This window comes from Solea solea, chromosome 14 (assembly GCF_958295425.1).
Source record: "Solea solea chromosome 14, fSolSol10.1, whole genome shotgun sequence".
Lineage (NCBI taxonomy): Eukaryota > Metazoa > Chordata > Actinopteri > Pleuronectiformes > Soleidae > Solea > Solea solea.
The window spans coordinates 11420171-11678573 of NC_081147.1; the positions used below are offsets into that span (position 1 = coordinate 11420171).

The window sequence follows — 258403 nt, forward strand, 5'->3', positions numbered from 1 at the left end:
AAATGTATGTCAACATGCGTATAATAACATAATTTTGTTTGGTAATGTAACTTTAAGGTGACGCATTTATATTGAATTCCAATAATAGAATGATTTTATGAAATGAAGGGACTCTCAGATGTTAATGCACATTTCTGCTATTAACATGTATTTGGTCATTTGGTAATTAATGCAGTAAAAGTGAGTCGTTTGTCCAACACCCTAATGTACTCTATATGTGCTGATGTGTTTCTGGCATAGAGAGACAGAGAGAGTAGTTTGGAGAATCCTTCACGGTGAATTCCTCCTCCTCAGCATTTGTGATTTGGTGTTGGAACATAAAGCAGCAACAGTGGGGAGAGTAGAAAGGTTGTCTGTGTGTTTTATAGCCTGAGCAGAATTAATTTATAATTTATGTTTAAATCATCACATCTAAGACTGGTGAAGATCTGCACTGATCAATCCGTACTGTACTGAGTGTAAGGAAGCTCTTTGATGATGACCATCAGAAGATGGTCGTCTGATTTGTAACTACAGCGTAGACTCAAACACTTTCAAAGGACAAACTCAAAAGGACGTTTGAATACCCAAAGTGACCAGAGGAATTATATCATATGCTTAAAATGGGTTAAAATCAGAGTGGGAATTTGCAGTGATTCAATCAATTCGACACTGTCGCACCCATGAAATGTGGCTGTCACATCCATGAAGGGTAATTTCCTTCTGGTTTTCAGCTAACATTCCCAAGCTGAGAAAAACCTCCATGTTGCCTGAGGAGAGTATCTCAGAGAGGAATGAGCTCATCGCTAACCAGGTTCATGCCTTTCCACACTTATTTCTACAAAGGCTTGACAGTCTCACTCATGACTCACCAGGTGACAAGTCTAACCTGTTCTTAAATGACTTGTCTCGTGTAAGTCTTCATGTTCTCAAAACAAGAAAAAACGTGTGTCTTATTTCCGCCCTGAATAAATAACTAATATTTTTTTTAGACAGTGAATTTGCATTAGAAGCTAATGGGATCATTTCTACATCCATCTGGTTGGATTTCTGAAGCTTACAGCAAGAACCAATCTGTTTTTTTAAAGGAAAGTTTCACCCAAAAGCCCACTTTGGTTGGTGTAATTAGTATCAAGGTTAAATGTGGATGACATGCTGAGATGTGAAAGTGAATACAGCAGAAATGAATGTACAGTAATTGCAAATTTCCCCAATTTGCAATTATTGATTGTAGGTAACTGGAAATATTTCAGCTATAGCTCAAATATACAAATCTCATGAGGTTTGAAACATTTTATTTTATTAAGAAAAACAAACAATACATTTTTAATTGAAAAATCAGTAGCTCTCCTGCTCCGACCCTGTAAAATATTTTGAATTACAATTCTTTAGAAAATGTAATTATCATCTGTACGCTAATAATTTGACAGTAGTGGAAGTGTTGTGTTGTGTTTGTGCTCAGAGACTGTTGTGATGTTTTCAATCTTAATAATGTAACTTTTTAATATATTCAGTGGTCATCAAGACTAGAAAGGCGCTATATAAATACAAACTATTTACTTTCTTGTTTATGTGTTGTCTTGTTTGTTTGAATTGTGGGAATGGGGTATAGCGGCTATAATGTTGCACAGAACCTTGAGAAGAACAAGATAAAGAGGTAGTTTTGAGGAAATGATGAATAGATGATGGAGGTTGGATGTATGGATGTTTCGTCTGTCCTCTCCTCCCACTCCTGTGTGTCTTAACCTCCTACGTGTGTGTGTGTGTGTGTGTGTGTGTGTTTGTGTGTTTGCATACATTCCAATTTGCAGAGACTTAAATTTTATTTGAATACATCACTCCCACTTTCTCCCACAAAAATGTAAATGAACTCCTGGTTTCAGAGAAGTGACAGATACTGTGTTGTCTCTTCTTGTTTGTCTTGTGCTGCTTTGTCACAGTGAAATGATACAAATATGTGAACAAGTGGATTTTATTAACAATACTATTCTGTATTCAGACATCATAACTCATGTGGACTTTGACATGAAAGCTGTTTTATCAACAATCAATCTGAGGAGACAAAATCAGTAACAAAAAGAAAAACAAAATTTCACATTGTTTGCGTGCTTTATTTTGTTTGGTCGCATTTTATTGTTGATTATTTAATCTAATTTATTTACAGACTGTGAGGCACTTGCTTTTGAAACATGCTCCACAAACAAATCTTATTATTCCAAAGAAAATTTGTCATTTTAGGTATAAATGTCAAATCTGTACCTCTGCAACTAGAGTTGCCCCTTCCACATTGAAAATCTTTTTTTCCACATATGGTACATTGTTATTAGATTACAGTTTCCATGATTTCCTTAGTGTCTTCTGCAGAAAGCGAGCTGGCTGCTCATTGTCCCAAAGAAAATAGTTTATTATGCCAGATTAAAGGGAGTAAAGACTGAGTTCTTTGCCATAGTATTAAAGGATCACGTAAGTGATCCAAGTGTTAAATGTGATTTGCACACAGAATGTTTCCTGTGAGAGAACACAAACAGTTGCTTAAATACAGATTCAGCAGACATGGAGTGACATTAGCATCTATTTCAAGTCTTGTTTCTGTATCCTCTACTCTTCTAGCTCTTTCTTTCTCTCACTGCTCCACTATGCTCAGAAACTAGAGTCACCAACGTTGTCCATCTGCTGGTTGGTGCAGGGAAGGTAGTGTGCAGTGGGTTTAACCGTGCGTTTTTCACTGAAAAGATTTGACTAAAATGGTAGATTTATGGCAATTTAACGTTGTGTGATAGCTGTCAGTGGTTGACTGACTGATGTGGCTTTTAGGGTTTGAGATACAGGAAGTACATCAAGGTGTCAAATAATGGCTCTCGTTCTGACGTGTCTGGCATCTTATTCAAGAAAATACCACAGTTGCAGGCAATTTATCCCAAAATATATATCTATATGACGATGGTAACGTTTCTTTGGTATCATGAAGGGGGAGACACAGAGAGATCAAGATCGGTCATGTCAAGATGATTCACTTTGGTGTGATGTTAAGTCTGTGACATGACCCAGAATGTGGGAACGGGCTTTAAGGATGTGCTGTTTATTAAAATAATACCCAAATCCTACTTACATAAGTGTCAGCTGCTGTTGGGTGCTTCAATTTGGTTCTACTTGTGTCTACTGTGTATATAAATACAGTATATTTAGATAGATTTAAAATCACCATTTATGTCCACTTTCTAGCTATCTTGTCTGTAAGACATTTGAGGGAAGTGGTGGTGGCTGTTAGCATCCATTATCACTTTTTCCATGCTCGTCAAAAGCACATGTCACTTGACATTAAGAGCAGTTACTTTGACATATCATGGACGGCTACATCCATTTTTGCAATTTCTGTTGTCTCTTTTGGCGTCAGTGCAGGAAATCCTACCTGTCAAAGTTTGATTGGTTTGGTTGTTGTGTATATCCAGCACATCACCTGATAGTTGTGAATGGCTGAATAGCCCTGGCGTGTGTGCAGTAGTTCAGAGGTCTATGATCAGTCAGGTCTGTGGCTCAGTGGACTAAGACGTACAAATGCCATGTCTTCACTTCATGTTCAGGCCGTGTCATCCTCGTGTCTTTTTTTTACTGAATGTTTCCTGTCAAAATACAATCCATTAAAAGCAGACATTATAATGCAGATTTTTTTTCGGGCAACCTGGAATGGGTTACAAATCACAAATATACTACTAAATTTAGTAAAAACCTAAATGTGGAGTAATCAATTAACGGTAACATTTATGAGACATACACAGGGATAGAGACCTCCAGTGTCTTATATAAATACACAAAGCTTACAGTTTTCTGTATCTCCTACACATTTATGAGGAGTAAATGAGAGAAGCAGTGCTAGAAGAAAGGTCGATACAACAGCAGCCTTCACATTATGGAAACTTGTCTTCCCTATAATGTAAAAGACTACATTTTAGAGTGATTTAGGGTGTTTTAAAGTGAGGCTGAGGTTAGGGTTAGTATTAGGCCAGTAGTAATTATGGTTCAGGTTAGAGTAAGTCCCCGGGAAATGAATGTAAGCCAATGGAATGTCCTCTGAAGTCATGGAAACCAGTGTGTGTGTGTGTGTGTGTGTGTGTGACCTGGTGCCTCAACCTGACAGCCTGCAAGAGATACATACACACACACACACACACACATTGAGTCACTTTAATGGATTAGTTAATTGCAATAATGCAAGCTTTGATTTTCTCCCTCTCTCTCTCTCTTTCTCTCCCTCTCTCTTTGTCTCTCTCTCTCTCTCTCTGTCTCTGTCTCTGTCTCTGTCTCTCTCTGTCCAGCCTCTGCTCCTAAGCTCCGGCTGATGCGAGGCCAGTCTCTGGTAGAAGGGGACAAGCTGTACTTGAAGTGCGAGGCGTCGGGGAATCCCAGTCCTTCCTTCCGCTGGTACAAAGATGGACACGAGCTTCAGAGAGGAAGAGACCTCAAAATAAAGACCAACAAGTGAGTCTATCACACGGGATAGCATCATTAATAGTCAGCCTCCACACTTAGGTCAACAATGAATTTCAGATATTCAAAAGTTCTTCAAATGAGATGCTTAAGGTCCTACTAGGATTCAGATTTTTTTTTTACTAAAGCCTTTAGAAAGAAACAATGTGTACCTGCTGTTTGCCTTCCATAAACCTTTATACATCTGCAATGAGTAAACAAGGCAGATCTGCATTGTCTGTGTTAATAATATAATATAATAACAGTAATATTGACACAAATCACATCCTCATTTGTACCTTTGAGGGAATGATATTTGAGTGACTTTAAGCGCACTGTTTTGGTTTTATGGCCTGCAATTTCACAGCTTTGTTGTGTTGTTTTTCGCTACAGCTTTTGCACATTTGTTTTCAGTACAACACCCACATGATCAAAGGTACACTGGGAAAGTCATTGGTTGCTATAATTTCTTCTGCTCCACTTTGGCCATGAAGTGATACCTTCCTGGAACAGCCTCACTGCAAGAGATGTGAGCCAAACTCCTCTGTGTAGAACGTACATTAAGGCCCAATCAAAAAAAAAATGCATTTTTGCATAATGATATTAATATAGACTAAATGTGCACAAACAAAGCTATAGCTGACATGCAGTGTATAAACCTACCTGCTATAAATGTAAGTCCACCCAATTTGCAACTGTTTAATTGACTGAAATGCACATTTAAAGTTGCGGTATATTCACATATTCACAAAGCACATATTCAAATCTTTAATCTTATTTTCTGATTAACTGTCATTTTCTCCTGAAACAGAGTCTGGAGGGATTCTGTCCCACCTTTAGGTGCCTGTCTTCTGTCCTTTAAATAAACAACGTGGGTTGTGTTTTCTTTGTTCCTACACTACAGGGTAAAAGCAGTGTCTCTGCCTCTTAATACTTGTCCACTATATTAACTTTGCTGGCCAATCACAATAAACATTTGTACATAACCATCACTTTCTTGCTTCTCTGGGCTGGAAATGAAAATTCAATTTATTTTCCCAGTCAGAGAGAGACTATGCTGCTTTCTTAACACAATAATACATGACAGTGTCTTTTTATCTGCTCTGTGTCACCCTCTCTCTCTCTCTCTCTCTCTCTCTCTCTCTCTCTCTCTCTCTCTCTCTCTCTCTCTCTCTCTCTGTTTCACTGAAGAAAAAACTCAAAGGTGCAAATCAGTCGTGTCCGTGTGGAAGACTCTGGCAACTACACCTGTGTGGCTCAAAACTCACTAGGACAAGAAAACACCACGAGTATAATCAGCGTGCAGATCCGTGAGAACATCTATGTGTCTGTCTGTCTGTCTGTCTGACTGTCTATCTGTCTGTGTTAAACAAGTTTACCATTAAGCTAACCTTCTTTATTATTGTGCATCAATATCAACCCCCCCTCTTTTTTAAAAGGTCCAGTGTCTAAGAATTAGTGACATCTAATTCTAAACTACTGTGGCCATAGCGTATCACAAACAATCTCATTCTGCTTCATTTGCATCGTAAGCATTCGTTTAAAAACACAAAATACACACTCTGACTGTTTTGTTTGTTAGGAACGTTGTTGTGTAAGATGACAAGGCCTTGCCTAAAGTACACATAAGTCGATTCTATAGCAATTATCCACCTACACAAACATACTTATGAGTACTATTTTTAATTTCTGCCAATAAACTGTCCTAAATGTTCCACACTGGACCTTTAATACTTTATTCTTAAGCATCACTTCTTTACATATTTAGAGTCTTTTCGTGAGAGATTCTCTGTCCTTATCCTAACATCCAGTGGGTGTGTCTACTCTTGTTCTGGTCAGTAAAATTTGATCACTCTATATTTTAACAAAGACTTGAGAGTTGTTATTACAGATGTGTACTCGATGTGTGGGAGGAAGTGTAGCCAACTGTACCCGGCTCTTTCCACTCATTAAACCCAGAAGTGGAGACTAGAGAGATTTGTCCTAATTTGATATTCACTACATTTGGAATGTCTGTGCAGGTACTACAGTAAAAGTGCCGTCATTTCTGAAAACCACAGTGTGACATTCTGTTTTTGTTTGTCCTCTTCTAGTGACCACCACCACCCCGTCTCCAGGTGTGAGTCATGCGAGGCGCTGCAACGAGACGGAGAAGACCTACTGCGTCAACGGTGGAGACTGTTACTTCATACATGGTATTAACCAGCTGTCCTGCAAGTAAGTGTGTTGTTCACTGAGTCCCCCCCTCAGTCATCACTGTGTAGTTGCTCCCCCTGTCTCTCCTCCCTCCCTCTCTACCTCTATCTTTCTCAGACACTCTGTCACTGGTCACTGCACTACCTTGTCTTCTGTTCTGTTCCCTGACCAGCCACAACATCAAAACAGATACCTGCTTTGGATGTTGTGGCTGATCAGTGTACACCTTCTGTCCACCTGGACATTGTGTCATATCTAATAGGTTGTTTTTATCAGTTTTTACCAATTGTCACAGACATTGTGTCTGCATGCATTTAAAGTATGTGGAGTCCTTCTCCAAAAGGATTGCTGTAGTTTACAGTGAGTGAGGTTTGCGAAGTTGTCACAGCGCCTCAGAAAATGCTTGTGGTGAGCAAAAGTCATCAAAAAGTGAAGGAATTCTGTCACGTTGCTGAGAAGAACAACACTGGTGTGAAAAGTGGAAATTGTGTACAAGGTGTCGTCTGTGTTGTCGGTCACTCGGTTGGCATGTGATCACAAACTGCTCGGAATGCTGAGGACACATAGTGAAGCAAAGTTAGCAGAGCACTGTGTTGAATTTTTATTATTCATCTCATTCAGTTATTAGTAAAATAAATGACTTGGCTTGTCTTCACTCAAATTGCTCAATATCGTAGTTTTTTGTCAATGGCACCCTCTATTATTTTATTTTAATTTTGTATTCTATGGACCTCCAATTGAATTGAATATCACATCAAATCGTTGCCACCTGTGTGAATTAACGCTATATTTTCTGTAGCATTTACTCAATGGTCTGATAATTTTAACATCAGATAAAATCAGATTATTTTAATTTGATTTTGAGAAATGGTTCAGAGCACTGAAGCATGGACACTGAGTTGTCACGACACCATATACCTGATGTTTTTCAAATTATTTTTCATTTTGTTGTGTCTTTTCACTTCACACCATTCTCTCTTTTCTGGTAAATGTTTAACTAACATCTATCATGTAGCCGTCTCCTCCACAAGAGTTTATTATGCAACATTTACGCTGCATTTACACTTAAAAGCTTCACTGTTTGGTTGTGGGTTGGCGTGATGCTTGGAGCTGGAGGTAGCTATGAGACGTTGTAGCAAGAGTTGCTAATGAAAGTGATGGTGATGTGATGTGGTCATTTTGAATGGCACGACACCCATGTTCCTGTCTCAACACTCCCCCGTCATATTCACAACCTATTAAGTTCAGAGTTGTGGATATCTTGAACACAACTTCCCTCAATTTTGAGTTGACAGGTTCCATTTGAATGCAGCTTTAGACATGGAGAGTAACAAAGAGCTGCGCAGTAGTGGCAGAAAGTAGTTTAAAGTGTCCAGATGAAGGTGACCCTTCAAAGTAACCCTTCTCTTCCTGGACTCTTATTTAATATGAAGTTTGTTTTCATTTTGGTGTCTTTTCCCTTAGCCATAGTCGACACACACATATGCGTGTGATCATGTTTTTGTGACATGCTCAGTTTTGCAGTTTATGAAATGTTCTTAGTGCTTTTGCTGTAAGAGACTTGACTGTTGTTCTAAAAGAAAGACTCCACCAAATCCTCATCATTCAGACTGGGTCCATTTTCTTTATGTTTTCAGATTTGACTGACAACATATGTCACACAAGCTCACATAAACATATGAATACTTCTACTATAGTATAGCATAGTACATTATCATACAGTATAGTATTATATAGTATTGCACAGTACAGTATAGTATACTATAATATAGTATTGTATAGTACAGTATAGTATAGTATTATATAGTATAGTACATTATACTATAGTATTGTACAGTACAGTACAGTACAGTATAGTATAGTACATTAAACACATTAAATTGTGCAGTATAGCTTTTAGCTCAGTGCATTGTTGTAACATGCAAACCGATTCTGCCTCTAAAGCGTTAGTTTAACCAACACTGTGAGCTTATTGTTTTCCACTCAGTGAAGTGTGTGTATTTTAGATTAGAGGTTGTAATCTTTCACTTCCAGCTTGACATACACACTGGGTCATTTTGTAGTTGTGTCGCAAACATTTCCTCTGACAGTGTGGATAGCAGATGGCGCGCATATTCGTGTACGATCAAGAGCTTTGCTGTTACGTTTCTGTACAACTGTATACAGTATATCTACTAGAAATGTATCTGTAGATGAGCACTCTGAATCCCCCCCCCCTCTCTCTCTCCCTCTCTCTCCCTCTCTCTCTCATTCTCCTAATTTCTCTCTATCACTCATCTGATGTACCTTCTGGTCATTGCTGAAGGATAAATCTGGATTTTGTTCATGGTGCTGACAAGCAGAAAACTTTGTTCGAGAGGGTGCATACAATCACTGTGAGCTGTGTACAGAGAAATTTAGGGGGCACAAAATGTCCAGGATTGTACACGGGCTTCTGTGCACGACATTTTTAACACATTTAATGGCAGGCTAGTTGGGGGTAGCAGCAGACCAGTCAGCCGTTTCTGTAGAGTTACTGCAGCTTCTCAGCTCTGTCATCCTTTGTTGACCTGTCTGTTGAGGCCGGTGGATAACAGCATGTAAATAAGACTGCTGTCTGTAGACTGCCTGTGCTGCTTGTTCACTTCTGAAATATGTAGATGTCCCTCTCACACTCACACATGAGGACAACTCACAAATCTGCGCAGCAGCTGCAAATCAGTGCACTGCACATAACTGGCAGGCGGGAATAATTGTTAGTATCCCTGAAATTTGAGGTGGAACCCAGCTACACTGCAAAATGGAGTGTGTAGGTGAAAGTGGGGGACAGCACATACAGACAGGCACATTGATTAAAAGTGGAGAGCAACACATAAACATTCTTACTGGTTAGCTGCAAGCTTGGCATGTCTTGCTTATTCACTGTTCAACTCAACCTGTGTTAAAGTTTCTATGTGGCATTGCAGAAAGCTCCTCTGTAAACTCTCGTCTGGCAGCTAAGAGAAAGCATCAGCTCTAGGTTGAAATGCCAAAGTCTCTTGGATCAATAAAGTTCATTTAATCTAATCTAATCTACAAAATGCCATGAGTTCAGGCTCGTAATGTCCATTGACATCAGTGTTTTTTCCTCTTAAATTTGACGAGTCTTTGTATAATGAAGGTAACAAAATTAATCACAGGCTTTGCCTACATTCACCTGGCTGGAGCAAAACGTGTGCTGGCTTTTTTTTTTTCTTCTTCTTCTTCTCATGTTTGAGTCAGAGACAGAGCAGCATAGTTTGAGAAAGGGAAAGCAAAAGCATCACAGGCAGATACAGAAGGGAGAGACGACGGGAAACGAGAAGAACAGAGAGAGACAGAAAGAGGGAGGGAGGGAGAGAAAAAAAGAGAGAGAAGAGTCAAAGAGAAAAGAAATGATATACAGTAAAAGCTATATCAGCATAGGGCTGCTTCTGCTCTCTCTCTCTCTCTCTCTCTCTCTCTCTCTCTCTCGCTCCCTCCCTCCCTCCCTCCTTCCCTCCCTCTCTCTCTCCTTCTTGCTGCTCTATTTATAACTCTATGGGAAATTGCTGAGTGGGCTCTTCTGAGGGTTTTTGCTGTAATTGATTCAAAATGCAAGTTGTCTCTTTAGTGGTGTGAAAGAGAGGGAAAGGATACCCAGCTCGCTGTATGGACAGTATTCTGAAGGTCCTTGTCTTTTAAACTGGAAGAATGGGTGAGAATTGCCAGAGAGCTTGTGTTTTCCTATAATAGCTGTAATGAGGGCAGCAGCACACATACTGTAATGCCATTACACTTTGGTTAATCAGTTGTTGGGATTCATCTATCGTATAATTCATTCATCTATAGTATAATGTGCACTGCAGTTGAGTTATCTGTACATACCAGTTTTCCATTTGACTGAAGTAAAAGCTGCTCTGCCATCAGTTACAGCAGATAAGTGAATAAATCGATTATCCCTTCCTGGGGAAAAAAACATGACATTCATATGATTATTATAACACACAATTCACTACATTTCATACTCTATAGCTCTCTCTCTCAAAAATATTTATTTTATTTTTAAGGACGTCATTTGAAGATGGGCAACATTACTGTGGTGGTTCCTCCCCGCAGTTTGAGATCAAGCTTCCCCCGAGAATGTGCAGTTGTCTTCTTTAACCTGCCTTTGTGTTTAGCACAGTTTAGTGTTTCTGTTCAGCTGCTCCAGTAGTTAGTAATAAACTTTGTAAACAAACAAACTGACAGTGAAATAAGTACTTCTTAAAGAGTGTCTCTCTACGACTGTGCTGGGCGGGCAGAGGACCAACATGTTCACCTTATTTGTATCTTTCTGCTCCATAATATCAGTTTTTCACACTTAGTAGATGTTCTTTGCAAGCACGTTACATTCACATCAGTATATTATTATACAGTGCTTCACTTAATGAAACATGCCGGGGTTGAGGGGAAAAAGGTGTGGCAGGGTTGAAGAATTCTTTTTTAGTTTTTCTGGCTATGATCACAATGGTTGTTTAACTTTATTTAAAATTTGAATTGTGTTATACTAATAATCTCCAAGTTGCTGTCACTGTCAACGACAGGTAGTGAGTTACTGCCATTGCAGTAACGGTGGCTCCACTAGATGGCGGAACACACAAATACTGTTGTAACTGTTAGTAAGTTCCAGTGTTGTGACTTTGATGGCTGAGGCCAGAATATAAATTATATTTATCCCATGGTATCACTGACGGCTTACCACCAAGAGGCAACCGATCGTGACTTCACCCATAAGAATCTGAATTCCCATTTTGAAGCCTATTTGATGATACCAGCTAATCGCTATTCGTATTTGTATTTCCTGGTTATCTTCAGGAGGAAACCACAAGACTAATCCATTTTTATATATGTCCTATGCTTGGCACCAGAAACAAAACACACACACACACACACACACTGCAGTTGCATGTAATCTGGAATCACGTAATCTAGGACCTTTTCAGGACCAATAGCCCTCATGGAGACCAAAACCTGGTCCTGAGGAGGCAGTACCTAATTTCTGCGGAACTGGGGCTAAGATTCAAATTGTGGTTGGGTTAGGTAATAACTGGTTCTGGTTAGGGGTTTGGAATAACACTTTGTATAGACTGTCCAAATAAATGGAAGTGAATGGAGTGTCCTTAAAAGGATAGCTGTGTGAACCTGTGTGTGTGTGTGTGTGTGTGTGCATGTGTGCGTTTTCTTTTACATTTTCTTAATTTGTGAATCTCGGCTACGTGTGTCCAACAACAAAACAACAGAAGGTTGGTTTGGGAGGCACTTCCTTCATGTAATGATGTTGTTTTCAGTGGAGCCTACATCGATGCAGGTGCATGAGCAAACAATGTACTCTGTTTTGATTTCGCTTGATTGTTGTTCCTGAAATTTTATTGAACCTCAAGCCACATTTAAAACCATCCTGACTACAGATAAATCCTCGCTGCATCATTGTGAAGTCATAGGCACATCATTTGTACACTTGTTAACATAACGGTAGCGCAATTTCTATGATAATAAGATGATTCATTTATTCATGTCAAGTATTTTAAAGGCATATTAAAGCTTCTCTAATCGATATCTTTATATTAGCAGTGGATCAAACCCACAGAGATGATTCACGTGACATTCTCACAGATATCATCCACCTAATTCTGAAGAGAAACCAGACATCTGTTTAAAGGTGCGGGATGTAAGAATTAGTGACATCTAATGGTAAGACTTCAGATTGCAATAAACATTGGTCACCCCAACGTTTTTCAGGGGTGGCAGGAAACTACGGTGGTCTTCACATAGCGCAGAGGATGTTGTTTTTTGTTTGTGTAGCAAGTTTCCACTTTGAAGTCCTCATGACCTGTAGGTTAATCTGCAAATATATGTATTTCAAATTTAAATAATTTGGGAGTAAGGGTTTTGTAACCATATTGATATATTTGTTGGATTAAGAAATGGACAAAATTAATGTTTATAATCTACTTTAGGGCTATTGTATGTGTTTAGTATGTGTGTGTGTGTTTGTGAGAGAGAGAGAGAGAGAGAGAGAGAGAGAGAGAGAGAGAGGAGGAGGAGAGAGAGGGATGGAGATTAGCGACTGTATGATTGACCCCTCCTATTTCCTGCATCACCATCTCGTGACTCTCATGAGTGTGATGATGTCTCAGTTGTAGCAGTGATGTCATATTGATGGCAGTGACGTCACGGTATGCAGGTCATCTCTCTCTCTCTCTCTCTCTCTCTCTCTCTCTCTCCCCCTCCCTCTCTCTCCTCTCTCCCTCTCTCTCTGTGTAGTTGGTGGATTGTGCTGTTTCTAATCCTTCACCTCTCTGCTCTCTTATGTCTCCCTCCTCCCCCTCTTCTCTCTCCCCCTCTCCTCTGTCTTGTGCACTTCTCCTCCTCTCTTTCCTCTTGTTTTATCCTCTCTCTTTTCCCTCTGTATCTTTAACACCCCCCCTCCTCCCCCTATGTGTCTTGTTTTCCCTCCATCAGGTGTCCCAATGACTATACGGGGGACCGCTGTCAAAACTCCGTCATGGCCAGTTTCTACAGTATGTCCATTTGCTCTTGTCTGTCTTCTTCCCACTGACGTATGGCATGCTACATTGGAGGGGTTGGATGGAGAGTGCAATGTATGTGTTTGTATGTATGCGTGTTTGCAATCCTGTTATGTTCATTGGATCAGTTAATGTGTGTGTGTGTGTGTGTGTGTGTGTGTGTGTGTGCATGCCTCTGTGTCCACCCCCTCCTCTCCCTGTCTCCCCTGGTTCCTCTGTGGTTCTCCTCTGGTAAATAGAACAAGGTATTTTACCATTTACACATGAGGTTTTACACAGAAAGTTTGTCCATGTTAAGTCTCACAACAAAGAAAGTTGTTAAAGGAGCCCCCAAAATGACAAGTCATCAATAAGTATGGTTATTTTCTGTTCAGTATTTTTAGGATTTAAATGACACGCAAAAATACTTCTTGCTTGACCCAGAGAACTACACAAAAGGAAACGGGGGAGACAGAGTAGTCACACAATACACATTACAGGAGGTTTAAGTATTTTATTTGTAGATGGTCCATTGGTGTTGCTTCAGTAAAAACGATGTGGATAGAAACTGTAGTCTGAGGTTATAAATCTTTATTGTGCACCCTTCGTAAACAAAGAGAAACAAAATATTGTATTGATTTTACTTTTTGGAGTCAGAGCAGGAGTGACAAGTGAAGGCTTTAAATGTAACTTTGAACAGATGCCAGTCATCACTAAACCACACTGTTTCCAAAATCAAAAAGTGAATAAGTGAATTTACAGTACATTTCAAGTCTGTAGGATGACGTATGAAAGCATTATTCATGGTTATGCATCTGAGAGCCAGATGTTGTATTTATTGACGTTCTTGATATCCTATCAGTGTAAGCTGTGCTGAATCCAGAGATCGCAGTAAAACCCACACAAAAATGATTTTCACTCTGAGCATCCATGGATCATCTGACAACTCCTCTCACTGTGGCATGTAGCTAAATGCTGCTTGAAATTATTCAGGATTGACCGCTAATATGTTTTAAAAATGATGTCACACATTATGCTCCTTATCACTGTGTGATTGAATTAAAGGACTAGTTCAACATTTTAAATGGAATACACATCACAAAATCCAGTTTTGGTAGTGTAGTGACGAGAAAAAAAGAAAAAAACAAACAGTCTGGCTCTGTCCAAACGAAGCAACGTACCAGCACTTCTAAAAAAAGAAATTGCAGCGTAACATGACCTACCTTTAGTTTCATGTAAAAACTTCAAGTTGTGATTTTACTGCGGGTTATGGGCTGAACCATTTCCTGGATATTTTGTTATCATCGTCAGGTTGCCAGGCAACAAGTAGTGCTGGTATATTGATGCTTCTATCTATCTATCTATCTATCTATCTATCTATCTATCTATCTATCTATCTACCTATCTATCTATCTATCTATCTATCGCTCTATCTATCGCTCTATCTCTCTCTCAGAGCCATGTTGCCTTCCTTTATGCTAAGCTAGACAAACTAACTCCGATGAAGAATTCTCAAAATGTCACACTATTCCTTTAAATCATAGTGATACAGAGGGAGCGTATTTTGTATTTCTGCTGTGATCACATGGGCAGCGACACTGAAACACCGGCTGTAATGTGAAGCACTGTCTGTTGAGAAGAACGCGTTCAGGTCGTTGTCCACGTGATCACATGCAGATGAAACAGAGGACAGGAAATGATGCTGTGATGACCTGAAATGTGTTCATGATTTAAACATTACTGCTTTATGCCATGTTTCTTGTTTTGCTGTTTGTCTCCTGTGGAAGATTCCACACTGATCAATGTCAAATGAAAACCAATGACATGTTTTATGTCTTTAGATCACACACTTGTATGTATACTTTATTTTTGACCCCACCATCCTGCCTTGTCTACATGCTGAAATCTGTCTGTGTGACGTTGTGCTTTTATTTTGCATTATGATGCTCTTTTAGTCAGTCGGAGGGACATCTTCTTTCGTTCTGAATCTGTATCGATTTGTCACTGCTTGCTTTTCTCGTGATACAGACACAAAGCGCTGTCAAAGCCGTAGAGCATGGGAGGTTGAGCGTGGACAGGAGATTGGCTGACTTTCCCGCTCGTTACAGCCAGTAATGCATGCAAAGCCATGGGAATTGGGAATGCTGAGATGATTTCTCTGTAAATCATATGAAAGGTTATAATAGCTGTACGCAGCAGTAGTGGGAAAAGTGCTATAGAAGAGGTATGCTGTAATCAATATAAAGGCACACAACTGCCATTAGTCAAACGAGTTACAGCACCCACCCCCATTTGCTGTGCCAGCCTCATCGACTATACTGTGTTTTTATGTTGGAAAGTAACTCACTGCTTTTTATCTTTTGTTGTCTTGTTTTTTTTTGTCCTTCCTTTTGTCTTGATTTTTTATTTTTGTATTTCTGTCCAATGTTGTTTACTACAGAAATGAGGTCTAGTAAATATAGCAGTAAGTGATGTGGCTTTTTGTCTTGCTGTCTTTGTCCGTCTGTCTCTGTCTCTGCATGCTTTTCCTGCCTGCTCGCTTCTCTTTCCTTCTGTCTTTGGTTCATTTTCTCCCTTCGCTTTTGATTTTGTTTGATTTAAGTTTTTGTTTCCTGTCATTTCTGGGGGTCACAGAGCTGAGGCTGTCTGAATTGTCTGTCTGTTACTGGACAGTACACATGTCAATCACTATGACTGACAGCACTGATTAACTTATATCCTGGTTCAGCCGTATGCAGGACATGAAAGTAACTGCTCCAAAGTGGACATTACACCTGACCCTATCTGTCTCTTTCCTTTTACCATGACTACTTTCTGTGCTGGCAGAGATTCTCAGAATTGAATTTAAGGGTATGCAACATTATTATTCATTTTGCTGTGCTTAAAGGGTTTGCCAAGATCCTCTCACAGTCACACATTATTGTGCCATCTCCTTTCTAAAACCAACAACGAGGTCTCTTTCAACCTGTCCCTCTTTTTCTCCTGCCCACTAACCTGGTGTTAAGACATGTAACCTCCCCTCTCTTTATGCACTCTTCTTATAGTCTGTCAAATTCTGAAAAACACACACTGAAAAGTGACAATTAACCATCATTGAAACAAATTGCAGAGGTGAATTCATACAATTCAAGTTGTGTTCATTTGAACACAGAGCAAGTTACCTTCCTTTGTCTTAAAATCAAAGAATATTTCACATCATTAATGAAAACAGGTTTCTGGCTCCGAGCTTTGGCAACGTGCACATTGGCTTCAGCAGCCTGTCGAATACAAACATGCAAGCTGCGAGTATTTTTGCAACGCTTTGCCAAAAGTCAGCAAAAGGCCTGACCACATTCAGTAGTCTGTCCATATTACTCTGTCCATGATTGACTCAGTGTCAGAGTGGAGAGCTTGTCTGTCCTATATCATGATTACTGGTGGCTCCTCTGTGCCAGCGAGCTCTCCTTCCCATTTCCCTTTGCCTTTCTGTATCAGTAGCCTGTGACACACACACAATGCCGGGCCAAAGCTCTCGTAGGCTTGTCAAAAGTCGAAAGAGGCCCTTTATTTATACACCCCCCATCAGCCCCCTTCCGCTCTTTCAGTGGCGTGTCTAGAGCATATTTAGGGAGAGTAAAGGGGGAAAGGTGAGGTGATGAATTAGGTAAAGGGGACAGTGTTTGATTTAGCCAAACTGTCAATCTGTTAACAAAACAAACAGATAAATATCTTTTTCTCTTTTCATTGTTTTAAACCATATGGGATCCACAGATTGATGATAAGTTAAGTTTCCATTTCTTCACTAGTGGGTAGCTTCAATGCTTGTCCAAACTAAAAGGAATACTACAAAAAACTTTGTATTCCAGTTTTTGTTGATAAAGGGACAAAGTCAGGCTTTGATTGTTAAGGGTCCCCTTCTCCCTGGACTTTCCTTCTGGACACGCCCCTGCTCCCTTTTTCTCTACACCTTTTCCCCCTCCGCTTCCTCTTTTCCTTTTTCTGCTCCTCCTTCCTCACCACTTTGCTTTTCTTCCTTTTATTCTCCCCTCTTCCCCTCGTGTTTCGTTCTGTCTGTTGCTTCCTCTGTCATTGTGTCATGGGCTTGCCATTCTGACACAGTGTTACGCCACAGTGGGCCCCGAAATCTGAGTTAACCACAACTCCATTAGAACTTAGTTTACTGCAGTAAATGTGTTTGAATTTAAACCCAGTCCTCACTGCATAAAAGATGACATCAGCAGAAAATAATTTCATGCTGTGAATATACAGTAGTTTAGTTCAATAACTGTACATGGAAGAACATACATCGTCTTTGATGATGGTTAGTTTTTGCACATAAACAACTCAGATTTTGGTTAAAGGGCTAAAACAACTAAATTAATAAATAAAAATGGTAACTTACTACCTCATTGAATAGCTAGCTGATGGCTAGTGATGCTATTCCCAGGCACGTGTAAGTGTACTCCAGGACACAGTGACATCACTATGGGGTGTGATTCTAACTTTAGATGTCAGAAATGCTTGTTGTGATCAGAGGTGATGCTTAACCTAAACATGTTTAACCAGAGAACACAGCAAAACAGCTTTTTTTCCCTCAGACTAGTGTTATGTTGCTATTTCACTGAAAACAAATGGTTAATGAAAGATTTAAACCTCACTCATGTTGCCCATTTAAATTGTACTCAAATAGGCCAAGGCACAACTGCAAATGATTCTGTTTATATCGTAGTGTTTGTCCCCAAAGGTAGACATTATCCAATATGGCTGCCATAGGGTGCACAATATCACCCGTATTGATTTTTGTGAAAATTTGAACTTGATAACTTACCAAAACCAGGATCTGCACGATCATATTTATATCAAAACTATAGATATCTACATTTCATTTCGACTAATGACGAAATAAATCCAGACTTTCCTGCATTTCTCTTCACGTTCTGTGAATATCAAACTTTTACCTCAGCCCCAGGCCACTGTGGCGGTAATACTTAAAACAACAAAAACCTTCCTTTTCTTTTTTCATGTGAGTGACCTGTCTTTGTTTTCATCCATACTGGCATGATGCATTCAGATCCCAGCCACAGCCATCTGTAGCATCACATCCCCATGCCCATAGTAAAATCACTGTTATAGGGACAGCAGGAAGTCTATGTCAGGATGTAGGTTTACATCTCTACTCATCATAATATACTTATATGAGTTTGTAGAATTGCACCTGTGACATAGTAGCACTGTATGACTGTAGTCTAGTTAAATCTGACAGAAATGTGACATAACAGAGCAAGAACAGTCGTAGAGGCAGCACAGGGAATGGGATGGCAGCAGATGATAGAGAGAGAACTGTTTCTGTAGTCACTGTCAATGGAGAAACACTCATGCTGTTTTTATGTATGTGTGTATTTATTTTGTCTGTGTGTCTGCTTGACGTGATTGCGTGTGTGGACGTGGATGTGTGTTTGCACGTGTGTGTGTATGTGTCTCCATCCACAGAGGCTGAGGAGCTCTACCAGCGGCGGGTGCTGACGATCACAGGCATCTGTGTGGCGTTGTTGGTGGTTGGCATCGTTTGTGTGGTGGCCTACTGCAAAACCAAGTATGTGTCTTTAGAGTAAACGTAAGTCATTAGAAGGCTCAAAATCTTCAAAATGATCTAATATAAGATACATTCTCATGTATTAAAGTGGTGAGAGAAGACCTGTCCGCATCTTTAAGTAAAGGTGCCATTACAGTCATCCAAATTTTTCCAAAGGAAAAGTCCTTGCTCTAAGTAATTATTATTAGTTCCCTCCTTTTTACTACAATAGTTTTGTGAAACATGTTCAACCAATATTTGAAATACTCATAATTTACTGTATTGGTTACCAAGAAAAACCTGGAGCGGTGTTATATGCTTTTTGTTGGAAGAAAGAAGAAACAGAGTTCTGTTCTATTTAAATCATTACCTTTGTTTTTTTTTTTAAGGTAACTGAAATGCTGAGAAGCTTAGAAAGATTAGAAGAAAAAACATTGGAGATATAAATACAATATAAATACAAGGAGCGTTTGTTGAAAACACTCAAATAAAGTACCTAAAAATTTTACTTGAGTGTTATTAAGATACTTTAGAACTCTTATTTCAAAGTTTATTATTCGGTTGTATGAAGTATGATTGTTTTTGTTTGACCTGCATCCAAAAATACAAAGACATTCTAACTAATACAAATGCCACATACATGGTTTAATAAAGATATTCACTTAGTGTGCTGATTGTGTGTACTCTGTAATGAAAGATGAAAGGTGAGCAGTAAGGAGAGAAAAAAGAAAAGCAATATCAGTCTGTAGATTGATCATTTTCAGGTCACTTATTGTTCCTTCATCATTATCATCCATACAGAAAGCAGAGGAAGAAGATGCAGAGTCACCTACACCAGAACCAGAATCAGTACGTGGAGCAACCCAACCGTATGCTGCCCAACGGGCCCAACCATCCCGGGCCTGGTCCTGAGGAGATCTCCTTGCATGACGTAAGTCCAAACAAAAATAATCTGTAGGTTTTGTCTAAGTGATTAAATGGAAGGAAAATCTTGTTGAATTTATCACATTGTAACTTCATGGTTAGGGGAAACATACACAGAGGCATAAATGCTCTTGTTATTTGTTTATACTATCAAGGAACAGGAATAATGTTATCAATTATCAACCTTTTTTATTATTTTATTAGAGATGTAGGTTTAGTATTAAGTTGGTGCCAGATTTGGGGCAGTTTCTAAACTGTATCATAAAGATTTTAGAGACTGTGATTTAGTTTTAGCCTCTGGTAACGACCATTAACAATAAAACAGTAGCAAATAATTTACTATTATCTTTTAGCCAGCTCAAACTATTCTGAATGTCTTCTTAGCCAAAGACCACCTACAAAATAAAAAATACTCTAGGGACCCCATCATGAAATAGTTTAACATGTACATTGTTTGATTATGAAATAATGCACTACTATATTTCAAATTGCAAATCTAAAATGAATTTACCGTGCACTGTACTTTAAAGCCTTTTGTAAAAAAGGATTTTAGAAGCACTGAGTTACCAGTCATAACTTAAAGGAGTTACATTTTCACTTTTCTTTCAAAGTCCATCTCAAATAAACACAGATACACCAGTGCCTTTAATTAAATGTGTCATATACAGTACATAGGGTTTGATATCAGAGTGTTTGTACAATCATGAATGCTGAGGCAGAGACAGAAGTAGAAGACAGCGAAACTAGATGTAAATTTAATCCAAACAAACGACAGGAAGACTCAGCTGGTTCATGTGTCCTTAAGTAGGGATACTGATGGGCTGTCTTCAGCTTTGTCACTTTGATTTAACTCCACCAAGAAAGCTCTATTAGCCCTAAGAGCAGTTTTGTGTAAATAAAACAGTTAGAAATATGGCAGTACTACACTGACAGATGTTACAGAGAAGGCAGAAATAACCTACCGTCCTGTGTGAGACATAATAGCCATGAGTCAGCATAATGTCTACAGTTAAGAGACAGACGTGATGAAATAATTGCTATTGATAGGCTACATTATCAGCACATGCCAATGTGTGCACCACAGAAAGCCAGACACTCGCTCTCTCTGATAACATGGCTGCAGATTCTAGTCGCTCACCTGATAAAAATCTAACCCTACAGTCTATAATATCTTAAGAATATAATATACGACAGCTTTTTCTCCCCTCATGTCCATTGAGAATGATATTACATCACAGCACACAGGAAGTGTTCACCCATTGCTGCCTCCAACAAGAAGTTTAAATATATTATCCTGTGATTTTGCTGTTTGATATTCTTTGTTCAGTTTTACCTCAGTTTGTCAAACTCACTGAATGAGGCAGCAGCTCCTGTGTTCCCATGACATAAAAATGCAGGTTTACTCTTTAGACTTGAGTGTGAGCGAGTGAGTTTAGTTTATTAGTTCAGTTGACAGGGACCATTTACAGAACCAGGTCTATACCAGAGTTAGCTGAATAGCTAATTTGCATCTGTGGTCCCTGGGCAGGGAGTTAAAAGACAGTAAAACACATACTAAACATTACAGACAATATCAGCAACAACATTACAGAAAAAAACATCATAAAGTAAAATAATGAATTAATAATAAATACCTTATATTAATTATATATATATACATATATATTCATATTATATTTATAATAATAAACAATAAAAAAAAATTTTTTTTAAGTAAAATAAACACATAATCAATTTGGTGTTCAGTATTTAGCCATGTCTTCAGAGAAACTTTAAAACTGTTAAAGGTTGCAGAGTCTCTAATATGGAGTGGGTTTGAATTCCATTTTCCAGTTGCTTGGAATGAAAATGCTGATTGCCCAAAAGTGGTCTTCCTAAATTTGGTGCAACAATCGCCTCTCATTGAGGCCCTGGATACCCTTACATTGGTTTGCATGATTGGGTGGCATTCAGCACCACGCCACAAAGTCAGTGTTGATAATGTTTCAGTACAGAACAGTAACTACTCCTTTAAACACATAGGAATCATTTAAAGGGCAGATGTCACTTGTGTTCTTTTCTATGTGCTGATTGCAGTACGTCTCTGAGAGAGTCCCCACGACAGAGTGTGTGGTCAGCCACGGAGCCGAAGGCGCCGGCAATTACGCAGGCAGCCGAATGTCCACCCGCTCCCACCACTCTACCACTGCCTCACACGCATCGAGGTAAGACCGACATGCCCTCACAGACGCACATCAAAACAAGCATGTGTACATGTACTGTAATCCATATTTATCTTACAAGATCTTACAAGCGCCATTTTGATTTAATATCCCTAGTATTTTGGGGGGGGGAAAGGGCTAAGGGGCGTGATGTGAGATTGTGTTGTGAGTTATGAAATACTGGTCCTTTGCCTTGTTGTCTAAGTAGTTGTTTTGAATTGATATAGAATGACTCGTAGTTCCACAAGTTTTAATATTAATATGGTCATGGTGGGACAATGTCTGAAATCAGTGGGAATTCACCTCTGCAAGACAGGTAAGACATTTAAGGTGGCGTACACAACTTTGCCACAAGAGGGCACAACAGTAACTTTACAAAACATGGAAAGATGAGCTCCTGAAGCGACAGGCACTCCCACTGCTGTTGCTATAAAGCCTGATCATAGTGGGGGTGGGGGGATTCCACCTTGTGGTACACTTTAAAAAAAATCACAAATCAAATCAAAAAGTCAATATGGTTCAGTGTAAATGTGCTGTACAAATCAGCTTTAACTTTACTTTGACTGCTTTAGTGTCAGTTTAGTATGTTTCATATCATGTTTTAATGAATCACATGACCCTGTGTTTCTTTATTACATTAAATATGTAACATTTCTGGATGCATGATATAGGACTTTTTGCCGATGTCCGATATGCCGTTATATCGGGAGTGTTTGGGCCGATAACCGATATATGCATGGTTTTCCCTGCGCCAACTGCAGAGGTCATTCAGTCTCTCCTGTAGTGAAATTAACATAATATTTTGCTTACTCAAAATAGTTGCAGAGGACACCAGCATAGAAGTCAAGGAGGTTGCAGCCTATTTAGCCTTATGTTGCAGTCAATAGTCATATGGCCAGATCTTGGTGTGTTTGCCGATATGTGTCATATTGTTCTGATAATATCGTGCATCCCTAATTACAGTGTCGAAAGACAACAAGACTACTGTTAAAAACATTTTCCAACACTCTTTAAATCCATAGAAAAAACTTATTTCTATTCAAGGGAACACCATTTTGTCACCTTTAATGTCCTCGCCTGCTTTACTGTCCCTGCTATAACTTTTTGAGCAAACCTTTGAAACATCAGAGTGAGGAAGGAAAAATGTGTTGTCTTTTGTTTTAATTTTATTGTGTGTATTGATCACTAATGGGTCATGACCATTCATTGCCGTTTGCTGCGTGTTCTGCCGTCAAACTCTTCCTGTAAAACATGAGAGCTTTCAGAAACAGATAATTCCCCACAAGGTTTTTTGTTATTATGTTGATTGAGAGACCAGTAGTGACTGAAATGACATACTATGTGTTTATGTCTGTTTGATATCAATGTCATATCATTGTTTTTGTTGTTTTTGTTTGTTTCCGTGCCTGGTCTTAATGTTCCCCAGTATCCTCCTCCCTCTTCACTGCTTTTGTAACCTTTTGAAATTCTTGTGTAAACGCGCTCATCTGCAGACACGAGGAGCAGACGTGGAGCATGGAGCGAACAGAGAGCATGAACTCAGACTGCCAGTCAGGTGGGCTGTCCAGCTCCGTGGGAACCAGTAAGTGTAGCAGCCCAGCATGCATGGCACGGAGGGCGGCCCACTGGGGCTGTACGGACACGTCTGGGCCAGGGATGCAGTACGGGGATTCTTATGATTCTTTAAGAGACTCACCTCACAGCGACAGGTAGGTGAGGTGTGATGGTATGTGTGTCATGATAAACCATTGCCTCTTTAACATTTTGTGCTCACATGCTCTTTGGCGACCCCAAGTGGCAGCAAGTCCTTATGACGTTTTCAAGATATTGTTTAATAAAATGCAACTCTACTAACCTGAATGTGAGGAGATAATGAAACACAGCCCTTCAATATTTTTATTGATATTTAGAATTTTGTCTGTAAAAGTAAAAATCCACTCTCTATGTTTCATTCTGGATTCAGTTGTTCAAGAGTCATTTATTTATTTTTCACAGCTGTAAATAACTGTGGTGTTCACACTTCTCTTTCTCTTCCTGCTGTATTCCTTCAGTCTTTTCCTACAACTCTCTCATGGAAACAGGCTTTACTACTGTTGTAGTCAAGACCACACGAACTATAACCAAGTCTTTTAGGGACCAGAACGGAGTCAAGAGCAGGATCAGTAATGGTCAGCTGTTTTGGAAAATAATTGTTTATACAATATTAATTATTATTAGTATTACTCGTGGAATCTTTTTTATTTATAATCTAATTTGAGCAAAACACACAGGCATGTAGTATATTTGATCTGTGTATATCCAATTTTAGGTGCATTAATTAATACCCACTCTCTGCAGTCTCTCATGCAGGTGAGGGAGTGGTCAAGTCAAGACATTTAGGGGGTAGTAGTTGTTATCTATTGCTGACTACTCATGTTATTGGTTGCATTTGAAAATAGTAGTTTAGTACAAATAAATCAGTGGACCTAACAGGTGAGGAATTAAAAATCTGAGCTCTTGAACGATCTGAGTAGAACGTCCATTGTCCACTGTTCATTTTTCGACATTTAATAACTTTTGAAAGAGTTTGTAATTATTAAGTGTAGAGCTTCTGCAAGTGACCATTTGGCCAGTTGGCTGCATTGTCTTTCAGGTATTTGCATGCGCTCTGAAGACCTGCAAGTGTGGTGAACTGGAAACACTAAACCCACCTGAAGTGTGGATGTTTCCTCATTGCATCTCAGTGCTTTGCCTGGAGGGTGTATGCCTCCTCTTGTCCAGAGCATGCTGGCTTGGCCCCAGCTCCTATGCTCTGAAGAGCATGCGTGGGTTTTAAGAACAGATGGATGGGACTCAGTGTCAGAGACAGTGTCAATCAAATCATAGAAGTGGTTCCTATCCCCTGTCTTTATATCCCACTGATTTCATTATATTCATATACTAAAAAATTCTATTGATGTGATGATCACTGGCAAACACACAGGAAATGTAAGACTGTAGGCACAGGATGACACATTGTGTTACGTTGTGAGTCAACATTGCACGATTAATTTCAACTCGAAGGTTGTGGGTTTGATTCCCGGCTGCGCTAGTCTACATGCCGATGTGTCCTTGTGCAGGACACTTAGCCCCCATGCTGCTCCTGAGCGTGTGAATGGGTATGAAAGATGTGCGTGAAGAGTGAAAATGCGCTGCACATTAAAGTGTGAGTGAATGTGTGTGAATGATTGAATGGCAAAACTTTAGCCTAAAGCAGCTTTGAGTGGTCGGTTGTTCTTGAGCTTTACCTTTTAAACCAGAAGACTACATCCATTTTTATTTACAGTGTGTGTGTGTGTGTGTGTGTGTGTGTGTTGTATAGATGTACAAATGAGTCTGTGCGAGCTTTGTGGTACTCTGTCGTGATGCTGTAATGATCTGTTGTCACTCCTTCTGTCCAGGTATGTGTCAGCGCTGACCACGCCTGCACGTCTGTCTCCAGTGGAATTTCACTACCCCCTGTTGCCGCCCCAGGTGCCCACTTTCCAGATCACCTCGCCCAACACAAGCCACGCCCTCTCCCTCCCTCCTCCTGCTGCTGCTGCCTACCACAGAGATGACGACCAGCCACGGCTACAATGCCCTGAGGTATTTTGGCAAAATATACTCCATGCTGTCAGGTAAAGCCAAGGCCGATCATTACAAGTTAAACTTTTTCAACCACAGTGAGGGACTGGGCAATAATTCAATAACAATGTATATCGCAATATACATTTATTTCACTGTAATGTTTGCACAAACGCACTTGGAGTTATCACACATGTAATCTCTTTGGCTCAGCATAAGAAGAAGACATACAAAGCAATTCATAATAAGAATGAATAATAATGCAGTGCGTTATCTCCTCTGTCTGTATTTCTGAGCATGGTGGTATTTGGAAGCGTTGTTGTCTGACAACATTCCTGCACTGCACACAGGATGTGATCATTTTGCCTCAAGGCTGACGGAGCCAAGGAGGAAATACAGCTAGTAACGCAAGACAGTTCCTGTAGGTTTGGCTGAAAACATAAAATGAAGTGTCCTCAAAAAGAGTGAATTCTTTTGCAAATAAAACCCTGATTGTTCAGCAATTTGATTGGTTAAAGTATTTTGGTCATTACTGTGAATTCTTTACGTTGCCGGACAAAAGTTATATCCTTTACCTTAAAATACAATTTAGTAATTCGTAAAAACTAAAAATGTATTGTATTGTACTTTTTTGTGGATTGTGAAAGTCTCTAACACCTTCTCGTTGAAAGTAGGTCAAACTGCGAGTGCGATGGATGAGACGGATCACTTCTCTTTGATTCTCAGCGTGTACCTGTCGCTCAGCTGCGTCTCATTATATTAACCGCTTACAAGCCGGCTTCTACCTGATTATTGTACATGTTTTTGTCTTTGCTACCAAGAAAAAAAATGAAGTATTAGGACTTTTCTAACAAGACTGTCTATTACTTCTGCTGATCTGCTTTTTTACTGTCACTCAAACATGGGTATGTCTTTGTTGAGGACTACTTTCTGCTGTGACTTTGATATATTTTTCAATTGCTTTAAAAAACAAAGCTATGTGACATAGAGGAATTGGCTACTACATATCAGACTTTAGACAGACAGTACCTGTTATTAGAGATGACTAATATCCAATATTGTGACCGCAGCATTTATATCTTTAGATTATAGACCTGTCAATAGATAAAATTAACTAACTCATTTCTTTTCTTCTCATTACTAAATGAATGAGTAATCAGACCGTGTGCATTTCAGACACCATTGTTTAATTGTACCTTTCTTTTTAAACACAGAACGACACATAGAACTATATAGATTATATACATATATATAGATTTCAAAGAGACTCAGGTCTCTCAAGTGCCAACCAGGTCATCAACATGGGTGACTGCCATCCTGCATGCAACAAGAACATGTTAACATCACATCAACAAACAATCCACCTGAGAAGGTCCTTAGAAACTCAAGACGTTCACATTTGTCATGAGAGAGAGAGAGAGAGAACAAAAGCGCAGTCAGCCCCGCAGGATAGGTGTCAGCTTCTCTCCATCTTCAGCTACTATGTCAGTCTCTCCTACAGTCTCTGACTGACTGCAGGCAAGTGACTGTTTCACGTTCATAATTCTGGGCTTTCATGTCAGAGGTCAGCAAACAAACTTTCGTTAACCTCGGCTGTATTAATCGCAAAGATTAACTTTTTAACTTTGACAGCCCTAATAGATTATTATATCTGATACAATCTTTTTTTTTTTTTTTCATCACAAAACAACTTGTGTTGATGCATTTATCGGCAGAGACATGTGAAACATTCATTTAAACATGGTAACCATCTTCTGTGCCACCAACTGGTCTAGCATGTGCAGTCCGTGTGGATTTATATTGGAGGTGTGTTTGAGTTTGACCACTGCAGACAAACAGAAGTTAGAAGTATGACCCAGGTCTTACGGCGTACGCATCATATCTGTTTTTACGACATATTGATACTGATACCGAGTACCAGGTGGGCTCATACTGTTTTGTGAGATGAAGCTTGAAACAAACCCTCTGCTCTGTTTCCTGTTTCAGGATGGAAGTTTATATAGACAGCCTCGACGTCCACGACGACCCTACCTGACAGAGAGCACAGGAAGCCTACCGTCCAGCCCCTACCGTCTCCCTGACGAAGAGGCCTACGAGACCACACAGGAGTACGCCTCATCAAGGGAGCCCATACGGAGTAGGCGGCGCCCGCGACGCAACCGCCTCAACGGACACGTCTCGCAGCGTTCAGTGGGCCTACGGGACTACAGCTCGCAGAGCTTCAGCCAGTCAGAAGAGGAAGAGGAGGAGGAGGAAGATGACGCTCAAGGAGAGAGCACACCTTTCCTTAGTATGCAGAACATGAATGTGGACCCACCTTTAACGGTCCCGGGTTTCCGTTCGTCATCTGGTACGGACACACGGACTCACCGCGGGCTGAGTCGGCCAGGGACACGCAGCAACGGGCAGAGCCGCAGCTCTCAGTCACAGCGCTTCAAGGCCGACCACATGCCCCTTTAAGACTTAACCTCCCCCGGACACCCACTCATACACCCCTGCCACCCACCACCCTTCCACCTCACACGCCCTCCTCCCTCGTACACACAACCATTGGACTAGAGACCTGCACCTAGGAGAAATATTTTTATTTTGTATAACAGACAGATATTCTAAACAAATGAAATATTTATTTTCATTTCAGCAAAAATTGTCTACTAGCTAACAGCAAAGACTTTTTTTATAACGGGGGGAATATTTATATGTAAAGTTTTTTGATTTACAGCATTATGAGAGATGAAAAAATAAGAGAATTACGTGCCAATTTTTTCACAAGTTAGATAAATAGAATAATATTGTGGTGCCTTTTGCTGTATGCTGAAGTCGGAGGTCCCATTGAGTTTTTGTAGCCTTTCTTATAAAGACTCCTCGTTTTTATATAGAGAACAACAGTCTTTCTTCCTTTTGCTTTGTTTTTTTCTCTGATTTGGGATCTTCCTCCTTTTGAACTTTAATCTGATTATGTCATCATGCAATATTGATTCCTCCTGTGTAAAAGGTGTCTGTTTACATGAGTATGATCCATGCGATGCGCTCGTTTCACAGGGACATCTAGTCACTGACACAACCGGATGTGTAGGGTAGTTTTTCGCGGATGATTATTGGATGAATCTTTCCAGATGAACATGCATCTGTCATTTATGTCCTTGTTCGCTGCCTGTCAGTCATTTGTTGTTCTGTTCTGTGAAAACAAGAGTGTTAGGAAGCTGGTGAGGGAAAGTGACACCAGATTCCTCTGTAGGTGTTCAGGGTGCTGCCATGACATTGTAGTGTTTGCTTTGTGTGTGTGTGTGTGTGGGTGTTTGTGTGTGTGTGTGTGTGTGTGTGTTTGCGCGTGTGTGTGTGTGTGCGTGCAACTCATGAAGGCTTGTTTAGTTGGCGTGACGGTTCACCTTGGAGAGTGTGGTCGCTTGTTTGACTGACATGCTCCTCCCACCAAACCTCACGCTGCCAGAAGCTCCATTGCACTGTAAGAACCTCCTTCATTGGCCAGGGAGCTGCCAATCCAAACCGAACTTAACCAACCCAGTTGTAATCCAGCCTGACTCTGGCCTCCTGTGGACTGCCCAGCCCGCCCGTTTCCTATGCCAGCAGCTTAGAGCCGCACTGTGTCTCAGGACTTCCCCATCACATCACAGCCAAAAGACTGAAAACAGAGAGAGAGCACGTCATCTCAGTTGCAGTTCAGTCCGCAGGCCAGATCCACATCCCCTCACTCCTCCCCCCCGTCTGTCCGTCAGGTTTGTTGCTTTCACTCGTGGCCATGATGAAGGAAGCATGGGTTAAAACTCTTGGAATCAGAAGGGAAATTTAGTTGCTTTATTAAAAAACAAAACAAAACAAACAAAAAGAACAAACAAGTTTTTACTTTAATAGTTTGTGTGCATGTGTTAAAGTGGGCATGTGTGCACCTGTGTGTAGGTCACCATGATAATGAATGAAAACCTTGAAGACCACATCTGTTCGCTCTGATTCTGGGGCATAGCTAGGAATTCTGGGGCCCCCGAGGAGGAGAATAACGCTCTGGGTTCCCCCTTGCTTTTTTTTTTTTTTTTTTTTTTTCCTTTCCTTCTTTTTTTTAAACTAGATAATTTTTCTACTGGAAACTTTCTGGGCCGTCTTCAGCTGTGGGGCCCTTGAATTGCCACAATTTTTCACCCCACTGGCGATGCCACTGCTCGGATAGGGATAATCTCTTGAGTGGCTTCGTGCAGGTTCACACCACTAGAGGGCGAGTTTGATTCAAATTTTTCTTTCACTCACAGCCAAATGGTGGCGTATTATAATACTGATTACTGCATCCTTGATTTGCATTCCTATACCTTTATTGATTGAACTTTTTTTTTTTTTTGCTTGGTCATATTGACTGAATAATCTGTTATTTGTCTTTCTTCGTCCGTCCGCCCCCTCCACCTCACATCACTTGCCCCCCTCCCACCCCCCACCTTCATGTCTTTCTCACTTTGATATCAGTCTTCAGAAGCAACTAGCAGATGGATTTAGGCCTCATCTCCAGACGAGTACACTGAACAGCACACGAACAGCAGGCATGTCAGAAACTCTTCCACCTCAAACGTACATCAGGTTTAGAGACCCTTTTCAAGCTCGCTGAGGAAAATAATACTGTGTCAGATACAATTTGTGTCCCTGTTCATTTCCAATAGAGTCCGTTTGGTTTGTTTGCTTTTGTTTGTTTTCTGTTTTCACACAGATGATGCATGGATCACAGATATAGAAAGTATCTTAAAAATGTCAGAGCCCCGCCGATTCAGGGGAATCATACTAGAAGTATATAAAAACATTATTTGGGTTCCTGACCCAAAGGTCTGGCTAGTTTTGTCTTACTATCACTGTAATCAATCTGGGATTTGCAATGTGGAAATACTGCAAGTGAGGGTAGTGTGCTTCTAGAGCTAGTTGAAATGTTAACACCCCCCACCCTCTCTCTCCTCAACCTGCACTCCCCCTTTCTCTTTTCATACACACACACATACATTATATACATAATGAAGCACTTGCTGACACACACACACACACACACACACACACACACACACACACTCCCTTCATGTTTGTGTTTGTCAAGCGGTTTGCCTTTGTCTTTTTTTACCTACTGACCCTGACCTCTCCTCTCTTGTCCTCTCCTGTCCTCTCCTCTCCTCTCCTGTCCTGTCCTCTCCTCTCCTCTCCTCTCCTTTCCTCTCCTCTCCTCTCCTCTCCTCTCCTCTCCTCTCCTCTCCTCTCCTCTCCTTTCCTCTCCTCTCCTTTCCTCTCCTCTCCTCTCCTCTCCTCACCTCTCCTCTCACCCCCTGCATGTCCTAGTGGTACTGGTAGTTGGGTGCATGGAAAAAGCAGCAAGCAAATCGTTTTTTTCCACTCGGTGAAAAAAAAAAAAAATGTGTCTTCATTTTAACATTCAGCAATAAATCCCCCTTTTCTTCATGTCCATCATTCTTGGAATATGCTAGAAGATTTTTTGCAAGTTTTATCAAAAACATACTACTTGTAAAAGAAGAAAAATCAAAAACCACCCCTTCATATGAAAAATAAAACTTTATTCCTACAACTGTGACACACTCCTGTCATCTTTTTTATCTTTTCTTTTTTAAATTTTGCCGTCACTTTTATTGGCTGCACTGCTGAGACGCAACATTGAGTTGGCAGCTACACAGTTTCCTGTTGGTCGAGATTTGCACCTGACAAACTTAATCGTGAGACGATCAGGATTCCACACCCCACACATTTTATACACAAACTCCTCTTTGTATTTCTTGTTTGACTGGGTGGATAAAAGACTTTGGGATTATGAGCTTTTGAAAGGATGACTTTCGGTTGATAAAAAAAATAAAAAACATCTGCGTGAATCAGCTTCTACACTCATTCTAAGTTTCCCCCCATGTCTGTATATCTATAATATCTGCATCATAGCTTGGCAATGATCATTTTTATAAGCTACCATCAAAGTAATACCTCCACATTAAAGTGTTTGGTTATCAACATTATTAATTGCCATATTATTAAGGCTCATGTTACTATGGTACTTTCTGTGTCACAACCACTATGACTTATCAACCTTTCCACTTTGGTTTCGTGATGAAGTCACATCAAACCAGTCGTCAACATTGTGCTGTTGTATTTCACACACAAATCACGACCATGGCTCCTGTTTATTTTCAGTTAAGGACACTTTGGCATATGGAAACTATAGCTTAACGTGAACTAATCTCACACATGCAATAGCGATTGAAGTGGAATGCTGTGGCATCACCATCATAATAACAGACAATGACTTACTATTGGTCTCCGCCCCTCTCACACAGTTGGCTCTTTTCCTCATTCGAGGCACCTTCCACTGTCATTCATATGTTGTGAAGTAACAACATGCAATTCCTGTTTGTTCTCTTTCTCTCAGAGGGTGTATCTCCTGTGTAAGTATCTGTCGTCTGTACTTTATGTGGTGCTTTGTCAGTCTCAACAGTCACTCAGATTTTAAGCCTCCTTTTTGTACTTTATCATTTTCCTGCAGGGGAAGAGAGAGAATCTTCTTGCAAGGTGATGATGGAGCCACTGGATTATTAACACGGACCATCATTGTTGGTTATTGAAACAGATGAGAAGTGAGGTCCTCACTCAAAACAGGTAACAAAGACAACGGGGGACTGATCATTTAAATCTGAGCCCTCGAAAAGATTAGAAATAATGCTGATTCTTTGGACTGTGGTCAGTCTGTTGATAATAATCGGTTTACTAATCCTCCGATGTACAGTACATGAAGAATGACTTGATTTGGGTAATAATTGATTTGTAAGTGACTAAAACATAAATGATGTAAAAGTCCCACTTTGAAGGCATGTATACAGATGTTTGTAAAATGACTTTAAAGCACAGTAAATCTAATCGTGTCTCTGCAGCAGGTATGTTTTGTACAGATAAGTGTCATACAACTTTTCAGCATTTGAATATAGAAAATATAATAATAATGTTACTTTTCCCTTGTCTTCTGTCTTCTTCTCTCTGGACAGTTTGATATGTGTTGACCATTTGACGCAGATTTAAGATTTGTCCAAACTGACATGCTGCTTCTGTATTTGCAGCTGAATGGCGAGGTTCTACTGTCGCTGGCGGAGGGTGGTATTGTGCGTGTGCAGTCTGTTCACCAGTCTGGTCCTGCTCTTCCTCTATGTTGGCATCTTGTTGACTATGGGCATGACGGACACGACAACATCTGGTACGGATAGGGATCATTTTATTGCACCGGGTGCTTCGAGAAACAACGGCTATGCCCCATGCGCTAAAACTTTCTGGCAGAACAACCAGCATGGGAATGCCTTCTGGAACAATCTCCAGCTGGTGGTTGACTACCGTTTTAACCCCATAATGAGCCTCCACAACAGCAGCAGGTCATGTGACAAAAGAACATTTTATGAGTCGGTACGGAGGCAAAGCTTTTCTAAAGTTAAGGGTATGTTAAACTCAGATGAGCTCCCGGAGATGCTGCAAGACTTTGTGAGCTCCATGCACCGGAGGGACTACTCAACCCTCATACAGCCAAATGGAGTATGTGGAGCTGGGGCAACAGATGAGAAGGAGGCCCCTTTGCTTCTTCTGGCCATCAAGTCAACAGAGCTTAACTTTAAGAACAGACAAGCCATTAGAAAGACGTGGGGTCAGGCAGGGTGGGTGTCAGGACAAAGCAGCAAAGGAGAAGAAGGAGGAGGATACGTCCGCAGGATCTTCCTGCTCGGCAGAGAAAACTATGACGACTTGGGTGGAAATCCGTTAGAGCTATTGCAGAGAGAGAGTGAACTTTATGGAGACATTCTGCAGTGGGACTTTATGGACACGTTTTTCAACCTCACTTTGAAGGATGTGCTCTTCTGGAAGTGGTTCTCACGTTACTGCAACAAGACCCGTTTTGTCTTTAAAGGAGACGATGATGTCTTTGTCAACACAGTGAAAATGATGACTTATCTGCAGGACCAACTGAAGGAGCCCCAAGCAGACAAAGAGATGAAAAACTTCATGGTTGGATATGTGATCGGTGGAGCATCGCCCAAACGAAATAACAGGTCCAAGTACTTCATCCCTGACAGTTTCTACCGAGGCCTCTATCCTGCATATGCAAGTGGGGGAGGGGTGATTTACTCAGGTCAGCTGACCAAACGTCTGCACAAAATATCTGAAAGGGTTCACCTCTTCCCTATCGATGACACTTACGTAGGTATGTGTATGATTCGGCTGAACACCTTCCCGGCCCACCACTCTGCCTTCCTCATATTTGACTTTGCTGGAAATGAGGAGGACGAGGGCTGTTCATACCACAAAATCCTGGTGGTCCACAAACGAAGTCCCAGTGAGATGATTGAAACGTGGGCTCAGTTAAAGACACAGACACAGTGTTGGGACGCTCCTCTCAGGCAGCACTGAGGCCAGAAGAGATACCAAGACACTCATGATCAGATTGTGAAAGCTTCTTAGATTGTGGAAGGGTCTGAATATGGGTGAATATGAATTTTGATATTGATTTTATACAAACTTTATACTTAACTGGTTTCAGCTTTGTGAGTACATTTAATGTATAACATATATTGTGTGACCTACATGTATGTATTGTAGAGTCTTTAGTTGTGCAAAACATAAAATAAAATCCAGTGGGATTATATCATCATCATATGCATGTTTTTTTTTGTTTTTACTCATCATTTGAAATCAGGAGCCATTTTGATTTTGTAATTTAAGAATAAGCTCTTCAGTGTAAAATGGAAACAAGGAGCCTTTCACATTGTGGGTCTCCCTGAAGGTTACTGATGGTTTTTCTCTTCATTTGGAAAGAGAAGGTGAGGGGTATTCACCACGAGATACTGAATCCTTTCATCCTTTAACTGATCCTTTAACTTTAACAGTCAGCAGAAAGCAGTGGTGCTACAATGGCCGGCTTTTGTTCAGTGCATCAAACGTTTTGTCTGCAGTCTATTGAGAAAATGTTGTGGTGTTGCCAAGCATTTCTTTTTGACTATATTGTTTTGCTTTCAACACACAGAGAACCATTGTGTCTTGGGTCAGGCAAGGTACTAAGTTCATGTAGAACTGGTTCCACTGCATTATCACAGGAAGAAACTGAATTTCACGTTAAATTCTGTGGTTTACTTATATGATATATGTGATCCATCCATCCATCTTCTACCACTTTATCCTCCACATGAGGGTCATGGGGGGGCGCTGGTTCCAATCTCAGCCCTGGGCAGAGACAATCATCCACTCTCACATTCAAACCTACAGTCAATTATAGTGTCCAATTTACCCAATCCCCCAATCTGCATGTTTTTGGACTATGGAAGAACCTGGAAAATGCCCCCCCCCCCCCCCACACACACACACACACAGGGCAGATCTATGTGATATTAATTTATTTTTAGTTATACGTTATAACAAATAAAGCATAACAATTTGTGCGAATATCCTACCTTTTCTACACAGATCCATTTTGTACAATAGACGTCACAGTGTTTGCTTGTCCTTTACAATCCACATCCCATAATATCACTAATGTGAAACAGGTAAGAGAAAGAAATATGACTAAATGACAGTTCTAAGTTCTTATCTTTAAAGAACATACATGTACGCGCTGCTCTGTCATGTACTGATGATGTGTCCAGGCTGACCCTGACCTCCTGTCCAGTCAGCTGAGATCTCCTCAGAAAATAAAGAGAATTATTTTCACATCCAAAGGCGTTTTTATTCCACCCTGTGTAGTGTTTTATTTGCATTTTTAGGTTCTTTTACAGTTAAAACATGGTTTTTACTTCTTTTAAATGTTGACTTTAGTTTGTTTTCCTTCTCATTCCACCATGTGTTGTGTTTTATTGTTGTATTATCCATCCATCCATCATCTACCGCTTTATCCTCCACCAGAGGGTCGCGGGGGCTGCTATGCCAATCTCAGCTGACATTAGCGATAGGCGATAGGCGGGGGACATCCTGGACAGTTCGCCAGTCCATCGCAGGGCCACACACCACAACAACCATTCACTCACACACTCACACAATCCCCACATTGCATGTTTTTGGACTGTGGGAAGAAGCCAGAGAACCCGGAGAAAACCCACGCACACACGGGGAGAACATGTTAACTGCATGCAGAAAGGCTCGAACCTGGGTCTTCTTGCTGCAAAGGCAAGAGTTCTAACCACTACACCAACAACAAAATTTGAGCCGTTATCCTTGTATGAAAGGTGCTATACAAATATATATTATTATTATCATCATTATTATTATTATTTTTGTTGTTATTATTGGTATTATCCAAAGACATTTCCTTAGCTGAATTCTTCTTGTAAAACACATGGAGTGAGTTTCTGTGAACGGTTTGTAATGTAACGTAAAACTGGAAATACAGGTATTGAAATTCACCACCATATACTCCTCTAAAGAAAACCTGACAGGCAAGTGAGGAGATTAGTTTCCTGTGTTTTACATTGTGCTTTTCATTTCCACCAATGAAAACCTGCCTGCTTTCAGAGGCACGTTCATCATTAAGAGACAAACAAAATAGAACTATTTCATAATTTTCTTGCACACAGTTTGAGTATCTGGTGAAAAAGAATGTGGTGGATGTTAAGTGACTGAGAGCATGGCTGTGAGCTCAGTGACAGCTCATGACTGGTCCAGTATGTTCAGAGTCATAATGTCTCAGGGAGCAGACCACATAACACTGGACATGCCCTTTTCCATCCATCCATTCATCTAATAATAATAATAATAATAATAATTATTATTATTATTATTATTGTTTTTATTGTCATTATTATTATTTCTATTATTATTATTATCATGATAATGATAATAATGGCTTACATAAATGTGTGTGTGTGTGTGTGTGTGTGTGTGTGTGGCGGGGGAATATCCTACTCAAGTAAAAGTACCACTATTTTGATAATATTTTACTTAAGTTCAAGTGAAAGTTCTGGTCTAAAAGTGTACTAAAGTTAAAATAAAAAAGTAGTTTGTTTAAAATTTAAGTCACTTAGTTAACAAGTTTCTTTCTTGTGTCGTCGGAAAAAAGGACAAGGGCATCTCACACAAATCTCACATGAATTGTTTTAAAGACAAACCTTTACAAATTGCTGATAAAATAAAATATGTAAACATATAATGTATCAGTCAAAATGGTCAAAATGGTGACAAATATTTTAACTTTCTCACTCACTCAGGGAGCTTAGTTAACGCCAATTCACCTGTCCTCGTCATTCACTGCCAAAGTTTCCGGTGTGTGAATTAATTTATTTTTTCAAATTCAGGCTGACAAGGCTAACTTTTTTTACTCAGTAACGGATGTGATTTAAAATGTAGTGAAGTGAATGTAGTAAAAATGAAAAAGTACACAAAAAACCTAGTCAATTACAGTAATGTGAGTAAACTATTATAATTATTATTTTCCACCTCTGGCTGATATCATGAGATATGATTATTGTTTTTGTTTTTTTTATTAATTTCAAAGAGCAAGTGTGACTAAGTGACATAAAAAAAAAAACCATCACACAAATCGACACAGATTCATTTCACACAAAGTGCTCCTGTCACTCGAGTCCAAGCCTTATAACTGCCTCCTGCCCAGTCAGTCCTATAAAACAAGTAATAATAATAATAATGATAATATTAATGAATAATAATTCTTTAAAATCATAATTAGTTCAGGTATTAAGGTGTTGTTGGTTCCACAGGAGGAAACTGTGTTAAATGCTATGATTTACTAAAAACAACATACGATACAACAGAGTATGAATATAAATATGAAAGAAAGAAAAAAGAGATGAATTCTAAGTATCTATGCAATTGCATCTATGTGAGGGGTAGAGAGACACACATCGGGTCATACAGGAAATACAGGTACTGAAATTCTCAGAGAATGCTCGTCTAAAGAAAACCTGACAGGCAAGAAAAAAAAAATAACAAAAAGAAAATCATTGTTCTAAGTATTTCACTTTTGGCCAAAAATCTCCTCCTGGCTGAAGAGGAACACATTTATAGTCCAAAGGAAAAAATGACAACTATTACATACTGTAACGTTGTTTACACACAAATGAAGTATATGGTGTTTAGAAAAATGACCAGAGGAAAAAACAAAGAACTTACTCCATATCACATTCTTCAGCTGAACACAGCCTGAGGATGCAGAGCAGGGATTGTATGCTTCTCCCCTCGTCTCGTCTGTGTTCTTCCCCCACACTGAAATACACTGTTCCTTCAGACTGCAGCACGAGTGTCTGGCATTGTGTGCTCAAGTCACAATTACTGGTCTTTTTTTTATTTTGGGAGGATTGTTGTTGTTTTTTTTTTACAGTATAAGAAGTGTTGGGACAGACTCAAAGCAGGTATGTTAAGATTATAAAGGACTTTTGACTTTTTCTGTCATCTGTCCATCAGATTATTCGGAATCTTTGGTGAATGGGATGGAAACAGTATTACTCTCTCTCTCTCTCTCTCTCTCTCTGAGCCTCACAGTACCAGTGTCTCTCGCAGGCAACTGATTTCCTTGCTCTCATACGTCTTGTAGTTCTGTGAGTGGCCTCAACATAAGATCGGAAATGACAGGATTAACTTGATCAGTCTTTGTGAGACGATTTAATGAGAGTCACTGTTGATGGATTGTACAGTGGGTTTTTTATGTTTGTAATTGATAATAAGTGGGTTCATATGATGAGTACAAAATCCCTGCCTTTGTCCAATTGTACCAATAAGAACTGATGCCTTTGGGAAGGACGGTCAAACGAAGTATTGATTTGATTGAAGTATTTTCTTCGGTTTGCGTTTCGTAAACTGGAAAAACATTGAAGTTAAAGCGACTATAGGTAGGATCTATAAACGATAGATTGTTCCCCCATTTGTTAAATATTTTCAAAGTGGGAGCTTTGTTAGCAGAGCTTTGAGGTGGGTCAGATATCTATTTCACCCTTCTCGCTGTAGGTGACTACTACGGACATGCTGAGTCACTTAATTAACTTTATGATGAAAGATTATTATGCACTGTTATTATTATTATTAGTATTGTTATTATTATTATTGTTATTATTGTCATTTTTATTCTTATCTCTGAGGTTATTGTGAAAGTATTGCTCAATATCACAAAAAACATCCTTCCCTACCAATGCTCTGATCTAATCTGGTGTCGCTGCATCAGGGCACATATATATAAATAAAATAATAGAATATAAAATATATCCCAAGCAACATTTCAGCATATAAGGTCTAGAAAAACTGAACTATAATAATGTTTATCATGTCTTTTCTCCTGTCTTCGTCTTCCCACTGTTTTATTCTATAACTAAGCCTTGATGACTCTGTAAGTCTGGTCTTAAATTAAAATACATTTAATATAGTTTGAAAATCTTTTCATACAGATTTAAGATTTGTCCAAACTTACATGCTGCTTCTGTGTTTGCAGTTGAATGGCTAGGTATAACTTTCAGTGGACAAAGGTGCTTGTGTGGGCGTGCACAGTTTGTGCCGTCCTGGCCCTGTTCCTCCTCGGTCTTGCTAGAATGTGGTGTCAGAGCGAAAGTGACGAAGAACCATCTTTCACCATAGACAGTGAAGAGATAAGTGGGACAGAGAGTGTGCCTGTGATTGAATTTGAACTTTGGAAAAAAAAAAAATTTGCCAGATTACCCAACACGTTTTGGCAGAGCCACCTGTCTGGAGATGCCTTTTGGAACAAACACCAAGCGGTCATCGACTACCATTTTAACCCCTTACTAAGCCACCACGACGGAGACATAGACGTTGACAGCCCTTTTTATGAATCCTTACTGCCGCAAAGTTTCTCTGAAGTTTCTGAATTTGTTGGTACAATGCAGCTGCCAGAGATGCTGCAAGACTTTGTGAGCTCCATGCACAGGAGGGACTACTCAACCCTCATACAGCCAAATGGACTATGTGGAGCTGGGGCAACAGATGAGAAGGAGGCCCCTTTGCTTCTTCTGGCCATCAAGTCAACAGACCTTCACTTTGAGAACAGACAAGCCATTAGAGAGACGTGGGGCCAGGCAGGGTGGGTGTCAGGACAGAATAGAAAAAGAAAAGGAAGTGGAGGATACGTCCGCAGGATCTTCCTGATGGCCAGCAATGGTCAGCCACCCTCTTCAGAGTTATTGGCAGAGAGTGAACTTTATGGAGACATTCTGCAGTGGGACTTTAAGGACACGTTTTTCAACCTCTCTTTGAAGGATGTGCTCCTCTGGAAGTGGTTCTCACGTTACTGCAGCAAGACCCGTTTTGTCTTCAAAGGAGACGATGATGTCTTTGTCAACACAGTGAAAACTATAACTTATCTCCGGGACCAACTTCAGAGGCCACAAGCAGAAAAGAGCATGAAAACCTTCATGGTTGGATATGTTATAGGAGGAACATCTCCCATAAGAGATGATTCATCCAAATACTTCATCCCTGAAAATTTCTACACAGGAGTCTTTCCTGCATATCCATGTGGGGGAGGGTTTCTTTACTCAGGCGTGTTGGCAAAACGTCTGTACCAAGTATCTAAAAGGGTTCACCTCTTCCCTATTGATGATGCGTTCGTGGGTATGTGTATGATTCGGCTGAACATCTTCCCAATCCACCACCCTGCCTTCCTCATATATGGCTTTCCTGGAAAGGATGAAGAAGCGATGTGTTCGTACCACACAATGCTGATGATCCACAAACGAAGCCCCAGTGAGATGACTGATCTTTGGGCTCGCGTAAGGAAGACAGAGGAGGAATGTTGGGATGCTCCCCTGAGGAACGTGTATATTGCACAACATTTGTGAAAATGATTTTGGTGCCAAATGTTGTTTAGTGCACAAAGTTTTCCATTAACCAGAAAGAAACATGGAGGGGATGTTGTAACCTGTGATGTCTGTATTTATCGTTTGTTCACATACACTATGTTGTTTATGTTCAGGGGGTTATGTTTGATTGTAGGCCAATTAGTGGGCTGATTAGCTTTGGAAGGGTCTGGATATGATGAATGTGAATTTTAATGTTCATTTTTCAGTGTTAAACTTCCACATAACCAGTCCAGACCACATACGCTGAAACTGATGGTTGCTAAGGGGCTAGTTCTATACTGTTTAATGTGTCAAATGATCCCAGATGACGTAAATTGCTTTTTGTAGAGTTTATTATTTAATTCATTCTTATTTAGTCACAGTCTGTCCTGCTTAGTAAATCTAAGAAACAATGTGATTTTATTTATTATCCATATCCAAATGCAAACTAAACCAGATGAGCACAGTAGTAGTAGACAGCAAATTATAAAAAATAAAAAAAATAATAACTTCTTGCTTTGTGTGTGTGTGTGTGTGTTTTGTTTTTACTTCTAAAAACATTAAAGTCTTTTTCCAAAAATGAAGAAAGGTCCTCTTTCATGAGAGGCTTTCACAATTTTGGGCTCCTTGGAGGTTTTTCTGTCCACTTGGAAAGTGAAGATGAGGGGGGTTCACCACTAGATGCCACCAAATCCTAAATATTCCATCAGGAATGTTAACTGTGATATGTAAAATATTCTCACCGATGATCTTTAGCATTTAAAATTGGTACTGAAAAATTAGATTAGATTTTGAAATGATTATAGTTCAAGTAGGTTGCCAGATTTGACAAATTATATAAATACAATGCTGCACTTACTGAACCAACAAGTCTGCAACAGGTGACGATTGAAAGTGTTAGTCTCAGATGTCTGCTTGAGAGAAGGAGCAGAGGTTTATCACATGACGTGTTAAATATGCATCAAAAAAGGGTAAGAGAGAGTGTGAGCTAACTCTGGCTTAAGTTAAACCAATTTTTACCTTCCTTGCTTCCTCTCCGCATTCAACCCCTCTATATTTTATCTCATCTCCACTGCACACCCACATTGTTCTCCTCTGCTGATCATTGAAAGGGGCACCGAGCCTTCTTATGCCTTCTTAGCTCCAGTATCATACATTATTTCTGACACACCAGAACATAAACACAGTTTGCACCACAACTGAAATGTATTTTGTAAATGTACTGGCTGCACCACCGTCGTTAGTGGAGACAGTGATCAATTTATCATGTTTCCTTAATCTCTGATAACCTATAATGGTCATTGTAGCCACTAAGTCCTGTACTGTGGTGCTACTGGCTGCTGAATGTTTGCTGGTAGGTATTGTTTTTTACATGCACTGGAAATATATCAGCGATTTATTTTCTTCCAATGTCCACTTATTTTCCATTTCCATTTAACGAAGTATCTTTCTATTTCTGATAAACAAATCAAAATGAAACATAAACCCAAGCACATGCAGGAAACTGTTTTATTATAATATATATATATATTATATATATAATATAATATATATGTGTGTGTGTATTTGGCATTTGGCACAGTGCGCACGCGGTTTACCCACTTTAATACCTTTGACGATGGCAAAGATCAAGTAAACACGTTCAAATTTAAAACATGCTTAAGTTTCTGTACAACTGCTCCACTGGTCGCAGGAAGAAAATGAATTGCCAAATGTCAAATGCTGCCAGTTTAACTTTTGGAAATGTATGCAAATGCACTGCCTTATGTTGATTACCTGTCCGGGCTGCCCCCAACCAAGGTTATTATAGTTAACGAAATAAGGAAAACTAAAATTGAAAAAAAAACATTTTCGTTAACTGAAATAAAAATAAAAAGTTTGCTGGCCAGTAAAAAGTTTTTCAAAAAATTACTGAAACCGAACTGTATTTACTAAAATTGTAGTAAAAATGTGCTTAGTTTTTGGGTTCATATGAAGTGTATTTATTTTTTATAATATAAGGAGTTGTGTATTATTACCACAGCAATTTACCAAGGGTGCACCTGCAGCATGGATCTGTGCCGTGTGAACACTAAGGGTTAAAATTTCATCTTTAATACTTATGACCTTTCTGAATCGTGCATGTATAAAAAAATTTAAATATATATATACATAGATATGTATATATATATATATGTATACATATATATTTAAAAAATGTATGTCATTTAATTTAATACAATACATTTAATCAATTTTCTCTCATCTATGTTCTAAAGTTAAGTTTACTGTCAAGTTCCCTTCTTCAATAAAAGGGTTACTGTTGTGAAACATGATATCCAATCAGAATCGTCCGTCCCGGTCCGTCTCTCACACGACACGCCCCCCAGAGGTGCTGAGAGAGGTCGAGAGAGCGATGTTGTGGCTAGCTTGATAGCATCGCATTTGTCACAGAGTAATAAAAAATGGAAGTCCAACTCCAGAACTCGAATTCAAAGAAAAGGTTATGAAAGTGGAAAGACATTTCAAGTCCGAACATTAGTTGGAGACGTGCGCACAGTGAAAACTACGGGCTCCACTTTGACTTCCTCAGGCTCAACATTGAACTGACAGTCATGTACAAACTTTGAGGCAAGGAGCCCATCAGACCTGCAAGGAGCCGTCAGACCTGCTGCACTTTCTGACACTTAACGAGCTGACTGAGAGCCTGCTGCAGCTGTATCACCTCACCTTACGCTTACATCTTACTCAGTAGCGGACAGATCGCCTCAAGTCAAAGGACAAACTTTACTACGCTGCCATCGCCTACTTCACAAGGAAAGAGCGACGAATGGATTTCGTTTTCATGTAAGGTAGGCCTATGTTGTAAGCCACATCAAGGGTGTCACTTTGTTTATAACCACAGTGAAAACACTGTACACTATAATATCGGTGATTCACTGAACATCATATGTTGGGTGCACATTTGAACACAGGATCCAGGCAGCTTTCCAAGTTCCAATATTTTATTTCCAAGTGAACGGTAGTTGGTGATGAGGGGTAATGGTGGAGGATTTTGTATCAATAATGCATCCACTCTTACTTTCCTCTCTTTAGCAAAAGATTAAACTCAGGAATAGCCAATGTGCCTTTGTTCTCGTGGATTGTTTGGTATGATGAAATAGGCATGAAAATACCTATTTTAGTTTTCCTTATTTCGTAAACTATAATAACCTTGGTTGGGGGCAGCCCGGACAGGTAATCGACATAAGGCAGTGCATTTGCATACATTTCCAAAAGTTAAACTGGCAGCATTTGACATTTGCCAATTCATTTTCTTCCTGCGACCAGTGGAGCAGTTGTACAGAAACTTAAGCATGTTTTAAATTTGAACGTGTTTACTTGATCTTTGCCATCGTCAAAGGTATTAAAGTGACGATGGGCACTGTGCCAAATGCCAAATACACATATATGTATGTATATATGTGTATATGTATATATGTATATGTGTGTGTGTATATATATATATATATGTATATATATATACATATATATATATATATATATATATATAACATTACTGTACTGTGCACCAGCGCTGTTGTTTTTTCTGTCTGTCAAATTCTGTGATAATTGGAATTTGGAATGAAGTGATGCGTCTTAAAGCTGGTCTTATATATTAGCAGGCTGTCAGTGAGTTTAACTCATGCAACATGTGTATGTAATGCTCAAGCATGCCTTGAATAACTTGGCGTAATAGACGTTTTTATCAGCAGATATTTCTTGAAATTTAGTAGGACAAACACAGGATTTACCAGTAAGATATATATGTGTATATACTGTATGTGTATGTATGTATATACTGTATATATATAAATACATATATATATATAAATAAATAGATATAAATATATATAAATATATATATATATATATACCTCCAGCCCAGTCAGCCTCCTCATAGGCATCAGAGCCAATTAATAAATAGGGATTCATGGTGCCAATGCTTGTATTACTGCAAAGGTACACATTTCCTGAGAAGATTTCTTTCAATGAGATAAAGACAAAGACATTTTAGACAAAATGTTTAATTCTTTATACAAAGGACATGGAGTGGATCTTTGTAAAAAAAAAGCAGTAATAGTACAATCAAGACAAAGATCGGGCAATACAGGACGTAAAGGTACTGACATTCTAATTGCAATTTCTTCAAGTAAAATACCTGCAAAGCAAGTGAGAATATTTGCCAGTATCTTTATTTGAAGTATTGGTGGAAGTGTTTTCACAACTCTCACTTTAAGTACACCACAGTCTAAACAGAGCTAGATGTTTTTCAGCATGTAATATTACTGTAAATGCATTCTGGGTTTTTTTTCCCAGTGGTTAGCTGTTAGGGGGTAAGATCTGTGTTTGACTGGTGACCAGTCCAGGGTGTACCGCACCTTTCACCCAGAGTCAACTGGGGTTGGTTCCAGTCCCACTGCAATGCAACCCTTGAAAAGATAATGAATGGAGATGGAATGGATAAACAGACTGTTGTATTCCACTTTGGCTGTTTGAGGTCCAATCTGAATACTGAATACAGCCACTTTTCTTCAAGGTCAGGAAGGGGGGGGGGAACCCACCTTGTGCCTTTTCTCCTAGATATTCCGCTGATCTGATCTACTTGGTTTATACAGAATGTTCCATAAAAGAGAAACTGAAAGCAGCAGTTCTCTGGACCAAAATGCCTTGTTGATGTCAGAGGAGAATAGCCACACTGGTTTGAGGGCTCATTTGAAACCAGCTCTCTAAACATACAACACATCAAACCTTAAATAATCAAACCTAATGATTTTAAATGTACAGCCAGAGTTTAAAATTGTGTAATGGTATTGTGTAATGTGTAACAGTTGAAAGTAATTATTGAGAATTTCTATCAATCTATGTGTACATCTGATGGATTATTATTGTTTGGATAACAATTGTACTTGCAAGACATTCTGTCCATAGGTTAAAGCTGATTTAATGAATACAGCCACTGAGCGTCTCCAACAGGCTGTCAAACAACTGCAGAGGGAGCTGCTGCATGAGGACCACTGCTTCCATTCATCAGCAGCATCGGTCAGTGAATGCAGTAGCTCAGCAGAGGTCACTGTCGCAACATTTTCACAGCTCTCAATTGTCTCCGTGTCACCAACCGCATCTAACCATTTTTTTTTCTGTCCTTCCCTATTTTTCTTCCTCCTCATCCTCACTGTCCTCCTCCTCACTCTCACTGTACTGGTAGTTACAACGGTTGGTGTTCACAAAAAGGTCACTCTCATCATCCTCTGAGTTGCTGACCTCTTCCTCGTCTTCTTTCTCTTCTGTCCCCAGCTGTTTGTTTGTCTTTTTCTGCTCCGATGACTCCTCAATAAACCCCTCTGGCCTGGAGAAAACACGCAGAACATTACAACGCACATACACACTCATAGTAACACAACTAAATATTATGCTTTGTGTTGTGTCATGTGGCCCTGACCCTGTGTCTACACCCATTTGATGCAGTTCAGTTCAGTTTGAATTTCCATTTACAAATGTTGAAAAAAAAACTCTTTTTAGTACCCTTCCAAGTTCCAATAGGGGACCAAGCACGGTGGTCGGGCTCCAACAGGGTGGAGTTAGAAACACTACAGTCCACTGACTGGTGGAAAGAGAATCATTACTTACATTATATGCCCCTTGCAGTCTGTAAACCTTCTCTGCAAACAGCCACATGCCAATTCAAGCAAACGTGTCTTACCCACAAAAATGCTGGATGTTTGTTTAAAGTGTCATGTTCTCCCTCTTTGTGAAACATTTAGCCAAGCTACACTGTGGCGTACTGGTATGACATCACACTTTTTATGTAGCTGATGCAGTTATCACTCACAACCTGGTGGAAAAACAAGCCAGATCAGGGTGTACTGTTCCAAACTGCACTGTTGCAAGCTGAGCTGTACTGTACCACTCGGTGGAAACAAGGGTTTTGGGTGTGTTGTGATTTACCAGAGCTGTTGTTCTTGCAGGTACTGAATGTGATCTTTGTAGAGAATGAAACTGATCTCTGCCTTCACCTTTCCTCCTTCCTCAATGGGATCTACAATCACATAGTCACCTTGAGGATTGGAAAGAAGATGCCATTTAATTGTGAATCAAATAACAATAACTATCTTAAGTAAATAAATAAAAGTTGACAAAAGTATGACACAGTATGAGTGATTAATAGTATTAGAAATGCATATTAGATATTATGTGTATTAAATAAAAACGCACATTTATTGGTGAGCTAGTACTTTGGTCACAGTATAGTAATGGAAAAAAAACACACCAACTGCTATATTAACATAACAGCATTTTTAATTACTCTGCAGACAAAACCAGAAATACCTCATATGCACACATTATGGTTGTTTGTGTAATTGTTTTGGAATTTTTTAGAAATATATTTGTGAGATTGTATTGGTAGCTTAGTTAAAATATATCAGACTGATGGTATTTTTGCAGGGGCACCTTTGAACTCATATGAAAGCTATTATTGTTCATTTTCATTGTATTCCTCTGTTAAATGCTGACATTTGTTTCCCTATTTGAAGCCTTGGGTTTGTTGATATTTTTTCACTACATCAAGGCAGCTCTCACATTTATGCCACACAGCTATGATAACCAGCCTTTGAGGTAAAAAATAATAACTGCAACTGCGGTGACAGTCAGGTTAATGAGTTATATACTATAATGACTTTAATCATAGGACGGAGTTGTCATAACATGACTTTAGTAAAAGCTTCTGCATATTTAGGTATGACAATGATGATGATGAATCATCTTGGACTCAGGAGAGTAAACCAAGCTCCATCCAATCAAGGACTGTGCTGCCCCAATCCGATGTGTCATGAAGATGCATCAGCCCCTGCGTTTCACTGGTCTCTTCCTCCTCTGCAATCCTGGCATCACATATCAGTTAAAACATGTGACTTCACTCCAAAAAATTCCTCATCATCCCCATCTTCTTCCTCAAACATCATTCTCAGCTTCCTTCTTAAGACCGCCGATATAAGCGACAATGGTTTGCGAAAAGTCCTCTGCAACAAAGACTAGGCTGTCTTTCAGATTTAGCTGTATTCATGCTGCTTTTGTAACTGCAGTGGTGCTGTTAGCTACTGTAAATGGCAACCTGACCCTTGCAGCTTGTATTAACCATGTTATGTAAATATGCAGTCATGAGAACTTTAAAACCACAGTGAGCACAATAAATCAACCATACATCCTGCTCCATCACTTACCTCTCTTAATCCAGAGGTTCTTGCGGAACTTGGTGGGCATGCTCAACAGGAAGGTCTCACCTTGAGCTGTGACAGCTTCATGGAGGTTGTTGCCACGGCTACCAGTGACCTACAAGAGCAAAGGCAGAAGATGGGGTTAATACAGCATTAGCTGTTTGTCTGGTGATGTAAAATTGAGGATTATCAGTCATTAAAATCACCTTCACAATCTGCTGGTTTTCAGTGGGTGTGACAAAGTCTCCCAGAACCTCCTGAACAACGTGTTTGCGTTTGGTGGCCTGTGACATTATAAACAGCGAACTTCAGGCTCTTTTGCCAGCTGTTTAGAGAAAATGCACAGATGAAACACACATTATTTGATTACTATTTAACCTTGTATAAAGCTTTAACTTTTTTAGTTTTCAAGGTCCAGTGGCTAAGAAATAGTGAAATCTAATGTGAGATTGCGGATTGTGACAAATCATATGACACATTTTAGGGAAAAGCCATTCTAGTATGACCAGAGACAGAGAACATGCACTGCGACAATACATAATCAGTAGCTGGGTAAAGTGCATATAAAGTACTAATTCTAAAGCAACGGACACACTGGAACTTGAAGCGACGAAAGTAAGCTGAACAAGCTAACAGCAGCTTACTGAACACGCATCCTCCACGTTAACAGGCTACGTAAGTACCTTGAACGAATGAAACAAGCGATGATACGAGTCTTCAAAGCACAGCGTGAGTCTTAGTCGCTTGACAGCAGCTGGGTGAATCAGTATATTCACTTGACACGTTGAGATGTTATATCACTAACTCCGTGTATGTCCCATGCGTCTGTGTTTTCTGACAACATTAAGTGTAACACTTCCGGTATCAGCAGGACCATCCTTTCAAAATGAATGCCGATGTGTGTTTTTATTTATCTGTTCCCTAGTGGTAAGAGACGATTGATACTTTTGGAACACAGTCCAAGACATACAAACGTGTATTACAACTGAACTTTGTCACTTGCTGCTTATTGTCAGTCTATAGACCAGTAAGTCAGAACTAGCTTTACCCAAAGTTGCTCAAAGCACGTCTATTTGTTCCGTAGCAGTGGCTTTGCATTGTGGGTAATACAGTTTTGTTTTTGTATGAGGAACATTCAAGATCGCTGCCGTTCAGCGAAGCTCCCGAAAAACAAATTATGTACATATACAGTACATATCTAAAAAGAGTACAGTATGTGCATAGCTCAGAAATGGTCATGGCCATAAATGCATATTAGTGCTAGTGGCTAAGAACTTACCATAAAGGTAGATCATTATTTTGTTAATTCATTTCCTGCCAAGATGGTGGCCATTGCACACTTGATATGCAAACAGACATTAAATAAATGTTGTTTGTACAGAGCAAATCAAAAAAGAAAACACTCACGTGAATAGAACTCTTCATTTTTATTCAATCTGCATTCATTTCTCACCGTCTTTCAAAAACTTTTAAAACCCCTCTCCAGTACTTCACAATATCAGCAGAAACAATGGCAACACAACATCCAAGCAGACTAACAACACAGTAGTCAAGCAATAACTAGTGCAAGCCACACACCTTGTTAATCATGGGCTCCTTTACTGTAAGGAGAGATGAGATTAAAAAATGAACACGTCTGAAACACAGCAATCACAATGACCTGCAGGTCTAACGGAATTAAATGCACAAAAACCTATTTTACTTAAAATCACAATTCATGTTTCTCAGCCAAGCTAGCTTTAAATGAGGTGGTATGTTTTTAGTGGAAGGTGTGAAGTTGGAACACAAGTCTGGTTTAACGGAAAACTAGTTACAGCAGATCTTTATGACCAAGTTCACTTTAACAAGCTAAAGTGACTCATAATCGCCTTACTTCTCCAGTCATCAATTCAGATTCTTCAGTAAGATTTGTGCCACATTAATATGTGTTCCTAGATCAGATATATACAATATCTGATATGTGGCCAAGGGACACAAATGGTCATGTTGGAATCAGTGCAGCTTTTTGCTTCCAGTGTTATGTTGCTATCAAACAGCACTTGCAACACAACAATAGAGGAAAGTAGTGAAAGTAGTGACAGCAGTCAGTGGATAGAGGTATAAATCTGAGTTTTAGCTAACATTTGGGACAATGAAGTAATCCATGCCACACTGAAATGAACCATTGGAAATTAAGCAGTGTCCGGGTGCACATGTGGGTCGTTTCAGAGGACAGGCTCGTTCACAATGTGATTGCTAATGTGAATCTAGCCTACATGTATGTTTGTATGAATGTTGTAATAATATGTGGTTAGTGGTTTAATTGACTACAGCAGAGGAGCACATCCTGTTGATCCCACATGCATTGGACCCTCTGTACAGGTAGTAGTAACCCTGAGAGAGAGAGAGAGAGAGAGAGAGAATTTTAGTCACACACGCAACTTTATGTGGGCAGCAATAAAGGGACATAATACATGCAATGGGAGCCAATCTCAGCTGACATAGGGCGATAGGCAGGGTCACACCCTGGACAGTGTGTAGTTAAACATGCCCAGAGATTCCTCTATGACCCCTCCCATGTTTGGCATTGTCAATAAGACACCTAGTTAAAAATTGGTTTAAGAACTAATTGTCCATTGTCTATCACAGACCTTGACAGTAGCCTAAAATAATCAGTGATAATTACATGAAAAGTGCATTTAAATTGACTCCTCTTTTAATGTATGTATTTATTTACCCTCTATTGCACTTTTGATTTGTACCACAAGCTTGAGACTAATTTCCCAATGAGGACAATAAAGTCTGTCCCCCCGCCCACACTCCATCCACCCATCTTAAAGGACAATGTCAGCATTCGGTAAAGCCCCTTTTGTTACCTGCTCTCCATAATCCTCCCCCCAGCTGTTTTTGATGGCCCAGAACGGGGTGCCTTTACCTGAAAACACAGATACATACAAACAACGCACATTACTTTATTCACACAATGATCAAATGTGTTGGTCTCTTGAATCTCATCAGTAAGGTGTGTGTAAATAAAGAAATGATAAAAAAGAAAGGGTGCAGAAAATGAAACTCACGTTCTCCATATCCCACCATCAGCACAGCGTGGTCAATCATCCAGGGGTTGCAGAAGATTTTCAAGGGGTGAGACACACCCTTCCTGTAGAACTAGACATTGACGAGACAGTTAAAAACATGGTTACATGCTGGTGTTGAAATGCTTGAATAAATATGATGAATTGTGACATAATTCCTGATTGTTAGGATGTCTTATTTGTCCCCCTGTCCATTAAATTGGCACAATGTAGGATTTCCACCCATATATAATGTCTCCAAGATCATTTTGTTCTTGCCTTTGACGACTCCAATGCCTGTCATGTGACCCAGACAAATGTTCCTTGAATGAATAAGAGACAGTAATGACTCAGCTGCTTACCTGCATTGCAAAGGCATTCAGTGCAACAGAGATTGGTCCATTCTCAGCGAGCCAAGCTGTGATTTCTATGTCAAACAAAAAACAAAGACCAGACCATTTAACATCAAACTGACAAACACATGGCAAACTAATGAAAACCTGAAAATCAACAATGATCCATTTTTTTAGTTTTTAAACAATATTTTAGGTGTCTTAAATGGCGTTTATCTATAAGTGTTTACAGTGCCATCTCTTTTTTCTTTTAAAGCGTACAAAAATGGCCATAAATAGAGAATCATTTAAAAGGTCTTGCTCTTCAGTACACCTCTGATACTCCCATATTCTGTCCCCTGGTCACTGAGGTCCTCACAACAACTCCTGTCATTCCCATGTTCTAGCTTGAAAACAAAAGGAGACAGAGCTTTCATTGTTGCTGCCCCCAAGCTCTGGAACAGTCTCCCATCCCACATCGCTGATCATGCTGAATTCCAATGGTAGTCTCACCTTTTGAGTATTGGTTTATATTCCATCTGAGTTGGTCTCCTGTTGTGTTTTTATTTAATCTAATAATAATGTTATTAGATCAAATGATGTGTGTTGACAGGTTTCCAGTAGATGGCGGTATTTGACATCTTGTCTTATGTTATGTCTTACTTTTTTGCTGCAGAGCAGTTTAGGCCAATTAATACTGTTTTAAAGTGTACTATAAATAAAGGTGAATTGTCATTCCCTCTGCATTTTTTCAGTCCACTTACCCTTCTCATCTTTGGACAGCTCTACAGAACTGTTGATATAAGCAGCCACTTTCTTTGTAGCAAAGTTGCAGTTCTGCTTGTGCCCAGTGTAGGAGTAGTCTGTCTCTTGCTCCAGACCACCTTAAAAACATGCAAGATAAAGTTAAACAAAGGGTTAAAAGCTGGCACACAACTACACATTTAACATAAAAAATATCTACAATCTATCAATAAGAATAGCACTTTTGATGTTTGCTATGAGTCAAAAAGGAGGTACAAGTTTCTTTTAAATTGGAAGCAAAATGTCTCATGTTCGCCACACATTTCATTTATACCCAGCTTCTCAATGGCTTCATAAGCATTTGATGGCAGCCCTCCTCTGCACGCCTGGTCCAAACCATCACAGTCGACCAGCTCTGCAAGACAAAGATCAATACACCAATCAAATCATGGCTTTCATTTGTAAGAGTAACCTGTTGTAGAGGCAGTTCACATGTGCTTTTTACACTGCTTTTCCACTACAAGGTCCCAGCACGACTCAACTCGCCTCGGCACGGCACATTTTTCCATTGATGATATTATCTACTTTTTTTTTTTAGAACCTGCTCTGGTGAGCCTGCAAGCGGGCTGAGCCGATACTATGCGTGACATCATTAGACTGCCGGCCACTGATTGGTCAGAGTGTCGTCAATGTAAAAGGCATGAGCCTTGTCGGACACAAGAATCAAACCGAACAATGCTGAACTGTAGATCAATTAAAAAGACGGAATTGTCTAAAACCTCAATATTTAACAGAGGAGTCTGATGCATTTAGCGACAGCACTGGTGAAAGCCAGTGATTGCGACCGGCGAGCTGCATCACAAACCTGCATAACAACAAACCTTACTGAATCATTTTATCATTGCTGTTAGTTTGCACATGCCTATATTACCTTGTTCAGACAGTGACAGTAGTGATCCATTTTTTAAGAACCACTGGCCTTCAATGTTGCCTGTGACAGAAAATGCCCAGCAGGATCCACACATACCCTGCAGGAAACATACAAACACCTCAGTATGCAGTAAGAAGGATCAATGCTATTAGCAAGCTATTTAGAGTGACTGCACTAGAATTAACACTGTATGCTGGTACCTGGTTCTTAACAGGACTGACAGCTCCATGATCACGCCAATCCCAACTGGCAGGAGCAGGACTTCGGGCAGGAGCGGCTGGTTTCATTGGCCGATGGAGAGTCCATTGGCTCAATAGTGGGTTCAGGTATGTAGAGCGAAACTCTTCCTCTGGAAAAAGCAGAAGGAGAACAGTGAAAGGTCTGTTTTGAAAAGAACAGACATTTCGGACAAAATAATGAAAACACACAAAAAGCAGAAGATTAATTTCCTAACTGGAAACGTTTGCAATACGAGCATGTGCACACACAAAAATGAAATGTACCAGTTAAGTCGCTGAACTTGGTGACTCCATACTCAGCCGAGCCTTGATCCAAAGACTGGAGCTTCTCAGCAGTCTTCAGGTTTTCATGGAAAATGCGCAAGCGACGTTCTGCCTCTGTTTAGGTTTAAAGGTCAAACAGACACGTTTAAAAAGACTTCCTGAATCAATTTAATTCCCACTGACAAGTTCCTGTCTGATCCGATTCCATATTCCAATCAATTGGATATTGATTCATTTTCAGACATTTCAGTTTCCAAACCAATTTTGCTAAGTTACAAGAGACATTTTCACAGAGCTACTGCTGCAAACTGAATACAATTTGAAAACATCCTGGAACATCATTAAAGATATAAACAATTGACCCCAAATAATACAATTAACTGCATACAATGAATGTACCAAGTGTAAACCAACACACAACCTTTAATTTTCCATGTTGACCTCTTTAGTATTCCCCCATGATAAAATATATTTATAAGTTTATATGTGACAATGTTTAGTCAATGTGACAATATTTTCATTTTTGTCAGTTCATGTTATTTAGATGCTTATAACCAACTTAATGTATGTCTGCTCATTAAAAGCTTTTAAATTAGTGAAGAAAATTGAGTTCTAAGTTCAGGTTTTCAAACAGGATTGACAAAATAGGCTGTGAGTGCATCAAGAGTTCAGGGTGTGTCGACAAAATGCAACACTATACATAACACCTGCTGTGCTTGGTATATTCATGGTTTATGTGTCTGTCACTTACCTTCCTGGTTGCTGTAAACCTTGTTGTATTTAACCAAAAACTCTTTAAACTGCCCCAATAGTGCCACAGACTCCTGGAAGATAAAGTGCAGACAAACACATACAGTCAATACAAAAACATCAATTTCAAGTTCAAATAGATATTATTGCACTTGACAACAGGCACAAAGACAGACAGAAACATGTTGTTGTCGTGTCTGTTATTGATGTCACAATGACATAACCTTTACCTCCAGAGGCTGACTGTTGGATTGATCCTCCACCTTATTGGTCTCTTCTATTTGAGGTTCAACTGAAGAGACAGGCAGGACAAACATGTATGAAGTCAAAGTATATGACAGTGAAATACAATAAAGTTCCAATTTGGAGAGAAACAGTGGTGTTAAAAAAAGAGAGCAGCTTGAAATAAAGCAAATTTTGTTCATTTTACTCCATCAGTACAACCTTTTATTCATTATTTTAATTTTGGTCACTGCCACTCAATACCTACATTGCATTAACCAGTTTGATTGGACCAATGTCATACATATTGTAAGGATTCTGCTGCTATCACAGAGGAAGCGAAGCATCATGGTTCAGCATTGATTAGAACAGGTTAAAAAACACTATGTTAAAATTACAAGATACAATCTGTATCATAACTATGTTGTTCGATATATTTTGACTGCAGTACATCTGTAACACAAAAGTCATGAATCATCATTAGTGTTGAAGGTATTTAGTGCATTTGGCAGCCTACTGACTGTTAACTGACCTATAGGCTGGCACTTCTGTTTCAGCAGAGTCGAAGTGTCCTGCCAGGGAATGTCCCATACTTCAAACACACACAGTTCCGTCTGACATAGACAAAAAAAAATTGATTGAATGTGGGATAATATCTTTTACACACTGCTAATCAAACTGAAAACATGAATCAGGGTGGAGTTATTTATAACATTTGTGTGTATTTAAATTAATCAGATTTAAAGATTCTACTTATTTCTTTATTAGGTATTCTTTCAATTGAGAATGTTTCAACGATAAACTCATTATGTGTCAGCTGGGTGTGTGCATTTATGTGGCATGAGACACAATGCTTGGGGTTACTTCAAGTCAAGCCCAAGTCACAAGATCACCTAAAAACGGAACAACACTGCTGCAATAACAAATGAGTACACAGCTAGATGTACACATTCTCCTCTGTGGCATTTAGGAAACTCAGAGAATATTTAGTCAATTAAAACAACAATGATCTACAGTACTTAATCTGTGTGACTTCATAATTTCTTTCATGCCCTCTCTCACACACACACATGAAGACACACACAAAACCTACCTTGAGTTTCTGTGACTCACGATAAAAGTCACATGTCTTGAGCATGGAGGATTTCTTACACTGAGTGTTGCTCACTTCCACTGTTATTGTGTAGCGGATGCCCTTAACCAGCTGGAAAATAGATCAATGACACATAAATTAATATAATTAATTTTTAATTGTGCCCTTTTCACAGCAGCCTTTTTGATAGGTCTCAGCAGGAAAATCACAGGCAAGTGAATGATGCTTGAGTTCCATTTTGTTTCCTCAGTTTTAACATGCATGCTGGTTCACTGTCCTGACAGCTTGGAATGAACACTTGCCTCTTATCTGTGCTAAACATGTCAATATCTGTCCCATAATTCAGAATTGGAAGATGGTCATGTTGAGAGGAGTGTGTTTATGTAACTTTATTTGTAAGATTAATAAGTGCCGAAATAATTAAACACACGAACTTAAAAACTTAAGTGAACATTTCACTCCGTAATTAGTTTTCGCGTGCAGAGAACGCAGTGACCAATTTGTGCCCTTTATTTTGAAGGTCATCCGCATAGTTTCCGGTCTGTTAATCCAACGTAACAGCAATGTTGTTTTTAAATAACAATTCTGGGTATATAACAAAATCATGATATAACCTTTATTCTGTCACAAACATATAATATGATACAAATAGATAACTGCATAATGTGAATAAAGTCACTAAATGATAAACCCTTCATATTTACCTGTTTAGTTGCAGATATGAACCGGCTGACTTTGCGGAGGTGCATGGCGTTTGAGCCCCGGTTGTAACGATCTTCAGCGAACTCCAGAGCCTTCGTCAGGCCCTGGTCGGATTCATGCAGGCGGATAGCAGATCCAGGTGGCCCGAACAGAGGCCGGTCCAGATCTTCACCAAGTCCGAGCACCAAGCCCAGCAGGGCGGCCAGGGCCAGCCACAGGATTACCGGACAACCACCGACCACCATGTTGGCCGCGACGTGTTTTTAGAAGAGAAAGGGGCCCGATATCCAGCCTGTGATCAGTTAAAACAGCTATGTTTTTTCCCGAGAAGAACAATCGATGACGAGTCGACAGCCGCGGATGATCACGGTGTTGTTGTCAAACAAAAATTGGACTAGGCTTTGAGGGAGGAGCCAGACCACTGAGCTTATTATTATTGATGGGGGGGGCGTGTTCAAGAAACATACCCAAACATTTTTGCACGACTGCCCACACACGCGCGTGCGCAAATACTATCACTTATAAATCCGTAATAACCGGTTATCATCATAAATAACTAAAGTTGCAACAGTAACTACATAACACTAAAATGGCAGAATAGCATACGATTCTTTTGCAAAAAAAAAACCCACAGAAGTACGACGGAGTATTCGGACTAAACTGAGAATAAATTCGTAATATTAAAAAAACAAAAACGTGATGATATAATGATAATAATAATATCAATAATAATAATAATGATAACAGTTATAATAATAATAATAATTAATATTATTATTGTTATTATGAATAGCAACAGAAGGCATATGCAACCAGACCAGTGGGCCACTACCAGCCATTTCCTCCTCCACAAAAGAGATGATTTCCTCTGATGATTGAAGTCTGCGTGATTCATAACAGACTCAGTTTCTTTCACAGTCTTTTCAAAGTCCTAAGGCAAATAATAATGTGGTACTGATGTGTGCAAAGATAAATTATTTCTTTATTTGTGAAGCCCAGCCAAAATAGAACTCACAAGGTCCAGTGAGTAAAATCTAGTTAATCTAATTTGGAAAAAAATGAATTTTAAATGTCCCCTAAACCAATAAAGCTATTTGTTTCTGTCCAAAATGTAAAGTCATATCAGTGTGTTTTAATGCAATTTTAGGAGTTTAAATCATATTTTTACAATCATATTTCCGATTACAATTTTCATCTCTTCCCATGCTTACATATCTGAGTCTTAAAGGTGAACACATCCACATTATCTAATTTACTGTATAAAAATGTGTTTAGATTATGTCAGCTTTTTACAATATTTTTTCCTAATTTAATACTAGTTGATGCCCTCAATCAAAATTGAACCACTTAATTATTAACTCTCATATTAATCAATAAGGTCCAATAAATAAGGTCCACGATAGATTGTCATAGTGTTACAGATGCACTCAGTGTTGGTAGCCAATGTTTCTGAAGACCAATTCAGTCTGATACTTTTTTTTCAGACTCATATCATAATATTCACTAGAAGGTATTTAATGTTCAAGAGGCTGGTGCAAGGTCACTATGACCTCTGACCACCCAAATATGATCTGTGAATCCAAATTTATATTTACTTTGATGCTGAATATAAAAGGGTTGTGTAGCAACATTATTCAGACAAATCTCTTTTTTTTTTTTTCAAAAATAGAATTAGATTTATTTCATAGAAATATGAAACAAAAACAGACATGTACAGTAGGCTAAGGCCCCAATGCTAGGCATTAGGGGGGCACTCAGATTGTCAGATTGGGACACTTTCTCCTCGTCCTTTTTCTTCTTTTTCCATAGTTGTCCCTGGTGGACCAGCCAGGATACAAATGCTCATGGTGACGACTTAGTTTGTCAGCTTCATTGAAATAATGAAGTTTTTCCTGCTCAGATAGACACGTCCATCTCTTCCCAAGCTCAGTATTAATTACTGCACTGTCCCTGATGTTAAGCTCAGCTCCAACTTTTGACCGTTGCTCCTGTCTGAACAGCATAAATGCATTGGGCGGCTTCTTTATGTACGGTTGCCTGGTGTCATCCTGCTGCCTCAATAATTTTCTTTTCCCCAATGTGGTGGGGTTCAGAAGAGGAGTAGCAGGAAAGAACCCAGGATTGAAGGCCTCCGGTGGAAGAGCGTAAATTACCTCATTATTAACCACTCCAATAGGAACCAAGTTCTTCTCCATCATATGGAACATCATTGGGGCATGTCTCTGATGAGGCTGGCTGCACTGTTGACCTGAAAAGGTTTGAGGCTGGTGGTGAACTGATGGGTCTGCAAGGACAGTTGGAGGACGTGGAGGATACTGTAGAGTCTGGGGGTCACATTGTGACTCTTTACAGACAAAAAGGGCGTCAGATGCCTCTTGTAGCAGAGGCTTAACAATCTGCTGCAGAGGCCTGTTGAGAACACGTTGATTTTCACTGACAGGTAACTGGATGCCTGTCTCCACCAGAAGCTCCTCCAACATGATCTGGAGCGAGTCTGGGCCATGAAGATCACACTCCTCGTCGCTGTCATGTATCCAGTGGACTGTCTCTTTATGCTGTGCCTCCTCCGTCACCTTGAGAGGGTGTGGGGGGGTGGTGTTGCGCTCCACAACAGGGCCAGCGACAGGGTCTTCCGTCTCAAACAGCAGCATATCCATCATCAGCTGGAGGGGGTCTGCTCCTTTATGCATGGCTTTCTCCAGCTGCTGTAGTTCGGCAATGAAGTCCATGATTGACTCTTTATCTCTTGTCCAAATGACACTGCCTTCACTTTCTACTGTTGGCGCTGCTTTGTTTGTTTGAGCGAAGACCGAGGACGAGCCAGCTAAACTGTAATTGATATAGTCTCCCAACGTTCCAATTGAGTGCCTTTATTACGCATTGAGTGCCTTTGATGCACGCACGTCTCTCGTTGGCTAATCAATTTCACGTCATCATCGAACACAGGCGGCCGTTACCAACCTACCCACTCATGCTAACCAACTTTACTGTGTACCTGTGGTTACTTTGGCTTACATTAAGTTGTAAGTGGAGGAAATTGTAAAACCGAAAACTCACTTGGCCCTGATGAGGGTAAGAGTTAGGGTAAGATGAAGCAGCGTGGCACTTGTTTTCCTGAGGTCCCAAAGTCGCTCTCGCTCATCTCTCCTCTTGGTAGCACCACAGCGCACTCTAGCGGCAATAACTGTTTACATCAACTTAAAAAAAGGTAGGACACGCAATTAAGATGAGTGTATGAATTAGGTGACATATGAACTGATTATTAATGGTAACGCCAAGGCTGGAGTCAGTGGCCTCCTCTTTAAGTATTATGTGTACCTTGGTCTGGTCACAGCTGCCAAACATGTGGGTTGAAGACTTCTTTCAAAGTTTGACATGTTGTGCATTCAGAGGTGTCTTCTGCATATTTTTTGGCTGTAAGGAGTCAACGTTTGAGGAGCTGCTGCCCTTCTATCGTCTTGAACCAGTCTGTTTATTCACCTCTCAACTTCGGCATTAACGAGGTATTTTTGCCCAGAGAACGAAACAATAAATGTTCTCTTTTTCCAAACCATTCTCTGTAAACCCTAGAAATGATTATGCATGAAATAGGTATATCCTGAAATACTCATCAACAACCATGGCATCAACAACCATGCCATGTTCAAAGTCACTTAAATCACCATTATTCACCATTCTGATGCTCATTTTGTAATTCAGCAGATCATCTTGACCATGTCTACATGTCTGAATTGCATTGCAATGAGAGATTTGCATTAAAAGGCAGCTCAACAGAAGTACCCAGTAAAGTGGCCAATGCCTGTATTTTTCCATATTGATTAGTATCAGGGTTCAAATTATAATCTGATCTTTGTTGGGGTCTCTAATACGTAGCCCATTGTATCAGGTACATTGCAAAAACAAACTGCCACCACACCTCAAACATGACTACAGGAAAATAAATTACATAAATCACATCATTAAGTGCAAAGGTAAAATAGAATTTTCTCCTCTCAATGCCGTGTGTCTTCCTGCAGTCACTCATGGGCAATATTGTAGTTTTGTTGTAAAACATGTTTCTATCACCCTGTTTATCTTGTTTATGTAAATCATACTCTTTACATTGAAAACCACATTGTTTGTAATTAAAATAATTATAATTAAAATAATGTTTTTTTTGGTTATATTTTAATGACCACCGTAGATGTAAAATTTGACTACCTTCATAGAAGCCCAACCCCTAATTCAAACCCAGGTTAGTATCAATAACATTAATCATGATAGATGTTTTGTTGGTATACTGCCAGTATGAGGAATGTCCTGACTGAATGTAAAACATACATTGTCATAAACAATCACCTGAACACTAAGTGATTTGAATTTGCTGATTAAACAAGGAATCCTTTGATATTTGGCTCAAACATTCAGATGAGCTGCTTCAATTTTTTTATTTGAACTCAAGGAGGAACTGAATAGATCATAGGCCAAGGTTCACAGTGAGTTAAAAACCCTTTGATGTCTCATGAGCATGTTTTCTTGTTAACACATACTAGATTACATTAAATTTAAGTTATTTTGTGTATACCTCTAAATTATGATGACATATATGTTTTCAAGCACAAAACCACTAACACAAAAAGTGTTCTCACATATTTCTTATTTCTAAACTATTTATGGATGAATAAACGGATAAAACCACTAGGTGGCAACAAATACCGCTCTTTTTCGTCAAATTTCCTTCTAGGGGCTTTTATTTTGAAAGTACACATGTGTTACAAATATGGTTGCATTCGTGGACTTATTTCTGTGGCGCTTTTATTCTAAAGGATTTGGCCGGAAGTGCTATTGTTGTTACTGATGAATCAGAGGTGCTAGCGCTGTTAGCACCGCGTCCTAACATTTGCTAAGCTAACAACATAAACCTGTTGGTAAAGCTGTCAAAGAACACATTTGGGTCGGAGGAACATTAACGTTAGCTTTCAGTTTACCCACCGATTGACAAAGGTGTCGTGGTGAGCGTTATGCCTAACTTGTCTTTAGGTATCAGGTTGTATTCTTAGCATTAGCCTTTGAGCAAAGGTCTGACTGGCAGACATGGAGACTCGGGGGATTGAAGACATGTTTGACTTTCGTCGGTAAGTCAGCGAACAGTAGTTATCTTATTTAAGATTCATCGATAGTCTCGGGCCAATGCGAACGATATACAAGGATAATAATAAGTAAATGATATTGTCAATGACATTTGTCGTCTGGTAGCTAACTATTGAAGGCTTCCAGGCGAATTGCTAAAGTAGATATGAAATTACACAGCTAGCCATCTTATCTAACTATGTACTGGAGACGTCCACGTACATGTTTATGAAAGCGTTTGCAACGTTGTGCAATGCCTGTTAGATTTTTCAGATTGTTTTCTGTCATTAACTGAAACGTACTTCAATTAGCCCACCTTAGCTTAGCCTTAGCTATTTTAGTTAAAACCATGCGTTCAACATTGTTTCCAAACAGCTCAAAAAAAGACTCAACTTTTAAACAACTGGGATTATTTTTTTGTACCTATCTGTATGTGGATTGTAGCGAATTAATTTATTTCCTTACATTTGGAAAATAAAGTATAATTCCCATTCAATCAAAATATATTTAGCCCATTTTCACAAATAGGTATTACGTAACGCCTGTTAAGTTTGCAGTAGAAATGGCCATGGCGATTGAAAGTAGGTCTTTCAATCGTATTGCTAAACCAACCACATTAAAACTTAACAGAGAAAAGCAAAGTTGTGCACTGAAACTCACACCTGACTTCTACAGGAAATGAAACATCTCACCCCAAACTTGTGTGAAATGATCACACTCAAATTTAAGTGTCCAACTTTAATCTAGTTAATCAGCAAGCATTTGTTTCTCTTATATATGACACAGATTTTTTTAATGAATATCGTTTTTTTAGTGGCTACATAACTAGTCCTATTTTGAAGATAATGTTGCATTTGTTCGGTAATTAAATTCAGGTACCTAAAGTAATGAAAGGAACATAGTCCATGCATTGCATGTGCTGAGATTGTTGTTTGTTTGAACTCATTCTCAATGTGTGGTTAGATTAATGTAACCTGTTAAGGTCTAGCTAAAGTGTTTTTGTTCCCCACAGTGTCTGTGTCTTCCCTACTAAATTAAATGTTTCTATATTTTTTGTACAGACTCCCCAAAGATGCAGTTGTTCTCCTGTTGTTGCTGATTTACTTTCCAGTTGGCATATGTTTGATGTTAATACGGACTTTTATCGGCATACACGTTTTCTTGGTCAGCTGTGCACTTCCAGAAAGTTTTGTTAGAAGGCAAGTAGTTAAAAATATTGTATTTTTTTTCTGCAAACACACTTTACACTTAACAGCAGTAATAATATCAATTTATGTCATTCATGTGTCATCTATAGTAATAAAGTGTGCCCTCTGTATTAGTAATAGACATGTATGTGCTAGTTGAAAGGAAAAACTGCCAGGTAATGTCCCAGATATGACTGCATGTAATGCAGAGAGACCATTACATACGATTCAGGCTCATGGCTGCTAAATGTTTTTGATTTACCATGTATCCTTTACACAATATGTTCCTGTAAATAAGCATACTTTTTTGTTAAAATAAACATGACAACTTAACAGTGGAAGACCATTAATGCATAATTATAGACCACATCATGTTAAACCTTTTAAGTTTATCCCTGTAGACGAAGAATGGGTATTACATATTTATAATTACATAATTATGTTGGGTTCTATGGGGCTTGAAGTGACTTTCATGTAGTCAACAAGTATATCCTGTTTACATTCAATTTTCTTTGTGTGCTTTTAGATTCATTGTGAGAGTTATGTGCTCAGTCCTGGGAATGCATGTAAGACAGAGAAATCCTCGCTCCAGAGACAAAAACACCAAACTGTACATTTGCAATCATGTGACAGACTTTGACCACAACATAATCAACCTCCTGATTCCCTGCAATACTGTGAGTGTTTGATTTTTATCTGCTTAATTGTTGTGCAGTATGATTTTAATCTTGTATCCATCAAGACAACTTAATAATTTCTGCACCAGCGAGCTTCACACACCAACTTGCATGTCTTGTTTTCAACCTATATGTTGAAATGTGCAAAATGTTCAATTCACAGCTTTGTATGTTACTTTACTGGTAGACCTAGTCTAACCATCATATCACATACCTGTGCAAACTTTTGTATTTATCTTGCTTATTTTTATGTATATATCTGGTGCACATGCAAACCCTTTTAGATTTCTGACAGTGTTTCTTTTAAGCTCTGTGAATGCTCACAGTGACACTGCAAGGTTGGAACGTCATGTTTTGTGACAACATTAGTAATTGCACATGAAAGATGCAAGCAAATAGAAAAGACTGTGTGTGTGTGTGCGACGGATGGTGCATGAAAGCAAGTTGAACTCTTACCTGCTCACTGTCTGGGGCGTTATGCCATGACATTATTGTTTGTTATTGTGTATTTTGTTGTGTGCAGCAAGTTCCTGCACATTGTTATATATGGTTAATGCAGTGTTTGGTCAGCTTGCTCTGTCCCTGTCTTATAACTAGCCACAACTAGAGGGCTCCACAGGCTTTGTGTGTTGGGCCAGAGGCTTCATGGAAATCCATTCAACATCTGGCCAAGGAGCAATAGGAGAGTCTCTTCAGAGATACTGTTCCACTGAAGGCACCACACCTTTGCTTCTGTTTCCTGAAGAGGACACCACAAATGGCCGCGCTGGCCTCCTCAAGTTCAGGTTAGCATTTGTGTAGCAGGGTGAATTACTCACTGAAACCACTCCTATTTGATTCAGCTCCTGTGTCAGGTTTTCCATTGCCTATTAGTGAAGCAGGGTGGTACCCTTTGAGTACCCTTTTTTACTGCACTTTAATAGTAACTGTACGCTACCTTTCTGGTGGTGTGTTCATGTAGAAAACACATCACCAGGTCACTGGTTGTTTGCTTCTATTTATCTGTCTATCTCTGAATGTTTTATATAACTAACATACTTTTTTTTTTTCCTCTCAGTTCTTGGCCTTTCTCGCTGACTGATTCCATTCAGCCTGTGGCCTTACGAGTATCTCGCCCATTGATTGCTTTGGTAATGCAATTTTATTGACTCCTGGTGGTAGATGGAAGATATTACCATATTATCAATAATATATTGTGTTAATAGCAAGAAATCGGTACGGACTCATAGAATGAACATAGTGTAACCATTTTGAGACGCAAAATGGCAATTTACAAAGGAGATGAGGAAATCAATTGGGGAGAATAATGCATTTTATGTTTCATTCCTAAGTTGTAGAAGGTCATTACAAAACAACTGAAATTGTTTGCAAAGTTCATTAGTGTGGCCCTAACCCAGACATCTCGGTACCATGAGTAAATCTGTCTCGTGTTGCTTGGTGCAGCAGAGGCTGAATATGAATAAACATTTTTAAATAGGTGCAGGATAGTTTGGGTCACCCTGACACTGTACCACAGCTGTTATTGTCTTCATTCTTTTTCACTTTTTCAGTTTGCCGTAGTTGGTTTAAGAGTATGTCAGCTATGTTACACTGTAATAAAACACAAATTGACATTATTGTCTTTTGTCTGTCCACAGAGTACACCAGAGTCCAGTTGGCTGATGGAGCTCTTGTGGACGTTTTTTGCTCCATGTACAGTGTATCATGTAAGGTACTAAATAATTTGTATCTAATTAATATACTGCATGAATTTCCACTCTATCATTTATGTCAAAATGACTTCATACATTGCATTTTGTTTGTTTGTCATTTTTGTTCCAGTTGGCTCCCACCAGTTTCCAGACAAGATGGAGAGTCTGCACAGGAGTTTGCCAACAAAGTCCAGGAGGTAAAACCAATGTTAAGTCCCATTTTTACCAAGTGGTTCAGTTTGGTTCAGTTCAGTATGTCACACTGTTATTTTTGTTTCCTTTGAGGAGGGAATCAAAACAGTCAATTAATTTAGTCAGTTTTTGGCACCCTTCTGTTGGGATACGAAGCACGGAGGTCAGGCTCCTACCGGGTGTAGCCATGAACGAACACTGCAGTCTGATGACTAGTCAACTAAGTATCACCACTTACATGCTACAGAAGAGAAAAACAGTGGTGGTTTTCCTTGTAGCCTGCAGCCTTACCTCAATTGTGCCTTCTAGTGATAAAAAGCCACCTGCCAAGAATAACATTTATGGAATAATGGAATTTATTTGTGAACTACACTGTGTCTCGCTGGTATAATATGCTATTTATGTAGCTAAAACAGCTGCATAAATAGCTATGCAATTTATGTATCTGATCCTCAAACCCTGTAGTGGAGACACAAGTCTGTTCAGGGTGAACTGTTCCAAACCACACCAGAGTGCACTTAACTGTTTATTTGAGTAGAGACTTAGGTTTATAAAGGTGAAACAAATGTGTAGAAAAATAAAACATGTCATGCAGTAATTCAGGGCGTAATTGGTAAAGTGGTTAGCACTCTTACCTTTGCAGCAAGAAGACCCGAGTTCGAGACCCGGTCGGAACAAGGGCCTTTTTGCCTTTCTGCATGGAGTTTGCATGTTCTCCTTGTGTGTGCGTGGGTTTTCTCCGGGTTCTCCGGCTTCCTCCCACAGTCCAAAAACATGCAATATGGGGATTAGGTACACTGGACACTCTAAATTGACTGTAGAGGGTGAATGGTTGTTTGTCTCTCTGTGGCCCTGCGATGGACTGGCGACCTGTCCAGGGTGTATCCCGCCTATCGCCCTATGTCAGCTGAGATAGGCACAGCACCCTCCAGGACCCTCATGTGGAGGATATAGTGGGAGAAAATGGACGGAGGGATAGATTCAGTTAATGTTTTTCCCTGACCATAGCACCTGTACCTAAGCTATGCACTGGTTCCCTTCTCTTCTTTTTCAGCTACTAGCAGGTGAGCTTGGCTTGGTTTCCACCAAAATCACAAAGGCTGATAAAGTGGAGCACATCAAAAGAAAAAGACATACTGTACCGCAAACATCTACAAGTAAGTGTAAAAACACTATACTTATACACTGTATATTGTACATTTAAGCATTCAGCTGATTTGTGTTTATTTTTGAGATGTCACCTATTCTTTTCTCTTATCTAAGGTGTCAGACCTGGCTCTGTTGGGCTTGGTTTCATGGCCCAGAGTTTGGGCACAGATGATAGGATTACTAAGATGGCCCAACAAGTAAAGGATGTGCTTCCTCATGTCCCTCTGAATGTCATCACAAAGGACTTGGGTAAGATACAGATTCACTCATGTGCTCATTTAATTGGTATAAAGGTAAACATATCTGTGCAATTTCCTTTGATACAGCAAGTTATGTTCCATTCATGTTCACCTTCAACTTAACAGAACAATGACATGTACTTTTACACTACTGCCATTCAGCTATTGTACCTGCATCCCTGCTGCCCATTCTCAATTTTTACATTTACAATTTTACAGTTTCTTATAGTTGTCTCTTGTTTTATGTACAGTGAAAACCAATTGTGTTGACACAACCATCACAAATTTGCTGGAGAATAAGGAGGAAACTCCAGTGGAAGCAACTGCAACATCGTCTACATTTGGACCCTCTGATATAAGCTCTTACTCCTCTGGTTCTGCACCCACCATAAAGGTTTGATTCTATATGCTGTTATTTTTAACAATGAAAATAATAAAATAAAATAATTATTATATAAAGGCATGTGGGGGTTTGTTTCTTCTGCAGACTGCTGCCAAATCCTTTGGGAGATCACCAGGTGATAGACATTTGTCTCTCCAAGAGAGGAAAGACGCACTGTATAATTTTGCAAGAAGGTGAGTTTTTTTTATTGGCATAAGCAATGCAACCTTTATAAAAAAGAATATATGGAGCTGCCGTCCATAGTATAATTACATTTTTGATTAGTCTCTTTGCATTTGCTTTAATCAAATAATTCTGAACTCATTGAAAATGCACCATTTCTGTCAAGCTCATGTTAATGAGACACCTCAGAGAACAGCAAAAGGTGATTCATTATGCACAACATCTTGCAGTTGTGCAGGAATGAACAGTTATGCAATATTCATATGGTTTGAGATTTACTTTGGATTTACTGCTAGGGTTGTGTCTGTCAATTAGAACTAATACTACATGGTGTTAAAGCTTTTAAAAAAAAAGTTCCTAATTTAAACCTTGTAGGTGATTGGCGCTTTGTGGGACTTCTATTGCCCCACTGTATATATCTGAGGAAAGTCTGCATCTCTAGCTTTCTCCTCCCTGCCCATGATTGTGAGGTGTTACTGAATATGCAAGTGTAATATTTAGCAGTAGAATCTACTTCTGAAAAAGATTGTGGGTACTTCTTGGCGTTTTCAGCTATGGTGCTGCTGTATGAAGCTATCTCGCCGTGTGCTTCTTCTGCCTCGCTTACTCAGTTGTTATGTAGAATGCATCACTCTGTGTGCAGTGCAGGAATGTTGCCATAGAAAACAAAACAATTGCTTTAGTAAGCTATAGTATAGTAAGTTCTTGTGTGGCTGATTTGCTTAAATAGACATTATATTTAAATGTTATGCACTATAGCCTTAACTTCTCTTTTTAGTCTATAGGTTGAAAATACTTAGTAAGGCTTTTATTTCCACTCTCAGTGGGTCAGACATCAAACTTTGTGGTTTCCCTTAGCTTAATGGAGCAATCTTTTAGCTTGTTTATCCAGCCCTCAACTTTGCCAGTTTGGTTCACTCCTAAGTGATATTTTTATAAAATAAAAAAGTAAATCCATTTTTCAGATATAAGATCTAGTTAATACCTGGAGATATGAGTCATTCTTCAAAGTTGTTCACATATGACAAACATATGTGAACAACTGTTTGGGTCGGACACATTCACCAAAGCAGGAGACTCTTCATAGGAGCCAGATGGTGTGGTCATGGGCATGCAGTAGGCAGGACAGAATCCACTTACTGTGGATTCTCTGGGCTTTCATTTACTGTGTTCACAGGAGCCCACTACTGTAGACATTTGTTTTCGTACATTCGTACATGTGGGCCCTCGGGACGATCTTTGGAAAATCTCCGGAGTTACTGAGCTAAAAGGAGGTTGAGTCACTGTACATTACATTATCTGCCAATCACTAAACAGCTGAGAGACGATGTTTGCTATTAACTGCTGAACATAATGTAGGTCAGAATTATAGTTTCTCTAGATCATTGTTTTCTAATTCACACTATATTAGAAAATGTAAAAAACATGTAGTATAACCAGAACTGCTAGATAAACAGTTGTTTTAGTGTTGATGCCAAATCATTTTTTTTAGCTTTAATATTCATCAATACTTACATTATTTATGTAAAAACAAAAGCATGGCTTCTCAATGGTTTTCTGCTAATCAATAAATATTCAGTGTTTATTGCAGGTGAAAACTCGAGATTCATATTTTTAATCGGTTAATCTTTGCATTAAGCTTGTGGTACTGCATGAGCTTCTGCTCTGCTACACTTCTAATTATGAAATGCCAAGTTTATTGTCAGTGACAGTCTTCTGAGAAGCATACCCTTCTGAAAGTTTTACAAATCATTATGTAAACTAAATTTGTTAAAGTAAGACATTTGGCTATTTAAGCCATTCTATGTTACTAAGTCTATGCTATGGCTCATCATATTGTGCAAACACAGTGATCCCTCAAAGTTAACAATACATTTGTTTATTAGGGCAGGGCAGGCATATTTATGTAGAAGATTTATGAAGTAGTCAATTTAAAAAGAAAGAAATTACCCATTAAATGTACAACTGTAGAGAATGCAGGAGCTTTTTTGTCACTTTGTCTTAATAGGCTGTTTAACACATCTGCTACATGTTTTTTGACAAAACTGTTGGCTTACGCATATTTCACCTGTTCTGGCTTTTTGAAAAATAATATTTTTCCCTTTCCTGTCATTAATTTGGGAAGTTTCTATTTGCAGAGATTAAACTGTACTGAGAACCCCCTTTTAAATGTTGCATATATTCGTTTTACAGTTGAAATTAGATTGACCATATGGTACTTTATTTTAATTTGGTCCAGAAGGCCCATATCATTTTTGAAAGCTCAATGAGTCCAGAAGCAATCAAAAAGATTGTAGCTCATAGATAATGACACAGTTCACATTCAACATTTTACCAGTGTAACATTGCTCATAGCTTCTATCTTTTATGAAGTGAAATAAACAGTGGTCAATGTTTTTTATTTTTTTCTCCTTAGACGCTACATTGAAAAACATGGATTGGATCAAGAACAGACCACAGATCACTGAACACTCTTTGGGTCAAGCCATCATTGACAACCTGTCAGAAGAAGCGTATACAACATAAATAGCTGTCTAATTTAAATGGTGGTTTTATATTTGGTCAACAGGTTCTGTTACAAAACAGATTTTGTTAATTGCAAGTAATGGAAAGTATTCAGATCATGTATGAGTTGATGCAATGGTTATTATGCATGTCTTTAATTCTTCATTCTGGCTGATACATAATTTTGATAACAATTTGTATTATGATTCACTGACTGAATCATGTATTTATTTTTATAATGTCCAGAGTCATTGATGAAAATAAAGCTCAGCTTGACCTTGCCTTCAAACATTTTTTTGTAACACAGAATGTTGAAGTCACTGTTGCTTCATTTAGACTGGAATTTGATTCAGCTGTCATAAGGTTAACGTCATCTTCTAGACAGTTTAACAAATAATTTCATAACATGATGGAGCCAGAAAATACAGATCATTAACAGTCTAACCCCCAGTGTCACCATTGACACACGTAAAAGTCTGTATGTAAAAAAAAAAATGTATGCACTTTTGAGCATCTTTAGTTAGAAAATATGATGCTAACACAATTATTATTTTTTTCATCTCTTATGAATTCGATGTGATATTAAAATAGCTCAGAAATGTCGAGTGTCATTTGACAGATGAAAATAACTGAAACATTAAGAACGTTTGTACTAGTGGTTTTGTACATTTAATGCCATTGTTTATCGTGAAATAATCACTTTTGTATTTATTACGAGTTGTTCCAAAAATAATTTAACACATCTGTAGGGAGAAACCATGTTTGTAAATGAGTCCACGAGTCAAGAGAACCTGCTACAGGAACATCACAACAGAGCGTACGTTTCGTCTCACCGGATATGACGTCATTGTTCTGCTTCTCTTGAAATACGGGTACGATTAAGCTAGCAGGTTAGCCATGTCCGGTGTCGAAGTAAGTTCAAATGAATCTGTGGAGGTGAAAGAAGAAAATGAGTTTGATGCTGAGGCTGAAGACCAACTTGAGGATGATTATATCCTTGACCCGACTCGATATATGTTTTACAGGTAGTGTCTGGCTGTCATTTCCATTGAATGTTTGGGTGGTTAGCATTGTGGCTACTTTCTCCGTAACTAACTAAGTCAGCAAATGAAGTATGTACATTACTGGACTCAACAGTGACGGGTAAACAAACGTGTAATGTAAACAGTGTCCTGCTAACTGATATGGTTTGCGCTCCTGCCACAAGTGCATAAACTCCGTTTTGGCACCGGCTGCTTTACTGGGCGCACCTATTCAGTTGCCTTTTAAGTCAAATATTTGATCAGCCAATCACATGGCAGCAATTCAGTGCTATCGTGAATGTAGACATGGTCAAGATGACCTGCTGAATTTACAACTGAGCATTAGACTGGTGAAGAAAGGTGATTTAAGTAACTTTGAACGTATCATGTTTGTTAATGGCAAATGGGCTGGTCTGAATAATAAAGTAATTACTGATCAACTGTGATTTTCACCCTCAATCATCTGTATAGTTTACAGAGAATGGTCTATAAAAGAGGCCATATCCAATGAGCAGAATTTCACTGGGTTAGGGTTAGAGCCTTCTCTGACCCCTTAATGCCAGTGGTCAGAGGAGAATCACCAGACTGGTACAACATGATAAGCACTTGTTACAAGCAAGGTCTGCAGAAGACCATCTCTGAATACACAACCAGTCATTCTTTGAAGTAGATGGGCTACAGCAGCAGAGGAAGAGATCAGGTGTCACACTGTCAGCCAAGAACAGGAAACTGAGGTTACCGTTCATGCAAACTCACATCATTTTGACAAAACAAGGTTGAACATTTTGGTTTTGTCTGATGAGCCACAAGTTCTACTACAACATCTGGGTGGTAGTGACACAATTCATAAACAATACCCTGTTTTGATGGTTCAGACTGGCTGATAAATTTGCAACTGTGTAATACTCTCATGTCTGAATATGAACACAAATCAGAATTAGGTTTAATTCAGATACATTGTTGAATCTATAGTGTCCAACCCAGTACTAGCTAGGTGTATCCACTAAAGTGACCAGTAAGTATATATAACATTGGCTTGGCTTTATTTGACAGATCAACACTCTCAGTTGCGGAGGGTTGGAGCCAATCCCAGCTGACATAGGGCAATGAACCTTGGTCTTTTGTGCATTTGTAGCTTCATACTGGAGGTGTCAACATATGATAGTGGCCAAGAAATCATCCCCTGTCTTTTTGTGTTTCAGAGACAGAAAGGAGTGGGCTGACCTGGAGCCTGTTCCCCAGGATGATGGACCAAATCCTGTCGTGAAGATCGCCTACTCTGAAAAGTGTAAGACTGTTGGGCTTGTTAGTAAGAGACAGGAGTCATGTAGAGTCCTCAGTGTTTACCTTGGAATGTTTTCCATAAGGGCCGTTGTACCCACAAGGATGTGACACTGGCCCATTCATGCAAGTCACAGTAGCATCAAACTACTACTAAAATGGTCTTAGAATCATTAGCATTATGTACTACAGTGTCAGAGCTTTCTATACTGTGGCATCACAATGTTGTGACACCATACTGTATTACCTTGACGTAGGAGCCAGTATTATTGTGTTAATTTAGTTCAGATTTAGTTTAATTGATTTAAAGGGAAAGGTATGTGGTATCATGGACCTTTTGATTACTAGATAAAGGGCACCGTGGATCTTTGATACCTTTGATAGCTATGATGGATGGATAGGTGATATATGCTTGAAAATATTTAGCGATCACGCAGTCCTGGCAACATGTGTGAGAGAAGCTGTGCTAGGTTCGTCGTGACATTATTTTTTGTTTTGTTACTGTTAAAGCTATAATCCTTCATCTACAACTTGTAACATCGAAGGAATATTTTCATGTGTTGTTGATCTGAGAGAGGCTTGGATATGTAGATGGAAATAACCTGTGCGGTTCTCCCTGTGAATGCGTGGGTTCTCTAGTTTTTTCCCACAGCAGATTTGGGAATTAGGTAAACTGGACACTCTAAATTGACCATAGTTGTGACAATGGATGGTTGTTTGTCTCGATGTGTGGCCCTTTAATGGACTGGCAATCTGTCCAGGGTGTACCCCACCCTTTGCGATATGTCGGCTGAGGTTGACACAGCGCCCCTCGCCTCCCTCACGTCAAGGATAAAACGGTAGAAGATGGATGGATAGCAAGTGAAAAAATAAATGTGCCAAACCTTTACATGACTCTTCCACGCCTTGGTGATTGACCAATAGAAACAGTACATATGAGTCAAGCCTGTTGAAACCTGCCTTCAGCTAATAACTTTAAATGACTTTGAGATTAACGTTTGCAGCTACACTTGATGTCATAATATATTGTTATGTACTCTGAACAAGCAGCTTATTCATGTGACTTCCTATTAGTGTAGCTAATCTAAATGTAGCAGAAAACATACTGTAAACTTGAGCCTTTCATGGAGCAATGTTTACCAGCACATAAAGAAACAACATATGACTTTTCTTGATCTCATGAAGCTGTACTGTACATGTACTGCCATAGTGACAAGTTAGTGCAAACCTATTCCTCTGCTCTCCTCACCATGGTCACTTTTCTGCACTGCAGATGTACAACTACATTATTAACTTTTATGTAGAACAAGGAGAGGGTTTGTGATGATTTGATGCAGTAATCTATTACTCAAAACAATTAAACAATCAAGATAGTGTTGGGTCTTTGTGCTCACACAATGTGTTATTGAAAATCATTAGTAGCTCCTCCATATTAATGATTGTATGAAATATTAGTGGTGGCGCTCGCAATTTATGAGGTGGTGGTGGTGAGGCATCACTTTCACATCACATGGTACTTATCAATGATGGGTGCAGTTGAACAACAAACACATGCACATCGATTATACTTTGCTAGCATCATTTCTTTTTTTTTAAAACTTCATACAGAAATAATTACAGTGAGCACAGTATCTGCACAAGTTTAGTTCACACATGCACAGCAGCAGTCACAACTTTTATGGTGAATTTCAGACTTTTGTAATTGATTCACATACATTTCTTCTCACAGTCTCAGATGTTTACGACTATTTCCGTGCCCTCCTGAAGAATGATGAAAAAAGTGAACGGGCGTTCGCCTTGACAGCAGATGCCATCGACCTAAATGCTGCAAATTACACAGTATGGTGAGCATGGTGCATGTGTTTAATAACATGTGAAAAACAAATGTACATAGTTTAGAATATTACTTTCCAAATGATGCTTGAACATAATTTTAGATAGGAAGTAGCCATTTTTATCCTTGGGTCTTAATTTAATAATTGGGCTTGCATGTAATAAATGTATTGTCAATCTCACAATTTGCAATTTGCATATGATGTACCTTCTGAATAGCAGTAAATTTGTATATGTTTAAAAATGAGTTACTTGAAACTGAAGTGTTTGTGCAGGCACTACCGCCGAGTTCTGCTGCAAGCCTTATCAAAGGACCTGAGGGAGGAGATGAGGTACATCACTGCCATCATTGAAGAGCAACCCAAAAACTATCAAGTCTGGTGAGTGCTGGCAGGTCACATGCTTATCAATCTGCTGTTTATCTATGAACCCACTTTACAAAACCTATTTTCCCTACTCATCTTCCAGGCATCACAGACGTATGGTGGTGGAGTGGTTGAATGACCCCACAGAGGAACTGGAGTTCATTGCAGATATTCTCAGCCAAGATGCAAAGAACTACCACGCCTGGCAGCACCGACAGTGGGTCATCCAGGTAGTGTTGAGGCCCTCTGCACATTTTGGCTCCAGGAATTGAGGATAGTGATCTAGTTTTCTGCCCACAGTGAGCCACTCTGCCAGACTGAGCCCTTTTACTTATTCATTTTGTAGTTTTGTTCAAGGCTTTTTGTAGACAGTGTTTTTCTGAATAATTCCAGGGCCACCATTAAAATCACATCATGATTTCATAAACAAGTTTGTTGCCAACCCTTGTTTTATTACATTTTCAGGAGTACAAACTGTGGGATAATGAGCTGGAATTTGTGGAGAATCTTTTGGAGGAAGATGTGAGGAATAACTCTGCCTGGAACCAGAGGCATTTTGTAATTTCTCACACCACAGGTTTCTCTGACCCAATCATCGTGGAGAGAGAAATTCAGTGAGTATTTACCCTCAAATTATAAATTTAGACACAATACTTTGCAGGATTTGGAAGTTGAGATTTAAGATTTTTAATAGTTTGGAAGATAGTTTGGATAGTTTAATTAAAGGGTCTGATTTTGATCTGACAATACTACTTTTTTGAGTAGCAAGCATCTCTTCTTACATATGACTAATGCTGTGTTTTTCTTTTATTGATGTAAGGTATTGTCTGAAACAGATCAAGAAGGCTCCCCACAATGAAAGTGCATGGAATTATTTAAAAGGGTAAGGTGGAAAATGCGTTATACATTTTTCACACACACACACATATATATATATATATGTGTATATATATATATATATATATATATATATATGTGTATATATATATATATATATATATATATATATATATATATATATATATATATATATATATATATATATATATATATACATACATACATACATACATACATACATACATACATACATACATGTGTATATACATACATACATACATACATACATACATGTGTATATATATTCAGGCAAAATTCTGTCTTTTTTTATTTTCCAGTACAACCACTGACATTTTAATGTTGATTTCTTATTGAGACTACAGGGGGAAAACTGAGTTGAGTCTTGCTCATTAAAAATAGAGAAGCTCACTGACAGTATCTCCATTTTTTTCCTCAAGGATGCTGCAAGACAGAGGTCTGTCATCTCAGCCAGGCCTGCTGGCGAGAGCCCAGGAGCTGAAAGAGACACACTGTTCACCATACCTTCTAGCCTTTCTCTTTGATTGCTATGAGGATGTCTTGGAGAGCAGTAATGTGGAGGAAGAAGAACGAAAAGAAACTTTAAGAAAAGCCCTAGAAGTAGGTGCCAAGGCAAAGGAGTTTCAATAATTCTCTAAGTTGAATTCTAATATTAACAATATTTAATATTGTTTTTATAACCCTCCCTATGTTTTTACCTCCCTGGAAGATTTGTCAACTTCTTGCGCAGGAGAAGGACACCATCCGTAAAGAGTACTGGCTGTTTTTGGGACGTTCGTTAAACAACAAATATGGAAGCAGTGATGACTCCGAAGAGACCAGAGCAGATGACCCTGAATCTTCAGCCCAGGCATCTGCGCAGCAGGAGACAAGTTAGATCTCCAGAGGACTTGCACCTTTTCCGCATTATATCCCGCTTTGTCAGTGCTGTTAGCAGATCTGAACCAGTCCATACAGTTTGATATCGCTGTGTTAGAATTTTAGGGGGCATTGAGACTGACATTAACACTTCGAGATCTGTAGCCTTTAAGCTCCTGCTTATTGAAATTTAAATACATAGATGGCTTGAACTAAACATTTGTGTTTGTTTGTTTTTTTATTATTATTTTGTCTGAACCTCAGTAAGAACTGAATAAATTATGACTCATCAGGCAGCTTCATAACACCTGGAAGTTTTTGGGTTGTGTCGAGATTTTAGTGAGAGAATTCATGCATGTGTTTTTAATTGGAGGAAAAAAAACTTAATGAACCAGAGACTGAGAGTGGTTTGTGAAAACTAACAAACCATTGCTAATAAAGCAGATGACTGATAAAATGCAGTGGTTTGCTGCTACATTTTGATTGATCACTCAAAAAACATCTTGGCTTTTTTCTTTACAAATCAGTATAATTTGATCTAGACGATCTGCTGTCTTTCTGTCAGTTAATTTGGTCCTTTGAGCTGTGCTGCCAGGGGAAAACTGATCTTACCAGCCCCTGTTCACACAGCATATGTACTGATGCTCTCAGACTCGTGTCCTGGACTCCCTTGGAGCTAGAAAATGGATTTACTCCACTAGATGCAGCTGTTTCTACTTCTGCAGACATACAAGTAGAGCGCAATCTGGCCCTTCCAGTTTTGAACTGCCAGCAGTTTATAATTACTGCTATAAATAATTGTCTGGGTGCTTGATATTAGTGTAGCAATGCTTGCTTTTCTCTGCTTTTCCTCATTAGTGTGGAGGACACAGTGATCAGCAACTTCCACGTCATGAGCAGAAATTATATCACTGAGCATGAGGGCCAAGTGACAAATCATGAAAAAGTAGTGTAATTCACTATTCAGCGACAAAATATGTATCACTTTTATAAAAAAGTCAGGCCCACATGACACCTCCCACACTGCTAAGTGATTACTCTGGCTACTACACTGATTCAGCTGACAGACAGCCTGCACCATCACCTCAGGTGTTGTTTTGGAGGACACTGCTCTCTAGTGGTTGAACAGAAAGATTTCCAGAAAGTGTTATTAAATTACTAATTTCCAAGTCCAAGTAAAGTCCAAGTAAACCACTCAGGAGTCTGCAGGCTATGGAAGTTATTAAATTCAGGTGACAAAACCGAGATGGAGGCCAGAAATGTTTTCATGAAGGCATATGAAGCTGTGGGCTACTTTTTAGGATGCATGTACACACAGTATGGAGACAACAGGAGACCAGTGTGTCAGTGCAGAGGCCTGGACAACATCCAGATCCCAGTTCTGAGGGATCGCTTTCTTGTAAATTGGAAAAGGCAGAAAATCATGCACATGATTATCATATAAAATAAATTGATACCAGAACCACACAGCACACAGCACAGAAGGGCTCTTACTTTGACCTGTGAATATATACAGATAAACAAAACCCAGAATACAGTTTAAACAGTTAATGACCCTTTGTACAGGGGAAAAATGGGAGAAACCTCAGGAAGAGCCCCAGAGATGGGATCAGCTCTCTCAGAACGGACACACGTACAGAAACAAGTTCAGTCGATTAAAAAGAAATCACATTTACAAAGAGTGGAAAGAGAAGAAGATAGAGACCAGGAGCATTTAAAAAAAATGATTAACATTAATGACAATTATCATCGTCACTATTATCTTCTTCATCTCGTCTAGGGTGTGATTCCAATTCCTTTCCTTTTGGCCATGGACTGCCCGTCAGGAAAGGGCAAGCTGTTGATGAAAGGCGGATGAGGATAATATTAATGTTAACAGTAATGAGTAGTTATTTAATATATAATAATAGTTGTAGTATTTGAGCTGTGGTGTAGAAGCTCTGGAATCAGGGTTACCTAAAAATAAGAACTAAGGTTGCCTGTTGGTTCAGAGGTCTCTTGAACCCGCCCTTACTATAAGCTTTATTAAAGAGGAAAGTTTTAAGATGAACTTAGGGAGAGTGTCTGCCTACTGGATCAAAGTTACATCACCTACTGTGCAATTAAACTGAAGGCATATTAGTTGAATACTGAATATTTTGGAGACAGTGGTTTGGTCAGAAGCACGTTACATAACAGTGATGTTATCTGACAGCATGTCAAATGCACTTATTCTTATGAATTATTCTAATCTATAGCTGTGTCAGGAAACTGTGCAGGCTCCTGAAACCATACAATCAGCTGACTGTTTATCAGGAATACCAAGTTAAAACGACTGCAGTGTAATGTAGCAGTGATGGTGTGAATACCCGTTCCATGAATGTTATAAAGTTCAGTTTTATTGAAACTGTTCCAAAGAGGTGCTGAGTCAACTGACATTTTGGAGGCTGTACTGTGTGCTACTGTTGAAGAGGATTCACAGTGATGGTGCTGAAGGTGCAGGGAATTTACCTATGGCGTTAATCAAGTTTCTGCATCATCTGTTTCTGGATCAACCAGCCAGTGCCTGAAAGATGACCTCAAACTGATTTTTATAACATAACAATGTCAAATTTATTATTAAATGCAAACTGTTTTCAGTCTATGATAACCTCCTCTATTTCATGTCAGTTTTCACCCTTATGTGGTTTTAGTTTAACTCCAGAAGTTATTTGATTAAAACTATTAAGACAATTGTAAATATTTATAGCTGGACAATGAAGTCAACAATATCAGTATTAAGAAGTGCAAATGAAACAGGGAGAGAATTTAAAGTAAAACTGACAACAGGAAATGTAATTAATCTGCTTTGTATGAGAGAGTACAGACAGTGGAAGTTTGCTTGAAACTGCTCTAAAAAAGCAGATTGATTGTTATTGTACTGCTTAATGAAAAGCCAGTGTTTCTGTTGTTCTCTAAGATGAAGCTCCGTTCACCACAACACACTGAAGCTGTTTTGGTTTCCTTTTTTAATTTTTTTTACCAGGGAGGAAACCTCCAGATATATTTTAGACCATTAAGCAAACATCGTGATATATGACCATATTATCTCAGAACCTTCAGTCCACTCCATTTGTAGCCACTTGGGGTCAGTAGAGAAAACAAAGTGCTCATGTTATAAACTGTATGAATTACTAATTAAAGCTGCGGTGTATAATTTTTGTCGATTTTTGTGTTTTTTATATTTCTGCTTCTCTTTCGTGAACAGAAACAATGCATCTGTATTTGTATGCTACAGGCTCTGTCAAGGGAGAGTTAACCGGAGAGTTTGTTACAATCCTGTTGTTGCCGACAGGATTTGACGTGCATACTTCTCATTACCGTAACTCCTAGACTGTTTGTGATATCTAGAAAATTCAAAAACTATGGACTATGGGCGATCTGTCCAGGGTGTGACCCCGCCTTTCGCCCTATGTTAGCTGAGATTGGCACAGCACCCTGTGTGACCCTCATGTGGAGGATAAAGTGGTAGAAGATGGATGGATACCGGGGAAGTAGAGAAATATAGCTTTGCACCCATATACGTGAAGTATAACTGTCCAATCACAGACAAGATTCACCAGCGTGTCACACGTTTGTGACATTCAATTCAATTTTATTTGTATAGCGCCAAATCATAACATACATTATCTCAAGGCACTGTACATAGACAACATCAAGGAGAGCAGAGAGCCCCAACAGTTTACACAATGAGCAAGCACTAGGCATCAGTGGAGAGAAAAAACTCCCTGTTAACATGAAGAAATCTCTGACAGAACCAGGCTCAGAGATGTGCGGTCATCTGCCTCGACCGGCTGGGGTGAAAGGGAAAATGGGGGACAGCGGAGAGGTGGGGGACAGAAAGGGGGGGAGAGAAAGGACAAGAGGGAGATGAGGTAGAGACAGAAGAGAGAGAGAGACCAGGAGCAGATACACAACAACTGTATCAGGTTACAAGTTAATACAGTTAATGATATCGACTTTTTAATTATAGCACAATAATAATGGTGATGATATGGGTAGCCTCGAAAACTGGCTACCCAGTTTTGGTCCTGCAACCTGCATGATGAGAATACAGAGAGAGAGAAAGAGGGAAGGAAGGAAAGACACAAACTAGGGAGAGAAAGAGACAAGGTTAAGTCATAAGCATATCCTGAGTGTGAGAGAGTGAATGTGCGTGCACCACAGGAAAATCCCCCAGCAGTTTATTTCTATAGCAGCATAACTAAGAGATGGTCCAGGTTTCCCTGAACCAGCTCTAACTATAAGCTTTATTAAAAAGGAAAGTTTTAAGTCTAACTTTAAATACAGAGAGAGTGTCCGCCTCCCGAACTATCATTGGGAGCTGGTTCCACAGGAGAGGAGCCTGGTAACTAAAGGCTCTGCCTCCCATTCTGCTCTTACAGACTCTGGGAACCACAAGTAAACCTGTATTTTGTGACCTAAGTGGTCTATTATTGTGATAGGGTAAGACTAGGTCTTTCAGGTATGAAGGGGCCTGACCATTAAGTGCTTTGTACGTGAGGAGGAGGATTTTAAATTGAATTCTAAACTGTACGGGGAGCCAGTGTAGAGAAGCTAACACTAGAGTTATATGGTCTCTCTTTCTAGTTCCTGTCAGAACTCGTGCTGCAGCATTTTGAATTAACTGAAGGGTTCTAACAGACTTGTTGGAACATCCTGATAATAAGGAGTTACAGTAACCTAATCTAGATGTAACAAAAGCATGAACTAGTTTTTCAGCATCCTGTAAAGACAGAATGTTTCTAATTTTCATAATGTTCCGCAGGTGGAAGAAGGCTGTTCTGGAAATTAGTTTTATGTGTGAATCAAATGAGTCAAAAGTAACTCCAAGGTTCCTCACAGTGGAACTGGAAGCCAGGGTGATGTCATCTAAAGTGACAATGTGATCCGAAAGTTTTTCTCTGAGGTGTTTAGGGCCGAGTATAATGACCTCAGTTTTTTCTGAGTTTAAAAGTAGAAAGTTACAGGTCATCCAGGACTTAATGTCTCTGAGACATTCCTGGAGTTGAACAACCTGATTTATTTCATCCGGCCTCATTGATAAATATAGCTGTGTGTCATCTGCATAACAATGAAAGTGTATGTTGTGCTTTCTAATAATGTTCCCTAGAGGAAGCATATATAAGGTAAAAAGAATAGGCCCAAGCACTGAGCCTTGTGGAACTCCACAATTAATTTTAGTTTGTAGTGAGGCTTTATCATTAACGTGAACAAACTGGAATCTATCAGATAAGTATGACTTAAACCAGCAGAGGGCAGCACCTGTGATCCAATCTCTGCAGTAGAATATACATCAGCTTCTCAGTACTGTAATTCCTAAACGGTTTAACAAAAAAAATAAAAAGTTATCTTGGGAAAAAGGGACAGAAGCACTGACTCATTGAACATTTTTTGACAATTCTACAGCCATAAAGTCAAAATAAATCCAGACAGCCTAATTATCATGATGGTCATAAGAGCTTTAAAGAGTTAAATGAGGGAGTGGAAGCAAAAATCCCCCCAAAAAATTTAAGCAGTAGAATTCCCTTTCTTTGTGTTTACCTGTCATCAGTTATCTCACTTTACTAGCGCAATGTTGCTGCTGCACACTTCCTGTGTGCAGCGTGACCATGTCGCGGGGCCACATGAGATCCAAACACTGCTATGCTGTGAAATACAGAGAGAGTCGTATGAAGCCGACAAGTGTAAGCAGAGTGTGTAATGTCATTTTTTTAAATTAAAAAGATTAAGGACTATTATTTGAATGCTTTTGTTGCTGTTTTGTTCATGTGTTTCTGTTGTTATTGTGTCATATTCATAAAGTAGGTAACTGCTCGAAAATATCTGCAGACACAAAGAAACAGAGACAATCATTTGAAGTTGCATTTCTGACTAACACATGATTATCTGTCCAATGCCCTCCCCTTTTAGCTCTGCTTTGAACTCTGTTGAGTGGTTTGGGTGGTGCTAGATTACCTGATCGTTGCTCAGTGCAAGCAACACTTTTCACATTACACAGCCATTTGATCCATTGTTGATGTAAAAATATTGACAAGTGCAGCTTTAAATAGCCCTATATACTCCTACCAGTGCACCCCCTTGACCACATCGCTTCTTTCCTCATTTTCCTGTCCTCCTCATTTGACTGGCTCTGCTCTCTCTCGTCTCTGCTCTTGCCCTGATCAGACAGGTCTCCCGCCTCTGTATTGATTCCATACAGTTCTGAGTCAATTCCTCTTTGGAATAAAAGTTCCAGGCAACGACAGTGCAAACTGCTTTAGATCCATTAATATTTATAGGCCAACACAGGATTTTTTACAGGCTGACCTGCCAACTGCTGCTGTAACTGATGCTGTAAAACTGCAACTGAGATGCTGAAGCAGTTCCTGACTCTGGTACAGCTGAGGCAACACACACACACACGCACACGCACACACACACACACACACACTGTGACTTGGGTTTATTGCATGGGTGTATATCATTTTTTTCCTACATACTGCAGGGAATGTCCTCCATGATGAAATTAAATGCATTTGCAGGAGTCTACAGCCTTTCACTTTGTCCTGCCTTGTATTTTATATCCATGGTGTGTTCTTTTGGGAATTACTTTCCTTTTCATTAGCATGTGACCATGACAGTGAAACTGTCGGTGTTATGGAGGTGAGCAGTGATGTACCCTGATGAAAGATGTATGCGGTTAACCTCTGCTCCATCTAATTTTACTGACAACTGACTTCAATAGCTTGAACAAAACTGACATGAGTTTCTGTGAACCTGTGACTGCTTCAACTGCATTAACTGAAGCCTGAGCTGACCTCTTTTTTTTTAGTTATAGTTACAGTCTCAAAAATCATTTTTCACGGACATTATACTATACTGTAACTGAGTCAGCTGTGCTATTTCCTGCTGGAGCCTGGTCTGTGCGGCTCAGAGTATAGGGACTGATGGATTTAGTCTCGCTCACTGTTGCTGCTGCTGCTGCTGCTGCTGTTGTTGTCATCCTCAGCACTGTTAGTGGATCCACAGGGAAACCCACTGCCAGCAGAATTGCTAATCAATCAACCAATCAGCATATCATCAAGCCATCATTCAAAGCACTTTGCTCTTATCTGTAAACCAATGCAAAGTAATAAAGACCAAATTAGACTCTCTCTCTCGCACACACACACACACACACACACACAGGTTGGTGCAGCTATCCTTTTAGCCGCACAGGGTCGATTTTAAGTTGCTATTGTTTGTATTCAAGTGTCTTAATGGACTTGCTCCACGTTACCTCGCTGACCTACTTCAGCTTTACACTCCTTCACAGTGCCTAAGATCAGCTGATCAGTTGCTCTTGATCGTCCCCAAAACAACGCTGAAGTTCAGCCTCATCACTGTTTTTAAGTGTCTTTTAAGGACTCCTCTCTTTGCTTTGCCTCTCACCTGTTATGTGTGTTTTGCTCTGTTTGTGTTTTATGTTTTTTTTAAATTTTGGATTTATTACTGTGCAGCACTTTGATCAACAATGTTGTTTTTAAATGTGCTTTATAAATAAATTGGTTTGGATTGGACTATGCTGACTTCCAGTCATTTGGAAAGTCTAAACAGAGCGTTATCCCTAAACTTATCCTTAACTTACCCACAATTCAGATCTTCACCCAAAACCTAAACAGTTCCTCAGAAATTAGGTTCTGCCTCATTAGGACCAGGTTTTGGTCTCCATGAGGACTACTGGTCCTGGCAAGGTCGGTGTTTCTGCCAGAAAAGATCCTAAGGAGGTAACAAATCAAGTGTACACACACACAAAAACTTACTGGCAGCTGCACTGGTACAGTCAATGAGGTGGCTCAGTGTGATAAATGAATGAACCAGGGATTTTCTCTGGTGTATTTCTCTCACCTGCTCCCATCAGACAATTGGTTCATTAAGTCAAAAACTGGTGCTTGTCCTCTGAAAGTTTTCACATCCCGAGTTAATGAAATGGAAACAAATCACATCAAAGAACCTACAACAATTTGCCAGCAGGTCACAGCATGGAATCATTTACATCTTCTTGAACCTCTTTCAGATGATTGTCTCTGAAGTTGGGAAACAATTTAATCCCTTTTCTCTAATATTTTCATTAGAAATATCTAGTTCTGTGATCTGTATTTAATGGTCCTGTGTGAGAGAATTGGTGACATCTAATGGAAGCATAATGGTGGCTTCCATAAAGTAAGGCCTTTGCCTAAAGTATATATAAAAGGCCTTACAAAAGGCTACAAAAGCCACATTTTTTATATGTTAAAGCTGAAAGCAGTATTATATATCATTTTCATTTTTTGCTCCTAAATGTTACAAAATGGACCTTTAAGTACAGTGTCTCCACAGCAGCACCATGTTAATGGACTGGTACAACTTTTTGTACAGGACTCCCAGAGGATTAACTTTGGTGATGCTCTGATTTGATTTTCCTCCTCTTCATCGTCATCAGGTAAAAACATACACCTACTCCATGATGACAACATCTATCAGACACATGAGCAGAGGATTTGGTTCCACTTTAATAATAAAGGTTCCCAGTGGAGTAACCCTAATCACCCTTTGGCGGTTCTGACTTACTTGACAACTCGTCATGTATTTTGGATGCACCTTCATGCTTCCCCTCAGGCAGAATTTTAACAACTTTGGTGATCAATTCACTTTTTCTGTTGAGATAAAATCTCTGCAATGTCTCTCAGGCACATTTCAAACCCACCTCCGCTTTTATAGGGACCATATTAGATCAGAACCCAGAAGTAAATGAAGCTCCATTAACTTACAGAGAATTCCTCATTAAGAATATAATCTTGTAATACTCTGCTGATTCTGTTTTCACCACTCAAATCTCAAAGCAATTTTGTTTTGGCATTATTGTAAAACAAATCAGTAGTTATTATGTGGAGGCATCAACACAACAGGTATTAAATATGTGCTAAATTAAAGTGAGTATGAACACCAGTGGAGTTTTTAAGATGTTGAGGAAACCAGTCAGCTTCAAACTGAGCCTGGACTGGCCATTTCAGCACCACGGACAGCTCACAGCCTGTGTCCAGCCTGAGCAGTGCCGAAGCGCTGCTCTATAATTAATGACTTAGTTCAGCATTTCCAGAAAGATCCAACTGAACTGCAACCCTCATGACAAGATTATGGGAGGATGATATGTCTTTTGTGTATTCACCAAAATGTCATGTTATGTCGTCCAAAATTAGACAAAAATGTCATTGTTTAGCATGTCGTCCAAAAAGAAAAAAAAATGTCATAGTTTAGTATGTCGTCCAAAATTTTAAAAAAATGTCATAGTTTAGTATGTCGTCCAAACTGTGACAAAAATGTCATAGCTTAGTATGTCGTCCAAAATGTGACATAAATGTCATAGATAGTATGTTGTCCAAAATTAGACAAAAATGTCATAGTTTAGTATCTCGTCCAAAATGTGACAGAAATGTCATAGTTTAGTATGTCGTCCAAAATGTGACAAAAATGTCATAGTTAAGTATGTCGTGCAAAATTTGAAAAAAATGTCATACTTTAGTATGTCGTCCAAAAAGAAAAAAAAATTTCATAGTTTAGTATGTCGTCCAAAATTTGAAAAAAATGTCATAGTTTAGTATGTCGTCCAAAATGTGACAATAATGTCATAGTTTAGTATGTCGTCCAAAATTAGACAAAAATGTCATACTTTAGTATGTCGTCCAAAATTTGACAAAAGTGTCATAGCTTAGTATGTCGTCCAAACTGTGACAAATATGTCATAGTTAAGTATGTCGTCCAAACTGTGACAAAAATGTCATAGCTTAGTATGTCGTCCAAAATGTGACAAAAATGTCATAGCTTAGTATGTCGTCCAAAATTGGACATAAATGTCATAGTTAGTATGTTGTCCAAAATTAGACAAAAATGTCATAGTTTAGTATGTCGTCCAAAATTAGACAAAAATGTCATAGTTTAGTATGTCGTGCAAAATTTGACAAAAATTTCATATTTTAGTATGTTGTCCAAATAGAAAAAAAAATGTCATAGTTTAGTATGTCGTCCAAAATTTTAAAAAAATGTCATAGTTTAGTATGTCATCCAAACTGTGACAAAAATGTCATAGTTAAAAGTATGTCGTCCAAACTGTGACAAAAATGTCATAGCTTAGTATGTTGTCCAAAATTAGACAAAAATGTCATAGTTTAGTATGTCGTGCAAAATTTGACAAAAATTTCATATTTTAGTATGTTGTCCAAATAGAAAAAAAAATGTCATAGTTTAGTATGTCGTCCAAAATTTTAAAAAAATGTCATAGTTTAGTATGTCGTCCAAACTGTGACAAAAATGTCATAGTTAAAAGTATGTCGTCCAAAATGTGACATAAATGTCATAGATAGTATGTTGTCCAAAATTAGACAAAAATGTCATAGTTTAGTATGTCGTGCAAAATTTGACAAGAATTTCATATTTTAGTATGTTGTCCAAAAAGAAAAAAAAATGTCATAGTTTAGTATGTCGTCCAAAATTTTAAAAAAATGTCATAGTTTAGTATGTCGTCCAAACTGTGACAAAAATGTCATAGTTAAAAGTATGTCGTCCAAACTGTGACAAAAATGTCATAGCTTAGTATGTCGTCCAAAATGTGACATAAATGTCATAGATAGTATGTTGTCCAAAATTAGACAAAAATGTCATAGTTTAGTATCTCGTCCAAAATGTGACAGAAATGTCCTAGTTTAGTATGTCATCAAAAATTAGACAAAAATGTCATAGTTTACTATGTCGTCCAAAATTAGACAAAAATGTCATAGTTTAGTATGTCGTGCAAAATTTGACAAAAATGTCATAATTTAGTATGTCGTCGAAAATTTTACAAAAATGTCATAGTTTAGTATGTCGTCCAAAACGTGACAAAAATGTCATAGCTTAGTATGTCGTCCAAAATGTGAAAAAAATGTCATAGCTTAGTATGTCGTCCAAAATTGGACATAAATGTCAGAGTTTAGTATGTCGTCCAAAATTTGACAAAAATGTCATAGTTTAGGATGTCGTCCAAAATTAGACAAAAATGTCATAGTTTACTATGTCGTCCAAAATTAGACAAAAATGTCATAGTTTAGTATGTCGTGCAAAATTTGACAAAAATGTCATATTTTAGTATGTTGTCCAAAATTTGACAAAAATGTCATGGATTAGTATGTCGTCCAAAATTTGACAAAAATGTCATAGATTAGTATGTCGTCCAAAATTTGACAAAAATGTCATAGTTTAGTATGTCGTGCAAAATTTGACAAAAATGTCATAGTTTAGTATGTCGTCCAAAACGTGACAAAAATGTCATAGATAAGTATGTCGTCCAAAATTTGACAAAAATGTCATAGTTTAGTATGTCGTCCAAAATTAGACAAAAATGTCATAGTTTACTATGTCGTCCAAAATTTGACAAACATGTCATAGTTTAGTCAGTCAGTCAGTCAGTCATCATCTACCGCTTTATCCTCTGCCAGAGGGTCGCGGGGGGTGCTGTGCCAATCTCAGCTACATCGGGCGATAGGCGGGGTACACCCTGGACAGTTCGCCAGTCCATCGCAGGGCCACACACATATAGAGACAAACAACCATTCACTCTCACACTCACTCCTATGGTCAATTTGGAGTGTCCAATTTACCTATCCCCACATTGCATGTTTTTGGACTGTGGGAGGAAGCCGGAGTACCCGGAGAGAACCCACGCACACACAGGGAGAACATGCAAACTCCATGCAGAAAGGCCCTTGTTCCAACCGGGGCTCGAACCCGGGTCTTCTCGCTGCAAGGCGAGAGTGCTAACCACTACACCACTGTGTGGCCCTCATAGTTTAGTATGTCGTGCAAATTTGACAAAAATGTCATAGTTTAGTATGTCGTCCAAAACGTGACAAAAATGTCGTAGATTAGTATGTCGTCCAAAATTTGACAAAAATGTCATAGTTTACTATGTCGTCCAAAATTAGACAAAAATGTCATTGTTTATATGTCGTGCAAAATTTGACAAAAATGTCATACTTTAGCATGTCGTCCAAAAAGAAAAAAAAATGTCATAGTTTAGTATGTCGTCCAAAATTTAAAAAAAATGTCATAGTTTAGTATGTCGTCCAAACTGTGACAAAAATGTCATAGTTTAGTATGTCGTCCAAAATTTGACAAAAATGTCATAGATTAGTATGTCGTCCAAAATTTGACAAAAATGTCATAGTTTAGTATGTCGTGCAAAATTTGACAAAAATGTCAAAGTTTAGTATGTCGTCCAAAACGTGACAAAAATGTCATAGATTAGTATGTCGTCCAAAATTTGACAAATATTGTCATAGTTTAGTATGTCGTGCAAATTTGACAAAAATGTCATAGTTTAGTATGTCGTCCAAAACGTGACAAAAATGTCGTAGATTAGTATGTCGTCCAAAATTTGACAAAAATGTCATAGTTTACTATGTCGTCCAAAATTAGACAAAAATGTCATAGTTTACTATGTCGTCCAAAATTAGACAAAAATGTCATTGTTTATATGTCGTGCAAAATTTGACAAAAATGTCATACTTTAGTATATCGTCCAAAACGTGACAAAAATGTCATAGTTTAGTATGTCGTCCAAAATTTGAAGAAAAAGTCATAGTTTAGTATGTCGACCAAAACGTGACAAAAATGTCATAGATTAGTATGTCGTCCAAAATTTAAAAAAAATGTCATAGTTTAGTATGTCGTCCAAACTGTGACAAAAATGTCATAGTTAAGTATGTCGTCCAAACTGTGACGAAAATGTCATAGCTTAGTATGTCGTCCAAAATGTGACATAAATGTCATAGATAGTATGTTGTCCAAAATTAGACAAAAATGTCATAGTTTAGTATCTCGTCCAAAATGTGACAGAAATATCATAGTTTAGTATGTCGTCCAAAATTAGACAAAAATGTCAGAGTTTAGTATGTTGTCCAAAATTAGACAAAAATGTCATAGTTTACTATGTCGTGCAAAATTTGACAAAAATGTCATATTTTAGTATGTTGTCCAAAATTTGACAAAAATGTCATAGTTTAGTATGTTGTCCAAAATTTGACAAAAATGTCATAGTTAAGTATGTCGTCCAAAACGTGACAAAAATGTCATAGATTAGTATGTCGTCCAAAATTTTACAAAAATGTCATAGTTTAGTATGTCGTCCAAAATTAGACAAACATGTCATAGTTTAGTATGTCGTGCAAAATTTGACAAAAATGTCATACTTTAGTATATCGTCCAAAACGTGACAAAAATGTCATAGTTTAGTATGTCGACCAAAATTTGAAGGAAAAGTCATAGTTTAGTATGTCGACCAAAACGTGACAAAAATGTCATAGATTAGTATGTCGTCCAAAATTTGACAAAAATGTCATAGTTTAGTATGTCGTCCAAAATTAGACAAACATGTCATAGTTTAGTATGTCGTGCAAAATTTGACAAAAATGTCATACTTTAGTATATCGTCCAAAACGTGACAAAAATGTCATAGTTTAGTATGTCGTCCAAAATTTGAAGAAAAAGTCATAGTTTAGTATGTCGACCAAAACGTGACAAAAATGTCATAGATTAGTATGTCGTCCAAAATTTGACAAATATGTCATAGTTTAGTATGTCGTCCAAAATTAGACAAAAAGTCATAGTTTACTATGCCGTCCAAAATTAGACAAACATGTCATAGTTTAGTATGTCGTCCAAAATTTGAAGAAAAAGTCATAGTTTAGTATGTCGTCCAAAACGTGACAATAATGTCATAGTTTAGTATGTCGTCCAAAATTAGACAAAAATGTCATAGTTTACTATGTCGTCCAAAATTAGACAAACATGTCATAGTTTAGTATGTCGTCCAAAATTTGAAGAAAAAGTCATAGTTTAGTATGTCGTCCAAAACGTGACAATAATGTCATAGTTTAGTATGTCGTCCAAAATTTTAAAAAAATGTCATAGTTTAGTATGTCATCCAAACTGTGACAAAAATGTCATAGTTAAAAGTATGTCGTCCAAACTGTGACAAAAATGTCATAGCTTAGTATGTTGTCCAAAATTAGACAAAAATGTCATAGTTTAGTATGTCGTGCAAAATTTGACAAAAATTTCATATTTTAGTATGTTGTCCAAATAGAAAAAAAAATGTCATAGTTTAGTATGTCGTCCAAAATTTTAAAAAAATGTCATAGTTTAGTATGTCGTCCAAACTGTGACAAAAATGTCATAGTTAAAAGTATGTCGTCCAAAATGTGACATAAATGTCATAGATAGTATGTTGTCCAAAATTAGACAAAAATGTCATAGTTTAGTATGTCGTGCAAAATTTGACAAGAATTTCATATTTTAGTATGTTGTCCAAAAAGAAAAAAAAATGTCATAGTTTAGTATGTCGTCCAAAATTTTAAAAAAATGTCATAGTTTAGTATGTCGTCCAAACTGTGACAAAAATGTCATAGTTAAAAGTATGTCGTCCAAACTGTGACAAAAATGTCATAGCTTAGTATGTCGTCCAAAATGTGACATAAATGTCATAGATAGTATGTTGTCCAAAATTAGACAAAAATGTCATAGTTTAGTATCTCGTCCAAAATGTGACAGAAATGTCCTAGTTTAGTATGTCATCAAAAATTAGACAAAAATGTCATAGTTTACTATGTCGTCCAAAATTAGACAAAAATGTCATAGTTTAGTATGTCGTGCAAAATTTGACAAAAATGTCATAATTTAGTATGTCGTCGAAAATTTTACAAAAATGTCATAGTTTAGTATGTCGTCCAAAACGTGACAAAAATGTCATAGCTTAGTATGTCGTCCAAAATGTGAAAAAAATGTCATAGCTTAGTATGTCGTCCAAAATTGGACATAAATGTCAGAGTTTAGTATGTCGTCCAAAATTTGACAAAAATGTCATAGTTTAGGATGTCGTCCAAAATTAGACAAAAATGTCATAGTTTACTATGTCGTCCAAAATTAGACAAAAATGTCATAGTTTAGTATGTCGTGCAAAATTTGACAAAAATGTCATATTTTAGTATGTTGTCCAAAATTTGACAAAAATGTCATGGATTAGTATGTCGTCCAAAATTTGACAAAAATGTCATAGATTAGTATGTCGTCCAAAATTTGACAAAAATGTCATAGTTTAGTATGTCGTGCAAAATTTGACAAAAATGTCATAGTTTAGTATGTCGTCCAAAACGTGACAAAAATGTCATAGATAAGTATGTCGTCCAAAATTTGACAAAAATGTCATAGTTTAGTATGTCGTCCAAAATTAGACAAAAATGTCATAGTTTACTATGTCGTCCAAAATTTGACAAACATGTCATAGTTTAGTCAGTCAGTCAGTCAGTCATCATCTACCGCTTTATCCTCTGCCAGAGGGTCGCGGGGGGTGCTGTGCCAATCTCAGCTACATCGGGCGATAGGCGGGGTACACCCTGGACAGTTCGCCAGTCCATCGCAGGGCCACACACATATAGAGACAAACAACCATTCACTCTCACACTCACTCCTATGGTCAATTTGGAGTGTCCAATTTACCTATCCCCACATTGCATGTTTTTGGACTGTGGGAGGAAGCCGGAGTACCCGGAGAGAACCCACGCACACACAGGGAGAACATGCAAACTCCATGCAGAAAGGCCCTTGTTCCAACCGGGGCTCGAACCCGGGTCTTCTCGCTGCAAGGCGAGAGTGCTAACCACTACACCACTGTGTGGCCCTCATAGTTTAGTATGTCGTGCAAATTTGACAAAAATGTCATAGTTTAGTATGTCGTCCAAAACGTGACAAAAATGTCGTAGATTAGTATGTCGTCCAAAATTTGACAAAAATGTCATAGTTTACTATGTCGTCCAAAATTAGACAAAAATGTCATTGTTTATATGTCGTGCAAAATTTGACAAAAATGTCATACTTTAGCATGTCGTCCAAAAAGAAAAAAAAATGTCATAGTTTAGTATGTCGTCCAAAATTTAAAAAAAATGTCATAGTTTAGTATGTCGTCCAAACTGTGACAAAAATGTCATAGTTTAGTATGTCGTCCAAAATTTGACAAAAATGTCATAGATTAGTATGTCGTCCAAAATTTGACAAAAATGTCATAGTTTAGTATGTCGTGCAAAATTTGACAAAAATGTCAAAGTTTAGTATGTCGTCCAAAACGTGACAAAAATGTCATAGATTAGTATGTCGTCCAAAATTTGACAAATATTGTCATAGTTTAGTATGTCGTGCAAATTTGACAAAAATGTCATAGTTTAGTATGTCGTCCAAAACGTGACAAAAATGTCGTAGATTAGTATGTCGTCCAAAATTTGACAAAAATGTCATAGTTTACTATGTCGTCCAAAATTAGACAAAAATGTCATAGTTTACTATGTCGTCCAAAATTAGACAAAAATGTCATTGTTTATATGTCGTGCAAAATTTGACAAAAATGTCATACTTTAGTATATCGTCCAAAACGTGACAAAAATGTCATAGTTTAGTATGTCGTCCAAAATTTGAAGAAAAAGTCATAGTTTAGTATGTCGACCAAAACGTGACAAAAATGTCATAGATTAGTATGTCGTCCAAAATTTAAAAAAAATGTCATAGTTTAGTATGTCGTCCAAACTGTGACAAAAATGTCATAGTTAAGTATGTCGTCCAAACTGTGACGAAAATGTCATAGCTTAGTATGTCGTCCAAAATGTGACATAAATGTCATAGATAGTATGTTGTCCAAAATTAGACAAAAATGTCATAGTTTAGTATCTCGTCCAAAATGTGACAGAAATATCATAGTTTAGTATGTCGTCCAAAATTAGACAAAAATGTCAGAGTTTAGTATGTTGTCCAAAATTAGACAAAAATGTCATAGTTTACTATGTCGTGCAAAATTTGACAAAAATGTCATATTTTAGTATGTTGTCCAAAATTTGACAAAAATGTCATAGTTTAGTATGTTGTCCAAAATTTGACAAAAATGTCATAGTTAAGTATGTCGTCCAAAACGTGACAAAAATGTCATAGATTAGTATGTCGTCCAAAATTTTACAAAAATGTCATAGTTTAGTATGTCGTCCAAAATTAGACAAACATGTCATAGTTTAGTATGTCGTGCAAAATTTGACAAAAATGTCATACTTTAGTATATCGTCCAAAACGTGACAAAAATGTCATAGTTTAGTATGTCGACCAAAATTTGAAGGAAAAGTCATAGTTTAGTATGTCGACCAAAACGTGACAAAAATGTCATAGATTAGTATGTCGTCCAAAATTTGACAAAAATGTCATAGTTTAGTATGTCGTCCAAAATTAGACAAACATGTCATAGTTTAGTATGTCGTGCAAAATTTGACAAAAATGTCATACTTTAGTATATCGTCCAAAACGTGACAAAAATGTCATAGTTTAGTATGTCGTCCAAAATTTGAAGAAAAAGTCATAGTTTAGTATGTCGACCAAAACGTGACAAAAATGTCATAGATTAGTATGTCGTCCAAAATTTGACAAATATGTCATAGTTTAGTATGTCGTCCAAAATTAGACAAAAAGTCATAGTTTACTATGCCGTCCAAAATTAGACAAACATGTCATAGTTTAGTATGTCGTCCAAAATTTGAAGAAAAAGTCATAGTTTAATATGTCGTCCAAAACGTGACAATAATGTCATAGTTTAGTATGTCGTCCAAAATTTGACAAAAATGTCATAGTTAAGTATGTCGTCCAAACTGTGACAAAAATGTCATAGTTTAGTATGTCGTCCAAAATTAGACAAAAATGTCATAGTTTACTATGTCGTCCAAAATTAGACAAACATGTCATAGTTTAGTATGTCGTCCAAAATTTGAAGAAAAAGTCATAGTTTAGTATGTCGTCCAAAACGTGACAATAATGTCATAGTTTAGTATGTTGTCATAAATATGACAAAAATGTCATTGTTTAGTATGTCATACAAAATTTGACAAAAATGTCATAGTTAATATGTCGTGCAAAATTAGACAAAAATGTCATAGTTTAGTATGTCGTCCAAAATGTGACAAAAATGTCATAGTTTAGTATGTCGTCCAAAATGTGACAAAAATGTCATAGTTTAGTATGTTGTCCAAAATTTGACAAAAATGTCATAGATTAGTATGTCGTCCAAAATTTGACAAAAATGTCATAGATTAGTATGTCGTCCAAAATTTGACAAAAATGTCATAGTTTAGTATGTCGTGCAAAATTTGACAAAAATGTCATAGTTTAGTATGTCGTCCAAAACGTGACAAAAATGTCATAGATTAGTATGTCGTCCAAAATTTGACAAAAATGTCATAGTTTAGTATGTCGTCCAAAATTAGACAAAAATGTCATAGTTTACTATGTCGTCCAAAATTAGACAAACATGTCATAGTTTAGTATGTCGTGCAAATTTGACAAAAATGTCATAGTTTAGTATGTCGTCCAAAACGTGACAAAAATGTCGTAGATTAGTATGTCGTCCAAAATTTGACAAAAATGTCATAGTTTACTATGTCGTCCAAAATTAGACAAAAATGTCATTGTTTATATGTCGTGCAAAATTTGACAAAAATGTCATACTTTAGCATGTCGTCCAAAAAGAAAAAAAAATGTCATAGTTTAGTATGTCGTCCAAAATTTAAAAAAAATGTCATAGTTTAGTATGTCGTCCAAACTGTGACAAAAATGTCATAGTTAAGTATGTCGTCCAAACTGTGACGAAAATGTCATAGCTTAGTATGTCGTCCAAAATGTGACATAAATGTCATAGATAGTATGTTGTCCAAAATTAGACAAAAATGTCATAGTTTAGTATCTCGTCCAAAATGTGACAGAAATATCATAGTTTAGTATGTCGTCCAAAATTAGACAAAAATGTCATAGCTTAGTATGTCGTCCAAAATTGGACATAAATGTCATAGTTAGTATGTCGTGCAAAATTAGACAAAAATGTCAGAGTTTAGTATGTCGTCCAAAATTAGACAAAAATGTCATAGTTTACTATGTCGTGCAAAATTTGACAAAAATGTCATATTTTAGTATGTTGTCCAAAATTTGACAAAAATGTCATAGTTTAGTATGTTGTCCAAAATTTGACAAAAATGTCATAGTTAAGTATGTCGTCCAAAACGTGACAAAAATGTCATAGATTAGTATGTCGTCCAAAATTTGACAAAAATGTCATAGTTTAGTATGTCGTCCAAAATTAGACAAACATGTCAAAGTTTAGTATGTCGTGCAAAATTTGACAAAAATGTCATACTTTAGTATATCGTCCAAAACGTGACAAAAATGTCATAGTTTAGTATGTCGACCAAAATTTGAAGAAAAAGTCATAGTTTAGTATGTCGACCAAAACGTGACAAAAATGTCATAGATTAGTATGTCGTCCAAAATTTGACAAAAATGTCATAGTTTAGTATGTCGTCCAAAATTAGACAAACATGTCATAGTTTAGTATGTCGTGCAAAATTTGACAAAAATGTCATACTTTAGTATATCGTCCAAAACGTGACAAAAATGTCATAGTTTAGTATGTCGTCCAAAATTTGAAGAAAAAGTCATAGTTTAGTATGTCGACCAAAACGTGACAAAAATGTCATAGATTAGTATGTCGTCCAAAATTTGACAAATATGTCATAGTTTAGTATGTCGTCCAAAATTAGACAAAAACATCATAGTTTACTATGCCGTCCAAAATTAGACAAACATGTCATAGTTTAGTATGTCGTCCAAAATTTGAAGAAAAAGTCATAGTTTAGTATGTCGTCCAAAACGTGACAATAATGTCATAGTTTAGTATGTCGTCCAAAATTTGACAAAAATGTCATAGTTAAGTATGTCGTCCAAACCGTGACAAAAATGTCATAGTTTAGTATGTCGTCCAAAATTAGACAAAAATGTCATAGTTTACTATGTCGTCCAAAATTAGACAAACATGTCATAGTTTAGTATGTCGTCCAAAATTTGAAGAAAAAGTCATAGTTTAGTATGTCGTCCAAAACGTGACAATAATGTCATAGTTTAGTATGTTGTCATAAATATGACAAAAATGTCATTGTTTAGTATGTCATACAAAATTTGACAAAAATGTCATAGTTAATATGTCGTGCAAAATTAGACAAAAATGTCATAGTTTAGTATGTCGTCCAAAATGTGACAAAAATGTCATAGTTTAGTATGTCGTCCAAAATGTGACAAAAATGTCATAGTTTAGTATGTCGTCCAAAATTAGACAAAAATGTCATACTTGAGTATGTCGTCCAAAACTTGACAAAGTTGTCATATTTCAAGAACAGTTGATGATAGAGATAAAATGTTTGGTTTGTGAGCGGCAGGAGGCTTTTGTTAGAATTTGTGAGAAACGGGTGTGAATTGTCAGAGAAAGGACAGTTTTAAAATCACTCTCGTCTTGGTTTTTCCAAAACTCCAAAGCTGACTTTTAACACGGGACTGAATGAGAGCTTTGACCAGAACTCTCTGCACTTTTCGTGATTTTAAGAAAAACTGTAAGTCATATGAAAATGAAAACAACACACAGGGTTAGACAACAACCAGAGCAACGTTTTGATTTGATTTGACGTTTTTTAAAATTGTAAAAAGAGTTTCTTTAGAGATTTTTGTGATTATTTTTCTGTATCTCAGCGCACTGTCACTCTGGCGACGCCCATGCACACACACACTCATTGTAAAATCGGAAAACCTCAAAAAAAAGTACAATATGTAAACTTTGATTGTTTAAAAATGGTAATATGTATCAAAACTTTGAGTTAGGTGAGAAAAGTCTTGTGACCCGTTTAAAGTTCCAACCACATTTTTATGTTAAAGTTCGACGACACTGTGATGCTCCAAACTGGGCTTGGTTTTTCTCCTTCTTTTGACTGTTTCCCATTCATGTGTACTTGGAAACGCTTATAAAAGTCATAGCACAATTACCGATCAAACCACATGATTATATAACATATGTGGGGGTTTTCTCAAAACCGTGGGAAGAGTTATGAAGCAAACTTTTGGGAGGAAGAGGAATATCAAACCGAATAAAATGCCCAGTACAATAACAAGAGATGCTTGCGCTGCCATGCATACTAGTGAGAGCTCTAGTTTCTCACTAGTATGCCTTGCAGCAGCAGGCACTAACTACCAATGCTGCAAAGAAAACATACATAAAAACCCAGATTGTCTAAAAGAAAGTTGGACAACAAATGAATATGGCGCAAATTGTCCTACTGTCAGCCAAAAGTTTAGGAGATGGAGAGATTGCCTTGACCTCAGGTCATCTGTCATGTACATAGACTGTGTATGACAATAATCTGAGCCTTCCAGTTTGAAAAGTGAAGTGAAGTTTTGAAAATTGGACCGAAGTAGCAGATCCTGTATGCTTGCAAAAACAATGATTGGATGGATGTCTGTGGGGAAAATGAGGCAGCTTTTTCACTTGATTTATAACACAATTAAACATTATCCTCAAAATTAATGCTCTCAATCACTATTTCCACATCTTCTTTGGTAGAACACAGTTTAGCAAATGATGTTACCATTTAGAGCAAAGGTCTCAAACCCGTGACTGATTTCATGCAGCCACCGATTAATATCATGTTACAATGAAAGCATGAGGGGATAGAATATAGACAGATTATAACACTAAACATGTTCATTAGCAATATTTTATACTAATAATACATTTTTTGGTTTTAATCTATTTTATTTCTGTTTGGTATTCATACAGTCAGTATTTAGCATATTTATTTCAGCATTAAATATGTTTTATTTTTATTTTCAATTATCATTCAATGTCAAAACAAAGACTTTTACTTTAAAATTATGCAAAATTTCATCATCATTTTAGTCATGATGGAATATCATGTCATCATTTTATGGTCAAGTTGGAAATAAACAAAATACCTGACACATACGGGTGGAAAGTGATTGACAGCTAGTATAATCCAAGAAGTGCCTGATCTGTGAAGTTCTGGTTTCAAAAACTGACATCTGCCACCTGGTCCTGTTACAGTAGGATTTCACCAATCATAGGCTGTTTCAATACAGCTCCTCTGCATTCAGGTCAATTTGGTCGAACTAGCTATAGTCCAGCACCTGCAACATTTGCTAAGGAAGCTAAAAAAAAGAGTATAAAAGAGAGTTACAATTAATGTTATAAAAATGTGCCAATGTTGACAGAGAGTTTGAGATTGAGCGTTTGCATTGACCTCGAGGGTGTGTTCAAATCTAATGTAAGAAGCTCAGCACAGAGAGTGGTGATCCCAGAGTGTGAGTCTTTTAAAAACCTGTGGCTGAATCCCAACAATTGACTATTTTCCCAATGATTTTGCTTACTGCAGCTTTAAGATTAGTTTGCAGGGAGACAGTCCATCAGTCACTGTTCCAAACTGATGGAGGTAAAATGTAAACAAATGAATGAACCTCAAAGACAGTGATTTTTTTTATTTTTTTTTATTTTTTTTTAATGGAAGTAGTTTTTTCAACAGTCGTTTCCATTTAACACCACATGACCATAAACTCTCAATGGGGCCCATGCGAAGTATCTGAATGATGCGTGGATTTGGGGGCCTGTGGTTCAGTGGCCATTGGTCCACAGGACACTTAAGCATCTCGGGCAGAAGCAGCCGCCTCCTCCTCCTCCTCTGCTGCCACAGTATTCAGCTCGCGGACTGCAGATGGATGAGGCTCTCTGTCATCAGGAGGAGGAGGAGGAGAGCAGAACAACTTTTGGTCAGGAGAGTGCTTCCAGACTGATGGGCGGTTAGGTGATGTGGGGCTGAAGTGATCATTGTTTGTGTGGCCAGAATGGATTATCGATAAGAGCCAAAAAGGAGCGCGTTCTTGCCATTAATTATTTATATATTCCTGTAAAGCGGCGGGGATGCGAGAGAGACGCCACAGCGGCGAGGATCGGCCGCTCTGAGCCGGAGGAGTCAGCGGCAGATGATGCCCCAGTGTGAGAGCGCTTCCCGGGGAGACGAAGGAGAGGACGAGGGAGGATGAAGAAGCGGGGAGAGAGCTCGAGAGCGGCAGAGGTGGAATATAATGAAGTTGAGTGGGAAAGGACTGTGCACCGTCCTCTCCAGCACCCTCCTCTTCGTGTGCGCCCTGAGCGAAGTTGTGGTTGGATTAAGATGCGTCTCGCTGGGATCTACGGTGAAGGCGCATTTCCACCTTGGCACCGCGGCCGGGGCTTTTTACTCTGGGCTACTTGTGGGAGTCGGGCAGGTGCTGCTGGGCTCTGCACTGGTCTGTTGCGTGGACAGACCCGGCTGCAGGAATTTCTTTCTCCTTGGTGTTGTGGTCTTCTTGCTGGGAGTCCTCACCGCCTTCTCCGGCGCGGTGGTGGACGGGGACACGGCGTCTCTGGTGGAAAGGAAATATTCCCATTACTGCTTCCACTCTGTGTTTGTGAACCCTGCCTGCGAGCAGCTGAGGGAGTACCAGCGCAGTCTGGTCATCTCCACGGTCCTCAGCACGCTGGAGTGTCTGCTCGGGCTCATCAACCTGCTGACCATCAAAAGGTACAAGGCAGCGCAGTTTTCTAGGAGCAGACAGTGTCAGAGGCAGAGGCAGATCCTCTTCAGTGAGGAGCGCGACTGCTCCTCGGCGGATTTTCAGCCGGTGTCTTACATCAACCTGGGTGTTTTTAGTGTGTTTGACGAGACAGGTGCAGAAGTGCACTGCGCGGGACACCCGTCTATCGAGCTGCCCGGGTACGCACCCGCGGACCCGGAGCTCAACCACTGCTTCCCGTTCTCTTTCCCACTCCCCAGTGAACTGCCGCCCGCTTATGAAGACATTTTCCCCGCTGAGGCATGCAACACATAGCCGCCCTGGAGCTGGAGCAGCAGCAGCAGTGACAATCAGTGACTTTCTGCTTTAACAGTCCCCTCTTCTCCTCCTCTTCCAACACCCTAACATATACAATCAACTGTAGGTTACATTCAGCAGCATCAGTGGATTTTACTTTACATCCAATTCTGATATTTACTTATAGGCTTCATCATCTACTTAATAATGTACATCATCAGCCAGACTGATGTGGAGGAACATATGAAAGTGATGCAGGTCCTCACAGAGCAGAGAAACATCAAGGTCCATAAACGAAACAGCTCGATAATATAACAAGAGAACAAAGCAGAGATTGTGTTTTGAATGTTTGCTGTGAACATTTTTACTTGTGAATAAAAAGTGCATTTATCCTCATCTGACGTCATGAAGCTGCTGCCAGTGGATAAGTCACACATTATGTGTCATTATCATGACATAATGCTGAGGAGGCTCAAAGTGCTCTGTGGGGTGTCCTCTTTAAAGGGACAAGTCACTTATTTACTAACTCACAGTCAGGGAGAAGAAGAAGAAGAAAAAGCATCATATGATGCTTTCATTAGTCTCACACCCTTTACTTAATCAAATCGAATCAATAGCACCAAATAATGACATACGTTGAGACTTGACAATGTTACAGAGAGGAAGAGGAACACTCACCATGAGCAAACACTTCAGAGGAAAGACAAACACCTTCTCTTTGCAGGAAGAAAATCTGACAGAAGCAGATTGAAATGAGAAAAAGAGGTGGAAAGTGTTATAAGGGAAGTTGGCATGAATAATGTTGCACTGCTTCATTCGTCTGGATTCACTCATCCATTAGTTGAGAGATCTTCTTGAGAACACAGATGAATCACTATCATCGGGGTAATGGTTTTTTTTTCTCCCGTGTTTATTTCAGAGTAACAGAAAAACGAAACATTATGCAGCTGTTCTCTCAGACTGAGACCGTGTGACAAGAAAATTTAACTTAATGTTTACATTGTGCTGAAGCTTCCTGTGAAGCATCAGGCCGCAGATACACCAGGTATCTTTTATAAACTTATACCTATTTACTACTACTGCTTTTTTCTTTTTTTTTTATCATTTTTGTGGTTTCTCTAATTTGCTCCTCAGTCAGAGACAAAGAAAAGAGAAGAATGAGGCAGAATTGTAACATTGCAGATGCCAACTGCTGTAAAACAAAGGTTTAAATGTTTCAACTTTTGACTTAAAATCGTTTATTAACTCCAACACAAACAAATAGCCTACGTCAGCCATTAGATCATCAGAACTATCTCTAAATCTATAAATCTACAGAAATAAATGACAGCTCAGGCTGCCACTACTGAGACACTGTCCTTTTCCCTTCAAATTAAAGTCCTCAAATGAGCGTCTACATCCAAAAGTCTCTCCTGAGGCCAAAAACCTCTACTTACCTGGCTCAGTGTAATAATCCTCCACTTATTCTTTTCAAACCATGTGATGATGCCTTCCACCTCTTAGAGGAAAAGAAAAAAAAAACATCCTCTTCCTCCTGCAATTTGCCTGTCTGTGAAAAAACAACAAAACATTAGCTTCAACTGAGGTCCATAAAAAAAACAGAGAACCAGAGAGATTTTCTGAGAGCTGAGACCCTGAAAGCTTAATGGCAGGGTGTTTAAAGAAAACTGCCATTGATAGGGGATCTGAGCATGTCATCTGTTGTGGCAGTTTCCACAACAGGAGGGATAAAAATGTCCTTTCAAAGAAAAAAAAGATGGCTTCTGTAGCATAAATACAGCAGCAACAGTAGCAGAAGCAGCAGCAGCAGCAGCAGCAGCAGCAGCAGCCAGTCTTCAACTGGGAGCAGAGTCATCAAATTAAGCCGTAAAACTCTGGGTTTAATGAGTGAGCTGGCAAGCATTTGTTTATAGGTACAAAAATTAAGTTTATCTTTAGAATCATTAGTCTCTATTTCTAAAAATGGTTGTGCGTTTATAACCTTTACAAATAAACAAACGTCTGTCACATCCAAACCATCGTCAGACGAGTTCACACAATGCTGATTAGTCCTGTCAGCTCCACATGACCCTCCCTCCCTCCCTCTCTCTCTCTCTCTCTCTCCCTCTCTCTCTCTCTCTCTCTCTGTTTCTCGGTGTAACCGTGTTTAGCTCTCATAACAGGAAATGACTGAAAACAAAAAGAAGCACCCACTAAAACTTTCAGAACTGAATTATTGTGCAAAAACAAAGTTACTAGTTATTCTGCAGTTTAAGAGGATAAACACTTGTTGCCCTGCCCATCCCTGCGCTGCTGCTGCTGTATGCACACAAAAGACCAAACAAAGGCAGAATAATAACCTCAACAACAACAACAATGTCACCAAAAGTCCTCAAAAAGGACTGCTGTGAAGAGCATCATTGAGGGAGCTGGTGCACTGATTCTATTAGACATTGTTATTATGCATGAAGCTTGTTACTTCAGAGAAATGCTCTTGTAGTCAGTAAGGGGGCAAAAAATAAATACTTATCATCTGGTTTCACTTGGCTGATTTTAAATGGGATCTTTAGGAGACTGAATGTGATATAAGTGAAACAAAAATCTAAATAATGAAGAGAACTTCGGCTGGATCGGTGTCCTGAGCCTGTTCTGTTAAATCACTGGTGCCGAGTTTGTTTGCACTGAGCGATATGAGACTGAAGAGATCTACCCTTTTCCATTTTGCGGTTCATTGCTCAGTTAGACATTTCATATATTTTCATATTTTCTCTTTACACACAGAGAACATTTTAAAATAGACATCGGTAGAGTTTTCCAACTGCGAACCAAACTCTGAATAAATGTGGATACATCTTATATTAGTGGTACAATGTAAGTATACACTGAAACAGGAAGAAGGACAGATTTTATTGGAATACACAGTGATTTGTTGAAGACTGAGCATGATGTGATACATGTTGGCAATACTAGTAAAATATTTTTTTACAAGCACATACATCAGATTCATATAAATAAATAATGAGTGATTTGATGTGAAAGTGAATGCGGTCACTGCTGGCTTCTCACTTATTAGATGTTTTACTTGCTGTTGTCAGCTTCACGAATATTCAACTCTGCACAGTCCTTCTATAGGCACGTGTGCTACAGCCATTGTTCTCAAACTGTGGTACGTGCACCACAAGTGGTACGCAAGCTTCCTGGAGGAAAATCAGAAATAGTGTTCTACTGTATGTACCAGGGTCTATGATCAGAGTGGAAACAAGTAACAAAATCATAATAATACATTAAATAATAATAATTAGAATCACCTCATCTCTTGCTCCATCTCAATCTTATTTCACTATCCCAGTGTGTGGAGTATACAGCTTGTGAGGAAGAGGATGATGAGGATGATGAGGATGATGATAAATCTGCCTCCTGTGAAAAGCCTGAAGCTGATTTTGCTTGACCTATTTACACCACTGTATTTTAATGTTGGTGATAATGGTGTTACTTCGAGAGCAGGTGGTACAGTTTGGTTTTTGAATCTACTTTTTAACAGCACATTATTGCTTTATTATATGTAATCTTCAATATCAGTTTTGTGACCTACTTAGTCGTATTATTTATCTGGAGAGAGGCTACAAGTGAAGTTTGGCTCTGGCGGTTTTTCCTCTGCTTCCCTGAGAAAATGATAACACCAGCAATCACGCTGGAGACAAAACTGATTACCAGGAATTACCTGCTCCATTTATTGCATTGCCTGAAACTGCGGCACATTGTAGCAGCACTCTTGTCATGTTGTGGTGAGAGAGAACGAGCAAAGATGAGTGAAAGTGAGATGCTAATGTGGAAACTAATGTGATTCTTTTTCAAGCCACAACATAAACATGAGACAATATCCAACTTGAGGAGAAAGTCTCCTCAGTGTTTGTCTGACAGGTTTTAGTCAGCGCCTTCCACAGTGTTACTGTGTTTAAATATCAGCACCATCAGATGTGAAGTGACAAAGTGCGTTCACCTCGACAAATAAAATCTTTCTAAAAGTCTGAGGGAAACCCTCATGTCATCATGACAAACAGGTCTCTGCCCTGTGACCATTAACAAAATGTCACCTGAAAATGTGTTAACACAGTCACAGTGGGAGTCCAGCGTGGAAGGGTAGAGGGTTAAGTTCTTTTCTTAGTGGCTCCTTTTCCGACTCACCTCTCCGGTCACACACTGCCTTTAGATTCACAATCAGTATCAACCTTATAGTATTTGTGCACGTGCAAGAAATTGTTTTTCAACATGGTTTTTCATTCCTCTCTGTCAACAAGACACACACCAAGAACGAAACTAATACATTCAAACATTTTAAATACAAACAAATACTTTGAACTTTGTAACTGGTTTTCAATTTTAATCCTGAGAAATCACGGACTAGACGATCCAGTCAAGACGCAGGACCATACACTTGGTCTTTAATCAAACCATTTCAGGGAGGAGATTCACGAAATTTGGGATCTCACAGAAACTTAGGTGATTTAACGTGACTTCAGAATGTAAACAGACATGGAGGCAAACTGTCTGCATCGTCAGTTAATAGCTGTTGTGTGAGTGTGATGTTTTGTGCTGAGAAACACAAAAAAACTGTGGACAAAGTCATGGCTGAGAAACAGAACGTTTCCCGCTCTACTCGCTCTCATTGGTTATGGCGGGTTCTGCTCACACCCCAAACACTGTTCAGTCATAAATATCAAATATATTTAATACTTACGATTTGAAATCGGGAAGACGCTGATGCGTCTGATTCTAGGTTCTAGGTGAAACAGGTGCAAACAGGTTGAAGGACGACTGAAAACCAAGTGAAATCAACTGCTTAAAAATGCCCTCCTGCCCCCACCCGCCCCTGTGCTGCTGGTGTATGCACACAAACACTCCCTCAGTCAGGTCTGATAGTATTGTTTGACAGAGCCTGTTTTCAGACGAACAACACAAATACTAACACGCAACAGTGTTAAAAGTGCTAAAAGTTACACTCTGCAGCGTAAAAGAATGATGCAAAAATATGAAATAAGAATTGTACAAAAATATGAATGTACTGTTGAGCTGCGTATGTAATGCCCAAATCTAACTTAAAATATTCAAATCTGACACAGAAACGTTGTGACTGTCATGTGTGTTTTGTGTCAAACAGGATTTAAAAAAAGCCATCAACAGTGTGTGTCTGTAAGTGATGACCTCCATTAATGAATTAACTGTGCGCTCGTCGCATACAAAACATCCCGCTGCTTCTCCGTAACGACGAGCGACTGCACATACATGCTTTTGAAAGCCAAGACATGTGAAGGTTGTAATGCAGGACAGCTCATTATCTTAAGATCTGTGTTGCGTGCGTGCTGGATAGCAGCGCTGCATTAGTGTAATGACAGCCTCCTGCTCCGGTCACACAAACCATAAAAACTGCTGACTTGCATCTCAAAGATCCCTCACTGTGTCAAAGGAAAATAAGAGGAGGGTTTTCAGTGCAAGCGATTACGCTGCAGATATGTGGATGAGTGATGGTTGTAGACGAGCTGAGAACTGACCGAGGTGAGGAAGTGAGACAAAAACATGAGACGTGGTTGACAATGAGATGATTACAGTGAGGAAGAGGCCTGAAATATTCTACTCAAGTAAAAGTACCACTATAAGTACAGGTCAAAGCACTGATATAATAATGTACTCAAGTTAAAGTAAAAAAGTAGCTTGTTTAAAATGACCTCAGGTTAAAAGTAACTGAGTTACTTTTTTTAACAAGGTTCTTCCTTGTTTTAGAAATATGACAAAATAAAATATGTAAACACATAATGTCCTCATCCTTCATTGCCAAAGTGTGCGGTACGTGATGAATTTATTTTTATTTTATTTTAAATTCAGGTCAACCTTTTTTTTACTCCGTAACGGATGCGACTTAAAACGTAGCAACGTACAGTACTTCCAAAAAAACATGCTTAAGTGAAAGGAAAATTACAAATACACACAAAAAACCTACTCAATTACAGTAACGTGAGTAAATGTAATGATTATCATGTGTAATATTGTTTTGAGTGTTGTTGCTGCTCACATGGAAGAAACTGCTGCAGGGAAAACATGTGCATAAAGGGTTCACACACACACACACACACACATACATTTTTTTCTTCCATCTGCATATTGGCCAAAAAAAAAAAAAAAATCAATACCCCCTAAAAGCCTTTCATTAGACATATATCCATTTGTCTGTGTGCAGCTGCCAGATAAAAGTTGTGCCTGGAAAATATCCAATGGCATTTAAAAGCCAACACAGTTGTCCCCCCCCCCCGAGAAAAATGTGGTTCATTACCTACGGCAATGTATGTGTGAGCTTCCAAACCATTAACTCGTGCCAGTTTCTCTAACACTTATACGCTTCTTTGATAAAGAAAAAAAAAAAAAAACAGAAAAAAAAGAAAATGTCTTTGAAGAATTTGAAAGTTTCTGATTTCCCTCTTTTCTCACAGGGAGCAACAGCGTTTAAAGGCTTCATCTCAACTCAACGTGCAACGAACAACACGACAAGAAAAACCTTAGAGCAAATCACCATCACTTTGAAGTGGGCGAGCTGCAGACCTGCCTGTGTGTGTGTGTGTGTGTGTTGGCAATGAGGAACTTATGCTTTGGTCTCAGCTCGTTTCAATTCTCTCTCCCTCATTGTCTCGCGCTTCATCCTCCACACGAGGGTCACAGGGGGGCTGAGTTAATCCCAGGCAAAAGGCGGGGTGTCATTTTAATTATTTATTATTATAAATCCTTGAAACTACTTTGTCTGCATGCACTAACACTTGGTTGAATGCGGCTCAGAGAATTTGCATTATTAGAAACACTTAAAAAAAGGTGTGTCTGGCATTTTTGTCAGTGTAATGCATAAGATATGATATACAGACAAACAATAGTGCTCATCGGCAAATTAAAGTTCCAGTGTGTAAAATGTAGGTGACATTATTGTCATTTGGCAGACACTGAAAATAAAATAAGTTATTTTAAAAGTGTATAATCACCTGATTGTATGAATTCTTTGTTTTTATTTGTTATTAACCTGAAGAGGGCTTTTTATATTTATATCAGGAGCTGGGTCAGTTCTACAGAGGCCGCCATTATAGACCACCGTGTTTTTACAACATGGGTTTTGATGTTTACTGAAGGCGACAGAGTTTGTAGTTTAGAGACATTTTACACACTGTACCTTTAAGGGGTATTATGTCCACCTTATGTGACGATATCACATCTTGGTCGTTGTATCTATAATTAGTGAAATCAGTAAGTATTTTAAATGATGCCTGATTTATCACATTCTTACGGACGAGGATAAGGGCCAAATGTAAAAGGGCTGTTTTCCAATGTTTTTTGTTACATTTGGCTCTTATCCTCTTCTGTAGATTCTTATGATTATTCAATCAGTTATTTTGTTGTTGTTTTTTTTAGTGTAGGTCAGAAAATGTGCATCACAACAAAGTGATATCTCTACTTATCTCCAAATGGCTTTTCTTTTAAATCAGCCATCAAAAAAACCTAAAGGTAACATAAACCTTTCGCACTAACCCTCACTGGACAAGGTGACTTTTTCTTTTAAAAGAAGAAATTGGACTAAAACACTGTTGCTGCTTGGTTTTGTGTTGATGAACTAATCACCTCACTCGCTGATGTTGGACTCCGTTTCATTGACCCGCAGCTGGATTTGCAGATTAGCATCAGCTCACCTCACACAGCAGCTTATTTCTTAATGAATGCTTTTCTTCACTGTTGTTAATTAATTACTCCGTCTAAAGCAAACACTACACACCAGATGTCTGATTTGTTCCGCTTGTCTGCCAACTAATGATCTCCGTTTTTCCACCAAAGTATTTTACATTATAGCTAACTCCTGCCGAGTTATTTCATCTGTTTATTCATACTGAAAATGATATAGTTAATGAAATTGCTCAGGGCCACATTTCTCATACAGTGGCGTTGCAACATTATTCTGAAAAAAAAGTGATTATATAAGCCCTGATGTTTAAAGTGCAAAAAGCCCTGAAACATTTAACCTTCCTTCATCAGAGTCACATCAGTGTTTTACACCATATCTGATGTAATACAATGATGCCGATGGTCAAACATGTCTCAGGTGCACAGGTTAACAAGCGTCTGTGCTGCTGTGAAAAGTCGAGTCAGCAGTAATTTTGTGCAAACAGCAAGTGTTTCCCTCCAGGCTTCGTAACAAGAGAGTAGGACGTTAGTGAGCTGGACTCCTCGCAGCGTTGGAGCAGAGAGTGTGTGTCTGTGATGCGGTGAGAGGAGAATGGGGAATCCTGGCAGCGTCTGCAGCACAGAGTGAGGTGTGCGTCAATCAATAGCTCCTGCAGTGGCTGGTGTTTTCAATGTGAGCCAGCTCTATTTGCAATAACCTCTTTGGCCAACTGCCATCTGCCACTTAGCAGACAACTGGTGGTGCATCAGCAGAGAGGAGCGGTGTAACCGGGTCAAGGCTGCTTTCTTAGGGAAAGCTCCAACTCAGAGGCACAACTTCAATTTAGCTTTACAGCTGCTATGGTTCTGTAATTAGTGCTGTTCTGTTTTTTTTTTTTTTAGTTAAAATGATTAGTTCTTGCTTCACATGAAAGAGATGAGAAGCATAAACAAAATCACTGGGCCTGATTTATGACAACATGCTTGATTCACACGGTCATAAACACCGTTTGATGCCGTTCGATGTACAGAGACATTACAGGAAATTATAATGTTGTTATATTTTATTTTATTTTATCATCATCACCTTTTTTTTTCTTTTTCTAAAGTAACCACTAATAACCTTATTTATTTTAGAGCTGTCAATAGATGAAATGAGTTAATCTAGATCAGTGGTCACCAACGTGGTGCCCGCGGGCACTTGGTAGCCCGCGAGCAGCCAGCGAGGTGCCCGTGGGCTCATTTCACTTCACCTCACTTGCATGTATCCAAATGATCACTGAGTAAAATGTCCTGATATTGTTTATAAAAACTGTGATAATCATTAGGAGTAAGCACTGGAATTAATGTGTATGCAATTGAATGCATAATATTCATCATTTAAATGGTAAATTGCATAAAATGTTAATATGGTAGCCCTCCATATTATTCTCTACCCTTCAGGTAGCTCTCGGTCTCAAAAAGGTTGGTGACCCCTGATCTAGATGAATCTAGATGAAAAGTTGGCTTTTCTTCTCGCCTCAGTTTTGGGTTCTGCACCAACTCCTGCAGGGGACGTCAAGCTCTACATGTGACATGTTTCCCCAGCTATCGTTACTCACTGTGTGTGTGTGTGTGTGTGTGTGTTACTTAGTGCTGAACAAGTAGCGTACAGTGATTTCTGCTGTGACTGGACATGATGCTGATGAAAGCACTGACCTGTGAGACTGAACCAGAACAAAGTTGTGGAGCCTTGAAACCAGCGAAAGGAGAGCTGCAGAGTCAGGTAGTAATTCTTTGCATGACAGTCATTTAATCAATTCCAATATAAGCTCTTGATTACAGCGTTATCTATAGAGCGTAAACCAGGGAACTTTTCAATTTATTAGTTCAATAAATTAGTTTACATGATTTGTGACTCGTGCCTTTGCAGCAGGAAGACCCCATGGTCATGACCCGGTCGGAACAAAGGCCTTTCTGCATAGAGTTCGCATGTTCTCCCTGTGTGTGTGTGTGTGTGTGTGTGTGTGTTTTCTCCAGTTTCCTCCCACAGTCCAAAAACATGCAGATTAGGCACACTCTAAATCAGGAGTGTCAAACTCAAATGTCCTGGGGGCCAATGAGTGTCTCGTCTGGTCAAGAGGGGGCCGGTATCAGGTGGACAATATGATCTTACTATTATACCACAATATTCCATCTTGATATCGCAATTGAGACATTCATAATGATTTTTTTCACGGAATTGCAAAGTAAACGTCTTTGTTTTACAGCTGTCATTAAAACACTAAACAATTTTAATAATAAAATAATACAAATATATAGCTAACAAACATGTAGTATTATATTCTGTCTATATTCTATCACCTCGCTGGCAGCTGGGCCTCAGCCACACATGCTGTGCTTAAAGTAGGAGGAGGTCACTCGCCATGTTTTCATTATAACTATTTATATTAAGTGGTAGGCTGCATGTAATCAATTAGGGGGCCGCATGTGGCCCATGGGCCACCAGTTTGACACCTCTGCTCTAAATTGACTATCAGTGTGAGTGTGTGAGTGGATGGACCTGACCTGCCTTTCGCCCTGTATGTCAGCAGGGACCCTCATGTGGAGGATAACAGCGGTAGATGATGGATGGATATTTGTGGTTTCCAACAGTGGAGTTCTATTAAATATTTATAATATGTAGTTATTAAATGAAAAGTGCATTATAAATGTATTACTATTGTAGTTGCTATTATTATTATTATTATTATTAATATTATTAACCCAGAGGAATGGAACAGAAGGAACAACCTGCCTGATGTGAACTTGTGCAGATGCTGTTCCTGCAGTTTCAGCATGAGATCTCATTGACTAGAACACCTCAGGCCAAAGCCTCCATAGTTGAGTGACTTGGTGCTGTGGCCATGAGGTCATCTCCACCAGCTGTGATTGCAGCACAAAAAACTCCTGGTGGCTAAAACTGTCCAGGTGAGTTAGTCCAATAAATCTCTTAATAAAGTTCCCCAAAACTTATTGTATGGCCACACTTTTTCAAGATGATAAACCATCACGACCCAATTCTTGATATAAATCATGACAAGATCAAATTTGTGTGCAATATGTTTGTGAAAAACTTAGTACTTAAAAAAATTGTGTTGTGTTAGAAGAAAGATGAAAACTAAGTGGCTTTTTAGCTTTGCTTACTCAGTGTTCACTGAGCTGTGATAAAATAAAAATAAAATGCTGGGCCAAAATAAATGGAGTCACTCCAAACAGGACACAGCACGAATATGAATCTCCAAATGATCAGCCTTCAAAACTCTGGATTGTAAAAACATCACTATAGCAATTCTTTTTGAGGTTAACTGGCACCTGCTACTTTTAGCTGTTTCTGTTTTTAAGCTGGTTAAAAAAAATATCTTCATTCTTACCTGAAACAAACCTCAGGAAGCAGAGTTTTACGTCCAGGCAGCTGAGGAGACTTTTGATGGGGACACACACTGGAATACGACAAACTGGTGACCTCCTGCCTTTGGAATCTACTGGGGAGAATCATCTTCCCTTCCTTTCATCGCCGTGAACGCCTCAGGATCCACCAGAAGTGCTGGAGGGCATGGCTTAGAGGAAGGTCAACCATCATGACCTGGAACCGGATAAGTTGTGGAAAATGAGAGGATGAAAGGATGAATGTAGTTCACGCAGTATATCACACCACAAATTTACAATTGACTTCTGGGGATTGTTGTTGTTGTTGATGTGATTATTCTGCTTCTGTCTGGTCTTTGTGAACAGAAATGATGTCACATCATTTGTTTCATCTGAATACCATCACTACCAAACCTGACTGAGGGAAGGACAAGAAGCATTTATCCCATAATACTACTAAAAGAGCACTAAAGTTATCAAGTTTTCATGGTTTTTCCGTCACAATCCAACCTCTTTGCAATTGTCTTACTTTGGCTCTCTGTCTTGATATGAAATAAGGCACTTCCTGTGCGCAGTACAGAAATGTTTCCGGGCGATATAAACACTGAGAAACACAATCGTGTAGAGTTGACAGGTTTATGTTAATGAAACAATATTTACCATTTATGTACCATTTTTTTGTGTCAAAAGGTTTAAGTTGCAAAGTGAGTAGAAAGAGTTTAAAATAACACGAGTGAAAAGCACACAAGTGCAGAACTGTGAGAACAGGGTTTGCAATTATGTCAAAAAAATAAAGAAAAACTTGTGCTGAAAAATAAACAAAGACAATATAATGAATGTTCTCTTCAGTTATTTTGGCTTATTGTGTTGAAAAAAAACCATAAAAATCAGCTTCAACGCAACTTTCTGTGTGCAACATTTCTGACTCTTCTTCAGTGCATCATTACAGTGCAGATTTTTAAGAAACTCCCACTCACAAGTGAGCACAGCATTAAACGTGTCGTTCCTTTAATGATGGCATTGAAGTCCGGCTCCTGAAGGCATAAAATAATTATTTGGTGGGTGGATAGCAGATACAAGGCTGATTACTAAATTATCATCCTCCCACCTCTGTGTGTGTGTGTGTGTGTGTGTGTGTGTGTGTGTGGAGACACACTGGGTGCACGGTCACAGATGGTTTCATTACTAAAGTCAGATGGAAACTTTGACAGGAGAATCTCCAGTGAGAAGTTTATCATATGTCATCAATTCCTCCAGAGACACGCGGTCTCAACCCAAACTCAGTCACAGTTTTAAAGACTCTATGTGCGACATTATAACATTAATATGTCTTTGTAAAAACAGAGTGCTCTTCTTCTTTGTAGCCGATGTTTAGAACATGAGATGTCAAACTAGAAACACATGTATTTCTTTTACGGTTTCTGAGCGATGGCTGTGTAAACAAAGTGTGTCAAGCAGCTGCAATCTGGACATACAGGCCATGATTTGAAGCCTCAAGTTTAGTGATTGGACTGGCACCGATTCAACGATACCAGCTGCAAATCACACGGGTGTCTGCTCATATGTGCCATGTTTATTTTCTATTTTCCTCAAAACTGGAACAAAATTGATATAATATTCGACTGAAGGCCTGAAACTAAAGATTTAGACCGAAAACTCCTCAGGAAAAATGTTTATTGACGTTATAAATCTAGTGAGACTTCTTACGCCTGGTTGTCTTCCCCACATAATCCAGCAAACTATCGTACTATGGTTACATGATAACATTAACAATGGCTCTGCCTTGTTGTAAGTCAGGAGTGTGTGAAAGGGAATTCTGTATTTTATATACCTGTCATTTTTCTTTTTTCTAAATGTCTGCCTATTGTATAAACAATCCCTTAATATCATATACTTTATACATAACTTTAAATTACTGCAAGAGAAGTCAAACAATGTGGAAGTAGATTATGTTCTGTGATATACAGATTTACAGTCAGGTTTAAAAGCAAAGTATTTCTTATTATAATCTTTACAGTTGATAAAATACACCAACATTTAACTGTTGAACAGAGTCAATAATTTATTTCATTTACAGAAACATCAATAATTCATGATCTTCAAAAAAAGAGAAATCTGTTTTACTGAAAAACCCCAAAAACTCCCAAACTCAATTTGAAAACACAGAAAACAGGAAAAGTGCAACACATACAATATGAGACAAACAGGCAAAATCAATGCACACACATTACAGAGGTTAATATAAACTACATAAAAACAACAATAGGAAAAACAAACACATTCAAGAAACTTAAATAATTGGTTTGCATCAATCAGGCATTTTTCAAAATAAAGGAAACAACAATTGTTTTGATACAGAGGTTTGTTTGAACAACAGAAAACAGTAGTGATGTTGTGATAACTGTTAATGTCTATTTACTGTACATGAAGTAGCAAAAAAAACAAAACAAACCAAATCCACTTGACTCTGAGTCATGTGGAGACAGAAACTATTCTGATCTGTTTCACGGACTGTTGGATGTTTGGATACAGAGGAATGATTTCACACAGAAAGGGCGGTCCCATCAGATTTGGGGGAAACAGCTTTTGAAACAGCTCTTGCACAACACAGACACCTCTCACAGAGGAAACATGATGTTTGGAAAACATTAACTCAACTTGTAAAAAAGGACATTTCACTGACTGTGCTCCAGCCACCACTTCTTAATTACATACTCCCATCTTTTAAATGGACGACCTACAATGTTTTTGGCTATAGAAATAGATTTCCTGCAGCTTTATTCTGACTGACTCAGCCGTTTTATGACATTCTCTAATCACACAGTGTCTTGTGGGTCTCTTTAGAAAAGCAAAAATGGTTGGTTTGAATCAATAGGGCAGAATTTGTGATGTGACGTTTGTGAGACAAGTGATACCAAACACAATGAACACAGACTGAATAATTCTCGACATAGAGTTTTATCTTCCTCATGATCCGAGTGTCAGACTCCATATTCAACTTTCAGAGAGAAAAGGCTGAGCACAGCATGCCTCCCCTTCTCTGAAGGACTCGTGTGTCTTTGTGCTTGGACACCTCAAAGCTTAATTTCTGCTGCTTCTGATGCAAACCAGCACACACACTGTGATCCACATGCCGCGGACGTCTATCAGTGACCTCGTCTATTCAAATGTAAATCCTCTTGTTTTCCTGACTTTTTCAATGTTGCTCAGCAAATTCAAATTCCATTTTCCGTGGGTGTAGTCGGCGTTGCCGTCCTCGTCTACGTCAAGGTGACTCACACGGCAACAGCAGCAGCAGCAAAATACAGAGTGAAGCTCGTCTTGAATAAGACAAAAACTACTCAATACCACAGTGAGCATTAGCCCTGCTGTTTGTTTTCTCCTTTCTCTGCTTGGCCGTCTGTGTCTCTGCCGCCTGTGGCGACATGGGGAGGGGTCAGTGATCTTAGCCGTAGGCGAGTAACCATTTCAAGGCAGACAGCTCATCAAGGTGAGTGACAAGTGTCGGAGGCGGGAGCTCATGATTCACTTCACTTGTACACCGTAGCTTCATCACTGCACCTCCAATGGTCCAATGGTAAGTGATGCGAGAACAGTCACGTTCTAATCAGCGAGGGAACCCTGGAGTGGCTGTTAACTGACATCACGGCTGCAAAAGAACAGCCAAAACAGGAAGCTGTAGTGCTGAACAGATATGATGAACTGACGCTACAGAAGCGCCCAGTTAATGACATTAAAAAGTTCCGATGTCCAAGCCGTCAGTGACACACCGTATTAATACAGTGAGCTGCGTAAGTACTTGGACGGCAACACACTGTTTGCTGTGCTGGCTCCATACTCCTTATTACTTTGGATGGTAGCCAGCTTTCCAACTTTACTTTGGTAGTTTTCTCATATATTGAAGGAGCAGATTGAGTAGAAGTTGGGGGAACTTCATAAGTCTGCAGTGCAGTGCAGTGCCAAACCCGGGATGTTATATGACTTGCACATTTGAAATTGTAATGTATATACTGGAGGATTCGGCTGGATAAGGAAAAGGAATAAAATAAAAGAACAGTGTGCCTTTAGAAGAACCTTCAGGTCATCCAAGTAGCAAAAGTTTAGCTTTTCTTTTGTTTTCAAACCCTGTCTCACACTGAACAATGACGGGAAATAACAAAACAAAACAGAAACTGTCCTTAAAGGTATGACGCTGATCAGTATTTCCGAATTTCTACTTAGTTGTCATAGTAGAATTAGGCATAAGAAGGAGACATACTGCATATATATGGAGCATATTTAGTCTTAGTAACAGATTCTTTTATAAATATGCCAGTTTCCTCAAGTGTGTCCAACATAATGCCTGTCTGATAAAGCCACAGCTAAATCCTCATTGATATAAAAAAAAACAACAGGTTACAGGGGAACAAAGTGTCTTAATGGGTCTCTAGGTGACACTGTGAGACGTAGGAATATTTGCTAAGACACTAAAACTGCTACTGAATTAATACAATTTAAATTGGAGCTGCACAACATGGGCCGCAATTTATCGCATGAGCATTCTCTCAGCTCGCTTCCATGCTTAGAGAAACACAAATGTTATACATATTGGTACGAGATTGTTAACTTCAAATGTTATTATGAATGAATAAGGTAAACATGGGGATTAATAGAGATACATCTGCTTAATTTGACACCTTGAAAACTATAAAACTGCTCATCTGATATGAGAATACCTAAAACATGAGCCATCAGGTAATTGCTGGTCTGAGTGGGCAGGTACAGGCTGTGCAGACTGGTTTTTGAAAAGATAAATCTCTATGATTAGTCAACAGGTCTTTTACCCCTGCACACAATGACCTGTTACAAGAGGAGAATTAACAGCTATGTTCTATTCTAGTGTCTCAGTCGAGCAAAGAGCCAGCAGGCACGATACCAGGGCACAGAAAAAGGAAAGCATTTCAATCAAAAATGCTGTTCAAATATTTGACAGAATTATCCCCTGAATATTGAACTCCAATTTCATTATCTCCGTCGTTCATGTGACACGAGTATGAAAAGAATATGAAAATACAACGCGGTGCTAGACTGTGAAATAACTTTCAAGTTGGCTATTCCACACTCTCACTACATTCTCATGCACAGTCGAGTCGAGCTGCGGTTGTGGCTCCACTATGCCGTTCAATTTGGACTATTGTTCTTGTCCCTGTAAAGAAGTACAAGTGAGGAATTGATTTATTGACTGAAGTGTGTCCACCTCCGCTCCGCTAGAGAACGGAAAAAACCCATTTCAACTTCTTAGTGTGTGGTTGTTAGAACGTCAGGCGGCATTCTGAGTCTTCCTACCATCCATTAACTTTAAAATGTCAAACTCTTCAAGCTGACAGAGCGTGACAGAGTTTGTCATCTCGTCAGTCCCAAAAATGTACTGTCCTAAATATTGCCATGTTTTTGTCACTGTTGTCGGCTTCTTTAGCGTATCGGCCTCTAGTAACTCTAGTCTAACTCAAGCTGCACATGCAGTAGAAGCACGGACTAACATTCGTACATGTGTTATGTCAGGTTGTGCTCGACTCTTTCAAATCTAGCAGCGTGTTCTTTCTGTAAACAAACTTTACCGAGCAAGTTTAGAAGAGCAGCTAACGAGATGCTTTCAAAGACCCTAGTAAATTTCATCACTTCTGCAGGTTGAGCTTAGAGGAGCAGGTTTATGATGAATTCAGGAAACCTCTTAAATATCATTACTTCTGCTAAAACATACAGTCCACAAATACATGCCTGCTGCTGCTGCTGCCAACATGAGTCATTGCAGTGGAAATCTTTTTTTTTTTTTTAATCAATTTTCATCAGTTGTTTTGACATAATTACCAATAATCACATAAACTGATCGACTTTTTCTACAATCAAACATAATATTTATAGCAACAACCATTTTCTTATCAATAATTTACCCTTAAAAGAACCAATGCATTTACTGTACACTCCAGTCAACATGATATTTGTTTCCACTGACACACATTAGTCATCAAATTAGGCGTGAAGCCATAACATCAGACTCTGCGTAGCAGTCCCTGAGGTAGAGCAATATACTGTTTGTACAAGTAAAAAAGTTAGTGTCTTTCAAAAGAACAAACTGGTTCCCCCTTGTGATTAAATATGAAATAAATTGTAAGTCCATTCTCAATGTATTTAGTATTTGTCTTTCAGGTGTGTGGTCTCATACTGTGAACAGATCAGAGCACAGAGTGAGGGGAAACATGCAGCGGTGAGTGTCAGTCTTTATGAGGATTTCATACACACAAAAGGATGAGACTGTGTTTGACCTTTTTGTCATTAACAGGGGGGGGGGGATCTGCGTCTTTGGCTGCCTAAGACGTACCGGAGCTGTGGCTTTGCTCCATCGTGTTGAAAAAGAGACAGACCCCTGCAGTCAGCAGCAGGTGCACGGACTCGTACAGTAATTTGGGTGAGAAGACGCTCCATATGAAGAGATGGTAACGTAGAACAGTTACCAGCACAATGTAGGCTGCTGCTGGCACAGACCTCAGCAGGGCCAAACAGTAGCAACCATGGCCGACTGCAACCGGGCTCCTGCAGAGAAGAAAAAGACTCATCAGAGAGGAGGAAGTCACAGCAGGGGACAACACAAGCAACTGGGTTGTAAATAAAAGGAAAACGTCCAACACAGTAACAGAAAAATTTATAAGGGAGCCAAGGTCAGTCCAGGCTGATTTATGTTTATAAACGATATGGGATGATTCAGTAGAACTGCTGATCGTGTCTGATTATTCCTTTATAAGGATACAATTTCTCTCATCCTGCATCTTTTACTTCCCACATGCACCCAGAAGAAGAGACTGATCCTATTACCTGATCACAACAATATAGATTGCTGGCAAATTCTGATAAACTGGTAAATGACTTTCAAAAAACCCTGTATGATGGGTGGAGGGATGCAGAGAGGAGATTAGGAGATGACGATGTAAAAAAAAAACAAAAAAAACAAACAAACACGTGCAGCTACATTAACAGTGTGTGTGCACTTTGCAAGACCCAGAGGGAGGTTGTTCACTCAAACAGGCAGAATCCCAGCTGAGGGGGAGGAACTTTAAACCTTCTCCCGAGACAAGAGAAGAAAACACACTGATGTAGGAGACGTGGGATGTTGTTCAGCTAAGAGGTGGAATTTCAACCAATGGCCCATTACCACACACACACACACACACACACACACACACACACACACACAGTTCCATGCAGCTAGTCTTCCTGGGACACTGCATTGGCGTCCATTAATTCAACCATAATATCTAACTCTAACCTTAAACTAACCACATAAACATAACCAATTCTTCAGAAATGAGGTTCCGAGTCATTAGGATCAGGTTTTGGTCTCCATGAGGACTACCGGTCCTGACAAACCATTCATTCTGTGTCTACCGCTTTATCCTCCACATGAGGGTTGCGAGGAGCTGAGTCCAGTGTTGTATGTAAATAGTTGTATTGTCCAATAGGAGACTGGTTGCAGTTTATTTTGCAAGCAGAAGACTACGTCCACTTTTTATTTCTGTTCCATAATCCCATCAAAGGCTGTAAAGTCAGATTAAGTTCAGATTTTAAGATGATGCTACTGCCACAAAGCCGTGGTGTTTAACACAGTTGAAGATTAATTCTGTGTTCTACCTCACAGAGACATTGAAACATTCATGTGCAGCCTCTCTGCTGGGCTACACCGTCAGTCTCCAACATCCTGCTCGTGACTTCTACAGTGTCTCTGCAAAGGAGCATGTGCCACATCTTCTCAAATTCACACTGATAAATTATAGATGGATGAGACGACAGAGAAGATTAGCTTGATTATAGCTTGATGTCACTTATCCAGTGTGTGGTAAGAGCCAGCTGTAAGAAAAGAGTTCAAAGAAAAGAAAAAAACTTTTGGTCTTTATGAACTGTTAAATGTGAGGGAGAAAAAAAAGTCGCAGTGACGCAGTGTCCTACAGAACATTATATTTCAAACACACTGTCACAGTGTCAAGCTCACAAAGACGCACAAAAGATCAACAGTCTGTCATCATCTCCACCTTTTCTCTGCTCTCAACAAAAGTGCTTTCAAAGCACCAACACAGCTGCATGTAAATCATGTCCATGTATAAATAGCGTAACCTGCATATCACTGTTTTCGCTTGTATTAAAGTCTGAATCTGTGACGTTAGAGGCATAATGATTAGCCTGCCTTGAAGATCTTCAGTCATCATGTGGACAAATTCAATGAACACACTCTCTTCAAATCATGGTGCTACTTTAAGTGGAGTATGACAGTGTTGAGGGAAGCCCGTTGAATAGCTATTGATCAAAGCCCATTTCCAGCATTTGCGTTTTAGGTGAGCTGCGGATGGTGCAGAGTGAATTTAAAATGAGCTACTGTACTTCTGTGAGAGACTATTTTAGACTTTTATTTGTCACAGAGTCTGCACGTGCATATTAAAGGTGGGGCTTCTGCAGAAAGCACCACGCTGTGAAGTATGTCAGCAGTGAAAGATGTGTCCAGTGCTACACTGTCTTCACAAAATGGATTAAACGGGCTGTTAATCTGAATCAGACTAAGACTAAGGAAAAACAATATCAAACGGTTGGAGAGAACAGTGATGAAGTTATAGAATAGAGAGTAGAAGCCACATTGAATGTAGCAAAGTCAGCCAAGCACCAACATCACCTTCCATTAGTAGCTGTTTGTGGGCAGATCAATCGTCCTGTTGCTCTAAATGCGATTTACCGCCTGCCTGCATTGTTGTTGTTGTTGCACTTCAGGTTCACGTGTGAAATTGATCAGCACTTGTGCTGCATCTGAATTATTATTTATTTTTTTCAAAAGTAACACTTCAGGCAGCAACTTCCAACTAATGCCCATGAAATACACAACATATCACACTGGTCTCCTGTAAAGCCATTCTCCTTTGGAAGTGAAGAAACTGAGGTCGCGGTGCAGCGATGATGTCAGAATTCTTATCATTTGTTACCCAAAAAAATGCCTTCATCCAATGGGTACGGCACTACAGGAATGTAGTTATAAGCATAGACTGCATATAAAAGTAGACATAGCCTCCAGGGGCCATAAAATGAAGCCAATGTGGAAGTGTCTGAAACCTGTATTCTTCACTCCACTGCTTTGTAAGCAAGTCTAAGAGAAAATTACCCTACTGTACTCTGAAATTATAAAGCCTGTCAACATTTTCTTAAGGGGAAACTGGTCTCGGTCCGTAGTTGTAGTTCTTCATCACTACATCATGCTATCCATGTTGTGTTGTTAAATATGGTACCATTTAGAGTCAATGGACACATTATGATTGACAGCTAGTACTGTACACTTGGCATTGTTGCAGGTGTAAATGGACATGCAGCAGATGAGTTCTCAGTCAGGCCCAATCTCTGCTCTTCTAATATGGTTACTTCTGGTTTAAAATATTAATATTAAACTCTAGTCTTCAGTACACAAAGGAGAGGGTGAGGCCTCTGTGGGTTCTGATCATCCTGGGGCCGTGAAATCTTTTAATTTTAGGATTACAAAGTGAAAGTGGAACATTTGTGGTGTGATGAGGGTAACAATTTCACGGTCAGGTGCTTGGTCTCACACAAATGTTTCTTTTATTTTTTCTTTTAATTTGTTATTATTAATTTGGTCAGCCAGGAGCCGTTCTGGACCAAAATGTCAGATAGATAAACTTAAACATTCCCAGTTTCTGCTGTTTACAATGCAACAGTTTCACTATTAGAAAAATATTTTGATCATAGACACATCATATTCAAAAGTGGGATTCTGAATCAAGTATGATATATATACCCTCTACAGTCAATTTGTATCAGGAACTAACACTTTGTTAGTAGCAGAGTAGTGACTGTCCTGTATATCACTCTGCTGCAGCCTTAGATAAATCCTTGAATGTGTGTTATTTTCATTTATATAACAGGCAGGTAAAACAAACCCCTTTCATACAAACATTACCCTTTGTCTCCATTATAAGAACATTTTAGTTAAGGTTCTGTCAGCAGGACAGCTGCTGCCCAGCCACTGACCTCATCACTCAGTGCTGTGAAGGCGTCATGCTGAGGGGAAGCTGTAATGAATGGCTTCGTTCACCCAGCCCTGCTACCGGCCTTTCTCCAGTCAAAGTCTTACGCAGGTTAAGCTGTTTACATGCATCTCTGATACCCTGCAAATTTTTGTGCACCTCAAAATCAAATCAAATCAAATCTTATTTGTTTAGAGCCAAATTACAACAAGGGCCTTTTTGCATGGAGTTTGAATGTTCTCCCTGTGTATGTGTGGGTTTTCTCCGGGTGTTCCAGTGTCTTCCCACAGTCAAAACACATGCAAAGGTTAATTGAACCCTCTGAATTGCCCGTAGGTGTGAAAGTGAGTGAATGGTTGTATGTCTCTTTGTGTTGTTTATTATTATCTCAAGACATTTTACATAGTGAGGCAGAGACCTTACAATATTATGGAGAAAGAAGAGAAAACCCAACAGCTAAAGACAATGAGCATGCACTATATGTCAGTGGAGAGAAAAAAAGGAAGAAATCTCTGACAGAACCAGACTCAGTGCAGCATGTGCTTTGGCTGGTTGGGGTGAAAGGGAAAAATGGGGGACAGAGTTGAGTTGAGGTGGGGGTCAAGGGAGGGAGGTGACTCAGTCAGTAAAATTTTGAATGATAGTATTACAATGTCATTTATATAAGCAGGAGCACAGATTTTTGCAAAAATATTATACTGATATCAGTTTTAATCACAGCATCATAATAACACTGTGGCGTTTCACCAGAGAGTATAGTCAAAACAGATGAAACCAACACTCCGAATTCTGTCCGTGATGATGCGGAGTGGATCTGCTGCCACAGATGGTTTACTACTGAATAAGAATAGAGTAGAACCTTTAAATCAATTTCCCCAGCTATCTTGCAAATGTGCTTTTTGTAAATCACATAAATTGGATTGGTACTTAGAGGTATTTATTATACCCATACCCATTCACCCACCCATCCATCCATCCATGTATTGTTGCAATGTCTTCATAAAACTGAAGTGTCCGTGTAGTCCGACCCCTACTTAGAATGATCAAAGCTGTTTGAACAATTACTATTGTAATTTCTCTGCTCATGTGTCAATTAAATACCATAACTTTTATAGTAGAAATGACATTGATACACACACAAACAATAACATTTTCTTTTCTAGTGAGAGAAGTGAAAGGAGAGGGTTAGGGTTAGGAGGAGAGAGTCAAATGGTTGAAAGCCTGCTGTTAACTCGTGGTCGGAGGATTATAAACACAAAAACATCATCAGGGCATCAACAAATGTATACAGTATCACACCATTAAATATTACAATATTGTAAATATACAGGGTGACTTTTAAACTGACTTACCTGTCTCTCTCTGAGCTGAGGTAGCAGACCAGGTGACACGCCCAGAGCAGGGGCCCTGTGTAAGTGTTGAGGGCCGTTAAGAAGACGGCAGGTGCTTCTACATAACTTTCCAGACCAATGAAGCCCACTGAAATATCAATGGTGGCAATGTTGTTGGAGTTGCCCTGCAGAAGCACAAAGAAATCTTATTTTAGCATTGCCAAGGGCGCAGGGGTAACTTACCCTGTATGCCGACAAAAGAATACACAAAGATCCGTGGGCAAAGCTTTGTAAGCATTTCAAAGCTCTAAAGGCTGCTCCTTTGCTTTATCATCATTACTTTGAGCTTCTGGCAACTCAATCCCAGCGACACAGTTGTTTGTGTTTTCCAGTCCCTGACCAGAGACGCACACACAGCTTTCTGTCTGGAGTTGAACTCAGCATGACACCAAGGTTTTGGGTTGTGTGCATTTTTTTTAATGTGCCATATGGTTTTTGTTTCACATTTCCAGCGATTCTGGACAAATATGCCTGAAGATTTTACTCTTTCTTGTTCAGAAATCTCATTTCAAACGTTAGAGTTTTATCACCGCAGTGCTACCAGGATTTAGATCCACAATATAGAATGTTATGTGTAGGTGGAGATATTCATATAAGAAAAACACACATTGGTTCAAAACTTGAACCAACAAAATGTGCTAATATCACAAATATTTTTCTACACAGTTGCACACTGCATGTGTCATTATTGCTTCTTTAAAGGGAACAATATTTAAAGCTAAACTTATATGAATATATATTCAGACAATAATGAGCTCACACAATGTGGATTAAACCTACCAGCTCCACATGCCTCTCTGTGATTCACAGAGTAGCAGAGTTTTGATTTCATGTTGCCAAGCGACATTCATGCACTGCCTTATTGATGAAATAATGTTAAGGTCATTAGACAGAAGATTGTGTGTGTCATCTTGGGAACTGTTCTTCAATATTGGAGGCAGCATCAGGCCGTTTGCATGCCTGTCTTGATGTTGCCTTCGCCAATTATACTCAAATAAATTCCTTAAACTTAACACATCACAGACTCCAGGGCCTTCTTCACTGTTCTCGTGAGCAAAAACTCCCCAACACTGTATACCCACAAATGCTTCATCAGTCAGGTCTGATAGTATTGCTTGACAGAGACTGGTAATCAGATATGAAGGCAGCATACAAATAATGTTACATCATTTCTGTTCGCAAAGACCAATCAAAGGCAGAATGATCACAACAACAAAAAGTGATGCACTGCAGCTTTACACACATGAGGCAGTCTAATTACTCGTCTAATTCTCAGACAGAGTAATATGTGCTGCTCTGGAGTTTAAACCGATTCTTGGTGGCATATTATGATCTTTTCCTGCTAATCTCCGATGAGTTCATTAGTATTTCATTTTACAAGTGGTTTACTTGACACATTCAATTTCTTTGGGAATAATTCATAATAATAATCACATTTTTGATTAATTCTAATTGCTTGGCTGTTGCATTTAAACCCTGTGCATGCATGCACAAAGGAGGAAAAGAATGAACCTTGGGGAATCAGCAAAGCGCAAGGATGGCTTTCGTGTTAAATGGGAATGCAAAAATGATCCAGGAGCAGCAACACAACAAGTAACGGTTTATGTCTCTTCTATGCACACCCAACTCTGATCACAGAGGACGCTCGTGTTAACACAGTGAAGATCAGCTGCCCTCTGAAGTCACCGCTGAGAAATACATGGTAGCACTCATGAAAAACCAGGAGAGCAGGGTTATATTTTATGCACAAATTTCAGACAAAATTGATCATCATTATAACAACTGTCAGAGAGGGAGGTTGGTCAATTACAGCTCTTTGCTAAAGTGCATGTTCTCCTCAGAGAAAGTATGGAGAACTGATAACTCCAGACACACATCTGTTTTGGTGTAAGTCTGAGTGCTGATGTCTGTAATTTGTGTGAGCAGAATACTGGGCAGGTTTGTGATAAAAAAAAAAACATGTGCTGGAACATGGACGATGACTTAATTTGTCAGATTTATCAAATGACAGCCCACCTTTCAGTTCTGTGCTTGAACACCTCTACCCTTGAGAGGATTTATATTTTCTGCACACGGTTGAGTTGGAATTAAATTTCTTTCAGGTGGAACAGTTGCACAACCTGTCTAATTTCTGAAAGAAATAAACAGCTTCTTGTTGCTTTAAAGACCATCTGGTTTTTGGGCAGAAATAAATCCAGAGAAAAGCCATTGCAGCACAGGGTGATCTGTCCATCACCCTATGCCAAATGCAGGAAGCCAAAATCCTCTGTATCTAAGAAATGTAATTAAGTCACAAAATCACCACCATATGTCACCTGAGATTGAAGAAATGTGTCAAATTGAAATACTGGCTTCAGCAAAAACTACTTCACTTCACTGTTACTAAACTGTTACATAGTAAAGGGTGTTTTTGTACATATTTTACACACTGTATATCACCTTTAACTCTTTGTAACATCAACACAAAGAGTGCTTTTTGAGTGTTTGTTCCCAGATCTGGTCCAATTGTTCTCGCTGATTAGAACTTCATTTTTAATTCTGTTGACTGTTCTATGCACAGCAGTTTTTGTTTTACAGCAGCACATTTAAAGAGATGATGTCACAGCTTTGCAGATCCATTATGGTTACAGCTTTGTTGAGAACTTTATTACTCTAAGGACTGTAATTACATGGCCAGGCGGTTAGACTCAAAATTGTCTGGTGGCAGTCTATTCCCATTTCCAGAGCCCATCACAGTATTAACGACACAAAGGTGATGAGGGTTATTAAACTGTTAGTGATGTGGAAGCTCAGTGTTGACAACTGTACACAGCTGATCAGCAAATATCTACCTTGGGTGAAGGTAAAATCATACTTCATTTATCTGCCTTTGAGGAACGTTCACAGCTCTTCATTACCTTCATGCCACTGCCGAGTAATGTCATTTAAACAAAGACTTTCTATGTCCCTGATTACAGTATTATCAGTGACGATGGCTTTCCTAAATGTGGCCACACTCTGTGTTCTAGCGTTAAATTAGATGTCTCTTACAATCAGCCTGGAAAACGTTCTCCTAGGTCGTTCTGTTGAAGAGTTTGGCTCTGCCTCTGTGCCTCTGGCTGGGGACTGTAGTTTTTGAAACAATTGTAATTTGAAAATTGGCAATTGCTGATAATCAATTTTTAATACGAAGATTTATATGATGGCTTTACAGCTAGGACAGTTTTACTCATCCAGATTACTGTCAAGCTTAATTTTAAAAAAGAGATTTAAAAGCCCAGTGTGTAAAGTTTAGGAGGGTTTACTGGCGGATATGAAATACATTATGCATAAGTATGTTTGTATAAGTGTAGAATTGATTTAAAATCAAATAAAAAGTTTGGTTTTCATATTCTCGTGTAGCCTTAGAATATGCACTTTAGGCAAGAACATTCTTTAACATCTTACACTGCCATTTTTATACAGCAGCTCAAATGGATGCCACACTTTTATCAGCTGAAAGTTTGGTGGTTTTGGAAGAGCACATACACCAGATTGAACCAACCAAGAAAAAGGAGACATAAATAAGACCATATAGGAATCACGCTGTGACTCTTTTACTACTTTGCTGAAGTCTTAATCATGGGGTTAAACGCCATTTTCAAGCAAACCTCAGTGCTGGACACACCAGGCAGCTTTCCAGTCACACGACCCCAGTTGATTTGCTGTCATTATTATTTATCTAGAGATATATAACGGATATGATACAATAACTTTGATTATAATCACAATTCAGATACAGATTCTATATTAAACCAATTAGCTGATTTTCAGCTGTTTTTGTGTGGGTTAGGGTTTTCTAAAGCAACAAAGCTCCTGAATGAATCAGAGGAGAGGATGCACATAGGCATGGCAATATTTTTTCAATTACTTTTGACCGACACATCGAGCAGCAAAGCTGCTTAAGGAAATGTGGTGCTGATTACTGTCTTTGTTTTGATTTTTTTCTTAGTTAACATGAAGGTTTTCATTAATTCAGTGAGCCTGCATGAACTTCGCAGTCATCTCAACGCCTCCCAGGTTTGGTTGCTTTGTAACAGCAGATGTGACAGGATCATAACCCCCATGAGCCTTGGTTAAAAACAACTCTGGTTTCTTCCAGGCATATTTTAATGTGAACAACTCCATAGTGTGCAAAGACTGCACTTCCAATCATAGTGTGTCTGTGCTGTGTGTGATCAGGAGGTGAAACTGATTTTAAACTTTTAACCAAAGGATAAAGAAAAACTCTGCTTTTCAGACTTTTGTTAAATTACTCTAAAACCCCCTCCTCTGCAAAACATTTTACAGAACAGACAGTGATAGTTTACCTGTACACAACTACTGACATCATCACTGTGCTTTACCTGAAGGTAAAAGAAGGCCTGACCAAACCAGTAGTGCATGATGGTGGTCTGAGCTGCATCATAGTGGAGCTTCTTCCAGATAAACTGAGCCATGAGCGCCTGGATCAGCAGGCAGCCGCACAGCACGGGCAGGTTGTGGGCACGAAACAACAGGGAAACCAGCAAGACCAAGCCGCTGTAAATCTCCCACAATCCTCTGCTCTTCAGTTTGGCATCTGCCGTGATAATCTGGGATCGCAGCAGGTCTTTGGTGCCCGTGAAGAGGATGCCCAAAACGAAGACATAGACAAAGCGTGCCTCCACTGTTCCCCTAAAAGAGAAAGGTTTCACATTGTTATTTCTATATTTGGAGTAAAACAGTATTGATTTTGTTCCCTCCCATAAAACCCCTGGTTCACTATTCAAGTAATTGTGGTATGTGTGTCTGGGATCAGATTCTGGCATCTTCCTACACTTGTTTATACTTTAAGAAATGAAATATCCACAGCTAGATTGTGGGACACTTGTAAAATGATTGAATGTAGGCTGCATAGGAATGATAGAACTGCAAAATTATACATCTTATCAAACAAAATTGGCAACAAAAGCTATTAATCAAATGACAAGAGCAAAAATTAAATCAAAGACCAAAACAAGCTTTCATATGATCTTTGTGGCAGCAGCAGAAACAGTAGGAGTTTGGTGAGTGAAGATAAAGAAGTATAAAGTTTCTAACCATCATTAAAACTGTAACTTTTATATCTAAACAAACGTCTGCTACATTCACAAAATTGTGAAATATGTTCTAAAATTGTTGATGAAGCCTATCAGAGGACATTCACACACAGCACACAATTGAGCAGGCGAAGCAGAAGAAGCACACAGCGTGAGTAAAGCAAGACCACTGGAGACCAGGTCCATGAAAAGTTTTAAAAGTGGATTCTACTGTTAAAAATGAACTGGACTTTCAGAAGGACTTATTTATAAACTATACATTCATCGCAACCACAGTTTTGGCTTCTCAAAAACATCTGATCGTCTGATAATGAAAATGCATTATTCGCCAACAGAACACAAAGCAAACAAAGTTTCCTGGATGCTACGTAAACAGACAGTCACACAACATAAAGGTAACTGAAGTGCAGTAGAAAGAAAAAGCTAATGTCTATCAGAACATAAGCCCGTGTGTGGGGGGAGAAGCTACACTGTTTTGATAATAGCCATTATAGAATAATTTGCAACAAAACCCTTTTACTTACCAACAAATGATCTACAGACTCACATACTGTACCTTCACACCTTCTGTTGAACAGAATTCTATATATTTCTGTGAGTGATAACCTTTCTTACATTCAGTATTCAGTGTGTCAATGTAATATAAATAATTAAGGGTGTGAGACTAGAAGACAGAATAACACGCCTAAGGGAAACTCTAATTCTTACACTCTGCACATTGTGGTGATTCTGCACCAGTCATTTCGAGAAACACTGCATTAACATATTTTAGTACACCGCGAGGTTGTATGACATTTCCTCTAAATCCTCTTTCCTGAATCGAGTGCCAAAGGCTGTAAATTCTTAAGTACAATAATAATAAGGATAAAAACAGTGGTAATGAAAAACTACAGACTACAGGTGACATTTTAAAAGTCAGAGACCTTTAAAAACTTTCCCTGGTGTAATTTTTGTCTTTTGCTGGAAAAGACTGTAAACCCACTTTTACAATATAGTCATAGTCTCAAGGCTCCTATTCCTGATGTAATAGACTCCCATTGATTTCAGAAAAACATTTATAGAAATGAACAGTTGCTTCTACTGTGGGAAAAAAATGCATTCTGGGTATGACCTGGGATCACATTTTTACAAGTGGGTGCTGTATATGTGTATGTTGCCACTCAGTAGTGTTTTGGGCAGAAATATTAAAGGACATTTTTAATATAAGCATGAAGCTTGCCAGGACGGTGAAGACACCAAAAAACACCATGGGCTAAGGTGTGAGATTTGTAAATATTAAGCGTACACACACACACACACACTAATATAAAAGTTTAGAACAAGCAACTGTAACGTATTGACGCCAAATATCACTTGTTTTAAAATGGCATACATGTTTCCTGTATTTTCTGGATGTATGTCAATGAAGTCATTGGGAAAATAATTATAAATGGTCATTGTAGCAATGCCAAAACAACAAATCCAATGGTTGAGACTTTTGCACAATACTGTACATGATTAAATAGGTTAAATAAAATAAAATAAAATGTTCAGACGCAACTAACTGGATACATGATGGAATATCATGTCACTCTGAATCTTTTCTTGTATTTGTTTCATGATTAGTTTGAATAGTTTTATGACTATGGTGACCAAAGTGGAAAGCTTCAAAATGACTGTTTTGACGGACTAACATTGAATTTTAAAGACATAATTAATTAAAGGATTAGGGCTCAGTAAGTTCACAGTTCTTTTCATGGGATTATAAATTTTTTTTTATGTTTTAGTTAAGATTTGTTATTTTGTTTTGATGCTGCAAATATTTAATATGTAATATGACGCTTGCCTTTAACAATGCTTACTCTTTAATTTGTCCAAATAATAATTTGTTCATTCATCCATTCATAATACGATCCAACAGCATGACACACTTGTTCTCTATACTGTGCCCCCTGTGCTGTATAATATGGAATCTAGGTCTAAAGCCTGAAGCGACTACAAGTTTGTTTTTTGTTTTTTTAAAGTTTCCATGAGGCTCCTCTCCCTCTAAAAGGCTTAGTCCAAAACCCTTGTTTAACTATCAATAATTTATATGCTCAAAAAGTCCCAAATTGAAGCTTTAAAGGTAAAATCTTTTGACTATAAAGGCAATTACATTTAGTCTAATTTCTATTTCAGGTATTCAGCATAAAGCTCTTGTTCACTGCTATTTACATAACCTCAAATCTGCTCTTTAATTAATGTACATTTCTTAATATCCCGCATTAAAAGAATTTCTGCTAAATCAAACATGCCGATTACTGACAAAGCAGCTAATCCACTGTGGTGTCCCCTAGAGAGACCAAAAAAATAACCCTTTTTTTTTTTTTAAATGAAAAACAGGAGCGAGATTAAATTATACATTATAAAACAAGACCAGAAAACAAAGTGGTAAGAGCTGAGGCAATGATAAGTTGATTTATTCTACTTCATAACAGATGGAAGTGAAAATAAAGAGCTAATGAAGTTTAGAATCACACTGAATTTACATGGACATAAGGCCCTTTTTTTTTTAAACTAGTTATGTGTTGTTTATATTTTTCAAGACACATAATTTGTTGTTCTTTAAGCTTCGCTCCTCTCAAGGGGTCGCCAAAGCGGATCACCTGCTTTGTTTATTGATCCTCTAATTTGATTTGGCAGAGATTTCTTATGCCAGATGCCCTTTCTGGCGCAACCCAACCATTTATCCGGGCTTGGGACCGGCACAAGGAGTACATACAAATACAAAATAAATCAAATTCATTATTTGCAGTTACCAATATAAAACATTTCACATTAAAACAGAAATAAAACTACTGTACAAAAAAAAGTTAGCAGTCAGCCATGTCCAACATCAACCTAACAAAGGCTGACATAAACTATAGAGGCATTTTTTGTGTTCAAGATAATTAATACAAGGTCTTCCACCACAATTTTAAACAGCTCTTGTTTTCCCTTAATACTACATTAATTGTCCAATATTTTTAACATTTAGCAATACATTTTTCACTTTAAAAGTATCAACCATTGTTTGGAGAACTCAATAAATAAAAACTCTGTAGTCAATTGTACTGATTAATCAAATATCTTCTTTCATGTTTTCTATGACCCCCTTGAGCTCTTAAATTAAAAAAAGAAAGAAAATGTTCTTTTGGATTGTCCACAGAAATTATGTTCTCTGTAATCATGTCAAGTCGCCTCTGATTTTATTTTAAAACTGTGCCTGTTACGCTATTTGCTATGCATTTATAAAAACTGTGAGACATTTTCTTCTGTCAAGTGCACATCATCACATAAAAAGGCTGTTCTTTTGCAGCAGGATGCAGTCAAAGCTGCACGAGTACGACAGGATAATAGCTGACCCTGAAGGAGTTGAGCAAGTATTGGACATGTATTATTAATCAGTGTGTTTTATTGAAACTCGTTCCAACAGAGGAAAGTCACAGAGTAATATGCTCCATACAGCACTATTCTTTATAATTCACAACTCCCCCTTTAACATGGCAGATATTTCATTCATCATTATTTTATGCAAAGGAAAACTGTAGAATCCGGGCATGGATTTGATTCTATGAGCAGACAGTGATGGGTTCAAGCCGCAGAGCTTACTTAATTAGGTTGTAGGGTGGCACAAATTGAGAGAATTGCAAACTATTGTAAACTCGCTTGTGCTTACCAACCAGCACAGTGTCATGTATTTTGTTTGGCTGTTATCGTACAACTATGCTTTAAACAGACGAAGCAAGGGTGGGAAAGATTTGCAAGTTGAAACTAAAAACAATGACTAATCCACACCTTCCTGAAACAATAATCATTTTACACAACAGTGAAGAATGCACATTATTAAAATCTGAAAGGCATCTTGTTTGCACTGACATTTACAAAGCAGAAAGCACAAGTTCTCCTCTTTGTCTAAGACAGGATTGCCCACAGTGGGGCCCACGGGCCAAACCTGGGTCTTAAAAGGGTTTAATTTGGCCTGCCGCACGTGGGGGGTACATATACAGGAATATTAATGAATGAATGAATGAATGAATTTATATTAATGCTGTACTCTTTTTATAAAATAGAACTTAAAATAGTAAAAAAAAAAAACAACCGTGTGGTCACTCATTTGACTATGTTAAAGCTAAAGGAATATGTGGAACCTGGGATCCCAGTTCTTACTTTCATCGTAATACAATATAATAGGTGTTTATTTTCAGCCCATGGCCAACTATCAATTTTCAATTTTGGCCCTCCAAGGAAAAAGGTTTAGGCACCCCTGGTCTGAGCAAACAAGGCTATTTGATGTCGTGTTCCCATTCAACACCCCTCAGAAGTGGCTGCAGCTATTTCTGTCCTCTCCTGATTTTAGTATATCACACTTTCTCTACAGTTGAAAGTGTTAATGAGACAGCTTTGCACCTGTCAGATTCCTCAAAATTTCCAGCACTAGACGAGTCATGGAGCTGAGATAGTATTGTGTAATCTATGATGACATCTATGATGACTCTCCAGCAGCAGACAGCAGCAAACTGTAACAACACTACAAACATACAGTACTGATCAAGCTTACAGACAAATGGATAACGCTGTATTAATAATGCTGCTTTTGTTTGTAGATACAAACTTTATAATCACCATAAAGAAACAATTTTAGTCAAATATTGGTTAGTGTGACAATAGAAGTAATTCACACAGCTACATACAGCTAAGATTATCGTAAAACAAATATAGACTAAAAGGACAGACCCAAACATCATTCCCATCACAGGCTTATGGCATCAGTCTACTTTAATTATACAATACATTTTTAAACAAATAAAACAAAACCATTTTAATTAAAAGATTGTCCCTTTAGGCCACAAAGAGACACAGCAATCAGAATTACCATTTAGGTGTTTATCACTAGTGGTATGCATGACAGTTAAGTTCTATTTCTTGAAAATGTGTTGTTATGTGTTGGTAATATACACCGCGTCTGGGAAGTCTACAGGGAAATTTTGTTCCTCTTTGGCATCAGCAGGTGGAATTGTTAAATCATTAGCATTAAAAGTCAATCGAATAAACTGTAGTGTCATATTATTAAGTTTTAAGTGTGTAAGAGTCCTACATTTGTCCTTTGGGGGAGTTGTTGTTTAGACCAACAGCAAAAGACCAAGGTCACAGCAGGCACAGACTTTTTCCCAGGACAATAAAAAAGAAGGGGCCAAAGTTGTTGTGATAATGACATTCAGCTGCGTCTTCCAGCAACGCACATTCATCATATGACGCTGGGAGTTTTTTAGGCATCAGTTAAATTTGAGAACCAAACTCTAGGAAAAGGGTCAGGTTTTCAGTTCTGTCTCAATGTGCCATGATCAGATTAACAAGACAGGTCATTTAAAATTCATTAAAGCAGATACAGTAATACTGTAGCCGAAATGGACTCATTAATCAACATTTCTTGAGTCAGGTGAGTCTACAGAGAGGAAGGACTTGCACTAAAACACTTTTTTTGAACTTGGATTCTGTTGATGATAAGAAAAACTATATCATAATGTCATCAAAGGCTGGATATTTAAAAAAACAACAACAAAAACATGGAAACAAGATGTGGAGTCCTACATGGACATATTATTTGTAATGATTTTACAAAATACATTTCTATTATCTGTCATTTGGCTTGAGGTGGAAGGGGAAAACAAGGTGATATCACAAGGGACATCACTGTTGATGTCACTAAAGTCACTCCCACAAGCGACCCATTCAGCATTCCCATCAGGACAAAGTGTCAACACCTCTGTCTCATTTTAAACACTTATCATGTGGCCATGATGGTATTTCTTGCATCTTTAAAATGTGAGATGTTCGATTGTGAGGTTGTGAGGAGAAAACAGTGCACATGTCATGAACACAGCTCTGTAATTTAATGCAATCAAAAGTGTAACGTAAATATGTGACTCAAAGGAACATGTTTTACTCGTCTGATTAAACCACACACACACACAGTGTGGCAGTAGAAGTTTTTAAGTATGAAACTCTTCATATAAAACTGAACAGGATCATTTTCAAACCAACACTTATTATTGTTGCTTATTTAAATACTCAAAATATCAAATATTTGTGTATTAAAACCTTAGAGAATCCTTCACACTGCATGACAAATGGGACATTACCAAATCAGTCATACTTGCTGCATTGTGTAATGTTTATAGTAACACTGAACAGAAAATGGTGGCTCGTCAGGCTGTGTTACAGAGATGCAGCCTGGATATAATGTTACCTTGGAAACAAGCGCCAGTGTTGCAGAAAGTGGATAAGAAAAGGTAAGACTCAGTCCATTCCTATCAACACGTTTGGTATGTGTCCGCTCCATCAGTCACCTGCATCAGGTGAGTAAACCGACCACAACAAGTAATTCACACTGATGGAGAAAAACTTTGATGCAGATGCCTGAGTTTGCTCTGCTCTGTTGTCCCTGGTTCCTCGTCCATGTCACAAACACTGAAGCGCCACTGGTTAAAGACTAGAGAACACAAAACACTAGACTAAACTAGAGCAATATCCACATTCAGAGGTCTATTGCTAAGGGCTGTTCTATGTAGAGGCTGATCTTTAGAAATCAGTGAATCCGTTTGTAAATATTGTGCAGATTTTTGGGGTCAATATTTTGTTTTTTTTGTGTCTCCAACTTGCATTTTGTGTTTGTGTCTTAAAAATTATGTACACATGATGAAGACAAAAGACAAAATGACATGTGCAGTTGGGCACAGGGAAAAAAATATATAAATAAATAAATAAACATATGTATGTATATGTATATATATGTGTATATATATATATACATATATACATACATATACATATATACACACATATACACACATATATGTGTATATATATATATACATATATATACATATATATATATATACATACATATGTATATATATATATATATATATATATATATATATATACATACACATATATATACATATACATACCTATGTATCTGTGTGTATATCTACCTAAACAGCAGCATGACTTATGAAAATAAAGCACAGATATAAAAACGTTTTATGAGCAATGCCCAAAAGTCATTGGGTTAATAATTTGTTAATTGTGCACTGATATATGGTGGTAACAAAAAAATAGCATTATGGAGTATTTGGTTATTTCTTAGATAATAAAAGTGAAACAGAGTGTGTGTGTGTGTGCGCAAGTGTGTGTGTGTGTGTGTGTGTAAGAGAGACGCAGGGGTTCACAGGTGTTTTGGGACGAGTCTGAATACATTTCCATTTTTAAACAGGATCTGTATGCATGAATATTTTGACATTGCAGCAGCCTCTTTACAGATAAAGTGCTACCTGATAAAATGGATAAAAATGGGTCATGTTTTGCGCATGTGTGAAGCACAAATGCACATAAATGAAACCATAAACATAAATACTTCTTTGTACATGTATGCGTGGCAGAAAATGTGCCATAAATACAAGACAGTGATGGGGAGACGGAAACAAACTGTGGCTGTGATGTACACAGGCTCAGACACAGGGTCTGGTCTTCAGCTGGCAGCTTTGATGTTGAGCTATGTTTTATTAAAAAAAAAAAAATTATCTGCTTCATCCTTTATCTTACTTTGATTGCGTCTTGATTTGTTCAGTGTGTTCAATGTTCAGGTACTAACGGGTTCTCAAAGTACATGTCACTTGACAGCAAGTCTATTTTTAGGTTAATTCCTGATGCCATGGGTGTGTGTGTGTGCGTGTGTGTGTGTGTGTGTGTGTGTGTGTGTGTGTGTGTGTGTGTGTGTGTGGGAGCAACAGAAAAACACAGAGAGAGATTCAAACTGCATCTAGAGTGACATCTGCCCAAGTAACTCATGTAACCATTGAAACTGTGAAGTACTGGATGCCCTCAAGCCCATTAGGCATTTTTAAAAGATGCAACAGCACAATTAGACAGTTAGCACAAAGGGAAGGCGATTATGGGACAGAGAGGAGTGATAAAAACAGAGAAAGTGTAATACAACAAGAGCAGGGTCATTATACAAAGTCCTTCCTTTTTAAATTCATATTATAGTGCGAAGGGGGAAAAAAACATGGAGAAGCAGTAAAGTGAAAAAGTGCAGAAATAACTTCAGAGAAAGAGAAACTGCTTTGATTTTTCGTCTCACCTAATCACAAATTCAACTGTAATGTTTGTTCAAAAATACCAAACCATAAAAAAAGACCCATGGGAAATATACCACATTATTTGATTCCAACAACTCAGCAGATGCAAGCTACACAAAACTTAAATCAAAGCACTTTTTTTTAACATGCAGTACACACACACACAAACAGATTCTCCTTATCCAGCAATCAAATCCACTGTGGACTTTATGTTATTGTCACATGGCCCAAGAGTGTTGAAACAACTCAATCTCAAATACATCCTTGAGGGGGAAAACCTTAATGATGAACTTGAGGACTGGAGAAGAAGCTGATGGACTGGGTCTGCCATCAACCTTGTCAATCAAAGAGTTCATCACAAGGAGCCCGGGTCCTTGCATGACCTTAGTTCAGGTGTCTTTGTATGAGTAAAGGTGAGAGGTTGAGATTTTAATTAGGCGAGGGAGTAAGAGAGGCTGCCAAGGAGAACAGGAAAGGTTAGGGAAGGCCAGGTACTGGTGGTAGATGAAGGGGAGCCAGGAAAACTAGACAGAACTTTGTGCAGAACTGCACACTCATTATTTTCTGATGGAGGTTAGTAGCAGATAACTCTTTGCCAAAATAAAGTCTGCAGAGTGAAAAATCACCACACTTAGTGGTAAGAGACTCTTTGGACTATGCTAAGCACAGCTATTACATATATAAGTTGTCCTGGAGGATAAGATACATTCAGTGCTAAGAGACATCAATCTTCAAGAGAGGACTAATCTGTGTTTAAAGCATACATTAAAGAGGATTTTTCATTATTCTGGTCAACTTCAAGGACACAAAAAAATCATCCCAAACGCATTGGACACGGAAGAATTATGTTCAAAACTTTATGCTTTATCACTTGTAAAATATATGAGATAATGAACTTAAGAAGCTTGATTAAAGTAAAAGAGTGAAGGAGCAGTCACCTTGAGGGATTCAATGTATTTGCAGGGTTAAGAAAAGCTGAAAACTGAGGACTATTATCAGGAACAGAGTTTTAAAAAAGAAACATGTTTCTTTTTATAGCATATTCTATTGCCACTTATTATTGTATGTAAAACTTTGGTCATAAACCAAAGAGACAAATACGATTTTGACCTGCTGATGGCTTTACTTCATCAAACAGATATTTCACTCACTTTCCAGCATGTATTACATTTTGCACACAAACAGCTAAGTTCTACATGCTTCCAAAAACTTCCTCCAAGTGGACTTTTCACTGTAAATATATATATATATATATATATATATATATATATATACTGTATATATATATATTTACAACATATAATGCTGTGCATGGTGAATCACTCTGTGCTTCCTTTAAGCTGATGTAAAAATGTGACATGGATGTAAAGTAAGAAAACAAAAAGAAACCATCAGTTCATCATCACAAATACAGTGATGTGAGCGTTTCTCCCAGATGACACAAGCAGCACCACGGCATGTGCGCTCATTCGTATCACAGCACAACCAGGCACTTCAAATTAGCTCACTGACAGGGGACAGCAATTTGCCAACTGTTACTGTGAATGGAAACGTAGTCCCAGTGTTCACGGAAACTTACTTGGACGTGGTACGACCAGAATGTTGCCAGGGAAACGAGACATTGCCGACAGCTGCGCGGTAGCTGTAGACACCCAAAAGTCCAAGGGCGAGGGCGACCTTGGAGACCCATGAACACCGTCTTTGGACCAGGAGGTAAATAAGAATGAGACAGAAGGCAGCCAGAAGGGAAAGGACCAACCCGTGCTCAGAGCTAGAAAATAAAAACAGACAAATACTCGTTGGTGAAGAAAAGACCATGCATAATATAATAAACAAAATGGCATTTTGAATATTAATTCATATTTACTGGTCTGTGTGAACAGCTTCCAAAATATTCCAGAACAGGATGCGTTCAAATTTAATTAAATTAAATATTTCAATTCAATAAATCAAAAAGAATATTACTAGAAATAAAGCTTAAAACCTGAAGTAGAGAATTTCTGAGCAACAGAGAATGCTTTGATGAGATAAACACTGTCAGTCATATCCTCCAGCAGCAGATTAAACTTTAAAGATTCACAGATCTTCAATTGTTGAACAGATTTTAGGCTATACAGTGTAAAATTTCACCGCACTGATTGCAGACAGAAAATTAGACCTCAATGGACATATCGAAGTTGAATAGAGGCTGTGTTTTTAACCGTCTGTGACAGCAGTCACAGATGGGTACTTTGAGACAAGATGAGGTGCAGCACTGCCTAGATTTCATTATCCAAGCAACAGGCAGTGCAGGAAGGAGGGTAGGGCATGATTAGTCATGGAAAAGGTCAGAATTCACATCACTATTCCACAATGGGATGCATGTTAAAGAATCAAACATAATTCCCCTGACCTAAACTGGTGACAAATTTTTATGGCTGGTCTAACAGTAAAAGACGTGTTTTTTAATGCTAAGTGGAAGGTATATTTTTTACTATGAACTGCACTCGCTGAGATCCTGTATTCCCTAAAAGGTTTTTCATTTTTTCCAAAAGCAGGAACAGACCAGTTAAATTGATTTCTTACACTTAAATGGAAATAAAGAGAAATGGAAATAATCTTGTCACTTCATTGCATTAAATTCTACTGGGGCTACTCGTATAGGACAAAATGGTGTCCTTTTAATTATGAACCTGTTCCTGCACAAATGATGAGACCACTAAAAATGGTGAAATAAACTAAAATCTTTACATGTTTTTTTTTCTACTCTGTTTTGAAAATGAGTGTATGTCCTGTCTCACTTTCATATTTCCCTCAGCTCTGCAGCTTGGATTACAATACTGTAATACTGTCAGAGTAAACATACCACAGATGTCACTGTAGAGCCTAAACAAACAAACCAAAGTTGTTTTGTCTTAGAATAGACAGAAGAGACAAATGCATGGAATCAGTGTTGTCAAAGGGATTTAAGTACACATGTCAAATATTTTCTACCAAAATGTGTTTTTTTTTGTTTTTTTTAAGAAAACCAAAGACTTCAGAGAACCAACGAGACAGACACAACTCTGTTTTGTTATTGAAAGTCTGGTGCATCTCTCCCTGGAGAACAAATTAAAAAAATCATAACACTGCCAAGGTAATTCTGATACAATCATTTTAGTAGCCGTAGCCATTAACCCTCTTTTTGGCGCCCAGTAAAACAATTCAAGCCAATGTTGCTTGCTAGTGAGGACTGCTGGCCTTGTTGGTTTAAAGACACTGTACTCAATCACACTGTTCACACAGTTCCTCTCAACACTATGGAGCATTACAGTGTCTTTTAATAATTTCGCTGTTCCTTCACTCTCACCTCTTACTATACATGTGTCTAATATCAAATTCTTGTTGCACTTAATAATATTTATACTTCAGAAGTTTGGTAAACCTAACCTGTTAAGCCAATGTCCAAAATCAGGAAGATGAGCCCACTGTATCCCCGTCTGATTGAATGAGCGCAGCAGCCGGCAGCAGGCCAGAGTGAAGGGCGGTGTGGCTAATGCTAGCCACTTCTCTGAATTAATATCTGCCTTATTGGGAGCATAGGGATGATGGTCCTTGCAGGGAAGGATATGCTCTTCTTCATCATCCCCTGAGCCACTCTGCTCTCTGAAGTACTTGCGGCAGACGTCCTGGAAGACGACGAGGCAGAGGGTGCTGAGCAGAAAGTACCAGGTTTGGTGCTCTTCCTCTACGAAGCTGCTGGCCCCCAAGCTGAGTGTGTGTCCGACGGTGCCGGCCAGCAGCAACATATCCAGCTCTGACAGTGACCACTCACTGCCACTGCTCCTCAGTGGAGACTGTGAAGAAGGGTAAAAGTGCATTAAAAAAAAAAGTGTTGAAAGAATATGTTGAAACTGGAATTCAAGCTTTACTGATAACAATGGTGCAGCAAGTTTATTCATGATTTATAATTTTGATTTACAACCCTCAAACTCTATTTATGTTTTGAACTTGTGTTTTACCACCCAATGACACAGCAGGCGGCACTTTGACACTTGGTTTACCAGAGTTAGTCAAAAAAACTGCAGAGCTGCAGCTATGGTGGTCAGAAACATTACTTTTCTGTGAGACAGGTAAGCTTGTTAGCTCATACTACTGTCATACATGTTGATGGTTGATATATTAAGAATATAATGTTTTTGCAGTCCACTTTTGTCACCACATCATGTGACACTGCTGCCGCTTAGAGCACACTTTCACTTTCCGCCGGTTGCTGACAAGTGAAAATTAACCACATAGGTGAAATGTTGTCTAAAAATAAAACAGACAGTTACGTGTGTGAGTATGTGCTCACACACGTGTGAATCTCCTTGTTTCTAAAACTATCTGACAACTCACAGCATCAAGTCAGGGGGAAGAGGTACAACGCAGTCCATCATTTTGAAATTGGATTGCAGTATCCATTTAAAACATGCATAGGTGCAGTTTTCCATATTTTCCATATGGTCCATTTAATATGACACTGTATATAAGTAATGTAAGAAATGTAACTCCCACAACCACGTGAGCCTGTATTGTTTATGTGCTGACACTCGGTGATCCAATTATTTGGATTGAACACTTGTATGGGTGATTTATAGCCCTGAAATAAAGTCATCATGAGATGAGCATTAAATGTCCAATGTACTTCATCATATGACAGACCAGTCTGCAGACTCCTGAGAGACTCTGCACATACTCCAATAACTATAAACTCAAACATATTTCAAAACAAGAAAGGTGTTTCTAGTACTGGATAAAGAAAAACTTCTTTTTTCTTTTCTGCAGTATATAATTGATTGATTTTCTCCTAAAATGTGAGATGATTCCATTACATGCTACTGATGAGGAAACTCCAGCTGGACTTCAGAACCTGAGTATGAGCTGTCAGTTCATGTGTTCAGTCAATTATAGATGCTTATATCTATTAAGACTGTTGTTAAACCAATCATGTAAGCAATTTATTTCCCTCAAAGTTGTCAGCAATTGCATGTAAAGCAACACCAAAAACATTTCAGCTAACTTGTTACTGATGCCTTGCAGCAAAAAGAAAGTCGGAACAATGGCCTTTCTGTATGGAGCTTGCATGTTCTCCCCATGTGCATGTGGGTTTCCTCCAGGTTCTCCAGTTTCCTCACACAAGGAGGTGAACTGACCACTCTAAACTGCCAGTAGGTGTGAATGTGAGAGTGAATGGTTGTTCATCTCTGGGTGTTGGGCCTGCAATGTACTAGCAACCTGTCCAGGATGTACCTCACCTATGCCACACATAGAGACAAACAACCATTCACTCTCACATTCAAACCATTGTATTTTCAACCAGGACTCTGCATATCTAGACTTCAAAATAAAGCGATCTTAAATCAAACTTGAATTGTCCATGAACACAATAAACATATTGCATGGTTATTTGAAGCTTGATTACAAAACAGAAATTTAGTTTTTATGGTCCAGACTTTGGGAATCACTGCTCTAGAAAACTAATTTGACGTGGCTCTGTGAATCCAGGAAGTTATTGTTCATGGAGGAAAAACCCTCCTGAACATGACCACTGGATTTATTTAAATGCAATATAATGTTTAATTAGTGATATTTAGAGTTGCTAATAGGTGGATAAGCGGTTTCCCCCTTTTCTGTCTTTGTGTTACGCTAAGGTTCTCAGCCGCTGGATGCAGCCGTAGACCCACAGATATGAGTGGTATTGACTGTCTCTGCCAGAATTTTTTTCCAAAATGTTAAAATGATAAATTAATATTTTGTTTACACATTTCATTGACTTGAAGTGTATAAAGTGGCTTCAGGGCAACATTCATACAGTACAATATTAAATAAATTAAAATCAAAACATGAACTCTTGATAACAGAATCATTTATTTTTAGCCAAAATATTTTTCTCTTACACCATTGGAAGATCTTTGGTGCGCCATCTACATTAATGCCAGTATTTCTATTGTTAGTAGTACAAAAGTGAAAAATCTGATGTGATGCCTTAAAATACTACAACTATGACAGGGTATGATATGTGTATGATTTACAGACTCATATATTGGGATTTCCTCATTTAAAGAATACAGCAGTTATTGTTTTACTGAGATTTAAAAGAGAGCGTACAGTATTAACCCTTGTATTATTCTTAAGTCACGATAGGCTCAATGAAGAAGGTTGCCTCAGTTTTATTGTATTTTACTCATATTCCCTTTACTCATACTCTTTTTCTCTTTTTAAATATTACCCCTTGTAACCATTGAAACTCCTTCAGATAAAAGTACACTCAGTTACAGGTCTTTATTCTGGTCTTCATTCTGCTGGGATTTTAATCACATCTTTATTCAAGTGGTGAGTTAGTTAATTGTGCTTTATCTTCCAGTGTCTCCACCTCACTCCGTCTACTGAGAAACTAATCAGGAAACCTCTAATAAAAGTTTTGGATGCCACCCATAATGCAGTCATTTGTCAAGTCAAACCAGACGCAGCGCTGCACTTGTACCAAACTGATTGAAGTGGTTATATAATCTGACAACACTGTGCATGATTACTTCTATAATTTCTTACCTTTTCCTTCTTACATTTGAAAACTTTGCCTCACAGTTTTCTCACTTTTTCCCTTTAATGGTGCCTCAAGCTGTATTTTCAAAACTATAAGTTGACAGGCAGCTGAAAACTGTCCAAAAGATGTCAAATAGCTAAAGGCACATTTGCTTTTCTTGCACATTCATTCACATTAATTGTAAAGCGTCACAATATAAAAGGGCTACTTTACTTTACTTTACTAAAATGAGTTTGTCAGCCATGACACAGCGTCCACTAATTGTATTTCTTCACACAGGTTATTACTGAGATATAGATTTTGGCTGAGATTGTAAATTCTTAATCACCATTTCTACAACAAGATATAAACCATGTCATGGTAATAGGCAGCACTTTGCTACACTTCCTATTATAGCAAATGGGACAGAAAAAATACCATTGCTTTCAAATTCATCAATTACGTTTTAAAATGTATTCAAAATTACACGGTAATTCAGTATAAGGAGGCTTCCTCTTATATTAGTTAAACGTTGCAGTTGAACATATCTGATGCAGAATAAATGAATGTCAGTAACAGGTTTTATAATTGAGGACAGACATTAAACTCATTCATTTGAATGGAAGATAAAACATGACTTGTTTGCAGCATTACCTTCAGTCATGTATAAAATATAAGGCTCAGACGTGCAGAAAGTAGAGCTAGTACACCATCAAGTAATGTATTAAGCACAAACTGTCTTCGGTTTCAGTTAAAGTAAATCTGTATAGAAAATATCTTAGCTATTAGTTATAATATATAATGTAATAAAAAAGAAGGGAACAAGTTATGGCCAGAATGAACCCAAAAAAGTATTGTTTTCATTTTAGATAAATTGTAGCACAATGGTATTGTTTATTTCAATACTCAGGTAATATTTCAATAGTTTGAGAGAGAGGAGAAATGTTTATTTTGACGCCTGCTAATATTTGGAAGTTTATTTCTTTGTCCAAATGAACAGTTTGTGGATTTCTTCTCTTTGCCATGTCGGCACTTTCTCAAAGTTCCCAGGAGGGAAATGAGATGTAACCTTTACAGACAAATTACTGTGAGCAATGTGATGCAGTCGTTAAAGGACTCATCTTTGAAGCCAATTTAAACAAACTATGAAGACAGTAAGCTTCCACTATCTGAATAACTCTCTCTGACTGACTGCTCACATTTATAGCAAATAATATGAAATCCACTGTATATTGCTGACATTTATTTTATTTATCGAGGTTTATTTCAAAACAATAATAAAAAGCAATAGTATATGAAATTTAAAAATCTAATAAATAATCTAATAAATACTTAATAGTGACTTTGACTAGAATGACCAAAATCAAACTCTAATAAGTATCAATTTTCAAATTGGTCTAATAGCCTGTGGGTGCACTGCTTGCAAAAGAAAAAAAGCTGTAAATGTAACTGGATGAGAGCCACTGTTGCTCTGACTCTCGTGAAACTTCACCTTCAACAGCACATCTATTTCAAATTTCCCTAAAATGCCTTTATATTGATGCAATAATAGTTTGTTTGGCCTACTTTACTCCTTTCATTACACAACCCAGTTGTGACCTTCGCTAGGCAATAAAAAGGTGGAGTAAAAATGTCTGTAATGAAGAGTGGAAGACGTCTTTAAGCTGCAGACACACGGTGTTTAGTTCGGCTAGACTGGTACATTTTGGATACGAGTGCAACGATTTTGGAGTTAGAAAGCCGTGTTAAAAACAATCTCAAATCTATGCTATATATATATATATATATATATATACATATATATATATATATATATACACATATATATACATACATACATACATATATATATATATATATATCTCTTCTTCTTCTTCTTTTCCTTTTGGCTGCTCCCTTCAGGGGTCGCCACAGCGAATTAACCTCCTCCATCTCACCCTGTTCTCTGTATCCCCCTCTCTCACACCAACTAACTTCATGTCCTCTTTCGTCTTCCTCTGGACCTCCTGCCTGGCAGTTCCAACCCCAGCATCCTTCTACCAATATACTCACTATCCCTCCTCTGTACATGACCAAACCATCTCATTCTGGCCTCTCTGACCTTATCTCCAAAACATCTGACATGTGCTGTTCCTCTGATTGACTCATTCCTGATCCTATCCATCTTCGTCACTCCCAAAGAGAACCTCAACATCTTCATCTCTGCTACCTCCAGCTCTGCTTCCTGTCTTTCCCTCAGTGCCAGTGTCTCTAGACCATACAGCATCGCTGGTCTCACCACTGTCTTGTATATCTTTCCTTTCATTATGGCTGATACTCTTTTATCACACATTACCCCTGACATTTTTCTCCACCCATTCCAACCAGCTTGAACACGTTTCTTCACCTCTTTTCCACAATCTCCACTGCTCTGGACTATTGACCTTAAATACTTAAAATCCTCCACCTTCTTTATCTCCACTCCCTGTAGCCTCATGGTTCCACTTGGGTTCCTCTCATTCACACACATATATTCTGTCTTGCTGCGACTAACCTTCATTCCTCTCCTTTCTAGAGCATATCTCCACCTCTTGAGCTTTTCCTCCACCTGGTCTCTGCTCTCACCACAGATCACAATGTCATCTGCAAACATCATAGTCCATGGAGATTCCTGTCTAACCTCATCTGTCAGTCTGTCCATCACCACCGCAAACAAGAAGGGACTCAGAGCCGAACCCTGATGAAGTCCCACCTCCACCTTGAACTTCTCTGTCACACCTACAGCACACCTCACTCATATATGCACATGGTTTTATGCTCATCAGTGCTTCAGAAAGTGTTGTGTTGTTTCAGAAATGCGAGTTGTTTAAATGTTGTTTAAAATTTGTTAAAATGCTTACATTAAATAATGTTTGTTTGACATTATCCAAGAATAAATTATAGCATCAAAATGTTAGGTATTGAATCTGCACTGCACCTGATTAGATTTACAAGATGATATCTAAAATAAACTGTGAAAAAAGTTTATCTGTAGGTGGTAAGAAATTATTTAGAGCAAAACTTCCAAACAGCAGTGAGTTAGTTCTCCATCCAGAGACAACTGGATTCTACAACATAACATAACATAATTTTCAGGGAAAAAAAGGTAGTATAAGGTGTGTATGCATCTATTAAAATCTCTACTCGTGTATATAAGTTATATTTAAGCACAAAAACTCACCTTCCCGTGAATCTTTTGCCCAAGGGGAAGTCGGCGTGTCGCCATGGAGATCAAAATACAAAACACTGCTGATGAGAGGGCGATGGCAGCAAACACGAGAACCCAGGAGAGGCTGCAGAAGTAGCAGGTGCTTTCAGCAGATGTACACACCAAGACGTGAATGGAGGCAAACAACAGGCACAAGAGGTAGAAAGGCAGGGAGAGCAGGGTTGAGAGGACCGGGAGGTCCACAGTTGCGGCTCCACTGAGGGCTTCAGGCATAGCCAGCAGTAAGACCAACAGCAGCTGCAAGGCCATAAGACAGGGAGAGTATGGAGAAAGATGAACGAGAAAAGTTGTTTTAGCTTTTGTTTAACTGATGAAATATTGAATACTACTATGGTTTGACAGAATGTATGAACAATGTAGATTAATTTGCTTGTTGTTAAGTGTATCTACTGGACACATGATACTCTATATTTCTGTGTATTGTGTAAGTAAATTTTTTTACAGGTGTATGGGTGACATTTCAAGCAACATATACATGGTTTAAGCTCTAACATGTGATGTGTTAATATACTCACCTGGAACACAAAGACCATGCCTGCGATCATGGAGTACATGTCGTATTTGCCAAGCTGTTTGCTGAGAGCTGAGCTCATGGCATCCAGAGCATCCAGGTACTGTTTCAGCACTTTTTTCCCCATGTTGGCCAGCACCTCAGACGTGTTTCCCTCCATGTAGAGCTTCATCCAATTCCCATGAGCCTTTTCTGCCACACGGAACTGCTCAAAGCCGACCTCTGGATTAAAAACAAGTAAGAAGGAAGAGGGATCAGGTATCAGCAAATGGAGTATTTAGAGTGGACATTAATCAGGGACTGCCTGACATTAATGTTTGCTGCCAGTTACTCAAATGATTGACATTAATGTTATATAACCTTCTCACTGCAGTTAGTGCATCCAAATATATTTATCAAAATGAAGACAGTTGCTGCATCTCATTAATAACCTGTGTGCTTTTCCTTATGCAGCATTTCTTCATCTCCAATTCCATGCATGTGATACATAAGGACAGTTTAACTACAAACAAAGCCATAACAAAGTAGAAAAACATCACATAAAAAAAGCCTCCCAGGTATCGTCTGTATTTCATCATATAGACAATATAGGTATATTCCAAATTTGTGTTTTCTTATGAATAAGACTTCAGTAATCCGGTTTATGTCTTCATCAATCATTGTGATGAATTCAGGATGTGTTAGATGGCAAATCTATTAAATGTCAGTATTTATTTTTCTGTTCTCCGTGTCTTGTTTCCTTAAATTGAAAAGAAACGTTTGTGGGGGGAAAAAAACCCCATATAGTCATGACATATAATTCATCAGAATCCAAAGTATGATGAGCAATGACTCACATGTGTAGTCAAAGCAGATAAAATGACACCCGTTTTCATTTTACTTCAGTGCTTTCAGAGCCTGTTCAAGGACAAAGCAATGTGGAGGTTTGATTTGTGATATACTTTAATAAAAAACACGCACGCATGCATGCGCACCTAAAAACAACATTTTGCAGGATAGCACCTTTCTCAGCAGCAGAGGCACTGAGGTGATGAATAGTGACTGTGGCTTTGCCAGACAGAGGAGCTGGTAGAAATATTAGAACCTTAAGCCACAGGCATGAATCATGCAATATCGATGGCCCTGGCCATGTTTCATCTGTCTGAGGGTAGAGGGACTGGTTAATGGCACTTCAAGATGCCTGAGGTTAGAGGCACCAAAGAAACAAAAATCACACAATATGAAGATTGAAACAAGGGAGACAGGCATAGAGATTCGGAAGGAGAAAACTTTTATCACCACAGTTAACCTTCCAAAAATGTACCTATATGTTTTGCAGATTATTCTAATTTTTGTACAAAGTCGAGTGTGTGGAAAAATAATTCCACAGCAAGGACGGAATAATAGAAAATCCAAAAAGGGCATCACACTGCAGTTGTGATTGATGGGGCATTATAAATCTTTGATTGACTGTTTTTGTTTTGTGTTTGTTTACGTTTGTCTTGTTAAAAAAAAAAATGCATATCATCAACTTCTTTCACAGCCATTAACATCTAACAAGTGCCCAGCACGTGTGGTGTGCTATTTACAATATAGTCCTAGTGTAATTTTCAGGCAGCAACAACTATTACATTATACTGAATAACAGCTCCATTATAGCTCAAGTAGAAAGATTTTTTCTTTTTTAAAAAATCAACACGAATGAAGGTCTGCTGAAATTATTTCCATTCCATACCATCGCTATGGAAACCAGGGACCAAAATAGAGAGAAAAATGCACTGCCACAGTGGTAAAGTTTTATTTTTATGAGAAAGAAGGTTGTGTTTCCAAATAAGTTTGGTTTCAGATTAATTATTTGCTGTTCACCTCAAAAAAGTTAGTTAGTATTCTGTTTTTCTATAATTCCTACATAATTCCTACATTTCAACACATCAGACACAAGAGATGGTTACTGTGATCAGTGTACATTGTATTAAATGCTAGTACAAGGTATATATGTGTATGGGCTCTAATATGACACAATCCAAACATTTAATAATACTTCTGGAAACTCTTTTTTGATCGTAGTCCATTGATGAAATATTTCACTCTGGACAGGTGTGGCAAGAAACGAGTAGGAACTGCTTTCAGTGAATTATTTTATCCATTAGGTTGTTTGTATACATCTACATCTCTATGATTCAGTAAATAAATTCTTGTTTATTAACCCGATGTGGAAAAAAAAGGTGCAATACAAGAATAATCTTTAGTGCCATTAATGCTGATACTACTTTTTCCAGATCAAGGTCAATGAATAACAGTTTTTCATTTTCTGGTCATCTGATTTGTCCTTGCTGCCATTATCCCATTGGGTGGAATGGTTGCAGATATGAAAGCAAAAATAGGACCACTAGTTACTGATTTGTTTATAATTTCAAACGTAAAATTATTCCATATTGATGGTGTAACTGACACAATAACAAATGACTACCCCTGGTGTAAAAAATGGCTCGTGAAGTTAATAAAACTCAAGTCAAAGGCCACATGTCCAAGCAATTTACAAACAAACCACCTATTAAAGGGTTTTCTCTCTGCTTCCATCCATGTGCTTCATTTAAGATTAATAGCTTCTGACAGATCAAACATTAGCAATGGTGATTGCTGCTGCTGGTGTATCATATATTGAAATATGAAGGACAGCAACAAAGAGGCAGACGGAGAGGGAGGAAAATGAGAGGCGTGGGAAGATGCCGCAAGATGGATAACAATGACAAACAGTATGACCCCCACATAATAAATGTAGGGAGCATAGCTCTGTGAGGATATATGCATGCATTAATTTTGCACAAAGAGTGGGCAGCATTAATGTCCCCGAGCAAATCACGGACTATTAGTGAGTCTCCTGTGTGGAGTTATTACAGGTGTATGGGTATTTATCGCGGGGCTTCAACAAGAAATCCGTATATGAAATTGCTGTCACTTAAGTTCCGATGTGATGTGAGCCATTTTGCTCAGAACAGGTCTGTGTTTATGGCAGCCTTTTATTCCCCACTTGTCAGTGCATGTGTAACTCATCTGACAGAATAGATGTAACGTAGCTGGAGCATTACCGGAACACTAACAAAAAAAATTAGCCATACATTTAGCATGTTTTTAAACTTTTTTTTTTATCTGAGTCATGTTCAAATGTGAGATTACTTGTTTAAGTACATGGCAGCAGTACTGATGATGTTTAGCATGATAAATATTTTGAAGTTGAAAGATTTTATGATCATTTCTAATCACACTGCTTCAGGTTAAACACTCTGAGGGGCTGCTTTGATGCAGTCGACAACATGCTGTGAATAATGTAGAGATGGACTTTAATCTGAAACTTTCTTAGACTGAAACATTAAAAAGAACAGTGAAATACAAAATCAGTAATCCCAGTAACATTTTAATCCTCTCACTTTTAGCATATGCTGGAGTGTTCATATTATTTGACTGTAATCTGTCAGAATATAAACACACCATGGGAAAGAACACATATGCTGATCCCTCATATTCATATTCTCCTTCATGCATATGCAAATTTAATGACACTGCACTTGTTTTATGACTGCTGTTAACACATGTTTATACTGTCTTTAATGGGCAATGTAAGCCCAACCCAGTGGTGCAGCCAAAAGAATATGTAAGTCTCCATCTTCCATTACTGTATGTTTGAAATGACAAAAAATGTTTGCTAACAAAGCTAACATTGAGCTAGCGTAAGCTAACAAAGCTACTGTAAAACTACCAACTAACTTAGTGAAAGGGTGTGGTATGGGTCCAAGAAGAACCCATTACATTTTAGAGCAGATCAAATTAAGTCGGGAAATTCTAGAAATTGTTCACTCTCTTAAACAGTTTACAATACTTGTGAGGAATAGATTGCACTGTTTTCATACTATCTCCATTAGACACATTGTTGTGTGCATGGGGAAAAAAAACATAGGCACCAGTACTATTACCACTATACAGCAAAAATAATGAGACTCCCTGTCAGAAAAGGTTTCGGTTTTCTTTGCTTTTCCCAAATGCAGAGGGAGCACACAGCGAATTTGTAACCCACCTTTCTCATAGTTAGGCATGCTGTCTTTGAGGAGGCAGCTGAGCTGGTGGCCATTGAGATGCAGAAAACGCAGCTGGTCTCGGAGTGAGGTTTCTTCGAAGACACCTGGGATGACGTGGCCTACGCTGTTTTGAGAAATGGGCAGCCCGAGACCCAGTGCTAAGGTTGGGGTCAGGTCAACCTGCTCGACCACTCCAGGCTTCTCCATTCCCGCTGAGATGACATGACAAGAAAAAAAGACACACGTGAAAAACATTAGGAACTGCTAGAACTGCTATGTTTGCATTATTTACATGCAGTCCTTTTAATGACACAGAATTAAGAGTGTTGACATGTTCCTTTGTTGGAATCAGAACAACACAGCAAAACTAAATCTAACAAATGTTCTACATCTGTTTCAAAAATGAACCGCTTTGTGTGTCCCTGATGAGTTTGTCTTCAGAAACCTGCAGTGTCACAGTGACACAGACAATGGAAAAGCTATTAAAAACTAACCAAATGTTGAGGTAGATTGCAGGTAGAAAAACCGGCAATTTATTTACAAGAGCAAAAGCCAGATGACATTCCTTTATCCTCTTAAGCAATTCACAGACACAAACTATTAACATGATGGATTTGAGGAAATGGCTAATTTTCCATTCATACAGTGGGCTGTGAAGGATATCTCTTTTCATTCAGAAAGATGCATGAACAAATAAAACATTGTTTACAAAAAAAAGCCTATAAGATTTTCACAACACTCCAGGTAAATTAGAATAAGGAGGCAGTTCTTCTTAAGTCACATCATTAACAGTAAAACGTCAGCATTGTATGTAGAACATATTTTAGTTGCACACTCGAATCACAGCAGCTGCAGCATCTCATTGCCTCTGCTGTCATCTTCCCCTCAGGACAGTCAAACTGCGGTCACAAAAAAAGCGGGAGTGTGGAGGAATTGCAGCAACCTTTCTCTACAACGGACTCCTCTTTTATTTATTGAGGCAGAGTACATTAGAGACATCGTATCTGGTGTTTAGGGCAAGATCTATTTTGAATTCTAACGTAGGAAGCCTAAATGTGAACACAAAAACCTCCCAAATAAGCCTCATACATATTTTTGTATTAAAACAACTATGGAGAAAATATACATCCATCTTCTGCTTTATCCTCCACATGAGGGTCACGGGGGGTGCTGTGCCAATCTCAGCTGACATAGGGCGACAGGCAGGGTACACCCTGGACAGTTTGCCTGTCCATCACAGGGACACATATAGTGACAAAGAACCATTCAGTCTCACATTCACACCTACAGTCAATTTAGAGTGACCAATTTACCTAATCCCATAGTGCATGTTTTTGAACTGAGGGAGGAAGCCGGAGAACATGCTATCTCCATGCAGAAAGGCCCTTGTCTCAACCGGGGTTCGAACCCGGGTCTTCATGCTGCGGCAAGAGTGCTAACCACTACACCAACCATGTGGCCCATGGAGAGAATAGTCACATGTAAAAGAAACACCAAAAAAAACTAAATCAAACTGTATGAACTGCAACTTAAGTTGTTGTCCATTGGGATATTTCAAGAAAACTCACAGAATGGGAGACATGTCCCACATCATCTGTGTCTGTGTCTTTTTTTTTTCAGACTGAACTATAATGACTGCATACATGATGTATTCAAATATCAACAACATGGCTCTCATGTGGAGGGAGGAGAAGCAGCTGCAGGCAAAAGACTGCATGAAAGAAACTCCACAGCTAATTTGGAAATTGGACAAGATAAAATAAGGTGGGGTATTAACCAGTTTTAATTTTAAGGTCTTTGCAGTGTTATGCCTCAGCTATTTAAAGCCCACATAGACCGGAAGCTCCAATTAGCGCTGCGTTTGTGTGTGTATCTGCGTCATTACCTCGTTTATGAAACCCTAAAGCTTCAGAACAAACAGTTCAGCCACTGCTGAGAAAATAGTGTTGTATTGTTTTCCTGCGCTCTGCAAAGCGGATCGGCACTTCCGTAGTTTGATGTCGTCATCAAAAATCCTCACCACTCCTCTCACCACCGCAGCGCCTCCCGGTGCGGGCACTAGTCCGGGCACATCCGGTTGCGTACATTCAACCGCAGAAGAAGAAGAACTACTCTCGTTGTAGCTGCTGAGATGCAGAGCATCCACCGTGCCAGAGGGGGAGCTGTGTATCTGAGAGCTGGCCTATCTATTACGTCACTTCCAGGTACCTGGCCAATCACAGTACAGTAGGAAAGCTCTCGTTGGCTGGCCAATCACAACACAGTCCTGGTTCTGGGGGTGTGGTTTTGGTCTGAAACAGCACGGCTGACGAGAGCGTCGGTGAGGAGATATTTTGATCGGCTCGTTTGCAGCGATTAGTAGGTTTTTAACCATGAAAACATGTTAATATATGTAAGTAGACCTCCATAACTAACATATATGTGTGATACAAGCATTCTATGTCGCTTTTAAGATACTGCCATCAATCTACCAACTACTGTACATCAGTCTTGTCTAATCTGTGCAGAGACCCTCTATAAAAGTTTAGGTTATTGTTTTATTCACAGCAATTACACAGTGGATTGAGAGGATTTTCGTCAGACCCGTTGGGAAATCTAAAAACTTTAGTCAAACTCTCATTATTATTGCAGTGACTTTTGTTCCAAACAAAGAAGCAACAAAGAAATGATCGGCTGAAGAGAGCAATGGCCATATTTTAGGATGTTCCAACCAAAGCTCTTGGTATGTACTGTACTATTTGGGTATTTGGACAATAGGTTACACAACAGAGCAACTCACATTCTGGAGCAGAACAGATGTATCATAGCTCACTGGAAGGCCACACGAACTGGATGCTTATTCATAGATGAGACAAATGCAGCATTAGAGCATACGTAGTAAAATGTCTTATGTTACTGCCATGTTTGAATTATTGTGTACAGACAGACAGATGTTTTCTCAGCTGATACTTTGTGACAAGCTTAGCAGCTACTTGAACATTTGTTATGATGGGTTTTAAGGCTGTGCTGGCAAACAAAGAAATGCGTATGAGTTCTATAGCACAGTTTATTAATATCTCTCTTGCATGTGTGGGCTGAAAATGTGTCTATCAATGCATCAAAGCACTGTTGCATCAGTTTCTGGTGTGGTTGCACTGCTGTTGCTGTGGGTTTGAGGCTGGGAGGTTATCACTTTATCTACTCGTGTTAATGTTTCATTGGTTTGACTGAAATAAAGGAAAATACAGTTATAGCAATAGTGTTGGTATAAAAGACTATTTAGTCACTAAAAAGTCTTTTATACCAACACTATTTGATTAGAGTGGCATACCTCCCAGCAATGTTCACTAAATGTCCTATTAATCTGCACTGACAGATGCATTCAGCTTTAAAATTAAAGCTCAAGTACTCAGCTGGTAATGAACTCTGATCCTGCATAAATAATCTCCCTCTGTTAAAAATAACCAGTTATACTGAGGAGGCCACTGATTAAATATATGCATTCCAATGTCAACACAAAAGTTTAATTGTTTGATATAAATAGAAAAATATGTACCTTATGGCATCAGTTGTGTATTCTCTACTAATTAGAATTAGCTAAGTGATTAGCCTATTAAGAGCTAATTACACCAAAATCCCTTCCTCTGAGAGAACGGCAAGATTAGGTAAATGTTGTCTTTTTCGTCTTAAAATAAAGATGTTTATGTGTAAAAGATTAAGATTAAAGATAAAGATTATATGTGATTGGATCCAGCAACGGTTAAACTATTTCTTGCAAAGCTTGAGGCAGGTTTGGTGTCTCAGTCACATTCAGCTGTGTATCATCATATTTTGTTATATGTGAATTACAATCAAAGGCAGATCTGTCTATATCGGAAGAAACCAAGCCCACACATGACATGCTGAGTTATTGCATTGTACTCAGAGTTTAAAAAATGTATCATAAACCTTAATTCCTAGTTCATTTCTATATTAATGAAATAGAAAAATCCACCTCATTAACACAAGAACCTCTGGAAACAGACCAGTCAGCCACAGCTATGAAATCGTGCACCTAATATTCTGTAGATTCTCCTCGTGTAGACAAAACGGCTCTGATCCGTTGAGGCACCAACTCGAGCACATTCCACAAATGCACAATCTGATTGCGATCTGGGGAACTGGTGGTAAAGTCACAGTGAACTCCCTCTCTCATATGTAGCAGGATGTGTAGCAGGATGCATTACCCTGCTGGAGAGGCAACAGCCTGCCTGTCTGCAATCATTTTAACCAGGTGATATATGTCAACAATAATAAATACATCAATGTCTGGAGCTGAGGTTTCCAGCAGAAATCTTTACAGTGCAACACACCACCTCCACTGGGTTGCCTTCTTCCCATAGAGCATCCTGTTGCTATCTCCTCTCCCAAAAACCATGCACATGCACCTGGCTGTCTAATATGATATTAAGGCAACTTACAGTATAAGACCATTGCCCAGTGGTGAAGTTCTGATGCTCAAATGCCCACTGTATTAAAGGAGGTGGACGGTGGTCAGTGTGGGAACTCTGACCCGTCTGTGGCTATGAAGCAGCAGGCTGTGATACACTGTACGTTCCAACGGACACCTGACACTTTCTCTGTTAAGGTTTTCAGATATCCGTGTGACAGCAGCTCTTCAGTGTGACCAGACCACACAGACCAGCCTTCACTCCCGATCAGTGAGCTTTCAGTCAACATGCCTCTGAGATCGTTTCACCAACTTTCCTATCATTTTGGTAGTTATTGACCTCCTCCATACTGACCCAGTTATCCAGCTTTCAGTTTGGCCTTTGTCATGATCGCTCTGATCCTCATGCTTGCACCGTTTACCTCCTTCCAACACATCGACACTTTGCTGTTCACTCACTTCTGAATTCATCCCACCCAATGACACATGTTATTTTTCTCTTGACTGATTTATCATAGTTGCACTGATGTCTTTCTTGGAGGAGAACACAATATTAAAACACTCACTTCCTCTCCCTTCTGTAGAATTCGATAGGGAAAAAAAAACTAGTGGTAGACAAGTCATTCAAGCTGTTGGCTCCACAGGAGATGCAGAGTGCAAGCAAAACGCTGAATTCTGCAGCAACAACGCAGCTGAACTGCAAATGATTAATTAACATGAATGATCTATAAATAACAAATCTATGCAAGAAAAGAGTTTGAAAATAGACAAAGCTGAGAAAAGCAATTATCACAATCACACGTTCACATTTTGTCACTGGAAAATACCATTCTGCAAAGGAGCTGCTATTTGATCTCTCAAGGTGAGGGTGATAAAATTAATGCAAAATGAACATTCATTTTTATTTATATTTATTCTTTCTTTATTATTTAGCGGAATGGACCACTACCAAATCTTAATCATAAAAAATGACATAAAAACACACATTGACAGACAGGGGCATCATAAATTAGGGGACATTGGGACCAATCTGATGATCCAGCATTGACAGAAGCTCCAACGTAATAAAATGCGTATCTATTAAAAAATAACAATTAAACATATCTTGTATTATATTGGCCTATAGCCCATCAGAGTTTATTTCAGTCTTCTTCAATATGATAATCATAACCTCAAATCACACACAAATCAGTAATCCACAAGAAACAGATGCTTTGCTCTTCACAAAAAAGCCCAGCTAAACAACAAACAGCTAAACTTAGCCGAACCTCATTTAAGTGTGAGTTTAGTGATTCACAACATTAAAGATCAAACACAGACATGGACTAAATGCTGAAGCCAATATCAATGCAGCACTCGCTACACTCCGTTGTACTGTATCACTCTCCTCCATTAGACCACACTGGGATGGGTTACTTAGAAGCAAACAGGCTGTCATATTAGCAACATCCCTGTGCACAATCTCTGTATAAACAATCAGATCTCCTGGTAGCGCTGCATAAATGCATTTATTGTTTGGTTTGTTTTTGGTTTTATTTGGTTTAAGTATTTAACATGTATGTGATACATGCACAAAATGACTCGCTCACCAGTTGAAAATAATATTAGGTGTGGAAATGGCAGTAAAAATAAATCTCTGAAACATTTTTTATGCACGAACATAGTTAACACCGTTTGACATTTATTCAAAATGGCTCTGCTTTGCGACTGGTTCTCAATTTCTAAGTTAGCAAATATTTTGTTTATTCACTAAGCTGTGTTGCCTTGGTGAACGAGACATGCATCACTGGTTCTGGCTGTTTTTAGCTTCTCATAAAGTCTAAATGGAGGCACAAAATTATCATGAAGTCTTGTGAACATTGTGACAGACTTGGGTGGTGTGTCAGGCCATTCAATCCATAAAGAGAGTCAAAAACATCCACCTGATGTGCAAAACCTTAACAAGCAAGCATACTGGTTTAATGCGATTGTAGAGGTGCCTCAGCATGTCGACAGGTTGCAGATGTACAGTAAAAGATGTTGATTGAGCTCACAGCCCAACAAATTGTCTTTGATTTGAAGGCACGTCTCCTCTTTCAGTGCAAACACGAGATACTTTACCTTTTCTTTTGAAGGCTGGACTAATGAGCACCAGTGGTGTGTTGACCTCTGGTTCTGAGGAGCCTCCATGGCTGCCAGTCTCGGACATGCCGTGGTCCCCACTCAGCACCAGGAGGTAGGGCAGAGATTCCTCTGTTTCCTGAGGGTAAATGAGTAAATGCACTATCACTGCATGTGCCTATATGAGAGGATGAAACTATTATGGGGTACTTGATAAATTATCCAAAATCTCTGTTATGTGTCTGAAATTAGCAATATTATATTGCTTATTTCATAGAAGAATCCACAATACTGCACTTCCATCCAAAAGATTTGTTCATCTCTGAGCAGAGGTTCAAGGTCTGCTTCTGGGAGGATCCCTAAATGAAAACATACTATTTCAGAGCCATTAAAGAATGGAATAATCATCCATCTGAAAACCTGTGCAGATTTCCATACTTTCTTTTGAGAATTGAAAAAAAGAATTTTGAGTAATCAGTCTTGTCAGCATTATTTTGACACTTTGTACCTGTTGTTATTGCTCTGGATACATTAAATTTGGCCATCTTACACTCTTACATCTAGAGCTACATCTGTTGCAAGGTAGATTTTCTTTTGCTGGGATTAATGTATTTGCTCTCTGTCCCTGATGTAAGTAAATATAATAAACTAAGCTAAATTAAATGACTCCTGAGTCAAAATTAAAATAAAAAACATCCAATATGGTGGAACAAAGCAACGGTTTAAAATGATGGCATTTAATAGCAACAAACGGAGGTAATAAATTATTACTTTTAAAAGGGAGGTAATAACAATAACTTCCTGGCACAGTTTCATTCCATCTCCGGAGTAAAAAAAACACACACACACACAGTGCTGACAGCATAACAAACACAGAGGATGGCACATTTGTTGAGAATGACAGACTTTGATCAAGTTTGAAATCTTCGCTAAGTGATTCCCTTTCAACATGACTCTCAAGAACCTTCCTTTGGCTATGAATTTGGTGGGGAAGCCTGATGAGTCACAGCTACGGGGGCTGATTTAAAAACATGTGTGCAGATGTTTTATTAAAACAAAAGCCACCTCCTGTCGTCTGTTACATAACTTTCAACAGTTCAAACTTCAATTAGATATTAGCCAACCCAAAAGAAAGAAAACACAATGATTTCTGAACAGGTGAGATGAACTTCTGTTTGAAGAAATGTATAACATAATATATAATATATATTGTTATATAATTACTGCCCTGCCCTGCACTAAGCAGACACAGCAGGTTGGAGATAGATTATGCCATTGTGCTCAGTTGACCCACTGTCTTTGTTACTTAACCTGCACAGGAGAAGCAACAGATAAAGCCTATATCCAAGACTTGAATGCTTTGTTATAAATGACACTGGACTCAAGGGACTGGTACTAAACACCATCGAGCTCCACACTGAGCGAGCCTCTTCTCTGATAAAGATAAGTCTGCGTGAACTCCTGTGGTTCCAGATCAGAGCACCCAGCAGCTCTCTTATGGGACACTTTTCTTCTCTATTCCTTTCTTTTTTTTAATTCATGAGAAACCTTGTTTTTAAAGCAACACACAAGGTGCCATGTTGAATCAAATGGTGCCACGTTAATGGATGAGAAGGGTTAAAAAAAGAAGAGAATGAATAGAAGAGGCAAAGAAAGAAGTAACACAACATTATGGATGTCAACTGTTGTAAAACACAGAGAACAACAACACAAGTATAAATAGTGTAACATGCATGAGTTAATTAGTGAGGTGTTAAGTATTGTACACTAGTAAATAAGTGAAACTAGTTCATTATCAGTTTAAACAACAAGCTGGGAGTAGTGGAGAACAAACTGTGATAATTTTTTCAGCTGCTTCTAGTTTCCATGCAGATTGTTAGTTAACAAATAAAAAAAAAATGATAATGACACAAACATCCTGCTTTTGTAGAGGGTTGAATACAAATGACAAATGAATGTGCATAAAAAGCACAGTGTTAAAAAGCTTTATAATTCATAAAAAAAAACATTTAAAACCTGGATAGATACCAAATGACTGGCTGTAGCTGTACATCCCAGTGCTAAAGTGTACATTAAAAGGACATTAAACATTAAATTCAGGTCTTCAGTCAGAGCAGAATATTTAAATGAAGACTGAGAGAAGAGAAAAGGAACAGAGATTGTTAACATTTGCAACAGTGAATCTCCATTTCATTTATCTCCCTTATGTAATTTGTGGCTCAGATTACATGCTTGCACTGCAGGTCAGGTTTGAGATATTTTGTACTTCAAACAACCTTACATTCTGAAATACTGAAAGAGAAGATTGAGGCCATGTCCTCTCCATTAGCACAAAGGTCTGGTGAAAATCTTTATAATGCTTTCCTGCTTTCCAATCGTAATTTAATGGAGAGTGGGCAGGTGGAGCATATCTCTGGCCCTAATATGAGTTCACTAAGATATGCTGCTCACATCACATTACAAAGAGAGCTGTGAGGCCTGATACTTAAATGCTGTGACCATCATTCACTTTTGTACATAAGGATGTGGCAAACAATAGCCGCCTTACGTGTGAAGTAAAACTCCCTGATATTTTCAGATAAGATTACACCCCCACCACCATGTTAAGAACACCTGCTGATCACAGAAAAAAAACAGTTGTTTTTGCAGAAGCTTCTGAGATATCCTGCGAGACCTCACTGTGGTGTGTCTATATTTAGGTCACACTGCTGCTAAAGAACAGCCACAGCTTTCATTGATGTGGCTTAAGCCACACTTCATTCACATCCTCCTCCACAACAACATTTCAAGGGGTCACTAGGAGCAAATATGAGGCTGTCATTACCAAAAACATACGATGTCACCAGAAGCCTGTGGAGTCAGAATTTAATTAAAATTGAATAAACAACTTTGGGCAGGTGGTAAAATGTTGAATTTCCAGAAATACCCGCCACTGTGTCTTATGCAAAAGAGGGAAACCTAACAAGGATATGTGCACTTAGCTTCTGGTCTCTCAGGCTTTTTTTTGTGAAGTCAAAGGATAAAAAAGAGGAGGGAGATTGTAGGCTCATTGGGACATGACTTGACAATCTGAATGCAAGCTACACGGTTGAATGACAGCAAGGGCTGAAGAAGACATATGCACCATAAAGAGAAACAGTGCAAATCATGTAATTAAACATGTGGATTGTTTAATTATACAAATGGATTATGTTCATTTTACAAATAACTTGAAATATACTATTTGTCATGACTTAATATTTGCATCCCAAATTTATTTACTACACCGTGACACCTACTGTTTTAATTATACCGCTTTAAACCTTTTTAAATGATAGAATTACTACTGAAAATCGAATGTGAAATGTTGAAATTAAGTTAATGGAAACAAGCAGAAAATCAAATCAGGCAGCAGCAGCAGCAGCAGCAAGGCTGCACAGAGCAAATGAGGCTCATTAACTTGATTTGAAAACTAGAAGCCAAGTTGCCATCTAAATAGGGTGAGTAAATAACTGATGGGTGAAAGCTGTAATCCTCAGGATTTTCATTCAACTGCTGTTTTTGATAGAGGTTTATTTAAGGCGAAAAAAAAATGTTCTTTCTATTACATTTGTATATGTTTTTTCTTTTTTTATTGGATTCCACTCTTACCTCAGGGATTCACCCTCCATGTATTTACAGGAAACAATAGTTGCCAGTGACTGTGAAATTTATACATTCCCTACTTTTTATTTTGTTGCACTGAGCACAATCCTGAAAATGAATGTGGCCATTTTTTTTAACACATCTGCAAGTTGTGTTTCATACGATTCATTTCAGTCACTCAAATTTAAAATGGTGAATGGATTTAAAGCTGCACGTTTTGGCCAGTTTTGACAAAATGCCAAAACAAGCAAAACATACTCTACATGGTGGATGGTTTAAGTCAGTACAGCTCTGCATCTTATGATAGAAAAACAGATAAAATGAACTCCCTACTACAGTTTCTGAAAGAATGAGAGAACAAATTGCTTGTTTTTTCATTCAAATGTACCAATGTGCCCAACCAGCAGATAAAAAGGTACATTCTGATTAATTTGAAGTGTTTCAGGTGATTTGATAACTGTTCGTCAAATGCTCACTCTACTTTTCCTGATATTGATATATAAATATAAGTGGATTTTTTTTTTAATTTGAATTTTTGCCTTCTTTTTTTTAACAAATACAACAATGAAATGTTGAAAAAGGCCAATAAACGTGATGACATTACCTTTGAAATTAGGGCACTGTGAATCTTCTTCAGGATGTCGTCCATCTCCAGCAGTTTGGGCTGGATGAGCGAACTGTGCGGTCCACTGATATGACCAATGTGGTCCAAGCCCAAGTAGTGAAGGATCATGATGTCCCAGTCATCTCTCTTAAGGGTGCTATCCAAATGACGGGTCACATTGTTATCAACCTAGATGCAAAAGATGTATTTAAACCAGAGATTTCAAGAATCCACTGATACTGAAAGTGAGCTGAAAGAGGCGCCACACAAAGCCACGGTAGAGCATAGTGTTGTCTGATTATCACTGAGAAAACACATTTTCTGACAGATGTAACCCCACCCACAATTTTCAGGTGAGGGGCTGGGAAAAGAAATCAGCATCAGAAATATGCTATTGTAAACAAGAGCAGACTGCACTCAGTCCCATTGGGCAGCACACAGAATTAATTTAAATGAGTAATTTTAGTGTTTTTACTGTTCTCACTTCATTGTTTGTCTGGTTGATCAGACGCCTCCATCTCCTAATTGCAGATACTTTGGCTTCACAGATAATACAAGGACAGTCTCATTTAAAGATATACACGTTTACATAGAGTATAGACTTTAACATAATCCAATTAATGTGCAATATGATTATGATTTAATGAACAGCAGCATCATTCTATGAACATGTGAGAAAACGCTGCATTGATTATTTTCTTGTATGAAATGATGTGCTTATAGGGGGAAAATGATTAATTATAATCATAAACCAAACACATAAGAGTTTTAAGTAGGCAATACTACAAAACTTTGAGGCAACTTGTCATACTTGCATTATAAAACGCATATGGCTGAACTGAATCAAGTGGCTTAGTTAAAATTTTGACCTTCTAAAACATAATTTATGTCCAAATCACATATTGTAATCATTAGACTCGATGTCTTGGTGATTTTTGAGTGTCTATTATTTCAACTAGTACACTGTATATTCCTCTGAGCGTGGTTTTCATATAAGCCCCACAGGTTTCTGCAGCACCCTCAGTCATTTTCACTCTGTTTTCTTGTTTGTTTTTTTCCTTGAATTTATGTGTGTGGAAAAAAAAGACACTTTGATCCTTGTTTGATATAAGCTTAAAAATGCACCACTCTAGTGCTTCATGCAGGTAAACTGTGGCCGAGTGATTCATACCTCGGTGTAGTCGGACACAAAGAAGGAGGTTGTGCCATCGTACTCCATGAAGTGTTTGGGGAAGAGGCGGACCCAGGTGTCATCTCCATAGAAAACTATCCTTTTCCCTGCAGTTTTGGCCTGCCAAATGAGGTTGTCTTCCAGCAATGCAGGAGAATTTAGGTTTATTACCACATCAATGAAGCCTGGGATAGTGCCAGTGGTGAGAGCCTGGGGAGAAATATGTTTTGTCATTGTCCTTTAAACAATAATTGTCCTCCCATGGTGTTATACAACCTCAGTTTCATCATAATAATGCGGCCAATTAAGTTTTCTGCTGCAGTACAGCATTAAAAGTGGGGTTTCTTTAATGTACAGTATATTGACAACCTCCAAATCTAAATAAATGAACCTAATCAGTTTTATATTGACACATCCCTCAACCCATTATGCAGCCCCCAATGGAAAGTGAAAGTCAAAACAGAGAGAAAGACATTTTTGAAGCATAATTTCTACATATTTCATCATGGAATCTGCAGTAAAACAACACACTCAATTTGACTGACAGGGAAAACACAGCATATTTTGGAAGTCAGAAGAGAATCTGATGCACCGCCAAGGGGGAGTACAAAGGCCTCGTCTTCATGCCCTGAAGGAGACATGAGGTTGCAGACGCTGGCAGGAAACACTGTTATTTAAACCCCCATGTGAGCTGCCCTTGGCACAGCCTTAGCTCTTCCAGGATGCGCAGAAATCTGAGCTCAAATCTGAGTTGACCAGCCTTTGTTTTGTGAGAGCCCAGGTGTTAGAGCAACATGCTGAGAGAGCTGGGCTGGCAAATTCAAAGTCGTCTTATAAATCCTTTCTTAAAAAGCTATTTTATCTGGTTTGCCACTGAAGTATTTGTCCTTATATAACCCTGTTTGTCACTTCACACTGGGGTATTTTGTCTTTTCAGGTTTTATACATTAGTAGGTTTTTTTGCTTGCAAAACACTTTGTAGCAGTTTGTGCGTGGTTGTGTGAGCTCCAGCAAAGCGACTCTGTGTCTGCTTCACAGACACAAGAGACAAATAGCAGTAAACTAAGAATGTCACACCCCCACAGTGAAGGGTAGAATTGCTTTAAGAACAGACAACACATGAAGCTTTTTTATTTTCTCATATCACATTTTCACTTAACCAAGGGACACAATATTAATATGCATAGGAACCAAATTCTCCTATGTCTCCTGTTTTACAATTACAAAACAAATAAACATACTCAATAACCAAGTAACATCAGTTTGGTCAAGTGACTGACATCCACTTGTAATACGGAGCTGAAACTTTAAGGCCCTTTCAGCGATCTTTGTTTCTGAGCTGAATTATTTGCCACTTCCTTCCTGTCAATTGTTTTGCTATTGTCAGTGCAGATGCTTCAGATGTTTCAGGAAGAGATGGATGGTTCAACTTCAATAGAAGTACTCCCTCCCTGCCTCTACAGTCTCACTGAGGCACACAGTCTATTAACAGTAACAGTGTGACTAATGAAATAAGTGGTACAGACAAAAGATCAGGCCATAGGAAAATGAATAAATACAAATAATAAACACAGTGATTAGTGGAAAGGATTCTACTGATATAATAAGTACATAACTTTCAAAAAAAAGGCTAAATATGGAAATTTCTCATAGAGATCCTGCTCAACACAATTCAGCAGCCTAATTATTGGCCCGTAGTATGAATCTACGTTTGTGATGTAGCACTGCTTAAATGTCAAATACAACATCAGTTGGGTGCACAGACGTTCTCTGGCACAGTGATGAAAACTTGTAAAGGTGCCAAAACACAGATGGAAGGGGCTGTGACTTCAAGTCTCTGAATCTGGCAATTGTCCACTTTCTCATTCAGCACTTCTTTCTGGTTGAACTGAAAAGAAGCCTTTTTAACATTTACATGAAAATGTCCTCAATCTGTGCTGGCCATAATGATCACGTCATACCTATGGAGGTAATATGCTGAACTAATTATGCAGCCAATCAACTGTGCTCATACTTCCCAGGCAGATACAAGTCTTTTGGACACCCACAGTGCCTTGCTGCCACCGCTGCTGTGACAACTGCTGCTGTTAGGATTAAGTGATTTCATTGTCCAAATCCAGCACCACAGAAATGTCCACTGCAATTGTGAGAGTGCAGCTCAACTGGCCACATGTGAATACAGGTCTAGGGAGGAAACTAACTACTTCTCCCTTCCCGTCACGGTTGGAAGGAGCAACTAAATTGGAATCATTAAATTTAGTGGGAACATGCTGAGGCGAGGTTAAAAGACTGTTTGCTTTAGTAAAAAAGTAAAAACAGAGAAAATAAACTAGATAAGGAAGCCTAACAGTATGTCTGAATAAGCTAAACAGTAACTTTATCTGACACGGCGGGAGTGGTGGGAATAATGTGTGTAATGGCCATGCCACTGAGAGATTATGATTTAGGATAGTTGGCTGTGTCATATCAGTTAATTGGGTGCAATGCAGTGATAGTGAGCAGTAAATGGCAGCTGATCTGTACTGCCACCTAATGGTATATTGCCAAATCTCACCCAAGTGATAGATAAATTTAATCTGAACATTAACAGGGCTCTTTGAATAAAAGCCATTTTCAATATATTTGTAGTTTGATGGACCAATGTTAGGATAAGATGAAGAAAGCAACAGTGCAATCAGAGCATTTGTTATATACTTGTTTTGGGTTGTATTAGCTGCACTGTGACAGTAGACTGTATTTTTCTACTTTATATTAGCCCCGCAGGAAAAAATAAAATAGCCTAAACATTATTTCAAGAATCAATTATGAAGTAGTTAGTATTTTATTTTAGAGTGATTTGGAAGAGAATATAGAGAAGTACAGTCACTGCATTAACTTGTTGTGCCTCAAATGTACTGTAGCAACTTATCCTCCTGAAATTTGATTAAGTGTCCCTCCTGCTGGGCTTATAGATGTACTTTTATGTTACAAACAGACTAGCAAATCAAATTCTAAAGTTCACACACAGTGGTGGCAGTTTCAATGTCTTCTGTCTTCCTTTTACATAATACTCTATTGCATCTGGTGGTGCATACATCCTCCATGCTTGCTTGGGCTTCTGAATAACAGACATTTTATATTGAATTTTCTCTCATAAATATCCCTCTATACAGCCTTCTCTCTCCCTATCAACAGATATTTTGACAAGATTCACACCCGGGGTTGTTTTTCCCAAAGCTGTCCCCAAGCAAGTCATCCACATCATCACTTCATCCTTCTTCACAAGCTTGGATTATGAGAGAACATCTGTCTCCCTGCAAGTCTGCCTCAATCCAGCTCAGCTCTCGTCCAGCATCCCTTCACTAGGCTGTCACTGACCTGCTCCATTAATTCCACTGAGGTTTATTCTCCTTAAGAAAGGTTTGTACATCCAGTTTCCTCTGAAAGTCAACAGACTCATATTGATGTGCTAATATATCTAATATTAGACTAATCAATTTGCTCAGTGACTTAAGGATTGATTTTTAAATTTCACATTTACTTAATATTCAATAATATATTTTCATACACCATAGACCAAATATCTAAGTCATCTTATGCGTTAGGAAACTGTGATTGATATTTTGCTTCTTCTTTTTAAACTTTTTTAAAGATTAATTAAATTAAAAAACAGTGGGTATAGCCTTCAGTTTAGTTACTTTCAATTAAAATTACCCAATTCAATACACTGCTGTGTGTTCTGATAACTTGCTGGTGTGCTGCCATTGTATTAACTTAATGATATAATAATTGATCATGCAAATAATTAAATAATTGTCTGCTGCTCTCCCTAATCGTACCACATGACCACAGGATCAGGCTTTAGAAATTAATTCATCAATAACTCCTTCAAATTCACTGATTAACATATGAGGGTCATGGGGGAGCTGGAGTCAATCACAGCTGACACAAGGCGAAAGGTCGCCAGGCAATCGCAGAGTCGAACAACCATTCACTCTTGCATTCATACTGGAGTGTCCAATTTTGAATTCTGAAACACTGCGCCTCCTTGTCTCGATCACTCACCCTGTTTACTCTCTTGTCACTGTCAACCAACACATGCTCTTTGCCACACTGGCTGACCTGAGGACTGCTGAGTGAGTCCCAGTGTACCTGTCTGACCGCATTGTCTATCTTCAGCTCCAGGGTTCTTCAGGGCAGAGTTTTAGCTCCAATCTTCCTCTAACTTCACAGTGGCTTGACACATCCACGTTCCTCCCACCACCACTAAATCGTGAATGCTGCCTTTTATTCTGCCCTCTGACACTGAGACTGAATATTCTGCTTCACCTGACAGCTTCACTTAAATTTCTTCCCACCGGCTCAGCACTGGCCAGAGCCCAAATGAAAACCTCTCCAACACCACTGAAACAACACGCTGACTCCTTCCCAGTCTGCCCACAATCTTGTGTGTTTTAAGCACTACCAACTGTCAACGAAGGCGCACATGACATGACTGTAATTCCCTCCTGGCTCGGCTCCAAGAATATTCTCATAAGCATGACACATCATCCAAATGTAACAACACTCCATGTTTTCACCCACTTCATATTCTACAATGATAGTTTAAGCTGAAACCTGACATCTGTTCAAAATGGTCCTCACTTTTTCCTTATATATAAAACATAATAATGAATGAATTTTAAATGTATGAACCTGATATGTATATATGTACTTGAAAATGGCACCTGGAGGGCTTAATAAAAATCCTTAAAAAATGAATTTTAATTTAAAAGTGATATGTTGGGCAGTTTAAAATGTGTACAAGTAAAATCAGTCAACTTCCTTTCTTCACAGCTAGATTTTTAATTTAAGCGTATAAAACTATACATTAGACAGATCTCTCTGTGTCAGGGCAGCAAATAATGATTATTTTCATAATTTATGAATCTGTCCATTATTTTCTCCATTAATCGATTATTTGTTTGGTCCATAAAATGTCAACAAATTGTAAAAATGTCAGTGTTCTTTGTTATATGGAGCAAAGAAACTATTGAATAATCAGAGAGCTTATTTCCATAATTATGAAACACACAGTTGGCAGTTAATTTAGTAATCGATTAATTGTTGCAGCCCTACTCTGTGTAATGCACTACTCTTCCACTGCAACCTTCAAGGTGAAAGTTAAAATAAAAATATTTAAATGAACTGCAGAGCTCTTCTATATGCGCTGGCAAGGTAATCATAAGGAAAACTGAATGTGTATTCTAACAACATATTTACTGAGTGAGCACCTTATTAGGAACACAGCTTGCTAGATCTGGACCTCCAGATTTTCCTGGTATTCCTTCAACAAAATGTTGGAAGCTTCCCTTTGAGATTCTGCTCCATGTTTTAGATGTCTGCATTATATCATTATCTTCAGATTCATCAGCTGTATGTTCAAGGTGAATCTCCTGTGACATCACAAAAGGTTTTCTACTGGATTCATGTTTGATGACTGAAGAGGTCAAAGAGGTTCACTTAACTTCACTGCCCATGTTTCAATGTGACATAGAGCATTAACATGTTGGAAGTAGCCATTAGCAGCCAGTATATTGGAACGAAACAATACTTACACAGACAATAAACATTATACCGCCACGTTGCTGGACTGCAGACATGAGGGAGGTTTAGTCCATTGATTCATTATAGTCGATGCCAGACTCTGCAACCGCAGCAGAAATCCAGATTCATCAGACCAAATAAAATTTTAGTGTTAGTGACACTGTGTCCACTGCAAATGCAGCAACTTTCTGTTGTTGTTTGGCAGGAGTGGAAGCTAACCTGGTTACTTTCTGCAGTTGTAGACCATCCACCTCAAGATTGAACATTTTTCTGTTCACCACAGTTATAAAGAGTGGTTATCTGAGTTAGTGTAATGTCTCAACTCCAGCCAGTCAAGGCATTCATCTTTCCATTTGATTCCATTTTCAGATACATTGCTCATTGCATGTTTTTTGCTTTTCGTAAAAACTTTAAAAACAAATGCATGTGGAAGTCTCAAGAGACAGTCTTTTCACTGAAGTCACGTTTTTGCTGATTCTGATGTGAACACTGACTTTCTGACTGAATGTGTTCCAAATAAAGTACTCAGGGATTCTAATACAAACCGTACCACAACACTTACATTTGTAAATGTTTTTGCCATATCATTTATACTAGTGGGTGAGAAGGAAAACTGGACAAAATGTACAGGCATGTTTCCGTTAATTTTTGGATTTGTTGACACCAGTCTGAATGTCATCAATGTAGATTTAAGGGATAGTTCACAGGCAAATTCAGAGGTGAATCTAAACTCAAATTGCTGTAGTGTCATGAGAGTATATATACCAAATTTGAGCCTGGCTGACTGGGCTTCTCTGTGAAGTCAGAAATTAATCAAGCATAAAATTCAAGCTAAACACATTTTTCGGTTTAGGAATGTAAGTAAATAACTATAAGATGACATCTTAATCAAGAAATAATAATGTGCTTTACTATTTTTCCAGTTTTTTTGTAAAACAGTACATTTGAAAAAGTTGAAAATGTATGTATTACATCGACTTAAAAGACATCTCAGACCTACAAACAAGTCATAATTAAATGAACACAAGATATACTGCAGTGTATTTTGCACCACTAATGTGAATTACATTGCAGCTTACCAATGTAATACTTGATATGTATTTCTAAAGGACTCGTGACCTGATATTGTCAGTGAGCAGTACTTTGGACCTCCAAGTTATGACACGTGTGACCTGAGTAACATCTTACCTTGATCCTGGGCATGGTGACAGTTGGAGGTCTCGCCTTGGCCACAAAACTGTGTGATGAGCTTCGTTCCACCACATGTCTGGTGTACGGCATAAACTTGTGACCATTGGGTCCGAACACAAAGTCCTCCCGCAGCGCATCCACTAACATTATAACCACCCTTTTAAAAAGGGGGTGTGGGATGCGGGTGGAGTTAGGGGTGCTCCCTGTAATTCAAACAAACATTCAACATTAAATTCAGACAGGGGGCATCTCCATAACTGAGACTGATAACAAAATTGACTGAATTTGATGTTGGACAGAACAAAAATTAAGAGTATTAACTCACACAGAAACAAACTTTTCACTGGGGTTATACAGTCTAATAGTGTTGTAGTACTCAAGATCGGTCTTTTTGAACTTTTGACCACTTTTTGAAGGTCTCGGTCTCGTTTTGGAATCGACTGCATTTTTACTCGGTCTTGTCTCGGTCTCGGACGAAGCGGACTCTGGATTTTATTTCAAGACCGGTCAAGACCACAGCTGTGGGGATATCAATAAATTGCCTGTGCATTTTTGGATTAACTTGTTAATATCATAACTGTGATTTTGCGTAAATCGTATTGCTTCGGGGACAACCAATAACTTGACTCATTTATCATTTGAAATGTTTGTCACTGTTAACGGCTGTCACCCCTCCCGCCCCCTTTTACACGCCCCCCACAAAAGTGCATGTGAGTGACAGGAGAAGAGGCCGTGAGAAGATGTCAGCCAACTCATCTATAATAAAATTTGGTTATCTGAACGTCAAAGACTTTTTGTGCATAAATACCTCCAAAAGAAAACACAGCGCAACGTGTAAATTCTGCAAAGCGATGCTAACGGTCTCGTCTCGGTCTCGACACCTCAAAGTCTTGGTCTTGTCTCGGTCTCGATACACTGTGGTCTTGGTCTCGACTTGGTCTCGGTTTAGGTGGTCTTGACTACAACACTACAATTCATTGATTAGTCAGTTAACCGATATGAAAATCAATCTACAATTATTTTGATATGTGAGTAATTGATTTGAGGGAGTTCTTCATTAAACAAAAAAGGGTGCTTACATTTTAGCTTCTTAAATAAGGTGAATCTTGCCTGGGGGTTTTCTCCTCTATAGCAGTAAACTGAATACCAAGGTAATTTTAATGATTGGGAAACACAACACTGATAAACATTTCCCACCATTTTCAGCAATTTATAGATCAAATAAATTCATCAAGAAAATAAATAACAGATTGAAAACACTAACTACTCCTGCATGCCAGTATTTTTAATAAAGGATTCAACTTGCAGCACTACCTGTAAACATCATCGTTATCATCAGTCATTTCATGAGTAATTAAATACCAAAGATATTTACTTGGTTAAATAAGTCCAGATCATTGCCCACCAATTTGAAAAATAGAAATATCAGTGTTTAATCCACTTTGGTGCCAAAGGTCATGACAGCACTTAGCATTGTACCTGATGTAGTTTTAACTCCATAAACACAACTAACAGTTAGCAGCTGCTGGTGAGTAAGCACTACTTCTACTGAAACTAACAAGATTATCTTGATACTGTACATATTATGGTTTGTTAGCAAACATGCATCCAGTGATACAGGCATTCAACTACTCAGACAAGCTGAATGATATGGGCAAATGACACCTGTGCTCCTCCTACATGTCAAAATGGCTACTGTGCAAATGGCCTATTGCAGTGGTTCTCAAACGTCTTATGCCAAGTACTACCTGGGGAAAATAATATTATCACTAATATTAATATATCTGTGATATAAACAGACAAAGCAAAGTCAGCTACAGACTTTTCACAAGAGGCAAATTTATTCCCAATAAGATTTGCTCTGTCATCATCCTCCTCTTCCTCACATACACGTCAGACACTGGTATAGTGAAATTAGATTGAGATGGAGCGAGAGATACGATGACTCTAATTATTGTTTCATTTATTCTTTTGTTGTTGTTTCATTTTCTACAAGCTGTGGTCAAAATTCCTCAGCTCCATTATGATCACATACCCTGGTACAGTAGCACAGTACTTCTGATTTTCCTCCAAGTACCACCAGAGGAAGCTTGCTTCCCACAGTTTGAGAACCATGGGCCTATTTCAATTAGATGTGTGATATCAAGCTCCAGTACAATATTCAGTCTCTGATAGATGAAAACAATGTGATGGACTATTATCACATGAGATATGAAAACACTAGATTACTAGATTTTGAATGCAAATGAAGACATTAATTGTCATTATTGAACCTTTTGACAGTGAAGTATAAAACCTTTGGTCAGATGTGCCGCATAAAATAATGTGAGAGATAATTTGAAGAGATAAATTGTGCAGCGCAGGGCATCAGTGCGATGTTCAGAGTTTAAAAGATTACTGTGGGACACAGTGATGAGACTGGAACACGGACTCACCTGACAGCGGCTCCGCTGGCAGATCTGACAGTTTGCTCTTGGACGAGAAAGAAGACTTGACGGGCACAGGGAAAAATCCCCGCAGGAAGAGGGCAACGCCAATCACTTCAAATAGCAAAATAAACGAGGCAAAGACAGACGAGCGGAATTTCATTTTGCTGGCTGCTGCTGGAAACTTCCACGCTACGGGGAACTTGGGAAGGTGTACTGCAGTCTAGCTAACAACAAACACTCACACGCAAGACAGAAAGCCACGAGATGCCATGTCCGAAGGATGCACTCTCAAAAAAACAAGCTACAACACCACGTGAGTCGGGTTTTTAATGACAATGATTTTTGTCACTGTAACTATAAACACAAAAACCTATAAGAAAAAACACCAGTAAAGTGCAACTGCCATTCAAAGCTGCTTCCGCGTTGAGCATGAAACTACGGATACAACGTAGAACCAAACAAAACAAATGCGCTTTCCTCCAGTTATTTTTCTACTATTGCATTTATTGTAAATTTGTTTTAACGTATTAGATCAATTACCGTTTGACTGATTGTTTGGTTTTGTTTGACTGTTTATATGATGTCTGTGCTATATAAATAACATTTTAATAAATTAAGTTGCATTAAATAACACATTATTACTGTTCCTTCTGTGACATGACAATATGTCTGCAATGAAAAGGTTAGTCCCTTTCCCATTTACTGAAGCTATAAAACAGAGTAACCCCTCAACAGATTCACTTTCATTTGCATATACATATATAAAAAATATATAATATATTTAGAGTACACAATTCCAACATCTGGACAGAAGATAAGTTGTCAGGCTAGAGTTTTTATATAAATTGATCTATGGGGCCTGAGGTTGGTCTGATTATATATTATTAGCTGTAGGTAAAATTCAGCTATATTGTGTTTGAGCTGTTGGTGCCATCTACTGGTAAAACTTTGTAAATGACAGATAAAAACAAGATATGTGTACAGAAATTATTTTCAAAGGTCAGAGAGGATTAAAGGATAGACTTAAAACAATATTCACATGCTTATGTGTTTGCTGAACGTATTATTGGTTACTGTAATCCTTCCCTCTGTCCCTACTGGCCTTGAAGAGATAAGACAATTTCATTGCATGTGAGTGGAACTAAAGCCAGTCTTCTTTTTTTTTATTAACTAAGACCTTTGTAAGATACCAACATTATTTGTCCAAAACAACTGATGCGTTAAACTAAATCAGATAATTGAGGAATGTTATCACACATTGTCTTGACTATGCTGTGCTATTTTTTCCTGACTTGTTTTAAGCCTCTGACCTTTCTCATAAGGCACACAATTCTTACGTACATATGTATAACATGTTGTGTATAGTATAAAGGAACATAATCATGAATTTCTTCAAATGAAAAACAACTTCCTGTAATCAGATTTTAAACACCACATAAAACCATGTTTCATTGGCTAATTGTTTACAAAATGCCAGAATAATTGATAGGGAGCAATGGTTTTTAACATTTGAATGAATGTACAATTTTATTACAGGAATCTAGCAGTGCTTTTGAATAACTAAATCTTGTTCAACATAATTATAATATAATTACATATGACAGTCTATTTGTCTGTTCTCTTCAGAACATCAATGAAGGCATCTTTGGGAACGTCCACATTTCCAATTCGCCTCATCTTCTTCTTGCCCTCGGCCTGTTTCTTCAGCAGCTTCATTTTACGTGTTATGTCACCTCCATACTACCAAGACAAAACATCATAATAATAAGTATTAGTTTGTACTCATTGCTGAGTCTGCAGTACATGTGTATATTTCACAATCTTATTAAATAAAAAAAACATTACTTACACATTTAGCCAGCACATTTTTTCTATATGCCTTTATTCTGAAGAGGCAAACACAACATTTGACATTTTTAAGGCTAGTAATAAACATATTTCATACACAGAGGACTGAAAGTGTTTTATTCACATTTAGCCTCTAGTGAAGCTCATTGAAGATGTTGCACTTACGTCTCTCTTGCAAGGATCTTACTTCCTATAGCTGCCTGTACAGCTATCTCAAACATCTGCCTTGGTATGGAGTCTTTGAGTCGCTCACACATGGCTTTCCCTGAAGCGTATGCACGCTCTCTATAAGGAAAACACACTACAAGCTGACAAAAGCTACTGTTATCATCACGTCACATCACACTATATCAGCTAATAATAAATGTGTCGTCCCACATCAATGGCAATAAGTGCATTTAATTAAAATGGGACTGAAGGTGAAGTTATTGTCAGCATTTTAAAACATATACATATACATATATATATATATATATATACACATACATATAAAAACCTCTGAGCCACAGGATCTTTATCAGACACGTCTGCATAAAGTATAAAAAATGTAAATGACCACTATCAGGAGTGAATATCTATTGGTTCTCCTGGAAGGTAAGATGTAAATGGCTTCTTTGCTTGACAGCACATCCTGGCCTCACTGTGGTCCAGTCACATGCCATAAATTTCAGTCACTCTATAACGTGCTCCCAGTAAAAGATGTTCTGCTCTCTGAATGGTGAAGCAATTGCTCGGCTCGGCTCCACAGTTCACAATATTAATGGTCAGAGAGTAGCCGTCACTGGTGAAGCGTAGCGCCCTTCAATTACAAAGGCTTGCACTGGCTTAGGTAAGGTAAGTACAGAACGGAGTACATTAAGTACAAACTGGAGTACATTAAATACAGATCTGCGGTGAATCATCACTTTTTGCTTGTGGTGTTACTCTTGTCCTCGTCACAAATAGAATGAAATCCTTGTGTGGAGTGCAAAGTCAGTGTAACAGATAATTTTAGCCCATGTTGCCAAGACGCCGTATTTTAAAGTCATTCAAGGTGTTGAATACATTTCATGCTCCATCTAACCCAGAAGAACCACTATGTTTTTTCAGGACCATATAACCTTGCAATTATCCAAACTCGTAAAAATCCACAATTTCCTTTTTGTGACAGCAATAATAATAATAATGAATGTAGAGTGGAATAATAAGCAGGTGCTTTTAAGCAACTGCAGTTTAAATAGGATTTTTTTTTTCTTGTTATTACTTTACTGCATTAGAATTTAGCTGTTGTTGTAACTGACCTGTGAACAATTGTGGTGAGTTCTTCCACTGGTCGCCCATTCAGCAGAATGTCCATCTTGATCAAATCAGCAGCCTGGTAGCCTGCGTTCTCATAATCGAAGCTGCAACATGGAAGATCAGATCCAAATCACACTCAGCTGTAAAATGCATTTACACAGGACAGTAAAATCTATGGGATAGGAGAGGAAATCTTTCTTGTCTTAGCGCTTGCTTTACTGTCACATTTGAACTATTAAACATAAATATACTTTAAAAATATATATACTTTTCTCTTTGAAAGATACAAAGAAAACAAATCAGACAATCCATATTAAATGTAGTAATGTATTTAGTTTTACCTTGCATATCCAGATGACATTGATTTGAGTAGATCATAGAAATCCACAACAATTTCATTTAATGGAAAGAGATACTTCATCATGACGCGCTGGTCGTCTATGTACACCATGTTCTTCTGGACAGCTCTGCGATTCTTTAACAACACAGGCAACATGACATCAGTTTGGCTTGTATGTATTTACAAAGTCTACTTTCAATGTAAACATTTCTGTAATGTGGAAAAGGCAGTACTAAAATAAAGCATGAATGCATTCTAATACAGTATCTCCTGCCAAACTAAGAATCCGGCAATGAGAAATTGTCAGTGAGTATTTGGAGACGGTGTCCTAGTCTCACTCTAAAGAAAAACATGTTTTTAATGCAAATGAATATGATACAATTCCATAAACAAATAGAAATCACCCCCATAAGTTCACCAGGGAGGTTTTGATTTCCATGCTGGTTATCTACTTGTATGCGTGTCTTTGGATTTACAGATATTTGACTGGATAAAGGGTTTTCTTTTATTTAACATTGTGAGGTATGGCATATTAAGTGCAGGAGGGGGAATGTGCTCTTTTGTATTTTCCTCTTACCGCGCAGATAGACATGATCTTGCCAGTGTAGGCGTCTGGAGCAAGAATGGTCCCGAGCACCATGGGCTCCAAATACGCTGACACAACCGATCTGTCTGGGAAATGAGCAGGATTCACAACAGTGATCTCCTCACTGCCATGTTCCTGTAAGTAGAACCAGTGACACAATAAACTTCAATCTCTACCATTATGTGATATTGTAGTTACATTAAAACTAAATAAGATACTTTCTGAGTAAGAATTGAGTAAAAGCATTCCCTCTGAGATGGAAGGGAAGTCCTCTGAATATATTTAAAGCTCTGCAATTATTATTCTTACACACATTTCTCTTTACTACATAACATAAGAATGTAATATCTTGATCCAAAACTTCAAATTGGCAGTGATTTTGCCTTTGTTCTCATGTTAATTCACAAGAAAGTATGCCGGCGATAGCCCACATTTATAATTGATTATAGTCAGTCGAAACTTTTCACTGTAATTACTGAGCTGGCCAGGCAGTGTCGAGAGAGCAGAAAATATACGAGCAGGAAATGGCTCTTACCTTGATGAGTTTGGGTGAGGAGAGCACAGCCTTGTAGGGCACAGTGGGCGCTGTTACTATAACAGAGGCATTGTACTCCTGCTCCAGCCTTTGATTGAACACCTCCATGTGAAGAAGACCCAGGAAGCCAAGTCTGCAGCAGAATGGGGAGGTGCACAAGCCCACTTTTTATTCATCCATCCATCCAACCATGAAATAGAATTATTTTCCTGAAGATCATGTCATATGTTCTCTTGGAATGCTTTTTAATTACACGTGGATACCTTTTACGCAGGGGCAAATCAGATGGTAAAAACATGCAAACATAGGCACCTCTGAAAATAGGTCAGTATATAACATCTTATGGCATTATTTTGTTCACATTTGCTTGTACAGTACATGCAGTACAGCACTAGAAGCAGTACTGGGGTTGGGGATGGGTAAAGCCTTTTTTAAATTCAAATTCATAACATCGTCACCTCCAGCCTGCTCCCAGGGCCAGACTGCTGTCTTTCTGCACTGTGACACTTGAGTCATTCAGGGTCAGTCTCTCAATGGCACTGCGAAGGCCAGGGTATTCTGACTGGTCCATCGGATACATGCCTGAGGGACAGAGGAAAATGAAAAGGGTGCATGTCATCAGCATACAGGAATCTTTTCTTTTAAAAAGCACTGGCTGCACTTTACTGCACTTGCTGATGAAACACAACAAGAACTGAAGGGCTTTTGTGTTTGACTACATACTGGAATTTCTGAGAGCATCTAGTTATGATCATCATCTGGTGTTACTGGGTGTTTTGAACATGACTTGATCATTTTCAGCTGTTAGTTGTTGTAAAAAAAAAAAAGCAGAAAAGAGCAGCCTATCTTACCAGCAAAGACCATAGGTTTAGCAGGTTTAAACCCTGGTAGAGCCTCCACTGGCTGCTTCTGGAGGTAGAGTGTGTCACCAATCTGTGCCTCCTTCACATCCTTCATGCCAGCTATTATGTAGCCCACTTGGCCTGCAAATCTACACAGCAACACAAGCATCTCAGTGGACAGTTGTTCACAGGATCTTTACTAAGTAGACATTGATGATGCTATATTCATTATTCTTCCCTAATGCTTGCTTTAATTATTAGTCTGTTTAGTCTGATTAATCTATTAGATGTTTTGTCTACAACATTTAAAATTTGATTAAATGGCAAAACATTCAGTTGCAGAAAATCCTCAAGGTTTTGGGGGCTGGACTGACTCAAAAATGTAAACAGATTATTTAGTTTTCATGGATACACTTAAGCACTATTATTCCAACTTTAATTCCACTATCCTTACTTTAAGTAAAATACCAAACAGAGGAGATAACAGGAAAACATACAGCTTCTGTGTTTGGTGCTCATTTGGCCGTAGAAGCCCCAGCTCATTGACATCGTAGGTTTTGCCGAGATGTGCTGACACAACCTTGTCCCCTTTTCTGACCTGACCCCCAAACACAGCGATGTTGGCCACCACACCTCTGTAGTGATCAAAATCGGAGTCAAACACTAGGGCTCTAAATGGGTCATCGATTTTTGCCACAGGCCTAGAAAAAAACACATAGAAAAAGCTTCAGGTTTATTTTTTTGGTCAGACATGTTTCATGTGAGAAATGAAACCACATTTGGCTCCTTACGGTGGAATCCTGTCCACGACTGCCTGGAGAACCCTTTCAACATTTGTTCCAAGTTTAGCTGAGATCTGAAAATGATTAAATTAGATTGTAAATCAAGACACAAATCTCAAACACACACAACTTCCGTAAACTTGGATCACGCTGCAACTCACCCGAATACATTCTTCCCTTGGAATATCAAACACTTTTTCAATCTGTGCCTCGACTCTCTCTGGGTCAGCATTTTTCAAATCAATCTGAGGCAGAAAATGCCAGAAGAGAATGAGCAACATAAACATATACTTTTCAAATAGCAAATGCATGCATGATTAAAACAAACACCAGCTGGTGCGGATGTACCTTGTTGATGACAGGAATGATTGACAGCTGAGCTTCAAAAGCTAGGTAGAAGTTAGCCACCGTTTGCGCTTGAATTCCCTTCACATGAAAATGAATCATTAACATCACATGCAGCAAGCAGAGCCACGTTCATTAATTTACAACATCAATTTTTGTACCTGATTGGCATCGACGATTAACAGGACACCTTGGCATGCAGAAATTGATCGAGACACTTCGTAACTAAAGTCAACATGACCCTGAAAAGAGGGGTAAATAAAAAGGGTTATAAAATTGTTGTTCAACATGTAAACAAATTCCAAATGGTATGTCACAAAAACTGTAAGAACACCAGAGGTACACCCATTTTATGACTTTAATAACACACTAATGGTGTTATCTTACAGTAGTGAATGTGATGGAGAAGAACCTGAAATTGTGTGACATGCACTTTTTTCATATTCTCACTGAAAATAAATAAATAGTAGATTAAATGTCTTTGGGTGCTGCTTTAGATAATGGGTCAATTTTTAAGACATGTGATATATTCATATATAAATAGACTTAATAACTCTGCAGCGGGGGGACACACACTGGTGTAGTGGTTAGCACTCTCGCCCGGGTTTGAGCCCCGGTTGGAACAAGGGCCTTTCTGCATGGAGTTTGCATGTTCTCCCCGTGTGTGCGTGGGTTCTCTCCGGGTTCTCCGGCTTCCTCCCACAGTCCAAAAACATGCAATGTGGGGATAGGTAAATTGGACACTCTAAATTGACCATAGGAGTGAGTGGGAGAGTGAATGGTTGTTTGTCTCTATCTGTGTGTGGCCCTGCGATGGACTGGCGAACTGTCCAGGGTGTACCCCGCCTATCGCCCGATGTAGCTGAGATTGGCACAGCACCCCCCGCGACCCTCTGGCAGAGGATAATGCGGTAGATGATGACTGACTCTGCAGCATTTGGGCCAATATATTTTTCTCACCACTTCTACCAACCTCACGTCCAGTTGAGAACTTACCGGTGTGTCAATGAGGTTCAGGAGATACTGCTCCCCCTGGTAGCTGTAAAACAGCGAGGCTGTCTGGGCCTTTACTGTGATACCCCTCTCTCGCTCCACCTGAAGCTTGTCCAGCACCTGTTTGTTCTTCTCATTCTTTGCTATGGCACCTGTGAGCCAGACACATTCAATCAAAACACCTCTCATCTCATGAATCTAAAGGGTAATATGGTTTATTCATATACCATGAGGTTTACCATATGTAAACCTCAATAGTGATCCAGATGAGATGATGTCATTCATCCAGATGTGTATGTGTATGTGTATGTGTGTAAGTTACATATTAGCATTCTGATCATAAAGTCATCCCACCAGTTGGTCTAAATGTGGCTCCTTATTCTCGTGTTCTGTGAACAAGTTTAATATGATGTGTGTTGTGCAGACATACCAGTCATCTCCAACAGCCTGTCAGCCAAAGTGCTTTTTCCATGGTCAATATGGGCGATGATGCAAAAGTTCCTGATTCTTTCTGGAGGGAACGCGGACAGGTCAATGGACTCCTTCAGAACAAAAGGAAAAAAGCCATACAGCAGCTGTGTATATGTTTATATATATATATATATATGTATATATATATATATATATATATATATATATATATATATATATACACATACATACATATGCATATATATAGATGATAGGAAAATGTCACAATTATCCTCACCAATAATATTGATACATGGTATTACTGCAACAAATCAGATCTAGTACAATGAAAATGGCAGACACCGGTTTAAATGGTGGGGAAGAAGAGAGCATAAATGTAGATGAGAGACGAGGAGATATTGAAATTGTGCATGCTCCAGTGGCTTTAAAAATAATCAAGTTTTTCTTATTGGATATGAAAACTGCCTTGCAGCAAAAAGAAAACTGGGGTTCATGACCTAGTCGGGCTGGTCTATGTATTTCAGAAACTGCTGATATAAAGGGATTTTCGCACACAACCCTTTTAGAAAACGGTTTACAGTAAATGGTCAGAAAAAGAGAAAGAATGCATTCTGCAGCAGATATCTGGGCGGAAGCGTCTTGTTGATGTCAGATATCAGAGGTGAATGACTGGTTCAAAATAGAAAGGCAACATCACTCAATACAACCAATCAATGTCGAGGAGCATCCCTGAACATGTTGAACCTTGAAGCAGGTGTGCTATAGCGGGATAAGACCACATCAGGTAATACTCCTGCCATATTACTAAATGTCTAATTTATACAGCTGGTGAGTGTGAGGTTTGTTGATTTTTTTATTTTTATTTTGAAAGAACACTAAATATTATTGTTTTATTTGTTCATAATCCGTACCTTTAGTCCAGTTGCTCGTGATAAAATGACGTTTGGAGAGCTATGATTTGCGAAGTATGATAATTCACTCACTTTTTGATACACAGATTTATTTGTCTTTTCGTGCCATTCCATGTTATAGGTATCGCGCGACTTATCGTTGTCTTTTACCTTGTCTGTTTGTGTTCTTATCATCCTGCAGCTGCTGGAGAAGACAGGAGTCCTCTTCGCCCAGCAGTGTCTCAGCACTGAGTAGCTCAGCCCGTAGCTGTGTATTTTCCGTCTGTGTGTCTTAAACTGAGAGACACTTCTCAGTAAAGGAGAGAACACCGACAACAACGACATGTTTTGGTCCTGTTAGCCTCGCGGATAAAGTCAGCTAACGTTAGCTAACCGTGGCGTGCTCTATGTGTAGACACGTGCCTCTGTAGCAGGCCATTTACGAACGGTCGCAATGAAAACGAATTAAAACAAAACACACGAAACTTTACACTGAACAACCCCACGATAACCCTGGAGCATGAGATTCTAGGGTGCTGACATTTTGGATGACAGTATACACCGGCAAGGCATGATGGGATTTATTTAAACCAAAGAAGAAAAGAAACAAGATGGACTTCTACAGTCGTTTATTATATTCATACACTGCCCGAGTACAGGTGAACATAAGCATATTGTTGTTGTTTTAAATGTTATAAATATTTATTTTTGTTTTAGTCATACTGTGTAATTGTAATGATAGTGACATCTGAAACAATGCAATGCACTAAGGTGCACATACTGTCCGATATGTCCAAGTAAAACACGTGTTTTCAAAATGGCAGTCATGAAAAATGTCCTTACAGCCAGACACATCGACAGTATTAGTTCTGATAATCTATGGGTTTAAATAGGAAATAAAAAATGTACAAAAAAATGATTAACGTTTCAAATAATCTAAGGGGATTGCTATTTTGTATGGCTTTCCTCTTTGGTAAAGCTTGCCGGAAGTCCCGCCCACTCATAGCTCTCAGACAAAGGATAAAAATGGATCTCAGTTGCTATGACTACGAAGCTACCTCTTGCACAAGAATAGATTCCTGCTTTTCTTCTTTGTGCATCCAGAGATAATAAGCCTATGTTAGGACAAGTTTATGTCTGTCATGTAATCTCTTTTTTTCTATTACTCTGAAGAATGATCAGAGGGTTCAGGATCTGATTTTTCTGATAAAAGCCAATCAGAAAATGGTGGAAAATGTTGAGTGTGTTTACCCAAACCTCAAAATGATGATGTCCAAAGATGTCTTGTGCTTACCATAAACCAAAGATATTTAGTCTAATGTCAGAAAGAAGGAGAGAACCCAGAGAATCTGCACAATATGCACATCTAAGAAGGTGATATCATAGAAGATAATTCATCACCATCTTGTCAAGATGGTGATTAATTCATTAATTACGTGGTCATGATTGATCACTCTTCTCTTATTGTACACTGTGGAGTGCAGCTTTAGCGAATGCTAGAAACTACATGTGTGCTTCTCTGCCTCAGACATGTCAAAATGTCGCCTGCGTCATATTGAGATGGAGACAATGACCCGTGCTGTCTTCTCGAGACATTAACTATCCGTGCAATATTACAGCACAGGGTCAGCTGTGGGCTGAGAAGGCAGCGCTCGGAGAAAATTAGACCTCACATGGGCTCTGTGCAGAGTTTGAGTGATGGAAAGATCAGGCTGGTAAATGAAACTTCAGCGAGATTTGCATTACAGCTCAGTGCCACAGGGCTATTTGTGTGCCTCACCAGTTTTCATGTAATTGTAGTCTCCAGCAGCACTGGGACTTTGGTTCACAGCATCCTCTCCTGCTGAGGAAGAGCTGCATCGCTCCTGGGTTCATGATCTGACTGGGATTTTGTAAATTACATGTACTCCATTTTTGTATGTTTTGACCATTTCATCAGGACCTTTGCTTTTTTTCTGGTAAACTTAACTTGCCTCACGTCAAACAAGGCAAACTTCATGGCCCCTTGTTCTTCAATGTAAGGCCAGTTCCTATGGTTTTTGTTGTACACTTACTCTCCTAACCTTATTGAAGATTGTAGATACTGTGTTTTAAATGATTCTGTCTCAAGTTGTGGTACTCATAACAAATGGACTTAAATGTCATGGACAGAAAAATCAGCTTTCTAAGTTGTAAAACGGAGTAGAGAAGAAATATAAACTGTTTCAGACACAGTTGTTGTGGATTTTAACAATGAATGGATTCACTGATATTAGCATGGCATATATTTATGCCCTCTGATAAGCAAATATACACTGTCCAGAATGTCCATGATTGAGAAGTTAATTTGTGTTTCAGCTTAGAAAAATGTAAGCAATGCATGTATGAAACACATCCAAAGACACGGCACAAATTATGAACTAAAATGATACTGTTATATGTGGTTTTATTAGAAACTGTGCACTGAATCAAGCACCCACCTTGTGAACAATCATTTTATCTGGAATGTTTGATACTGATTCTGAATATGACTAGAACTGAATTAAAATGAAGTATATGCAACAACATAGTTTGATAAAAAAAAAAATAAATAGGGAAAAACGATTTTGTCATCATGCAAAGTTTGATATGACATTGAAATTGAAGTTAAACTCAGTTGAAATATTGATGTGCAGCAAAAATCATATGACTTTAAGAAAAACCTTTCAGTGTATGGCTACTGATATGGGGCTCAAAATGATTTGTTTTTGTTATCAAAATTCAGTTAACATGGCAGCAGACTACTATGACAGAGCAACTATAGTGTATCGTGGACAAAACAGATTCACACACCCTCTATTCCACGTATGCTTTGAGGGTCATGGAGAACTGGAGCCAATTCCAGCTGACATTGGATGAGACATAGCATTCACCCTGGCCAGGTCATCAGTCTATCAGAGGACCAACATACAAAGACAAACAACCATTCAGGCGAGATTCACATCTACAGGCAATTGAAGTTGGCACTGTGGGAGTACACAGTGGAAAAAAAACAAAAACAGACACATACAGACACTGTAGTTGCTGATGAAGGATTGTTGCTGATAAGACAGTATATGGCTTTAGAGTTAGTCCAACGTTTTAGTGTATACAGCATCAGTCATTATAAAGACTGTGAAATGACACTACACATCTATGATAATTCAACAATAATAAATAAATAAATATTAATTTGCTACCAAATCCTGCCTGTATCTGTTGATTTTGTTGGCGGAGTGTCGCGACAGTTCAAAGTATTTCCACACATGATTCACTTCACTTCACACATCATCGTCATGAAATGTGCTGAAAACAGACAGACACACAGACCATGGATAAATAACAAAAAACATGTTACGTCATCTAAAGCTCGACACTGTAACAAATCAACACTGACCTCCACAGTTATTACCGCTGTAAAAAAATCCTGCCACATACACACTGCAAATGAGTTTTCTGATGTTAGTTAGACACAGTTCATGTAATTGAATGTAGTACACAACATATAAAATATTTGGACTTGAATCTTGTTAAAATAACAAAATAAAACTGAATATGTTTTGCTTGTGAAGCAACAACCTTTTTTTTGTTAATCGACACAAAATGTATCCACAAACCCTGCAGCTCTATGTTGCTGTTTATCCTCTTGCAGTCACATTTACTGTGTTTGTTTTTACTTCACCACTTTCACCAGCCTAATTTCAAACTCAAAGTTGTTTTCAATGAATTATCTAAATATATATATATATATATAATCATCATATCCAGGTATTATTGTCAAAACAGGTTTGACTGAATACTGGAAAAAATGCAATATCACTGTTTTTTGTGCTTGGCCAAAACATGATTTCAAACAAATTTCAGGGTATTTAAGTTAATTGTGTTTTTATTGTCTCTGATTCACAACAGATGAACTTCATAGACCTCTATTCTGTCTAAGTAAAATGTTTGTAATTGTATTCAAATGTATTTTTTCCATTTTGGATTTTACATCACAAACAGAAATAATATCTTTGTCTAAGTAAATCAATCGTTAATAATTGGTTTTGATTTTGTATTGAGGTTTAGCTTGTAACATCTCGACACACAATACTTTTTCCGAATGTCTTTACTTCCTACAATCCCAGATATCCCTGATTTGATGTTGGCAGGACTGTCATTAACACAGCACACTTATTTTGTAGTGTCATCTCCTTTTTTAATAGCCTTTTGGCTTTTTGTAGCTCTGGAGGTCAGTGTGTGATTTCAGTCCCATATCTGTAGTCATAAATAATAAAACAACTCTTACACTCTAACAATATTATACAAGTTTGTTTTTGCATTGGCTTGAACGGAAAAATACCACTCTTTGTTGGCAAAGACAGAAAGAAATGTAAGCAATCCCTTTCACTCAAAAGAAAACACACATAGATACTGTAATATCAGGGCATTACCAGCAAAATTCAACACATTTAGAAGTAATTGTAAATGAAATGTATGCATGTTAATGTTCTTTTTTTTCCTTTTTTCTTTTCTTTTCTTCTCTTCTCTTCTCTTTTCTTTTGTATGTACACTGGTCACATACTGTAACGGGAAACATACTTTAAAGGAAATATGCACTCTAGTCAAAGTATCACACGGTTATGTCACAATGAAACCATGAATATAAATATACATACAGATTTACAAAAGCCAGACTTCTCAAAAGTGCTGCAGACGGTGTAGAAAACAGGCGGAGATTGTGGATCACACTGAAATCCAGAACTTCACTCTGCAAAGGTATTTGTACACAGTTGTTGGAGGTATTTGGTTTGTCTCTTAGTCCCCACAACAGAACTTGTTGAAAGTGGTCTTTAATTGGAGGGGACCATGTCCTTTATAACGGGTTCTCTGTTCAAGTAGGTGGCCCAGTAGACAAGGTTGAAGCTGCCAAAGAGAACCGGAAACAAAATCCTTGACATCCTGTCAATTTTGCTAACACTGTTGAACGTCTTCTTGGCTTCTTGAGCTTTGCCATCTGCTTTGGCCTTGTTGAAATCTGCAGCTCCACCCTTGGCGATGGTTGGAAGTGAGCCAGTGTCCTTGGTAATGTTTGGCGCATAGTTGGCCACTGCTACAGCATAGGCATTATTCTTCTTGACGACGGACGCTCTTTCTTTTCTCTGTTGAATATAGGACAAGGATTAGGTGGAGCGGTTCTGACACCAACTATGAGTTAGAATACATTTAAATGATGATGACGACGCTGTAGTAGTGTGCAGAGAGAATCTGAATGAAGGACAGCAAAGTAAAAGACGCTCCATGACCTTTCACACTTTTTTCAGCTCTTCAGCTGTTTTAAGGATGTTACATAGATTCCTCACAGGAGTATTATATTTGTAACTTGAACATAGACTGGTGTGTGTATTATTTTGTATAATAAATGTATTATATAAATGACAATAAGAGCTAATGTGCTCTTAAAATTAACCTTAAAAGTGGAATTATTGATTAATCTATGTAGATGAACTGAAGTTTTAGATTTTTGGTCATTAATATCTTCTGCTTGTTTTCTAAAGTGTATAGGTATTGTAAATCAATGTCCCTCCTGACAGTAAAGTGAAGTCTGACAGGTACATTATCACAGGCGTTAACTCTTAAAGACGCTGAGTCACTTCTCTGCAGCAGTTTGAGCGTTGCGTGTTTTGCCACAGGCCACGTCATAGTTCACTGAAAAGAGTTCATTGATGGCACTTAAAGGTCTAAAACAATCTTCCTCTTTTAATCCGTGAGGTTAATATCTCATACAGGACAACTTATAGATTCTTTCAAACTGTAGTGAGATTACACTGTTGTGCCATGATCTTATGTTGTAGACTACAGCAGCAGTGGATTGATGCAAATGTGGTCCAACACTGATTGGCTTCACGCGTGGAAGGTTCAAACTCATTCCCCCTTGTGTTTTGACTTTGAAGTGTTGACTTCCTCAGTACAATGCTAATTATTCACTATGAAAATGGAGCCTGTCAGAAAGACACATTTTGCTTCTCATTACCTTGTCATTCACAACACTCTTTCCATCCCAAGCCCAGCCACGCTTTGTGAAGTAATTGACTGTGGCAAACTCAATCAAAGCAGAGAAGACAAAGGCGTAGCAGACGGCGATGAACCAGTCCATGGCAGTGGCATAAGCAACCTTGGGAAGGGAGTTTCTCGCACTTATGCTGAGTGTTGTCATTGTGAGGACAGTGGTTACACCTGCAGAAAAGACAAGAAAACAGCCTTTGAGTTATTATTTATACAATGCAGACATAATATACATGAAATAAAATCAATTCATTAATAATCCATTGTGATAATTATATCTCCCCTAAAAAATCTCTGCCCTCTCATGATTGACCCTCGCTGATGCTTTAACAGTTTTTTGCCTTTGAGTGGCTTACAGAATTCTTTGTGATAGAATGAAATCGAAGCACATTTTTGTTCATCAATGCATCCTGAAACTTGATCAAAGACTGAAAACAAGGTCAAAAACAAGGTGAAAAGATTCCTCTCTCTCTTTGCTGTGACTATTTCAAGTGTGGTGAACTAATGTGTCTAGTAATACTGTGTGATGACTTGTATTTATGTTTTGTGTCTCATGTGCTTTGTGTTACATTGGAGCTGCAATGGCAAAAATAATACAGTACATTCAAGTCAAGTCAACTTTATTTCTAGAGCACATTTAAAGAACAACCAAGGCTGACCAAAGTGCTTTACAGATTTAAAGGCACAGCAACATAAAATATACAACACATAACATCAATAACAATAGAAGTAAAACAGTATAATAGTGACATAATAGAATAGTAAAAACTGCATAAGAGTGTCCGGGTTGACTATTTTTATCCTGACGTGAAGGCTCTAAGAGGTAAGATGGTGCCAAACCGTTAAGAGCTTTAAAAACCGACAATACAATTTTAAAATCAATACGAATAAATAAAACGAATTAGAAACCAGTGGAGAGAACGCAACACAGGTGTGATGTGGTCTCTCTTCTTTGTTCCTAGCGGCAGTGTTCTGGACCAGCTGGAGCTGCTGGACAGATGACTAGTCTAAGCCAACATACAGAGAATTACAATAATTCAGCCGAGATTTTATAAAAGCATGGACTAGTGTCTCTAATAACTTGCGAAGGAGATACGCCTTCAGAGAGTATTAAGGTACTAGTGGAGTACCACGGTACTAGTGGAGTACCACGGTACTAGTGGAGTACTACGGTACTAGTGGAGTACCTGTACCCATTCTCTTGCATTTCTTATCCAAACACCGTCAACGTCGACACTCTTCACACTGGTGCCCTTAGTAAGTCCCCTGCCAATTTTAAAGCGTGTCAAGTGACCCGTTATGTCATTAACATCAGACAGGCAGGCGGACAGAAAGACAGTCCTTGCATTTATCAATTGATTATTGACTTCTGTACCCTCTTTTTGAAGCTACCCAGCCTCAGATCATTGTTATTAGTTCCACTTGGCTTACCTACATGTCCAAAAGCAGCCTGTCTAACTGGATTGAAAAAAAAGCACTGAAGCCTCTAGAAATGTCTCTACTTTATTCTTCATCCAGTTTTCGTCCTCACCCACTGTTTGTCATTTCAGTCATTCACTGTATTCATCTTCCAACGCTGACATGGGCTGAGATGAAACGTGCATGTTAAGACCACACATTCATAACTGATATTAGGTCTGTTAGGAATCTAATTGAAAAGAAAAGAAAAGAAAAGAAAAGAAAGGAAAAGAAAAGAAAAGAAAAGAAAAGAAAAGAAAAGAAAAGAAAAGAAAAGAAACGCAACATAATCAGTGATACTTACCAAACACAGTCCTTGCTGGCACTGATTCTCTATTCAACCAGAAAGACACTTGGGAAAGAATGACAGTCATGATGCATGGGAGGTAAGTCTGGATGACAAAGTAGCCAATCTTCCTTTTCAGATGGAAATGAGCCGTCATCACTGTGTATTCACCTGTGGATATACAAAAAGGCCAGTTTAAAGCTCCACCACTACACATATTATACAGTGTGTAGTCATTTTAATTAAGTAATGTACTACACTATACTTACACACATTCAGTATTAACCACTCCACTGCTCCATGAGTAATATTCTATTCTAAAAAAAAATCTAAATCCTTACTGTTTTAACATTAGCCTTATCTATACTGATGATTTCATCCCCGATGCACAGAAAAAGGTGTTTTATCCACCAGAAAAAATTGTTCTCTAATAGTAAAATAACTATAATATGAAAGCATACCCCCTTTATTTTGTGCTCATGTTATTCACAGCGCATCAGTGGAACATTTTTTTTTTTTTAATACGATGATCCTGAAGTCCACATCTTTAATAAGCCATAGCAGTCTCGGACATAGATTAGACTGTGTCCTTCCTCTTATTTCATATAATAATCCATCCGTACATGGAAAAGTGGGCAGAATGATTTCCGAGACACCGACCAAAGCCTAATAGCTGACAAGGCCGTGAAACTGTGCGGTGCTGCAGAAGCAGGCAGGCCAAATGGAAGATATCTCAATGAGAAGCCAAGATTAGACATGAGAAGAAGATGTGTTACCCATGGCAACAGAACATAGAAAACATAGCTTATTTGCTGCAATTCTGAAATGAAGGCTTTGATACACGCCACCATTTGGCAAGAGGGAAGTCCTTTTCAGCAGTGGGAAGAGGGGAGGGGGTGTCAATTCCAGGGACTAATCCTAAAAGATATTTTATTCCCTCTTTTTTTTATAGCCGTGTAGTTGTATCGCCTGCCTTTCTAGCAGTTAGTACTCTGTCACCGTACACACACACACATAAACACCCACCCACACACACGCACAGGAATTTAGAGGAATTGAGTGCACTCTCAGCACCCTATGGAGCTCTATATCTTCTGTAATTTAATTTGCATGCCAGCCTTGCTGCCTGTGTTTACGGGGGAAGGCGAGGAAGCAAGGAATCCACTGGATGTGGCTGAATTCTCTCTCTCTCTCTCGCCTGTGATCGCTGCACTGAGATGGTAGACAGTAATTATAGCATGGAGATGGTAATCTAACGTGTTTTCTACAGATGTAGGATACACGGTTTCTCATTAACACAGAATCCCTCTCTTGTTCAGGACATGTGGTGTAAACTGTCCAACAGAGAGCGCAACCTCACACAAGACAACACGCTTTGCAAATCTACTGTACAGAGATACGTGTATTCACTGCAGCCACACTTCGTCTAACTTTACACACTCATTTGCTGTTAAGACCATAGTCATGATGTCATCATGAAGTCATCATGTGACGGCGTTGGCCACTTTCAGCCCTGTTTACACATCAGCTCAATGTTTGAAAGGAGGTTGGGAGGGTGAAGTTCATTGAATCTCCGGTTCAAGCGATTTGGAAATTTGTGTTTGCATACACAGCTCCTCAGGGCAAAGTCTGGAAAAAAAGTCTGGTTGAAATGCATGTTTGTCTGTCACAGAGTGCACAGCCTCTGTCTGGATAACAAGCTGCTGCTGCGCCTCCTCTCTGCCGATCACTGATCAAATGCAGGTTTATCTTCCTCTGTATGGAAAGCTGCTAAACTTTAATATAAAATATTATCACACTTAACAGGTGTGACATGTTGTTGTTTTTGATTGAAGGAAAATGTTATAAGTGTCAGTTAAACTGTCCTGGCTCAGTAAAAACTGATTAACGGCAGGTTTTGTTGTTCTGTAACGCATAAAAACCACAACATTTTACTACAGAGAATAAAAATCCAAAACAATAAACAGGAATAAAGCAGCAAAACAAAAGAAAAACAGAAAACACTGACACTATAAAGAAGAGGACACAGGTTGAAATTGACCGAGATTGTCAATACAGTATAATTAGAGTTAATTATTTTGCACACACACACACCAATTAGTGATAGTGAATTTGAATCTCTGCATTTAACTCAATCCTTATTACACCAGTGAACACACATACATTTGGTGCAGGAGCAGTGGACAGCATTTGACTGCGTCTGGGGAGCAATTGGAGATCAGCCTTGACCTGTCAGATTTTATCCAGACTGTATTTTAAATTGATGCCTGACCGCAGGTGTTTTTGTAGATGATATTGCATTGACATGGAGGGCTCCCTCCAGACACAGAGGACAAATAAGGCTCTCTCTCCCTCTCTCTCTCTCTGTCTGTGCTGTCATTTCATCACTGCGATCTCTGCATGACACACTTCCAACACTGCTACACCTAAACTTCAGACATGTGTTCATCTCCCATCAAAGACTTTCACGAGACGTCTCAACTTCAAGTTCCTCTCCTCATCACCGCCACCTTTATGCCCTGAGTGGAAAGTCTCCTTCACACTCATAGAGCTAATGCATAGACATATCACTGAGTGGTCTTCCATTTCCTGCAGATACTGAAGCACCAACGTCTAATTCTGCTGTTGTAAAATAAGAAAAGAAAGCTAAACATACCACCGCTAAACAACTGCACACTTGCACAGTTCCACATTTCACAGATGGACCAATATTAATTCATTTCAACAAAGCCACTGTGATTTCAGCACATCTTTTGATTTATTTGATTAAGTGTTGATAATTCATAATTGATAAGATTAAGCTTTATGGGACATCTGTACCCCATTTGGCTCACACTTCAACTGTTTTATTTCATCTTTCTGAGAGCCAGAATAGAGAGTGATTGCATTTATATTCACCACATACAAGACCAAGAACTTTTTCTCTGTTTGCTGAATGGGTCAACACAAAATGACCACCTTAAATCTTAAAAGATGTTCAAACCGTACGTGTAAATGCCGGTTTTAAAGACAGACAGAACCTGTTGTATCAGCGAAGAGACGATAACGCTGCAACTTCATCTATTATACATCGTGAATATACAACGGAAAAACATGACTACACTCATTTGTGTCGTAGTATCTTACGTGCAGTGCATGTAAAACTACAAAAGAAGCAACCCGGCGAACACGATGTGTGGCAAAAAAAAAAAAAGAGATGTGTATGTGTTTTTATGTAACAGTGTTTTGATGCATTCACAGGCTTATGCAAGATGTCCGTCCCCGTGAAGCCTGTGAGCACATTCACTCCTGCCAAATGACCTAGTTTGCAAGAACGCTACACCAAACACTGACACACTAGTAATGAATGTTTAATTTAAAGTCAGCCAATCAGATAATGTGGAGTGACTAGTTAAACAAGAGCAGTCACTGGCAGGCATGCTGCCTTCTACCAAGGCATCATACAGCACTTAACCTACATAGGGGCATTTAGTGCATGAAAGGATATTCTTACTCAATTAAGCAGGGATTCCCTTGATAGTGAAATGCAGTCACTTCGGAAATACTGTATGCTGGTAATTGATACCTAAAGGGAGGAACGGTGGAGCTCAGGAACACTATGAAGTACTGGGAGATACATTGAAATGCTGCACAGCATTTATGACATGATTCTGTTTCCCTTACCTTTATTTGAATCAAAGAATTGTCTACAATGCTGCCAAACTTTTTTTCATGATCAGGGTAAAGTTGATTTCAATGCTAAAGCAATATCACATGCAATTTCATTAAATCTGTTGTATGAAAAACCTGAAAAAGTGCAAGGAATAAAACATGGAGCAACATTGAGGAGGAGCCACATGTGACTCCACAGCAGTGCTTTAACAATCACTCACTGCATCCTCCACTTCACATCTTAAGTCTGGAGTTGATAACTCCAAGGTCACTATCTCCTTCCAGGATCATCTATTTATTCTCTACATTTTTATAATTGTTACTCATAATTCATATCTCAACCTTGATTACATTCTCTTCCCTCTCATAGTGGTTCACACAAGGGGGTTTTACGTCCTTTTTTCAAAGCAAGTTCATCAGTTCCTGCCAACTGCTTTTCATACTGCAGTGGTTGAAAGTGTACAATATGGAATAGAAAAATGGTTTCAGCAATATTGTGCATATGCTAATCTACCCAAAAATGTACTAAAAATGAACGAAAACTAGTTGCTCTGTAATTATAGCACACCTACACATGGATAATTGCCATCATCATCATCAGACTGTGAGAACTGTATTTAAAAAACTTCTTACATCCCATTTCATCAACTAAGTAGTGTGACTATAATTAGACCAGTGCTGTCACTCACTGACACAGAGGATGGTACAAGCTTTTAGATTTCTCACCGACTGCAACACTTTTGTATTTGACTTCAACAACAAACAATGGCTTGTTTTCTTATTTTCATCAAACTACTTATCTAATGCCTGCTCCACACATCAAATGTGACTTGATTTTAAAACCGTGGAAAACACAGACACAACAAACTTTGTAACCAATTTTTAATGTTTTAGTCCTGAGTGAGGGCCGACTAGACGATCCAGTCAAGATGCAGAACCACACACTCGCTTGATTTAACATGACTTCAGAATATAAACAGACGTGGAGGCAAACTGTCAGTGTGTCCTCAGTTAACAGCTGTTGTGTGTGCGCGATGGTTTTTGCTGAGAAACACAAAAAAGTGTAGATGAAGTCATGGCTGAGAAGACGGAATCAACTTGGCGTGTATAAGTTACGGTTCTAAACAACATTATGTAACATCCATTTCCCTGTCAACTCCCCACAGCCTAAAATCAGAAGACACCTATGATTGTCGGAAGGGTCAGATCGGGACCAAAATGTGGCCAATTATCCTCTAGTGAGGGGCAGGTTTTACACTTATAGGCAGGTTGTAAAGCTCAACAAGAGCTTGCTCCTCATTACAATCCTGACAAGCACAGAATTAAACATAACTCTCGTTCACTATAGATTGCCTGGGTTGCCATGGAAGATAAACTTCTTTGACATGTGTGTCTTTAAAGATATAATTTGTAACATCGCTGCATTAAAAAAGGAATAGTGTACTTACGTTATAGCCTAAATGTTTGGCTAATTTACCATCTCTGCTCGAACTTCTGGGGCTTATCTGCTGGTTTGTGCAGTTCCCTCCTAAACAACAACAACATAACATCTAGAAAAAGCTGGGGGAAGCATAGCAATTTCTCTACACATGACCCCCTCTGGTTAATCTTGTGACTCCTTGAAGGATCTCATTCCTCAGGTTGAGAACCACTGCTTTGACTCACATCTGAAGCCCTTGTATGTTTATGTGTCTTTTTAAAGCTTGCTTGTTAAGTCCTTTGTGACTTCTGTTTTGGAAAGTGTTATATATGTACATGCTTTATGATTAGTTTATGCTTATGTTTCTATGGCAACCTGCACTGTTACTATGGCAATGTGCACTAGGATTTTACAAAAAGTTTCATTTTGACTCATCTATCAGGAGTATTATGAGGTTCTTCATGGCTTTAGTCACACGTTTTTACTTATTCTTACACTCACATTTATTATTGTTATATGTAATCGTGAGAAAACGTCTCCTTTTATGTTGTGTTAAAAGATTTGGAGCCTAACATGTTCGCTCTCTGTTACCCAGCTATATCCACAGCCTTCACATCTCACTGCACTGATCTGGGGGTCTATTCAAAGACCATCTAGTTGGTTCACAATCACTCATATGCTGACGTGTGCCTGCTGTTGTTACTGCTGCTCCACTCCACTCCACTCCACTCCACCCATCCTCCACCTGCTTCACTTGTGCTCTGTTTTTATGCACCCTGGAGGGTGTTTATTTTTCTGTTAGTAACCACTGGGTGTTATTTGCAATGGTACCTACATGTTATTCATCACGGTGCTACATATTTGATTCCACGGTGCCACAGCAGGGCACCATGGGGGAAAGGGGCTACTGAGAATCAGTAGTGAACGACAGAATGAAAGCTGAACAACATATGGTTTACAAAATGCTCCTCGTAATCAGAAAAGACCCAACACTGTCTTATTTTGAAGTGCTGTTGAAAGGATCTTTTCAAGTGTCATCCAGGCTTGTTTTTCAATCACCTCAGTAATTATTGCTAGCTTTAAACATTTCCTGTACCCACAACTCCAGAAGAACACACCACTCTTTTCTTAGCCTGGTCTTATTCTCGCTCCAGTGGCTGCCTATTCATTTATTCACTGATTAGACAATCTTATTTAGGACTTAGAATACACCACAATGCCGTCATCATTGTTTCGATTATTACATCATATAATCTCTAGTCACTGTGTGTCAGATTTCTTTGTCACTCCTATGTTGACAGTGAACAACTGAAGAAGCTCGTCTCAGTATTTAAATCCAGACTCTGGTCTCTGATTTGCCATAATGTGGGACCTGTTTTTATCTCATCTTTTCTCTGCAGTGTTCACTTCCTCTAACCGAAATTATGACAACAGTAACATACAGCACAGTCTCATATATCTATATATATAGATATATATATATATCTATATCTATATCTATATATATCTATATATATATATATATATACACATACATACACACAAACACACGCAAATCTGACCCCGTTTCTTGGCATCTGTTTTAGTGTGTTTGCTTGAGATGTTTTGCTTCTATTTTTAGGCCTCATTATCTCTCTCTTTCTTATAGACTATAGCCTACTTCCCCCTGTGCTTGAGCTATTTCTTTTGTGAATTCACTTTGTAAACAACATACTTGATAAAAGCGCTTCATAAATGAGTGTAACTTGACAACTTGTCTTGAATACGACACATTTCTAAAACAGTGTGTTCAGCCTCAGTCTGCCTCTGTTACCGTTGCTATTCGCCTGTCAAGTTTCCTGACTTCATGGCACATGTATATAAAAGTGACAATATTTTAAATCATCAGACAGAAACCGGAGACTTTAGAGTGAATGATAACAAAAAGGGTAAAATATCTAATTGTGATTTCAGTAAAGCTTCAAACAGGGTTAGGGTTAGGGTTTTACTGTGTTATAGATTTAAAACATGGAGCATTACCAAATGACATCAACATATTCACAACTGTACTCTAATGCACCTTTTCCAATGGGGGTGTGTGCAACAGGGTAGGTGAAGCAGGAACTGTAAATGACTGAGGCTGTAAGGTGTGTAAACGGACAAACGCAGGTGTGACAAACAAGACACAGGTGAAACACATTAGGTCAGGGCAGACAATCAGGGAAGCAAAACAAGAGAAAACTTCAAAATAAAACAAGGAACTGAAATCTAGACCGAGAACTAAAAATCCAGTGTAAAGAAAACAGAACAACAAAAAGTTCAAACAGAATAATAGTGCAACAAAAAGTGCCTGAAAGATCTAGGAGTCGTGACAGAGGCACCAAACTGAAATATGGCCTCCTTCAATGATTGGCTACATGTATAAAGAGACTGACCCCAAAAGTGCCTTGAAATGCCTCGGGTTCTAAAAGTCTGGAAACGTTATCAATGGCAGGCTACACTCAGACAAAAGGCAACAAAACATCCCACTCCCCTGTTGCCACTGTCATTGTCTACAAAGGACCTAAGAATTCTTGCATGACTCACTTGCTGACTTCCGGCGATGGTTTCTGCTCCAGCAGCGTAAGCCTCTCTGACTTGTCGTGAAGACTCTGTTCATGAGAATCATTCCTAGTTTCTATGGTCAAGCTGTGATTGGATCAAAGTATGCACACTATGTCCTTGTATGTTTAAGAAAATGTTATCCTTCCGTTTTTGCTTCAAGTCCATGTTTAGACATAACCACAGTTAATTATCCTGTCCACTAATGAGCTTGTCGCTGTTGGATCCACTTGCTAATGTGGAATGTCCCATTTTCACTGCACACCAACTCATTCCCTTCCTGAGCTCAGAACATAGATTTTCTTTGTCATTTCCTGCATCACTGCACTTGTGTTAGACGTTCCTGTGTCTTTGGGCCCAGACAGAAGACACTTAAACCACTAAAGAACACAGCAGCCATTTACTTTTCCTGGAGATCCTTTATTAGAATCTCACCTCCAACACACAGCTGTGCTTACATATGTTTAGTTATGCATCAGCATCAGTCCTCTGCTTTTACTAACATCCATTAAAAAGCCATCCCCAGAAAACACTGTGCTGCATTTAAACACAGCAGAAGCTTACCTGCAATGCTCCCTTTGGGTCTCCGGGCCATGCTAAATGCAAATTAACCAAAAAGAGAACAAAGTGGGGACTTCACAATGCATGAATGCCAAATCCCTGTTTTGTTGAATTGAATCTCTGTCAAGCAGAAGAACTGAGAACAAATGGTTTTCTGCATTTTCCAAGCCAAATAAAAAGACAAGACAAAACTTAGCAAATGCTACATCCTCCTCCTGCAACATGTAGGAGGACGGCAAGTTCAACATCCACCCGAGCAAGCACAAGTATTCACAGTTTGATTTACACACTGAAACTGCTTTGACCTGAGATGACAGAAACCTTTCAGATCCTGATTCAACAAAAACAGCAATTTTTCACCAGAGTTTCTCATAGTATGAATACAATCCCCTATCTCACAAGTTTACCAAAACAAAAACAATCCTGTATCCAGATCACCACCAACATTTTATCACTTCTTCATCAGATCACAACCTACATCCACAGAAACCTTTATCCAAAATGTATACTTAATTAGGAGAAAATTGACTGAAAGCTTACCTGTACTCGACTTGATAGTTTCTTGTCCGACCGTTTGTCCAAGCAGGTCGTACTGGTTGAGTCGGGAGCTTTCTCCTTCCACCACCACAGAGTCTGAGGCATTTCTAGTCCATGAATAAGTCACTTCTGAGATTGTGTAGGCATCTTTTTAAATAAATAAAAAAAGAGAGAAGAAGATAAACCCTTAGGGGATAAATCTGGGGGAGACACAGCCATTAATACGTTTTTCAACAAACTGTTCCAGTGAAACTGTCTTTCTGGACAATCGAAAGAACGCCAAGAGAAAACACATCTCAGTGTTTGAGGATGTTCAGTGTCAACAGGCAATCGAAGCATTGTGTAATTTGCCCTTTCCAGTCACTCACGTTGTACACTGAATGTGACATTTTAAGATCGTCTGCCTTCAATTAATGTCTGGTGAAAATAAAAACAGATCATTTCCATCCATATATTCAGTTTTTGAGAAATGCTGTCAATCATGTCACGCTGCAGATTGTTTCACGGTTGCAACGGGGCGTTTAGAGATTCATCTGAGTACTGTAGGTCCCCACATAAATGTCTTTAAAGTAAAACGTGAGAAGTCAAGGCATTTCAGACATGACCCACCATACATGAATAATGATGCTTGGATTCCAGCAATAATAATAATACATTGTTTTAAAGCAATATCTTAAAAGCAGCTTAAAGCAAAAAGTCTTCATCCAAATGTAAAGAAGCCATGGGAATCGAACCTTTCAGTTCACAAATTAAAAATATTTGGATGAGTTCTTCCATATTTCCCATAGACATTTCCACTCAGTGTTTAATCACTCACTGTATCAATTAAACTGCTGATGCATCATTTGTTAAAATTTGTAAGGCCACTGCCAGTAAAACTGAGCCATGCATTCCAGCTTCACTTGGTTCTTAGGCTGCTCTCTTGCCAAAGAACCAGTGAGGAGAAATTAAAAAACAAAACAAAACAGCATTTTACTTAAATGTTCCCTCAGGTACTACCATCATCAGAGTTACTCACAGCTGCCAAATTTTAGTGGACAGGAATGAAAGTCCATGGGGAAATCCTCCAGGTGCATTGGGCACTCTGCATGCACAGTTAACCTGCATCCAATTCACAGAAAATTAAGTAGACTTTGCAAATGCATGAAAAGTAAACAGCACAGATAAGGCACGCTCTAAAACAAAAAGAAAGAAAATAAAATAAAAAACTCACAAGCCTCATGCACTATTCAAGACGCTCCCATCTGTAATGCCTTGAGACAAAAATCATTAACCTCAACTGTAATCAGCAGAGCAAAGTAAACAAAGTACTGCCGAGGCCAGCACAAACCAAGACTTGTGTGTGACTGCAGGTCGGTTATGTGATAAGAAATGGCACAGGATGTGCTTTTTAAAGCATTATTCAACCGCAACCACAAAATATCATTCAGTATCTTATCTTTCATAATGGTTTTCTTGAAATGCACATTGACCAAAATATGCTTTGTTGGTAAAAACAGTAGGGAGGGGAAATGTAATCACTGTCACTACATCAGAGGACTCCTTTGAGCTCACCCCTCCCTTTCCCAAGTGCATCAGGGAACTACGGTTGCCTTTGCAACTCACAAACGATGCCATTCGTCTTCGTTTGTGTACTAAACCTTTGCTGTAAAATGCAAAACACATGCTCTGACTGGTTTGTCCATTCAGGCTACTGTAGATACATGACGTCTCAGCATGCTGGCCTGTAGGCCCTTGTCTATAATTCATATAAAAGGCTTCTTCCAAGCTTATTCTAAACCAATATATATATATATGTATTATGTTAAAGCAATTAAATAGTTGTGGATCGTATAATGTTGCACATTCAACCTTTAAATACCTGCTACACCTGTCAGTCACACACATAGTACCGCACTATGACCAATGAGTTACTGTTGTTGTGTGTTGTACTGTAGTTTAAGGTTGAATGACGCTTTTACTGTGCTTTATATACCCATCTTAACATTAGTAGTGAAATGTTCTCAGGGCACTTGGCATGTGTAATGTTGCATTAGCACTGGATTACTTTCAGATCTTTAGCATCACCTCTTCCAAATGACAACTGCTGTCTGTTCCCTGTATTAGGAAGTCTAAAGGTGCAACATTTTTTGAAATATTATAATTCTTTTTTAGCTAACAAGACTGACACCACCGTCAGAACTGTGATACAAATGTGTAGCCATAGCCAGCAAGAAAAACAGGGACTCTTAAAAGTGTAGTGCATAACTTTTAAACAAATGTTACATTCTAACCTTTGTCAAACAAGTTCAAACGGTGCTAATTAAGCCTGTGAGCTGTGTTTCTCAGTTAAGCAGCTTGTGTCTCTTCCTGCACACAGGAAGTGATTCATTTCATGTCAAGACAGATGACGGCGACTTTCTGTTAGTGGAGCGAGACGACTACAAAGAGGTTACATTACAACAGAAAACACGCAGAGGCTTTAGAATTGCTTTCAGCTGCTCAAAACGCCTCGCCCTTTGACGGATAAACGTTTCATACACTGGCGCTGCTGCTGTATACACACAAACGCTCCCTCAGTCAGGTCTGATAGTATTGCTTGACACAGCCTGTTATTACATAAGGGACACTTTTGTTTCGCTTCACAAAGAACAAACTGAGGCAGAAGAAAAACAACATAAATCACCAAAAGTTACACACTGCACCTTTAAGCCACTGTCGACAGCTGCAGCAACACATTTCATCATACAGACATGAGGGTGGTGTCAGTCGAACAAAATTAATAGCGCAATTTCCAAAATGCATCACACATAAATGCTATTTTTTTACCCGCAGTTTTGATCAGGACACACTCGTGCTTGAATTACCTCATCGTGTACAGCAGCGTTCCATCATCTTGAATCCTCAGCAGTTTATTAGGCATGGTCATGTTATGAGCCACAGACTTTTTCCCATTATGGAAGAAGGTGTCTGGAGTCCAGATCTTACTCGCCATCAGGTTGTTAAGGGGCAAAATATTCATCGGTCCATTAAATTTCAACCTCTCATCCTTCCAGCTTTGCCGGAAAAAAACATCTATGGTGTACTCCTACAGGCAGAGGGGGAGAAATGCATTAAACTCTACATGTCATCTCTTTTTTCACATATATGAACATGTTCCTATCGCTTCAGAAAAATAACAATATATACGTTTCACCACTGTGTTTTATGGGAGCCTAGACCAGCAGCAGCTCTTCACGACTGACTTCACCGGCCACTGTAATAACTGGGCACTACAACGCTCTCTATTTGTCAAAACTCCATTAAGGTTAGACCTGAGCTCTGTGTGGTCCATGCAGCTCCCTGAGCTGCTGATTTTCTTCTAAGCTGCCTCTGAGGCCTAGACATCTCCTACAATCATATGTTGTCAAAATAAACCACATCAAAAAGGATTTAGGGCAGAAAGGACTGCAGTGTGACATGTGTGTATGTGAGAGAGATTCACACACAACAGGTCGAAGTGAGACAGGGAGATAAAGTTTGTCTTTGATATTTAGATCCTGCTATAATGAAACAACAGAGTAGTATGCTCCTAAATTATTAGTACAACATCTCCATCATGAGACAGGAAAGGAATATCTTCAAATTAAAATGGTTTAAAATGAACAATTTCTTGACTGAATTCTTTTAATGAAAAAAATCGAAACTTCATTTGTTCATTTATTATTTTTGACGTCTTGCACATGCTTGTATGTGCAGCAGGACAATAAAAGCTTGTGGGCCCATTTGTTTAAATATACAGTTGCTCCGTGCTCTTTGCTTGTCTAATGCATATGGAGCCAAATCCAATATGTTTTCTTCTTTTTCTTCGTCTTCTCTGATTCTACTCTCCCAGCCCTGGCTGTCACTGGACCTCCAATAAATACCATAAATCCTATTATGCGTCCACCTCAGCCATCAGCTGAATTGCTCTACAATATCTGAATAAATCAATCAGGCCAAAGAAAAATATTAGTTGTTGCCGGCCGTATCTCATTTTTACGAGACATCTGTCTGGGCATCAGCAGACCCTGAAACAAATCATATATTTTCAGCCTTGTGCACTTTTGTTTGATGTTCATTTTGATAATGAACACGTGGTAATATTTAAAATGACCAACCGGAGCATTCACAAAGATAATTAAGCCCGACTGCTCACACAGTTTGGACACATTCCTGGACTACAAGCTTCAGTGACTGCACCTAAGTCAAAGATGACCTCTGCAAGTGTACTTAGCCTTGTCTGTCCGTCCATCTGTTTGATTATGATATGCGGTGAAAATGTGACATGAGAAATGAAGTAAACGAATCGGAAAGTAATGCAATCAAAGATTTGTTGGTCTAATAGTCAGTCTCAGGGACCTGCTCCACCATAAATGGTGGTTTTACGTTCAATCGAGTGCCTCCTACTTTACATATCTTTCAGAGACCACTGCATCGTAACTGTTAAATCAATAGATCAATCACTTGGAAAATGGGTCTTCTCGAGGGGACGTTGATAATATGAGGTGAAGGTGGGAGCATGTCACAGAATAATAAACAGGACAGGCCAGGATAAACAAAGGAGTGACTTGAATAACAAGAGGACTTTCAATTATTTATAAGATGAAAATTGTTAGATGAATAGACATCATGCTTGTAGCGAGAAAAAACTGGTCCCACTTCAGAGTGGTGTGTATGAAAGGAGGGGAAGTTTGCCGTGAGCAAACTGAAAATAAAACAAAACTAGTGTCTTTTCTTCTTTTGACTATCAACGGGCAGCACAAGGCCATCCTCTGGAATGACAACAACAGAGACGCGGCTGAATAATTCAACACAATGAATAAATGTCCAATATCTGCTCTCACCATGTCTGTGTCTGAAACTGGTCCAAAGCTTGTGACATAGATGTTTGTCTTCACCTCCGTTACTCTGTCTGGATTAGGAGACAACAATCAGAGGCATCAAGGGATTCAAATGCTGCAAAAGAAGAAACTTTAAAGGCAGTGAAGTGGTGAATATGTGATATTTTATTTATCTATGCAGGGGTTGGGTGTCTTTTTTTGGCACAAGTAATGAAAGATCAGAGAATATTTTGTGCCCTAAGCCCTATTTTTCATTCTTTTAACATTTAGGGTGTTTCTCTATAGAACTTAACCATCTTTAAAGTTATCTGTCATTTATTTTCATCATTTATTGATAATAAATAGTGTCATCCATAAATATTCAGCATTTATCGATGATAAATATTGTCGTATTCTTCCTGGCAATAGCTATCAGTATTTATAGTCAAAAATAAAACAAGTGGTGGCTGAGTATATCACTGACTTTGATTAAAACAACTGGAGCTCTTCATACAATTCTAACATTTACCTGCTGCCTTTTTCACCTTAAAAGTCATCAACACAGGAAGACATTTGTGTACACGTGCACAGGGATCACAAAAAAAAAGAAATACAATACCAAATCCTATAAAACAAAATACTATATATATCACATTCTTTACTATACATAAAATGTAAATAAAGCAACAGCATTTTAGCTGAGTCATGCTGTGGGCTGTTTATTTCTCCGTTATGGGAGAAGAATATCTGTAACACAGTTGGGGGATTGTGTCTTTGAAAGAGCTTGAAATGGCACAAATGTGTTGTTAACAGCTTCAATGATTAAGACCGCGTAAAATAGGGGTGTCAAACATATGGCCCACGGGCCAGAACCGGCCCACCAGTTCGACCAATCCGGCTCACAGGATGAAATTGTTAAAAAATTTGCAGCATAATTAGAATCTAATCATCAAGTTTGTGATATCGTGTCATCCCTACACGTGTAGTGAATAGAGAATATAAGCAGCACTATTTAATTTACAGTGTTTACATCATAGTTAGCTGCTGATCATCCTCCAGAATCCATCTAGATTTGTTTGTCAGTCAGATGGAACTACACAGTGAAAGAGCTGGTTTCACCTACACGCCAGTGTACAAAGCAGTTTGTTGGCAGCTCTTGTAAGACTAAATTAAATGAGCGACGGTGACACATAAGACAGAATTGTCCTAAATGCTCACAGCGATGTGACAGACAGGAAGAGCAAAGCCTCATATGTTTCCTATTCAAGTGATAATGTGTGACTGCATCAGCGCTGCTACATCAGGTCCATTTGCTTTCTCTCGACACTCTTGTCTCTTTCAATAATTACTAAAGCTTTCACGTTTTACTCTACAGCGCCGCACTACACAGCAAACGGCGTCTCACATGCGATCTAAAGAGATCGTTACTCCTAAATAAAGCGCTCTCATGCATGGCAGGGCGGGCCGCAGTCCACGCTCCCTCTAACAAAAAGATACTACGGAAGTGCTTTCTTATTCATAAGGTGATGTAAATCAAGAGGAAGTGGCAGGTTGCCGGGTAATAGGTGCATTTCATTTAACATGATATATGGTGGGGTGTGTTTGTTGATGCAAGCCGAGCCTTTTGTGATCAGGCTTTTTACTGCGACTGCATTCGTTTGACTTACTGTATGTAAAGAGAAAGCTTCTCTATGATAAGTAAAATTCAAGGTTGCGCCAAACACACTCAGTACGTCTTGTGAGAAGACATAATGTGTTTTATCAGAACAGCATAATGTGCCTTTATCTAATCTTCTCAATGGATTCATCTGAAGTCACTCCTTTCAGTCCATTATACAGTGTGAACGTGTATTTTACATACACATATATACAGTATTTTAGTGAAGTGAAATGAAATGAAGAATACACTTAAAATCACTGTGATGCTGCTGGGTTTGTTTAATTGGATTCAATTTGACCAGTTTTCATTTATTTATTTAATTGTTTCAGATCTTTCACTCATAAAACTTGTTTGCTTTATTTGAGTGACGTTGACGTCAATTTTATTTTATTTTTTCAATCCCAACTTCCTCTGTTGTGGGGATGAGACGTGTGTCTCAGATCTACTGTCTGATGATCAAATAACACGTTTACCTCTGAAAATGAGTAAAAAATAAAAAGCGTATTTTTGGGCGTAAAACAACTGAAATTCTGATTTTTGGAACTACGTAACACATTTGTCTTGAACTTTAATGTTGTTAGATATTGCGACGTCTTTGATTCACTTCTTGATGACAAACAGGTTCAAGTATAGCCCAACTTTTATTAGTCTGGCAAACAACAAAATGTTTAACCGCACATTGCTCTCTTTTCTTTGCTTTATTTATTTGTAATATGTTGTCTATATGTTTACTGTAGGCTGTGAACCAAATTGCCCCCAATAGATAATAAATACACCTTGAACCCAACACAAGTCTAACAAGATGAACCAAAATATCTACTCAAACAGTTAAATGCCAACATTGCTGACTAGGGAAACAATATTAAACTCAGAACAACTCAACGGGAGATGAAGAAATGTAATTAAAAAGCAGTAAAAAAGACCTCCTTTAATCACTGCTGTGTTGGAGCAATCAGCAGTAGGAAGTTTGAAGGATAGTTAATTTAATGGCTGCTATTAAAACACATGATGATAGTTTGATCAACAAAGTCAAATTAGTCTTGGCTCAAAAATATTTAGTCTCTGTCTGAATTGATGTCACTCACTCCCCTGACTCACTGCTGTTTTGTTGTTGTTGTTGTTTTCATTCGTGTATTGTTTTTTTTTTACTGCTGCTGCTTTATCTCCCTCCACACTGGCAGCAGTTCAGCTGACATTTGGATAGTTTCACTGTGGCATGTGCAGTCCCCAAAAACAGGCAGGTTACATCTGACCAATTAAAAATGGTCCAATGGGCCCATCTGTACCAAACAGCATGTGTACATTCTTGCTGAATGAACAAACATGGCGTCGTCCTTGAACCTATAAATACATGTTTAAATGTCCTCAGGCGTTTTTAAATATCGTAAACGTGTTTTCTTCAGAAGGCTGTGTGTTTTTCTAGGTTTGCGATTGCAAGGATACATCATTTGATCAAATACGGTTTGGCAATAATGCTCTACTCGTTTACACACTCCACTGTAGCTGCTTTGTTTTTCCAAAGCTCTATGTGTTATTGTTTTTTCCCTGGTGTTTTGTTTTATTTGTGATTTTCTTTTGTATATGATTCTCTGTCCAATTGCAGCAGGCCTATTTAGCCATGAAATGGCTGTAAGTATTTTGTGTTTGCTATGAATAAATTCAAGAGAAATGTGCAGCCTAAGCCCACACAGTAATTCATTCAATGCAGAAACGATTACAGTGGGTTTTTTTCTCTCTCTCTCTCTCATGAAACCTTCTAGTAGCCTCAAGGGGACATGTGGGTTCATCTCGAAATCCTGTGCCCTAGATTCATCTTCTCCATCTTCACCATTTGATTTTCACTAGATGCAAAACTCACATCTCTTGCTCAGTGCAATAACACGGTGAAACGCTGATGTGCGGTTATTGTCTGAACAATAACCTAATGTTTGTCCTTGATGTATTATCACACCGTTTTACTGTATGTGCAGTCTAATGAAATCTATAACCACAGACGTGCATTTGAGTTTACCTTCTTTAATATTTCTGTGTCTCATTTCGTCTAAAATTGTTATTATTAGGTTATTATTTAATCTGTAGATTGTTTCCATGTTGTAGTGGATCATACAATAGAGGTGTTTTTTACAGTGTTTTGAGTCTCGGGTTTTAATGTTGTGTCTTGCCTCAATATTAATAATTATTTGTTACCTTTTATATTTATATTCTAAAAAAAGATTAAACAATTGTTTTTTTTCTGTGTTGTTTATCGTCTGTGAATTACACATAAGTAAAGAAGTACATCTACTTTATTGTCTACATAATAAGAATGCATGAGCATGCATAGGGATAGTAAACATATTTTATGACATTTTTGGATGAAAGTATTTAATTATACTGTAAATCAGAGTTGATAATTCATACTGAGAGAGACAATAGTGAAGTGCAAAAAAAAGCAGAGTTTCAAAGTTGCAACTCATGCAACTTTATGACTTTATATCTGTGATTTGTAGTATTGTGAATGGTATTTTGAAAATAAAGAATATTTTATTATATATTAGCAAGCTTTCAATGAGTTAAACTCAGACAACGTGTGCATTTAATGTTCAAGCATAAACCTATAATAGACCTTTTTCACAGCAGATATTTTCATGACATTAGGGTTAAACTCCAGGTTTAAGAGAGCCCTGCTATTGCTCAAGTTCACTTTTAGCCTGTAGGGCCCCCAAAAAATGTCTATTGTAATTCTGCATATATGTTTCTTGTATTTTAATAAAGAGATGGAGATATATTGAGATATATGGTCATTATAATACTGCTAAAACAATACACCTAATGTTAGCCGAAGACTTTATCTCTGTGCTGTATATATGTATACAATTTACATTTGTATATACTGCCGTTCACTGGAATTCAGCCTCCTTTTTTTTGGCACGCTCCTTCAACTGTGAAAACTGTCAAAGGGACTGACTGTGTATCCCTGAATTTACAGTATGTATGAGTGAACACAGTCATGCAGCTGTGATAATTCGCTTTTTCAGCCATTATAAATGTGTTATAAAACAAAATGCAGAGAAGCGTTAACATGTTTTTCCCCATAGATGAGACGATGACGAACTAATGTGTCTAAATTGTGGAAAATTCCATCTGATGTCATTTTATTTTTCGACAAGATTCTGCTCCATTGTGTTGAGGCTGTGTATACGACTGGCTACAGTGCATTAATACACTCTTAGTGTTGGGGGATTTGGCTCCCACTGGGGCCCAGTCTGATAAAAATGCATGTCCTCCTGGTGCTTTAAGACACTTTAGATAAAAGCGTCTCCTTTATGTTTGGATGTTTTATTTAAATGTTTTATTTCAGATGCCAGATTTCCCTCTAAGGCTGTTTCAAACATGATCACTTCTCGTCTGTTACGTTGTCAATGCCACAGCCAAAGCTAAAAGGTAAAAAAAACCTCACAAATTTTGTATTTTTATACAGACACGTCAAGTACAAATTGAGTTGATTGATTAAAAATTGATTAAACTGCACACTGCAGCTCAAAAAAATGAGCCACAATGATGAGCTTTTTCTCCACAGAAGATAAACTGGCAGCATTATTAGTGTTGGTCCAGTTGTATAGGCCGAGCCAAACTAGTGGAAGTCTGTTCTCCATATGTCGGCTCCTGGGCCGGGCCGATGGCCCCAGGAATTTGAATTTCAAATGGAACCACATCCTGAGGGAGGAATTCAGCTTTGGGAAGAGGGGCCAGCTGGAAGTGAGATGCCAAACATGGATGCTGATAGGAGAAGTGAGGAGCACCAGAACAGGCCACACGAGGAGATACAGTTCCATGAACTACAAAGTAGTGTCCCAGATAAAAAATTATTGTATTTCATTTTGCTCAAACTGCTTAAAATATATCAAGGCTTAGGAAGAAGCTTGAGGAATCAATGTTTTAATGCTACCGTTTACCAAATGTCCATCCATCCTTCCATCCATCCATCTTCTACCGCTTTATCCTCCACATGAGTTGCGCCAATCTCAGCTGACATAGGGCGATAGGAGGGGTACACACTGGATAGATTGCCAGTCCATCGCATGGCCACATATAGAGACAAACATCCATTCACTCTCACACTCACGTCTACGGTCAATTTAGAGTGTCCAATTTAACGAATCCGTTTACCAAAAGTATTTACAGTATATGTATATTTTTAATTTCTCATTATATTGGGTTTTTTCCACCATGTGGATTTACTCATATCACAATATGACATGTATCGCAACACACAGTTTCCAAAAAGCAATCATACTCACACCTCATTATGTAATTTAATACATTTTATAATTAAAAAAAAGAAGCTTTGAAGCAAACAACTAATGGAACTAAAATAACTGCAATTGATAACAAGTCAATTGAAATATTTAACTGTTTCAAACTTGTGTCATAACCTTAACCTTTTTCCACCAATTCAAATTCCAACAGTGCATTTGTAGATAAACACTAACCATAAAGATAAACACTACTGCATTTATTGAGTCTAGTTCCATCTCCTTCTAAACGAACTCGGTGTGCATTTTCTGTGGGAAGAAAAAACGAACTAAATGTGGCCACTTTTGCTGCTGTTATTTTCCGGGGAAGTGGAGTCTGTTATATAATCTAAATATTTTGTGTTTGTCAGATTATTCTTGAGTGGATTGCTGCCAAAGTTTGTCAGCGCAACAAAAGCTGACATTCAAAGAAATGTTCTCACTCCAAATGAACCATTCAGAGACTCAATCTGTCATAACAAAAACTAGACTGCATAAATTATACAGATGTGATCTACAGAACATACCCCCGAGACCAGGTCGTAGACGGTTGTCGTATCCGTCCAGCAGACTGTCCAGGATCCGTGTGAACAGGGTGATGTTGGTTTTGAAGGCATCAGATGTGGCATCAGCATTCACTGATCTAGTCAATAGACACAGAACAACAAAAAGGGGGGCACCTCAATAAACATGGATACGATTAAAATTGAAATGCATTTAAATTCACATCTCAGTGCTTTGATTTATGGAGGGTAAATGGGAGGGTTATTATCTGACAGAGACCCCATACATCCCACACAGACACGTACCATACATACACACACGTTGTTTTCCATGATGACCCAGTTCAAAGCGAAACGTTGTTGGAGCCAAAACACAACTGAATATGCTAATTTAATCAGAGCAGGGGATTCATGGTAAACTAATTCAGATAAGGTGCTACATCAAACCAAACATTTTCAAAGTCTCTGTGAGTGATGGGGGGTAAAGCACGTTGCGTCCATTTATATGTATGGAACGTGCTGTATATATATCTTCATGATAAATAAGAGGAAAATAATGAACATTTCTGACGCATTTGACAACAAACCAATGGTTAAATGGCTGCAAGTCCTGAATTGCTGACCATAAATTCAAGAACATTAACATGTTGTTTTTCCTTGTTAGAGTGTGGTGTCGACACTCAGACTAATGTGTAACAAATGAAAAAGGAAGATATTCCCATTCACTGGATACAGTGCAAATAGACCAATTTCACAGCAGACATTTTGATTTCAGGCTTTGATTTGTGAAAAATGCACAGCCTGACAGACAGAATTTGATTTGTTTTCCTGTATTATCATTTAAATAAGACTTTCACAAATACAAATAATTTGATTGCCAAGGAATCTAACCTACCAATGTAAAAGTCAGTAATAAGTCACCTCATGGTTTCACACATGGACAAAAAGTGCATATATTCCTCTGGTTTGCTGGATGAGGCTAACCTGGAAATTACAATATTGTCAATAGCCACCAGGGGAGCATTTCTCCTGGTTGTAAAAATAGGTATATAAGAAAAAACCTTACATCTCACTGAATTTACAGCATAGTTGTAGTTGTAGTCTCAATCACTAGTTTTAGCTCTTTTCCAAGAGAACATCATTTATTAAATGAGCATATTATGTTTCTGTTTAGGTGAAAATAGATGATAAAGGATGGCACATGTTACATCCAATAGCAGCCTGGTGGCAACATCTCAAATTGGGAATCTCCAGGCTTCAAAATTAGATTTTAGTTTTGTATAAGTGACATCACTAGTTTTACGTGAATTACAGGCCCATAGAGAGTGTGAGTACAGAAAAGGTGTATGCATCCCACCAATGCACCAATGATTTTCATGATGGTCACTGACTGTGACACTGTCAGTGGTCGGGTGACAGCAGGGGACACTGAGTGAAACAGTGACTCTACAGTGAAATAAGATCCATTTGAAAGTATAAAAATAGGAAATCCCCAGGTGGAGGTGTCGCTGTTGATGCTACAAATAAATAAATACATGTATGGGAAAAACTGACTGTTAAAAAAAAAACTGAAATATTAGTATTCATATAAGCATTCATTTTATGGGATTATTAAACTGTGGCGAACAGCCATAAGAAATCAATTCAGAGCCAACACACATTCACACCTACGGTCAATTCAGAGTCTCTCGTTTAGCCCAACACCCAAATCTGCAAAGTACAGTATTTGGACTGAGGGAGGAGCAGAGAAAAACCTGTGTTCACACAGAGAGAAGGCCCTCAGCCAAACAGCAATTCATGTATGTCTTAAGGGTTATGGTTAATTAAGGATAATGTACCTTAATGTTGTATCAAAATGTGTGTTGTGTAATGGACTAACTGAAGCCAGGGTCATGGTAGCCTCAGTACTGTACAGAGCCTCTTAAGGGACAAAAAAAAGACCTCGCGGATTACAATGTGAGATCTTACAATAGAGCTATAACACATTACTATTACTGTTGTGATCAATTCAATTTGGCGATGCTAAAGAACAAACTTAAAAAAAAGCGTCTGCTAAATGCTTAGATGTAAATTTAAATGTAAATTCATGCAACAAGCCTCTGGTGGCCTCTGCTGGTCATATTGGCAAGTGCAAGTGTGGAAACACAAACAAACAAACAAACAAACAAACAGACACACAGACACACAGAGCCACTAAAAACAATCATTCACTCCCACTCCGTGGAGTGAAGTAATAAGATGGAAGTAGCCAAAGCAGTGATACATGTAAAAAATTCAATTTGTTCAGAAATATGGACACATATTTAGTTTATTAGTACTGCTAACATAAATTAGCAATCATACTTTTTACACATATGTCCTTCTTCTCTCTCTGAAAAAATGGATTCTGAACTCCTAAAGAGCAGCCGTTTAGTCAAAGAAGAGGTTGGTTAGAGGGGAAAAGAAAGAGCTCCACCATCCATCATTTTCCATGAGTGAAACACACTTTGGTGAGAACATTTCTCATCACTGCTGACAATGAGCTGCACGAGCTTTAGTCTTGTCAGTGTGTCATCGTGTTCTTCGGCCCCTCGGTCATTAAAGGCGTCTCCCGTTCAAAAAGAAAGGACTCACCTGGTTTTCCACAGAGCTGTGAGCGCCAGCAGGCAGAAGAGAAGAGGAGACGCGCAGCTCCAGCTCCTGCTCCTGCTCCACATGGCTGCTTCTACACCTACATGCACACACGACAGGACAGACAGACAGATAGACGCTGTGATGGGGGAGAAAGAAGCGGCTTCAGTGGCTTTCAGTGTCAACTAGGAGCTGTGAGTCTGTCGGTACTTTTTTTTTTTTCCTGGGGATTCCCTTCAGTTGGGGGGGGGGCAGAGAGAAGCGGCGGTGACAGCAACTGACAGTAATTAGTATTCACTGACACGTCCCACGTACGCCTCCACTTGCACAACATTACAATTGGATGAAGGCAGAGCACTGATTTTACGCCGTGTCACCATTTTAGATAAGAAAAGTGAATATTTTAATACAAGGAAAAAAATTATAAAAGAGGAGGAAAATGATGAGCTCCACCTCCTCTCCCACGCGCGCGCTCTCTCTCTTTCTCTCTCGCTCTCTCTGATAATAACCTAAATAATAACATCAAAATAAATGTCTCCTTTGTGTGTGTGTGTGTGTGTGCGTGTGTGTGCGTGCGTGTATGTGTGTGTGTGAGTGTGTGGGAGCAGACTCACCTCAGGTGCACAGAGTACCTGCTGCTGCAGCTGGAATCGTCGAAGATGTAGGAAAGTTAAGGACAGATCACCGCTCGCTCCTGTTTGGATGAGACTGTGTGAGTGCAGGAGTGTCATGAGAACAAAGCTGATTAATCATAGTCCCAGTTCAGCAGCAGCAGCAGCAGCAGCAGCAGGAATGCACTCGAAATGCATTGGCTTTCATCATGCCCTAAAAATTTAAGGTAAAGATTATTCAAAAGAAAAATGGCATAATGAAATAAAATATCAACTAGGAAAAAAAAAGAAAAGGTGTTAAAAAAAATAATAAACAAGCAGGTGTGTGAGAGGATCCTAGGCGTCAAATTGCCCTCCTCAGCTTAGTGTAGGAGCTCGATGTGAATCGTGATAAGCAAGGAGCACATCTCAGTCTGCCTCATCTCCACTGAAAAACTACAAAGGCTGAGGAGGAGAGAGACACTGGGTCCTAAAGGTAGTTTGGTTTCCAGTGAGTCTCCCTCCTGCAGACCACAGACCACAGACCACACAGTCCAGACCCTGAGCACTGGTGAGGTGACTAATGACTGTCATTGTCAGTGCACAGTGGCATGTTGATTATGCAAAACAGCTAAATGTCACAGAGTTGTGGTGAAGGGGGAAAATGGCATGTTTAGAAATGGAGTGTATGGGGATTAATCTGTTTGGGTGATCGTGGGTGTTGTTTTACTCTGGGGACACACAGGAAACATGTTCACATCACTTTTAGACACAATTTCTTCTGATTTGGGCAATTTTTACTTCATGGTAGTGTTTTTATTGCTCCTTATGTTTGGTCTTCATGAACAGGAACGATGCAACATTATGTGTAGGCTGCATCCTTCATCTTAAAACAGGCTCTGTCAAGCAACAGTAGGCTATCAGACCCGTCACCTGACTGAGGGGGTGTTTGTATGTATACAGCAGCAGTGCAGGGGCGGCAGTGGACTAGGTTTTTTGAGCAATAACTAACTTTTGTGGGGATTCTTCTTCTTGACACTTTCCTGTTGCTACCACAACCTTGTCATGTGTATATTCTAGTTTTATCTTGAACCAGAAACTCAGTTATTAGAGGAAAAACTTAAAACTTATAAAACTGTTTCCATAATACTCTTTCTCTTACAGATTTCTTACATATCATACACTGTCTGCTTTAGGAGCTGTTCTTTCAGAACCACATGTCCATTATTGGACAAATGTATCTCTATCCGTAAGTTACATTAAACTATAAATAATAATAATAATAATAATAATAATAGTAGAATAGACACTTTGTAGATTGTGTTACGTTATAGTGTACTCTGTGGCGTCACACACAAGAAAGAAGAGCTGGACCCTAACCGTCTCGTCAAACACATGTCAGCCATAAAACAAATGTAATGATAAAATAATTGAACATATAGCAGAAGGTAAGAGGTAAATGTGGGAGACACACCTTTGAAGACAGTGGCAGCTACAACACCTGACAAAGGGGAAAAATAAAGATTTGACAAAAGCTAAACAATGCAGTGACACAAATTTGGGGTAATTAATTATACATAAAATAATTACAAATCCAAATATTGATAATGAATATGTGCTAATGTTACAATGTTATCTCCGCAAATAGCATGTAGACAGGTTGAGAAAAAAGGATGAAAGAACAAAAGGGAGTTATGTTCACTGATAACCCTGCAGTGCGCACACACACACACACACACACGCACACACACTGACATCTGTTCATTCTGCCTAAATACAACCTTATCCCAACCGTTAACCATAACCAGTTAATGACTAACCATTACCTTAACCTAACCACAATACTAATCTTAAACCTAAACTTAACCGCTCCTTCAGAAATGAGGTTCTGCCTCATTAGGACCAGGGTTTGGGCTCCATGAGGACTACTGGCCCTGACATGGTCAGTGTACACATGTGCACACACACACACAAACACACAGAGCGAGAGAGAGAGAGAGAGAGAGAGAGAGTAATATCTCCATGCCCTCAGAGGACATTGATGACCCTAACCTTAACCCTTAAACCACTGACCTGAAATCAAACACCAATCAACTGATATTTAGTCCATAGCTCCCTCAGATTCACACAGACGCTCATGCGCACACGCACGCACGCACGCACACACGCACACCAAATTATCAAGCCGTCACTGCCTTCCTTTGCTCTGCTTTTGATTTGAGGGCTGTCCCATTTATCTGTGTTCTAATCCATACCTGTGACAGGTGATCAATGACACGGCCCATTCTCAATAACAGCAACCCACAGGCCCCACCATCTGGTGCAGCACAGCAGGCAGCTAAGACACGTCCAGCTGAGAAAAACAGAGCACATCAAGGACCAAACAAAGAAATCGTACCTTTTATTTAGTTAAACTGTGTTGGCATGTATTTCTTTTTTTCTTTGTCTGAAGTTGGATTTTGCTTGTGCTGTCATCCACTGGGTTACATCGTCTTACAGCACGTTGTTTATTGCTAGATGTTGCATCATTGTCAGCTGACTGCCAGGCCCGAGTGTCCCCGGTGGGAACCATGAGTGACAATGCATATTGATCAAGTTAATGGAGAAGGAGGTGAGTCAGAGGTGAGAGGTAGTTCTTCATATTTAATTGAAAAAAATAATGATTAAATCCCTTAATAATATTTTCACCCTGAAAAGAAGCAGTCTGGAAAAATATCCTGAAGAGAAATTATGTTAAAATCCTCATGGATACAGTAAATAGTAAACAGTAAATTAGCTCTGCGGTTTGTCATTTATAGATAAAGCTGCATACTCAATATTAGAGACTGCTTAGCTTCCATATCCATGTCACCACCAAAATATAATTATTTTCCCCTGGGCCATTACTTACATCTATGGAAAAATTCATCCAAATCTGTCCTTTTGTTTGAGTTGAAACTCACACAAACAAACAAACAAACAAACAAACATCCTTGTTGTAGAATCAAATACTACTACTATCCAAATATTATAACTCAGAAGTATAATTAAGAGAGGGCTGAGGGACTCCAAGCTGTCCTTCAGATGGTAACACACACTTGTCCTTTAACCCGCTCTGATTTAGTGCCTCATAATTATGAGATACTAAGTCATAATTATAAGTCATAATTGTGAGAATCTAAGTCACAATAATGGGATACTAAGTCACAATGAGATACTATCTCATAGATATTAGATACTAAGTCATAATTGAGGGATACTACCTCATAATTATGAGATACTAAGTCACAATAATGGAATACTTAGTCACAATGAGATACTATCTCATACATATTAGATAATAAGTCATAATTATGAGATACTATCTCATAATTATGACTTACTAATATATAGATATTTATTTTTTCAAGTGGCAGAAATTGCCTTCCTACATTTCCAACAGCCAAATAAAGGTAAAGTGCACAAATACCAAGGGAGCTAATTTACAGATGTAGATTCAGACAGACAGGGATTGACTGATGTGCTCTCAGTCAGTGGGGGAGCAATTCAATCAAAGACACAGGTAACATTAGAGAGTGCTGCTGCTGCTGCTGCTGCTGTTATGCATTTAAACAAGCCAACATGACAGGTGCAAGTAAATATGCTCATTATGTCTCATGTGCCGTCTGTGTAGTTGCGGTAGAACAGAGTGAAATGGCACAGAATAAAATGCTTAAGAGCCATGTGGGGTGATATGACTCACATGCACGCACAAATGTTCACACACATATCCTCACACACTCCCATAAAAAAAAAAACACACACAAATAGAAAACACACACAGACACACATACTGACCTCTGCTGGAGAGTCACGGTACAAACATCGGTGGATGTGGACACAGATTGCAGCAGCACACAAAGAGATTTCCATCACACACCGGTGTGATGTTGTGTATGAACAACTCAAAAGCAGCATTGTCACACATACGCCGCTCACTTTATTGTATTCGCCAGCACACACAGCAGATTCACAGAAAATCTAATTTGCCTCTGCTGTTATGATTTGATTTGATCCTCACGGCACAAGGTGGTTTGTGTCTCTGATGACATTTTGGGCAGGAAATACCTGAGCCTTTTGTACAGCTCGCCCTTGTCAGCTGCATGTCATCAGGAGTTGATTCACCAGGCAGTGCTGGAAATGCTAAACCCTTCTCAGGCCTGTTACCTCGGCAACAAGTCATGCATGGCAGAAGAAAGATGTTGCAAGAGGAAAAAAGATGAAGAGCCCACGGAGGGGCTCTGACACTCTTAAAGAGATAGGTCGTCCTCTGAAACCATTTGGTCAAACTGCACCAGATCACCCACACGGCCATCACATGGTACGTGTCCAAACAGCTCACAAATCATTACGCCAAAACAATGTTATTAATTATACCTGCATTTGACAAAATGTCCACTGTGAGAAAGGCAAGTAAATCAAATCTTGAAGGGTGATCAATCGACAAATGATGTTTGTGACAGGAGCAGAGAGTAAAGGACATAAATAGGTGGGTGAACATCTGGAGTAGAAAAATAATTCGAGATACATAGTTGTTGTTTTTTTCAACACTATAGACATAATACTACTTCTGGCAACTGAAACATTGTGGTAATAATCTTGTAATACTGTGATAATACCATTTGAAAATGCAATTACCAGCTTGGCGACAATAATTGTAATAGTGTAATCTTCACATAAAATGTTTGTGAATTACCATATTACAAAGTTGAAATCCATCCACTCCTATGTCCCACACTATTCCATTGTAATTACCAAGCTATTACTTGGTGATTACTATAAAATAAGCTGAACCACTATTAATTACTATTACTGTAGTATTTCCACAAGTTGTATTTGTTTCATTATTCCAACCATAATACATCTTCATGTGGAGGGAATGAAACCTGACAAAGTGTAAAAAAGTAAATGTTTGTATTTATATAATGCTTTTCTGGTCTTGATCACAGCTCAAAGCCAGCTGCTGCCGGCACAATTAAGTGCACGTAGACTAGTGAAGCCATGAATCGAATCTGCAACCTTCAAGTTGAAAGACCACCATGTGTCCTAAGTATGTCAGAATAGACAACACTTGGTAAAGAAATGACTAATTCTTGGCAGCGCAAGGAACGTTTATCAGAAGAATCCGTAACAAAATGAGATGAGCTAATGGAGATAATCATATCTTTAGCTCACATTAGCCTGGAGGACTTTTATTATGACACCATGATAAGTTTAATATCATAAAAAATGTAATCAAAATGCTGAAGAACACCTCAGCTTTGAGTCCAGGGAACCACAGATGGAGACAAATAAAAGTTCAAGTAGAGTTCATGTTCTTAGCTGCCACATGATGTCACTGCTACACGATGCTAAGGCCCATACTGCATCTTTGCATCCTACTTTCTGTGTCTTATATAAGTCATGTAAATGAATCACACTCACACTATAAGCTTATAAAAATTAAAAGGTCACTTGCATGACATTGTCAAATGCTATTTATGTAGCAGGAGTTTACTGCACTCTCTGTTGCTAATTTCCCTCAGGTTACCAAGGAAACTAAACGGAGTGCAATTCAGCAGTCCTCTGTGTTTTGCCCATCATATTGCATCTGCCATCTTCAGCTCCGAGTCTCTCTCTACAATAAGTCCCTTTTTTATCCACAGCTAAATTTAACTGCTGAGCCCGTGTGTACAAATAGCAGAGTTAAACCGTAGCCTCACACTTGGTTTACATAGTTCACTGTCACAGGCTGATAATGTAACTCTCGTCCTGTAGGAGAGAAACAGCACTGAGAAATAAGGATTTTTTAATATTATATTAAATATAAAAATATAATTAAGGAAAATGGGGAATTTTTATTTAGATCATGAAGATGGAGTTCAAGCTCAAAAAGATGATTGTGTTATATTATATTTCTATCGTCATTCAGCAGTCCAACATGGAGTATTTCTGTCTTAGGTTGAAAGGGTGCATTTTGACTTATTTATTTATGGAAATGTTTTTGTTGTATGATGCAGGCTAATGGAATCGTGGCAGTTGTGAAAGGATGTTAATCCCTAGCGAATCTTCTAAGTCTAATCCTCTTCTGCAAATTTTAGGCAAGGTGAGGCAAATTTACAGAGATGGCAGTACGATGATTTCTCATATACAATCAAATGTTCTGAGGGTTCGATGTTCGTGCACATTCAGCCCCAGTTTCTCCCCAGTTTTCATTCCCTGACTCCCTAAACCATGTCATGATATAATGTTGGTGAAATACTTAAATTATATGTAATCTCCCCCTAAAAAACATTGTTTGAGTTTACTGTCAGTTTGGCACAAAATAGTGAATTGTGAACAAAGCGTTTAATTGCAATGTTCATACCCTCATCTAATAAACTTAATGATTGTGGATCCTGTAAGAAAAGATCTGTAATACCTCTTCACTCTTGCAAATTGCTTGCGAAAACACAAAATTGTCAGTGAAAATTCTGAAAATCATTATTATCTTTCAAGTAAGCTTCAAGTAATTCAACAAATTACAGATTTGATCACATTCTGAGAAACCATCCAAACTTTGCTGAAAATGTTTTTGTATTTGCAGAGATATTAAGAACCTAATTATCTCAAACAGGGGCACGTGAAAGTAACCGAGCTGTTAACATAAGGCGAGTTTGTTATTGTTGTACAGACTCCTAACTCTAAAACTATAGAACGTCATGATGAATTATTGACAGAAATGAAAACATGACAATGAAATACACCTGATCAATTATTTCCAATACTGGATAATCACCTGAAACAAAAATGGTGTTTTCAGTACCTCTGTTTCCACTCTGTTGTGTTGTACCATCATAAATCTACAGACACCAAGAATTCAATTAAAATACTTAGCGTTATTTAATTAAATATGACTTTACCTGAAGACCACACATGGAAGAGGATTAGCAAGACAATCAGTTGGTTACAATACCCAAATTAATCACTAGATGTCACTAAAGCCAATACTCTTACTCAATATTTTGAGTAAGAGCAGCAAACACAACACTGACATAACCATTTCATGTTTGTGGCAAACATGTGAGCAAATTACCTTTATTGCTCAAAGAAAAACTTGTCAAACTGTCAAAAAAAAAAAAAAGTAGTAAAAAAACTAAAAAACATTCCCGTAGTGCTTTTGATTTATTTGTTCTGTTTGGTTTTTTTAGTTTTCAGTGGCAGGACACAAACAGTAGTCACCAGCTTGGCATACGATGAGCTGTGACACAAAACTGGCGAGCTACAGTACCAGCTGTTGTTTTCTGAGCACAGACACAGAGAAGAGGAAGGGGTAACAAGAGGATGGGGAGGAGGGATAGATGTTTAGCTCGTCTCTCAGTCTTGTTATCCCATTTTGAACTTAACAGTGACATAATGTGGGATCTGATTGGCACTTTTGTCTTTATCCTAATATGAAATAGCAAGGAATAGGCAGAATGGGCCCAAAATTATCTAATTAAATCATGGCTGGGTTCCATTTAGCTTCCTCACTTGCAGGGTTGATGCTGGATCACTGTCACAATGTCCCGACTGACATGAACTGAACACAGCCATTGTTAATGTGATTAGTTACAGTTGCTTGATAAAGCATTCAGTGTAAAGAGAGCGTAACTCTATGTTGCACTTCTACTGTTTAGCAGAGTTTTAGATGCGTTGGCTAATTTTTTCAGATTTAAGGGGCCGTTTTTAATGCTAAGTTTATTCTGCAGTTCTTCCCCACATAAGAGTGTCAAATGGCTTATCCGACAGTTGAGTATGGTCAACAAATATTTAATGTAGTCACCTGACATGTTTACGGATAATGCAAAGAAGAAAACAGTGGTCCCAAAAATGTAAAGAGTGAAACATAAGCCGAAAATGACATGGGGAGATGACCAAGAACACAGAGCATGAAAAAAGGGGAGGAATAGTTTAGTTAAGGGCTGAATAACCAAAGGCTAACCAAGAAACCAAACAAAAGGACTCACCACAGACACTGGGGACCACAGAGACTAAATACACTACAGAGGCAGGGGCAACCAAACACAGGTGTGACAAACAAGACACAGGTGAAACACATTAGGGCGGGGCAGACAATTATTAGGGCGGGGCAGACAATCAGGGAAGCAAAACTGGACAAGGTACGCAGATAAAACCAGAAACTAAAAGAAAAGAACTAAAAACTCAAGGTAAAGAAAACAAAAGTCCAAACTGAATAAATGTTCAACTTAAAGCCACCTGGAAAATCCAGTTTTCTTCAGATTGTACAATTTCTGCATTGATTTCTGTTGTGCAAGAGTAGTTCCTGTATTTCTGCAGTGTCCAATGATGATTTGGTACAACGCCTCACAGATGCACTAACCCCATGGTTCTTAAACTGTGGTACATGTACGTGAGCTTCCTCTGATGGTACTTGGAGGAAAATCCAAAAATACTCCTCTCGTGTTTAAACCAGGGTATTTGATCAGAGTGGAGCTGAGGAATTTTGACCAGAGTATCTAAAAAATTAAACAAATAACCAAAAAAAAAAATATAAATAATTAGAGTCACTTTATCTCTCACTCTTCTCTTAATCTAATGTCACTATACCAGTGTGTGAAGTATATGTGAGGAAGAGGAGGATGGTGATTATTGGGAATAAATCTGCCTCCTGTGAAAAATCCATACAGTAGCTGACTTTGCTTGGTCTATTTACACCACTGTATTTTAACGTTGATGATAATGGGGTTACTTCACAAGCTCAATTTTTTCTCAGGTGGTACCTAGATGGTAGTTTGAGAACCAACATGTCAGGAGGCAAATATATGTAAGCTAACGCTGAAAAACAATAAAACAAGAGTATTATCCATCACTTTTCAGCTTCTGTAACACAATACTTTAGTTACCACTTCAGCAAAATGATACTACAACAAGTGGAAAGGATTTGTCTCACATGTTTAATTGTGTTTCTTCAAAAACAGTGCATTGAGGACTAAGAAATGAAAAATATTTGTATCATCATACTGACTGTAACAGCTCGAGTGAACGACAAACAGTTCCAGTTGAATTAAGGTACAGTTTAATCCATAATTTGTTGTCAGCTTTGAGATAAATTCACCCTGGCAGCAATATTAATGAACACAATACACAAGTCTGTTTCTTTCAGCTAATGCTGCAGGAAATAATCTGCTGAGCAGTGCATTCCAAGATCTGTGTTTTACTAAAAAAAATCAAATAAAATGAGTAAAACTAAAGAGTTTGCTAGTGTTTGATTGTGTGCTGAGTTATTATAATTAACTTAACCTTAAATTCTTAAAGCATTGTCATGAGTAATGCAGCGTTTTTTGTTTTTTTTAGGAAGCCGTTTAAGGTTCAGTTACAATATTGCTGTTTCTGTGTGGGTTATCTAATATAAGTATTGCTTTAAGTGGTAATCCTACTGAGAAGTAGTCGTATTACTGAAGGTATGACTCCACACATATTGATCCACATCACTGAAAATAACCAGTAACACTTGTATGGCGCTTCACATTCTGTGTGTAGAAATGTTGTAACTCAAGTGAAAAGACTTTCACTTGAGTTACAACATTTACCGCAACATTAGAAATGATAATGTGTCACATATAATGAATACAGCATCAGACAAAAACTGATCAAATAGAGGAATAAATCTGCTTTTTGCACATTTGGAAATCAAACATGATGCTCAGACCCAATGACACAGATATATTGACATTAAAATCGAGAAAATGAGACACTGCTGAAAATCGAGTCAGTCCATAGTTTAAGGAAAAAACATCAGATGGAGTTTTACTCCCTCCGCTGGTTAATCTGTGTCAGAATGACAGAAATGAATGAGCTCTGTGCAGATGGGATAGAACACTTATCATGAAAAGTACTCACACAGCGATTGATCTATACTCGTTAAGAGTAATCATTCATTCATTCATTCATTCATTCATTCATTCATTCATTCATTCATCCATGCATCTTCTACAACTTTATCCTCCACAAACTCCATGCAGAAACCATGCCTTGCCCAAAAGTAATCATATTAATTCTCAATCCTCTCCTTCAATTTGTTGTGACCAACTACAAATAGTGGTGTAATTTTATTTAGTTCCTAATTTACTTTATTGGACATATGTGAATATATGACTTTCTTCTTGGACTGAGGAGATGGAGAAAATATGGTGGACTGTTCATGTAGGAGTTTTCCAATTCCAGAAGATGGCAGTAATGCAACATCATTGATGCGAGCTGCATGTACAGTAAAAGCTGTTAAGTTTAATTTGTATCCTTTGTGGTAAATGAAATACATTTTATAAATGATCTCAATGTACATGAGATAATGTATGTTGTGATTTTGTGAAATAAAACTAGTCTGATATTTAAAATACATACATTTAAAAGTCACTCTGTTATGATATACAGTATGTTGATGGAAAATTATGTTAGTCAGATTACCTTTTACTCATCCATATGATGATAGGCAGCACAAAATTAATTATTATTATTTCAGCTAAGCTTTTTTCCTCCATCCAATAAAAACCCAAATGCCATTGCAGAAATTTATTTTTTATGGAACCTTCCAGTTCTTTGTTAATTTACATTTTACATAAGACTTGTTTCAAAAATGTGTGTACTTGTATTTTTCACAAGTTTTAAAGTAAATCCTTAAATTGGATTCTGTTGAAAATAAAAGGGGTCCCTTTAGACACTAGAGGGAGCCTTGCACTGTGATTTAATTCAGAAATGATCTAAAGTTAGAGTGAATGCATCATTTTTAAACCTCTTTTGCTTTTAAAGGACACTTTTAAAGTATTTGAAAAAGCCAAAAAGTATGAAGATTAATTCATACTTTAATTGGCTGGCTATGAACTTTCCACAAGCCCCATCCCCCCCCCGCGTGTCAGATTTTAGAATGACAGTGAACATGTGGAGCATCGTTAACTATCTGTCTGTCATCCAGAGCAACATTTTTGGTGAAAAAAATAAATAAAGACCAGAAAACCCACAACCTGCCGTTGGCAGCTCCATAAATCATGCACACATTTAGAGCAGCAGATCCACACCACACTGACACGGAACATCCATCTGTTGTTGACAGAGTCCTCATTAGTACATGGATGTTCTGTGTCAGTGTGATGAGATATATTTTGTCCACTGTTGTGGGAGACAGAGACAAGGGGATGGCGTGAAGGGACCAACAGGGAGGAAATGGCAAAATCAATTTCACACATGACTGCATTTAGGAGAGGCGAAAGATGGCGGGCATGTTGATCTGTCCATCAGCCCGGGTGTTTCTCACCACAGTGGCAGCATCAAACCACCAGCTTCACACAACCATCAACAGTGGCCAGCAGCCATGATTGTGTGGATGATGTGGCTATTAGAGCAGGAAAACAGGCGCCTATACTACATCACGAGTCCCCACACACACCACACCCATGTCACATAGCTGGGCTCATCCACCGATTGTTTAACCTTTCACTTCTGCAAACTGTGACCATGCAGTGAATGATGACGAGCAGATTCAAGCCATCAGGAAATACATCCCCATCTATTTAGCATTTTATTAAAGCTCTAGTGTGCAAGCATTAGTTTGTGAGACGGCAGATTGTTGTCGATTGTCATGGAACTACAGTGGCCCTCACGGTCCAAAAAAATTACACCATTCTTCTTTTGTTTAGTAAAATGAGGCTTCAAAAACGTGAAAAGCAAGGCCCATGCCTCGAGTGCATATAAAGGCTAAGACTCTTTTCTAAGGCAAGTTCTTCAGAGTTATGTGTATATGTTACGAAAGAAAACTGTCAGGGTGTCTTCTGTGCATGTATTTATAGCAGGGTGTCACATATTACATGTGCAGAAAAGGCAACTCAATGACAATAAACCCCTACTTCACCTCCATCAGCCACAAACCAGAGCACTAACAGGATACAAACAGGGAGGACAACTGTGTGACATCATGTTGTGTCACAAAGGTAGTGATGTCCTTCACATCACCCATGATTCAGTTATCAGGTAGTGGCAGGTGGGGGTCTATGTGGTCAACTAGTTTTCTATACCGTAGGGGTTTTCTTTCCTTGTTTTCCTTCCATATGACAATTTAACTGAATTCAACATATGAAGAAAGAAAAACTAAAAAATGCAACTGCCTGTATGTCATGAGCCATTTCCCAGACGATACAGTCCATTACAGAGCCGACGTACAGAGACAATCAAGCACTCACACTTCACTTCACACCTATGGTCCGATTTTTCAACCGCTGCACACAAAAGAGTGGGTATCGATCTCCTCATCTAACGCTCAGCAGATCACAATATTCCTCACATCACAGAACCATTTCTTTAAGATGTTTATTTATTTATTTTTGCTGGTAAAATACTAAATGCTGTTACCTAAATGGGATTTCCTGAAAGCTAAAAATCAGCTGTCCTTCCAGACCTTCAGATTAAAATCAGCCTGAATTAATGTTTAAAATGAATGTGTATGGGCACAGCTTAAGCAGATTCATTCACCTACATCTGTTAGACATGGCTGAAGAATCTGGATGACAGCAGTCACCTGCTATGTTGTCTCCTGCTGAGCTGAACTAGAAGAGTTCAGTGTTGTTGTTTTTTCTGTGCAAGCAATAATGTTCCTAACCCTCATCCATCTCCCTTTTTTTCTTTGGTGCAGTGATGTAATGACTGATGGCTTTATTCTCTCTGCTCCGTCTGTTTGTTCATGCTATGGCTTTATTTGAAACACACACACAATCTTTGTCTACTATTTGGGGACCCATTATAGCAGAAAAGAAGCTTAAATACTGTACTACTGTTACATGAAATAATAACTTGTCTTTACTACTTCCTGCCAGACCAATCCTTAAATTTTTATCTTCAGTATTTCCAGATTAGTTTGTCCATTTTATATAAGTACTGTACAACGGAGGCTTTGCATGGCTGATCGGGTCCAAGGTCTAAAAGCTCCACTCAGCCTGTTTGAGGATTTAATTCTGACCAAAATCATCTTCCTTTGACTTTGACGTCATCCGGCCAAGAGTGAGGAATTATAACTTTTCAGTCTAAACTGAGCGTCCCCAGAGCAGCTCCAATACAGTTCCTTTGTCAAATCATTTCAAAAAAATCTACTGTCATCTAGCTGGCTGGGGGGGGGGAAGCAACAAGTTATATAATACTGAAATGGAAGTACACTGTCGTCATTAAATATAAATCCATTGAACCTAATAAATATATATATATATATATATTTACAGAGTGTAGAGTAGTTCATTTCAGGAGAGTGGCTCACACATCTGAACATCTTGCCAGGTGCAGGATACAAAAATAGGAAAATGAAAAAAACCCCATGCTTTGTCTTGACTGCAGGCCAAAAGAGGATCACGAGGCAGTTGAAGACGATGAAAACCTTCAGAGTTGCACGTATGCGCGGCGTAATATAAAGAGGTCAGTAGCATATTCCAGTGTGCAGGTGGGTTTTCAAATGTTGAGTCAGATGTTTCTAATTTGGTTGATTTGCTCCAAAGCTTGCTGTTCGAGGAATGAAGGATATTCTCCAGGATATGCTCGTGCTGACTCAGCACAATGTAAGGAACAACAATTTCCCAGATTGTTTGCAAACTTCCATAATCCTTACTTGCTGTCCGTCTGATAAAAGTCCTTTAGCCTTTAGCCTTTAGCCACCATGGTGTCCTTTGATAAGTAAACCACCCAGTAGACCATGTTAAATGCCCCAAAGGAGACCGGGAAGAGGATCCGTGCATATTTGTCAATTTTGCTGGTGCCACCCATACCAGCAGTGGTGGGTTGGGAGCATGGCGTCTGCTTCAGCTCCACCTTGTTCCCCATCATCTGGATGCGCTCCAGCTTGGGGCCCAGCAGATGCTGCAAAGAGGAGGAGGAGGTGGTGGTGGTGGTGGTGTTCTGCTTGCATGGTGTCCCCGCCATCACATCTGGCGTAGAGGCAGCGGCCTGAGGTGCACTCTTCACCAGCTGAGCCGAGGACGACGCCACACTGAGCAGGCTCTCAGACTTGGGGCTGACACGGGAGAGGGTGGAGGAGCTCCCGTTGACTCCAGCGGCTAAAGGTCGCAGGGGTCTGGCTCTTCCTACGACTGAAATGCTGGTGGTGGACTGGGCTCTCTGGTGGCTGCTCGGCTCTTGCTGATAGATATAATTCATCCGCTTTCTCAGGTTACCGTTGGTATCAGAATTTTGCTGTAACAAAAAAATGAACATTAAGATATTTAGAGGAGAAAGAATTTTATGTTTTTATAGTCCAAATCACAAATACACTCTGGAATTTAACTATTTTTGTGTTAAAAGAGTTCAATTTGACACTATTCCAGATTGCAAAACTGCTAAATTTATAAACCATAACTATTTATTTACTATAATTTTTTCCCTCGGGAAAAATCATATTTGAATAAAATTGATACGGGCCAATGCAGTGTCAGACTCAGAAATCCAATTTTGGTTTGGTTGTAATTTCATCCATGTAAATAAGTAAAAACACTTAAACTTCCCTAAATATCATCCATCTTCTATGGCTTTAATCCTCCACATGAGGGCTGTGGAAATATCAAATTGCATGAAAATGTAAATGTAAATAAATAAATGTAACCCTGATACATGTTTTCTGAATATCAAGTTGAAACACTGGTCTGAGTGAGTGAAAAATACTGTTAATTAAGAGAAGTGCCAGTAATAATGACGGTCCGATTCATGTTTAGAGGACACAAGAAGTAAGGCGAGGCCCATTCACGTCCGCTCAGAACTGTGGTCCCAGTGACATTTACCTTATCATATTGATCTGATTACAGTTGCCCTGACACAGATGGCCTTCATCATTCAGCGGACGATGGCGTGTGTGCATTACAGATGTCACTTACCAAGGATTTCACTCATTTCACACAAGCTTAGGACAGAAAGTAGGTAGCATTGCATTGAGGCGGTAATGCAGTGTAGCGTCAAAGCAGCTTATGCTTTGAGAGTTTATGTTTTCAAGCAGTGAGAGTGTGACACTGGCACTAAGGCATTTACAAGAATAATCCATCCCCCTTTAAAACTGAAAGGACGCAGCGTTATTGTGACCCATGTGTGCGTGTTTGTTCCAGGTATTATACATTTTGGGGACAACAATCAAGTCCCCGTCACTAAACGTACTCCCTGTTGTATGGTTAGGATGAGGTCGGGGGCTTAGGTTAAGGTCAGGGTTAGGTTTTAGCACCACAGCGCTACACCTCAGCCTTCGTGTCAAGCCCTTTGGTAAAACTAACAGGACCTGCTCTTTAGGAGAAGAGTATTCTACTTCTTTTTTTTTATTTCCCCAGTGCAAGAGCCTTTCTGAGAACCTATACAGATGTACTCGGGCCATGTTGCCGTGGCAACGTACTAATCCACTGAAGTGCTGTTGTCACTATACTGCATTCAGGAATGGATTACACCACACTGGGATTTGGACTGCAGGGAGCAACTTAAAGTAGTTAGTGTAAAACTGACATGTGCATTGCTGGGTTATGTCACTTCACAGTGAATCTATACTCTATACTAATGTAATTCTATGCTGTAGTTATAGGTGCTAATGTGCACTTTTTCCAATATATTTAGAGAAATCCTGTCCGTATGTCACAGAGCAGCCACAAATGCAGTCTGACAGTTCCATCACATTCATCATACGTAGTTACTGAGTGCTCTAAAATAGCTTCATGGCACAGTCATCAATTCTGATTGAATTTATAAAACAGTTTCTCTGAGGTGTGTGTAATGTGTTTCAGCCAGTGATATAAAAATCACTGTGGATTTTGGTGGACTCTAATAAGAAAAGGCTCCACAGCAAACACACCTCGTGGTTAGCCACGAACATCTGTAAGGCTGTTTTTAGACCCGTTTGTTTTTGTGTTCACACCTTCATTAGTCTGTCGTCTGTAAGCCAGAGACAACAAATTAGCTCTTGTTATATACAGTGTTATGACTGAACACCAGCTGCATGATCTGAGATAACAAGAAAGCAAGTTTGGACAGTTTGGAAACAATTGCGACATGAATAACATTGTGCATGATCAATAATTATCAATTATTTTTAAAAACTATTTGTTTATCTCTGTGGAATTCTGTGTTTCAATTTTGTGACACATATATCAGATTGTGGCACTAAATATTTTTAGACCTTTCCATCATTTTTAAAACATTTCATATTGTGTTCTGTTTTTATAATAGTCTGTAATCATGTCCTGTAATGATTTTGCAAGCTTTTGTCGGGCCTGTAAGGCCAGATACAGTAAGCACATAATAAGGGACATGCTTGTGTAAGTGCTCCTTCAAACAAAGTACTATCAGGTTATTTGCCACAGCCACTTTGAGGGAAACAAGAAAATCACCTGCAGCACTTCCTCTGTGTCCTTGACCTTGACAGGCGTTGTTTGGGGACCAGGGGGACATTTGGCCGGCTTCTTTTTGGCCCGCTCGATCTGCGCTTGGGTGAAGTAGTTTACAGCAGCAAACTCAATTAGGGCAGAGAAGACGAAGGCAAAGCAGACAGCAATGAACCAGTCCATCGCAGTGGCATACGAGACTTTGGGGAGAGAGTGGCGGGCACTGATGCTGAGTGTCGTCATGGTCAGGACGGTGGTAATGCCTGTAATTGTAACAACGAAAGGGAAACATATCAACCGCATGAACCAAGAAGTGTCTTGTGAATCAAAAATATCATTTAATTATGATATATATAATCTCTAAAGGAACATTAAGTTATTGATGCAATTTGACAGGACTGACACTGTACAGCAGCTATATCTCTGCAAATGAAAACGACTTTTTCCCATAATATATCTTTGGCATCAGACACAATGTGAGTGCAGATCACCTTAAACTTTTTTCTATGTCAACGCTAAACAAATGGCACCGCTCCTCGCTAGCATATGTTCAATAACCCGTGCACATTACATTCTCATCAGCAATATTCATTAACTGCAGAGTGCCGCGTGATAATGAGCCAAATACTGTACATTTGTTTCTTTGAAATGGGGGATGTGCAAAAAGAGCCACATTGTTTCCTCCAACAGTAACCGATGATTTATTTATTTATTTATTTATTTATCATTTATTTTATGTACCTGGAGGCAGAACAATTTGTGCCTTTGCTGATTCAAAGCCCAATATTTTTAGCACTTATTTTGCTCTCTACCAAGTCCTTTGAGAAATGTCAACTGTAACTACAGGCAGTTGATAGCATGCAGCAACACTTTTGACCTGTCCCCCGTTCATATTCATGACCTGTTCCATTTTCTGAAAGCTCTGACTTCAGGATGTCCTGTACACAATGTGTATGTCATGGTTACGAGGATTAGACACAGCGAGTAACGAGCTGCTCGCTGGTGGCAGAAACTTGTACAAAGAGTCCGGCAGAAGACGACTCTGAATTAAATTCCAATAAAAGCTTGGAATGTGGCTAAAATAATTCAGACAAGAAAAGAGTTAAGACGAGGGTGAAGATTACCCTGGCATTTTCAAATGAAGTCTTATGATCTACAAAAAGGCCTCATAAAATGACTCAGACCTAGTCAACCTCCTTCTGAACATCTTTGTTTTCACTGGGGCCAACCTAGGCATGACATTTGTGCTCAACTCTAACAATAAACAGTTGGATCTTTAAAACCAAAGGGATTAAAGACGTAAAACTCATTGTGAATTAAGCAACAACATCTGTCTATCACATAAAGCCATGTCAGTGTAAAGAATGTGGGTTATTACAGCTTTAAACAAGCCTATAGATAAAAGCAAATTAGAACAGAAGAAGTCAGAGTTTAAGAACACATCTTAGAAATGACTGTCATGTCTCATTGATTCATTTGTCCATGCGTAGCCAAGACTGGCTGCAGTTAAATAAAACACCAAACAGATCTGGTGTGGTTCCTACAAAAATGTTAAAGTATACATTCAGTAAGCCTGTAACTCATCATTCATCCTTGTTATTATTAACCAGTAGCAATAATGTGATTTGCAGAAAATCCCCTTTACGTTGGAGATCTGGAACAATCCACGGCGCCGAGACCTTGCCCAACATAAATCCATCCCCTCTGCCCGGACGTGACCGCCATATAATTACATGTCAATCAAAAGCAGCTGGATGACATTGATAGGTGAACTGTGGCTCGAGGCCACAGACTGAGGACATTAACCTCTAATACAAAACCGTTCAAAAAGAAAAACGAGGAGATTGATGGATATTGGAAATATGCATATGTCTCTTTTTTCTTTCTTCTTTCAAACTGTACAACTAAAGGTCTTAATAGTGTGAATGGTGCAAATCTATGAAAAGGTGAGTTCACGTAAAACAAAACACATAAAACACAAAGACAACGCAAAGATTATAAATCTCATGTTAATAATGCCTGGCAACACAAACATAAATGTGAGGATATTTGCATTATTTTCTTCCATCGTCTGAGGTGGTATTTTTTTAAATTGGCGTGATGTGACATTCAGAAAGCCAGTTCAGAGATTCAACCAAGGTCTCTACATAGTATCAGAAATGCAGGATAGTTGCAGTATCTGTGAACCCCGAACCAGCGAGACTGGGTACATAAAGAGAGGTTGGGCCAGTTTCCCACATTTTTGTGACATTACAGCTCATGCACAGGTGATGCAAAGGTGTAAGAGACACCACATGGCAGAACAACCACTGGCGATGATGGGTTAGTGGCTTCACCACAGTTTAATATATCCCAGATACACTGGTTCATTTCAGTGTGAAAGTGGCCTGAATGAACACGAACGCTAAGTACAAAAGTAATGTGAAAGATTGCAGTATGAATGAACCTACTTAGATGCTTACAGTCATCTGCGACTATTTCAGTAAAGTTGATTTGTGGACAAAAGCAAACACACTTTTTGCTTTTCCTCATAAAAAGATGTGAGAAATGCTGAAAGAGACATTGCACTGAGTTACATAAGCCAGGAGCAGAGACTATGGTCCACAAGTGACATCATAATGCTACATAACGCTGTTTTCCTTGGAAACTTACAGTGACAAAATTACACTTTTTTGAAACCGGTGAGCTCAGCTTTTGTTCTGCAAACAGGTAGCCTACAGGATGTAACTATACAATCAACATCCACTGCATTAATTAGGGTGCTTTAGAAAAGAGCCACAGAAGCTGTTTTCCTGCTGCTCCCAGTCTTTCTGCCAAGCTCATCACCTCCCAGCTCCATTTATGTACAATCTTCTCATCTAACTTTTACAAGAGAAATGAATGAGAACATTTTGCTAAAACAAGCTCAGGCATCTCCATCATGCATGACCTCAGTTTGTGATCACTTCTAATGGTCACTCCTGCATTCTCAGTACAGACAAATGCACATATGAAGAAGGTCCGTAGCCACACAATTCACTGTCCCTACTCATCTTGTCCTTCACTGATTCACTGTCTGTTCTAAATAAAGATAAAATTGTCAATTGTATGTTTTCAGGAAGAGTGAATGTTGTTTTTTCTCTATGTGGCCCTGTGATGGACTGGCGACCTGTCCAGGGTGACCCCGCCTTCTGCCCAATGTCAGCTGGGTTTGCCACCAGTGCCCCCGCGACCCTCATGTGGAGGATAAAGCAGTAAAAAAGGCCTTTCTGGTTTAAACAATGACCTTGTCATGACCAGATTAATTTATGTTAATGTTAGGGGTGAGATATAATTATCTTAAGGTTATGGTTAAGTATGTACTAGTCATTGTTAAGGTAAGGGATATGGATTTGTTCAGGTTGTTCACAGTGGCTGGAGGTCAAAGCTGTGTCCTAATAAGCTGCGCAAAACTGTGCTTGCTTTGACTCTGACCTCTCCATCTGAATCTCCAAATATAATCCTCCCTCCTGTTTGTCTTCCTGACAAACTGAAAATAGGACACAGTGGTCAAGTCTCTGAAGCAGAGTGTCTGTGTCTCCGCTGGGACGGGGGAAAGAAATCCAAACACAGATCATCCTCATCCATTTTCAGCCAATCTCAGCCACCACAGACACACAAACACGTCACGCAGCTGATAAGAGCAGGAATCCGCTGCCTCACGCGCTCTATACAGAGACAACAATAGTTGTGCTGCTGTGAATTCTCTGTTCTGATGGGCAGTTGATGGTGGGGGCAGTGCAGCTGGTCTGGGCCTCAGCAGGACAGCAGCAGCACTGATCCTCCAGTGCTTTATTACACTGCACCATGCAGGTCCATCATTGTTGAACTAGTGCACCTGGTCACACAGGGCTGCTCTGTTCTGCTCTGCTCTGCTCTGCTCTGCTCACCACACTCAAAACACAAACTGTGCAGTTGACAGTAAATGCACACGCTGTGTTCCTGTACCGTCTCGAAACCCAGAATTCGGAGCTGCCCTGGTTTCAAGCAGAGCGTCCCAAGCGCCTTTCAAACATCTCTGAAACACTTAAATATCACTGTTTTCAACTTCGTCCCACTTTTAGCCACAATCACAATATCTGACACACTTTTATTTTCCCAAACCAGTTTTAAAAAACGCAGGGAGAACCTATTTTGTTATACTTAGACCAGAATATTTTTGACTGTGCAGAACAAGGATCACAGTTTGGAGGGTTTGACAATATGGTCACACTTTACTGTCACATGCACGCCGAATGGAAACAGGTGACATTGAAGTGACAGCCATTAGTGTGATTGGTTGTATAGTCACCTTTAGTGATTTTTGCAAGCTGTCACTGTTTGACCAAACGCTGCTGCCAGCCAGAAACATGCCTGTTACAGGCACGTTGAGATTTCACACAGCAGAGAGAAACCCTACGGACCTATTTGCAGCTTTTAATTGATCTATAACCATTTTCAGTATGAAGAACAGCAAAAGCACCAACCCATCTGTCAAAGTAATGGGGCATAAATGTGATTAGTAAACTCTCCACCCTCTTATTGGAAAAAAAGCAATCATGTTTTTTTTTTTTATATTTACTGCCACAAAATGCTGCTAAATAACAATAAAGGCACAAGCCTCTGTTTAAAATGTAGAAATTAAGAATTTAAATATTGTCTTTTTTTAGCTATAAACTCATTGCCTGAAAAACTAAAAACTCTGTATAAAGTCAATACAATTAACACAGGACACATTTTATATGACAGAGCTTATTTTACCCTATGTAAATAAGAAGAGCAAGAAACAATATTTTTAAATGCTCTGTTACTTGACTAAAACAACAACTTTTTTACATTTTCCCATCCTATACTTAGATATAATTTATATAGAAAACGTATTGTATAATCCAAAATGTTTGCAGACCCTTTCTTGTCGGTTTCAAAACCGTGAAAGCTGTGAAATTGCTTCTCATGTTCATTAAATCTTACAGCTCTTCTAATTTCACACAATGATCACACAGCGTGGACGTGGACGTGCACAGTGCTCTGTTTGCATCCATACATCAGAAAGGTAAACGATGAGTGAGGTTCACACTACATACCAAAGACTGTGCGCGCCGGCACTGATTCTTTATTGATCCAGAAGGACACTTGGGAGAGGATCACTGTCATTATGCAGGGGATATACGTCTGAATCATGAAGTAGCCCATTTTACGTTTCAAGTGGAAGTGGACTGTCATCACCACATATTCACCTGGAGGAGGAAGAGACATGGATTTGTCTGCTGTTTTTTTATGAATTTAAAGCTGCAAGCTGACATATTTCAGTAAACACAGCTCAAGACTGATGTCACATTGGATTTTATTTGATATTTTTTTAATATATATTCCTTCCTATACTTCATAAATCCACAGTCCAATGACAGTAAAAAGGTCAGCTGCCACTGGTTCCATCTCTCTGCTGCTAAAACCTTATTTTTATGATCCTTAATGTGATGTTTAGAGTGTTTGGTGTCCTGAGCCTGTTTCTGTCTCATGTCTGCAAGAGTCAAAGCATCCTCATTAAGTTTTTAAGGTTTTTACCGCTTTTAACTCATATTCTGCTGCTAAGGGTCGCTCAAGGAACCAATAATAAAAAAAAATGGGGATATAGTGTGGGATCATGGGAATTGTTGTCTTGTTTGGTTGTTGAAGCATTCACATGCTTCAACAAGGGGTTAGGATTAGTGTCTTGCTCAAGGACACATGCATATAGACTAACAGAGCCAGTAATTGAACCCACAACCTCCCAAGTTGAACGACAACTTGCCCTACCACTGAGCCACCATGGCTCAATCATTACACCTTTACCTTTACTTCTAAAACTTAAGTATATTTTATATCAGAAAATTACTCAAGGATTTCTATGGATTTGGACATTTTGACATGTTGTCCATTTATAGATACTAAATATATACAGTACAAATATGACATGTATATATATACATATATATTGTTAGGGGTTTTATTTTTCAACTTTGTATTGATTTCTTTCCTTTTTCTCTGTGTCTCTGTGCAGCGCCCTAAATCTACGTCGGTGCATGAAAAGGGCTTTATAAATGAAAATTCCTTGGCTCGCCTCACCAGGTTTGACAGGATGTAATACACACAGACATTTGCTTTCAACAGCAGAGAGCAGATTTCACATTCGGTAGTAACAAAAAAAAAAAAAAGGTAAAACACTTCATTGCATCACATCACCTCAGCAACCGTTTCACAGGAAGCCGGTGACAGGACGAGCACGACTTACCAGTGATGGACTTAATGGTCTCACTGGACACCGTCTGGCCGATAAGATCGTACTGAACGAGGCTGGAGGACTCGGGTGGAACCTCTACTGAGTGCTCAGGCCCTTTGGTCCAAGTATAGATCATCTCTGTTTTAGGATAAGCATCTGTGGGCAGACAACAGCAGAGCAGCACCAGTGTGAGTCACTGACAGTCAGGTGAACTCGCACATGCTGTTACACGAGTGTGAACATTTACATACTGTAAATACATGTCTAAGTATATTTTCAGTTCCATAGAGTACATTTATAAGTTTGATATAGTTTTCTTACCACATTTCTCCTTTCACCTCATTTTACAAATGACATAACTTTTAACTTCCTTTTTTGACTTTCCATATGCAATACAGTTTGGATTTTGCACAAGAGAAATATAGGGACTAAAAATACCGTTATCGTCTCCATTGTCTGCCTAGCTTTTGTATTTGCCAACATGAAAGGTGTCACTCATAATGAAAAACTGTCAACTGTTCAAACTGAGATGTTTGTGAAGGCTCTCAGTCGTCCAGGTCTTCAGTGAAGATAATGTCAGCCCTCCTACTCTTCACTGAGGGCTTTATTGTCTTCCAGCTCATTGTTTTTGGTTTCACAGCCCACAACTTCAAGAGCCAACCCGCTCTGACATTATTTTGTCAACTGCCATTTATGAAGCCTCAAGTTTTGCATTTTGGCCTGTGCCATTTTAGCTTTGGTTAGAAACAGAAGAGACCATATTTGGATGGAAGAGTGGAGCTGGGGAAGAAGAGAGGGAGGGAATCTTACTGAGAGCAAGAGGATCAGCAGGTCACGGTGTCAATCACAACATGACCACACCCTCAAGCATAAGTTACATCATCATACAACAGTAAATGGACACAATGCTGTATTGAGGGATACCTGAAACCAGTAAGTGAGATCATAAACTAACTAAATATTTACTGATGTCATAAATCAAATGAAAATCATGATTCAGCCTCTTTCATGATAAAATAAGCAGCTCCACCTGGAATTTATCAAAAAAAGTGGGTAACACCAGTCCTATAGCCAGTGGTTGTGTCTGCCCTTTGTTTTTTTTTCACCCCTGCATCATCCATGTGTGAAATGTAATGACACAAACACATCAGGAACATTCATCCATCCACCAGCAGCAGGGCCTGTAGTGCCAATCCCAGCTGACATAGGGTGAAAGGGTGAGGTACACCCTGGACAGGTCACCAGTCCATCACAGGGCAAACACATGGAGACGAACAACCATCCACTCACACACTCACCTACCAACAATATAGAGTGTCCAATATAACCTCTGCATGTTTTTGGAGGAAAATGCAGAACCCAGAGAAAACGCACACACACACACACACACACACACACAGGGAGAACATGCGAACTCCACACAGAAAGGGCTGGACTGGGACGGGAACCAGCAACCTTCTTGCTGTGAGGCAACAGTGTTAGCCACTGTGTGGCCCCGCCTCACAAACAACAACACAAACACACAGTTGTTACTATTTGGTGTTATTTACGTCTGTCCCTTGTTCAAACGCAATGATGAGCGAACATTTTTTAAGTTGTTAATGAAGTAAAAAAAAATATTGAGCACTGTCCCAAGTTGTTAAGTGAGGTTTGCTAAAGACATTCATTCAAAGGCATTCGGCCAGAAAATGAATGAGCAACACAGGCAAAAAAGAAGCAGACAAAGAAGAAATTAGCGAGCTAATTCCCACTAATCAGAGCCAAAAACCTGCGTATATTGCAGAGTCATTTGTGAATTAAACAGATCCCCACTGGTCAAAAACACATTTTAAAGCAGTATTAAACGACAAGTAGATATGGGGTATTAAAAAAAAAAACACACGTTCAATATAATACATGCAGGCACTTTAGTGTTGCTTCACTTTCTGATCCTGCAGATGATTATCCATTATTTGTGTACATTCTAAATTACAGGCAGCAAAACCAAAAAAGTGACAAGTAAACACTAGAACACACACAAATCATATGCTAAAAAATCCAGACACAGGTTGTATTCTGTTTGTTTGCCAGTACAAACGACACCTTTCATATTACTTATCGTTATTTTTCATTTCAGTTGATTATTTCAGCCGCAGGTTGTAAATATTGTATTTGCAGCTTTTTAAGCCTCAGTCATTCCTGTTCATTGTTTCTCTGAAAACTGAATTCTTGGCCAGATAAAAAAAAAGCCTCCAAACCCTCATCACAGGATAATAAAAACTCTCCACTAATTAATTTTAAGGCTCTCAGCACTTTTAAGGCCGTTTGACCCTTCACCTCTATCCAAACATGGGGAAACTCTGCAGTAATTAATTTACTTTTCTGCAAGGAAAATAAAACAGAAGTGCAGGATGTACAAACTTTATTATAGTTGATTGCCAGCAAGGATCTTTCATCATAAAACACTACACTGGCACCGACCGTCTTATATCTTACGTTTGCTCATGAAAAGAAATATAAGATAACTAGTCCACTCTTCAGACTGTTGCAGTCAGTTTCACTGTGCTTGCATCTCAGATGTGTAAATCGCAAGAAGGCCATATTTCCTGTGCGTGTTGTGTTCCCTGCCGAGGTTGACCGGTCTGTGGGGGCACGACAAAATGCCAGTTGTCTGAGCTCAGGGACTCCACATCAGCTGCATATACTGACTGCGCTGCCAAAATGAAATGACTCTGGTGTGTCGTGGAGTGGAACACCGTGCTTGTGCAGTCCAGAGTCCAGATGGAGAAACAGAGAAGGAGATGGAGAGAGGGGAAGGAGATGAGTGATGAAGACAAAAATGAAGGCAGGGCAGACAGAAAAGGAATTAGCACACACACACACACACACACACACACACACACACTCAGAGAGAGAGAGAGAGAGGGAGCGATGGAAAACAGTGGCATAGGTCTGTAATATCCTGAGGCGGAGGAAGGAATTCTGACCTTTCCTTTGCTTCAGGCCAGATCAGATCCATGGTGGCTTCCTCCTGACGGGGGGCTCACTGTACCAGAGCATGATGGTGAAAGGAGGAGCATGAGGAGGGGGAGAAGGATGACAATCACTGAGAGATGTGAATTTGTCCTCTGCAATGTCACCGATGGCAGATTGGGCGGGTGTAAAGGCAAAACTCGTCGTCTCTTCCTTTCCCTTCCCTTCGCAGATGTAATCATCACTTCACTGCTCTTCTCTGATAAGATGGAGACGCTCTATTTGCGAGACTCCTTCATCCGAGATAATTTTTTCTGCTGACCAGGAGGCCTAAACACTCTAAACTCTGATGCTGAGTTAGAGGCCCCATTGTTCACAATGAAGAATGGAATGCTTCATTATTTAGTATTAGCATTCAGTCACTTTGTGTCTGACAGTGCTCATTTCCTCAGCAGATCCTTTTCGGCACAGATTACACTTCAGTGCCGAGTCATGTGACTGAGCTTTTTTTCAATATTCTGACTAATATCTCGTTTAACCTTTGTTTAAAACTCTGGAATCAATTGAAGAAGACCCTCGTTTTCAGTGATGCCAAGCATGAACAAAGACAACAAGCAAACAGATAAAAAAACAACCACGCAAAACAAAACACAGCGTCATTTAAAGCAATTGTAGGATAGTTGATGGCTAAAATTAAGATAATCATATTGAGATCATACTGAAGGAGATTCCAAGATATTATTGCACTGACACTGAAACTTATTTTTTCCAAATTTAGTCCGGGCAAGAAGAATCTAAAGGACCACAGCCAGTCATCACGATGGGTTAAATAAAAGAATCTGTGTTTTCTATGTAACAAACATGTAAAATAAAAGGTAATTTTTCAATCCCCTCTCTGCGATATTTGATCAAGGACAAAATTGCTCCAGACAGTGCTCGTAAATACATATTTTAAAAGTGTTTCACAGATAAATGATGAAATCTTGCAAATGTTTCCAGCTGATTGAGTAAAATTAGGAAACAGATTGCAGTGTGCGAGTTTTAAATAAAAAAACTAATGTTATATTCAAACCATTTTCAAATGAGTTCATATAATGCAGCTTTCACATGACTCTTACTGTGTGTGTGTGTCTGTGGCAACATTCCTGCTCTGCACACAGAGAGTGATGCGTTTTGCATAAAAGCTACGCTAGAAAAGCAGGACGGTGAGACTGCAGCGAGGGTTTGGAATATGAATCTAGAGGAGTCCTTTCAGTGAGCTCTGCAGGCTCAGCTGAGGAGTGGGGACAGTCTGATGTCTCTGCTGGCTGAAAACTCCAAGAAGCATCGCCAAAAAAAAATTCTCCTAATCCTCATAGTCCTGACTTTTGCAAACAGCCTCTGTGTGTGTGTGTGTGTGTGTGTGTGTGTGTGTGTGTTCTCAAAGCTGTAGTAGGAGCAGTAGTAGGAGCAGCAGCTCACAGCACCGACTCTGTCACTCACGGCAGAAGCTCAATTAAAGTGTGTTTTTACTCCCAGCTCATTCCGTGCACTTCTCACTGTAACAAAGCCAGCAGTGTTTTGATGTATGAAGTTACACACGGGAGCTTTAAATACCGGGCAAAACATGAAAAAAGCTTGCCACTTTTCCCCACAACACCAGTCATAACTAGACCACACACACACTCTCACATCTAAGCTGGCACAACTTACAGCTTCCAAATTTGAGGGGACATGCGTGTCCGTCCATGGGGAAGTTCACCAGCTTCATGGGACACTCAGCACTGATAGTCAACCTGTGTGGAGAAAGAGAAAAGTCACTAACACTAACATTCATCATGGATTTCTGCAAAAAAATGGTGGACCAGAGTTTGGGTGTCACTACTGCACAAAAGATTGCACAAAACATGCACTTTTGCACACTGGCATGTGTGTATACACATATTAGTGATATTCAAAAGGGCTAGTGATTTGCTTTTGTCTAAAAAACAACAACAATGGGGCTGTTATTTGACTGCCTTAGTTGGATTTAAGGTTTGGCTTGCTGTGCTCTGCCTCCTTACTGTTTACACTGCTCGCCTGGCTCAGATTCCAAAGGAAATCTGCCTGCCTGCTTTAAATTAAAACACAGTATGTCTTCTCTCCTCTCTCCTCTTATAATGAGCACAAAACCTGCAATGTAGAATACTGAATTTATGTACAGTCCATTCTTTCATCATCATTTGGAATATCAAGTCATCATATGGAAAGAAAATAGTCACATAATGTCTGATCAAATCAATCTGATAATGGCAACTAGTTGGGTGTTTTATGTAAATTAACTGGAAGCACATGGAGATAAATATCCAGTAGTACCTCATGGTGTAGAGGATGGTGCCATTCTTCATGATGCGGAAGAGCTTGTTAGGAGCCGTCATGTTGTGAGCCACTGACTTCTTGCCGTTCCTGAAGAACGTGTCGGGAGTCCACACCTTCGTCACCATGAGGTTGTTCAGCCTTAAAATCTCAATGGGGCCTTCATACATCAGCCTCTGGTCCACCCATGTCTGCCGAAAGAACACGTCCATTGTGTACTCCTAAGACAGAAGAGGTGGGGGGTATGTTCCCTCATGATTGTTGACATTATTCATCATGAAGAAAGTCTAACAGGAGAAAAACACCTTGTTTTACAACAATTGTTCAAAGTAGAATGTTTACTTCCCTACAGAAGAGCATGAAACATCCTGTCTTTACAGATGAGGTGTTATCTACATCTTATGCAATTAACAAATGTGGCTGTATGTTAAGTGATAATAGAACACATTTAAAAAGATATACATACATAACCATATGTTAACTACATGTATAGAGCATGAGAACATACCATTTCCACATCCGAAACAGGCCCAAAACTTGTCACATAAATATCGGTCTTGACCTCAGTCACAGGACCTATTGAGTCAAAGAATAATAATTAATATAAAAAAAAAATTTGATTTTTCTTTTAAATCCAATCTTGTCCCAGTTGATTTTGGAGAGATACTATTACTCACACTTAACACGTTATAAGCCTGAATACATTAACAAGCAATAGTGTGTTATCTCATACACTAATGCACTAATGGTATGGTACTAAATATGTAAGAACATTAATTTAGTTTCATTTTCTTGTCTTTCTTACTGATTAAATGAATGTAATGCAGGGTTTAAGTAGTGCATCATTTTTTGCTGATATACGCTGTTTTCTGCACGTAAAAGCAAGTGATGCTGCTTGATGGCTGCAGACGTGGTGTGAGGAAACAAAAATCCGCACTTTTACCACTTGAACTGTGCATCATTAAAAGCGTCTGTTATGTAACTTCATTCGCCGGAACGTGCGCGCCTCACTACAGAAGGTAGAAAGTGACGGGCTTACATCAGGATCAGAAACACGGTTTAACATCATCACTACTTAAACATGTATTATGGTGCACGATGTAAGTCACTCTCACACACGCACACACACACGGTGGGTGGATTATAATAATGTTGCTGTAATGTTCCTTCAAGGACATTGCGCAATGTCTGTTGCATTTTGCAGGAACAATCTCAACAATTTGGGGATTTTTGCAATGGATTTTTAAATAATAATACGTTTATTTTTAGATATTTAAATAGTAGAGTGAGCTCATACAGGTTAAAAAGGTCAAATAAAAGTTTTACCACCTACATTGTACTTAACATTATGTTAACTATCATATAAAAAGTTGAAAAATACTTTCTCTTCTGCATACAAACCTCCGAATCCAGGTCGCAGCCTGTTGTCGTATCCGTCCAGAAGTCGGTCTAAAATGCGAGTGAAATTCGCCGGATAGAGCCTTTCATCCTTCCGTGTCTTACCAGAGATTTTCTTTACACTAGAAGAAGGAGGAAAAGATTGAGGAGAGCAGGAAAGAAAAGAAAAAAAAAACTCGTAATTGATCCAGGCGCGAGATTTTCACTTTCAGCACCACGGACAGCGACCGTGCGCGGACTCACCAAGTGGCCAAACAGAAAAAGTAGAGGAGGGTCCGAATGAGAGCAGGACACATCGCTGTCACCATCTCCTTCTTGGCAGAAACCATCTTTGCATGCCATACTTTAAGCCTCTTCACATCTCACCACCACAGATGCCTGCGTGTGTCCCGGGGAAGAGGAGGAGAGACACTCCAGCGACACCGGGGGCAGAGCGGAGAGCGCGGAGAGGAGGCAAGTTGAGAAATAGTCTCTCTGCTGATCCCGCAGTCTCTCTGCCAGACGCTCGACGCACGCACACGCACGCACATTTACCCCCCAGCCCCGGTCACCTCTCCTCCAGATTCGAGCTGCTGCTGCTGCTGCTGGTGAAGGTGTCCAGAGAAACAAACAGCTCTCTCTCTCTCTCTCTCTCTCTCTCTCTCTCTCTCTCTCTCTCTCTCTCTCCCTCTCTCTCTCTCCTTTCTCTTCCTCCTTCTTCTGCTACCCCCTTCGCTCTGTCATTCATACACAAATACGGACTTCTATTCTTTTGGACAATCTAAAAAAAGCTTTAATATCTAACTTTACCCAAGGCCATTTAACACCAAATCCTTATCTTAACCTGCCCACAATTTGCATAATGCAGTATAAATTGTCGACTATTGGTCATAACCAATTGGTCATTGGTATAAAAGACCACTAGTGGTTCTGACAAGGTTAGTGATTGTGCCAGAAGAGGTCCTAAAGAGATGACAAGAACAAACACACACACACACACACACAGGTGTGACAGATTAGACGTGCACTGTTTCTAAACAGACTTAAACAGAGTCAGAGTCTCTGACTTCACCGTCTGTCAGAGCAGGAGAAGGAGGATGCACCTGTTCATCTCCTCCTCATTTGGTGCTGCCTGTCACCATGACCTCCCCTGCCTTTCAAACTCTCACACTGAGCTTATGTTTTTTTTCCATAAGCACCCCAGAAATTGTGAGGTACCTCCCCCCACCCCCAAGTGTTCCATTTGACCCCCAGCATATACTAGTGTCAGTCAATGCTTCGTGGCAGTTGCGCACATCGTTGCCTACATATTGTACTAGTTTCAGGAATGCATTGGTGAGTGTCTGTATTAAGATTCAAATGGGTCAGTCTTGTCGCAATACGCAATCTCACACACACACACACACACACACACATACGCAAATACTTGCACGTGTGCATGTGTGCGTGCACACACACACACACACATACAAAGGCACACACAGGTACTATAGAAGAACTGGGACAAGCCACATGCTGCTTCACAGATTTCTCTGCACCTGGGACAATTGCAAGACCTTCACTCTTCTATGTGTGTGTGTGTGTGTGTGTCCTTGTACGAGTATCTTTGTAAGGACCGAAACACTTATAAACCCTGGGACATTTTTGAGGGTTAAGATTTGGTTTTAGTGTTGGGGTTAAAACTGGGTTTAGGTTAGGTTTAGGTTCAGGCATTTAGTTGATTAAGTTGGTTATGGTTAGGGAATGCATTATGTCTATGAGAGTCCTCATTACAAATGCAGTGCAAACATATGCGTGTGCTTGTATGTGTCCCCGCTTTAGGACATTTTCTTGGCATAAACACTGACCTTATCAGGACCGGCAGTCCTCAAAGAGACAAAAACCTGATCGTAATGAGGCAGAACCTCATTTCTGAGAACCTGGTTAAGTTTAATTGGTCATGGTTAGCGAAAAGGCTAGGCTTTGGTTAGGCTGTCTAAGTGAATGGAGGTCAATGCAGTGTCCTAGGAAATATAACTATGTGTGTGTGTGTGTGTGTGCGTGTGTCTGAAGGTGAAGTGTGTGTTAATCTCGAAGGATAAACAAGATGTCTGGGTTCCACCACACTGACTTTCCTGATTAGTTTTGAAGTGCACACACACACACACTAACACACAAACACTGGCTAAATCAGAAGCCACTTAGTGTGAAGGAAAGGTGAGGAAACATTATGTAGATATGTTACATGCAGGCTGAAGTCATGTGGTCTGATAGCGCAGCTCCCTGCACAGCCGCCCACCCCTGTCCTCCCACAATACACGAGAGCAAGGCGGCTCTGAGGGGGATGAGTAATCTGCATGTTGTTTGTGGGGGCAGGCCTTTGTCCAAATTAGGTTTTTGGTTTTTTTGATTATTATTTCTTTTTTTATGCATTTGAATACACATTGCTCTTTTGATAGAAGGACGCTGAGCACACGGTACAAAAAAGCAGCATTAAAATAGTTTTAGGAAAAGTCACGCTGGCCTTATTATGCCAATTTGACCTTTCCCTGTAAGTCTGTCAGGTGTTTAAATTACAGGACATGTTGTATTATTGTGGTAGCATTTGTCACACACTGTGGACAGAGCACACAAGTCGTGTCCAAGGTCTCAAATTTAATTTCATTTGTTGTTCTCTTTACTGGCGTTAGTGTGGATGTGTTTGTCTATGATACAGTTTGTCCTGAGGTTCCCTGAAACAGGTTCTTCTTGCCTCGTAAGCTGAAAGCCCTGCAGCAGAAATAACTACGATAACCTAGTTTTATTATGAGTGTGTATGCGCATTTGTGTGTGCGTATGTGAGAGAGTGCGAGAGAGAGGAAGGTACATGTATAGTGTAAGCGGGTTGAGGGGCATGGCAGAAAAGGGTCATTACGTTACTTGGTGTAGGATCCACGCAGGGCCTGACGAGCACCTTCAGAAAGTCCCAACCCACACACACACACACACACACACGCACACAGCTGCAGCAGCAGAGCTTGTTAGTCGGCGCTCACATGAAAGACTGCTGTCCTTACTGTGTAACAGTTACAGCAGGATCTCATTATCTTTCCAGATAGTGATGTTTTCGACAGGCAGTCAAATAAGCCTCATTATCACTAGTAAACAGAGTTGGAAAGTTATATTTCAGGTGCTTTTGTATATGTTTTTTAATTTCAATTACTTTCATTTTACAACATATATTGCAACTGTAATGAATAATTACAAAGTAAAGATCCTGCGTGTAATAATGAGTTATTAGTTGAGAGTGAGAGTTTTAACAGACTGTAACAAACAGAATACTCATCCACTCACCCCTCCCTTTCTCAAGTGCTCCAGGTAACGACAGTGGCGTTCTCGTACCAGAGAGGGTGTCATTATTCTTCACTTGCATAGCAAGCTTCCATTTCAACACCTAAACGCCTGCACTGGCATGTTTGCTTGTTTGTTTGTTGTAATCTGTAAGCACAAGATGACGGCCTCCATGAAACAAGGCCCTTCCATAACAAACATATAGAATGCTGATTCTTAGGCTGTGGAAATCAACTTTTTGTTTTATTTGGTTTTATACACTTATGTTGAATTTCTGCCAGTGAACCATTCCAAATTTAAAATATTATATACAAAACATACAAGACCAAGTGTAGATGAGATCAAAGAAATGCAGAAGGAAGGATAAACTGTGTGGCTCTAAAAGACACATATTTGATATTTTATTCACACAACTTTAGCCGTTTTGGACGGTGCCATGTCCTGTGAGTTATCACCTTTCATTTATTAAGTCTGTGTGTCTTTCAGTGCTCAGTTAACACAAAACAATTTCGCTGAAAAAAAACAGTGTGCTGTTGCTACGAAGGATGAGAAAATTATTAGTGGAAAGAAAAAATAGTTACAGGCTATAAAAACAAGAGAAGACGTGAAGAAAACAAGGATTGGTGGTAAATCTATTTGGGTTTGTCACTCTTAGTGATGTTTTTATATTATTTAATAATATAAAATGTCAATTTGTGTTAACAGTATTAACAGTATATGTTGGATTACCACTCATTTCTATAAAAGCCTGTTTCCAATGTGTAAACCACAATGTCCAGGCCTTCAACTGACATATGAAAAATTTGTGTCATCTTCCCTTTCAGATTGAGCCTGAATGACTCATGGAGTAGCAGTCGAGGTCCATTTTAAAATCTTTGCTTTCGTTATTTAATTCCCTGCACTGAGCAAAGTCTTGCTGTCTCTGCTCTTTGTCACAGAGGAAACTGAGTCACAATGGCCAGGTAGAAAGAGAGCAGCTCTTTTGTGCTGGGGTTACGATTGATGAGGCTCATTGTGGCAGTGCAGGGAGTTAATGAGTCAGAACCATGAGTCAAGCTGTCGGGGAATCACACCGTCCAAAAAAAAAAAAGAGCTCAATGTGACGTCTTCTACACCAAACAAATGCAGAGTGAGAGACACACAGACTCCCTGAGAAAGAGGAGAGCTTATCATGTCACTTCATTAAATCAGCTGTAATTAATTTATTCAACATTTCACCTTACAACTATTGTCTGAATGTGAGACACTACATATAGCTGCACAATAAAATGTGACTGCTTATGCACAGAAGAATGAAAATTAAGCTTTTAAGGAAAAAAGCTAGAGAGTAAAACGCTGCTCATTCTTTGACAGTTAATGCAGGAAGAAATCATATTTATATAAATGACTAATATTGAACAGTGAAGCTTGAAGAAGATATGCTATAGATTCAAAGATCTATTACATTTATAGGTTTAATTGTGTTTGGAGTATGTTTGAATGTGGGGGGGGGGTGAACTGAAGTACCCAGAAAGAAGCTCCAAACGGGGAGAACATGCAAACTATACACAGGAAGGCTCTCAGTCAAAGTGGGATCTGAACCGATTAGCTTCTTGCCATGAGACAACATTGCTAGTCACTGCACCACCGTGTAGCCCTTGAAAAAATGCAAAAAGCCTAAATATAACAACGGTTTCACGAAGCACGGACTGAAAAAAATTTCAATTAAAAGCAGCAACAGCATATTAGCTGAGTCACACATTATGTCTTAAAGCATTATGTCTTAAAAACGGCTGGTTATAGAGGTGCATCAGCACAAAAATCTGCACAATTTAGGGGTTGGACTGATATCGGTATCATAGACACTGAATGTGGGATATTGGTATATATACACAATACCAGGATCAGAAGCTTATACAGTTTATTTTAACAAGTACAAGCTAAAACCGAACTGCAACAGAGGAAGAAAACCAGAGTCCAAAAACCAAGAATATGACGAGGAAAACGGGAAACAGGCTGGGCACGGCAGCAGCAGGCACAAAGAGAGGAACTGATTCTGGACATGAGAAAAACCAAAAATCAAAACGTCCAAAGTTGGGAAGAGAACAATATACTCTTACATTGGCCAACAGGACATGAATGAAGCTGAACGATCGGGCAAAGAGCGGAAGTGGTGACCGGGTATAAATACAGCAGCTGGTGATAATGGTAATCAGGATGATGAGCAGCAGGTGAGTGAGAGGCAGAGGCAGGAAACCAGGCAAAGAGACAGCCCCGCCCAGCCAGCAAAGACAAGACAACCAAACACACCCACAAACAAACCACACGTGCTCATCCAGCAGGCATACTGACAGGGGAGTAAACAAACCGACAGACAAATAACAAGAAGGGAACAAGGGAACGGAAAAACACAGGGACAGAGAAAACTGCAGGAGCTGACAAAGTGCAGATCCTATCATGTATCGTCACAATTACAACATGGGAAGTTGCAAACAGGATGGAACCCTTGTGAACACAGTACAACCCAATTAAACCACAGCACGTTTACATATAGAGCGGTTCTGATGGGACCTGCCATTAAAACACTGGCTCTATAACAACACACACACAGAGGGAGTGTGACGTCTCTCTCTGCTCAAAATATCAGTATTCTACTACATATTTTACTCTACATGGATAATAATTGTTTCCCAGCAGCTTGTAAAACTGAATATTGCATGACATTGCATACATGATTATAGCTCCAAAGAGCGAATACTTTACTTTGTACAGTCAGACAGATTCAGAACAACAGTCATGAGACTGTCTTGAATAATGGCAAATTATTGGTTGAAAATGTTCTTTTTCCTGCAGCCAGTAAAATGATTTTACACAGATATACACAGATCTATCTATCTATCTATCTATCTATCTATCTATCTATCTATCTATCTATCTATCTATCTAAACATCCAGTGGGTTAAATCATTTAACCAGGTTTATGAGCACAAGAGGCAAACAAGAGCAGGAAGATAATCGTTCTGCTGGAAGACAGTGTTGCTGTTCTGTAGCTGACCATGACCTCTGACCTCCCAGTAGGGGCAGAGGAGGAGCTAAAAGGAGCATCTTCCCTCAGGGTCCAAAGGCATAAAAAAGAAATCCCACCTTCACTGACACACGAGGTGGTAAAAATAACATCAAACTCCACACATTTATGTGTGGCAGAAGAAAAAATATATTGATATCAATTCTTTTCTTCAGGGTTCCAGTTAGTTCTGTAAAGCCCACATCACTGCAGGCCAGTTCCTACGTTTATGTAGCCTTGGTGAAAACAAATGTGACGACACTGAAGGACAACATGGTTTGTAACTAAAGATGTCCTGAGTCATTTCAAAGACAGAATTCTCCAACTGTGTGACAAATATTGTTCTCCCAAATAGAAGAAGTAAACAGCCCAATATCCAATCCACTGATTTTGACCAGTATTGGACCAATACCAATACTGACTGATACCAATTTCCATCCCTGTCTGTAATCTACTGGATAAACCAGTGGGGCTCAAAATGTTTCCATTAAAAAAATTAAATTTGATTGTGGGCTCACAGCCCACTATGTTGTATTGTATTAAGATGCAAGCAGGGACTGGGATAAGTGGTTCCTACATATTTAAATGCTTTAAAGTAATATGTAATAACATGCTTATTTGGGCATTAGGCAAATAGCACAGTTGTTTTCAGTGTGACTGAATCATTAGAATCAGTTAATTAAAACTATTTATATAAACGATCAGCAGTGCTGTCGCTAAATACACCAGACTCCTCTGTTAAATATTGAGATTTTAGACATTTCCCTTGTAATTGTTGGAGATTAACCCATGTTTTTAGGATTGTTAAGGATCTTTTAAACTGATCTACGGTTTGGCACTGTTCAGCTTGATTCTTGTGTCGGACTTTTGCTTACACCTCATCCTATGATGGCACTGACCAATTTGTCGCTATCAGTCTGGCGACATCACACATAGTATCGCCTCAGCTCGCTTGGAATCTCGCCAGAGCAGATACTAAAAAGAACCAGGTACTATGCTAGTGGAAAATAACCGTGCCGTGCCGAGGCGAGGCGAGTCAAGCCGGTGGAAACACGCCATATGTGACCCTGTAATGGACTGGCAACATGTTTGTCTCCTACCTTTAGTCCACGACCTTCATGTGAAGGATAAAAAAGTAGAAGATGGATGGATGGATATTTAAATAACAGCTTCCCATTGTATGGCTCTGTCATAAAATTCTATTTCATAAGATGCCTCCAATATATTACATATTTTTAAAGTGCAGTTAACTCAGTTTTGAAGAACGGCAATATGAGTGACCACAAGTGAGATACATGGAGCTGGTCTTTGCCTGTTAGACGTCTGTCAATGTCAGGCTGCGGCTGACTCACTGACAGAGTAAGTAAATTAACTTGTCTTTTTCTGTCTTTCAAAACGAGAACAGTATGGACGGTGAGATTATGATTAGATTTTTGTAGTCGGGCCAAATAAAACCCTGTATGTCATCCTTGGCCCAGAGCCCCACTTGGATCAGTCCTGGTATCAACAGTCAAATCGATAACATTTTCCACGATCTGAGAGGTTCCTCATTTGTGAGCTTGTGCCAATGAATACCTTGGTAACAGAGAAGAGAGGCAGTCAAAAGTGCTCTTCCTTAATTCCACTGTTGTCCACAGTCCTGAAAAAATGAAGTATTCCATCCGGATACAAAAGAAGCCTCATTCTGACCCATTATCCACTTGTGAATCTAAGAGATTGGGAGTCATTTATGCGCTGCGGTGCCTTAGTGCCCTCTCTACTGCTTCAGAGAGCCTGAGTGGCCATTACACACAAGTATTTGACAACACTTTCCCTGGACAATTTAGACTGACTCTGTCACACTTACCTGAAGTTTCAGTCTGGGCTGTTGTACAAGTGGATGCCAGAGTTTGACAATGACTCAATTTTCCTTTTGAAGAATGATGCACTGACCGCCTCAACAATCCTACATCAAGAAAGTAAAGGATATTTCACTTTTTTTTCCCCCTCTTCCATTTCATTTTAATCACTGAAGTGACCACAACTGACTCAAAAGTGTCTCTTAATAATCCTAATGTCCCAAAACCTTGTATTGTCTCACGCCCTGGCATCTAAGTATAGATACTTGTCCTAAATTACTGTGAAGGGAGAGTTTGGAGAAGATGACACTGTTTTATCCACTTACCAGGAGGAAGACTAAATCATGGACGCCTCTTTTATGTCTCTATGTCAGGGTATAGTATAGTTACACAAGGAATTTCATCTCTCCACTTTTCCATTCATGGTTTTTCTTAATTGGATGGAGCTCCTGCTTTAACAGCAGGATTTTACTCCAACACTAATGCAATTTACAGCTTGGTAATAATGATGGTAATCGTATGGTAATCAGGAGAAAATGTTACAGTAATGGGGCCACACGGTGGTTCAGTGGCTAGCATTATTGCCTCACAGCAAGAGGGTCGCCCGAGTTGCCCTTTTTTTGACCCACAACCCTCATGTGGAGGAAGTGGTAGAAAATGGATGCTACAGTAAGTGATACCATGTTATTTAAGCATTGTCTATCAGTGTGATACCTTCACAGGAACATTTGTGGGACACAAACTGGATAATTATCATATTATGAAGTTGAAATATTATGTAACACACATATTCCACTGCCGTTAACCCTTTTAACAACGAGTTGGAAAAAAGGCCTGTACATAGTTTCCATATTTTTACCTTTTTTTGCACATTGAGACAAAGACTCAAACAAATCTTATTTTAAATGTGTTTTATGCTGTTCAAATTAAATAAAATTTAACACGTAAAATGTGGTGTTCATGTACAACTACACTGTTTTTTCTAAATAAAATGTTTTTCTTCATTTTAAATTGTTTATACACTATTAAATTGTAAATAAGTGCCCGATATTGAAAGTTATTCTGGAAAAATGGACAAAAGCACTTACTCACAGGAGATTTTCTGGCCCTTTTATGGTTAAAATAAGCACCAAAAAAAGACTCCTTACAGACAATTTGAGGCTTAGGTGTTTAAGGGTTAAAACGTTATTACTTGGTGATTGCTATAAAAATAAAAAGGTACTTTTAAAATGACTCCCCCAATACAAAATGATATATTGTTACTGTACTGTAATGTTTCACTATGAAAGCATAATGTTTAATATAATTATTTTATTTGTTAAAACTGAAACTAAATGGTTAAAGTAAGTTAAACCAGCCACCTATTTAGTACAGCACAGTATAGTATAGTCTAGTTGTGGTACTTTCCTTCCTATCAGATTTATTCTTGGTAACAAAACAGATATATAAACATATGGTATAGTCCATCATGCAGAGGAGTACAGCTGCTGTAGGCGGAAGGCCTGCATCGTGTTTGTCTTAAACACGTGGAAATGAGACGTTCACTCATTTATAGAACATTTCTGGTGATGATTTTCAATCTTTCTGTAGGGAATGTGGCCAGTGGGAAATTCAAGAAGAGGCGTAAGTGTTGGTGGGAAAATGTTTGCCCTGCAGCAAATGGCGTGTGTGTGTTTTTCAATGCACATGTGCACACACATGTGGATTATTTATGAACAAATTAATGCATAGGGAACAGCCTCTGCATTCATTTTAATTGCAAAATATAAAAGGTAATAAAGCAATGATGGCCACCAGGTGTGAGGATAAGAAATACACCACTGAGAATAATAGAGAAACAGTTCCATCACTTTATCATTTCAAAATAAATGTATGTTTTGATGTCAACGTTTTCAGCTGACATTCCATGTGCAGCCAAAACTGAACAAATCACAGTTTTCTTTAGGATGGAGCTTACATTGTTTCCTGGTGGAAAACATGACAAAAGCATGATCCCAGTTTGTGCTTGCTCTGCTTCCTTGGTCTTCTCCATGGCAGCGCTGGCCCCCCACCAGCAGCAGCAGATGTAGACACAACAGTTTGCGCAGCCATTTTGCTGAGCCATGACAACTGTAACAGAAACAGGGCGATACCACATACCCTTGGTATCACTGACACACAACATACGCACACACACACACAAGGGCAAACTCGGTATGTCACTATGGCAACTGTGTCATCGTTTTAATCTCTGCATGCAACTCGGGTTGGAGCTTGGATGCCAGTTTAGTGGTCTGGTTTGTTAACTTGACGCTGACAGCATTGGTCCTTTCTAGAGTTTAAAATTGTGTAAACAGGTATGGATAACACAGGGAGAAATGTTTTTAGTCACATATTACATATAACACATACGTGTACAATAGACCATTGCATAGTTCCCTTTAAATGTGCAGTAAACAGGATTATTTTGTGCTAAACACACCTTTTAAAATCCTCTGTGCATTACCAATTTACTTTTTTTTTGCTTATTTTAACCATAAAAGGTTAAAAGTTAAAATACCATTTTAGCAATTTAAAATGGAGAAAAACAAAAAGTTTTATTTAGGGAAATCACTGCAGTTTTACACAAACAGATTTTGCATGTTAAATTTGAAATTTGAACAGTATAAAACATTATTTTTGGAGTCTCTCAATGTTCCTTTGTCTCTCAATGTACAAAAACAGGCCAAAAAATTTAAACTATGTACAGGTGTTCTTCCCACTCCTCCTTCCTGAAACAGCGTGTGTGAAATGACCGTAATAACCACATGTTGGTTTTGCCAACATCTCGGATACATACAGAAACCGCATCGCAAATTTTTGCTATAGTGCAAACTGTCACCTAATTACGGCAATGCAAGGTGCGCTTGTGCAAACATGTCGTCAACATTAAGAATTTAACGACACACAAGACATAATATGTCACAACAGCATTAATATATCTCAAAACAACAAAACATACTGTATGTTGTAGATAGTAAATCCATAGAAATCTGTATTTCTAAACAGTTTCATTTCTCTCGTTCACCTTTTCATTACATCGTCATCATCGTTAACGTCAGAGTGACGAGGGACATTTTCTGTGCTACTTACACAAAGCTCATTATCGTTTGCTGCACATTCTGACAACAAAGCTCTTGCTGTAAAAGCACAAATCCACACAAAAACCAAATGAGACAACAGGACTGCAATTTCCATGATCCCATGCTGCTTCCCAGCATCATCCAAGTAAGACTTTAGTTGGTGTTTTAATTGAGAAACCCCTGGTGGCAGAAATGACATACTGTGCTTTTAAAAGTGCAGTGCCTCACATGTCAGTCAAGACAGCAGAATGTGAAAGTTAGCAGGTGTTTGGCAAATATGATGGAAACTTTGGGGAAATAGAAGTGATTGCTAATGATAATTCTCCATATGTATTGTATAACAGGAAACAGTTGACTGTCACTATATTGTCTGTGAACAATATAACTGTACTACTGAAGCTAGTGAAATCTATGCTGGCCTGAGGGCTGGTGTAAGGACAGCAGCTCTTTTATGGGACACTGCTGTCTTTTAATGTTGCTCTAGTGTCCCACAAGAGGGACACAGAGGAGGCCCCGGTTGTCCTCCTGCTGTGAGCTAATGAGGCAAAGTCTATTTTTTTCCTTTTCATTAATCATTGACGTCAAATCAGAAAAATTAGGATGCTGTCAACATCACATATAGTCAGAGGATTTATCACAGCACTTTATTAGAATTCTCATATGTGTTCATAACCTTAATATTGACCATCATCACATATAACATGCTTGAGTTTCCCATATATGAAGGTTCACAAACAAAATCACTGTTGCAGGAATCTCCAACAATGGTAACACTTGCAGCCTGGTTCTAAGCCCGGAACCTGATAGTCTTCCCTCCATTACACAATTTCATACAAAGCTTGTAATTTCATAATGATTTTATTGATCTGGTAACTGTTGTAGTGGCAGGATAAGTGCTCAAGCCTTACAGCAAAAATGAGATTTTGATCCATCCAAGCCTTTAGTTTCCTGGCCTGATTGCTGGGAAGATCTTGCTTCATTTCACCTCTCTACTGAGGCAGGCACTGTATAAATAGACAAACTGGAAATAGACGTTCACTCTCGGAGGAGGCTCTCCGGAGAGGACTGAGACCAATGGCCAGATTTCCAACTCTGAGATATAGGCCAGAGCACTACAGACATCTGAGTGTAATGACAGTTTGTGGAACCCCTTCACATTTCCTGTAAACAGAACCTTTGGAATCTGTTTGGGCCTGTTTTCACTGAAGTTTCTCAAACAGAGAAATTGTTTCTCCTGCAGCCAAAGCATTTATTCATTTACAATCCATTTACTGTTCCATGCCTCATTTACTGTGCGCCCGCGATATTCCACAACAGTTATGCTCAGCTGTGTGCGTATGTCTATCTTTCTGTTCTCATCCCTGCTCGGAAAAATGTTGCTACACTTTTGCTGTACATGAATGGACATGTTTTCCCTACAGAGCTCCGTGTCCCTCAGAATATGCTAATGAGCGATGATCTCATAACATCTTCCCATGTAGCTGATGATTTTTCACATCATGGGAAGAAAAAGAGAAAATATGAAGCTCCAGTGAAAGTTCAGTTATATTTGGGTTTCACACTTCTTGCTGTCATTAGCTGAAAGATTTAAAAATCAGCTGTTTATCAGCTGGTCCGGTGTTTTGGGGTTTTTTTTTTTTAGTAAAAAATTGGATGTAGTGAATTGGGAAATTCAATTATTAAATATTCCTTAAATGTTAAAAACATACAGGACAATATTGATGCTCAAAAAACAGCCCTAACAAAATGGCAGCACATGCTGTCACAAAATAGGCGTACAACGTGTTCAAAGCACCGGGACATTTCCCAGTGACCTGAAGGTCATTTTGTCCTGTGGCATGAACAGTTTTCTTGTCCAGTTGTAAAATAACAGGAACAAATAACTGCTGACCTGCTTGTAGAGATAGACTGTTTTAGACCAGTCGCATGTTGCAATGGACACGGATTTGTGCTGGTGACATTAAACTTATGTGTTAGCTCAGTTTGCATCAACTCTAATGAGAGGTCTGACTCTTTGACTGCTAAAGCTTCCACTGTGTTCATTAGACATTAACGAGGGGGAGGCGAAAACTAAAAAGCACCAAATGTTGCCACAACTGTATTGTGGGTGCATTGCTGTCATTGCATGCGTCAGAAGTTGAGAAATTGTTCAGCGCGAAAACACAACATGGCTCAAACAAAGCTCTTGGACAAGGTCGTTCTCCGCATTGTTTTTGTCTCACAAAGTGCAAACGACAATATTAGCAACTCGTGTCTTTGTCTGTTGTTCAGTGACGAGCAGGTGTACAGGGGATTCATCAGAGACGGTTTTCTGAAAACAGAGATAGGTACAAATTTAGCTTTAACAGCACTTACGACAAAGTCAAAAATGTAAAGATATATAACATAAAGAAGCACTGTGGCAACATCAGGGCTTCCACAAATAGAAGCATACAGACTGTCCAGATTAAAAACCCTGCGACTTTTTGTCAACAAGTTGTTTCCTTTACTGAAACAGGTTGGTGAATATATATAATTTACATGTCATGATTGACAATTCAGAAAATATTAATGCATGGGTTTTATATGGTCATTTTTCTGGTATTTCTCAATAAAAATCCTCATTGGATTAGATTGACTCGACACAGCAGAACAGTAGCAAAGGTAATTTGTTGGGATTCATTTATGTCATATTTGACACAATCTAATGATCATTGTGACTGATTTTTATTTACACTGGTTCACCTGCCAAATTGCAAAATTCTTACACCGATATGTTTGGATACAGTCTTTTATTCTGCATTTTTAAATGATTGTTGTGTTGTATAAAGAGTTAACAGAGTAGTAACTGTGTCAGGCTGGCAGAGAGAGTGAGGGAGTGAGGGAGAGGGAAAAAAACCAGAAAAATCTCAGAGGAGTAAAATGGCTGCCGAAAGGAATTTAACCCAAATATCCTTCATTTTTTTACTCCCTTGAGTAGCACAGCACTTCAAGGGGAAATGATTTGCATGCAATTGTCTCCTGATTATATCCTAACCTATTTTTACACCTCAGTGATGACATAGTCTTTGCAATATGTCCTGTTTTAAACAGTTGAGGGTGACACTCGAGTCACACAATGCATCCTTAACATTACATCAGGCTATGTTTGAACCAGCTCCTTGTCTCAAATTATTTTTGTGGAAGATTCTGAGCCCCACAATGCTTCCACATGTATGTCACAGAGCTGATACTCTGCTTTTCTGTTCTGCAGCAACCCACACGCAGCTCTTGACACATGAGCAACGAAGACAGTTGGTGGTTGATCACGTTCAGTGTCGATGATTGGTATTTACAGTGCCAAAATGTCATTTAGTCAAATAACATTTAAGCCCCCTGGAAATTCAATCATTTTGTGGCAATTACTGGGTTTAAATAAGTACATTTGTGGGCCAAGGTTAAAGAGCTCATTATCCTTCATCATTAGTGGTGGATCCCATATTTCTCAGTCATCTCAGTGGCAATTCACTTTCCTGACGCACAATTTACCTGATGGTGTTGATAGTTACACATCCATTCTGTTATGGTAAAGTGAACTGCAATGGTCACATAAAGAAAACAAGACAGAAAAACAGTGTGTTCATCAAGGAAGACGGAAGACAGAAGCTTCTATGTCATTTAGCCAGTTAAATCCCATCCCTTAAAATCTCTTTCAGCAGCCAACTTGTCACCTGAGAGTCCAACTGCAGGCAACGTTTTCTCCAGACAAGACCAGGCATCTGTCTGCTAACGAGTTTTTAATTATATGAGGATTAATTCTGCTGGGATCAAAGCCGACATGGCATGGACGGCTCGCCCAAACGTTGAGCCCTACATTGCCACCAAAAGAGGAACCCATCCTACAAGTGATTCGAATTTAAAAAAACAAAAGAGAAAGATTCACTGGTTCTTAAAGGCAAACAATACATACTGAGAAATACTATCATAAATGGGGGTGCATCACTTGTATGTCAAGTCTCTTCAGCTATTTGTTAAGGAGATAAAGTATAAGCTTTCTTTGAGTCAGCAGTGGCTTAACACACGGCCAGTTACCAGTTTATTAAAAAATGTTACCGCTCTTACTTATGTGTGCTGGTCAAGGAGGAGCTGGAGACCTTATGGTCAGTTTAGTCTCAAATTAACCCATTTGTTTGGGCTGTGAGACGGAGCAGGATTTTGGTTTTTTTATGGCAGTGTCATCTGCTCTAGGAATTTAGATAAATGAATATACATGGTCCATAAAAAGCAGGTGAAAGCTGTCTTCAGTTTCATTGCCTCGCCATTATTAATGACACAGCACATTCTGCTTATGTTCTATTCAGTATATATTTTTAACTCCACCAAGAAGGTTTTTGGAAGAACTCAAAAAGTAAAGGACAGAATTGGATGATATTTTCTGGGGATGCAGGATATAGCACAAGCCGGAAATTCTTGGACTTTTTTTGCATGAAAAACGAGTAAAACCTGAGCAGAGTTACTGATGGAGATTTGAATAATGTCTCATTAACTGTTTTATTGTCAGGCTGAAGATTTATTTGTTTCCCAGTAAATAATTTTTCAGAGTAAACTAGCATTAGATATGCTTCTGAATGTCCTATATATATTAAGAATATTCACAGCACCATAGTTTATATAGTTAATACTACGATTTTTTTTAAAGAAACACAACAGCAAGATATAACCAGCAAATTCAAATTCAAAATGCTAATCATATAGGGGTTTTCATTACATCTCTGCCAATCTTTGACAAAAATACATGGAAACCTGGCATTTTGTCAGACAACACATCTCCCTGTGCTGTACATGACTGTTTCATGCAGTTTTGTTATATAGCTATAGTAATAATAGCAAATGGCAGCACTGCATAGAAGTGCCTCTGCTGTCTGCATGGAAAAAGTTAGACAGGATTTGAAGAAAGGAGATCACATATGCACGTTTGCTGACAAAAACCATTAAGTATGGTGAAACTATCTGGAAAAGAATCAAAGTGAACCATGAGTTCAGTACTTTTCTGTATTTCAATCATGGAGGCAGAGCAGCCACATGGCGGTGTAGTGGCTAGTACTGTTGCCTTGCAGCAAAATGTCCCGGGTTTGCGATCTAAAGATTGACTCCAGCTCTCCGTTCCCCTCATGTGGAGTATAAAGCAGGAGACAATGAATGAATTAACGGATGAATTAACGAATGAATGAAGATGGTATTATTTACAAGAGCTGAATGCTTGCCTCTTATATAATACCAAATACCTACTGTCTTTGGGCAACATGAGCGGGGGAGGTGGAGGCAATCTGTAGTGCTCAAACAACTCATGCAGTGCTGCAAGAAACCAGCTACTTTTACAGCATCTTCATGCTTGTGTTGTCTGCACTGTAAGCAGGGCAACTTTTTTTTCACAGCTATTACTGTCCTCCATGACTACCTGCAGGAACATTCTTTTATTTAAAAGTGAGAATATCCGTACGAGGAATTTTGTGAAAACAAAAAAATCCACAGCAAGTGGAAAATATAAATCCAATCCTCATGCTCGTGTCAAATCTGAATAAAACATTATTATTTTTGTTACACAACATGCCCTTTCTCTGCTGCGCGAGCCAACACTCGCCCATGTTTTTGCTTCACTTTCACCTGACAATCTGACACTGGGATTTCCTACAAGCAAGTGTAGTGTGTGGGCTGCATGGTTGAGCTGAGATGCGCGGGGTCATGTGTGGATACGTGGGAGGGAATGTACAGTATTAGACTCCTAGTTTAGTCACTTCTACACAGAGAACAAAAAAGAGGCGCAGGCAATCAAGTTGTGTTAAGAAAATTATCTGTGACACACTGCAGATGTACTTTTCTAGCAACAGCAGGCTGAGATTCTGGGTAAACAGGGCAAACAAATAAAGTGAGGAAAAAGACTGGGACTGGCTTTGTGAGCTCTTCATGCCATCTAGTGGTCAATGATATGTATGATTGGACCTGGATCATACCATTCACTACATAAGCTTTACTCCTTCTTGCATCCAACTTTGTGTTGTTGTTTTTGGGGGGGTTTGTTTGTTTGTTTGTTTGTTTGTATGTTTTTAAACAAATTTTATTTCCAAATTTCAAGATAAAATTAAAACATACAGATAAACAATTAACAAAAATAAGCTAAAAAGACCTCAAGTACAGATATAACAGAATATATATATAAAACATTTAATTAAGTCATGGGTGTACAACACAGTTAACCTGACATATTTAAACATTTTGCCTATATAGCCCAATTTCCTTCATAAACCCTATGTTTTGGGTTCATTTGCTTTTTGTTTGTTTGTTTGAAATAGGAATTCTGAACCATTAATAATGTGATCTTTAAGTTTATCTATAGGTTCAGTTTTCCTCCATATATTTGTGTGCTTGTAATAAACAGGTCGACCAAAACATTGAAACTGTACTCAGTGATTTAATGTTGTGGCTGATCTGTGTAAATTCATACTACCAAAACAAACGAGAAACTGTTTCATTGAGCAATTCTTATGACAATCTACATGCTTTTCTACATGCTTGTAGAAAATATACGACGGGACCATGAAGGCAACCGTTGCCATGACATCAGTACACAAATGGACGTCCCGCAGGAAGAAGGAACTATTGACGTGAGTCATTACTGATTACTGATGTGTTCACACTACTGACGTCATTAAAAGACGGTAAGTTGAATTCTACGTCAGTGGCTGTTTAATTAAATCAAATACGTAAATACAAGTAGTTGATGTTTATCATGAGAAGTTTAGTTTAGTTTAAGTCACTACACTGCAGTACCCAGCCTCACCTGTAGGGTGTTGGTAAACGTCAGCTAGTTTAGCACAGGAACATTGTTATAAAAGAATTTAAAAAATAATTGTGTTATTTATTTATTAAGTATTATGTGTGAAATGTGTGTAATAAGCAATAACGTATTTCGGTTTACACCTTTTTTGTTGTAATATGAAGCATTTTTAAGTTAAAAAAGAGAATATTATGAATACTTTAACAGATAAATCTGTAAAACTGTTTACACAGATATTAATTTATAAGTCTTATACATCAGTGGTCAGCCAACACAAGTGCTAGAACAATGATCTTAACCAGCATGTTGTGTTTAATTATATTATATCTCTCCACACACTTCTCCACTTTGCTTGTTTTTGCGCTCTTTCTTGCCCGTGGGCTATAGTATATTCTTCCCATGTACAATACTGTTTCCACAAACTCTCTTTTATAAATCTCTATATGTGGTTGGTGGACTGTACAGTATTTGATAGAAGAAAAACAGACCATTTGTCCTGTAGCTGAAGTAAAAAAACAGACGAGAGGCGTGTGCAAAGCTGAGCCACATTTAATCAATTGAATGATTGGTTTGACCAGACGGGCTGCTTTATGGCTCAGAAATGGAGTCCTGCATGCGTTTGTTCCACTTTTGTCTTAAATAAAATGTATTATTAGGTTTAATGAAGTGGGGGGGGGGTTTTAATCGGCAGCTCTGAGCCAGTGGGAGCACCAGATGCCGGCAGAAATGGCGGCAATATCATCACAACAAGACAGTAGGCTACGTTTGTGTTATAATTGTGATTCACAAGCAAAAAGATTGGCAGGTGATTGATTGATTGACTGGACCATCATTATCCTTTCAACAGGTGGCCTTTCAGAGGGTAAAAGTGCTGCCAAATCACATAAACAAGGTAAAAT

General features: G+C 38.8%; 12 protein-coding genes and 1 long non-coding RNA gene across 19 annotated transcripts in view; 7 read left to right on the plus strand and 6 right to left on the minus strand.

Moving 5' to 3' along the window:
- nrg2b (neuregulin 2b) overlaps positions 1–30987 on the plus strand; it is a 48783-nt gene extending 17796 nt beyond the window's left edge. The window contains exons 2-12 of one of the 3 annotated variants that reach the window (XM_058650084.1): positions 4293–4455; positions 5635–5753; positions 6537–6660; positions 13120–13178; positions 15604–15627; positions 18633–18735; positions 19516–19645; positions 21715–21842; positions 23333–23548; positions 25259–25445; positions 27411–30987. In XM_058650084.1, coding sequence (XP_058506067.1) covers positions 4293–4455; positions 5635–5753; positions 6537–6660; positions 13120–13178; positions 15604–15627; positions 18633–18735; positions 19516–19645; positions 21715–21842; positions 23333–23548; positions 25259–25445; positions 27411–27884 — 1727 coding nt within the window. In that variant the 3' untranslated portion in view covers positions 27885–30987. Of the gene's footprint in view, positions 1–4292; positions 4456–5634; positions 5754–6536; positions 6661–13119; positions 13179–15603; positions 15628–15989; positions 16014–18632; positions 18736–19515; positions 19646–21714; positions 21843–23332; positions 23549–25258; positions 25446–27410 lie in introns of all 3 variants that reach the window. The other 2 variants (XM_058650083.1, XM_058650085.1) reach the window with 2 other exon arrangements.
- A 781-nt stretch (positions 30988–31768) lies between these two features.
- si:dkey-160o24.3 (N-acetyllactosaminide beta-1,3-N-acetylglucosaminyltransferase 2) lies at positions 31769–34092 on the plus strand. 2 transcript variants are annotated; one of them, XM_058649974.1, is made up of 3 exons: positions 31769–31849; positions 31948–32060; positions 32516–34092. In XM_058649974.1, the coding sequence occupies exon 3, from the start codon at positions 32520–32522 to the stop codon at positions 33846–33848; it is 1329 nt and encodes a 442-aa protein (XP_058505957.1). In that variant the 5' UTR covers positions 31769–31849; positions 31948–32060; positions 32516–32519; the 3' UTR covers positions 33849–34092. The 2 variants fall into 2 exon arrangements, with proteins under 2 accessions (XP_058505957.1, XP_058505956.1); XM_058649973.1 differs by lacking the exon at positions 31769–31849 and having other exon boundaries at positions 31875–32060.
- Positions 34093–37620: 3528 nt separating this feature from the next.
- On the plus strand, positions 37621–40716 carry LOC131472711 (N-acetyllactosaminide beta-1,3-N-acetylglucosaminyltransferase 2-like). The gene is made up of 2 exons (XM_058650127.1): positions 37621–37792; positions 38863–40716. Exon 2 carries the CDS (start codon positions 38867–38869, stop codon positions 40223–40225), a length of 1359 nt encoding a protein of 452 aa, XP_058506110.1. The 5' UTR covers positions 37621–37792; positions 38863–38866; the 3' UTR covers positions 40226–40716.
- Positions 40717–44270: 3554 nt separating this feature from the next.
- On the minus strand, positions 44271–48505 carry eif1ad (eukaryotic translation initiation factor 1A domain containing). Its single transcript, XM_058650152.1, has 5 exons — positions 48144–48505; positions 47667–47785; positions 47467–47575; positions 46193–46301; positions 44271–45593 (listed from the first exon to the last, which is right to left on the minus strand). The coding sequence occupies exons 2-5, from the start codon at positions 47751–47753 to the stop codon at positions 45395–45397; spliced, it is 504 nt and encodes a 167-aa protein (XP_058506135.1). The 5' UTR covers positions 47754–47785; positions 48144–48505; the 3' UTR covers positions 44271–45394.
- Positions 48506–48868: 363 nt separating this feature from the next.
- On the minus strand, positions 48869–56204 carry ctsf (cathepsin F). Its single transcript, XM_058650150.1, has 14 exons — positions 55793–56204; positions 55089–55199; positions 54528–54609; positions 54004–54065; positions 53775–53847; positions 53024–53137; positions 52721–52869; positions 52521–52617; positions 51924–52004; positions 51610–51729; positions 50876–50940; positions 50517–50607; positions 50316–50374; positions 48869–49833 (listed from the first exon to the last, which is right to left on the minus strand). Exons 1-14 carry the CDS (start codon positions 56033–56035, stop codon positions 49759–49761), a joined length of 1422 nt encoding a protein of 473 aa, XP_058506133.1. The 5' UTR covers positions 56036–56204; the 3' UTR covers positions 48869–49758.
- Positions 56205–58793: 2589 nt separating this feature from the next.
- On the plus strand, positions 58794–69385 carry aup1 (AUP1 lipid droplet regulating VLDL assembly factor). 2 transcript variants are annotated; one of them, XM_058650104.1, is made up of 12 exons: positions 58794–58998; positions 61961–62098; positions 62613–62763; positions 63361–63548; positions 63821–63893; positions 64401–64474; positions 64585–64651; positions 65701–65803; positions 65910–66044; positions 66286–66428; positions 66522–66610; positions 69016–69385. In XM_058650104.1, exons 1-12 carry the CDS (start codon positions 58880–58882, stop codon positions 69065–69067), a joined length of 1332 nt encoding a protein of 443 aa, XP_058506087.1. In that variant the 5' UTR covers positions 58794–58879; the 3' UTR covers positions 69068–69385. The 2 variants fall into 2 exon arrangements, with proteins under 2 accessions (XP_058506087.1, XP_058506088.1); XM_058650105.1 differs by lacking the exon at positions 58794–58998 and adding an exon at positions 60614–60904.
- Positions 69386–69958: 573 nt separating this feature from the next.
- fnta (farnesyltransferase, CAAX box, alpha) lies at positions 69959–75638 on the plus strand. The gene is made up of 9 exons (XM_058650106.1): positions 69959–70129; positions 71329–71414; positions 73137–73251; positions 73516–73620; positions 73709–73835; positions 74071–74219; positions 74426–74488; positions 74904–75084; positions 75194–75638. The coding sequence occupies exons 1-9, from the start codon at positions 70002–70004 to the stop codon at positions 75359–75361; spliced, it is 1122 nt and encodes a 373-aa protein (XP_058506089.1). The 5' UTR covers positions 69959–70001; the 3' UTR covers positions 75362–75638.
- A 22259-nt stretch (positions 75639–97897) lies between these two features.
- Positions 97898–99168, plus strand: LOC131472703 (transmembrane protein 271-like). The gene has a single exon (XM_058650117.1). It carries the CDS (start codon positions 98383–98385, stop codon positions 99166–99168), a length of 786 nt encoding a protein of 261 aa, XP_058506100.1. The 5' UTR covers positions 97898–98382.
- Positions 99169–115142: 15974 nt separating this feature from the next.
- pigg (phosphatidylinositol glycan anchor biosynthesis class G) lies at positions 115143–170723 on the minus strand. Its single transcript, XM_058650149.1, has 13 exons — positions 170290–170723; positions 167852–168057; positions 161099–161308; positions 159928–160116; positions 155700–155838; positions 149191–149403; positions 145144–145361; positions 144581–144865; positions 138267–138673; positions 136438–136629; positions 126004–126313; positions 121601–121764; positions 115143–116772 (listed from the first exon to the last, which is right to left on the minus strand). Exons 1-13 carry the CDS (start codon positions 170441–170443, stop codon positions 116550–116552), a joined length of 2910 nt encoding a protein of 969 aa, XP_058506132.1. The 5' UTR covers positions 170444–170723; the 3' UTR covers positions 115143–116549.
- A 1059-nt stretch (positions 170724–171782) lies between these two features.
- Positions 171783–179719, minus strand: guf1 (GTP binding elongation factor GUF1). Its single transcript, XM_058648955.1, has 17 exons — positions 179326–179719; positions 178263–178374; positions 177836–177984; positions 177001–177081; positions 176843–176920; positions 176656–176739; positions 176504–176568; positions 176210–176413; positions 175722–175861; positions 175329–175452; positions 174871–175003; positions 174327–174470; positions 173751–173884; positions 173412–173513; positions 172297–172416; positions 172133–172169; positions 171783–172023 (listed from the first exon to the last, which is right to left on the minus strand). The coding sequence occupies exons 1-17, from the start codon at positions 179497–179499 to the stop codon at positions 171889–171891; spliced, it is 2016 nt and encodes a 671-aa protein (XP_058504938.1). The 5' UTR covers positions 179500–179719; the 3' UTR covers positions 171783–171888.
- Positions 179720–181562: 1843 nt separating this feature from the next.
- On the minus strand, positions 181563–210572 carry LOC131472612 (gamma-aminobutyric acid receptor subunit alpha-2-like). Of its 2 annotated transcripts, XR_009242109.1 has the most exons (11): positions 210171–210572; positions 209560–209656; positions 206971–207086; positions 200534–200601; positions 198536–198756; positions 196708–196790; positions 195693–195836; positions 186959–187111; positions 185165–185367; positions 183810–184292; positions 181563–183714 (listed from the first exon to the last, which is right to left on the minus strand). XR_009242109.1 is itself a non-coding variant. In XM_058649975.1 (10 exons), exons 2-10 carry the CDS (start codon positions 209640–209642, stop codon positions 183984–183986), a joined length of 1380 nt encoding a protein of 459 aa, XP_058505958.1. In that variant the 5' UTR covers positions 209643–209656; positions 210171–210572; the 3' UTR covers positions 181563–183983. The 2 variants fall into 2 exon arrangements, 1 of the variants encoding a protein (XP_058505958.1); XM_058649975.1 differs by having other exon boundaries at positions 181563–184292.
- An 8504-nt stretch (positions 210573–219076) lies between these two features.
- On the minus strand, positions 219077–240044 carry gabra4 (gamma-aminobutyric acid type A receptor subunit alpha4). Of its 2 annotated transcripts, none has more exons than XM_058650604.1 (9): positions 239685–240044; positions 239445–239563; positions 238552–238619; positions 238044–238264; positions 237402–237484; positions 232770–232913; positions 231583–231735; positions 226508–226764; positions 219077–224345 (listed from the first exon to the last, which is right to left on the minus strand). In XM_058650604.1, exons 1-9 carry the CDS (start codon positions 239768–239770, stop codon positions 223797–223799), a joined length of 1680 nt encoding a protein of 559 aa, XP_058506587.1. In that variant the 5' UTR covers positions 239771–240044; the 3' UTR covers positions 219077–223796. The 2 variants fall into 2 exon arrangements, with proteins under 2 accessions (XP_058506587.1, XP_058506588.1); XM_058650605.1 differs by lacking the exon at positions 219077–224345 and adding an exon at positions 224662–224698.
- Positions 240045–257299: 17255 nt separating this feature from the next.
- Positions 257300–258396, plus strand: LOC131472146 (uncharacterized). Its single transcript, XR_009242067.1, has 3 exons — positions 257300–257385; positions 258196–258258; positions 258352–258396. It is a non-coding gene; the product is annotated as an uncharacterized LOC131472146 (long non-coding RNA).
- Positions 258397–258403: the final 7 nt, after the last annotated feature.

Bases quoted from the DNA above. Each gene is read 5' to 3' on its own strand.
- si:dkey-160o24.3 (XM_058649974.1), top strand. From the start codon at position 32,520: ATGGCGAGGTTCTACTGTCGCTGGCGGAGGGTGGTATTGTGCGTGTGC.
- LOC131472711 (XM_058650127.1), top strand. From the start codon at position 38,867: ATGGCTAGGTATAACTTTCAGTGGACAAAGGTGCTTGTGTGGGCGTGC.
- eif1ad (XM_058650152.1), bottom strand. From the start codon at position 47,753: ATGTCACAGGCCACCAAACGCAAACACGTTGTTCAGGAGGTTCTGGGA. The intron at 47,576-47,666 runs GTGATTTTAATG...TTGCTCTTGTAG, and splicing joins AAAACCAGCAGATTGTGAAG to GTCACTGGTAGCCGTGGCAA. The intron at 45,594-46,192 runs GTAAATCACAAC...TGTTTTCTCCAG, and splicing joins CTGCAAGAACAACAGCTCTG to GCCAGAGGGGTTTATTGAGG.
- ctsf (XM_058650150.1), bottom strand. From the start codon at position 56,035: ATGGTGGTCGGTGGTTGTCCGGTAATCCTGTGGCTGGCCCTGGCCGCC. The intron at 55,200-55,792 runs GTAAATATGAAG...TCTATTTTCCAG, and splicing joins TCATATCTGCAACTAAACAG to CTGGTTAAGGGCATCCGCTA. The intron at 50,375-50,516 runs GTGAGTTTCATT...CTGTGTTTTCAG, and splicing joins GATGGTGGGATATGGAGAAC to GTAAAGGCACCCCGTTCTGG.
- aup1 (XM_058650104.1), top strand. From the start codon at position 58,880: ATGAAGCAGCGTGGCACTTGTTTTCCTGAGGTCCCAAAGTCGCTCTCG. The intron at 63,894-64,400 runs GTAATGCAATTT...GTCTGTCCACAG, and splicing joins CTCGCCCATTGATTGCTTTG to AGTACACCAGAGTCCAGTTG. The intron at 66,429-66,521 runs GTTTGATTCTAT...TTTCTTCTGCAG, and splicing joins GTTCTGCACCCACCATAAAG to ACTGCTGCCAAATCCTTTGG.
- fnta (XM_058650106.1), top strand. From the start codon at position 70,002: ATGTCCGGTGTCGAAGTAAGTTCAAATGAATCTGTGGAGGTGAAAGAA. The intron at 73,621-73,708 runs GTGAGTGCTGGC...CTCATCTTCCAG, and splicing joins CCCAAAAACTATCAAGTCTG to GCATCACAGACGTATGGTGG. The intron at 74,220-74,425 runs GTGAGTATTTAC...TATTGATGTAAG, and splicing joins ATCGTGGAGAGAGAAATTCA to GTATTGTCTGAAACAGATCA.
- LOC131472703 (XM_058650117.1), top strand. From the start codon at position 98,383: ATGAAGTTGAGTGGGAAAGGACTGTGCACCGTCCTCTCCAGCACCCTC.
- pigg (XM_058650149.1), bottom strand. From the start codon at position 170,443: ATGAAATTCCGCTCGTCTGTCTTTGCCTCGTTTATTTTGCTATTTGAA. The intron at 145,362-149,190 runs GTGGGTTACAAA...TTTTTAATCCAG, and splicing joins CATGCCTAACTATGAGAAAG to AGGTCGGCTTTGAGCAGTTC. The intron at 126,314-136,437 runs GTAAGTTTCCGT...TTTCTCTTTTAG, and splicing joins TCTGGTCGTACCACGTCCAA to GGGAACAGTGGAGGCACGCT.
- guf1 (XM_058648955.1), bottom strand. From the start codon at position 179,499: ATGTCGTTGTTGTCGGTGTTCTCTCCTTTACTGAGAAGTGTCTCTCAG. The intron at 176,740-176,842 runs GTACATCCGCAC...TTTCTGCCTCAG, and splicing joins TCATTCCTGTCATCAACAAG to ATTGATTTGAAAAATGCTGA. The intron at 172,170-172,296 runs GTAAGTGCAACA...TTGCCTCTTCAG, and splicing joins AAGATCCTTGCAAGAGAGAC to AATAAAGGCATATAGAAAAA.
- LOC131472612 (XM_058649975.1), bottom strand. From the start codon at position 209,642: ATGTGGAGCAGGAGCAGGAGCTGGAGCTGCGCGTCTCCTCTTCTCTTC. The intron at 198,757-200,533 runs GTGAGAGCAGAT...CTCTGCCTGTAG, and splicing joins CAGTTTCAGACACAGACATG to GAGTACACCATAGATGTTTT. The intron at 195,837-196,707 runs GTGAGTAACTCT...TTATTTAAAAAG, and splicing joins TCCACTAAAATTTGGCAGCT to ATGCCTACACAATCTCAGAA.
- gabra4 (XM_058650604.1), bottom strand. From the start codon at position 239,770: ATGGTTTCTGCCAAGAAGGAGATGGTGACAGCGATGTGTCCTGCTCTC. The intron at 231,736-232,769 runs GTAAGTCGTGCT...TTCCTCCTCCAG, and splicing joins GACCATTAAGTCCATCACTG to GTGAATATGTGGTGATGACA. The intron at 226,765-231,582 runs GTATGTAGTGTG...TTACAATTACAG, and splicing joins GCCGGCGCGCACAGTCTTTG to GCATTACCACCGTCCTGACC.